This window comes from Polypterus senegalus, chromosome 14 (genome assembly GCF_016835505.1).
Source record: "Polypterus senegalus isolate Bchr_013 chromosome 14, ASM1683550v1, whole genome shotgun sequence".
NCBI lineage: Eukaryota > Metazoa > Chordata > Cladistia > Polypteriformes > Polypteridae > Polypterus > Polypterus senegalus.
In genome coordinates this window covers 66,228,535-66,516,892 of record NC_053167.1, presented here as the reverse complement: position 1 = coordinate 66,516,892, position 288,358 = coordinate 66,228,535, and the positions used below count along the sequence as shown (strand labels likewise).

The following is a 288,358-nucleotide window of genomic DNA, read 5'->3' as shown; positions in this document are numbered from 1 at the left end:
GACAAACACAAACTCACACACACACACACCCAAACCACACATACTGTAGGGCCAATTTAGTATTTCCGATACACCTAACCTGCATGTCCTTGGACTGTGGGAGGAAACCAGTGCACCTGGAAGAAACCCACACAGACTCTGGAAGAACATGCAAACTCCACGCAACACAAAACCTGGTCTTATAACTGCGAAATAGCAGTGCTACTACTGTGCCACATGCAACCCATAAAAGAAATAAAAAAAAAGTAAATAAAAAGAAAAGACTTACTGTGTGAGCCAAAACAATGACTTTAACATAACAGTATGTTTAAAGATGGCAATCTGAAATGCGGCGAGCAGACAGGAAACAGCAATGACTTGTCCTGGGATTGCTGAACGGGGATTGTGTGAGGGAGAAGAGGCCGCACTTTCATCAGCTTTCAAACATTTTGAAGGCCTATGCACAAATATATATATTATAATATATATATTATCGCAAGCGGCTGGGGGCGGTACCCAGCCGGGACGCCTGGAAGGAACAGGAGAGGGGCTTCTCCAGACCACGAGAGGGCAGCCGCCCTGGTTAGTATGGGGGCCACAGGAACAGAGCATGGAAGCTCAACCCTATAGGGGCCCATGGTCTCCGCCAGGGGGTGCCTGAAAAGCCCTGGACGTCAGCACTTCTGCCACACCCAGAGGTGCTGGGGGAAGGAAAACCAGGGACACCCAGAGTGCTTCTGGGTGCTTGTGCAGCACTTCTGCCACACCAGGAAGTGCAGCCGGAAGCTCATCAGGAGGCACCTGGAGCATGTCTGGGTCGACATAAAAGGGGCCGCCTCCCTCCATTTGTTAGCTGGAGTCAGGTGGAAGTGGACGTAGCTTGGAGGAAAGGAGTGGAGGCGGTGAAGGAAGGCATTGGAAGAGGCCTGGACTGAGGGTGCTTGGTGCAGGGGCACTGGGTTGTGTGTGGTAATTGACACTTGTAAATATGTACAACAAATGTGTGTACGGTTTTGAACCATCGGTGTCTGCCTGTCTGTGTATGGGCTGCTCTCCACAATATCTATCTATCTATATATATATGTATATATTTTTTTTTTATTTTTTTTTTCAGTCTGAAAAGTATATACGAATACAGTACACACTAGATCAGTATCTATTGAAAATTTAATCATAACATTACATGGATTTCTGAGCATACCATTCACTTCTGCTTCCAAATCACCTGCTGCAATAGCTACATAATATCGATATATGGATGGGCGCTGCTTTTAGACTTGTTAGAAAGGATTGTGTATACAGTGATGTGGCCTAATAAATTGAACAGTACAGTCACCCTTTTATTTAAAATGGATTTGTGTTTAAGTTTCTGTGTCACCTTTTCTTTTCATTTTTTTATTTTTGTAAAAAATAAATAAATAAATATATATCTTCCTAATAAATACAACTTAACACCAAGAGGACGTTACTAGCAGTGCACATTTACTGCTGTGTATATATTCCATCTGCGCGGTGACCAATTCTTTTGTTTGTCCTTAATAATTTTGTGATGGCACACCTCCAGATACCTAGGAAAATAAACAGTGTCTGAACTGAAGTCTGAGTATGTTCGTTATGTTCGCTTTTGATGTTTCAAATGTTATCTGTTAAAAAAAAGACATTGAGAGTAAATAAGTTACAAGATAGTGTCTGATGATCAAGTAAACAATATATTATTATTATTATTATGAATAGTGAGGTATAGTACATCAAGATAAATAGAATGGAATTGTATTAACTATTTGATGGACCTATTATCTTATAGGCTGACCAGGCCCACTTACCCCGGTTTTTGCTACTGATCCTTTGGTTGCATTAAGTAACAGCAAAGATTGGTAGGGAGTTGCGTTTCTCTCAGATGAGCCCATCAAAACAGCACTGTGAAGGGAGCTGCCTATGAGAGCACCTTGAGTTAGTAGCTTTGAGGTGTGAGAATTGTTTTCAAAAAATAGGAATGACCAATATATGAGAAAAGACATGGGTGTGTTTCTCTCAAAGTAAGAACTGACTTTTTTGACTGTTTGAATAAAAATCATTGTTTATCACTTTGATTTAAATTTCCTATAGTGAAATCTTCAGAATGTGCATATAACAAAGTGCTTCCCTGATGACATGAACCGCACATTTTCTGTAACTGCTTTTTTTTAAATGTGAAACATTTGGCTCAGTTCTTGTAACATTTTATTAACTAAATGCACTTCACTGTAATCAATGGCATGTTAATGGTAAAAATATGAATTATTCTTTACTTCATGGAACACCCAGAAGAGCATGCACCATTGCAAGGTTCCTAATAGTGAGTATGAAACAGATAAACTAAAAAATAAAAATGAAAATGAAGCACCAGCTGAAATAAGAGCACACCATTTACAACCACTAAAGAAAAATTGAAAAATATTGATGTCAAGAGCGTTGGATAAACAGTCCATTCATCCATTTAGTAAACCTATATAACCCACTTTCATGGTTGTGGTATGCCAAAACTTATCTTGGCAGCACTGAGAGCTAAACAGGAACCAGCAGAGAGAATTAAAAGCTATGGAAATGGAGACATGAATTAAATGTAGAGGTGTTTTAGTACAGTAAAATGTGACAGAGCCCATTAATGATGAAAGGAAATTGAGGTAAGTGTTTAGCCTCTGTTTAAATGTTACAATCTCTAAAGATTTGTGAAGAAATGTCTATAGGCAGAGTATCTCAATTAAACAAACAGGTATCGAAAAAGCGTTACTCCAGTCTCCTTGTTACTACACAACCAACTCAGACTCACTTTATAAAACAAATTAAGCTGCTTAATCTGTCTTTACTCCTTCTATATAAATACACATATACTGCCTGTGCAAATAGTTGTGCTTGACTTGGGAAAATTATTGTTACTGATAAACCAGATTTTATAGCAACTCCTCAGATTGTTTCTCTGTTTAAGTTTTCTCTTTTTCACATTCACTCAGCCACACTAGATCAACCTAGAGTCATAAAGTATCCTGTCAAACACCCACGTCAATAGGCCGAACATGGCGATTTCACTAGATTGGGATTTGAGCAGCAGAGAGACAACAGCATTAAACCCATTCTGCAGGTGAGTTTAGATAGATAGAACTTTATTTGTCCCCAGGGGGAAATCTGGCTTTTAACAGAGGTTCTTTGAATAAATAGTCTGGTCTGAACCTCAGAATGACTAAAAAGCAAGAAAATTTTAAAAAGAAAAAAAAAAAACTTCTGACAGTGAGGCATTATGCAGGTGTATTGTTGTTAGTATAGAGGAGCCCCAGTAGTGTTTCTTGCTGAATGTCCTCAGTGTTAGTGTCTCAAACAGAGGATGTGCAGCATTGTTCATAACGGCACTCGGTTTTGTTTTAAGTCTCTCCTTTGCTGCTACCTCCAGGGGGCCCAGGGTGATAGAAGATGTGAAGGATGTCATTTCCAACATTAAAGGAATGCAGTCTGCTCTGCCCTTTCTTATATAGTTCTTCTGTGCTCCGAGACCAGTTCAACCGGTCATTAATGTGGACCCTCAAGTACTCAAGTCACATGCACTCCTATATGGTGACCGGACATAGAGACTCTTTGGTGTGGTGAAAGACAATAACCAGTTCTTTGGTTTTGCTGATGTTATACCAATCAACAAACATCTCCACCGGACTCCTATACTTTGTCTCATCCCCTTATCAATACATCTCATAAGTGCAGAATCATCTGAGAATTTCTGTAAATGACATCACCTGGTGCTATATTTATAATCGGAGGTGTACAGAGTGAAGAGAAAAGAAGACAGGACTGTTACTTGTGGTGTTCCAATGTTGCTCACATCATAACAGATTTCAAGGTAGTGGAGACAGTTAACACAGCTAATTCACATCTGTAGAATTCTGTACTCAAATCCCAGCCCAGTGGAGTTTACATATGTTGCCTTTCCCCATATAATAGCATTTTTCTTTATTTCCTCACAGATCCCAATCTTGAGCATGTTATTTAAACTGGTGGTTTGAAAAGGGCTTGGTTGTGTTACACTGTTGCCTTATCCAGGGCCGATTCTTGCTTTGCTTACATTGATACAGGTTGGCCTCTTCCCAGTGTGACGCTGAATTTAAGTTGAATGAAAGAATTTATTTTATTAAAACTGCAGATTTTGCATTGCAAAAGTTATACTACACATTTATCTATAGGGTGGTCCAGATCTAATTATGCAATTTTCATTATGCTATAACTTATTAAGTTAATTACATAGAAAATCGCCTGAAAAATCCTGGACCATCGAGAAGTGTGCGAACTGGTGACATGAAGAACTGTCTTTGTGCCAAACTGTAATCATCCCTACATAAATCAAAGTCATCCAGACGATCTGGATCTGCATAATTAGATCTGGACCACCCTGTATCTATCTATCTATCTATCTATCTATCTATCTTCTGACCAGCAGGGGGAACCACTGGGCCCCTAAATCCTAAGACATGAGTACATGGCAGCGTCCTAGATTCAAATAGAAAATATTTTTATTTTAGAATACCTCCAAATCCTTTCCACAAACAGTATTCACAAAAATCGCTTGCCTCCTTCCACACCTCCCACATGGTCTCATTTACTCTCCTCCTGACTCCGACCACTCATGCAGGAAACTTGGCTTCTTTCATACCAGACCTGGGAATATCGGGACCTGGCAGTGCCATAGCATTGCACACTGGAAGCATTTCTAGGTCAGGCGGAAGCCCTTCAAAGGCCCTTGATAGGGCTGTTCCATGGGACTATAATTCCCAGACTGTCCTGCAGGTATCCATACTGTAGTATCTCCAGTGTGATACTGCCATAGTGTGCAGGGGGGTGGAAGACATTATTTCCGGGAGCAGCTACCTTCTGTCCATCCATTATGGCCTCCCACCTTGTAATATAAGTTAATGTTTTGGCTCCCAAGATCCTTGACAGGGCTTTTTCCAGGGCCATCTTAACATATGGGCACAATGGGCACTGGCTGTTTCTAATGTCTATGTCTGTTTCTGTTTTGCTATCAAAACAGCGGCCCCAGTGCATTACTTTGCCCGGGGGCCTATGATGCTGCTAAGACAGCCCTGGTACAATTCCCAGCCTGCCCATTGCATGGCTGCACTCGGGTCCTAATCTGGATCCCAAGTTGTTTTATCGTGTGGTGGGTGCGACAATGCGCTGTATCAGCACGTGCCCCTGTGGATACCCATATGTTAATACCATCAGTGGGATGCTGCCATCTTGTGCATGCAGAGGAAGACATAACATCCCGGGAGCAGCCACCTACTGTCCTTTCGAACAGGTCTCCTATCCTGGCAAGAAACTAGCACGCTCCCTGGTTGGGATGCTGGACCATCCTTTTCCTTCCATTATGGCCTCCTGCCCTGGCAAGTAATCTGCCTCCAAACTGTTCAGGACGCCAGTCTATCCAACATAGCATATATATATATATATATATATATATATATATATATATATATATATATGTGTGTGTGTGTGTGTTTGTACAGTATATACTTTATGGAAGTGCAATTGCTGTAGCTAAGCTCAGACAAATGCAACTGTAAGTTCACGTCCAGGAGGGGTTATTGCCTCTACAGAATTTAAAATGACACGGTCAGTGTCTTTTCCAGTTGCCTTAAGACCTTCTTCACTTTTATCAGATAACCACTTACATGTGGCTCAACCGCGGGCATACATCTGATAACTGCCCAAGCTAAGCCTAAAACCTCTATTATCATTTGTCCGCAAGTCAGCTATATTAACAGCAAATCGTCTTGTGCTACAGGCTCTCACTGCACCACATCTCATAGATCCATTTTTTTTTTGATTGCTACCAAAGACATTCTGTTTAAATAAACATCTACTTAACTGACGGAAATCCTTCAACCCCGTGCGCTGCAGAATTACTGGCATGTTTAATGTGAGCTACATAAAGAATTAAACATTAAGTCTTTATGTAGATGAGGTTTACTCATCCTTCCTTTTTCAAATGCACATAAATGTTGAAATGTACACCTGAGACCTAACATTTTTCCCCCGTTTGGAGAGCAGGCATGTATTTATTTGAATTAAACAGCTGGGAGCGGTGTGATATTTGACTGGTATTAGAAGGAATGTGTGGGAGGAAGATAATTCTTTGGGTTTTATAAAATAGTGTTTATTTCTGTTGATGTGGGGATTTCCGGGGCCTCCTGTGAGACTCAGATACAGTTAATTTCCTACAAAAGCTGCAGGCTGGACCACACTGATATTAGTGTGTTATTTAGAAAAGAAAGGTCAGGTATGAGACAGAATAATAATTGACAAAGAAACTACTGGGGATAGCAGGCAGTCATGACCAATGTCGGCAATTTAAAGGATTTCTTTAAAACTGTCAATATTTGCTTTTCTTTTGTTCTTATTTTTTTTAAGAATACATAGAAGATGCACAAATAAACCGAATAGATTGCTTTTTTGGGGTTTGCATGTTTGACCATCACTTTTGTGTTTAAACTTTGTCGTTCCCTTTTTTCCTATTTTGTGCCTGGATTTCAACCATCCAGTGGACAAAGAACAACAATTGTCTTCACGCTTGCAATCTACCTCTATGATATGTTATTTTGTGTCTTTTTTAATATACAGAAGACTTTTCCTTGTGTCTGTCACCTCATATCACATACAAATATGATTTCACAAAAATATCTTTTGCAAGCAGTAGGTCAGATTGCACTTTTGTCAGTATAACGCAAGCAGTCTGGATCAAATTTATCTTCAGACTGCATCCCACAGTGCATCTGCCCCTTAGCGGCTGACCTTTGGAGTGGGCTTATTAAACAGCACATTCGGCAACACACCTCTTTTTTTCAGAAATGGGCTTAACACATTAAGATCTCTTAAAGAAACAAAGAAAGCATAGCAAATGTGCAAACCGAATGTCAATATGGTACCGTTAATAGAAAGAAAAACAAAAGTGTAATAAATGGAACAAAGCGAATATCAAATGGCACTATTAATATAAAAATGCATACTGTACATATGACAGCAGTTTACTAAATGAAATATTAATGAAACAAATGATGATAATAATAATAAATAATAATTAAAATGGTTTAGAGTCCTGGACTTAAATCTCAGCCTGGTCACTGTCTTCATGGAGTTTGCACATTATCACAGTGTCTGTGTGGGTCTCTTTATTCTTAATTTCCTCACACACCCCAAATATGTGCAGGTCAGGGTAACTGGGGACTCAAACCCGGCCCAGATTGAATGAGGGTCCCTGTGACCCTGCACTGGATTAATCAAACTGAATGAATGAACAAGGATGGGTTTGTGCAATGGACTGGTAGGTTGCAGCCTAAATTGGTCCTGAACCCCACCATAAAATAACAGATTTGAAAATGGATGGGTGAATGAATAAATAAACATTGGCCGGTAGCACATGATCGGCCATGTTGCCTCCCAGCTCCAGCAGACTGGCTTCCATTCACTATCTTTATTGCATCTGTATGTCTGTGGTTGTTTTTCTGTGTGTTTTTTTCTGTGACTTACCCGTTCCTTTCTCCTTCACTTTATCGGGTATTCTTTAAACTAATCTTGTAAATGTGAGTGTGTCCTGTGATGGACTAACACCACATCGGGAGCTGATTCCTGCGCTATGCTCCGTGTTACCTGGATAACTCTGACCTGAGATTAGTTTGTATCCTCGAAAGAAAAGACAAAAGCAACTTTCACCTGAAACATCCATCCATCCATTATCCAACCCGCTATATCCTAACTACATGGTCATGGGGGTCTGCTGGAGCCAATCCCAGCCAACACAAGGCGCAAGGCAGGAAACAAACCCCAGGCAGGGCGCCAGCCCACTGCAGTCACTTGAAACATCCACTTATTAAAAAAACAATTTAATTGGAACAGAATCTGAAAACCTGATAAAACACAGTATGTTTTAATTTAAAGTTACAGTTTTAATTTATCTCTTAATTCAGAATAGTAAAGCATAAGGAAGGGATTCTGCATTGGCATAACAAAAGCATTGTTACCTCCCCAATAAGTTCTTTTCTTTTAATGTGAATTTTCCCCTTGAGATTTTAGATAAGGTGGACACAAATATTAAGAAGCTTTTTAAGTAACTTAAACCAATTTGAATTCTAATTCTTAAAACTGTAAAAACTCAGTCATTTTAATAAGTTTTTTTTAACAGAGTTGATTCCTACTATTTAAAATAAGGCATAATACTCTATAAACAGTCTAAGCTATTTATTTAAAAGCATACATTGATACATTTCACTATTTCTTTGGACTCATTGTTAAGGATGAATAAATAAGATTTTTTTTAAACCTGGGTTTTAGAAATAAAGGAACCACAAGCCATTCTAAACTCCAAACATATTCATTTTGTACAAGCAGAGAGGTTTTAAACTATGAAGACAACAATTTTGTCAATCTGTGGAAAAAAATGAAATAGATAAAAAGAACTGCAAGCTCTGAAAATCTGCTATTTAATAAACAGTGTCCAGTCCCTCAGAGCAATCTGTTTCTATATTAACAACTTTCTATTTTACATGTACATTTATTAAATATGACTCTTAAAAGTCATTAAATTTAATCTCTCAGTTCGTTTTTCATTTTTTCTCCAGTGTATTGTAACCCAAGGAAAAGAAGGTTTAAACTATTGAGCCTCAAGAAATAAAAGCCTTTCTATTGCTACTTTAAAAAGGTGAGGCTGCTTACAGGTCAAATGCTAAAACGAATAAAGGGGATAAGGGGGTCTCCAAGGTACTCCTCTTACTTTTTTTCTATTTGCTTGCCATTCTTCGTAATCTTTAATGCTCCTCTGAAAAACAATGACAATACTTTTCTTTTGTTTGTCAATGAGTTTCTTGCCTATCAAATGTCATTCATTATATTTATTCTTTTCTAAAAATTTTTACCATGCTTTCACGGAACTTCCCATATTACACCACATTTTTTGTTTAGTTTTATTCCTGTTAAGATTTCTTTTTGAATCAACTTACATCTCCATAGGGCATGTTCCGCCATTTCTGTCATTAAGCACCTCTTAGGCACGTTCCAATTCTCGTTATTTATAAAGATATTTGTTTGTATTTAGGACATCATGGGCTGCCTTCCAGGCCAGATCTGCTAGATGATTTGGCAGTTCCTTCTTTGCCACCATTTTCCATGCCTTCCTTGACTCTTCTCTTGATATTTGTTTAATCCACATGCCCTCTTGTTTTTCTTCAGTAACTTTTCTTAGTAATTTCCAATCATACCACATTTGGTTATTTTCTTTTTTTAAGTTTCCATTTCCTCAGGTAAGAATCCATGTTTTTCAGATGTTTAGGAATCTTGGTTTATTTTTTCGGTGGCTCATAGACCTCAAATCTCCTTAGCACTTGTCCCAATGTATACCTGAACATATCTGCTACTTTTATTTGGCTCTTTTTTATGAATGATATTAATGACTGCAGAGCAGTCTGATTGGTCAGTGTGGCTTTGCTGTGATTGGTTAGTTTGGTTTTGGCAACACAACTGAAAGAAGAAGTGCAAGTGTGAGACGGACAAGGAGGAGAAAAGACACAGGGAGCATGCTGAGAGAGTCACCTTCAAGGATGGGAAGTATAAAACCAGACAGGAGGTGAGAAAGGCACCAAGAAAATAATAAAAGAGTCTGAGAAGTTAAAATACACGCAACCAAATTTTGCTATTTGTTTCGGTCAAGGTGTTTGTGTCAGATCTTAAATTCTAACTTATATGTAACTTATTTTACAAGGAATAAAGCACAAGTCTGATTAGATATACTGTAGTTCACTTAAAATAAAAATAAGTCTGAATATTGATAAATGTGTCAGGTGCTGCAAACAGTAAAGAGTTGGCAAGTCTCCTTTGAATTGTGCAGTGCTTTGCTCAGAGGACCGGAAATTGTGTGTGGCAAAAATAAAGAGAAACAACATATATGAATTCTTGCAATAGGTACTGAAACATATCAGTTATCCCACACTATATTTCTTCATTATCGGAATCAAGATAAATTCACATTGCAGTTTGGAAGCACGTTTAAATCCAGATTTCTTGTTGCTTATTTTTCTGTCAAACGTTAAAGAGAAAAATGATTTTACTAATTTATAAAATAAATTGTGCTTTAGTGAAAAGAATTCCGCTCATCTATATTGAGAGGCGCAGCCAAATGTGTCTTTACAAACATACAGTAAGTCGCGCCTTTGTTGTGGCTCAGCAGGGGCATATTCTTTGAAGAGCAGCCCCACACTTGAATTGTTGGACTGTTGTCAGTTTGCTCCACGTAATGGCCAATAAACTCCGCTCTTAATGGAGACAGTGAAGTGAAAGTCTTTAGCAGATTGCCTCCAAAATTCTGAGTGCTGCTGTTTGTGTAAGAAAAATGCTGGTCACTGTGTTTGTTTAGGCAGGTCAAATGTACTTGAGCGGTGCTGCTTTAGTGCTTTTGTTACATTCCCTTAAAGCTTGCCTTTCTTGTATGTGTTTGTCAGCCCTCAAAAACCCTTTGTAGTTGGCTTTGTGAACCATATTTTATGCTGAGTAGATTGACTTTTTCAAACCAGCTCAGAACTGCGTAAAGATCTGAACAATTCTGCATTTATACAATGCTATGAATGAGCTTTGACAGGTGAGCACAATGACAGGATGTTTCATGTGTGAATCTTGTGCACCTGCATATAGATGTCTAAAGGTGTATATACACGAATATATGAGCCTTCAGACATCTGCAGATCAATGTTGCAACTTCAGGCATTCCCTTTTACCAGCTAACTTTATACAGATGTTAGCATCCATCCTCATAATGGCGGTGCAAATGAAGGATGACACAGGAACTCAGAGTCAGGTCAATCAGCTATTTACTTCTGCTGAAGGGAAGTTCATAGTTCAGAAGAACAAAGCATGTTAAAATTTATAATAAATACATCTGGTACAATAATCAATCCTTTAGCAGATAATAGAATAAATTGTGGCATTTTTATGATTGATTTTAGTCAGTTTACCAGGCAAGGGTTTTGTCTAACAAACAGGAACGTTCTACCCCAAAACTGAAGAAGTTCATCCTAAATTACATATAAAGCAGGAGTTTAAGCCTAAACCTTATCTGAGAAATCTTTCTTTCTTCTGTAGCGAGCACAACTTCCTAGTAGTTTCCAGATTCCTATTTGAAATTTCCCACTCCCTAACATTCATCTGTCATTTCCAAACACAATTCTAGGACCCCAGATAGATTTTGCTTGAATTAGAGGGAGAATTTGAAAAACTTAACAGGAGATAACAGACTAATTTTATCAAGATCTCGAGAAAATGAACTTTGTTTTCTCGCGATAACTTAGTAATTTTATGGAGATGTCGAGAAAACAAAAATTTGTTTTCTTGAGATAATGGAATAATTTTATTGAGATCTTGAGAAAACAAAACCTAACCTTTGCTCCTGGAATCAGGCTTACATAGATTGTGACATCTATACAGCTGAAGCCTTGCTAACCGTTTTCTTAAATGACAGACACTAACGTTATTTTCTAAACTAAGGCATAAACATATAAGGCCTTGATTCAACAAAAATGTGATGCACTGATCAATACAGTTCTGCTCTTTTACCATTTCAAACAGGATGTGGCTTCAATAAGTTAAACATTAAATGTTAGATACAATTATTTCATAATTTCGAGAAAACAAGATCTTTTGTTTTATCAAGATCTCGATAAAATTATTCCGTTATCTCGAGGAAACAATTTAAAAAATAATGATATTGCACGTCCTTTCTTGGATTCCGTAGAAACATCCTAAATTAGAGAAAGCTAAAAACAAACAAAGTAATGACTGGTGATCATACGGAATAATATCAGGCATACAAATAATTCATATAAAAACAAGTAATAAATACAAATGCATATTTTAGAGGTTATTTTTAACCTTAATGTCCAAAACAAATTTAAAACAAATATGTTACAAAACATAATTTAAGTGTTCTGTAATAATTTTGTGCATTTGCCCCCTATATTTTCCAACAATTCATCGATTTTCCAGCCAAGTTATCCATTTCACAGAAGATCCTGTGTTAATCCCTGCAACATGGATGTGAGAACCCAAGCTCTGGGCAGTGTGCTAATCAGCACTCACTCACACACTCTTGGCTGATTTGGAGCTGACAATTAACTTAATGCTAACATGGGAAGAACATACAAATTCCACCCAGGCTGTACACAGGCAGGGATCTAATTGCTGTACACCATTACGTAAAGTTTATAGAAGTACAGGCCCATTTAACAAATATTTACAGAGGGATAACGTACAGGTTTATTTAAGCTTGTATTGCTGCAATATAAGTGTAAAGTAAAGTAGCAGGATAATATGTTGCTAGTGCTGCTGGTTCACAATAAAGAGGCCAAGGTTTGCATCCCGAGTGCTCCCTACATGGAGTTTACACATTTCCCAAGTGTCCACATTGGTTTCCTCTCACAGTCCAAAGACATGCAGGATGGGTGAAATGGTGTTGCTAAATTTGCCCAGGTTTTTGTTTGCCCCGTGATGGACTGGTGCCCTGACCAGGTGTTGTTCCTGCCATGTGCTTGATTATTGTTAGGTTAGGATCTCTCACCCTGTTCTGTATGAGTGAGCTAGGAAAATGGATGGATGGATGAATAAAATGTATAAAATGCTGAGTATTGTCCGTCTGTCACACAAAATCTCACAAACCACTGGGCCTTAAACCTTGACCTTGGTTTTAATTGAGAACGTATGGCTACTCTGGCAACATAACCAGGCCTCAGGTCCTTCTCACAGAAACCAGTGGTGCAGGCATTCACCATGGCTGACAGGAAAAGAGCAGAAGTGACATTGACTGAGAGTAAAGCACATTGCACAGGCCATTTAGAAATGTACTAAATGCGGCATACACAAGGAGGCGAGAGAACTAACCAGACTAGGCTGAAAATTTAAAATGAGACAGAATACTGTTGTTTAGACTACATCTGATCAGTGATCCCAATTCATTATGAAGTGTGAGTCAGCTGGGAGGTTAAGACCCCTTGTTCCAATCCTCATAACCCTGGGCAGTCATGCCAGAAGTTATATGTCAAACATCGGACTCATACAACTTCAAAAATGACAAAGCGACAATTCTGGGCAGATTGTGACTGTGGTAAAATGCTGAGAGATTATGTTAGTAACATCAGATTGCAATAAATAATCTGGGACAATGTGGTTCTACCCAGACTGCCTTATGGGCTTGAAGTGGTGAAGCATGTCATGGGTCATCTATGGTCCAAGATTTCTTTTTAGACTTTTTAGGCTCAGGCTTTGAGGGTGTGGGTGTATGGTGGCAGAAAGCTGTGCACCCTTGTGGTGGTTAGTGGGGAAATTGGTTGATTGCCCATTCACTTGCACGTGCGACCAGTTCAACAAATTCCGCAGTGACACTATGGGGGAGATTAAGGTAAACACCTACTCTTACAAGGATTTAAAAGTGCCTGAGAGGGGAGAAAGGAAGAGAAAGAAAAGACTTGAAATTAAGAACAGAGGAGAAGCACAAGAGTGAGAGGGGCAAGAGAGGTTTGGATGATCTATCTCATGCAGAGGGGAGGAGAAGAAAAGGTCAGGTTGCCCTGTGAGGGAACAAGAGGAGCAACACTCCAAGGGCAATTCACTCCACTTGAGCATGTAGAGCAGGAGTGGCCTATGGCTCCAACGGTCATCCTAAGGACACCTGTGAATGTTGGTGGGAGAATGAAGTTTAGTGCTGAGCATTCCAGAAGGTACTCTCTGAGGTGGCTGGGACAAGAACTGAAAATGGTGGACCGTGTGTACCTGCATCTCAGCCTGGCGAAGGGTGCTGAGCAGGAGAATGGAAATCATAGAGAGATGCAAGTTCAATCGATGGGCAGTATCCCGATTGGGATTGTGTTTATTTCTTGGCTTTTATCATATTTATTGAGATGTATTTATGGTTTGTGGCAGCACTGGTCTTTTGACTTTCATGCTTTATTAATCCCAGTGATGCTAGGATTCACAGGACATAGAAAAAAAATGGAAAATAAAGAACATTTACAAATATTTCCACATAAGTTTAGATTGGGTGGTGGCAGAAATGATTAGACCTGGCAAATGACAATATCATTGGGCACACTCAGTCAACAGTATTTCAAAATCAACAAAAAGTTCCAAATTAAAAGTACAATTTTATACTTTCAATTATTTATATTTTTAAAGCAGAATAATTTGAAGGCCAGCATCCTGGCCACAAATGTTTCATTAGATCTTTTGTTGCACTTCACGGCAGCCTTGACACTGCCACCCACTACAACACCATTGCCATTAAGCGTACACAAACAATGTTGTGATCGGGAGGCAGATAAAGGGCTTGAATAATAGTAGTACTACGCCAGACCAGAGGGTTGCGAGCTGCACTGACTTTCTCTCTCAATCATCTGTGGACCATCCACAGGAAATCCCGCTCGCTTCTGGCGCTACTGATGACGACACTTCCGGTACCGGTGCCATTGATGAAGTGACTTTCCGTTCCGGATGACATCACTTCCAGTTCCGGTGCCATTGCTGACTCCACTTTCCGGTCCTGAAAACATCACTTCCGGTTCTGGTCCCAACCATGTCACCTCCTGTCTTGGCCTTTAAAGCTACCATATTCTCACCCTACAATCAGTTCTGTTTTGAACTCTGTTCTATAAGCAACTCGACCATTTACCCATTTGCAGCCAGGGCATAATATACAGGTGGCTGCCCCTAACATTTTTTGATGTCTCTGGCTCATTTGTATGACAGCATATACAGAATTGCAGCAGTTTATCTCCAAAATTACAGTTTCTTTTTTTGATTCCTCCTACAACTGAAAACGTCCCACCGACTTACTGGCCTAACCCAAGTGTTTAAACTCCTTATGTCTACATGGAGTATGAGACTAGTCCAAATGGAAGAAAAAAACAAAAAAACTGAGAAATTCAAGACATAAAAATCAACAAAAGGAAAACTAAGAGGAACAACTTAAAAACGAAACAGCAGCACAGATTTTCCAGCTTCTTGTGACCAAACTAAAGCATAATGGGCACTCTTAGTCAAAAGGATTTAAATAACAATTCAGCGGCAGGATGAAAGCTGGCAACAGGACCCTGGGAAGGCGAGAGCAGAGAGGGTGCACTCCAGGCTCCTCTTCATACAAGTAAGCACTGACCGCGCTTAGAAATAAAACGACAAGGGTGTTTGGCATCGAAGTAAGGTGTATTTGACTCAAAAGAGTCTTTATGCCGGAGAGACTAAGTGATATAAATAGGGGGATGAACAAAGGTGAGTGAAACAAGAGTAGTCATGCTTGTTTGCCAAAGATATGAGTGACACACGAGTCTGCAAAGCTCAGTTTAATGAAGCCTCTTCAGATAGCGCTAGAAAGTAATAAACTAGCGCATTTGCAATCATGGGCACTGATTATTACCAGTATTAATCACAAGCACACCAGTCTGACGTAGTTTCTCTTACTATACAGTACATTGTGCTTGTCTCTGCAGTTCAGGGGTTTAAATTAGAAAAAACAGCTCAAACAATACAAACACTGTTGGGGACTTTTTTTCTCAGATTATCTCCAGTAACAAATGAAACAGAACGCACAAAATCAAAGATATTACCGAGTACATAGTAAGAGCAGTCAAAATGAACTAGAAAATGCCCCAGTTAGACTCCCAATTCACCAAAGCATCAGTAGAACACCGAACAAGCTTTGAAAATATAACAGAGTTATCCAGCATAAAATAAAGAAATGAATACATTAATTGTGTGTGCATAAAACTATAGAGGCATTTGGTAGACAATTTAATACAATTTATACATCATATAAACAAAATAGAACTCGGCTTTTCTTTTGCTATCTTTCTTTAGTTTAGTCTTTAGGGAGTCTTAGGATAATTAAGGAGTTCATTAATAAAGCCAAATCTGCCAGCTTTAAAACATAAAAAAATCTACAAAATGCAAATGTTCAAATTTTATAAATGAGTGGATGGGCTCCTTTGGCAGGCTTGGCACATTTCAGCCTGACAAGACAATAGGCGAAATGTAGTATAATGTTTCATTTATAAAATTTTTTAGAAATTTGTCATAAAAGAGGAAAGATAATAACAAAAGTTAAATGGTGTAGTGGTTCTGATTGAGTAACTGTTGCCTTCTAATGACGCCAGTTTCAATCTCTTGTGACCCCTAGAGGGCACTCCACAAAGAGAACTAATGCCACCACAAAGACATTATCGAAACAGAAGGGGCTTTATTGTGTAGCAGTGCTGCTAGTAGTTAGAACTGCATCTCCCAGCAGTCCTTGCAGGGACTGTTGGGGTCAAAGGTGGCCAGAGGGGTTTAAAAGGAGGGCAAGTGTCAAAGAGAAGAAAAAGTTTTGTTTGTTTGGTGCGTTGTGTGTTGCATTTATCTGTTGAACTGCCTGCCGTTAATTCTGCCATACTTCATCATTGTGTCCTGGATTGTATTTGTTTGCTAGGGTCTGGATCGTCTGTCTACCTGCATACTGTGTACTGAGGTCTGTGTTTGGATTCATTGGCTTTCCCAGAAGAAGGAGCGCTCCAGAACCATCCATCTGTCGTCTTACTTTCAGCAACTACCGGTAGGACTGTGTTTTCCATTCCCTTTCTACCTACATTTCTCATTTCATCTGGTTTAGGTTTTTCATGGACTTTGATGTGTGTTTAATGTGTTAATATGTTAAATGTAAAATCGCCAAAGGGATCAGGGGTGGTATTATTGTTTGCAGTTAGATCATTTAATTTCATTATATTTTTTATCGTTTAAATTCCCAGCATGCTTTATTTGGTCTCTTTAGTGTGTGTGTGTATGTCGTTCCAAGGCTGGGGTTGTCCCTGGTAATCCTCCAGTAAAATAAATAAATCACTGTCACATTGACGGTGTGAATCTTAGCGACACTTGACTGCTACAATTGAGTCCCGATACACCCTCAATACTTGGAAGGCTTCTTAAAGGTTAATGGAGCTCATGTAGAGCCATTCAAAGTCTCAATTTTAACACAGTGCCGCTTTCTCTTGTTTAGCCGTGTGGGCTCACATCAAAGGATCCAATTACTCCTTTGGCTCCTACTAGATGTGAATTGAGGTCCTCTCTTCTGGTAAAGGTCACCTTTGGGTGTCATGGCTGGAGGCAGTGGTCCTATATTGGTCTCTTGCGGACCCCATTGATGTATCTACTGGCCAGATGAGATTTGAAGTAACCAAGAGAATGATGGGAAAGCAGAAACAAGTGGAAACCGGTAGATCAAAGAAAACTGTGCATCAAGGCCAATCACGAAGAGCATAATTCTAGGTCAAGGACAAAAGCAAAAGGTTGATACAAGATAAAAGAACGTAGCACAGAGATTTAGAGAGCGATTGAATAGTTTATTTTTTTTTTAAATCTGTAACTTGAACAGGGAAGGATTGCCCTGGAAGACCTTTTATTTTGTTGTGTCGTAATACCCAGGTCACAACTTCCGAGGACACGGCCATAAAGGCCATCATGCGTCTTTGCAACGGGCACCCAAAATGGTGGCAAAAATTAAACAAAATGGCAAAAAGATAATTTGCAGTTCAAATGGACAAGAATAGTAAATATTAAATGTCAGAAATGAATTCAGAGGCCCTAAAAATTCTCAAAATAAGCACCAGATCACAAAAATTGATGCACAGAAATCAGAAAAGCACGGATTCCTAGCATTCACGTCTTGGGTGTAGCCATATTGTGCCGTCTTCTGTATTGCCTTTAATAAATAATGCAGATATACTTTGATGCATGCAGAATTCTCATTGCATCCCTGGGCTTTTCTCTTTACTGCTAGCCCACATGAGGTGACACCACATACATACAAATACAAATAAATAACCCCTTTTCAAAATATTCACATTTTGTTGCTTTACAGACTAAAATGAAAACACACAAAAATATTTATTCAGCTTTATGCAACTTATAACATCAATGTCAAATACATATAAGCAACATTCATCCATCCATTATCCAACCCGCTATATCCTAACTACAGGGTCACAGGGGTCTGCTGGAGGCAATCCCAGCCAACACAGGGCACAAGGCAGGAAACAAAGCCTGGGCAGGGTGCCATCCCACTACAGTATATAAGCAACAGTTCAGAATAATAATAATTAATCAACTGAAAGACTGAATTGATCAAGGATCACCCACTCTGTGTCACTACTTATTAGAACCCCCTTTTGCTTCAATTACAGCCTTGAGTCTCTACCAACTTTGCACAGCTAGACTGAACAATATTTGCCCACTCGTCTTTACAGAGCTGTTCAAGCTCAGTCAGACTGGATGGTGATCATTGGTGGACTTCAAACTTGAAATCATTCAACAGATTTTCAAATAGGTTTAAGTCTGGGCTCCGACTAGGCCACACAAGGACATTCACTTTTTCCTCCTTTAGCTACTGTGTGGTCAATTTTTTGCAGTTTGCTTTAGCTCATTGTCATGTTGAAAGGTGAACCTTCTTCCCAACTTCAACTTGATGGGAGAGGGTAGCAGGTTTTCTTCAAGAATTTGATGGTATTTTGCCTCATCCATTTTTCCTTCAACCCTGACAAGTGGCTCAGTCCCTGTTGCAGAGATGCTACCACATCCATGCTTTTCAGTAGCCATGGTGTTTGTTGGATTTCGAGCTGTGTTGGCTTTCTGCCCGATGTGCTGTTTGGTGTTGAGGCCCACATAGTAGCGAAACAGGACAAACTTTAAAAATCAACAAAAAAAAAATTAATTCGGGTCAAGCGGAAGGTAGGTAAATATTGGTACTGTATCTGATCGTGTTCAGCTCTGACGGGAGAGCATCCCCTGTGAGGGGAGAAGAGCATGATATCTCTGGCAATCAGCAGCTACACTCTAAAACACACATAGCTGTGATCTCTCTCTCAAAAACATCAAATGTTACTCCTTCACAATCTCTAGATGATTATGTCTTTTGAACAAACACGTATTGCTAGCTAAGCAGAGGCAAGATACGCAACACGCGGCAAGAGGTAGAGCGACTCAAACGGAGGCTGCCGTGTGAGTGAGGAGGGCCCTGCCTGGCTCCCTACTCCTGAGGTCTTGCCTCCCTGTCTCAGTGCCACAACCAAAGTATAATACTTAGTGTGATGAGAGAAGTCATAAATCAACCGGAATGTTCAAGCAAATTCTAAATCCGTTAAGTAGTTCTTAACGTGAAAAGCGAACAGACATACAGACATTCACCCTTATTTGGACTCATCAGGCGTAAACACTCCATTGCTCCCCTTGTGGGGATCGAACCTCGGACGTCAGCGTCAGAAACAAAGTCCCTTTACGCTGGGCCACACCGTGTAGTTCGTTCATTTGACAACCTGTAGATCGGTGTAATTACATTCATTGCATTCGTAGTCTGAGTCCAGACCTGATTGTATGGGTGGTTACCTGCCAGGTAACGCATGTGGTTGGTCTGCCATTCAGCAAACATCCACCACGGGGACCTCTTTCAGTTGCGAGAAACAGATCATGGAATATTGCATAGTTTACTGTCAAATAATGCAAAGAGTACGAGACACGTGTTTTGTCCTAATTTGGGCTCATCAGGTGTACACACTCCACTGTTCCCCTTGCAGGGATCGAACCTCGGAAAGTCCCGTCACTGCCAAAAGAGATCCTACTCTGCTGGGCCCTTGAGCAAGACCCTTAACCTGTAATTGCTCCAGGGGTGCTATACAATGGCTGACCCTGCGCTCTGACCCCAAGGGGTATGTGAAAACTAACAATTTCCTAATACAAGAAATTGTATAAGGTGAAATAAAGAACAAAAAAAAAAAAAAAAGAAAGGTAGTTAACCACCCATAGAATCAGGTCAGGACCACGAATGCAATGAATATAATTACTCCGATCTACAGGCTGTGAAATAAATTAACTACATGCCGTGGCGCAGCGTAAAGGGACTTCGTCTCTGAGGTTCAATCCCTGTAAGGGGAGCAGGGGAGTGTGTACGCCTGATGAGCCCAAATAAGGGCGAAGCACGTGTTGTCTACTCTTTGCATTATTGGACAGTAAACTATGCAACATTCCATGATCTGCTTCTCGCAACTGAAAGAGGGCCCCGTGGCGGATGTTTGCAGAATGGCAGACCAACCACATGCGTTACCTGGTAGGTAACCACCCATAGAATCAGGTCGGGACTCAGACTACGAATGCAATGAATATATATATATTTACAGTATATTATTTTTCTGAACTTTTGCTATTATATCTTCAACATAGATGGTATAGGTTGCATTGAGTATTGGCTGTAAAACAACAAAATGTGAGTATTTTCAAAGGGGGTGATCTTTTCTATACCCACAGTATGTTTAAAGTCTGGCCTTAAGACCAGTCTGTAGGGAGAACTTCAGTCATTTGCAGCTCTTCCAGCAGGTTCACGGGCAGATCATATCAAATATTTTCCTCAAATATTGCAAGTTTATATTAGAGGAAAAACAAAATCAGGGAAAAAAAAGACATTGACAAATATGTGAAACAGAAGATGAGCTGTGTCAACATACTCATCAAATACTGTATCAAAGATTTGGTAAATTTGACAGAAACAAAAAAAAAATGTTTATGCTAATTCTTGAGGTTACATGCACTGCAAAAAATTAAATCTAAGCCAAGTGAAAAGTATTTAAATCTTTTAAATCTCTGAAAAAGTATTTAAATGATATAAAATCTAGTTTTACTTATTGTTAGAATTAATGACTTACCCAAAAAATTGTGTTTATGATTATTTAGCTTACTTTAAGAAATCTCATCAAGTAAATTTTGCTTACCCCTTTTACAGATTTTTTTGGATAAATACAAGCAAAACAACTCCCATTTAAAGTATTTTTTTTTTTTACTAGTTTTTGCATATGCATTTTTGCATTGTGGTAGAAATGGCAATATCAGAAATTGTCTTGTGTTCCACCCTGGCCTCCTCTTTCGTCTGCCATTTGCTCCAAAGCCTCCTTTCTCAGATTGCTGCTGTACAACACTGATTTTGAAACAGTTACATGAAGGGAGGGCAGTTCAGATGGTGGTGTTGCTCTGGTATTGTGCAGTTCCTTTGCAAAAGCCATCCTTCAAGCTTATCTCAGGGTTCTAATATTTTGATTCTTATTCTTTTGGATGTATATTTTTGGATTACAATTCCTGTCTAGTGCTTTTGTTATTTTTGATATTCACTGCAAGCGACCCTTTGCCTGTTCTTCTGCATCATGTAGTTGGTAGTGAACAGCCTTGGTTTATCTTTTCATCAAGCCTCCTTTCAAGCCAGTTCATTCTGATTTGTACACCAACCAAGTTTCACGCTGCCAGCCACACATTGTCAGGTGGTGTGCCACAAAGCAGTTTGTTTCTTTCTCTAGAGAAGTGGCCACCAAGTAGCCTGCACATGACAGGTACACCCAAGTCCTGGGACAAGGGTGAGGCAAACAAGGCACTTGCCTTTGGTAAACAGTAGGAAAGGGCGCCAAATTGATGAAGAATGAAAATGAATAAATTGCAAAATAAAAAAAAGAAAAAAGCCAAATGTATGTTGCAATGTTCGTCAAATACCTTAAGCAAACTGACGATTTAAATTGGACACTCTCGCTCGATACACTTGTTTCCTCGTATGATATCACCCTAGTAAGTATTTTTATTTAATACTTATTAGTAATAAAAAACTATATACATAGGGGCGCAAATTTATCCTCCTGCCTCAGGTGAAAATACCTCTAGGCTCGGCTCTGGTACAAACTTAAGTTTTTTGAAAAGATGTAAGCCCAGATTATAACAATGTATTATAAAAATGGCTAATGTTAGAAACTTGAAGCTTAGCCTCCTTGTGACTAGTCTGGCAAAGGTTTTCAGCTAAAAGTCCTTCATGATTAGCATTATAAATATGAAATTCATTTTATTTTCCCCCAAGTACTTATACGCTTCAAAAGAAGAGAATAACAAATTGAGAGTCATACTGGTCAATAAATAAATGTGTAAAATGTGGAATATGGTGCGTCTCTATCATGTACGTGTGCATTGAGAGTGCCTTTACAATCTGCCTCTGGTAAGTCGATAAGTACCACCTCGAGGCAGGAGGGGGCGCTGTTGCTAACAGTATCTCCTATTTTTTCTGCAGATCTGAGCAGTCGCCAGGAGAGGAGACTTAGCCCAACTGCAGGGAGACGTTTGGATGTTCATGTTTGGAGAGTGTAAGCCAGAAAAAAATTTAGGAATTAAAGCACAATTAAAGGTAATTGCTAATGTAAGGTAATACTCATTTTGTAACTTTGCAAAATGCCAAATATAGTTGAAAACAAACCATACTATTGAATTTAAACATACAATAAGTGCAGTGTATTGACTGTGACCACTGACATGACCTGCAACATGACATGGCCCCTCAATTGTTTATCTGACTCATCAGTACATCTTGCTCAATACGGCCATTAAAAAAGATTGTTGCTTACCCAATAAGCACCTTTTTATGTTTCTTTTATTAGATGTCTGTTGTAAAACTGATTATGGAATGGAGTGCAACACTGCACATTGTGGGGCGTTTGGCTTGTAGCTATCCTAATTTTAGACCACTGACAATAAGTCTGGACATCGTCTAATAAAGAGGGCAATCAATTACCCAGCATACTGTAAGAAATGAGTGTGCAATCTGGTGTTTAGTTAGACACCTGGAATAATATCACACTTGCAAGGCTGGGAATTCCCTAACATACAGCATCTCTAATCCTTTATTAGAAAGTCTCTGTAGTCAAGTAAACCAGGGTGTACAGCTTCTTTATATGTGCATGGTTGGCATGAGACTTGTTAGTTTTTCTTTTTAAGCTGCAAACCAGGGCAGTAGAGAGGCTCAAAAGTATCTCCCTAGGATTATTAGCCTTTCATTGCTATTCACAAATGGATCCGCTTTACCACATCTATTCTCTCCTGAGGGCTGCATTCATTGTATCCTCAAAGCTCAGTATCTGTCAATGTCAGTAATTAGTCACTGCTTAATGAATTATTACATATCTGGAAAATATTTAAGCTCACACATTTGCTAATAACAATACTAATCTTCTATGACAGAAGAATAATAAAGTAAATTAAGCAATGAAAGGTACACCTTTTCAATTGCATATCATAATGGGAGTCTGGGAGTTAGGGAGCTGTGTATGTAGAGCACACACCTTATTCGGTCTTTACATCAGTGTTTAAAGACAGAAGTACCTAAACCTTCCAGACTAAAATCTGTTAAAGATTATGAAATTAAATACATTATTTTATTCAGTCTTCAAGTTCATTTACAATTTCCAGTTAAATGTATCTTTTCATCCTACATAGTAAGTTTCTTTTTGCTCATTGCGTTTTCTCTAGAGACTTTACGTTTGCATAATGTTGTTACGATATTTTTTTTTTCTCATATCCAGTGTAAAAGGAACAAAGAGACGTAAAGGGTGTTAGTGGTCAATAGCAAGTTACCTGTTTGTTGCTACTTAGATGACAAAGTTTTTGATAAAAAAAGGATGGAATGGTCTTGGAATTGGCTTTAGTTTGTGCTTGATGTGCCTGGATATGTATTTGGGAGTCTGTGTTTGCCCTGCACTGGACTGGCGCCCTGTCCAGATGTCAAGGACAAACAGTACCACAGTGTACTTTCAGCATCTTTGCCCTGGTGTTCCCACTAAATCAGCCCTAAATTAAAAGGTGTTGTGAGGAGGAGTCCAGAACATGGCAAAATGGGTCGAGGCCTCAAAAAGCAGGCCAGGACCTTCACTAGCCAGCCCAGAAGAGGCCTACTTCAGACCAGCAGCTGGCCTAGCAGGTCCTAAAATGGGAAGCTGGTGCTGAAAGATTTAAAAGACTATAAAATCCCTGAAATATACACAACTGCGTTACAAGAGAGATAAAACCTTGAAAACTCTGGTTTGAACGATAACCCCAAATTGAAATCTTTACAAATTCAGAGATTAAATAGCAAAAATGTTCAACAAAACAACAAAAAAGGCAAAATGATTTGCTTTACAAAGGCAATCCACAGAAAACGAGTGTCAACATACCAATTTTTTGTCAGAATCCAAGACAACAAAGCAAGAAAAATCACCAAAAACAGTAAATTCAAAGCAAAAATAATACTCACAACTCCAACACAATCCCAGTGTTCTGCTGTGGAGTCTCTTTTTTCTGACTGAATGTAAAGCAAGAAAAAGGACCCAGCAAGTGAGGTCAGTGTGGCCCCGCCTCCTGGGGCTCCACCCACAAAGTATATGGAATGGCTGTATATTTAAAGTTAAAGCACATAATTACTATATCATAGACAAACATAACAGAAAATTACATACAAATAAAAATAATAATTCTGAATATGACAATAAAACAACAAATAAATACAAGCATAACATAACACAAGTTTTATGACACATCTGCCCATGCAGCAATAGGAAGTCATTACCATTCATTCTCCAAAATTTAAGTAGGTATTTTGATATTATAATTAATTTACGTTTAACAATTTTGTTTACCAAGAAATAATGTGAGAGAATAATTTGGACATTAACAATATTTAAGCATTTTGGCTTGCAGTGCACAGGTGAAATGTGTAAGCATTTGTTTTAGAAATGTCACGAAGAGACTGCTAAAGTGGTCAAATAAACAAGCAGAATGTTCTAGGGCGATGATTCTTTATCAAGAAACTGGTTGATGTTAATGTTCTTTCATACACCTGGTAAGACTTGCTAGTTTGCACATATACTGTTTTTAGAAAAAATACGCGCTGAAATACAAGAGATATTGAAGAACAAGGATATAATGGAGAAAGACTTTTATTTTCAGCTGGTAGTACTCTATGCTAAAGTACCTCATGTCTTTCAACCAATCAGAGTATGATGTGTAAGCATTGAGTCAGCACTGTTATGCAAATTCAGTTGTTTATAAAACAGACCTCTGACCTTACGTTTTGACCATTCTGTAACAGACTGCTGTGATGAATGCTCCCTCTTCAGAATCTGCTGTAGAGTAATTAAAGTCTCAATAAACAGGTTTCCTCCTGCCTGATTTCTGAGTCAAAGATGTTTTATCAAAGTCGTCCTAGTAGAGGATAGGTTTCTTTCTTTAATTAATATGTTTGATTTCTTCCACAATATTTCCAATTTTAGGCAAAGGAAGATTAACTGAGTTTCACAAATTAACAACACAACCTTGTCTTGGAATAGATTTTCGTGATGGTGGGCAGATGTCTTGTATTTTGAGCGACATACTCCGTCTATCTGTAAACCTTTGCCTGAGATTCCTGCTGCCTTCAGGTTCTCTCAAGCTTGTCTACACACATCATTCATTCTATTCAAATATCCTACTTTGAGCACATTTAGAAATGTAGGTTTAAAACCACATAAACATTCAAATGGGGACATTTTCGATTAAACATTGTATAAGATGCTTCAAGAGAATTCCACAATAGGTAAAACAGAATTCCAGTTTGACTGGAAAATTTTTCCAAAATTTTGGTTTGGCCATTGCCTTCTAGATGGCAACCAAAAGTAACATGCAATTTAATTCAGAGCTTTAGACAAAAAGATGGACAGATATGTGTCTGATATACTGCAATTAGTTCTGAAACACCATGAAGCCTAAGGACTACTTTAAAAAAATGTCTACTTGTTCCTTTGCTGTTGGTAATTTCTATAATATAGCTCGAAATCATGTGTTATTGACATTTAAACATTTTCTTTTATTGATGGTAAATCTTTGGGGGGTGGGGCATTCAGGAATTATTTACGTTTTCTTCAAACGGTAAAACACATTAAGTTATATTATTTTTGCTGTGCGTTCATGATTTAGATACAGCCCTGATGAAGACTTACCTCAAAACGTATCAGCCGAAAGTCTATGACTATTGGTCTAAAATACTATTAGATGGAACTGATGTGGATCTACTCTTCAATACTAGTTAGTCCCTGCTATACGGTTCCTTTGGTGGTTATAATTTTTCAGAATCTGTGTAAATAAAATGGAACGTCTATCTGCATGTTCCATATAAAATCCTACATCCTTTGACTGATCTGGACCAAGTTTTGCATAGTTGCTCTCTAGGAACATATGGGCGAAATAGACTACTTTGGAATGCAAAAGTTTGACACGGGGGTCCCAGTGAGTTATTTTCCCTGTGTGCTTCAGTTTACACAATAGTGTGACGTACTGGATCAGAGCAAGTGAAGCATATGAAGACACTGAAGCCAGACTAGTAGACAAAATGACCAGAGCTTAGTATGGCAATGTGCTTATCTGGGCAATCCTGTGTGCTGCTTCTATCTATTATAATACAAAAAGGAGTATAATACACTTCTACAGAGGGGTGTTGCATCATACATGATCGAGAATGGAAGTGCAGCGTAACACAAAGGAAAATCAAGGGGTTATTGATTAACTCCTGCTTTGCCAGATTTTTTTCATATTTTAAGCACTATGAACTGTCCACCTTGAACCAAGAGGACGAGTCAGACATGACAGTGCACGTGGCAACAACCCAGCAAGGAGATGCCAAAATCCAATCAGACCCAACAAGAACAAATTCCTGACTCATGAGATCAAAGCCATTGATAGAGAGGCAGTGTGGATGATTGATGAGACAACTAGCAATAATAACAGGATCACCATTTAAACAACACATGAAACTTTGCTTCTTTCCTTAACCCATTTTAAAAATATACCTGGGCAATGGCGGGTACTTTGGCTAGTATTCACATATTTGTGAATATATATTACATGTTTATGTAAAGAATCTGTTATTTAATGTTTGTGTTTGAAGTTTTTATTTGAAAATATAATACTGTATTGTTGAGATTATAAGTATATTTATAATTTAGTTGATTAATATTTAGGAATATAATTAAGAGTAATAATTATCCTTAAAATTGTTCTTTATTATCTATTATATCAAAATGCATAAATCGGTATTATCTTTCGTTTTGAATTTTTTAATTGTAATATTGAAGATAATGCAACTCCAGTTCATCATAGGGCTCCCTCATCCACACTCCAGCATTCAGTCAAACCAGATGTGGGAGGGAAACTGGAGCTGCTGGTGAGGTACTATGTTTACTAGACACTAATAACAGCACAGACTGTGGCAGCAGCAGGGGAGGCTAGAAATAGGAACAGCAGCGGCAACAACAACAATTTATTTCTTGTAGAGCCCAAAATCAGACAAGAAATGACTCAATGGGCTTTAACAGACCCTGATTTCTGACAGTCCCCCCAGCCTTGACTCCCTCAGAAGATAAGAAAAAAATGCCTAAAACATCCTATCAGCATCAAGGACAGGGATGATAACAGTATGAGACTGTTATTCTGGTGAGCAGCCTCTGCCAGCACGATCTCTAACCTAGAGTGACAGAGCGAGTAAACATCCTTCTGAACTACCTAAAAGAATCTTTTCATTCATGTGAGCTAGAAATGCATTTTGTTACTGTATATGTGTGTATGTTTGTATATACAGAATATATATATATATTGTAATGAAAGAACACAGAGAGACACAAATAAAGTTTTGGGACGCTGTCCCATGTACTTACTTTCAGTTGGTCGTGAGCAGTCCTTTGGCGCTGATGCCACTGAGATTTCAGCACATAACAAACTTTCACAAGACCATGAGTTGGTGTTAAATCGGCACTTTTATGGTGTCAAGACAGGAAATGACATGGACAATTGAGATGATGTTGATGGGATGATACAGACAGAAGATAGAAGTGAGATCCTTGGGAGCGGACTGGAAGTGAAGTCATCAATTGAAGCAGGATGTTCGGAACGTGGAAGAGGAGTGCTTCATGGTACTTGTGTGGAGCATATTCTTGGAGGGATTTCTCTTAATCCACTGCTTTCCTGGTGAATAAGGGAGAAAGGCATTAGCACTCAGTGCCAAATCCCCCCACTTTGTGTTTTCACTTTGCATCAGGCCTGTTGGCTGCCCCCTATTTGCACGTGTCTGACAAAATATGTATATATGTATATATTGTAAGAGACAACTGGCAGGTCAACATGGTCGGGACGCCCCTGAGATGGAAGGATGGGGGAAGGCAGCTTTTATAGGACACTGCCTCCCCCAAGATGCTAAATGGCAGCTCCCCTGGAGTGTAGTGGTGCCCTGGATTCCTATAGGACATCCTGGGACTTGGAGTTCGGTTTCTCAACCCTGTTGGGTACCGTGGGTGCTGCCAGGGGGTGCTGTGGAAGGACCTGGGGAGTCATGCTTCCCTTATAGCCTGGAAGTACTAGGAAGTCACGAGGACGGAAGCCCAGAAGTACTTCGTGGCTGATTAAAGACCTAGAATTCTCCATCTGACCTGGAAGTGCTGGCAAGTCACATGGGAGGAAGAACAGAATCACTTCCGGGTCAAGGACTATTTAAAGGACTTCTGAAGATCCAGCAAGTGAGCCAGAGTTGGGTGGAGCTGGACAGCACTTGCTGAGAGGTGTGGAGGAGAAAACAGAGAAAGAGATACAGAATTATTGTTATTGCATATACTTGTGTTTATTGCGGCTGTGGTTCTTGGAGGCACTGGAAAAGAAGAAAAAGGAATTAAAAATCTTCTTAGTGCTTTTACCCTGTGTCCTGAGTGAATGTGTGTTGGGTTTTAAGGGGCAACTGTGCCACCAAGCATTCACAATATATATATTGCATATCAGCATATTGCATGTTTTGAGTTTCGCTGAAGGATGCGGGTGTGACACAACCTTTAACACAATTTCAGTTCTCCCTATAATGGAGGAGACCACTCTGGAAGACCACTGATATCAATTCCTCTCCCAACTCTTCAGACCCGCCTTTTCTATTTCTCAGGAACAAAGAATGTGCTCATAGAAAATCCAGTGTCAAGCTGGATCAGATTTCTGACCGAGAAGGATTTCCTTCTGGAAGGAACTCAACCCTAAAAGCCTACAAACAGCCTAAACGTTGCTAGCAATACCTATGAGGATTTAACTGCTATTTTTTTTCTCATTTTCATCCTGTACACATTAAATGGAGTAACCTGTGGTTCCCTAACCTTTATATATTTCTTTTCTTCACTTTTACACTATATAAGTAACATAATATAATATTCTCCAACCTGCTTATTCCAATTCAGGGCCCTATGTGGCATGTGTTAATCTGTACAGCACTGAGAACAAGGCTTCATACCAGTCCATAACAGCTCCAGCCACACACACACACACACACACACACACTCACTCACACATTCACACACACACACACACACACACACACACACACACACACACACACTCACACACACACACACACAAATTCACACACACACGCACACACACATTCACACACACACACACACACACACACACACACACACATTCACACACACACACACACACACACACACACACACACACACACACATTCACACACTCACACACACTCACACACACTCACACACACACACATTCACACCTGGGGACTTGCTAAGTAACTTTGCATACAAATGTTTGAGTATGAAGAGCAAAAACCTGAATACAGGTAAACTTCACCTGGACATGTTTAATGCATAAACAGATAAAATTCCCACCGTACACTAATCTTGAAATAATGCACGTAAAGCTGAATTGGAATATCTAGAAAAATCACTAAGTGCACTACCAGTTAAAGTAGGTGTGTTATAGTACAGTATGTAGTTGTTAAATAAAATATCACATTGAATTTACTCTTGTTTTAATTATTTTTGTATTGATGTTTGCTTAAGCTGCATGGCCATATTTTAACTTGAATGCAGCTATTCAGTTTCAATTCAGTGGTACACTCAGAAAATATATAAATTACTTGTAATCTTTATGAAACTGAATAAAATGGCATTTTACTCGTTTCACCAAAAAAAATAAACTTAACAAATGCATTTTCTTTCACGAATTCATATTTCCACGTAAATTATCCACACAAAGACAAATGAAAGTAGAATGTGCCTATGCTACAAGCAATGCCACTAGAAGTAAGAATAATAAACATAATAATAGTCTACTAAGTTTAAATAAATGTGCCAGAGGTAATGTATTTTGTATCTAATATGGAATGGCAGCTGTGAAAAAATGCGTTTGTTGATTTCAGTCATGAAGTGTTACAGTGCATGAGTATTATTCATTGATTTTTCACATGTTTGTAGGTGCCCAGAGGTGTAAAAGAAAACACATTAGCAAAATTCTCATCAGTTAAATGTATTAATAAAATGACACATTAAGCGCATTTCTGAATTACACTTTCAGAGTTTTGTTTGGTTGTGATTCTTTGTGGGGATATTCAAGTTAAAATCAATGGCTTTGCTTAATGGGATCACAAGAGGAAAAATAAATAGTGTTTGGAGGCTCATGCGTGAAACACTGATGAATGGTCGGAGGAGCTCTGATCTGTCATGTCGTTTTGACACAGAGGGGAGTTCCAATCAGAAGAATTTTCACTCGTTCATATTATGAATAAATACAGAGAGCAGTATAAGAGCGGATTCCATCGTCTTGTTTTGTAGCACAGCACCCATAAGAAATTCATTTAGCCCCACAAGCTGCAATAAACTGCTAGGTGAGCTCCTCAGCTGAATCATCAAGAAGGGAAGCCCGTCAGAAATGGAAGATCATTTTGATGTATTATTCTGATCACTTGAGTAAAACGTGGAATAGTTTCACTTATTCAGAATGTATTTTGTGACTCTGTATTGTGAATGCCCTCAATCCTTCGAAAGAGTTTTTGAGGTTATTTTTACAAACGAGGGGTAGCTACTAAACAAACTGGAAGGTAGCTCTAACACAGCGTTTATCTGCCTAATCACCATATTTTAATCAATGATAGTCTAATACTTGATTTATCCTCCTCCATTCGATTTTCATCTATATTTGTTCCTGAAATAATATGCAGTAGGTTTCTGCATTTTAGGAAAAGTACTACCACCTCAAAAATCCTGTGCTAATTTCCAGCCTGGTATATGTTATCCTTTTGGCAATGTATTCTTGATTTATGCCACAACAAAAAAAACACGCAAATTAGATATATAGTCAGTTCTAGGGCGGCTGCCTCGCAGTTAGGAGACCTGGGTTCGCTTCCCAGGTCCTCCCTGCGTGGAGTTTGCATGTTCTCCCCGTGTCTGCGTGGGTTTCCTCCGGGCGCTCCGGTTTCCTCCCACAATCCAAAGACATGCAGGTTAGGTGGATTGGCGATTCTAAATTGGCCCTAGTGTGTCCTTGGTGTGTGGGTGTGTTTGTGTGTGTCCTGCGGTGGGTTGGCACCCTGCCCAGGATTGGTTCCTGCCTTGTGCCCTGTGTTGGCTGGGTTTGGCTCCAGCAGACCCCCGTGACCCTGTATTCGGATTCGGCGAGTTAGAAAATGGATGGATGGATGGATGGTCAGTTCTAATGTGACCTGCTGTGTGCCCACTGATGAGCCGACCTTAGGTCCAGGATTAAATGGCGTTAGGATAGACTGGAACTCCGCAGATTCCAGTAATGGAAATGGTTGTATTTGAAAATAGGTGGATCTGAGGGAGAAATTACTGTCACAGAATAAATATCCAAAAAATAATACTCAGAAACAGGATACAAATTCTGTCAATGGGTGACACCTAACATCACAGCCCTTAGTAAAAATACTTCAACACTGACGCTTGCTGATGTCACGTTGCTCTGGATTTTGCTACTAACATTCTGCAATGATCAGCATAAGCTTTATGTTGGGGCCCATTAAATAACAACTCTGCATCCTACTTATCTTAAAAAGTCCACAATTTATTGCTGAATAATTACATCCAAAAACATTTCTACCATAGCTTACATACACATCATTATCCTTTGCATCCACCCTAAACAGCACCATTCAAATATTGTGAAATACACCGAGAACTGAATAAAGAAGGCGAACTAAACAACTGTACAAGGAGGTGAAGAACAATGGGAAAAAAATCAAAAACGAGAAGATTATATAACTGCATATTACATAATCAAAATAATACCATAAACCACGCAAAAGAATGTTAACAAATCAGAAGCACAACAATGAGACAATACATTAACCAATAATAAAGATAAAAAAGCTAATAACAATTAGACTTAGAATCTACTTTTGTGTTTATTTTTGATTTTTTTCTGCTGTCTCACATGTGCGAGTAGGAGTCAACTAAAGGCCCTGAATAATGGCGATTCCACAGCCAAACAGGGGGTAGCAGGGTGTACTAACTGTCCCGCTTAATCCCTTGCAGCCCATTCTCAGGAAATCCCACGGGGTTCCAGCCCCTGCGATGATGTCATTTCCTGTTCAAGTGCCTCTGACATTGTCACTTCCCCTTCCGGCCCCGATGACGTCATTTCCTACCCTGGCCTTTAAAGCCGCCATTTTAACTTTACATAATAAGGATCATAATAAGTTCTCCTCCGCATCGAGAGGAGTCAGATGAGGTGGCTCGGGCATCTGATCAGGATGCCTCCTGGACGCCTCCCTGGTGAGGTGTTCCGGGCACGTCCAACCGGGAGGAGGCCCCGGGGAAGACCCAGGACACGCTGGAGAGACTATGTCTCCCGGCTGGCCTGGGAACGCCTTGGGATTCTCCCGGAAGAGCTGGAAGAAGTGGCCAGGGAGAGGGAAGTCTGGGCTTCTCTGCTTAAGCTGCTGCCCCCGCGACCCGACCTCGGATAAGCGGAAGAGGATGGATGGATGGATGGATAATAAGTTCTGTTTTGGTCTCTGTCTTGTAAACATCTCTTGTAAAATACAGTACCTTTTTGCAGCCAGGATATATTATACGAGTGGCTGCCCCAAACCTTTAGAATGTCTTTTCGTCATTCTTGTGACACTGTGTATTTTGACTTAATATATTTTAACAATATTATTATGTTTCTGCAGCTCCATTTCATTTATTGTTTTCATCTGCGTCCAAGTTTATGGATATTGTTTAAAAAGTTTCGCAAACGTTAGTCAACTAAAATTTTTTATTTTTTATAAGTTTATTTTGAATATGATTTTGGTTAAAATTTGGAACTGTTGTGTTTGTTTTAAAACAATTGTCTGCCTTCTTACCTTTACTAGTGTGAAATGAACAGTACAAGAGATTATGAAGGGTTCAAGCATCTGAAGGTGATTCCCATATAGCTGGAAAAGAAAACATGCAGCAAATGAAGCAATGTCTTCTTCAGACACCAGTCTTAAAATGAGTTCATCAAGAACATGGGAACATAGTTGGAACTTGTTAAGGTTAAAATTTGTAAAACACATCAGGAAGTTTTCTTCAAACCGAGAACCAAAGACACTTGGAATAAGCTACCAAGTAGTGCGGTTGGCAGTAGGACTTTAGGGACTATCAAATGCAACTTGATGTTATTTTAGAGGAATTAAGTTGATAGGACTGACAAGGTTTTTTGGGCTGAATGGTCTGTTCTCATCTAGAATGATCTAATGACTCTGTCATCGACTGACTCTAAGATGGCAGAAGAGCCGGTTTTCAGGTCTGAAAGGTCTGGAAGGAAGAGGCAGGTTCACAAGATTGGAAACCGAAAGTGGCTGCAACCCGTGGCTTGGAGTGGAATTACTACTTGATGAGCTCTGAAGTTGTCTTCCAAGTGCATGTGTGTGACACTAGATAAAAGACCGCCTCTCTCTCATATTTGCTGGATATGGTGCTTACTTCTGACTTCTGTTTCAATGAAGAAGTGAACAGAGAGTGGACATGGTTATAAATAGTAAGTGAAGGCAGTCTTTTTCATTCATAGTTTATTTATTAAAAATTGCTATTAAATGGATCCTAAATTTCTTTGAACGTTGTGATTTAATTTCTCATAGATGCTGTCATTCTCTCCATTTAAAAAGTACAACCTTCTTGTTAATAGTTAAGACAATGAGAATTGTTAGTTGATTTACGTTTGGTGGATTAAATTCTGAGAGGTCCCCAAGTTGAAAAAGAGAAAAGAGAGAAAAAGGAGAATAAAAGAGGGATAATTTGCTGATGACTGCCTGCCAAAAATACTGTTTCTCTCTCATCTTTGTAGTACAAGAAAATATAAAATATAAAAGTATATAAGTATAACATATAAGATAAATAAAATTAGAACTTGTAAAGTAAATCTAAGTACAATGTGCAATAATCAGTAGTGCAAAAGCCACTTACAGTAAAAAGTGAGAAGATGCATTATAGAGTAGCTTATGAGATGTACAAAAAGACAGACAGTTAGCAGCAGATGTAATATTGAGTCTTTATATAATACCAGCTGAAGTAGGGTACTTGGTAGATAATGACTCTTGTTACGGTCCAGGGGCAGGGGGGAAGATAGTGGACAGAGTTCAACATCCTGACAGCTTGGTGGATGAAGCTGTTTGACAGTCTTGTGGAGCGGGCTCAGAGGCTCCATTACCTTTTCCATGAGGGGAGGAGGCTGAAGAGGGAATGTAAGGGGTCGGAAGAGTCCTCAGCAATGCTAATGACTCTACGGGTGAGGCGGGTGTGAAAAATGTCCTTGAGGAAGGGCAGTGGGGCATCAAGGGTCTTACTGGCTGCATCCACTATGCATTGCAGGGACTTCCTACAGGAGGCAGTGCAGCCTCCATACCATACAGGGATGTAGCTAGTGAGGATGCTCTGGATTGTGCCCAGGTAGAAAGAGCACATGATGGGGGGAGGAACTTGTGCTCTCTTCAGTTGGCGTAGGAAGTAGAGGCAGGTTTGAGCTTTCTTGGCCAGTGATGTGGTGTTATCAGACCAGGAGAGGTCCTCGGTGATGTATGTCCCCAGGAACTTGGTGCTACTCACCCTTTTCACAGCTATACCATCGACGGTCAGTGGGGGAGTGCTGTGAATGACCTCTCCTGAGATCGACCACAATCTCTTTGGTCTTACCCACGTTCAGAAAGAGATTGTTGTCTTTACATCACTGGAGCAACTGGCTCACCTCGTTTCCATAGTTGGCTTTGTCATTATTGGTGATGAAGCCAACCACGGTTGTATCATCTGCAAACTTGACAATGTGATTGGAACTGTAGATTGGTACACAGTTGTGGATCTGCAGAGTAAAGAGCAACGGGCTGAGCACACACCCTTGTGTGGGGCCCCTGTGCTCAACGTGATAGTCTTAGAGGTGTTATTCCCAACTCGCACATTTTGTGGCCTCCCTGTAAGAAAGTCCAACACCCAGTTGCAGAGAGAGTTGGCTGACTTTTTGTATTAGCTGCTGGGGAATGATTGTGTTGAATGCTGAACTAAAATCTAAGAACAACATTCACACATAGGAGTTCTTTGAGTCTAGGTGGGTGTGGGCTGGATGGAGAGCAGCAGAAATAGCATCCTCTATGGACCTGTCTGACCTGTATGCAAACTGAAATGGGTCATGGGAGAATGGACTTAATGCTCTACATAACCAGCCGCTCAAAACATTTTTATGATGGTGGAAGTCAGTGCTACGGGCCCATAGTCATTATAGCTGGCTGGGAGGGGCTTCTTAGGGACAGGAATTATGGTTGTAACTTTAAAACATTTAGGAACAACAGCTTGATCCAGGGAGATGTTAAAGATGTCAGCAAGGACATCCTTGAGCTCTTCAGCACAATCCTTCAAAGTACGACCAGGTATGTTGTCTGGTCCGGCTGCCTTCTGTGGGTTGATCCTAGAAAGGGTTCTCTTCACGCTGGCTGGGTCCAGACGTATGGCCTGTTTGCCCTTTATGGTTTTCTGTACCGGTGTGCTCTTTTGTGTCTTGAACCGGCCAAAGAAGTCATTTAGGCAGTTGAGCAGTGAGATGTCACCTTCACAAGTCTGTCGTGGAGGTTTGTAGTTAGTGAGAGTTTGGATGCCATGCCAGAGAGACTGTGCATCTCTGGTGTTGCTAAAGTGTCTAGATATTTTCTTGCTGTACTGCTTTTTTGCTTCCCTGATGCCATGGGGCAGGTTGACTCTGGCTGTTGCTAGTCCTGCAGTGTCACCGGCCCTAAAGGCTGCATCACAGATCCTCAGAAGCCTGTGGACCTCTCCTGTCAGCCATGGCTTCTGGTTAGCACGAACAGTGATATTTTTTGTAATGGGTGACATCATCAGTACATATTGCAATGTATGCTATAACCACCTCAGTGTACTCCTCAATGTCTGTGTGGTCATTGTAAGTGGCTGCTTGTTTGAAAATGTCCCAATCTGTAGTGCTAAAACCATCCCTCAGAGCACTGGAGGCACCCTTTGGCCACACACGTATCTGCTTTTGTGCTGGTCTGATGGTTCTCACTCTGGGTCTGTATGCAGGTCTCAACATGATGGTGATGTGATCAGAGAGACCTAAGTGTTGTAGGCTCCCTTGCAGGTTGTGTGCACCAAATCCAGTGAGTTGTCTCCTCTTGTAGGAAAATCCACATGTTGGTGTAATTTGGGCAATAAAACTTTTAAATCTGCATAGTTGAAGTCTCCTTGCTGTGATGAGGATTCCACCCGGGTGCGCGGTTTGTTGTTCACTAATGGCCTGGTAGAGTTCATTAAGCACCTCGCTCCTATCGCTGGTGTTAGCGGTTGGAGGGATGTATACAGCGACAAGCAGAATCGATGCATACTACCTCGGTAAGTAGAAGGGTCGGCATTTAATAATAATAAACTCCGCCAGCAGAGAACAATGTCTATGCACATTTATGCACCAAATTTCACTAATGTAAATACACACTCCCCCACTGTGAGTTTTACCTCCTTCCATAAAGACTCGGTCGGCTTGATAGCATGTTAGCCCAGCTAGCTGAATAGCAGAGTCCGGGATGTTGTCATTAAGCCAAGATTCCGTAAAAATAAAAACACAGCAGTTCCTCACGTCATTCCACGCAGATCTCAGAAGCTGAATGTGATCTGTTTTATTATCTAGTGAACGTACATTGGCCAGAATGAGAGAAGGTCTCGCGGGTTTATACGGTCTAGCGGCTAGCCTAGCCTGGATGCCTCCACGCTTGCCACACTTCCATTTTCTCTCACACCACTTCTGGCTCCTCCTCACTGGGTAAGATACAGCAGGCGAGTCTGGTGATGTAATAGTCCGGCGGAGAAGTCCCAGGCCCCAAAGTATCTCTGTAACTCTCTCGGCCAAGATATGATGTTTGGTTTTGTATCTTAAAAGGCAGTGGTGATGATATCTTGCAATCAACGTTGTCGGTTGTCGGTTACGCCTGAACTCACTCAAACACTTGCATGAACATAACGAACATAAACCTTCACTAAAACACAAATTCGGTGCTACATACAGAAAGAGAGGGGCCACTGCGTCCGATCGTGCCACCATCATGATGTCATCTGTCATCTGAGGTTGTTATGCCCATCTTATGAATCTTTTGCTGAGTGAAATGAACTATTTGAAGTATTTACTTTCAGGCATTTAGAAATCATTTTAAGTAAATCTGTATTTAGAGGCCATGGCATGACAAACTGATAAATCTTTTCCCCTTTTTCTTTGAAAAAGATTTTTGAAGCAACAGAAGATACTATTTAATATAATGTGGAGATCATTCTCAAGGTTTGTAGATACTGTATAAAGGAAACACGACAAAGTAAAAGAGTTGGGGCACAATCTTGGTGACCCCTTAAAATTTGAACAAACGCACAATACTGCAACATGCAGTAGTTTACAGAGATGTCTTTCCAGATGCAAGTTCAAAACAGAACTGAGAGCCAGATGACCTGTTCTCACGTTATTCAGTCACTCGGCAGGAAGGGTCAAGTCTAGGGAGGGAATCCCAGATTTCATTATCAATTTTGATTGAAGATATTGTAAGCATTGTTCTTTAACAGTGTTGTACTTTTGGCCCAAAAAACACATTTTGTTAAATTGGAAACCTGTATAATTCCAAAATTGAGCACATTTTCAATCAATGATATCAAGTGTTCATTCTTTGTACTTTTGCATGGTTTTTCAACAAGCTGTCAAAGTTACAGCATTAACAAAATTCCTACAGCATTTGCAACAGTAGCACTAAAGAGAGGCAAGTCTTAAAGAGCTATTTCATTACACTATGCCTGTTGTATTTCCATCCAAGATTTATCTTATGGAATAGGATGAAGCCATGGCGTCCTATGAAATTGTTGACATGCCAGGCAATAAGAATATAAAATAGGTGCTTCTAATCCTTCTTGTGTTTTATGCTTCTATAAAGTTGCAAACTTAATTCTGAGGTTTTTTTATTTTCCAGTAAAGGCAGGTAATTACAGAATCCCATGCATGACACTAGTTAGTAGTTGGCTCTATAGGAGTCACTATTACACAATAAAGGCAATCCAAGGGCAATAAGTCCCAAAATCCACAAACCAGAAAGCATAGTCAAAAACGGAGCATAATGGTAAAAAAAAAAGAGAACAAAAATTCATTAAACAGGATTTTGAACACCAGCCATGGGACCCTGGCTGAAACATAACACACATCATGTGATTTCCATGTCATATGACTAACAAAAGCTGTCATCATTATAAACAATACAGAGGCAACTATTGATCAAAATGGTGAATCATTAAACTCACTAAAAAGACAAATAAAAATAATAAATGACAAATGAGACATTACAAATAATCTAAAATTAGACAAAGTAAACAGCGCAAGTATTAATCCTGCCCTTACAGGTATCAGTGATTCCTGAACTCACTACCAGAGTTTAATTTTGCTGGTGATAATTAATTGGACAAATAAAATACTATCTATCTAGTGGTAAAGTATACTGGGGGGATTTAGGGCAGAATTTCCCCTAAGTGGGTACAAGTGACTTTCTAAATGATTCCTTCTATAGTCTCATAGGACAAACTGTAGTACTCAGAACTCAGTAATCTGTTATCCATTTTCTTATTCCAAATAAACATAGTTAAAGTCTGTCTTTTAAAGAGAGATTATTAAAAAATATATTAGAATAAAGTGTAAGAAATAAACATTTTGTAGAAATATTAATTTAAAAAATAATAATTTGGTTGATGAGATCACCCCATTAAAAGTACAGTTGAATAGATCTCTACTGTATGTCATTGGCAAATGTGCTTCCTATCTGTCTACTGCTGTCTTTAGGAGGAAAGAAAAAAAAACCCATAATTAGAAAACAATAAGTTCTGATATTTATAGATTACAAAATTGGGTGTTTTTGTTTATATTTAAATTCACATCAAATTAATGGCAATCTGAAATGTATTGATTATGTTTGAAGAAGAATTAAAAATGCAATTAAAGGCCTTTGTTTTTGTGGTTCAATTTTTGTTAGATGCTTTTATTTCGAATGATTCGCTGCTTTTGATTTTGAAAAGGAAAACTGACCTTAAGACTGCATGAAGTTTAAATTGTGGAACTTCTACTACTCATGAAATTAAACATTGATTTAGGTACCACATGTTGCCTTTGTCAGGTGAGTAGATCATGAGATACTTTAGCATGGGTTTATATCATTATTTCATCTTACATTTTTAATTTTTGTGTATTTTTCATTTCAAAGCCAATAAAAAATATTTCTTCACAAAAACATTCTCCTGAGATCACAGAAAATTGCAATAGTGTCAGGTTATTAGAAATATTGGACTTATAAGGTGGTCTAAAATGAAATGCAAGAAAGTGACTGAGTGATTTTGAGCTTTCTTGGTACACTTTTGTAAAGTTTTTGCAGTTTTTTTACAGCTTTTCTTTGATTTGGTCTGTCAAATTTCGTTGTTTGGGTTTGTGTTTTGCTCCTCACAGCTTCTTGCCATGATGACATTATTGGATGCACAATGAGTTGTTTGATTTTTTGATGACTGCACACAGATTTGTTTCTCACGGAAACAAAGATAAAGAAAAAAATCGGGTGTGGTCTCCCCTAGAGTTTCTCGTGTACTCAGATATGGGAATTGACATTTGAGGAGTAAACCACAAGACAATGATTATATTTTTATATTATGTACATTAAAGAACCATCAACAACAAATCAAGTCTGTATTTATTCAAAATCCAACATCCGTCTGTCTGTCTGTCCACTTTTCATGAGAGAACTATTTAATGAATTTAGTTCTGTTTTTTTTCCATAATTTGCTTGAACATTCTGGTTGATTTTGCAACTTCTGCTATCGCACTAAGTATCTTAATTCGCTATAGACTCATCGACATGGAATTTTTAGTGAATTTCTATACTTTCCCTATACTTTGTATATGAGAAAGTCAGGGAGGTCTAAAACGTCGAGATTCATTAAGATCTCGAAATCGAATCTTTGGATGATTACAATACCTTTCCCTATACTTCGTATATGAGAAAATAAAAAAAGACTTGCTTGTTTGGTTTATTTTAAGGCAAAAAGACTAAATTAGAGGATTTATGGTCCAATGTAAAAAGGCTTACTTAGCTCATATGGCCTATGTGGCCAGAAGTGAGGGTCTGATAATGTGAGCTCAAAACCACCATAGAGTTTAAAACACACAGGAAAACCACCAAAAGAAAGAAAAAACAACAGCAGCAATTATGATCACATTGAAATAAGAAATAAATCTCTTTTGAAGAGAATTTGGCACTCTGGATTATCATAAAAAGTGACAGGTCGATCAAAGTTTACAAGTTCATTTTACAGAGAAAACAGCTGAGATGAAGTCACAAAATGGCACATGGCTGCTGTATAACTGCTAAATAAAGACGGTGCCAAATTAAAATGGTCATCTTGGGGAAAAAAGGGACAAAGGTAGATTGTAAGGGAGAGTGAACTGTACAGTAATGAAGAAAGAAATAATAAAACACCTTCTTAAGAAATTGTTAAGATGTACTCAGTACCAGATTTTAACCTGACATTCCTGCTTCCAGCAGTTGTCCATCCAGGACTTGTGTTTTTTTTCCAGTTGAGAATCCAGGAAAGGAGGAGGCCATTTTATTTCATGTATAGCTGGTCATTAAGCAGCCTGCCGTACATGATAGCAGTCAGCTTGCTTCTGGATAAGTTGTAGTTCATCTCAGACAGTGGCCACTTCTCTTGTTTCTGTTTTCTGCCTGCCTTCTGATCCTCATCAGTGTATTCTGCAGCCCCAATCAGACAAATTCAGTAGAAGTGAACAACGTAGTTTGTATATTTTGCTCCGACCTCTGCTTGCCCTGATCAGTCTTTGCTCTTCTTATTTAAGGCTCCTTCATTTTGAGTCTGAACATCTGGTCTCGATCCTTGCATAGCCTGACTTTGAGATGTGGATGCTCACCTTTTCAGTGTTAAGAAGACTTTCTGATTACAACCTCTTGCTTTATTTTTAATAATGCCTTTGACTAGCACTTGCATCAGCAATGCAGTTAAGAAAAAAAATCAAAGCAGCTCACATTTATCATTTTTATTGCTTAATGGATTGTGATCCAGATAACACACTATTAGTCAGTCAGTCATTTTCTAACCTGCTTAGTGAATAACAGGGCCGTGGGCAGTGCTTGAGCCTATCCCAGCAAGCACAGGGCGCAAGGCAGGAGCATAATTTGGACAGAGTGCCAGTCCATCATCGGAGGGCGAACACACACACACACACACACACACACACACACCTGGGACAATTTAGTATTGCCAATGCACCTAACCAGCTTGTCTTGTGGGAGGAAAGCAGAGCACCAGGAGGAAACCCACACAGACACGGGGAGAACATGCGAACTCCACGCAGACTTGGGACACAAACCCCAGTCTCTTCTTTCTTTGAGTCAGCAGAGTGCTGCCATTAACAAGCTATTAGTTTATATCAATTATGTTTAGACATGTATTAAGTAAACAACACATTAAAAGAAATTAGGTTTATAACATGTTTATATGTTATGATGTCATTTCACCAAATAAAAAGTCTTGTCAGTTTAATTAATGTCCTAATAGTTTAGCATATGGAATTATTTAAATTACACTGTAGTGCGTTCATCCAGTAATTCTGCAATATTTAAAAAAAATTCAATGCCAAGAGTACATATACAACCATACTGGTGCAAGCCACTTTCACTAACTTATTTTACTGGGCATTTTCCATGGCTAGTGGGAAGGCGATTCTTCTGAGAGTACGGCTGTCGATCATTCACTGTTAAATAAACGTTCCGGGCGTTACTCAAATTTGGTGTGTGTGTCTCAGTCTTTCCATCTTGGCGCTTGTTACAGTATTATTCTTGGTGTTGTTAAGTAGCAACAATTACCTCCATCTTTGCTCAATATCCTATCTTATTATGTTTTCCTCTACATTATTATTATTATTATTATTATCATCATCATCTTTGTGGTAAAGCCTTGGTGTTATTATCAGAAAACTATAAATAGTCTTCATGATTTCCGAGGAAACTACAAAATGCCTTCATGAGTAACATTTTGCAGCTCAAGCTGCTGTTAAATACTGGCGTCATTCATTCTCAAATGTGAACTCCTACTCCTAGCTGGGAAGAAGTGTTCATAGATACATCTCATGTTGTACTCTGAGCTAAAACAAATTCTTATCCTAGAGCAACTCCTTGGAGTAATTCTCAGATGCTTGATAAATATGGGCTGTCGAGTACATGAGATTAGGACATGTCTAATGAGGAGGTTGCTTGAATATTCCAGGTAAGAATTTGAAGGGGACACCACTAACCTGATTTCTATTGTCCCTAGAGTGGTGGAGGACTATCCAGTGGACCAGCCAGGGGTGACGATCCACCCACTCCTTCCACTATTTTAAACCTCAGACTACCACTGTCTTTGAAGACTTAGCCTTCACATGGAGTTGTTCCTGGAAGAGCAAACCTTTGTTCTAGCACATCTGTTACATTTTTTTTCAAATCAAAGTCATACTTTCATCTGGACATTAAATGGGGATGTCCTACCTGGTGGATCCCTATTCCATTATCTTGCCTCGTTGGCTCCTTTTACAGGGCTTGGATGTTATTTCTGTAATTTAGTATTTTCTTGATGATTTTCAGCCTCAGTGATACCTGTGTGCTGCTATAATTACAGGTATGCACTAAATTGGTAGAAAACAACAGCATTCAGAACACACCTAATGATGGCTACACAACTGTAGCCAGTCTCTAACCATTTTTTGAAGGTTGTGAACCTGTTTATCAGTCTGTGTAAATGCTGCATGGTTTAGCAGTTGGCTGTGAATGCAATGCAGTCAACGGTTTATGTGCACATTTTCAAACAAACACCGGTGAATTTGAACCCCTTCTTATTACCTTGCTTTTTGTCAGATTGTACTACTCTATAAAGTGTCTCTAACTCCTTAGATACAGAGGAAGCAACGACTTCATTAGGCTTTGTGATGGTTATTTACTAAAGTACACCTGATGCTACCGAGGAAGACTCCTGTTCTACAATATTTGAAATTAGAATAAGAAGCTTAATGTCAGTGACGAGCAAAACAGACTAGATTCAATTAACACACAGTTTTGCAAATGTAAAAAGCGAAACCCACTAAAAACAAGTTTTCGAGGTTTTAAGTGTTTGCATTTGGGTGAAACATTGATTTTTTTTTTTATTTCACAAACTACATATGTATTGCCAGCAACACACACCATTGTTCACATTACAACATTTTCTTCACAGGAAAAACTCACTAAACAGAAAGCCTCTGTCACTGCCAAAAACCCACATTACCTGGCAAACGCCTTACCCTAGTTGAGGAAATTCATTTTTCTGATGATTTTTTTTTCCACTAGAGACCTTTTTTTAAATACAGAGTGAAAGGCAGATGAATGTGCAATTAATGTATGTGAACATTTCCAGACAGCAGCTAAACACCTGTCTTCTGATGTAAATGGCATGAATTTCGCCTGTTATAAAAATGTAATTTATTTACATGATGACATTGTGATCTGTAGCGAGAGTAGGGCGCAGGTTGAGGAGACCCTGGAGAGGTGGAGATATGATCTAGAGAGGAGAGGAAATGAAGGTCAGTAGGAACAGGACAATACATGTGTGTGAATGAGAGGGAGGTCAGTGGAATGGTGAGGATGCAAGGAGTAGAGTTGGCAAAGATGAATGAGTTTAAATACTTGGGATCAACAGTACAGAATAATGGGGATTGCGGAAGAGAGGTGAAAAAGAGAGTGCAGGCAGGATGGAATGGTGGAGAAGAGTTTCAGGAGGAATTTGTGACAGAAGGCTATCAGCAAGAGTGAAAGTTAAGGTCTACAGGACCGTAGTGAGACCAGCTATGTTATATGGGTTGTAGACGGTGGCACTGACCAGAAAGCAGGAGACAGAGCTGGAGGTGTCAGAGTTAAAGATACTAAGATTTGCATTGGGTGTGACGAGGATTAGAAATGAGTACATTAGAGGGTCAGCTCAAGTTGTACGGTTGGGAGACAAAGTCAGAGAGGTGAGATGGCGTTGGTTTGCACACGTGCAGATGAGAGATGCTGGGTATATTGGGAGAAGGATACTAAGGATAGAGCTGCCTGGGAAGAGGAAAAGAGGAAGGCCTAAGTGAAGGTTTATGGATGTGGTGAGAGACATGCAGGTGATGGTGTAACAGAACAAGATGCAGAGGACAGAAAGATATGGAGGAAGATGATCCGCTGTGGCGACCCCTAACGGGAGCAGCCAAAAGAAGAAGATGAAGATAAAAATGTAATTTATTTCATGAATTTTCTTGCAACACAAAACACTGAGTTTCTCTGCAAATTCATATCATTCCTTTTGTTCATCATTAGTTAATATTTTTTTTGTTATTTTCTTTCCTTATGTGACTGCAAAGCATGCCCTCAGAAACAGTAAGGACTGGGAGATGAAGGCACTGAAAGGGTTTGACAAAGTCTTTAACATGAGCCGGTCAGAAGTCTGAAAGAGAACAAGGAGAAACAGACAACAAAACCCAAAATGCAAAGAGTAAAGATGAGTGAACCCTGCTGAATTTACTTCGTCTCAAGTTCAGCAAAATTATGGAAATATTTGGGAAAATCGCCAAACTCTGTGAACTTCATTGAAGTCAACAAGGAAGGATAAGCTGAACAAGTTTTGAGTGATAATAATGGTGCAGTGGTCTTTTAAATGTCCCTGACGGCTAAGAAAATGTCTGCCAATTATGCTGGACTGAATATTAAGGCAAACAAAGTGACCAGAGCTATTAGGAAGCAAGGCTAACCACTGTGTCACCGTGCCTTCCTAAGATACAATTAACAGAATTAAATATCAGAGCAGTAAAATGTCTTGCAGACAGGAAGCATGAACTCACTAATGCTTGCTTTCGAACAGATTTAATAGCAGGTACTCACCTTTGTCTTTTTCTTTCTCTGATTCTTTTGCTCACTCACTGCTGCTTCTATCACACAAGTCGGACACTAAACCATGTGGGTTCTTCCCTCCTTCCTGTTTGTATCTACTGCACAGAACTCTGGGTAATACCATTAAAGGGGTATTACACACAGGTCACATACAAGTCCATACAAAAAGACATCACCATTAAGACTCAAATACACCAACACCTTTCTGGTATCCTTCTGTTTTTTGCTTAAAAGTATTCATAAATTCTCTGGTAACTTTTGACCCACTGCTAGGATCAGGGTTACATACTTGGGTGGCTATCATATCCAGCATTAGCTGCTACAATTCTCTGATTTCATGCTGACCTCACAAAGCATCATGTGGCACTGGGAAAAAGAGGTTTGTCTAAGCCAGGAAAGTTCCAGGAAAATATTTGGTAAACAAAGTGTATTCAGGAGCTTTTCCAACCTGAAACTATCTATAGCCACGAATCGAGATGAGCCTGGCAAATCAGGACACACAGTCTGCAAGGAGTTGATGCAAAGAAGTGTTAAGTGCTTTTATTTAAGCATCAAATCCAAAGCAAACACTGTTCAAACAGTGCAGAACATCAAAATTCCTTCAATAAATAAATAAATAATCTGTGAAACTGTGGCGTTTGAAAAATCGATAATAAATAATCCATTAAAAAACACGTCTAGAATCCAAGAGACAGTTCCTTTAAAAAAAATCACAATCCCCAATGCTTCCATCAAAAATTGACGCCTCATCCGCTTACCCCGAATGGTCTCTTGAAGCCAGAGGAGACGTGTGAAGTCAACCACCTATTCCTGGCTTGGGTCCCCATTGTCAGGCCCTTGGCAAGCATGGAGCGCCGCCCGAAGTCGCAGTTTCCTGCTGCCTGTCCCTCGGCATTTGCAGGAGACACCGGATATCGGACTGCTCCTACTCCCTGGAAATTGCTCAGTAGGTGCACCACTTCCTCAGCCTCAGGCTCCTACAGTCCAGAGGCTCGCACCCTCCCACCTACCTCCATTCTAATCAGCTTGGCTCTCTCCCACCTGTTTCTCTTTTGGTCTTTCATTCTTTTTCTTTTCCCTTCACCCTTCATTCCTTCGTTTCTCTCCTTCCGTCTGCTTGCAGACTCCTTATATTGCCATGGTTGGGTGCAGATGTGATCCTTCACCCACTTCTAGGTGTGAATGTGACACCTGACCAATCCATTCTCTTTTACATGTGAGTGCGCGATCGGCAAAGCAACTTCAATCAACCCTGGAGTGGTGCTGTCTTGCACGCACCTGCACCCAATCTGAGCCTGTGCATTCTTGAATTCGATTATTTATTAAAACTACTTATCACACTATGTCACAACCAAACACTTCTAATCAACACTAGAAAAGTGTTAAACAAAGGCAAAAAGGTCCTAACACTAATATCATCTTGGAAGCATCTTTCAGTTTTCCTATACTGCTAATGAAAAAGAGCCAGAGCTGGAAAAAAGAAGATTCAACGCAAGAATATTAAGACATCTGTGCTGCCATCTTATATATGCAGACAGCGATGACAGAATACATAAATGTTTTCCAAACTCTTTTCTGTGGTAGCACAGTTTCTGTAACCAAAAACGTCCCAAGGCACACCACTATTTTACTAACCACAAACTCATATATCTCATACATGTGGTCAACTGTCCGAAGCGGCAGGATTACTGGAGAAGCCGGTAAAAAAAGCAGCTCTGAGATCAGCGTTCACAGACACAGCACTTCGTGAGCACTTTTGTGGCCAGATTCTTTGTTCCTTTGCATGCCACTCTCTGTTTCTGAGGCAACTTTTACTGTATGCCCGCTATCTACCAGTGCTGTGAGACTTTCTGACAAGAACAATAGACACTTGGAATAAGCTACGAAGCAAAGTGGTAGACAGTAAGACTTTAGGGACTTTCAAAACTCGATATTTTTTTGGAAGAAATAAGTGGATAGGACTGGTGAACTAGGTTGGGCTCAATGGACTGTTCTCGTCTAGAGTGTTCTAATGTTCTAATCACATAACCAGGCAGCCAGGAGTGGTCTATGTGCTGTGTCTGCAACATAGTGATCACAGAGCTGCTTTAATGCCAGCCTCTCCAGATAGTCCTGTAATCCTCAAACAAGTCTCAACCTCCTGAGGAGCTTGTGGCTCTCAGGTTCATCAACTACGACTCTTTTAACAGTGGGGTTACACAAGCGGTTTTAAAAGTGGTTGGTACAAAGCCAGTGTCAAGGGATGAGTTTATTATTGTCATAACAGTCCCGATAATAGCATGATGGCATGATTTAAGAAGTGTGGTGGGGATGGGGTCCAGTACACAAGCAGTCGCCCACCTCATCTTACAAAACAGGTCATTAACCAATGCAGATGTGGGTTCGGTGGCAACTGGGTGACAGTCAACTCGGCGAAAAGATAACTCAGCAAAAGACAACTCGGAAGAAAGACAAGTCGGCAAAGAAACAAGTGGGCGAAATACAAGTCGGTGACATCCTTTACCAGTTAGGTAATAGTTAGGTTCAAAGAGATTTTTTAATTATATTAAAATGACAATGCGATTTAAAATGTTGTAAATAAATGTATATAATTGATGAACGAGCTTTATTCTGCACTTGGAACAAACTCTGTCTTACATTATCTTCTGCAACCAAAATTGCTAATCCTTTATATAAATTGTATTGATTGTAATTGCATGGTAACGTTATTCAGAATACAAAAGGTGACCTGCGAGTACGGCTTAAGGAATATCTTTACTCTCAACATATTGGAACTCTCATAAAACAGGTGATTCTGTGGATTTTCCGGCACCCTATGTTGTCATTTAAATATCATTAAAAAATCTCTTTGAACCTATTACCTAAATGATAAAGGATGTTGCCGAGTTGTCTTTTCGCCGAATTGTATTTTGCTGAGCTGTCTTTTCGCCGAGTTGTCTATCGCCCAGTTGCTCCTGAACGGCAGATGTGACTGGTGAAAATTTAGAAAAAGAGCTGGGTGGAGTGGTAAGACAAGGAAAGATATAAATGAATGAAAGATTTGTGTTAGTTAAATTATTTAAATCTCTAATTTAATTGCAGAAAAAGTGTAGGAACCTTTTGCAGACTTTGGTAGAGGAGGTAATTGGGCCAGATGCAGGTTGAAGTGGTTTATTAACTACGGAGAATAAAACCCTTGGATTATCCTGGCCATTTTCTATTATTCTGCCATAATGTGTGTTCTTGGCTGCAGTTAGTGCATCCCTGTAAGCTCTTTGATGGTCAGAGAAAGCCTGGATGTGCACGGTTAGGCCAGTCTTATGTGACATTTTCTCAAGACAGAAAAAGATCACTAAAGGATCCAGCAAGGATAGTGGGACAGATATATTTAAGGTTTCTGAAAAAAAATTATGTAAGAGGATGGAGAGGTAATGAAACGGTGAAAAGTACTGCTTTATGATCGGAGAGTTCCAAATCACTATTGTAAATGTTGCTGACAGATAAGCCAGATCTACAGATCAATTTCAATATACGACCATGAGAGTGAGTATGAATGTCAACATGTTGCACCAAGTCGAAACAGTCCAGTAAGAACAGGAATTCATTCCTCAGTTTACAGTTCAGTCAGACCAGAAAAGATAGACCCATTGTATTTTGGGGGACGGTAGACAACAATAGGTAAAACAGGACCAGATTTTGTAATTAGCATATCACATCAAAGTTGGAATCTGTAATGCATTCTGATATCATCGATGTTTTACCATTAACAGATCTTGAGTTAATGCAATATCAACTAATGAGGGTTGTTGTGCATAGATCCATAGCCAGAGGTTATTTTAACAAATTGAAAATTTGGCACAATGAAACTTTTATTTCCAAAGCCGTGAACAGGGTGGGGTATTCCTGAAGAAATGCTGCCACTAAACTTTGCATTTGCAGCCTGTTGGTGGCGGTGACTTGACCCGTAATGTAAATATTTTGGGTGCTGCACAATGCCAGTGTCTTTTAGGGCATTCCAGCCTAACCATCTGCTCTGAACAAACTGTTTATGTGAAGGAGTTTATCATGAGAGTAATTTAGCATAGTTTAGAGCAATACTTATCTGACAGCAGCAGAGAAGCAGCGCAGCGCAGCTGAGAAGGTTAGATGGGTGGAGTGGGGTGGCGCAGATGAACAACAACAGCAAAACAGCAAAAAAAAAAACAAAAATGCAGAAGAAGCATAGTAGGAGATGTTACAGAATGCACTTGAAAGGTAGCTACCAGAATTTGTTGGATCCAACATACAACCACATACATATAAGGGTGGGTATTACAGATGGGATCGCCCCAGAGCCGCAACCCTTCTCATTCATTTCCAGTTGAAGCACGTATAGAAGGAATCGAAAACAATTCAGCATCTTCATTAAAATCAAGAAGCATCAAGCAGTCTCGTCCAGTGAACTACAGAAACATTCAGGTGTCCACAAAGCTGTGAACCCAGTCAAGGCTAAGTCCATAAAGATAGATCCAAAATCAACACAATTTGATTCGATTGCATCCATGAATTCAATTCAATTCAATAAAAGAAGTGAACAAGTGCAAAAAGGGCAAGGTTAATGCGAATTTTAATGAAAAGTATTGTTAACAGGGAGTGATGGCAGTGACATGTGTGCGTCAGCGTCCCCTCATTTGTCTTCTTACACTCTGTCAGGATGGATGGAGACCATCAGTGGACAGTTATTTTCAGGTCTCTCCAGAGGTGTTTAGTTGGGTTCAAGTCTGGGCTCTGGCTGGGTAACTCTCTGCCAGAGCTGTCCCTAAGCCATTTCTGTGTTGTTTTTGCTTTGTATTTAGTGAAAGGTGAACCTTCTACCCATTGTGAAGTCCAGAGCCCTCTGGAGCAGGTTTTCATTAAGAATATATCTGCACTTTGCTCTGTTCAGCTTTCCCTCAACCCTGTCTTGTCTGAAAGCCCCTGTCACTGACATACAACCCTAAAACATGACACTGCCGTGGTATTGCACAGGTGATGAATGGTAACTTAAGCTTTCTGCATGTGTTGGTTAACTAAATGGCTTCAAAATGTTAAGTTGTGACTGTGAATGAGTGAAACGATGCTGCTGATGTTGAAATGGATTAGGTGGGTCAATAAAGGATGGAAGGAATAACTTGATTAGGAAAGGCTGACAGTTATGTGGAAAGCTTTGCAGATACAATGCTAATTAATCTTATCTGCACATCTTTGGAATATGGGAGGAAATTCACAAACACAGAGAGCATAAATGACCGGGCTCTCCTTTCACAAGTCTGGATTGTCCTCTCTATGCATTTAGTTTATTGACTTCCTCGTTAGTCCTATGCCACTTCAGTGCTCCATTTAACCATTTTCCCTATTCTTAAATAATGCATTTTGTATTTACATATATACTGTATTTACTCTTTCACTCTTTTTCCAAACTACTTTATTCCAATGCTGGGTCTTGGAAGTCTAGGGCCTAACTCAGCAGCGTTAATAACAGGAACAAACATTGGGAGGAGTGCCACTCCATTACAATGCACATTTATTTAGGTCAGACTATTTTAGAGTTACCGGCCAACCTGACATGTTGTTCAGGGGACCAGAGACATATACAAGAAGAATGACTGTCACCCTATAGCACTCATACCAGTCATCATGGAAGACTTTGAGAGGCTAGTTTTGGGCCACTTGAAAGCCACCCTTCACACATCTCATGGCCCTCTCCCATTTGCTTATCACCTGAACCATCTGCAGCTACTCTTCATCTGGAAAATAGAGACACTTATGCTAGAATGCTTTTTATTGACGTCAGTTCAGCTTTCAATACCATCATCCCTCAAGAAGCTCATAGGGACGTTTGGTCTGCTAGACTACAACACTTCCCTTTGCAACTGGATCTTGAACTTCCTGACAGAGAGACCCCACAGAGTCTGCATCAGAAACACCATCTCTAGCACACCATCCTGCTGGTGCTACTAAGGGCTGTGTACTCAGCCCACTTCTGTTTACTCCCCTGATTCATGATTGTATGGCTGCGTGCAGCTCTAATACTATCTTTATAAAGCTTCAGATGACACAATGGTGGTGGGTTTCATTAGCTTACAAAATGGAGAAATGATGAATAGCAGACTAGTGCAAGTACAAAATCTGTCTCTTAAAGTGGATAAAATGAAAGGGATACACTGCACATTGAGGGGTTTGCATTGGAGTTGGTCAAGCACACCAAATTCTTTGGTGTGCACATGGCAGTTGACCTTTCTTGGTCAATTAACACCACCTCTACAGCCAAGAACGTACAGCAACGTTTCCACTTTCTTATGCATCTGATTAAGACGAGCCAACCTCCAGCCATGATTCTCACTACGATCAGAGTCACCATCTCTGATCAGCTGCATCACTGTCTGGTTTGGGAAGTGCAGTGTCTCTCTCCATACAATAGCGCACAGCAATAAAGATCATTGGGACCTCTCTTCCCTCCAATAAAGACATCTTTATAAGCTGCTGCATCCTTCCATCAACTTTCCATCTCGTAAAGGTAGTATTGAAGTTCTACCAGGTTGTGCAACATCTGTCTGGACTCTGAACTCCGTTATGCCCAACTGCTCTCAGATCTGCTCCTAGTAGTTTATATGCAGTACATCTGTTACACTTGTTACTAATGCTGTTTTTTATTATTAGTTGCTGTTATTATTATTTTACCATTCTGGCCTGAAGGGAGCACTCCAGCTCTTCAAACCTGACATAGACAGACAACAGGCACAAGTACAGCAACACACAGGGTTTCTATTTTCTGGAAACCTCTTCCCTAAGCATTTCCCACCTGAACAGCATAGTAGAAAGTACAAAATCACAACACAACTTCTTTGTCTTTTTCTTCTCTCTCTTTCTGCCTTCTCCTTCCTCTAGCAAACTTTGTCCCTATTCCGCCGGGCTCTGACTGCTTAAATGAAATGAGGCTGTCCCTTCTATGCTGCACCCAAGGGTACTTCTGGTGGCCTGTTAGTGTGGTCAGGAAGTACTTCTGGGTGAGGTCGGAGCCTGAGAAAGTATCCCCTGGCAGCACCCCCAGAAGCCAACAGGGCTGAACCCACAAACTCCAAGTCCCAGCATGTCCTGTGGGATTCCGGGGTCATGCAGAAACCAATTGGGGCTGTCACCTAGTGATCTGGGGGAGATAGTGCATGCTCTCTCCCCGGTCCTTCCATTATGAAGATGTCCCAGCCGGGTAAAGGTACCAGCCATGTGCCACACAATTTATTTCAAAATGTTACTATTTATTCACTTATCTATTATTTATTTATTTATTCATGTGGTGGGTGCAGTAATGTGCTGTAATCATAGATAGATAGACAGATAGATACTTTATTAATTCCAAGGGGAAATTCGCATACTCCAGCAGCAGCATACTGATAAAAAACAATATTAAATTAAAGAGTGATAAAAATGCTGGTAAAACAGACAATAACTTTGTATAATGTTAACGTTTAGGTTAGGTTAGGTTTAAGGTTGCATAGTGTGGGAGAGGAACAATCTCCTCAGTCTGTCAGTGGAGCAGGACAGTAACAGCAGTCTGTCGCTGAAGCTGCTCCTCTGTCAGGAGATGATACTGTTCAGTGGATGCAGTGGATTCTCCATGACTGACAGGAGCTTGCTCAGTGCCATTCGTTCTGCCACGGATGTCAAACTGTCCAGCTCCGTGCCTGCAATAGAGGCTGCCTTCCTCACCAGTTTGTCCAGGTGTGAGGTGTCCCTCTTCTTTATACTGCCTCCCCAGCACACCACCGTGTAGAAGAGGGGACTCACCACAACCATCTGATAGAACATCTGCAGCATCTTTTTGCAGATGTTGAAGGACGCCAGCCTTCTAAGGAAGTATAGTCGGCTCTGACCTTTCTTACAGAGTGCATCCGTATTGGCAGTCCAGTCCAATTTCTCATCCAGCTGCACTCCCAGGTATTTATAGGTCTGCACCCTCTGCACACAGTCTCCTCTGATGATCACGGGGTCCAGGAAGGGCCTGGGCCTCCTAAAATCCACCACCAGCTGCTTGGTTTTGCTGGTGTTCAGTTGTAGGTGGTTTGAGTCGCACCATTTAACAAAGTCCTTTGTCATTGCATGCTCCCAACCTTATTACCTATTTATAGGATAGTATAGTTCTTTACCTACCCCTCACTTGTCCTGTATTTATGGGGATGTTGCTCTGCAGTCCTAGGTAATGTTATTTCGTACCACTGTATGCTGCAGTACGGTGTAGGGATGGTATGACAACTAACCCACTTGACTTGATCTGAGCTGACTTAGAAATTGACACCAGGGTTATTAGGCAGCAGTGCTAGTCACTGAATCACCCAGCAGTCCTTTGCAAATATAAGATGTTAAACACCATGCAAAATATATAGACAGTCATAGATAAAGCTTTAGGCATAACAATGTTAAATTTAACGTTTTGTAGTCTTTCACCTTTTGGTTTTTATTGAGGACAGTGTACGTAAATGAGATTATTAGGAAATGCCTGGCTTCAGTTTTACATTCTGATATTGGCTGATAAGTAACCAGTTTTCTTCAGACCTGACTTTGCATAAAAAATAAAGGTGGAAACATGACGTGTAAGTATGATTTGGAATCCAGCAAGCACTTCAGGTTTAGAGTGAATTCCATCTGCAGCGAGATTACTTGCTGTAAATGAATCGACTTGAAGGAGGAGTGCACTGTGCCTAATGATGGATAATTTGTTTGGATCACACCCAAGACTGTTGCAGATGGCCTGCTGTGGATATAAAAGTGAAAAAGCATCACTTGTATGGCATGGGAAAGTCCTGCCGATATACGCCGCAGACACAAGCCGCGCTTCAACCTGGGAAAAGGTTGTCATTGAATCCGACTGCTTCAAGGATTTTTCATCATTAAAATCATTTAAAAAATTAATAATGGCAGCCAAGTGAGACAAAAATAGACTTTTAATGGGTATTGAATGCTGTCAATTGCCAAGTCACTAAAGCAGATTGGAAAAAGACAGATGATCAGTGGGCAGACTTGGGAATATAAATGAGATGTGAGATCAGCATGTTGGAAGGTCTCGATTAATAGATTAGCACATACCATATTTCTGTGGTGCTTTATTTATTTACTGATGTTATTTTCACTTCATGTCTGGCATAAAGGGAATAAACAAAATATTTACCTAAATATCAGATCTAGTAAAGATTTAGGACAGAGAGCTGTGGTCATGCATCATCTTATGGCTGGCAAATATTTTGTCTCGTTTCTGTTCACACACAAAGTTTGTTTTGTATAAAAGTCACCGTCTACTTCTGTTGTGTGTATGTGAAGCTTAACCGTCTGCTCAGTCCGCTTTTTATCATTTTATGGTTTACAATTTAACCCTGGGAATAAAAGAAGTTTTAAATCTCCTAATCTTTAGTATTCACTCTGAAACTGTGAATTTTGTCTTATATGATAAAACTGGCCTTCTTATCACCCTGCCTGTAACACAGCTCTGGGAGAAGAAACCAATACACCCCACCATCACCCTATGGTATTGTGAAATAGAGAATATAAAAGCAAACATCACAGCGGACTCAATAAAAGGCAGACAATTCAATTTACAATAACTTTATGAACTTTTGTGAGCACTCAGGAGCCTGCCCGCCATTACCATGAGCTAAGCCCCTGACTTACACGATATTGGACAAGTGTTTTCATGAATATGTTGGATATTGTTCTATTTTATCATAGATCCATACATTCTTATAACCCTTTTAGAAGATAGAATACACTGCTCTTAAAAGTTAAGGGAATTCTTAAATCACACATCGGATGTCAATGAACGAAATACTCAAGTGGAAAATCTTTACTGAGTAATATTGTGTAATTTGTTGAGAACAAAATGACGTAAGAATGGTCAATGGAAACCAAAATCACCAACCCATTGAGGGCAGGATTTAGCATCACACGGAAAATCCTTCTGTAACACTGAGGCACATTAAGCAACTAAGATATAAAAGCAGAAGAATTTCACATTTTTTATTTACTTCATCATTGTGTCATTATTGCAATTTTGTTTATTAAATAGTTTGGTAACATTTTGTCATTTTCAAAAGTAATAGTGATAATAAAATGCAATTCCATGTGTTAGTAGACCCTATTAAATATGTGCTTTTTAACAGCACTTTACAATGAAGTTAAAAACGGAGCACAGATTGGCTTGTGGTTTCTCAATTGCTTTCATACACAGCAGAGTCCAAATCAAGTGATGTGAAAATGGCATCGACTGACGTCTGTTAGTGGCGGAGGGCCTGTGACTAAGTGTTGTTCAGTTTTCTTTAACATAACAGTTTTGAAAGCATACCCAAAAGAGTCGTGTCCGATAATTTAACAACTGCAAAATATCCATTTATACAAAATGACCAATAACAGCACAAAATCAGTAGCAATATTTCCCTTTGAAAGGTGAAAAGGAATAAGTTCCCTATTTAGAAATTAATTAAAGTTAAAACACACTAATGTCTTAAAATTGTGTGAATAAGTATGAACTTGGAATAGAACGGATTTATTGCATAATGGGAATATGAATGGTACACAATAGGCAAGAAGATTAGGGGCTTGTTGCAATTATTGGTGCATATCTGGGACTGAAAGACCAGGGACTGGTGCCAGAGTGCCACAGATGTGGGACTTAAACCACTGAAACCTCCCACCTCCTGACACCACTGTCCATGTTTGAAGCCGTCCTGTGTTTATATCAGTTAGGGCAGCTACACTGTTTCATATGTCATCTAAGCACGTGGAAGCCAGTGAAACTCTCACCAGCCCATTTCATGGAAGAGCATGCATGATAATGTTATTTGGATTTCACCCTGGCAGGTTGCATCGTTGCTTCCTTAGCTAACTGAACTTAAAGACTGAGGCAAAATGGCTGTTGGTCTGATGATTTTTACTTATCATTTGGATGACTGTAGGCTTATTGTAAGACTCATCTTCGAAGAACCAAGTATAGAGACACCTTCAGGAATTCCCTCATGGTTCCACTTATCCTAAAAACTGCAGAAGAAATTTTCCTAACTTTCTTGCAGGAAAAGGACATCCATCATGGCCCTATTTGAGGGTTAGACTGGTCATCTAGCTCTGTGAAGAGGATTACTTGTGTTCTGCTTTGTGTGTTTTATTTACTCCATTTTTGTCAACCATTGCATGCCCAACTTACTTCCTTCCCAAGATTTCTTCCTTTTTTTCCCCCTACAAGGCTTATTCTTTTGGGAGTTATATTTATATTTATTTTTCTGTATTTATATTTCTACTAGGGTGACCCGCCTTTTAAGGCGACCGACTTTTAAGTTGACCACTTCTTAAGGCAATTCAATATGTAGACCAATTTGATATTTTATACAAACTCATTAATTTGTTTATATTTCATTTGACTGGTATTACTTTAATACTCGTAGTTTCTGTTATTTTTGTGATGAAATTGAAACTTTTTTTCTATATTGAGGTTGCCCTTTTGATATTTACTACGCGGTGAGGTATTTGTACTCCATCAACAGTAATTATTTCCAGAGACATCATTTTGTCTATTTTTCCAGCGCATCACACACAAAAGCAAGGGAACGATGGGAGCACCAGAACTCTGCTCACATCATGTCGCTTCGTACCGTAGTAAGTCTGTGATAAGCGGAATACCGCTACGCTTTCCACTCATGGGACGGAAGGACAATCCCGACTGCTTTTATAGTAAGAAAGTAGAAGATATCACACAGTCTGGAGTAGAAAATCATCTTTTATCTGGAAAAACAAAACTACAAATCCCATCGTGCATTGCAAAATGGACAGGGCGTGTGTGAAACTCCGCGCCTGCGTAGCACTCACGGGACAGAAGGACAATCCCGACCGCTTTTATATAGAAGGATTCTTAGAGAGTGAAGGCTTTGGGTCTGTCATAAAATAAGGCCTGTTAAAACCCATTGAGGCATTCATTGTGTGATTTAAGACTATACAAGAAATAAATTGCTGTTGTGTTAGCGTCATAGGCACCTATTTCCTAATTGTCCCAGATTGTTTGGATATGCAAATTTTCCCAATTCATTTTTGATAATAACCAAGTTAAACGTTGTGCATATTTATGTTGCCCTTTTGTAGTGTGGTTTAATATTGCTATAACGAATATGACTAACAATATTAGAGTAAAAGTAGCTCACTGCTTGACTTGGCTATAACCTCTGCCATATAGCAGAGACTCCAATGCTTATAGGGTGGCCGTAACGAAGTTGGAGCAATCTCTACTACTCCAACAGGAAAAAAATGGAACACCATATCGAATCCAATCTCGCATCAGTTTCTCAGACACATCGAATTTTGTTGCAGCAGTGCAGTTACCAGTTTTTTTCACCACTTTAACAACTTTTAATTTAAAACCAGCTTCATATTTTCTTCTGATCAAACACTCCATCGTAGATAAGGGATTATCTTACGATAAAGGTGTATGAGGGTGTGAGATACAAAAAACACAAAACAGTTCAAACGTGCAGGTGTTAATGTGTGGTCACGTAGGCTCAATAGATAGACAGAGAGAGAGAAAGTGTTTTAGGAGCACACGCTGAAACAGCGCATTGTCACACACACATAGAAAAAAAAGTCAGTGTGCTCTGTGGTTACTCTCTCTGGTGGGTGTTAGCATATCATAATTCCTTGTACCAATAGTGTGAGTTTTCTGCATTCGACTTATACGATGACATTATAGAATACCAGAAATTATATGACAAACTCAAGTCCTGAATTATCCACGGGAGAACTTATCCATAAGTGCCGTATTTACTCCTGTACCACGCACCCTTGTGGAAGACGCACACCCCAATTTTTACAAAGTAAATCGTGAAAAAAGTTTAGCCCCGTGTACGACGCACAGTGTGATTGTATAGGAAGCGTTTAGAGAGAGAGAGAGCGCTGCTGAGTGAGAGGGCGAGCAAGCGAGCAAGAGAGAGAGAGGGACGAGTGCGGGAGCAAGCAAGCGAGCCCAAGCAGAAGAAGTCAACATTACAGAATTACATTTCCTCATGTATGATGCGCACCTGATTTTCTAATGCTAATTTTCGGGAAAAAATGTGCGTGTGGTACACACGTAAATACGGTATATACAGGGTATATATTTACATATATATATATATATCTCCATCCATTATCCAACCAGCTATATCCTAACTACAGGGTCACGGGGGTCTGCTGGAGCCAATCCCAGCCAACACAGGGCACAAGGCAGGAAACAAACCCTGGGCAGGCCGCCAGCCCACCTCAGTATATATATATATATATATATATATATATAGATATGTATATATATGTATATATGTATATACACTCACCTAAAGGATTATTAGGAACACCTGTTCAATTTCTCATTAATGCAATTATCTAATCAACCAATCACATGGCAGTTGCTTCACTGCATTTAGGGGTGTGGTCCTGGTCAAGACAATCTCATGAACTTCAAACTGAATGTCAGAATGGGAAAGAAAGGTGATTTAAGCAATTTTGAGTGTGGCATGGTTGTTGGTGCCAGACGGGCCGGTCTGAGTATTTCACAATCTGCTCAGTTACTGGGATTTTCACGCACAACCATTTCTAGGGTTTACAAAGAATGGTGTGAAAAGGAAAAACATCCAGTATGCGGCAGTCCTGTGGGCGAAAATGCCTTGTTGATGCTAGAGGTCAGAGGAGAATGGGCCGACTGATTCAAGCTGATAGAAGAGCAATTTTGACTGAAATAACCACTCGTTACAACCGAGGTATGCAGCAAAGCATTTGTGAAGCCACAACACGCACAACCTTGAGGTGGATGGGCTACAACACTCATCTCCACTACAAATAGGAAAAAGAGGCTACAATTTGCACGAGCTCACCAAAATTGGACAGTTGAAGACTGGAAAAATGTTGCCTGGTCTGATGAGTCTCGATTTCTGTTGAGACATTCAAATGGTAGAGTCAGAATTTGGCGTAAACAGAATGAGAACATGGATCCATCATGCCTTGTTACCACTGTGCAGGCTGGTGGTGGTAGTGTAATGGTGTGGGGGATGTTTTCTTGGCACACTTTAGGCCCCTTAGTGCCAACTGGGCATCGTTTAAATGCCATTGTCTACCTGAGCATTGTTTCTGACCATGTCCATCCCTTCATGACCACCATGTACCCATCCTCTGATGGCTACTTCCAGCAGGATAATGCACCATGTCACAAAGCTTGAATCATTTCAAATTGGTTTCTTGAACATGACCATGAGTTCACTGTACTAAAATGGCCCCCACAGTCATCAGATCTCAACCCAAGAGAGCATCTTTGGGATGTGGTGGAACGGGAGCTTCGTGCCCTGGATGCGCATCCCACAAATCTCCATCAACTGCAAGATGCTGTCCTATCAATATGGGCCAACATTTCTAAAGAATGCTTTCAGCACCTTGTTGAATCAATGCCACATAGAATTAAGGCAGTTCTGAAGGCGAAAGGGGGTCAAACACCGTATTAGTATGGTGTTCCTAATAATCCTTTAGGTGAGTGTAAAACGGTAAGGGTTGTGTCTGCCTGCGATGTGAACCACTGGGGCTAGAACCTCAATCTTAGTCTTACTCGAATGTTTCTGATGTGATATGTGCTGGTGAAGAAAAGAGATTTTAATTGCTTACATTAAAAATAAATATGAAAATATAATAAATCTGTATACTGTACATAAAAAGCTAAGATTTGTGTGTGTCAGTCACACAATTGCTCAAAGAACCATTGGGGCAAGGACCTCGATCTTAGTCTTAATTGAAAGCTTATGACATGATAGGCGCTGGTGAAGCAGAAAACGTGGCTAGCATCAACCTCTGTAAAGTTTTTGGTGTTTGCATCTTTCTTATGATAAGCTGCATAGAGAAACTGATCAAGAAGGTGACATAATGAAATGAAAAACAAGAGCAGCAACATCTGTGGAGTGCAAGGCAAATTGCAAACAGGAAGAATGACAGCTCCAGTATCTGTTGTGCATGAAGCACAATGCAGCGTGACAGTCTGCTGGTACTACTTGCAAACTGCTGGGGTCCTTGGGAGGCCTGGGGGTCCAAGTGTGTTCTAGTATTATTGTATTACTAGAGCAATGCAAAGCACTTCATTCAAGAAAACATTCATTTCAAGGCATTGCACCACAATATTTACACTCTTACCGTGAAGGTCTGCCTTGCTATACAACATTACCAAAACAGATCAGTGTTTCATTTTTAACAAGATTCAAATGCTTCTAATTACAAACTTCACGAGGAGAGATTTGTAGAATATATAAAAAGTCTTGCACTACTTGGTTTGATGTTTTTTCAAAAGTCATAATGGCTTACCTGTTTATTAAACAAGACTGCTTTAGTTGTTTCCAGGGTCCAAATGAGGTACACTTGCTTTTTCCATTTTCCTTAGAAAATTAAAATCCTCTCTAGCAGAGTTGCCATCTTCAAATTATTATGGGAAGCCACAAGGATAAAAACACAGTCATCCATAGTCTGTGATTTAGTTTAGTTTACATACAGAATTGTGCAATATGGACTGGGCTAATGTTAATCACAATAACAGGCACATTGTCAAGCATAATATACGATTCTTGAACACATTTAATTCAGTTTAGGACTGTGAGAGGTGGTGAGTAAGGCATATCCCAGCAGCCCTGAGGACAAGGCAGGGAACAGCCCCAGAGAAGGTGCCAATCCACTGTAGAGCCAACTCTTGAACATACCCACAATCACACAGGAAGTGCCATTCAACAGCACCTCCAGAAAGCCAGAGCACCTGGGAAAAAAAACCCACAGACGTGAAGCTGGGAGAACATGCCAGTCCCAGACATGTGGCCCTGCATCTGTAAGCATTAGCACTGCCCTCTGTGCCACCTTGTCAATCCTCCTTTCACACAAATGAAGTCAAATTACTTTTCTCTTGTGTCTAACAGCTATTTTAGAAAAAGAAAAAAAAAAAAAAAGGTGACATGCACCCCAACGAATGGACTTTCCATTCCTTTAATATCAAAGGCACTTACTTAATCCACTTCAGAGCCAGAGTCATTCACAGCAGCATCAGGAGGAAACAGGGATCCAGCTCACAGTACACCCTTTAAGCACACACACTGGGCCAGCTGGCAAGTGCAGGTCTTTGGCAAAAGCAGCGCCACCTGCAGACACCATGAGAACACAGTGACTCCTCGGAGAGGCTGACATTTGAGCCTGGGACGCTGGAGGCGGGAGACAGCAGGACTACCCACTGTGTCACTGTGCTGCCCACACATCAGCTAGCTTTTCTTAAACATTACTAAAAAAAAATTCTTATTGATAAAGCAGTTAAAGTGTCATTTCATTTAACATGCTGCCATTTCCCTTTCAGGATCTGAACAAGACTGTGCAACATTGGCAAAATAAATAAATATCTGGTTGGCAACAATGCTGTGACTTCACTGGCACTGCGATTCCTTGAATGTGAACACATTTTCCAAGTGTAGTCTTTTCAGGTTTTTAAGCATGGTAGCAAATTCTATTTTTTTTTTTTTTTACTCATTTTGTTATAAAGCAGACCTGCCAATGGCTTGAAAACAAACGTTCAATTAAAAAATGCACAGCTTTCAAAAAAATTACATTTCTGCAAATAGTTTCGAGAAAGTAAACCTGATATTGGCAGTCCAGAAAATTCCTTCGACACTAACGAGTCGATCTTACCAGCTAATTAAATTTCATCATTTTTGCTTCTGCCTTTACTCCCACGGCTTCTGTCATGCCCAGTGGTTTGAATACATACCATAATGGAACCAATTTATGATTATAAAGGTATAATCTAGAGACCATCTCTTTCTGTCTTCCTAACCAGAGGCTATAGTTCATTACACAGTCACTTTGAGATTAGTTGTTAAAGAGGAATCAGACCATGCAGGGCAGCTAAAGCTTATTTATGCTGTAGACAGTTTGAAGTGCAGCCATTTTTTCCAAGAAGTAATAGGAAAGCCAAGAAACAGAACTGGGGAGATGCACAATATTTTGTTATCTTAAATCCCTTCTAATTGGGGATTCTGAAGAGCGTAATTACTCTCGTTGTTACTAGCAGATATGCTATGAAAAGGAGAGAAAGCTCTTGATTAGGGCTGGCCGACTGAAGCCCTGGAGGGCACGAGGGTTATTAGGGATTTTCATTGCAGCTAAGCTCACATTAACTCTGCTTCTTATTTCTTTCAATATACAAATTTATTACTTATGAAGGCTCTCAACATGATTTTTTTCTTTACAGGGAGTGTAATCTTATCCAAATTAGCTTTCGACATCCACTGTTAAATGACAGGAAGGAATTTATCATGGAATGAAAGATTCGAAAGTTATTGGACAGGTCAGATCTACAGAAGCCGCCTGTGCTAAGTGGAGCTGTAAAATGAATTGTCTCCAGGTTTTATTTGAGTTACATTTTATCACTAGGACAATTAAAGTCAATACGAGTTTTAAACGTCGACGTGCAGTATTGGTAAATTGTACGGAGAAGAGATAAGTACTGACATGTGAAATAACAAGTGCTTTCCAATATGACGGATGTAATTCAAAGTCAGATATTATTCGGCATTATTGACATCACAGGCACATGGATTGGACAGAATGAGAATGGTTGGCAGACAGGAATACGTTATCTGTTATGAAAGTGCAGAAAGGCCTGTGCGTAAACGCAAATGTACAAGCTGAGCTGTTAACCGGCCTGCATACCCCAGTGTCCACTTCAGCCCCACTTTTCATCATCATCATCTCCTGTTAAAGTAACTAGGATAGGAGAAAGATTACAGATAATGTAAGTTTCATTGGGTGGCATGGTAGCACAGTGCCCTCCCCTCCCCCCTCACAGATCTAGCACCCTGGATCCAAATTGGAGTTTTCACTTTGTCAGCATGTCTGACTGGGTTTTCCCCCCACATCCACAAAGACGAGCAGGTCTGGTTGACTGACGATTCCAAAGTGACTCAAGTGTGGTTGATCCTGCAATCGACCAACACACTGTTAAGGGCTGTGTCCTACCATGTGTCCAGTGCTGCTGGGACCCCCGAAGACCATGTGTTGGAATAAGTGAGTTTAGAGCTGATTAGAGCATTAGGGCAGTTCTGACGAAAACAGGCCATTCCGACCAATGTCAACCCTAATTTCTGCAAAATTAAATCAAGTCATGTTTGGAAAGAATAGCATCTCTCATTGATGATTAGGACAAGCTTTTACTTTAAATAAAATCAATTAAAGTAATTACCGTATATACTCGTGGATAAGTTCTCCCGCGGATAAGTCGGGACTTGATTTTACAGTATAATTTCTGGTATTTTATAATGTCTGTCATATAAGTTGAATGCGGAAAACTCACGCTATTGGTCCAAGGGATTATGATGTTAACGCCCACCTGAGAGAGTAACCACGGAGCACACTGCCTTTTTTTTCTATGTGGGTGCGGCAATGCGCTGTATCAGCGTGTGCTCCTAAACTCTCTCTTTCTCTCCCTCTCTATTGAGCCTACGTGACCACACGGTAATAACTGAACTACTCCGAAGTGACGTTTGCACTGTTTTGTGTTTTTTGTATCTCACACACCTTTATCGTAAGAGCATCCCTTATCTACGATGGATTAGAAGAAAATATGAAGCTGAGCTGGTTTTAAATTAAAAGTCATTGAAGTAGCGAAAGAAATTGGTAACTGCACTGCTGCAACAAAATTCGAAGCACCTGAGGAACTGATGCCTGGAGGAGGCAAGAAGATGTAAAAAAAATTAAGTGTCAAATTTCTGAACGGGCGTACAAGTTGGGGTCTGATTTTATGATCGATTTTTTGGGTTCCAAGACCCGACTTATATGTGAGTATATAAGTTAAAAGAATCAAATAACTTATCTTTGAGGCATCTTTAACAGTAGAAATAGCCAATATGAATATTTACTAATACAGTACATACATTATTTCTAAATTCAAATATTAAAATGTATAATTAATATGCAAGTGTTAGAAATTGCCTTTCAAAAATATTTATACCAGCAGTCACACGACATGCACTCCAAAACACAACTTTTCAGACCTGGCCAGTACTTGGATGGGTGACCATCTAAGAAACTCTTGGGTTGTTGGTGGAAGAGGGCTTGTTGTGGCCAGCAGGGGGCATCTATTCTGTGGTCTGAATGTGGATCCTAATGTCCCAGTGCAGTGATGGGGACACTGAGCTGTAAAAATGGCACTGTCCTTTGAATGAAACGGAAAACTGAGGTCCTGAGTCTCCGTGGTCATTAAAGATCCCTGGGCATCCTTTGTAAACAGTAGGATGTATCCCAATGTCCAGGCTAAATTGCCCACCATGGCCTACTCATGTAGGTCCTCTAATCATCCCCCGTCTCTAATTGTCTATCTCTCTCACCACCTAGTAGCTCATCTATGGTGAGTGTACTGGTGCAAAAACGGCTGCCGTCACATCCTCCAAGTGGTTACTACACATAAGTGGTGATTGAAGTGGCTCCCCACTCACTATGAAAAGCACTTTGAGTAGTGAGAAAAGCACTATATAAAAGTAAAGACAATCCACCCCATGATCTACTTACGAAAAGCAGCTGAATCGACAAACACCTGCAATTCTGTGCAAACTGAGCAAGCAACACAAAGTGAGGGGAGAAGAATATAAACTGAAATAAAAGATTTACCCATTAGCACAGAATTCAGGTTTGGGGTCACACGGGCCAGAGCCTTGCCTGGTAGCATTGGGTACAGGGCACAAGTCAGCCATGGATAGAGTGTGTGCCAGGATCCATTTTGTCAAGCCCCAAATTTTTACATCTCATAAGAAATCAAACAGCAATTCCTTCATTAGAAAAGAGACCAGTTCAAGGCATACTTGTTGGCATTACTGCTACTTGGTACTTTTATTTATAAATATCTATCATCTTCAGTAGTATAGTATACACGTGTCCAGTCTTTTGGAGTTAAGGAAAACAAATATCAATATTTTCTTTAATATAGAAAAATGGCATTATTTGTTTTTAGAACACTTTCTGAAAACTTAATAGCTTTGTAACAGTATAGAATGAACAAAAAAAGAACAAGAAAAAGACAAGCTCTAGGAAATGGAAAGTAATTTTAGTCCGTTTCAGACTAATAAATCTGTACACCAAAAAGTTCATTTTTGAAACAAAAGAAACTATTTATTTGGAATATGCATTACCAGTACAAATTAAGAGACCATAAAACCTACACCTTGTTAGTTTTCTCACAGAACACAAGAGTTTATTTTGGAATCAAAAAGACACTATTTTTGTATTTTCATTTTTTATATATTTTTACATATGCAGATCTTAAAAGTTAAAACTAAGCCAACTTAGGGCTCAGTGACTTCATACTCTGAAATCATTATAAAAAAGAAGAAACATTCAAAAAACACTGTAGTATTTTCTTTAAAGAACAAAAAACATGCAACAAAGTAAACATTTGATGTTTTACAAATTGCTTCTTTTTTCATTTTTTTTTTTTTTACTTAAAAATAAAGCATCATTACATGAAGCTTTAAATGATAGTGTGGGACTGCAGAGGAGATGTGAAAAGTGAAGCAGAAGATGTCAAAAGCCAGAAACGGCTGATCATTTGGACTACTGTAGTTAAACTCGACTCTTCATGCGTCTGAATGAGCTGCTTGACTTTGTTATCGGATAATATTTAATATTCAGCAGGCCGTAGAGGCTGTTACAGCCACACACACTCTCGCTTAGCTACCCCAACAACAAGGGTATGTAAAGACCACCAAGCAGTGTGGCTCTGAAGAATAATTCTCCAAAGTATTAAACGGTACTGGAATACAGAGTGGTCATTAATGCTCAAGTCTTGCATTAACCTGCTTTACTTTGAAACTTTTCACATCACCTGCAAATGGCAGTATCCATTTTTAAAAGTAAAAACAATCGTAATTACTAATCTTAATTGCAGCCCTAAACAAAATGTCTGAAATATTATTATTATTACTATTATTATCTGTTTCTGATGGCTGACAATGGATTACAAAAATGGACACTGTTCCTTTTCAAAGAAGTGAAACAATAACAAAGGTGCACATTCACATCTTGGAGTTAATTCACAGATGCGTAAAATAAAATTAAAAAAAAAAAAATAAAAATGTAGGTAGTTCTGTGCCACGACTCAGAAAGAAAACTGTTGTCATTTCTCTATAACAAAATGACGTGTAAAAAGAAACCGTGTCTGTGCGCTGTGAGGGTATTTCACAAACCGCTTCTGAACTCTTGACTGCATTTTTGGTTTTGAGTATACAAGAACATTCATATCAAATGTTCATCAATACTACAAAGAACAAGACACATTTTGCAAGAAACTATGAAAAATTATTCATAAAGCTGACACTATATAGAATTTTCACTTCTGTAGTTTTTGGTATCAAAGTGATGATCTGGGCAGACATGTTAAATTACAAGAAAAGGCAACCTGTAGAAACTGGAAAGAAAACATTTTTAAAATGAAAAAATGTTTTTGATTGGTCTTATGAAAAGAGTGAAAACAGGAGAGGAGGTTTATTATTACAAGCTGGTTTGAGGTTTTCATAAGTACTAGAAAAATGATGGATCTTTTCAAAAATAAAAAAAACAAAACAAAACAAAAGTAGATTCCTGTAAAAACACTTCTTTCTTTCTTAATTCTAGTAAAGCCGTTTCAAATGTATGCTGTTTTGTGTGCCCTTATCTCTCTTAATTTAACACAGTACTATAAGCGGATTACACCTTTACATTTGTATCCATTTAGAAAGACTCTGAAAAACCAGGAAACAATCACGAAAGCAAAAAACGTTTATTCAATTGCGGTGGTGACTGATCAACACTAATCAGACTTGGTCTGGCGCTTCATGGTATTACTTGCAATATGGTAGTAAATTACAGAGCACATTGACCCATCAGGCAGAATTTGAATATCTACGTAAATATAAAAAGTAACAGTGGTTACGGTTCATGCCAGAAGTACATACATACGCCTTGAAATTGCAGCACCATAGTAAAAATTTGGGCTAAATTGTGTCGCAAATAATACCTTTCAAAGACTGTTTGCTGGCTCTACACTTTCACCAATTAAAGCAGCACCTGATTAGACCACATGTAATAAATCTCGATACTGCACTCAACACGCTTTGCTTTTTGTTAAGCTACAATTTGGGAAAAGGCGTACACTGAACACTTGACTTGCATGTGCTAAGTGTTCTGTTCTCACGATATCGATGCAGCCATGGAATACTCGCTCTGCATCCAAGCCATTAAAAGTTTAACCTCGGAGATTTAACACAGCATGGGTCCCAACATGTAAGTAAAAAGCCTACTGCTGGACCGAGCTATACTACTGACCGGCTACAGGAAACACAGCAGACTCTTCAGACATGAATCGCGCCAGTTGTCTCATACGATATTCCATATTTCCAGGCTGATTCTGTTCCACCCTATGCTATACTTTACAAAACGTTGATGGAAGAAACCACAGCTTTAAGACTTTTTTCTTCTTTTGTTTCTGGAGATTCTTGCAGAAACGATTCATTACAGAGCCTTCTCTGCTCGTACAGTACTTCTGCCCAGAATACCCTGTGCCCAGACCTGCCAACGGGGAGAAGCACTGCTACACTCAAGTAACTGTTCACTGCTAGCCTTAGAAGGGTCTGTAAGCAGGCTTCCTCTATTCCTCTACGGTGGACCTTGGCTTTATTTAATCTAAATCTATCATGTCTTCATTACAGGAATCCATGCAACACTTAAATATGGTGGAAAACCTCCAGATGTTATGTGTTTAGTTTCTTTCTTCTTGAGAGAGATTGGTAAATATTACAATACTACAAATGTATTTGCAATCCCAGAAATACAGTCACAGGAAAAGTGTCCTTTATGTGTAACCGTTCACAAAGAAGACGTTGAACTAGTGCTTTCTGCTTATCATAACAAAGTTTTTTTTTTTTTTAAAAAAGAACATTTTTCTGTGTTGTAATTACATTTTTTTTGTTTCTTTTGCTGAGAGGTAGAGTGAAAGCAGTTAACCTAAAAAGCAGGGTTGCCTATAATTTTGCAAGAGATATTACAGTGAGGAGGCAAACTAGACCCTCAGAATATTATGAAAATGGTACAAATTGTTTCTTAAATTGTATCAATTATTTGTATTTTATAATGTAAATTCTTGAAACGATTCAAATGTTCCTTAGTGTCAGGGGGGGCTTCTACCCAACAAAAAAGAAAGGGTACAAACAACTGTCCATGTTAGTGTTAATTTTTAAAGCACTCCAAAGCAGAAGGAAATCCTATTTCTTATTGGTTGGTGGAACTCCACTCTGATTGGTAGGTGCTGGAGAAACCCAGCACATGACAAGGATCAGTTGGAGGTATCGGAATGAACACTCCCTGGACCTTCTGTTGGCGATGTCACTGATGAGGGGGTAGTTGCGTCCTGCCAGCCTCCATTAGCCTGTAAGGAAGAGAAGATATTTTCTGTAAGTCTTTTTTTTTTTTTGTTTGTTTAAGCATACATAGTACAAGGGTGATTTTATTAGATTGAGAAGACACAAATCCGAAATGCAGAATATGGACGTTCACATGTTTACAATTTTAAAATGGTTAATAGTATTTCATGCAAAGAAATTTAATTATGAAAATACACACTATTTAAGTTACTCTCATATATATATATATATATATATATATATAAAATAAATAAAAGGGGGTCAAGCAAAACCCACCCCTTCTTCTTTACTTTTCTAAACCTGTTTAATCTGTGTTACAGTTGCAGGGGAGAGCATCAAGTGTAAGGCGCGAACAAGTCCAAGATGGGGTGCCCACTCACCACAGGGCACCAAAAGCCAAAAAAGGCTTAATTCCAGAAAGATTATTATTCAATGCTGTACTAATAGAATGCACTTAAAAAACACTAGACATTTAAGCAAAATCAAATGCAAAAAATGTAGTCAATTAATGAAGGTGACTGCATGACTAATGTAAAATGAACACTAGGTAAAGTCTAAGGTCACACCAGTCGAGGGGAACGTGAACAGCTTGAAGATGTGGAGATACATTAAGAAAGCTGAAAATGACCAAAGCACAAGGCTGGACGCTGGGAAGATTCAGATATGACAAGAGGATGAGATGGGAGGATCCTATACTATGTAATAAAAAAGAGAGGATAGAAGGGCAAGAGTCAAACAAAAAAAGACTGCCTAGCAAGTTGAAGAGGCTAAAAAAAAAGAAGTAACACTGGCTGGTGCCATAAACCACTTAGATAAAAAAGAAACTGAAGCAGATTGGTGATGGCTAAAAGGGGCACAGCATGGGAGAAAAAGACAGATCTTCCTTTAAACACTTAATCCATCACACATATTTATTTATTATCACATTTTCTAATTTGTAATACATATAAAAATGAAGTACTTACAAGTGGGCTAAATAACACAAGTTAAAGTAAGTCACGGAAAACTGACAAGCTGCAAGTCTTTAAAAACATAAATATATATTATTTAGCATCTTCCCCCCCCAAGAATGAAATCTATGAGAAAGATACCCAACCCAACTCAAATTACTATATTGAGAATGTATCAAGTCTTCCCTGAAACAAAACTCAAAAGACAAGCAATGGAAGAAGCAATTATACCAAATTATCACATTCGAGACTGGAATGTAAATATAATGGGGAACACTGAACCCATTTCAAATCCCTCAGACAGGCTTGCTAAAGAGCATTTAGGACATTAATAGCAATTTTCATGCCATCAAAAGAAGCCTGAAAATGGTCGTTGGCAACCCCTTATTTCAAAGCCTGTTATTTAAGGTAGAAGCAGTCTGTAATCAAAACAAAAACTTGCAAAATCTTCAGCTTTAGTGACACTTTACATCTATTTCAGAGCCATAATTACTGTTTCAAGGCAGAGGAAGAAAGTCTGCCACATACATGCATTGTGTGCTGACTTGGTCATTACGACAAACTGAAGGGAGAATGGAATAATTTAGCAGAAAAAGGATTTTGCCCTAAAAACCTCTTGCTCTCACAACAAACCGTGGCTTGAAAATGAAGGTCAGTCCTGACTATGGGAACCTGAGGTGTTTCATGATTGCAATGAATATTTATTTCGTTTTGTGCTGTGCGTTGAATGAACACAATGAACAAACAAATAAACAGACCCTTGTCCCTCAAAATGGGAGAAAAAAATGTTACAACCTGCTGCTAAATTGTAATTTATGCATATTTATTTTTTTAAAAGCGCAAGTGAATTTTACGAGCAGGAAAACAAAATCAAAGTAAGTACTTTTCTGAATTTTTAAGAGGAATGCACCATTTAAAACCCTTATATAAATTTAAGCATAAATTACATGTCAAATCTAAAAGCCTTGGGTCCCTTTGACTAGAAACAAAGCGGGAGAAGGACAAGGAGATCTGTCACGAGAAAAACAATAAAAACTGTTGAAACATTACTAGTGAAATATTGTGTATATTTACAATATAGAAATCATTTAATGCCAGTAAACTAAAATATATGTATGAAAGGCAATAGTACAGGTCATCTGAGGTGCAAAATGATCATCTACCACAATAGTGAATGTCATATATGACACACACAGTAATCTATTAAAAATATATCACTTGTGCAAAGTAAATGTTGTTATAAAATTTAATAAATCAATCAAGTACAGAGTAAATATTTGTCAACTATGAATGTAAACAAATGTTTTTTCCTCTAACGAATAGAAACCCCAAAATAGAATGACAAATGTATTATGGCATTTCACTTGAGTATCCTGCAAGATGCTAAATATTAAAATCATCTGTCTTTTATGAACATACTGCTTGAAGGGAAATGAAAATCCCTGGTAATGCAAATGACATAAAAATAATAATAATACGTTCAGCTCTCTTAAAATGTGTAGAATTTACTCAACAAAATGGCATTTAATCATTTTCTGGCTTCAGAGGAAGGCAGAAAACTGGCTGAGAACACATCTAGGTTTGTGTCTGTCCTCCTGTCCCAGCTTGCTGTCACCGCCATTAAGATGGCAGACGCATGATCTGAGAAATGCAGTTGGATTGCTGTCCCAAATCTACATCCAGTTTTCCTTGTGTCTGTCTTATCGATTTTCCTCTTTACGACACAGCTTGTCGCTGTGAATCTTCATGCTAGTCACAGCCGCCAGCATACCCAAATTAAAAAAAACAAAATCAAAGACAACGTTGCTCCCCTTATTTTGCTTCACCACCCAGCTGATTTATTTTTAGAGGGACTTATCCCATCCTAGTGGATTATGGCCATTGGCCCCTGTATGGAAATCACAGTCCGGTCCCCGGTGACATTTTAAACTAGTGTTGCACTAGGTGTCACCTGTTTCGCAGCTCCTCTCAGCTGAGCGTGTGTGGCCGCAGGTGCCATGCGAACACTGATTGTATTTGACAGCCTTAGACGCCAGCTGCCTGCATGAAGCCTGCCCGATCACCACTTTTCGTGGGCAGTACGCTGCCGATGGCGTGACCGATACAGAAGCAATCAACTAGGTGACCGTGAAGCTCAGACAAGTCCTACTAAGTGGCATTCTAAGCCCTATGGCTTTGAAATAATTGGTAGAGGGAACAAAATAAAAAACAAGCCTATTTTTCTTACATTGATGCCCTGCGGACTGTACATCTGGCTTGCTGTGAGTCCATCACTGTATCCGCCTGTCTGACTGATAACATGGCGAAGGGTATCCACCTGAAAAAGAAAGAAAAGGTTTCTTCAGATGTGTTGCCCCTTAAGATTTTGGCAGTCCACCAACACACTTCAACCTTGATAAACAACATACAGTTAAGCTAAGTTATATTTGATATAGCGCCTTTCACAAAGTACTATGCAAAGCGTTTTTTTTTTATTCAATGAAAAATGTCAAGTTATGTCAAATCTTATGTTAACACTGCTAATAATCTCTAACATTTTTTTCCTGTTGCTTCTATCAGTTGAAGCCTTTTAAACACCCAACTGGAAATAAAACGTCACAGCATCTGCATTGCTTTACAGGTGAGGCAGTAAATCACAAAGCTCAAAGCATCCAGCTTTTCTCAATGTGCTTTGGAAATTAGACATTACTATGGAGAAGAAAGGAAAATGACCTTGATATCTGTAGTAACTCGAATTTCGTAAATCATTAACTCAGAAGACCTCTTTGTTCATCCTTCATCCTTCAGGCCCTCATTGAATATGCTCATTTCAACACCCACAGCATGTGGGGATACAGTCATATTAAAAGGGGGGCAAAAACACTGCTATAGGGAACATTTTGCTGCTGTCCTTGCAAAGCAACAGTGCTGGAATTATTCCCACACTCAGAATATATGGCCATAAGTGCCTCGAGCATGACAATCTGACCATCATTTTGCAGTGGCGCAAGCAGATGAATGTTGGTTTTGTTCCAAAAGTGTCTACATGATCTACTTCTCAGTGTGTGCTGACGAGGAAAATTCAAATTTTGTCAAAAATCCAAACAGCTATGAGCTATCTATGAACTCCTTTCTTCTTGAAAACACTTAAATGTGGAAATTAATTTGTAAAATTCAACAACTGTATATAATCACATTTCTGTTGGATACAAACATATTCTGCAAAAACTGGAAATGAGATTCAGCAAATTGTGCTAATGATTTGTTTATGCGACTGTATCTTTAAAATGTTGCTCCATGCTTGTAATATGCTGTACACAAGGGAGCTGCGAGGCAAAAAGGAAAACAAAATCATGGAATGGACTGGCCTGGCAATAGAAAATAAGTACATTCATGTGATTTGGATGTTGTGCACTACGTTGCTCACACCAACTGTGATTTGGAGGCTGTAGACGAAGATCTAATTTACTGTGTACACCAATCCATGAGTACACCAGCAGGGGGCACTGCATTCAATTTTTTGGCAACACTTTTAAACCTTAACATTTTTTATACACCCATGAAAATGTAAAGGTGTTTTTTTATCCCCTACACTACTTATATGATCCTATTGTCAAAGCTGTTTACAAGACCTAACATATGTCTGAAAATGGGAGAAATACCCCCAAGAGAAATACAAGACAAACAGAAAGACAGCTGTCATACACACTCTCTGAGAACAAGCCTGAGAATCTGTCTTAGACGACTAGTCTGAGTGGACGGTTTTCTTTGGCTTAATGTGATCAAATTATAATGGTGGAAAAAGACCAGTCTGCTCCCAGCTGCACTGCAGACAAAATATGTGTTGCATCTACTATAATTTCTTGAATTCGTTTAAACAAGGCTGCACTGCATTGTTTTTTATCTGTCAAGAGATTTCACTATTTATAGAATACAAATATGAGTCAAACAAAATATGTGCCTAATTCTAAGTGAACCTATGCACTGCAACAATCCCTACCTGCGACTGTACGTTGGCTCCAACCTGGGCCCCTTGGTAAGAGTCCCCATTGAGTGACTGCACGTTCATGAATAAGTCTCCCGAATTTGACATGTTAAAAGAACCAGAAGAACCTGAAAGGAAAGAGTGAGCACCTGAATCACAGAGAGAAGGAGGGTCAGTCTTGCTTTGGCCAGAACACAAGGCAGTGAACATGCAGAGCAGGCATCTCCCATTACTGTTAGTGCAGGGAGCAATGCAAGCAGAGGATTCAAAGGAAAGTCAGGGAAGTGAGGGGAGTGGGGTAAGTAGGGTGGAGGGTGTGGAAGCTTAAGTAACAGGTGCAAACATTAGCAAAGACAAGTTATAAATTTTCTCCATACAAAGTAGAAAATACATGCTAACAAAGTTCAGAAAAACACCTAAAACTGTAAGTTACGTAGTCATGGGGGGAGGGTTCATATGACAAATATACAGTAAAACTTGTCTGGCAGAAGATGGCAATTAATATGAGAGGTGCTTAATCTGTTACTATCATTTAAGCAATCTTCAACTGGAGGCAAGAGAAACATCATTTTGTAATCCCAATGAGCCCTTCTGGACAATTTAGCTCAACAGCTATATTAATATATAATTTTTTTTATATAATACAAATTATATCATTAAACAGCTAGAAAGTTTGCTGGAGATAGCAATGACTTTAACACCCAGATCTTAACACCAATCAATCTGGATCTGAGTGGCACTCTTGCCAAAAGCCCACCATGCAATATGGCTGTGTGCAAAGATGACCCTCTCTTCACTCAGTGACTAAATGGCACTTCGGGAAAAAACCTCAGCCAGAAAGCCAAAAGAGTGGAGCTCAACATTCACTTTTCAAGCAGCTGATACTTTGAGCTACAATATTTTTAGAACTTAAAAAATGCAGTTAAGGAAGAAAATTATTAATAGTTAGTAAAGTCTGTACAGGAAATATCAGTGTAAGCCATATGCAATGCAAACAAGCAAGTGGCACAGCACAGAGACTTCCAGTAGAGAATGGGGCCCAGGTCAGAAAGGATATTATATTACTGTATGCCTAGGTATCATAATACAGGAAAATAGCTGACATGTATAAATGAGAAATGAAGAAGAGGTTATATATTTTTTGAAAACTAATAAAATAATAAAGGTGTTAATAACTAATTTCTTAATTTATTTTCAGCAAACAAAAAATAAATACTATAAACAACAATGATAACACACACAAAAAACACCCGCCCACCACCCCATCAAAATGCTCTCAAACTTGGAGAAGTATACTTTCTTCACTGCACAGAAGCTGCAGGTTAATGTTCTTATCCCAGTGCTCATCCCACTACTGAGGGTAAAGACCTGAGATTCTACACAACACAACTCAAGCAGAAAAGATCTACGCTGGCAAAGAGCACCCTTCCCCAACTGTGGCTACATGAAACTTTGCTGAAAGGCGAATTGAAGAACGCTAACCTGCGGAGTTTGGAGTGGAGGGAGAGTTGGCTTGGCTTCCATGTGCAGATGCATTGGCAGCATTGACGGCGGTTTTGGCAGCATATATGTTGGCTTCTTCCTGGAACTTTCCAATGTTTTTCTTGTATCGGATTCTCTTGTTACCAAACCAGTTTGATACCTGCAGAAGTCATAACAAGTATTAATTTCAGATCAACATATTTCTTCAAAGAGCCATCTTAATACATGAATTTATAATTACACGTAAGTAAAAATAATAAAGCCTATATGTTTCATTCGTAATTTGGCAAACAACTGCCAAAACCTACACCATGGTAAATCTTGCTGTTTTGCTCGTCTTTTATTTAATTCAAATTATGTAAAGTATCAGACATAAACATCTGCCATTGCCGTTGGTGACCATAATAATAAATGGGTTGCACTATTTAATTATACACCTGTAGCAGATAAAGTTTTTTAAATAAAAATTTTAACTACTTTAGAATACTTCACTTGCTTCTGAGGTTTTTGTAGAAAACTAACATTTATACAAATGTCTATCTATGTTCTAGTTTCTTTAGTAAATCCCAGAAGCAATGGGGTACACCTCCATTCTAGGGAGCCAATACAAGCCCCCATTCAACTCCACTGGGCTAATGTAGTGCTTCTGCCTACTCAAACAGCTTGGCTTTACATTATAGAAGGAAATAAATATCTGCAGGGAACCTACGAAACAAGAGAAAAATGTGTGGACTTCTCACACAAGAGGCTCCAGTGCAGATTTGAACCTGAAATTCAAGCAAAATTATGCAGTGACAAAGTATTCTGTCACCCAGAACCTCATTCATTCATTTTCTCTACATGTTGTTACACTAGCTGTGTTACCCAGCTTAGCCCAAAGAAATTTCAGACAATGGGCCTAGGTTATAGCACTGTTAATCAGATATATCATAAATACTAACTGAGCACTTTTCTCTCTATATATTTTTTCTTCTACTGGAGGTAATATTAGCAGTAAAAATTTGTTCTATAAATCAGCTCCTGCTTTTCCTAGTGATTAACCTTAGCCTTTATTGATGGTCACAAGAAAACATAATTTTACAGCAAACTGTATTACTTTGAATTAAAACAGGTAATTAGTAGGGATAATGGGAACTTGGGGTATCTATAATAAAATACTAAGGTCTGAGTGTGTGTTCAATCCCTCTGAGCAGTCTGATTGGTCACTTTGGCTTTGGCGTGATTGGTCAGTTTGGCTTTGTTGATGGGATCAAAAGAAGAAGGCGTTTGAGCTATGCTGAGAGTTGCCTTCAAAGACAAGAAGAATAAAAGTGGACAGGAGGTGAGCAAGGTGACTTTAAGTGATAAGAATCTTTAAAGCACGCCTTACCGAAACATGCTCAAGAACGGGGTTGCTGAGCAGGAGAGGTTCAGACGCATGAGGATACAGAAGAAAGGCGCTGAAGGTACATGTAGGGCAAGTGATAGCAAATACTTTTACATGTATTCTGCTACCTATCTTTGACAGGTATGGTGGCTAGTAAATAAAATTCCACCTAGTAGTACATCCTGTAAAAATGTTAGCTTCTATCATATTTGAATATAATGCTTTGATCGGTAATCTTGTCCCAGTCACAGTTTTGGAGGGTTTAGATCCATGTAATTCACTTTATTGCTTACAGCATTGACTTTTACAAGTTGCACATTTACACGGGACCTGCAAAGAACTGAATGTTTTTAGCATTGTACAGAAAGAAACAGGTAAAAAGTAATAACATGGTGAGCTATGCGCAAAGTCCCTGTGTTTGAAGTGGAACCAAATTACTGAATATTGGCAGTACTCTATTTACACAGCATCTTGTTCCGTGTCACCCTTTCGTCATTACTTTCACACCTCAGGGTTTCAGGGCGCTGCACTGAACTAACATTCACTCTTGTGTTTAATAGTTTGGGTGTATGCAGGTAGCAACCCCTGAAAATGCACTGCAATGTCTACCGCCTCTGTGCTGTGTCCATGGTGGAGGTGAGTAAACTTACCAAGGCACAATGTCACTTCTGACTTGTACGGACATAAGGCTTGAAGTGTGCTGGTATGTTGAACTGTCAATTCCCTTTTTCTGCTTTGCAAACCGGAGCACAATGGCACATCACAGTCTGACCTCCAAGGAAACACTCCAGTTCTGTGCAATACTGCGTGTATTTCACCACCAAGGGCCCATTATTGCCCACCTTGTTTTTCAAAGAATATGTATGGTATGTAAGGGCAATGAGCAATCCATGGATGACAACCCCTTTCAAATTTGTATATATTTTATTCTGCACCGCAAGGAGTAAGAAGAAGCTAACAAATTAGGGAGTACTGCGTGAACCCATGAAGTCAACTTGCTAAGCACATCTTCTTTGAGCTTTGAGGAACTTTTGTCCTTCTCCTTCGTTTCTGGTTACAGCTTTCATTTGCATAAAGTGGGAGCCCCACTTCTCTGTGGGATTCCTTCCTTTCCACTACTGTCTCTGCAGAAAAGATACATTGTCCCTAATAGCCCACTCTTTAAAACATTATTACCAACAAATATAGACAAATAAAAACTTGGCAGCTAATTTCCTTTTTTCAACAATGTCAACAAGTTTCAAACAAGAGATTTTAGGGTATCTCATTTTTCTATTGTGGGGGGTGAGTTTAGAAGTAAATATCGAAATTTCCTTTCTTAGCAGGTGCCTACTTCCCTAGATGTACCATCCTGCCAAATTTCAGCTTTGTGACTTAATAGGATATCGTGTTTCTGTGAATGAGTTAGTAAGTGAGTTAGTCAGCCTTGCATATATATAATTCTATATGTATATAGATTATGGGGGCAAGTAAAAGATACAATTATTGCTTTTTATCTTACAAAAGGGCTACAAGAAATAATAAAAGAAATAGTAGAAATAACACTCTTTAAAAGATGTTCAACTACTGTAATAACGTAGAGGTGTTAATTTAGGGTTTTTCACTCTGAAACATTTCATTTATTTTTGAGAGCATCCAGTGTGAAAGAACGCATAATCAGATACAATAAATTTGTTGTTTTAAATTAAATGAATGAACACTTGCTTAACACATGAATTACTATGCAGATTGAGAACTGCTCTGTGTATGAAGTTATGATTCCACAATATGTTTTTAATAAAGAAAAACAGTAATGTATAAAGACAACAATATCAATTATTACCATTCTCAAACCAGCTTAATCAAATTCAGAGTTGTGGGGGTCTAAGCTTATTCCAGTAGCATAGAGCATATAGCAGGAAACAACAATGGACAGGGTGCCAATATCAAACTAATAAAGACTACTAAAAAGTCCACTCTACATCACAGAAAATTTAGTTTCACATAACAGGTTATAATAAAAATGCAAAAATCAAGAGAATGTAAGTATACCATTATTGTATATAACATGAAAAGCAACAGAAGGCCATATCATAGATTTAAAACAACAAAACAGAAAGGTAAATCAGGTTTGTTTACCAACACTATTTATAATTTTACTTAAAAATACTTCCATTTATTATTTAGTTTGTAATTTTATGGTAACCTGGTTTAGCCATAAAGTTTAGACATATATTGAAAATATTGAAAATAAATTAACTTACACACATACATATGTACATACATATAGTTTAAGTGTCAGCATGAATGACTATAAGATCTAATTTATTAATTATAAAAAACAAAAGGCATTTTCAAAAGATGACGTCTTCTGGTCACCAGAGGGCAGTACATACACACCAGAGTATTACATGGATGAAGGGTCATTTCATCTACTAACTTGGTTTTATTTTGTTAATTGAATTGAAAATGTGTAATTCAAATGGTTTTAACAACGGAAACTGGTGAAACATTTACAACCTTACATGCAGCCATATTAGAATTAGATTACTTTAAAAAAAATAGGTTTTAGCACAACACTGACAACTATCAAATATCCAGCATCCATCTGGCTATTCACCTTCTACAATACCACAAAATATCTACAGTTCAAAAATTGTTATACTGTTTATTGGAGCCTTGTAAATTTTTTTGTTTGTATGTAATTGAATGTATTTTTTCTGAAATAATCTTTTATCAGATGTTTTGTGACATAGATTACAATACTGTTCCACAATGGCATTCTTTAGAGCCTGTTCTTTGCCTATAACATCTTATTAAATATAAAACTAACCTACTCTGACATTAGATGGCTGATTTCTTTGGCGGTCTTCAATCTCCATCCCTCACAGTTCAATTTAGCACACTTATATCAAACCAGATAAGGGCACAGACTTTCGTTGCACTACTGCCAATATAAGCACTTGACCAATTCAGATTTCATTAGACGTGTTATGAATCTGGAGTTCCCTTTACAGGGGGAATTGAGGAAAACACAACTACAGCATTTACGGATGGAAAAATAATTTACTCACAATGTACAGTACCACAACATTCAAAAGACACTATTTATACAATATGAAACAGCACAGAGCTTATTCAGAGGATTCTCGCAATAACACACCAGTCAGGAGAAAATGATCAATACAAATTGATACACAAAACAGTCTGCATTCATTTAAAATACTGTAATATTAGCTAAATATCTATTTTTACTTCCACATTAACACATATAAAAGTACTCCCTTTGAAGACTGAATTATTTAAGGTAATCTAAATATGGTGCATTCAAATTTAAATTTGGGATTTTTTAGACATTACAGAAAGAACCGAGTACAAACAACCAGCAAAATTCTGTGTTTTCTTCTTCTTTTTTTACCTCTAAATGTTATGCAAATGTTAGATTTTTTTTCCACCTATGCTAAAAAATTATTAATAAGGATGTCTACAAATGAAAAATGCTTAATTCTAATGAAGATTCAAAGCAGGGAAAGCAGAAAAGAACATGTCCTGACTAACTATAAGCTACTTCTAAACCCAATTTAGCAGAATATATTAAAAAGTATTTTTAAAGTAGACATTCACATTTAATTTTTCTGTTTTTCAAAAAAGAAAATTATATCTCTGCAATAAACAAAAATATTTTTGTTTCTATATACCATTTATATAATCCTGACAATCTCCAAAAATATTTTAACCCCAAGCAACTGGACTTTACAACTTTTCTAGAAATAGACAGCTTCACTGTATAATCAGTGAAAAATAATCTGTTTGTGGATTAGTTCCTTTGGACACTATATCAATATCAATTGAGATATCAGAAACCAAGTAACTAATCAACATTTCCTTTAGTGTTAAAAGAGAATGTGATATAAATGAGATGGCTAAGAGCATGTGCTGCCCCTAAAGTGAAGAGAAAGACATTCCACTTCCTGTTTCCAAACTGTCCCTACCTGTGACACTGTGATGGCACACTTCTTTGCTAGTTCTTCTTTGGCTTCCTCGCTAGGGTATGGGTTACTGAGGTGGGAATAAAAATATTCATTCAGGATCTCTGTTGCCTGCTTGTTAAAATTTCTTCGTTTCCTCCTGTAAATATAAAGAAACAAAATATTTAATTATTTAAAAATAATATTACAATAAGCCTCTCTGAACTCCATACAGTAACAGAACTAACCAACAGTTCACATGCATAATCTAAATTCTATAAATGTCTAATTCAAAAATGTTTTGCTTCTCCAAGAAGTGAAAACCTTGAGTCAGAGAGCTTAGAAACACAATGTTTTTATTTAAAAAAAAAACATAAAGTAAAATTTAAATGTTGGGGTATACCTGTACTTTTATTTAAAATGTCAGGAGTAACATACAAAATGTGTAGGGGCAAACCTTTGAATAAGTGCAACGATAAAGGCCTATTAAAAATATACAGGTACTTGGCTAGGTTATTTTTAAACTGAACTTAATTTTTATTTTGTTATCAAGCCATTTTGAGAAATATCCTTCAAATTACAAAAGGGCTATTAAAATACACAGGTTCATGGATGGGTTATTTTTAGATTGAGCTTTTTTTATTTTTTGTTACCGTTACATTTTGTTTTTTTCATCAAGCCATTTTGACAAATATCCTTCAAATTCTTTAATTATAAATAGAGAGCTAGCTAATATTTTGTAAAATCAAATCAATCTTGACTCCTGATACTCGTGCTTTCTATTCCAGACTTAGTACAGTATAATAGTATTAAAAAAGACATTAATAAAGAAAGCAAGTAAATAAGTAATTTAGTGAAGTTAAACAAATGTTGTATACTTTCTGGTAGAGGCACTTTAGACCATCTCCACAATTTATTTAATTACAGCTGCTACTTTTACATTTAATTCCTTTAATTGTACTGGTGCACTATCTGAAAAATAGAAATGCATTTTTGTGAGCTTAAAAATAGTCAAGCATTTAAACTCCAATTTTAATTAAATTACAATTAGCAGGATACAATAAGTAGTGGGCATGTTTTTGACACATTGTCTTAATTTTTTTGCAAAAAAATTTTGTGTTATGCTCATAGGGTTAGTCTTCTTTGCCTCCTCCACTGGGCTACTTACTGTTTTACAGCACAGCTAAAAGTTTAGTAATATTGTCTTTAAAAAAGTGAACTTTTTAGGTGACCTTATTAACTTTCTACTGTTCAACAGAGTATCATAATAAGAACTCTTGGTTCAACGTAACTGAGTAGAAATGGAGCAGAACTTGTTTAAACAGAAAGACAATGATTAGACATTAACAGTACAATTTGAGTGATAATTTGAACATGTTTTGAATGGCCAAAGATGTACTTAATTCAAAAAACACTTTTTTAACTGAAAAGCAATATCGGATGAAGCAGTCCCAATCAGATGTTGTTCTATAGATGTACTGCTTCAAGAGGAGCTCATTTCATCAAAAATCATCACAGATAATATGAAGCTTGGGGATTGAAAATTCAATACTTGGGAAGCTTACCCATTAAAGTATGAAACAAGAAATTTTAAAATAAGGCTCTACATTTAATTTGGCTAAATTCTTATTGTCTCAATAGTGCAAAAGCAGTGAAATACTAAATAAAAAAAACAATAAAAATGTAAAGATTGTGAGTTAAGAGTAAATTATGAAAATGTTGCATTTGCATTTTTTCCAGTGTATACAGTACAACACCCAAATTTATTTACAGTTCATCATGTTGTAGCATATTTTGCCACTAATCAAAACACACACAAAAAGGCCAAAGTGAAATACAAAATACTGCTGTTAAAGGGCTCTTGGTTCAACTAATTTTCCATAAAAGTCATATAATGAGATGAATGGAGTGCAGCCATTTGACCTCAAATAAAATGTACCTACATGTACCTGTAGAAAATCTCACATTTGCTTAAAACAGTTCCTAATAATAAATACATGAGTAAGAGGAACAGTAAAACCAAATCCCTCATAAGGCAACTGGAATTCACTAATCAAGAAGAAAATGTACAAGTCATAGCAAAGTACCAAAAAGTCTGTTAAAGAAACAGAAAATATTAAGGCAGAATACATTTATGAATCTGTGCACAATAGGATGTCTGAAGAAATTAAAATGGCACTGGTCAGGAAGGACATAAAGAGACCCACTGAGGTTCTAAGCCTTCCACAACCGAGATGGGACACTGACATTAAGAATAATAGAATAGGTGTCCATAACCTTAGTAAAAATAAATATCCACAGATGTCTATGGCACTGTTAAAACTGAATCTAAAACACAGCATATATAACAAAAAAAACTATGAAGACATGTTCAAAAAAGATGATGGTTAAAACACAGACAACAGTAATTGAGACCAAAAGGATAATGCAAAAAGCCGATGAGCTGAAGCAAGAAAACCAAAAAGTAGCACACAAAAAATGAATCCAGAAGGTAAGCTGAAAATGGAATTGGAGTAACAATAACTAGGTATCAACAACAGATACATGGGAAACTTTGAAATGCTATATAAAATTTACAGACTTAAAAGCAAACCATATGGTGAGCAAAAATTTCTGAATGTTAAATATGCTTTGTGTGAAAACAATACGCACAGCATGCACAGGCAAGGAAAAGTACTAATCAAGAGCACTGATAAGAAAGTTCTCAATATCCTATATGTGATAGTAAATTTGATATTTAATGTAGAAGAAGAGTGGGTGGCGCGGTGCTGCAGTGGGTAGCACTGCTGCCTCACAGTTAGGAGACCCGGGTTCGCTTCCCAGGTCCACCTTGCGTGGAGTTTGCATGTTCTCCCTGTGTCTGTGTGGGTTTCCTCCGGGTACTCCGGTTTCCTCCCACAGTCCAAAGACCTGCAGGTTAGGTGAATTAGCAATCCTAAATTGTCCCGTGTGTGTGCCCTGCGGAGGGCTGGCGCCCTGCCCGGGGTTTGTTTCCTGCCTTGCGCCCAGTGTTGGCTGGGATTGGCTCCAGGAGACCCCTGTGATTAGGATGTAGCGGGTTGGATAATGGATGTAGAAGAACATTTTTTTTTTCTCAGAAACTAAACAATTGTTAAAATAAGACTACATTCACACTGCAGCTTATTTTGCAAGCAATCCAAATTTGATATGAGTATGTACCGATATCCAGCTTGAATGTGCTCTGCACATGTGGAAAATTAATAAAAACAGATTTGTCAAACAGATGTGACTTAATAAACCGCCATAACACCAACAGCATGATGGATGCTGCATTATGTAACATTACATTCAGTGTAGGACATCAGCTCTTGATGGCAATGTACGATAAATAGAAAATTAAAGATCATAGTAGTTGTTTCAAGTGCAAATTTCACTATCGTGTTTGTTCATAGAAATCTGTAAACATGTGAGAGAAGCCAGGACTGGTGGGGTTGAGCTGTGGAGGGTTTTGAGGCAAAAAAAGAGGTTAAATTTATGAATGTTGCATTTTGTGGTGTTCAATTAATAATGTTGCAGCTGTCCACAAACTTCTATCAGAAAAATATGCACATGAGGCATGTGATTCCCATTCTTTAAACATGCGACAACCAGGCTGTAATAGCTGGTTACAGTCACCTCAAATGCTTAAGTCTGCAATCTTGCTTTATTTTTAAACACCTTGAAAATCAGAGGTATGAAAATGATTTACGTAAGAATTGATGTAAAATTAGTTGGAGAGTGTAAATATCCAGACACTTGGAATTCCAGCATTGATTCCATATTTTATTTTTTTTTGCTGTTCACACATCTGTAGATGTTTCCCATATGAGCAAAATAACTGGAGTTCAACTACAATGTGAATGTAGCCTTTTTCTAAATGCTGTTACTCATCTGTCAATCCACTTTCAACTTTACATCAGAAGACACCGTTCCTTAGTAGACTCAAAGTGACTTCGCTCATTTTCTACCCAGTAAACTCATCATTGTGAATGTAGTTCAGCATAGAGTGTTTTTGGAATTTAGAAACATCAAGATCATCTAGTGAAAAAGAAGATACCACCTAAAGTTAACTTAATTTGTTGGATCTTGTTGTAGTACCCAGCCAAGGTTCAAAAAATAGCCATACCTCAACTGTAACCTGTTCAAGACCTTTCAGTAGGTCCCATGCAAATCCATCAATTCTCATTATAGCCATCATTATACATAAAAGCAGGCAGCAATAACTTGATGTTTTATGAACACGGTCTATAAAAGTGTAGAGGTGGCATGCTTAAGAGGAAGACCTCATTTGTTCAGTATTTATATAGTGGAAAATTTAAAAGAGTCCATGGAAGTTCTTTACCCATTTCATGTAAAGAGAAGAAAGTTACCATTCAGTATGGCTTTTGTTGTGCTAACAGGAGCACTCTTTCAGATGCTGGTATGAAAAATGACAAGCCATTAGAATTAGCAGAACAATGGATTACATTCCTTAAACTTAAGGATTCTGCCTATAATGATGCACGTAAATGCTAACTAGCAGCTACTCATATTTAGCTGAACACAGACTTATTCTCTGGTGTTTCTACATACAGGATCCATGACAGCCTTGCTGAAGGTTGCACATTTTATAACTGGATTCACCCATCAACACCTGTTAAAAAGAACCATTTCCAAAAGTACAGTACCTTGCATCCAGGAAGCGTGAACGCAGGATCATGACAGCCTCACATGTGCTCTGTTTTAGCTGCATCTGAATGGAACTGAATTTGCGATGAATAATGCTGACCATTCGCTCTATTTCTTTAGGAGAGATGGGCCTAGTTCTGCTCTGTTCACGAAGCAGATTCATCACATGAGTCGTAAACTCATTGCATGCCTGAAAGGTGAATAAAGAATGATGACATTACAAAGCTGCGAAAGGCATTTTTACATTAAGTGTTGCATCAGAATACATTAGGAAAGACAAACCAGAGTAAAGCATCTGTGACTATCATTGATCTAGGCACTTATACATAATACACTGGAATTGTGGGTTGAAATTACCAGTGTCGGTTTTTTGTTTTTTTTACTTATTGACATAAGTTTAAAGAGCATTGAACATGAAAACAAACAAAAAGTAATGTAATCACCAATGTTAAGAGTTGGAAGATATACAGTAATATAACCAAAACACTTTTAGGAAATAAAACAAATGTACCTTTTAAACTGTATTCCCTTTGCAAGCAACTGAACAAAAAATAACCTCTAAATGTGGCAGATTCTGGGCTTAATATAAAACAAGCAGTTTTCTTGGAGTAAGAAAGACATTATTTAATCAAAATACTAGTGAAGATATTGACATGGCCTAAGAAAGCCTATTAAGGGGACACTTGGTAATGAAGGGAACAGAAAATTCCAGTATTAGAAAACAACTACAAGGCCTTCCTTGCCATTAGATTTCATAATCACTCTGGGAGTGTTTACTGGCAAAGGGATTAAGAGTTTATTTAAGTAAAAAACATGAATTGGATGTATAATAATAAATGAAGTGCATTCAGGGAGTTAAGGAGATAAACATGGCCATTTAAGGTAACCTTAAACAAAACATTAATTTCAAAGCATTTTTTAAACCTTTTCCCTTGTGTTCAGCATATATACTGTATAAACACATGCTACCTTAATAAATCCAAACAGTATTATTAAAGACCTCAGACATCCTCACAGTCACTCTTCTCCCTCTTACATTCTGACTAATAATACAGGACCATCGACACAGTACATCACGACTCACTACTAGGTTTTATTGAGGCTAATCAACGGCCACTTATACTTTTTAAAAAAAAAAAAAACTGTTTCTTGTACATGTCGCCTGATGTTGCTTTTAATGCATACAGTTGTATTCACTTTCTAAGATTGCTTTAACTGTCAGTTGTTGGTATTGTCCTAATGTCACTAGTCTGTGGAAGTCATGCAATTAAGAATTTAATTGCAACATGAACACATGACAGTGGATGTAAACAACAATTACACATATATGGAAAGGCTTGTTAGAATAACCTTTAATAATATTGCAAATATACTAACACTGTAAAAAAAAAGACTGCAGCAATGCATGTCTATTAAGGATCACTTTTCGGTTAGTCTTGCTCTGCTTTCAGTTTCTTTTTGGCTGCAACAATAACTTTAAATACATTTGAATGACAATAGCCTAATAAACAAAAGATTAGAAACTCTAGAACACATTAAGTGATTTCAGCCAATATGAAAATGCAATTATTAATAGGCTATTCATTTTAAACAGTAATCAAAAACATTTTACACTTCTGTCCTTTATCACTTAAATGTTCTGCTACTGCACGGTGGTAGTGTTATTATCTATTTCGTAAACATACTTTTTTCACTGCACGACGCCGGGTACAAATCAGGGACCAACAAAATATTAACACCAGTCCATTACTGAAAAGTGGACAATTATCCCAGAATACATATCTTTGGGAGGCAGCATTAACCAGATTTGGACAGCCCAGAACAATTTTATACAAAATATATTCGGTCAGTAATATAAAGAAAACTTTAGTGCTAAATATACATATTATCTTTTGTCGATATTAGATGTGAATCAATCTTTTGTCAATATTAGATGCAAATCAATCAGCCATTTGCATGAAGCAGCAGGCAGTACTAATGTCTCATGATGCTGGGAAATTTATTCAATCCCTTGCTTATGTGAATTGTGCGTGGAGTTTCCATGTTCTCTTGTGCTTCTATGGGCTGTCTCAGTGACTCCAGTTTACTTCAATCACACCAAGACACACTGTTAAGATGGCTGTTTTATTGGTATATCAGTATACTCTGACATTCCTTCCATGATTGGCTGTTGTCTTGGGTCTGCAGTTGTAGGGATAAGTGACCCTGATCTATGCAAGTAAAATCAGCCTCAGAAACTGCATGCATAGTTTACTTATAAAACTGTGCTTTGTTCTTTCATAAGCTTTGTATTATGTGTAAATAAAATAGTAATAAAGAAAAAGGAAAGAAAAAAAAACATTATATATTACAACAGATAAAGTGAAAAAGCATGAGATCTAGAAAAATAATTTTATTTGAATTCTAACATTATAATCCAGTTTTTTTTTAAATCACTATCTAATCCAATGAAAATAATCAACACAAATTAGCCAGAATGTCCCCTGTCCAGTTTTACTAACATTTGTCAATTTATACGATTAAATATATTGGGAAAGAATGCAAAAACTCAACAGACATCATGAAGCACTTTGAGTATAACTCACTTTTGAAGTATAAACAAAGATGAAGAAATGTGACAAATAATTTTCTTGCATCCGATATTGTGAGATATTTAAATTAAGTAAATTCGTATTGTGTTTTTTGTCAATGAGATTTCACATACCAAACACTTCTAAATTTGGGACTCCTTTTCTAAACCTGTCTTTTCAAATTAAACTATAAGTAAAGAACAAAGACTGCATTTTTTAATTTACTGAAACACCTTAGACTTGTTTTTAACGTCCTGATATGCAGAAAAATTAATTCATGCTTTTGCTTTGAGCCAACTAGAGTACTGTAATGCACTCCTAACAGGACAATCTAAGAAAGACAAAAATTGACTAAAGCAAGAAGCCTAATCAGTATAAGAAAATCAGAACACATCTCTCTGGTCTTTGGTTAGCTGTGTCCATTAGAATTTACTTTAAAATACTCTTAATTGTACATAAAGCTCTGAACAATCTTGCCCCTGTTTATTTTTGGAGCATCAGTCTTTTATATTCCCAGTGGTGATCTTAGATGCTTGAAGCTGCTTTGCTTATTGTTCCTAAGCATAAAAGGTGTGTTAGCCTTTTGTTGTTATGCAACAAAAATCTGGAATACTTCGCCAACAGACACATGCCAGGCTAACACCATGGAACATTTAAAAAAAATTCCTAAAAAGCCGCTTTTTAAAGTTGGCTTCTTCATAGTTGTGTTTTTTTTTCTCTTTCTCCAGTTCTAATAAAATTTTAATATGCATTGCAACATCACACACTTCTAAGATCTGTAATCATTATTAACCTCTACAATTCACTGTTTTCTTTACCTGGTTTTCAGTGATGGCATTTTGCGCCACTGCCATTTGATTATAATACACTGCAGCCGCCGGTGAAGTTGAAAGGAATGTGGACATTGTCATCCTCTAGGACATGGCACCCTAACAATAATGAACTACTTTAGCACATGTATGCTTAGTAAAATGCCTTAGGGGAGGTGGGGGGTTTGGGCAATCTTTTGACCTTGGAACACCTGCAGGTTTTTTTTCTTTAGCATTTCGCTGGTTGGAGATGTCATCTTCCTGTCCTCCCCAGCCATCTGACCATAAACATCGGACTTGACGTTACAATCACTGGATACTTACAAGTTTAGCAATTTAGTTGATTTTTAAGAACCACTCCTATTATTTACTTATCAATTTTATGTAAGTTTTAATTAATTAATTAATTAATTAATGTATTTATCAGTTTATTGTTATTTGTTTATTCAATTCTTGTAAAGCACTTTGAGATACGTATCTTGTTTGACAATGTGCTGTACAAACAAATGTTGTTGTGGTTACAGGCATGTACTGATACATTTGGCATGGAACTGTCATTTTTAATATGTATACTATTTTTTATTACATTGGGCTACAAAGGTAAATGCTTTATAGAAATAATTTTAGTTCAATGCGGTTCAATTTAACTTAATATAGCAACGTACATAGCTCTAATATAGTGTCCTTATTAAATATGTGAAGCATACATACATATTATTATTATTATTAATATTACTACATACATGCTGCTGTACACATTTTTACATGAAAGTGCGAATCCAAATATAAACAAAAATACAACAGACTATAATAATATAAAAAGTATAAGTTCAGTTTGCTACATTACCAGAAAGTTGACATTGCTTCTTACATTTTTTTGTTTTGCAAATAAATATATAAATAAATGAAAGGCAATATTCTATCCCTGGGGACAGCAGATATGGCAGGTGTTTTTTTAAGGACAGTCAAAATGCAATATGTCAAGGCACTGGACTTATTTTTGGATCAAATAGTGTTAAGGTCAAAACTGTAATCTTGTCATTACTACATAAGCTTACATGCTGGGTGTGTATCTAACCTTTGTTAGTATAATTTAACATACTGTAGTTTGTTATGAAAACTATTTTGTAGTTTAACTGTTCAATAGAGCAATGTCTCTGAAATGCTACAAAAAACACAGAATTAGACATTAACAACAAAAAGCTGTTAATTCATTTTAATTCATTTAAGTGCACACTATGCCCCATTCAGAATAGCCCTGTGGAGTAAGGAGATCTGAGTACACTTCCTGAGCATTTAGCATTTTACCTTTCAATAAACCATAGTATTTTTCAGTATCTGCTGTACTTTGCAGGTTTTCTTCTTAAAATGATTAGAAACAGGGCTGCCAGCCAATACAAAAAAATTTGACCTGGAAAAAGTGGTCATTTGAGTCACAGTAAAGTAGCATTTTACTAACCTCTACCAAACTACAGCATAAACAATATAAAAGATAAGAATAGAAAATGTGGATGAAGGTTTGTACCTGCATTCCGTTGGCTGCATTTCCTGTGAAACTCTGACTGCCAGTCCTCCCGCAGGTGGATATCATCTTAAATATATAAATTATGAACAAATAATGGCTGCATTTGTAGTATAGTATGTATTGAATACATAGCGTATTATTCTCTAAAATTAACTTCAGTAAATTACTTGATGGCTGGCAACCCTGGATCCAATAAACATTATTTGCAGATAGTAGAAAAGAAGAAATTTCACCATATAACATAAAATATACACTTATCTTAAGTCAAAACTTTCACGCTAGCACATCTTAACACGTGTGGTCAGCTAAGGAAGTTGTCGCCTCGCAATTCCAGCAACATCAAGTGTATATGGACACACTCGACGAGTAATATTCAATTAGCGGGGAGCCATTTATCCTTTTTGACATATGAGACTCATAACCCCACACTCAGTGTTGACACTCAAACAATTTTGATCTGCTGCTTTGGTTTTTAATAGTTTAAAAATATCTACCAGATTTTAATAATTTAAAATTTTCCACCTGAATGGTCATGTCTGAAGTGACCTCACTATATACAGTATATACTATGCTATTAAGCATGTATACAACAGCAACACTATATTTGTGTAAAAAAATATTAAAAGGTCAAGAATTTAACAAGCCAACTAATATTTCTTCAGGCTCGTTTTGTGCTCACATGATGCAGAATGAAACATCATCTTCTACTACTGGCCTTCTAAACAGGAAGCAGATCACTTAGTGTTCAACTCTGTGCAGTATCTTACTTCCAGATGACTCATCCACATTGGAAATCTCATTGATATTTCATTACATTAAAATGTAACCAACAGAAACTTTGACCCAATTCTTAACTGATGAAACATTTACCCAAATCAAAGACACAAATAAAATGTCTAAAAGATGATTATGGCCAGTAAAAATAAAGGTGGCTTCATAAAATATGTAATATTTAATGAATTTCTCTGTGGAACATCATTGTTTAAGCTTATTAAAGCTTATTTTTTGTGAGTGAAACAAATATGAAAAGAGAATAGACTATTGACATAGGCCCTGCTAAATTATAGAGTTTATGTGCAAAAAAAACCCCAAAACATTTATATAAGCTTAATCTTTAATCTACACAATTTCATCTTTCACCCAACACGTGTGGCAGGCCACAATAAGCATACATCCTTATTGGAACATATATTCCGTCTACAATAGCCATGAAAACCTAACTGAGATAAGTAGAAGGCCTTTGATTTTAATAAAGAACACTACCCCAGGATCAATTAAACACTCATTCACTTAGATTAAACAAATTGAAGAAACTCTATCATAGTCACTAATGCCATTTTGTTTACCTGGTACACAAAAAAAAACTTCACCTTAAATTCATATTCTTCTCGGAAAAATAGGGAAATCCTTGTAATACATCCATTAAAACATTATATACTCAGAGGAACAAAATCTTTAAGTAACTTTATTTTAGGTGCTTCATTTGTACGGCCATTCAATTTCAAAAACAGGTCTCCAGTTCAATGTTGCCGGGAGCCTGTGCCAATACCCAAAATACCTGGGAGTATTGTGGTATGGTGTGCCAGTTCATGGCAGGACACATTTCCAATCACTAAAATATGGGCAATTTAACTAACATATTTGGGATAGAAACAGAAAACCCAATAAACCCAGCAAAGAATTCATGCACCTCAAAAAAAAAATTCCTTATGTAAAAAATGATGGCACCAAGGTAGATAGATGATGGGCTGTCATAATGGCTTTGATGAGCTCTTGCATAAACAGCTTTGTCCTTTTAGCCAAAACGTCTGATAAACAGTAAATGTTCAAATGAAGAAAATTCCACAAGTGTTAGTATTTACCAGTAGAAACACAAGACTTCTTTCGTTCAAATGAAGAAAATTCCACAAGTGTTAGTATTTACCAGTAGAAACACAAGACTTCTTTCCAATTTTCAATCTCAAAGGTGGAGCACGGGAAATGATATGTTGAAGAAGGTAACACTTTATAAAAAATCATAATCAATCTAAAACAGTCTATTTATTTACTTAAAAGTAAACAGGATTTAAGTAAAACACCCAAAAGAATATTTGTTCCACCTAGTTTAATAAGCAGTTGAGAAATGGGATGAATAAGGAATGGGATGCACAGCACATTTTTGGCTTTAATGTGAATATGTGATCCATATATGGACACAACAATGTTACCTGCTCATATTTCTCTAGCTCTGTGTGGTAGATCTGTCGGATCTGGGAGAGTTTGGCTCTGTAGTCCGAGTGTTCTGCAGAGTTGTCTGATCCTGCGCCTCCAGAGGCTGCTGCAGCAGCGGCTGCTGCAGCTGACCCGCCACCTTTCTCTGGACCAGAAACGCCTTCTGCAAGTAACATATTGTCCAGGCGCATTAACTGTGCATCTGGTGGTTCCTCTTCCTGCGCACCTCGGATACTTAACACTAAAGTCAGAGAAAAAGCAGAAATAAAATGTTAATTCAAACAGTCATTTTTAGAAGAAGGAAAAGAAAAGAGGTACACCAGCAAGTACAAGAGCGTACACATTTCAGATATCATAAACTATGTTCAATCATCTATTGCTTCTCTGTCAGGCACAAATGTCTTTATATATAATACTCTACCATGGCTGTCCGGGATTTTAAATCACCAGTAGCTTGCAAACCGTTTGACCAATTGACCTGAAATATGGTACACATATACTATGTGATCTCTACTATCCACTTTCCGGGTGATGATTGACTTCCAATATTATTCCTCTTTATATTTTTATTTTATTTTTTTGTAGATTCACCTCTTGGCAGCAGCCAGCTGGGTGGCCGTGCAGTGCACGCCTATGGGCGCCGTTCTCATTCCCTACCACCTTCACCATCACTTCCCCTACCTCTTCATATTTTAAATCATTTTTGAGGCAGATTGATGACTTAAGTGCCAGCTTAAGTGAAAAATTAAGGAAAATGCACCAAATAATTGCAACACAAACACTGACGTAATCAATTTTAAGGAGAAAAGATGCTGACGAAAGAAGATAAGAAGCGGGCCACTAGAGTGGAGAATACAAAAGCTGGTCAGGAAGCAGTAAGCGCATCAACCTCTGAGCAAACAAATGATAAACGTACAGTACAGAGAAAGAGAATGAAAACTATAAGTCAAGTGTACACACTGCACTTTATTATTATAGCAGTGCACTGTTACTGGTATTTAAATATTCCACGTGAGTCTAAGCAGCCAAGGGTTCATTAATAGGACATGGTTGAGTGATTTCTTAAATGTTTTCGGTAAGGATATTATAATATTTTAATTTAAAAATCCTTCCTTAATTTAAAAAAAAATTAAAATTCGAGTATAAAATCCCCTTCCGAGTTCACATTTTAACATGGATTTTAAAATAATTTTCTCAAAAGCATAGCTCTTTTTTACACTGCCTGTGAAAAGTACAGCAACAGACTTCATTTCAGTTGTATATTTAGTTGACTTGGCATGAGACAAACTGGAATTAAGAAAAATTATGTTTTAACTAATAATGAAAACCTTAATTAAAAATGTAATTAAAATTCATAAAAATCTAATAATCTAAGTCTATCAAATCCATGTATGCTCTAAACCTGCTTTATCTCAAGCAGGGCTATGGGGAACAGCAGCCTGGCACCAGCAGTAGCAGTGCTATACCTCCTGTGTCAAAGTACTAGCCATAATTGTCTAAATTTTAAATGATGATGACAATAATTATTGATGATATCTTACAGTACGTCTGTTGAATGTTTAAGTGTCCAAGTAATTATCAATCCCTTCATTTTGTGAGCATGCTTATTCCAATCTTAGAGATACAGAGAGAAGGTGACTGACTATCCAATATAAAGAAATCTGTACAGGGTGCTACTCCACTGCAAGTCAAACATATGCATACACATTCAGCTATTCATATCAGGCCAGTTCAGAGTCATAAATCAGCCTAACACACATATGTCTCTGGGACAAGGAAACATACTCTAGTAGCCAAGGAAAAACTCACAAGAAATGAGAACAATGTGTAAACTCCACACAGACAGTGATTAGAGTGGGACTTGAACCCAGTCTTCGGGAGCCCTAAGGGAGTAGATTGAACCACTAAGTAATCAGCAGAGCATATTCATTAATTAACTACCAAACAGAATCAATTCTACAAAGAAGGCTGAATCTGGCATCTATACTAATACAGTGGAACCTCGAGATACGAGTTTAATTCGTTCCAGCACTGAGCTTGTACAGCAAATTTCTTGTATCTAGAACAAACTTCCCCATTGAAAATAATGGAAATCCAGTTAATCCATTCCGCACCCCCAAAAATATCAACATAAAAATCAATATTCCTAACAAATAACACTGATAAATAATACATACAAGTGGAACCTCGGTTTACAAGTAACTTGGTTTCCGAGTGTTTTGCAAGACGAGCTAAATTTTTTAATTAATTTTGACTTGATAAAACGAGCGATGTCTTGCAATACAAGCAGTAGGATACACTTTGTCTGCTGAGCGTCATGTGAGCATAACTGAGCTGATGGTTCTTCTCTCTCGTGCGCATCTCTCTCTCGCGCACGCGTCTCTCTCGCGTCTCTCTCTCTCATCTCTCTCGCTCGCATGCGCGCCTCTCTCTCTCTCTCCTTATCTCTCTCGCTCTCTCCTCTTGAGGGCAATCGTCTCCTATTCTCCATCTGCATGTCCGCGATATTTTTGGATACGCTTATACAGCGAACTACTACAGCGAAACAATGAAATCACAACTGCACAAACGCGTAGATCCTCATGCTATGGGAGAACAAGGAACACTGAGTGAGCTGACGGGCTGGCAGCGTCAGCTTGGGTGAATCCCCGAGTCGAGGCGAATCGGGAAACGCGTCACGCATAACCACAGCCTGGCGAGTGGCTCGTTATGCGAGCCAATGCTTGTATTTAGATCTGAATTTTTTGCTCATACTTTCTTCTTATCTTGAATTTCTCATATACAGAGGTGATCGTATCTAGAGGTTACACTGTAAAAGGCAAAGCCCTCACTGACTGACTGACTGACTGACTCATCACTAATTCTCCAACTTCCCGTGTAGGTGGAAGGCTGAAATTTGGCAGGCTCATTCCTTACAACTTACTTACAAAAGTTAGGCAGGTTTCATTTCGAAATCCTACGCGGTCCTAACGGTCATAACTGGAACCTACTTTTGTCCATATATACGGCCATAGCCAGCAGCTCGGTCGCCGTGTGAGGGGGAGTTGCGTCCCGCATCATCATGCCTCCCATGTAATTGAGTGCCTGCCCATATAAGGTAAATATTCACGGGTCAAGGTCTGTGCTTAGCATATTCGTAAGTGCAGCTACTGCGGAAACCCTCTGACGCTGAACAAGCCTTTGTACACATATCAATAGGAAAGCAAGGTGTAAAGCTTAAGTTTAAATTACGTTCATAGACACGCTACCGGTAAATATGCGCAGGCAAATCCACAACTTAATACCGGGAATGCCTGTTAAAGACCTTAGATTTACGAGTACCGATTTGGGTAGTGATTACTTCAATAAATGAAACCTGTTCAAAAAACACATTACACAATTGAGAAGGCAGCAAAAGAATATGAAGCGAGTGACGCATACAAGCATATTCATAAGTGCAGCTACTGCGGAAACAAAGCACGGTGTAAACCTAAAGTTTAAATTAGGTTCATAGACAGGCTGCTGCTGGCATTTGTCATGCCTACGAATACGATATTCGCGAGATACAAGTTTAATGAGAAGACGCAGGGTATAAACGAGACTTTTGATCACTTTGTAACAGAGTTACAATTGCTGTAACAGAGTTAAAATTGCTGATGAAGGACTGTGCTTATGCAAACGAATAGGAAAGCAGGGTGTAAAGCTTAACTTTAAATTAGGTTCATAGACATGCTGCCGCTGGCGTTTGTCATGCCTAAGATGAATACGATATTCGTGAGATACAAGTTTAATGAGAGGATGCAGGGTATAAACGAGACTTTTCAGCACTTTGTAGCGGAGTTAAAATTGCTGGTGAAGGACTGTGCTTATGCAAACAAAGATAAGATGGTCAGGGATAGAATAGTGTTTGGCGCAAACTCAGCAAAAGTGCGAGAGAAACTTTTAAGTGCCGGGTGTGAGCTAACATTAAATAAAGCCATGGACATCGCAAGATTGGACGAGATTGCACAAGCACAGCTGAGAAGCTTCGATGCATGTACTCCGAGCGGCTCAGGTGAACTGACTTTGCAGGACTTGGAAAGGTTAAATTAAGTTCATAGACACGCTACCGCTAAATATTCGCAAGCAAATCCACAACTTAATACCAGGAATACCTGTTAAACATCTTAGATTCACGAGTACCGATTTGGGTAGTGAACCCTTTGATGAATGAAATCTTTACAACGGTTAACAAACACGAAATATAACTTGAACACAACACATCCTCCAAATACGAACCTGATTGAAAGAAATAATGATAATCAAATCCTTGATGAGAGCAACACTCATAACAGTGACAAAACAATTACATTGACAATCATGTTATGTTGTTTTTAAAATGTTTCCTTTTCTTTTTCATAACTTCTTTAACACACTACTTCTCCGCTGTGAAGTGCAGGTATTTTGCTAGTATTACAATAAAACACATAAGACAATACTAAAATATCTAAAAAGAAACAAATTCTTTTTTTTCCATTTTTAATCACAATGGCAACATGGCATAAAACTGGTTATTAAAACATGACATTGATGGCCATGAACAGGCAAAATCTTTCATAAAGCAGGTTTGTCAAAGCAAAATCATGTGTTTGGGTTTCCGTGTTTGTACAAGCTGAACAGTTACACTACAGATTTTGTTTTCATAGCTCTCCATAAAAAATACAGAAGCATTGTACTGAAGAATACTCAGAAACAGGGAAAGCCTGGGAGACCATGGGATGAGTTAACTACGGAATGGAGTTCAGAACTGACATATTTGGCAGTACAGACAGGAAGAAAGACATAATGTCAAAATTAAGGAGGCATCAAAGATGATTGAGAAAAATTATTTCTGTTAGAGGAAACTGTTGTATGAATTTAACTTCAGACGTCTGAATAATAAAAGTAAATTTCTAGAGTCAAAACAGAATAAACATTTGCCAAATTACTGAATTTAAGGGTGGGTGGGTGTGCGGGCAGACCAGTTTCTTGAATTGTGCAAGAAGCTACATGAGAACTGATTTTATGTTACTTGGGCCAAGCAGAGACTGTCACTGTTCCTGTCCATTACTAAAGAATATCAAGGACTGATCTGTAATCAGAAATGGGTAACACCAGTGTAAGTTTAGAGGAAGAAATCATTTGTGAGCCAAGTATATAATCCTGAGAGACAGCAAAAGGGAGAGAATGTAAAGAAGATCTACCACTTCCATAAAACCACATTGTAGTTATGAAACAATGCATTTAATGCATAGTTTGTGCTTATTCAAATGGACATTCAACTTAATTTTTTAGGTAATAAAACAGATGATGTTATTTTGAAGATATTACAGAAATGATTATAAATTGAGATATGTTTACAGAATTTTGTGGAAGGTGTTTATAAAGACTGTTGGATCAGCACAGTATTCCTGCTTGCTCACAGATTCAAAGTCCTGGGTTAAAATGCCAACTCAGGAACAGTCTGTGAAGACTTGTACTTTGTCTACATGGACACATCAGTTTCCTTCCATGTTTAAATTATATGCAGGATACATTGATTAGCAATTCTACAATGGCCCAAGGCTAATGTGAATAGATGAGAAGACTGGTGCTTCAACTGGGGACAGGTTCTATTTTATGTATGACTCTGCCACACAGTAAAAAATGTCAGGAAATTTAATGGTAAAAATACTGTAAATGGTGAAAGTAAAATATTGTATCTGAAAAAAAAGGAAAGTTACCTTATGTTCTACTAAAAATTGCATGTATATCTTAAACATCACCTTAATTTTTACAGCCAAGTTCTGTAAAATCAATATTTTTCCACCTTCAAAATATGCTACATATCGTTTACTGATACATTAAGCTACACTGAAAATGTCGCTGTTAATTTTACAGTGTAAAACTGTGAAGGTAAACACCTGTAAAATGTAAAGCACTGTTTCAGTAACACCAAAGTTATGATATTTGCATAAGGAAATGCCCCCTTTAACCATATTGTTCCTGGTGAATCACATATCTTTATATATAGTAGGGATAAAAACTTAAAAGTTAGCTGATTTATTTTTCCCTCGGTGCTGAAGGTATTTTGCGGTTATGGAAGCAGATTTATGGTGGGTTTTAATCGATAAAATGGCACACCTGTAGGACACCATACACCACAAAAGCAAACTTTACTTCCCCACCAGACAATGTGCCATAACATCCTTAAACATTGAATTCTCTTCAATGCAAATAATTAAACGATAAATGTTTGCTATTGGTTGCTGTCACTTCACTGATGCAAACTGTGTATTGGTGTTTGATCCCGACAATATTTTTTAATAGTTTATTGATTGGCATATTTATTATAGTGCGTGGATTTTAGGCTATGGTTAAACGTTCACTTCTATTGGAAAGTGTTGTAAAGAGAAATGTTATTTCCTAAATGGCAGAGCACTGCCTAATCCCAGTCACATTATTTCAGTGTGGCTGCAGTTAAGATATTATTCAGGGCTTCAAAAAGTCATGGCTGAGTCCATCAGGCTAGGGAGTAAAGAGTAAGATCTGGACAAGGCAGATCCCAAACAGATCCTGACATAGACAAGATACTTTTCTTTACATAACCTACCTGGAGAGTGAATTTATAAAGTTTAACATTATGTATGGCTACCTTCCTAATTAGGATTAACACCAATGGCTCCTTACAAAGGTTGTTTTACACATTAAATTGTGATTCCACATTTCACCTTAAGTCCAAACCCCCCTGTAACATTATTTCTACAGCTGTAGTAAATCCAATTTAAACACATGGAGACATTGTGTACTGTGCAAAGTTGACAATCAATTTCAGAAATGGTGGTGTCCATAAGACAGACAATGCTATGCCACTGTTTACTGATCAAAACAGTCTTGAAGCTCAGTTTTTAAAATATCCATGTGACGGCTGCAAAAGGAGTGTTGTCCTACAAGCATTAAGTAGATTTAAAAATGAAGATTAGTGCATTTGTATTCTCAAATGTGGTTGCCCTTTTTTTAAAAAAAACTGTTGTCATTATTACTATGTGTAACTAGCAAATGGCATGTTTGAAGTAACTTCCCAGTAGTGTACAAAACCTGTACTCCTAACGGTGAAAATTTTGATGGAAAATTGTTAAAAATTATTTACATACCAAATTAAAGTGAAACAAATTGTTTAAAAAAAAAAAAAATCACATCTTAATCAGAAAGGGAAAATTTGAATCCCTTTGTGCTTACAACTTTTTTACAGGGAAGGGCAAACAAAGAAAATAAACTCAAAAGCATTAAAAAAATAGGCAAAAAAAAAAAAAAAGATATGGAAAGCCTAATTATAAAAACATTCCTAAAGCTTAGTTTAGGTCTTAGCTGTGGGCTATCATGTAGATAAAGGATAAAGCCACAACTGTGAAAGTAAACAAGTACACACATATCTATGTATCTATCTCTCTCTCTCTATATATATATATATATATATATATATATATATATATATATATATATATATATATATATATATATATATATATATATATATATATATATATATATATATATATATATATATATATATATATATTTAGCCTCAGTACATTCTCTTTCATCCGTCATTGAAAAGATGAATGGTAAAAGTCTGAAAGTAGACCGAGTTTTGCATTTACATAATAAATAAAATAACAGATAAACAAACCCGATATAGAAAAGTGACAGGTCTAAAGAAAACAAAAAGGAATTTCAACGCTCCGCTTTCTCCCAGTAGATGAATTACTAGCAGCTGAGCAGCCACTTTGATTGTGGCCTGATATTAGAAGGAGCTGCCACAGTAAATGCATATCCTGGGGAGCTTCACTTTGCTGACGAACGTTTAAAAGACAACAAGAAACTGCACAGAGGGAACCAGGCTTCTTTCATTACCAAACCGAACAGCAGAGGTGCAATTATCTTAAATATATGAAACACTGTGTGGACTTTACGTGTAAATAATTGATTAATCGTATGCAATCACGAAGAAACACAGATACTCCATTCCCCCATAATCATTCAAACATATTACCCGAAAAGCCAATGAAATACAAAAGTAAACAAATTTCTCCAAACTCTGTCGGTAGGTTGACAAGATGTGATTCAAAGCATGGGCCTAACACTAAAAATAAACCACATTCACACACAAACACACACACATACCCAAACAATCATCCAACCAGTTGTTACAGTATTGCAATGATTTCCATGCAGATACAAAGCTCAGCCATATTTAAAACAATGTTGCATAATCAACTGCTAAAATCAGATAGCTTGTGTCTTTGCCAGTTCGAGGAACAAATTAATGAAGTTGCAAGAAGCAAGCATCATCATCATGACATCTGGTTGAAAAATATATTGCACTTTAAAAGATAATGTCTTTGAATCCAAAGAAATTATTTTTTGCTTCTTCTTTTATTTTTGTCTAGCATCTTATGAAAATCAACAATAAACAGGATTCAGTGTTTGGAGAATTACCTTCTTCTACATTCCCACTAGAGGTCTCTCTGTGTTTTATGGAATATAATTAAAAACTGAAGGTGCTCAAAAAGAAAGAGAGGAGGGATGGAGACAGCGAGTTTATGCATGTAAGCAATTCACATTTCTAATTAACAGTTATTACTCTCCAATTGTCGGAACACAAAAGCTCTTCAGAATGAAGCAAGGATACAAAGAAAAAAGGGGGAGGGAAAAAAGGGACAGGTTAGTTATTTTCTAAAATGTATACCTTAAAGTAGCAATAGTCTCTAGATGAACCTAAAATAAAACCACCCAGGGAACCTCATTTGCATACTGATGCATTTCATTTTGTTAAAAGCATCTAGGAAAACGAAGGCCACCATTTTCACTGATACCAAAAAAAAAAAAGTGAAAAGAAATAACATAAGAAAAGCCTTTGTCTCAAGCAGTAGCAATTTACAGATGACACACATATGCACCAAGGTGGTGAAAACAAAGGGGGAAGTGATCATTGCTCCGTGTCTCATACTCTCAAAATATGTGATGAACTAATAGCGTCACTGCCTTTTGAATGTCCACTGACTCAACACACCTAGTGTACGACTGTTCTAAGCATTGACTTTCACAGAAAAAGACTGGAATACAGGATACTATATGTGGCCTAAGAATGGCTAAAAAAAATGAAAGATGTAAATTTTTCTAATTCTTGCTGTTGAATACATAGGTGGATCACTGATTTAGTGTATTTTACTGTATTTTGGTTAGCAAGCCAATAGCACCCAGCAGTGTCAGCTTGGGCTCTGGAAGCCTATGGATGTACAGTATAGTGTATTTAAAAGCATTTCACCTTGAGTAACAGAGGAGCCACAAAATGTCCATCGTAGGAACTGCAAAAAATTTAAATCCCTGTTACCCAAATGTGACAAATATTATGATTTGAGGGTTTAATATGTATTTGTACCTTATGAAAGGAAGTTCATGATTTATTACAATTAGTGAGAGCAAAAGAGATTCTCTCAAAGATCTCTCTCCTTACTACAAATACTTTACCTCTCTGCTTAACAAATGTGTTGTCCTAGGGAGCATCTGCACAGTAATATGTATGCTAAAAAGAAACGAATTTGCAAATTTATCAAAAAAAATTCAGCACAGGTAAAAACTTTACTTTGACAGAGGACCTCAGGTCATGTCTAACTAGCCTCAAAATATCATTCTTTGTACAACAATAAAGGCACCTCGACAGGCAAATGTTGCACAGATCGAGGTGTTCAAAACGTCAACCTTGTGAAAGTTTCATCTAAGTGGTTTTGTACCAGCTAGCTGAATATTAACCTTACATATTTTAGAGAGAGACATAAATACAAATCTACACACAAATACACTAACACTCAGAAATCAAAGTGTTTATCTAGTGACTGCAAAAGTGTATTTATAGTTTAACAAATTATTTATAAGAGAAAAATTAACTAGCAGTTGTCTTGCCATTAGCAGGTACAAATCTTTTTGGCACAGTCATATCAAGATTTCTATTCAAGAGTGTAGCTTTTGTGGAAAATTAAGAAAATGCACAGTGTATTACTAATGATGAAAAATGCATCAGTGCAGGTTTCTTGCAATTTCTCAAAGATGTGTAGTTTAATTTTCAATTTTTAATCGGACCAGAGATAGTGAGGACCCTGTAATTGATTGGCACCTCATCCACATGTTCTCTGAATTGGAATAACTGGGTTTGCTAAGTTTGGTTATGTATCAGTGCTTTAGTTGTGTGTAAAAATCCTGAGAAACAGTTGGCTATATATATACAGGTATATATATATATATATTAAATACTGCATTTCCATCACTGTGACTGTATTATTTAATTTCACAAAAAATGCAAAATACATGTAATAAAACAAACATTTCCTTTATAATGTCTTTCACAATACTACACCTTACTGATCTCTTGTGCTTATCACGGAAAACAAAATCTATCAAACTACATTGAAAGTGTTAAGTACAGAAGGTACTGCAAAGAGTCAAAAAAGACATGTACTTGAAAAAAGGTCAAAGTTGGATTTTACAAAGGTAAAGACAACAACAATTATTTATGTTGTTACACTCTACAGGGTAGGACAGCATAGTAACTATATACTGTATGTGCAGCTTTCACAGTCTATCACAGTTCAAGTACATTTTTGTCCAGGTCCTCAAGTTTTCTTCCCTCAATCCCAAAGAAGTTGGTATTTAGTTAATTGAATGTTAGTATGTGAGTGTGCCCAGTGATGGACTAGTGCCCTGTCCAGTTTTGTTTCTTCCTTCTGCCCTATGCTGCTGGCATAGGTTCATACTCCTGTGACTCTGATCTGAGCTAATCCGGGTCAATAAATGGATGGGTAGATGGAAGGGCTAATGGAGATTTAGGAGAAAACTATCAATGCCACATTCGTGAGTCAAAACATTTGTGTGAAACATATAGAAGCTTCTAGTTAAGATGCATGAAGAGAGTTTCAGTACATCAATAAAATTAAACTGAAATTATATTGGATAATACTTTTGAGAAAATACATAGGCTGAACAGATGAAAATTATTTTAGTTTCAGGTTGAAGCCATCCACAAGAACAAACTGCACCTCAGGACTTAATCAAAAAAAATTGTTTCCTTTAATGAAACATAATTCAGAAGAAATGTTCTAGGTATTATACCAATCCTTACATAATCAAGCTAATTCACAATTCACAAGAATGTGCTGTTATCAACAACTGAGTAACTTCATTGCATATCTTCATATACCATTCCAAAAAAATACTGCACATAAAGCACTAGAGGGTCAACCTTTGCAGTGTGGTTAATTTCAAGGCTTCAAGCTGGAAATACCCAGTAGTTATAAAATCTTCAGGTTTTCTGGAGTCATATGACATATTAAAGCACAGATATGACCATACTTATATCTTCCTTGAGCCCATCCGTCATTTACAAGGAGCTCCCGATAAATTCACACTTTCGAGATGAACCTGATTTGTAGCTGATGCTGCCTGTTAATTTAAGATACCATTATTTGAAAATGAAGGAATGTTGGTGTTGTAGATAGCAGCCCTATCTAGCAGTAACCATATGGTTTTGGCTTATGCAGTGTGTATGTGCATTTAGTTTAGGTACTCTTACTTTTATTCTTTTGCATAATCCAACAATTTTCTATGTTTTTAGGTGTTAATGTTGACTGTAATTTAGTTCAGAGTGACGGAGTACAATTTTAGGTGTGTACAAGTTTGGCATCCCACCAAGGCCACACTGGCCTCAATCTCTGCAAAGCAGGTAGAGTGCATGTTCTCCACTGATCCACAGGAGTTTCCCTTAACTACACTCATTTTTGCACCTATTCCAAAACTGTGCTTGCTAGGTTAACGAGCAATTTTACATGGTTTTGTTATCATGAGTATGTGTATGTGAGTCTTTCCTGTTAGGGACTGGCATCAATTTTTGCTTCATTTGTGGTTAATGCTGCCAAGGTCATCTAAAGCAACTCATTAACTTGTAAAGAGAAAGGTGTATCAGAAAAATGGACCAATGAATAACATAAGCTCTCATAACAGAAATGAGCTGAAACTGCCTGTATTCTGTTCTTGAGGATATGCATATATAAATATTAAAGATCAAAACAATTTAAAACAATACTATTGAGAATAATAATTTAGTAAATGGGCGAATAACATCAGTGAAATAAAAATCTCCAGCACGGAACTCTAGCACGAGACATCAATTTTCGTCTTCAAGTAATGCTTTGGTGAGGAAGATACGGATATTGTACTCAAAATATGAGAGACAAGCACATACGGTAGATAAATCCAATTTCAAGTTAAGGATTACTACTGTTTTATAGGAAGATTTAAGCAATTTTACCCTTGGCAGCTTGCAGAAGACATAAGCAGTCTTTAGAAACTTAATAACCTCTGCTCCCGCTTTGCTTGATTTCTGAAACCACCAAGACTAGGCTATCTAACACTGAACGGTGAGGAAGCAATATTGTAAGACGTGGATCAGAATTACAGCTGTTGGCATGCAGCTCAAGAATCCATAATCTAAGTGTGCGAATCAATCGCAACCAAGGTCAGAATCATTGTTCAAGCAAATGTGACAACTGCAAGTTCCCGAACAGAGATATATGATGAACACAGCCTGGATCAATAAAAAATTGAGAAATCTCTTTTCGCCATTTACCCGGAAAAAAATAATTTGATTCTGCAAGGCAGACTTTCAAACTCTAGAAGAAGCTAAACGCTTGGTGGAAATATTCACTCTTGAGTGTCACCTTCTACACAGTTTCACAACAAAACCAATGTTGAGATAAAATACAAAGAATACAGTCTACCAAGCAAAGAAGTCTCTATTGCTCTTTCCAATTGTGTAAATCTGTGTCAAACAGGATAAAGTTGGTTTAAAACAGAGAAAGGATGACATTTGCAGCATCGTAATACATGTTAGAGGCCGATACATTCCTGAAAGTTCATGTTTATTATAAAACTATTTATATTCTTTCAGCCTATTTTAATACTAGGGTGTTGTACTGTGTTAGCCATTATGAATGTAGTGAAAAGTCAAGCAAAATGACACCTTTTATTAACTAACTAAAAAGAATACAATATGCAAGCTATCGAGGCAACTCAGCCCCCTTTTCAGGCAAGATGTAATACTGAAGAAGGCGCCTGAGTTGCCTCGAAAGCTTGCATATTGTAATCGTTTTACTTAGCCAATAAAAGGTGTCATTTTGCTTGACTTTTCACAGCCTATTTTAATTAAATGTATTTATTTTTTTTCTGGTGCATTAAAAAACAATTTCCTGTTCACATGTGAGTTTTCTGGTTCTGCACTTCCTAGGAGTGATTATTGGCAATCTGTACTTATGTGCTTGGTGTTTTCTTGATACATAATATTCTGAATTTTTATTTACTTATTCCATTCACAGATTAACTAACCATTTGTGATGTTTCTTATATGTAGCTAGAACAGGAATATACATAGAAGATGTAAGGATGGACTACATTAGCCAGAATGTTCTTCTGTGTCAACAGAAAAGTGTGGGGAGAGTGTGATCTTATGGGTATTCCCTTAAGGTCTGTAAATGTATCGTTCTCACAAGCTTGCCCTGAACCTTTTAATTAGGAAGTCTCACATGGCAAAATATTCCTTAAAATGAAGATGCAGCTCCAATGGAGGATGGACAGAGCTGGCAACAATAATGGAAAGGTGGGCAGAGTTTGACATTGTATGGACTTTAAAAAGATTGGGGTAAGGGGTTATCGTCTCTCCCAGAGATGTCACCTAACCCCGAAAAAAATCTCAAAAATATAAGTTCTGTGGATGGAGGGAAAATGCTATGAGAAACAATTCTTAGCAGAAGAAAGTGAGGTGGCGACTTGTCTGAACAGTAAAATAACAATGATAATCTTGATAAAAAAATGGATGCTCTGCTGTCCAGCACTGTCTATGTGACATTTATTTATATATTTAAGAAAATGTGATCAAAGATCAAGCAAAAAAAAAAATAAAAAAAATCAATTAGTTACAAAAATAAATCCCACATTTCCACTGAACATTTTACAGCGAGTCCTTTTTTTGCACTTAAGTACCTAAAAATAACATGCATTTTAAAATTCACTTTGCAGCTGCCTGAAATAAAATGCCTGTGCAGACCAGCACAAGCAGTAAGAAAAAAGGAAATGTATTCTAAGTATAACTTTAGCAATTCCATATCTTCACCCAAATTAGCAACAATGATTTTATCTTCAGTTTCTTAACAAACCAGGATGACTATCAGCTGCTGAGGGTACTGACCTCCTGATCCACTGACTCCAAACGTTTACTTAGGTTAGTGAAGCATTTCCTATTCCTCATTTCTTCCTAAACCAAACACAATAAGATAGGACTTTGTTTGAAAATAAAAAAGATAAGATAAGCCTGCATGGCTTATACCGCTGATAAGCAAAAGTTGACTATTTAAAAACAGGCCTCGATCTTAAAAAAAAAAAAAAATCAAAACTAAGAGCTTTAGTTTATGTAAGTTAGCATGAACAAGCAATGACAACTGGTTTGCATTCATCCAAAAAAGCGATTGCAAGACAACATTTACACATGGAGAATTCTCTCTGGTGCTGTAAACATTCAATTTCTCCCAGCTAGGCATTATTTTTACACTAAGAGATTTTTAATTGGTTTATGAACCAGGCAATATGACCATAACACCAGAGACTTTGTCTAGATAGTGCCATAACCACTTTTTTATGAATGTAATTTTAAAAAGATTAATTGTACTTTTGTTATATGACACATCTAAAAGTTACCATGCATGATAAATATGATTCACATGACTCCCAAACAAAACGAATGACAGTCTTCCAAATTCTTTATTATACAGTAACATCCTGCTATGTCTGTTTCAGAGGAGCAACATCAACAAAAATGTAGGAACCAGCAACCCAACCAGCAGTCCCTATGGTTTCTGGGAAAAATGTGGAGTATGCCAAGGAAAGCCAAGCAGACGAGAAGTGACTAGGCTGGGAATCAAACATGATTCCTTGATAACAACTTCACCATCACTGTCTTATTTTAATTTATATTGCCTATTTCAAAGAATTCCCCCATTCTGACAGTCAAAAACTGAAGTGTGATACGTTACCACCCCTGACCAGTTTAAATGTTTTCTATTTAAAAGCACTTCTACACAGGCAATCTCATGTTTTATAAATGGGCTGACCATGAATCTTTATAAAATTCGAAACCACAAATCTTCATAAAGTTCGAGGTGCTATGCACCAATGTCATTTCACTTGTAAGTTTTTTTTTTTATGCCGGGTTAAACTGAAATAATTTAAAAAGCTGATGAGAATGCATAAAAAAACATATGGGAGAGCGTAACTGTTAAGTCTGCCAATAAAGTGCCCTGGAACACCAGGGTTTTGGATGAGAGAGATGGTGCAGGATGTCACAAATCTGGACACACACAGAGTACAAAGGGAGTAGCTATTGTGCCCTTGTAGCTATCGCATTGCATTTTACACCAAAGTGATGTCACTTCAATCTACTTTTATGATTTACTGTGTGATAGTGGAGAGTCACTTAACCTGCTTAAGTGAACTAAGCAGGGTATCTTTGAAAGATAATTTCTATCGGATAGTGCTATACAATAAAGTCTACTTGTTTGTTATAATACACATGATGCTTTAGTGTGCCACGCCGCTGCAGTGGGTTGTACTTAATATTTTTCTGCCCAATGACGGTCTGTGTAAAGTTAGTACATTCTCCATGTTTTCCCATGAACTTTGTCTGATTACTTACACTTTTTCACAGATCTCAAACAATGGCTGACATCCTAACCAAGCATGTACGGTTTGCCTTACATGTAATGCTGCCGAGATAGGCTCCAACATCCCTGTGACCCACTGAAGGACCATCCGAGTTCAGGTTTACATATCAGGGCTTCATTGCAGTGACATTTTTGATCAATTTAACACTAAAAAATAGCACAAACACAGGTGCACAAAGAGGCATTTGTGCATTTTCAGGTCAATTCATTTTATTAACTGTACAACGGCATTATAAAATCAGCCTGCTGTGCAATCACAATTTTGCAAATGTTAACTTTAAAATCCCTCAAGAAAGCTCAGTTGCCATGTGACAGTGAAGATTTTTTTTTGCATGCTTCTATACATAACTTTGACTTAGGGCTTTATAATCTGAGGCACCACTCACCCTTCAGGAAACAACATCTCTGCCAACAAGGTGCCTGTTGTTAACAGAAACCAAGCCTCTAGGAGACTCGGCTACTGTGCATGTGGTAACAGAAAATGGCTGGTAGAGAAAACAGTGTGAGGCCGAGCATCAGTTGGTGGAAATGTCTCAATTATATTGGACTTTACACAGAACTGTGTCTCTTATACTAGCTGTTAAAGTAAAAGTAGGTATAATTAATCAAATTAAAATAGTATTACTATTCATTCTAAATTCTTTTTTGAAATGTATATAAAATACAACAGTGTAATATTCTAATACATAAGTAAGATGTTACATGAGAAATTAACCAAATTCACTAAATGCATTTTAGCCCAGCGTGCTGCTTGAGATGCTGCTCAGCAAACACACTATACTTTGCTCCCTTTTGCACAGCCTGTATCTAACAAACTAACATCTTGCTTATAAACAACTAAAGCAGAAATTCAAAATTGAAAACACTATTGCAATCAAGCATGATTCTGAATTCTTTATTAGTTGCATTTCTAGTGCTTCTGCTCACACTTCAGCTGTTAGAACTGAATGGCCTGCAGCATGCAGTAGATGTCTGCCTAATACTGTGCATCATTTAACTGCCAGTAACACTTTACTACACAACTGCCCGTAAGCAGCCCCAGCACACACTCTCCTATTATGAGCCTGAATTAGAAAATTCAGGAAGAGGCAGTCCAAAGTTCCTTCAGTAAAGCAGTACGCTACACGGCTATAGGCCATGGCTTAAGACCGAGGGAGCCTCTCTCCACCGAGACCACAGACTCGGCCCACAGGCACATACAATTATTAGACATGGATGACACCGTCCCCTCCCCCACTCCAGTGTGTTTTGTGCTTGCTTTCCGACTTCAGGTTTATTCCCGAGAAGTCCCAAAGCTCAGCAGGGATGCATGGGTGCCTCTCTGAAACCAGTGTAATAGCCATGGTAACAAGCTCACGTACAGCATCTCTTTATTCTGGAGATGCCCTGGTGGAATTGAACATTGATCAAGGAGCTTAAGGCAAAAATCTGTTTTGGAGAAGCTTTCACAGAGTCTGGGAGGAAACAGCCTAAACATCTCCTGCTATCTTAAAAGGTGATAAAAAATTGCTTTTTTAATCACAGGAGGCCAACTGAGACAGGCATGTCTGATGGTGCCATAGGGATGCTATGCTGTTCTTGATATCTAATTTTTATTTTGAGATGGTGGGGAGCGGAGGCGCTGAAAGCCTTTAGATGCTAGCAACTCATTTCACTGATTTCATCTATAAATTAGTTCATGTTCTGTGACTGTTGATTTTTTTAATTCAAAAGCTAGTAATTCTTAATACATAAACAGAAGGGTTTACCCACACTGAAATGTCCTATAGTATAACTTATGAAAACATCTTTTTATACATTGCTTTTTGTTTTTTTGTGTGACTTTTTTCACTTATAAAAAACTGCAACAACAACAAAAAAATAGTTGTTCACAAAGAGAGAAGCATTTTCCAGTTGGAAACTTCCAGTGAAGCATTTAGCAAAGTTGAAGAGTTAAGGGAGTACTAAATAAGTTCTGAAAAGAGAAAGTACTGTGTCTGTCACTAAGTAATACAAATCCTGGGATAGTAAAGTCTATCTGACCTAAATAGCAAGCAAGTTGCACATTTTAATTCGGCTTTCTAGTTTTCCTTGGTAGACATTCATATCAAATGGCTGAAATTAATTCCTTTAAAGAAACACTCAGAGGAAAGTTTGATATTTTTCCAAAAGCTCATAACCCAGTTTGGGAGGACAAAGGCTGATAACTTCTCTTTGATATGTGTTCAGAAACAGGAAAGGAGAATCTACAATGGAGTAGGAGTTTATAGATGTTGTAGGTGAGGAGACAAAACCAGATAGTCCTCATTCAGTTTTTAGATATTTTGCAAAAACAAATCACAAAATAAATACCTTTGGTTTCAAAGAAACTAATCTCATTAGCACAAGCAAAGTAGAAAAAAATACACTAAAACAAATTTTGAGAAAAAAAAAAACAAGAAAAAAAATTAATTTGAAAAAATTACCTTCCAAGATCTCTCACGTCTCCCCAAGAATAAAGCTAAACAAGTGCATTTATGCACCAAATAAGGTCAACTATTTGCCCGCAGGGAATAAACAAAATACACATATTGGCTTTCTCAATTTCCATCTCCACTGTCTGATGAAGACACATACACATACTATCACACATATATACAATGCACACAATTAACTTGCAAAGGTACTCCAAAGATACATTTTAGAGAATCATTCATTGTAAACTTTGTGTCGAATCTAGTGACTGGCATTTACTGCTTTGTCAATCCCCTGTAGACAGTGCAGCTCGAAAATGACTTTCTTAGAAGATGACACACGCATGCATACTGTGATGTGTCTGCAGTGCTATTTACAAACATACGATTAAATGCATAAAATGGATTATCTTAAATAAACACAACTAATAAAAACCCTCCAGCTTTCATAAATTTGCTTCGCTGTAGGTAATAATTAAACCATCCCTTCCAAGTTGGCTCAATTTTAATCCTTTAATAGCAGGCTAATTGATTTGTCCTAATATTATAGGCCTTGGGTCCTTTGAGTTTTGCCATTAAGGGTGTTTATTGCAATTCTGAGAAGTGCAACTTCGTCACTAGCCCAGGTGCACATAAGACAACAGCCCCTGTGACAAATAATTATTACCTTCTTTCATCAAAACCATCTTTAATCCTGCAAATTCGGCTTACTGTGAAAATATTTTGGTCTCTGATGGACAAGTTTTCCCGTTTGCAACAATTTCAAAGATGACTTGCTGTTAGTCAAGACTTAATCCTACTCCCAGGACACTGACGTGATTCCCATTTGGTATCCGATTAGAGACAATCTTTTATCCTCACACTTTGATTCTAAGTCTTTGGTTTGTCTGTAGTGGCTGGTTTGTATTTATTTCGGCAGCACCTCATCTTCTCTCGTGTGCAATTGGCTATGGCATATAAATTAAAATATAACCTGTATTACATTCAAACCTTTAACCATTTTCTTGCCCACCTTGACAGAAAAAATGCATACTGTGGACCAGCATTCCTGGCATCTTCCAAATGCAGTATATGAAACGTTTAAAAGGTCGCAGCAAGTCCATGAGGAGTACTCTGCAGAAAGTTTGAGTTTATTCTTTTTTTATTGGACCTACGTCAAAGAGGCCAGCTGACAAAGAAGGAAGGAAGAAAGAATGAAACACACTTCAGGCTTGCATTTTTTTTCTTGTTTCCAACTCTTATAACGTCTGGTCTCCGTAAGAAAAATCAATATTTAATAAGAGCTCAGACACAGGAACGTGTGAGCCAGATTTGATATCCTTCACTGAAATACTTGTTTGATGATGAAATGCATCACAATGTTACTGTTTAACTAGGACACAAAAACTGAAAGCATGACTGATTTACCCCAAAGACGACTCGGTATTTTCCTTTGCCTCCTAATTAATGAAACACTTTTATTTCAAGGGCTAGCATAGCCCTGCAACGTTTTGTTTTCCGATACTGGGAAAAGGTGGGAGTGGGTGGAGAGGGGGCCATCAAATGGGGGATGGGGGGGGGATTAGCAAATGCTTTACTGATCTTCTTGCTTTCTGTCATCTGCAGGGACGCACAATGAACCAGCTCACGATACTGTTTAACCCTCAGCTTCTACATTTTTTTTTAATGCAGTGCAGACTGAAGTGAAATCTCATTCACTCTTCGCATCCATTATTGAACCTTGTCCAGAAGGATGAAGTGAGCACCATCTGCAGCGCAGAGCACATTAGCAGCCGGCGGAATGAAATATTTAAATTACTTTAGGCCACCCCGCATTTTAATGAGTAATTGACAAAATGGGGAAATTCTGGTATGTTTATGCGAGAGGCAGGGACATGTTAGTCTGCCTAGTGTGTCACATCTTGATCGTTTGCTTTTCTCTTGCTATAACTCAAAAGTATTTTTTTAATATTCCAATTAAATAAAATGAAATAAACAAGCCAATAATTAAATAAGGCCCCTCAAACTACTCACTCCCCCCTTCCAGTCACAAAAGGCAACCAAGTCACTCCTTTTCTCATGCTAAGCAGTTAAATTAAACCATGTTTAATTAATAATGTTGGAGTATTCTGTCACAATTAGGAAGATGTATGGTCAAACAAGCAAGTTGTGATGTTTCTGACAGAAATGATAAAAGTTCTCCCCTGTCAGGCTGGCAGATCCTTGGCTTTTAGAACAGCTCCATTTCATGTCGATACAGCAACATGATCACTGCCTACCTCTTGAAGTTACTGGAAGAATTGAGCTTGCCTGCTGACATGTGCTGGCCACAGCATGACAGCTCGAGGGTAGGAACCTTCAACATGACAGAGTTCCTTTTGTTTGCTTATTGGTTCTTTTATTCAAATATTGATGAATTAAGTTTTCTTGCATGCTTATCAATTCTCAAATGGTCTGAATTAATTTGCCACTACAGCTGTTACATGCACAAATTGTGTCCTTTTTCAAATACACTGTTTTCATTTAAACATCAGTTTTTATAATTTATATAATTATATGTTGAAATGCACAATATTAATCAAACGGCCACCTTGACATCTAGAGGCTACATAATTTCATTTTTATTACAAGTTCTATTCCACAGGCAACAAATGAGGACTGTGACTGTTTGACTGGGCTTAACTGTAACACATCCTAAGCTATTATCAATAGGAAAAGTATTTACATAAAACACATAATCCCACTGGTTTTTAGCCTCTTTTGTTTTACATTAGTGTACATTAATACATCTGGAACTCTACCATTTCTACTTGTATTAGATTTGGGACATTCATTAGTTTGATCAATAGCACTCAATGACTCAATGAAACATTTACCTTTCTACTTCAATCTCAATACATATAATACAAAAATAAATCTTTATTTTTTTGGACAGTTATAAAACTTTCACATTGAAGATGTTCAGACTAGTTGGAATAAAAAGTTTAAGATAAAACATTATTTAAAATCTTGACTATCAACCAGTGTTTTGAAGAGCACAGTATAAAATATAGTAAATTTACATTAAAGTCTTATTGTAAAAGGTTTCTATTTCTCCAAATACCCCAATGTCCTTCAACTTGCCCAAATACATCCATACTGGGTGAAGTGGTGTCCACCACAATGAGCACAATTTGCACGTATCTGTGTGTGTGTGTGAGTGTGCCCTGCAGTTGACTTGGGATGGCTATAACAGTTCAAAGCCCTGTAATAAGAAAGAGTGGACTCAATTAATAATAGGATAAATCACACAGGAATAACATAAAACATAATAAAATGATTAAATAAAATACATAATTTGTAGTACCAAAGGAATGATGTAAATGACATTTTGTGATTCCTTAGTTGGCAAGTAAGTACTTTAATGAAATTGTCATCCCAGTATTTTATATACAGTTCCACACTATGAACTGCTTGTTCGTGCACAATATTTGCCTGACAGTTCCAAACAATTCCAAATCAAAGCATGATGGGTATTTTGTAATATATACACATATGTTTGTGTGTGTGTATGTATATATATTATATACACACATACAGTATATACAGTATACAGTAATCCTTTGCTATATCGCACTTCGACTTTCGCGGCCTCACTCTATCGCGGATTTTATATGTAAGCATATCAAAATATATAACGCAGATTTTTCGCTGCTTCACAGGTTCTGTGGACAATGGGTCTTTTTACTTCCTATACATGCTTCCTCAGTTGGTTTGCCCAGTTGATTTCATACAAGGAACGCTATTGGTGGATGGCTGAGAAGCTAACCAATCAGCGCATGCAGTTAAGTTCCTGTGTGTTGAATGGCTTAGCGACGGAGCTTTCGATTCCGCGGCGTTAACCAGGAAGCCTCGTCTTGCTCATTCAGCATCAACGTGTTTCGCTGTGTAAAGAGTTAACTTTTGTGCTCTTTTGTGTTTATCGTTGTGAATAGTCAAGCTCTTCATTATGGCTCCAAAACGATCTGCTCCTGCTACTGCTTCAGGGGCCGTGCCCAAGCGCCAACGGAAGATGTTAACGATTGCCAAACAGGTAAAAGTTTTGGATATGTTGAAGGAAGGGAAAAGCTACACCGCTGTAGGACGCCATTACGGCATCAATGAAGCTACAATTCTTTTTATTTAAAAAGTAGGAAAGGAATATAAGATCTACGGCCGCATTGTCCTTTTAACCAGGGTGCAAAACGAGTTGTAAGTGGATGTAATAAGGCAGTAGTCTGGATGGAATCTGTTTTAGGGATTTGGATTGAAGACTGCCGGAAGAAGAACAATGACGATGCTACACAGTTGCCTGAAGAGGCTCCTTTAGAAGAGCTGTAACGCTCTCATTTGTTGTACAGTAAAACTAAACTCATCGTTGTCGGACAAGTCATCGTGTCATTGTTGGCGAGTAGCCATAATTAATTTTCTACTTACAGTAGTTAGTACATGTACGTACGTTTAGTGCCACTGTACACACATTTACTGTATACAATTTTTCTTGCATTGTACGTATTTATTGCTGGTGGCCTGTCTATCGTAATGGCTGTAAAATATGTGATATCGGAGACACTCGATATCTTTAAAGTAATATTTAGGTTTTACTGTATATAAACAGTGTGTTTACATACATAATTTCAATGAATCTAACCTAATATCTAAGAAAATACAAAGGGTTTATGCTGTATAACTGTGCGGGGAATATTTATAAACAGTATGGGAGAGTTTATAAGGGCTTAAAATATATAAAAATAACCATATAAACATATGGTTTCTACTTCGCGGATTTTCACCTATCGCGGGGGGTTCTGGAACGCAACCCCTGCGATCGAGGAGGGATTACTGTAGTGGCAAAGGGCTGGGAGTGATACTTAGCCAGGATGCCCAGAAGGACCGGAGGAAGGATTACACCTCCTACAGACCACGAGGGGGCAACCGCCCTGGTGGCTTTGGGGACCATGGGAACAGAGCTTAGAAGCTCAACCCTATATGGGCCCGTAGTCACCCGAATGCCTGAGGAGCCCTGGCCATCAGCACTTCCGCCACACCAGGGAGAGCCAGCAGTCGCTTATTGGGAGGCACCTGGAGCACATCCGGGTGATTATAAAAGGGGCTGTCTCCCTCCATTCGATGGCTGGAGTTGGGAGGAGGAAAGACGGAGCTCGGGAGGAGAGGAGTGGAAGCGGACCAGACAGGAAGGCATTGGTTGAGAGGCCTGGACTTTGGGGTGAAAGTGGGCTGTGTGTTGTCACTTTGTAAATAGTATGTACAATAAACGTGTGTTGGGTGTTCAACCATCGGTGTCTGCCTGTCTGTGTCCGGGCTGCTTACCACAATATATAATAGATAGATAGATAGACACAACGTGATATAAATGTGATCACTAGGGGGTGTCCCCAGACACAACTGCTAAAACACCATCATTGGTTTAAACAAAAGTAGATTTTTTTGATAAGTACCTTTGACAGACTTCTTTTAAGTTAGTCCAGCGCAGTATAGTACATCACAATCCTACCCTTCGTTCCTTCCATCCTTTCTTCTCATCCACACTGCCATACACACACAATATATATATATATATTGACACAAAGACTATTCACTCTGCATTATATTCAAAATACAAAAACACACTATTTCATGTTTATCTGATACATACTCTATGCATATCTATATGCACACTCACACATATATAATAAACTGTATATATACATACATATACAGAATATGGATCTCACTTTATAACCCAATGACAAAAGATCAAAACAATACTCTTGCACAACAAAATGCCAAAATGTAAAAAAAAAAAAGGCCACAGCATTTAATGGAAAGAATCCTTTATCAGAGGTACTTTACTGTGACCTACATACTCATTAGAGGCCATGTGCTCTTTTTTCTTTACCTACAGACATGCAGAAAATGATAAGCTTGCTAAATAACAGAACAATTTACCACTGAACTGATTTATGATAAATGAATCATATTCAGATGTATTCAAACACACATCACGCAAATCACAGATGGAGTGTGGTGAATGCAGCACTGAGTTTAAAAAGGAGGCAAAAGTAGCACTGGATGAAAAGCCTCAAATGTGTACAGCAGAGTAAGAAATGTGATTTTAACAGTTTGATGGCTGTCATCTTATTTGCTGGGCATTTTGGTTTCCTATCCATTCCAGTACACTGCATTACTATAATGAATGATGCTGATGTTAAATTAGCATGTAGCTGTCGCTTTGGTTCTGGTCCCTGGTAGCTGACAGGCCCACCGTAGCACAGGCAGGGTTGCTGTGCCAGTGATTTATTAACTTCTGAAGCCACAATGAAGTGCTCCCAGTGAATCACCAACATAAACAAATCGCACTAAATTGTCACTATAAATTCTGCCAGGACCGTAAACCAAGTGTTATGCAAAAGGATTTAATTATTTTACAACTGTTGTTAACTTACATCAAAAAGATACGTAAATCGCTTATCACTCACATATACATATAAGAAAATGCCCACATAAAATTTCACATTCATGCTTTAATACTGTTGTAATGTTTAGATAATTCACTGCTGTGTTTTAGACTTTCTATGTAGTACGCTAGAGTTTTGTCTATCTTTTAAGTTATTATTTTGTTGTACTTTTCCTCCGCTATTCTCCAGCACAGGACTATGCAGTGAACACCGTGTGCTGCTGCATCACCCATGATTTTCCTTAGAACATGATATGTGAGGATCATATGCCCTGTTTTCCATGTTGAGGAGGATATAAAAAGTTGGCATGCAATAACACTGTCTTTATTTATGAAAGGCATTTCTTAAGCAAGACATCATACAGCCTTTGCTGCATACCATACAAGAGTGCTCTTTTAATAGATTAGCCTGAAACATTCAAATAAATAATAATTGGACCTACTGATTTTATAGCACAAAATGTCACTTTTTACTTGTACATTCACATTGGGAAAACAGCAATAATCTAAATGTCACTGTTCTGCTTCTTTTACAGTAGGCCATCATTTTGCCAATTGAAATGGGAATACTACAAAAATTTGGGAGGCATCTGTAATATACACCAGATAATTTATACACTTGGTACATATTTCAAGCCGGTGTCATGCAGCAAAAATAAAATAATGAAAGAAAGTGCTGAAGACCACAGTGATTTAAATAGCACTTTTTGGGTTTAATAAGCAATTACCACATAAGCGCGGTTTGAAAGTATCCTGCCTTCTGTCACCCTTTCATACTGTTAGATTGAGTAGCAAGGAAAGCTCAAAGAACAATAAAAGTCGGGAACAAAACAAGAAAGGAAAAAGAAAGTAAGGTGTCAATTAAAAAAATGAACCCCAGCGCATTTTCAATCTGACAGCTTAACTTAGTGAACCTGACAGGCATCACATTAGCCAGCTTTGGTGGCTTCTTGTCTTTCGTGGTCCCCTGAGCTCCAAACCAGTAGTTCCAAGGCGATTGGACAGGCACACACTTCATTTGGTGTTCGAACACCTCCCCTGCAGCTATGTCTAATAATGGTAATTATAATCATTGGAAGTCAAAGCAGGCCAAACCAGGCCTGGGGCAGGTTGTAATGAAATGCTACAGGAAAAGCATTTTTTACTGTGCATTTTAACTCAAAATGGGGTCATTAAAAGATGAGTATTCCATATTAAAAATAAACAATATATTATGCCTGTGGCAATTCAGGCTTTTCCACTTCTTTGTCTAAAAGAAATTATATATAAGGTCATCTGATGTATCATGACTCATGTAGATGTGTAGTTATACGTATCCTAAGGCACTAAAATTACATATATTAGCCTACATAATATGGAACGAATACCATACAAATTTAATAGAAAGAAAAGTGCTTACCATTCTAAAACTATAGAAAACATAAAAAGAAAGCATTTACATCGTAAACACAATGTGCATGTGTTTATTGTGTATATATATATATGCAGTAAATACTGTATTTGTGTCTGTTGCTGTGAACTTAAAATGTTTTGCGTTCCACTTTATTAATATACTGTAACTCAATGCAAATAATATGAAGTACATAATAAAGAATTTCTACATTTAAGTAGTCATTCAGCATAGGTCTTCTCTCCTGTAATATGCTACAGTATGCAACTTTACATATTAAGATTGCCTATGTAAAAGATTAACTCAGCATTCATTCATTTTAAACAGGGATATTAACGGTAGATGCACCATATTAATAACTTGGGCTGACTGTAATTTTAAATGGTACATTATGTCCCAGACTGGGATAAAACCTCCTAAGGGGGCATCTTGATGGACCTGTCATGTCATTAGTGCTACCCTATCTCACCCTAATGCCCTTATTAAAGCCATTCATTCAGCAGGCTAAATGAATGTGTCACATTCTTTAACACATTTTAACAATAAACTGGACACTCATGCCAATAAAAACATAAATAATAAAATATTGGAATGACTTCCGAATGCTTTGGTGATTTCAATCAATGACAAGACTTCCTTGAAGCACCTATACTTTAACTGTTGTGGCAGACTTTCCTTCCTTACCCTTGTGTGCTGCCTTCTTTCATGGTGAAAGTGCATTTGACCTGTTTTCCCAATTAATTATGTCTCCACCCATTTGTTAAATCTAGCAGCAACAGCAGCATGCAAAATGTAAATGAAAAGCCGTTTGTTCTTAGAATTGTCACCCTGTACAAAGACAATACCCCTCTAACTGCATTTCTTTAAAATAAAAACTAATATTTACAATGTTAATACAGTCTTGTGGGCAATTTCCTTGTTTACAAGAGACTGGGTGTTTACTGTATACACAAATAGAACTTTCAATGATTAGAAAAGAGATGTGGTCAGTTCAGTTTTTGATTGGTTCCAACACTGTTACATTTTTACCAATTACAATTTCTTCAGCATCACATTTTATGATTATTCATAACCAATTATAGGTTTCAAGCTTCTGATATTCATTCTGCATTTTCGATGGGTTTCACAGCAAAAATGGCTAGATATTGCCTCGTCATAAATAGCTCTTTTAATCTACCGAACACTTGTTTTTTCCACAATTCATTGCAAATGCAGCTCACTTAGATATGCTAATCTCCATATATGTGAGGTAAAAAAAAATCTACCCAGTCCTAAATAAATAATTTACTTTTATGGAGCATAAAGATAATGTCTCACAATTTAAGGCGACCCTCAATGAGAATAAGGGAACTGCCCTGTCACATCTACAAGAGGTAACATCGGAAGGCCAGGGCCTTTCATACCCGTCGAGGCGAATAAAAACACCTGCCATCATCTCACAGGCCACCGTGTTTGTGTTCACTTATGTGGCAGCTTTCATAAGGCTTCGCTCTTTGACTGGCGATGAGTTTATGTGAAAGTAATTAACAGTAATTAATCCTTAATTACTGTAATTAGCCAAGTCGCAGTAAATTAAACCACATCTGGAGCAGATGAGGGTTTCTGAATGGAAGGCAGGCAGCAGTGACGATCAGAGAGACATTGACTTCATCTGACAGCTTTTAAATGTACCTGTTGCTGCAGGTTTTGTTTGCATAATCCTTATTTACTTTTGTTTGGAGATCAGGAAAAACAGTCTGAATGAAAGCGACCTGAGCATTTAACAGCAAGTAGAGGCTGTCTTCATTGAGCTCTGGAAACAAAAATTATAATTTACCACACAAGAAATACTCCAGCATGAAAATATGTGCTCTTTTTGAGAACTGAATCAAGTCTAGTTCAGCCTCAGTATACACATAATATGCAAGCAAAGTGAAAATGAAGCCAGTGTCACTGTTTTCAATATAACTGACAAAAATACTCTTTTTTTGTCACTTGGTAACAAATACTTAAAGCAATCCCACCATAGTCATTAACTGCCATAGTGCACTGAAGCTGCCAATGTCTTTTTTTAACCTCTAAAGGTGAGAAGGGCAATGAGGCAGCAGTTTTATGAGCTTCATTTCAAGTCAAAAAATAAATCCAGCGTTTGCAAAGGTGACACTCTCATTTAAAATGCTTCTGTTAATTGATCCAAAACATAAATAAAGAATATATGGCTCTGCACAACATTTGAATTTCTGGAAATTAATGAAAACGGACATTTACTCCATCTTCTGGACCAAGACAAAAACCAACACAGGATGGTATTCCAGTTCAGCAATCAGGACCCTCACTCACATCCACTCCAAACTGCGTTAGGGTACTCAATTTTGTTGTATTTATTTGTAAAAGTGCTAGTTGCAATCAAGAGCAAAATAGTGAGGATGATGCTACCCACTGCTAGCTCATAACCTTGATAGGTGAAAAGGGCACTCAGACATTTTTTGGCTTTACGTTAATTGCATTCCCAGGATAATATTACTGGATCTTAAAGGTTAAAATGTTCATATGACATCCATCCATCCATTGTTCAAACCCGCTTATTCAGAGCAGGGTCATGGAGAAGCTGGGTTCTACTGAAATGGTATATTATTTGTCACCACATACTTTATATGACATTCAAATGTGTTGCCAACTCTAAACTAGCTCAATGTGAGTGAGTATCAGTGGTCAGTCCATCTTAGGATTTCACTTTTCAAATTACGTCCAATGTTACTACGTCAGGTAGTGATTAACCCTGAAGAGAATATGAGGATCAGAAAAAACCTGCTGTTCAAAGCAGCACTTACCAAGTTTCTACTTGCACATTATTTGGAAATCTATGACAGTTAACCAAATTATTTTCTTCTTTCAGTTATTTCAAATAAGATTCACAATTGAAATGTCATTTTTAATATTTCTTATTTACTAACATTTTTACTTTTTAGTCTTTTGTAAAATTGATTTTATACTTATTATGCACATTTCAGTGAAAAATGTCAAGGACTGAAGATGCATACTTCTATCCATTCTTGATGTTACTCAGACTAATGATAAAGATATCCCTTTTAAGGATTTACTTTTAATGAAGTGTAGTTTATATTTTCTAGTTAATAATGGGTATGGCTATTGGCAAATACATGTGCCATGACTGCTGCAAAGACGTTATTTGGATTTAACTTTCATCACAGCAAAGGCGGCAAAATGACTGATATATCAATGGTGTGTTACTTATAATTAAAAAAAAAAAGCAAAAATATATATAATTCACTGTCAACAGAATGCAGATAAGTACAGAAGTGCTCTGCAGACTGGACTAAGGTATACAATTTGTGGAATACAGTAAATTAATGCATCCATCTTCCCATTTCTGAACCCACTTTATTTGTTACAGGGTTACATGACATAGAGAACGTCTTATAGAACATCTTATAAGTAATCCTTTTTTTATATATAAAAAAAAATTGTAAGGAATAAGTTTAGTGTTGGGCGGCACGGTGGCGCAGTGGTAGCGCTGCTGCCTCGCAGTTAGGAGACCCGGGTTCGCTTCCGGGTCCTCCCTGCGTGGAGTTTGCATGTTCTCCCGTGTCTGCGTGGGTTTCCTCCGGGCGCTCCGGTTTCCTCCCACAATCCAAAGACATGCAGGTTAGGTGGATTGGCGATTCTAAATTGGCCCTAGTGTGTGCTTGGTGTGTGGGTGTGTTTGTGTGTGTCCTGCGGTGGGTTGGCACCCTGCCCAGGATTGGTTCCTGCCTTGTGCCCTGTGTTGGCTGGGATTGGCTCCAGCAGACCCCCGTGACCCTGTGTTCGGATTCAGCGGGTTAGGAAATGGATGGATGGAAGTTTAGTGTTAGAACAATAATGTCTTAACACTGGAAGATAGCAAAAATAAATTCAGTATAATCACAAATAACAGAAGCAAAGGATAAAATACAAAACATATAATAAAAAACCTTATTAAGTCTACCAAGTGAAAGTTAAAGTTTGGAGTTGAGAATATAGAACTATGGGGAGGAAAGGGCATATCCCATTATTAGATTAAGCAGACATTTAGAGATAAAATTGATGAGATGAGATTTAATGACAAATAGACCTTGTACTGAGTGAACTTTAATGTTTTTCCAACAGCAATACCCAAATGTGACGATTATCCTGCAGTTAAACTAGCTTATAATGCCAGCCTGTTTTCTAACCTCAGATGTTATGGCACATGAATAGACTGAAGTTGCAAAGCCCCGGTATAACTTTAAATAAATATTTAAAAGAAAGCACATTTTTAGCACTGCCAAATGCTGAATGCTGCATAAAATTTCTTCAGCATAAACATCTAATCCAGCATTTAAAGCCAGGTTTGCAGGTGAAACCTTTGATACACAGAAACACAAGTAATCTAGTTACCTTCATACAATGAATAATTGCAAGAAACCACTTGCTATGTTTTATTGAGGTTTTAATATTGAATCCAAACTGATAGTGACTTGCAATAGAGTTCCAAAGCCAATGATTCTAAGCAGTGGTTGTGTTATGAAAGGATTTTAAAATGGGGAAGTATAATGTCAGGATTTTACTGAACGAAATGGAAAGGGTCAGAAAGAGTTGAGATTATCTGAGCAGCAGAAATAGATTCATTCTTTCATTGCTCATAATGTTGAACATAAAGGTCTTTCTTGTCTAATACATGGTAAATAATGAATACTAATGTAGTATAGATTGTATTGTGTAAAAAAAAAACAAAACAAAAAAAAAAAAAAACAATTTTTTAAAACTGGTGACATCTACAAAACGATGAAAAATAATTATGAAAAAACATATTACATAAAACTTTGGTGGGTTGGCGCCCTGCCCGGGATTTGTTCCTGCCTTGCTCCCTGTGTTTGCTGGGATTGGCTCCAGCAGACCCCGGTGACCCTGGTTTAGGATATAGCGGGTTGGACAATGACTGACTGACTGACATTACATAAAATCAATTATTGTCAAGAAAGAATGAGCAACTGAAGCCCTCAGTTTATAAATTTCAACTATTCCTCCATGCCCACAAGGGCAAAAAAATTGAAAAAAACTCTACTGGAAACTAGAATATTAGCTGCTTCATAATATGCAAAGGATACAACCAGCTCAGCTAAGGTTTGGGCAAAAACAATGATAGCATCAAAGTCTGAAGTGAATAGAAACAAAAAAAAGATATTTAATATAAGAGCTAGAGACTTAACATTGGAGATTTAATTATACAGCTAAGGAACCAGGTCAACTAAATAACACATACAACTGAAAATCATTCAGAATATACAAGAACATTCCCAAATGGCTAGAGAGTCTGCAAGATGGCAAAATGGATGTGGCTCAGAAGAACTGCAAGATGTGCAGATACATCCAAAGGATGCACTGGGATGGATTACCAGTGATGTTTCCTTGGGTCACTGGGTCTCTCCAGGTCACAGAACATCAGACACCCTTGCCCAAGCAACCTATTTAGGGGAGATCATTCCCTGACTTGCCTCACAGTAGCTGTGGTTCACAGATCACCCATTTATATAGAGCCATCTGGAGGCTTTTTCCGTGGCTTCTGTGATGCATCTTATGGCTAGGCTCATTGTGACCCCTGTAATGCTAAGCAGAGTGAATGTTCTATAGACATAGCAAATCCCCTGCAACCCACTTCCACAGACAGGCAACAAGCTTGCCATCCTTGTCCCTGGCACTGCTCCAGAAAGTCCTGGTACCTTCCTCTCATACGCTTCCTCCAAGCAAATCCTCTCAGGGCACGGAGGTATGACTAGTTGTTTTGTTGCTTCTGACAGAACAACTATATCTGGACACTGCGATGTTACTGCAATGTTTGGTGGGAACTTGAGCAGTTTTGCCTAGATCCACTGTTAGCTGCCAGTCTCAGTCAGCTAAGCAAGCATAATTATTAGACACGGCACATATTTTTTTTTCAGGTAAAAATTTGTTAATAGTTAGTGTGCCAGTTTTATTTTTGAAACAAAATACAAATTATATCTGAGAACATTATGCTGTTTGTTACTTTGTAACAGACCCATACACCATGCCAGAAACTCTCTTTTGAAAGAGGTCTTTTTCTTCTATGACATTTAAAGAATGTTATACATTTCTATAGCAGTTGATTTACTAATTAACTGATGTATTTTGTCCGAAAAAGAAGGTGTCTTTGAATACATGTGAGTTGTAAAGGAATGCAGGACATGATATAAAAAGTATCTGCCCCTTCTTGATTACCTCTTCCTGTGAAGTGAACAAACATTTCTTTTTTAGTCTAGTGAACAAAGATATCCAAAACCACCTGGCTTGGTGTGAAAAAGTAATTGCCACCTTGCCATCGACCAAATTAATGGCATGACTGGGGCTGGTGATGGAACACAGCCAGCCCTGCTCTATATAAACCTTACTTATTTTAAGTTTATCCACAGAGTTAAGTTTCTAGCACAATGAGTCAACAAGCACATAATGTCATGATCAAGATATAAGAAAAAAAATCCTCATTTCTCAATTATCAGAAAATACTTAAGACGATCCCCAAGCCTTTTTGGTAGAAGTATACAAATGAGAAAGAAGTGCAAACTTTAGAACAACACATGTTCCATTATACCAGGCATAAAGTAAACATATCACTGAATACTAAGAGGATCATGCCAGTAGTAAAACATGGTCGTAGGTGTATGTTTTACTGCCTTTGGACCTGAATGACTTGCAGTAATCAAACCATGAAGTCTGCTCTGTTTTCAGAAAATTCTCAAGGAGGATGTCCAGTTACCTACTGATGAACTCATGCTGAAACACTGTAGGGTAATGCAACAAAACAAAGATGCAAAACATAAAGTTAAGTCCACATACACATAGCTAAAAAAAAAAATAAATAAATAATTTTTGAGCTGGGCTAGGCAAAGTCTACACCGAAATCCAATATAAAGGTATGACAGGACTGAAACAAGCAGTTCATACCCAAAAACCTACCAATGTTTCACAAATAAAGCAAGTCTGCAATGGAGACTGGGCTAGATTTCCTTCACAGTGATGTGAAAGACTGGAATTATAAGAATTGTTTGAGTGTAGTCACTGGAGGTAAAAGTGGTACACCCACTTAATAACTGTAAGGGCATAATTATTTCTTTCATACAGTGCTACATGCTGCTCAATGACTTTGTACATTCAATAAATAACTTAAGTTAAAAAAAACTGCTCTTTACCTGATATTAGATTTTGTTTGAAGACCTGAAAACATTTAGTCTCCAAAATAACAGACAAATCAGTAATGTGTCGAATCAGTAAGGTGAAGCTGACCACCATTACCAAAACTCATAAAAACGGTATGGACATACGGGAAGACAGAAGGTCAAGCATCACACATATCCCTAATGAGGACCACTGAGCATGGTAGCTCCTCAAAAACTTATTTTGATCTAGTAAAGCAAAGTGGTCATGATATTTTTAGCCAGGATCCCAAAACTATTAAAATTTAAATACAAAGTAAATCATAGGATATTTCCTAAACCACAGGACAATGGTCGCACTGTTACTTACTTTCTATTGGTGCTACGGCAAATGATGTTAAGGTTAGGAGGGTTCAAATCTATTGTACTATCCACATATTTGCTTGCGTGCAGGCACAAATCAGATGCCAAGTAACTTTATGAAAACTGCTTTTTGTTTTCAGAGAATGTGAACCACAATTGATATTAGTCTGGGGAGTTTATCAAATCAAACAGGTTTTTCTTCACACTGTAGCTGCCTCTCATATACTGTACGGTCAGCTCCTGAAACTGAAAGCTAATTTGCAAACTGCTGCACTTGTTCCACACTCTTAGATGCTTATGTTTATGACTACCTGTAGAAAAAAAATGCCCAAGAATAAGCTATGCTTAACAGAAAAAAAAAAGAAAAAAGGCAATTTTAAAATGCACTACAGTGTAGGGATGCTTAAATATATGCAGCCATTTTATGGAATTCATACAGTACCGAGGCAGTATCTGGATACAACTCTGAAAAACCTTGAATTTTTTCTAGATTCCTTTTCCAGTATCAGAGTAACTTCTATATTTTCAATAGAGCAGGGACATTCTGATATGATATTTTGATAAAAAGGGAGCTTTTAAATGATGGCATTTTGTTCTTAGCACCCCACTCCCAGGGGAATCTGCTTTGTTTATGCAAATTAGTTTGCACAAAGTACCAGCTGCTTGACATTTAGGAACTAAGCAATGTTTAACATGAAGTGAATGCATACTGCACAATTACCAAGGCAGAGTTGGCCTTTTTTCAGAAGCTTCATAATCCCCCTCCAAATATTTACTAGAATGAGTTGTGGTATTGTGCAATATAATAAAAAATATAATTTTACTATTGAACTTTAAATTTTATAGGACTAAATAATAAATATTCCCATCTTAGAAATAACAGAGTGATGATCAAAGCCGAGATTCAAAGTACACTCACTAAAATACCATAATGAGCCATAAAACTGCCTTCTGCTAAAGTCCCTCCCTATTATACATCTCTGGATTAATTACTCATTTTAATGAGATGAAATATTTATGTGAGTCTTACTTAGCAGTTTAAGAAAATACACCGTTGTAGTCAAAGGAAAACCAATGGGTTGCAGGTTCTAATTATAAATGCTGCAAGCTGCCTATGGCATTCATGGTATGTAGAGGTGGAAATAACAGAATCTTGCCTCATACATTATATGTGTAATTTTATACAGTTTTCAGGAAATGTACAATGCAAAGTAACACAAATGCTAATTTAAACTCACATCTTGGCATACCGTAATGATATGTGTTATTTTTAGCTAATTAAAACCAGCACAATTGTACATTTAATATAGAGTGAACATGATTACTCCAGCTCTAACATTACAGTACTTTCTGTTCATATAAAGCATTTCATGAGGAATTAAAAATCTAAATCAAAGCATTGCTGCTTTTGTAAATTAAAATTCACTAAAAATGCCAGTAAGTGTTACAAATGTTCTAAACTGAAGAATACATTAAACGTAAGAGCAAAAAAAAAAAAAATCAGCAATAACTGAAAATGGCTCTTACACGGAGTTTAAAAAAAGAAGACAGTAAACGAAATCAACAGGCATTACTCTGTTTGCTTCTGGCAACTAGGAGTATAAAAATCAGGATGTAATAAACAGACATTGTGAAGGGCGCCATAGTTCAGTTTATTACCTATATTGTAGTATTTTACCTTCTTTCTCATCTTGCATCTAGGCAGTATGAGGGCTATCCCAATAAGCAGCTATAAGTTCAGCACCCATGCAGGAGAAAAAGCAGGGTTTTTGACCTTTGTTTTCTTTGCATTTTGTGTTCTCCTCTTGTTTGTCTCTACTTGTACAATTTACATTTAATAAATGTACCCTTTTTAATATATGGTCTTCTTGGCATCATTTTGGCAGTGGGGAAATGTCATATGGGTGTCTATTCTTTTCTGAGCAGACCTGAATTTTCTCCTTTTTTGTTACCTAAATTCTTCCTGTCCAATATGGCAAATTGTTTCTCACAATCACTACACTTGTACCATAACAAACAATTTTAACTTTCTGGACCTATATTTTGAGTTCATGATTTTTCATACCTATTGAAATACTGTATACTTAACTCTTTGAATTCCTACATACTGCATAAATTCTATCACTACAACACTTTTAAACTAATCACACTCACAATAATGTATATATATATATAGGGTGGTCTAATTATCAAACTTTTAATGCAATGTAGGAAAACAATGCAAGACAAAAGAATTGTTCAAAATATCTTGTAATAAACGAAAATGGACTTACATTGAATTAATTCACTGATTTTCCATGTAATGTCCCACTTGTCCTCCATTCAGTTGTGAATTCCCTATATAATAAACTAAAGTTATAGCGTAATGAAAATTGCATAATTAGATCTGGACCACCCTGTATTTATGATGATGGTCACAGGACATCTTTCTTCATTTCACACCGTATCATCTCCTCTTACCACTAGCCTTTTTTTTTTTACCCTTTTGTTGCTTGGATCTGTGTGGTTCATTCTTTTTCACTTATTTAAAACATACACAAATCAACTAAAAGAAAGAATTTTGAACTTTACAATTCCTATTGGATTTATTAGGTTTCTTTAATGCAAGGTACACCATTTTACCTTTCCTACTCAATCTTAAAACTTAAACTAGTGTATATTGAAATGTGGGCCATAAGAAGCTGAGCAGAAGATTGTGGCAAAATGGCCCCCATGCCATTATTGTCTCCAGACCTTCATTCATGCACAGAAATTTACACAATTACACTTTCCCCTCCCTTGCCACTGCTGAAACAAATAGAATTCTTGATTTTAAATAAAATATAAGATTTACAACATAGATTAATTAAAACAGCTCTTCACTTTGAACTGGAAATCAAAAGTCAGCCAATAGAAAATCATCATAACAAGTTTCCTCAGAACAAAAAAGACTTACTACTTCAGTTTAGCATACCCTGACTAGAGCGGCTGATTAGCTATGCATGCTGCATTTCTGTTTTTTTAGTCATTTGCACAAAAATACAGGTATCACAATGTTTTAAACCATTACTAACCCTACTGTATACTACTTTGCTTCTCTGCATTAACATGTGGCACTTGGAGCCACTGCTCTACTGCCAGGCTGCTCGCCTGCATTTGAAAAAGTCATCTATGATAAAACAGAGTTAGAATCATCAGACTCCATTAAATCTTCAGGACTGTGACTTTGTTTTTGACTTTTTCTTTAACAATTTTAATCTCCTCTGTTATTATCCTGCCATAGTTCAACAATTAATTCATGGACAGATATTGCTGGTTTCAATTTATTTGTTTCTTGTTTTTTGTGTTTTTTAACAAATCTGAATTTATTATGTTTACCACCTCAGTATTTAGTACACTACATATTTTGGACCCTTCATTGATGCCATCCATGGCAAAGGGCTCATGAGTCATGACAAGGTTATGAAAGAAGAAGCTGCTGTCAGTGTAGCATTTAGACTGGTACAACAAGGGAACAAATGTTGTTTTTTGCTGGCAGAAGTTCAGTTAATGTGAACAATGTATGATGTAAGAAATATATTAGGTTATCCTACAATGCGTATGTGTGAAGTATTATATAATAAATTGTCACCAAGAAAATTGTGTTGGAAAACGTTCTGGGTAACTTTTATTTATCATAAACAAGCCTTAATGATCAGCTTTTATCTAAGTTAAATTAATTCATTTGCAAAATTAATATCAATGGTGGAAACAGGGCACCTTTATACTGCTTAAGATTACTTTGCAACTGAAAAATCATTTTGTGTTTGCAGGTGCAAAGTACTGTGTTCAATGCGGATATATAATGATACCTTGCACAGTATGACTTAATCAGGCTTCAAAAATAGAGAGAATTAATAATTAAAAGCTTTTATCCTACTCTTTACATACATCTATACCTTAACAAATGAGATGGACATGATTCTCTATTGGTTCATTACAAGAAAAGGATTAGAACTTGTAATGACAGCTCAATGCAGTCCTAATGAAGGTGTTGAGAATGCTCTGTGGTGACAGCCTCAGATAAACTGTTACCAACACATGTCCCTTGTGTCCTCCTGTGCATAGAGCCAAGTATAATATTGCTTAGCTCATTTGCTGCAAGAGCTGAAAACAAACTCAGACTTGCTGTGCTAAGCTACGTCTCGAACAAGTCCATTGTAATTTCCAAATGCCCCCATGAGATTGGCCATTTTGATTTGGCGCAGATACTGAAAGCTGCCAATACTAACTTTACTCTTGGCACATTACTGCAAAATAATAAAAGATATTAAGAATTAAAGCTGATTATACTATATTATGTACATTGTCAACCACTAGGAAATGTACCATTTAGGTTTACTCTATGGAATTACTAGCTTTTATATAATATTTTAATTCTTTCATTAGTATTATTTCATTTATGTTGTGCTCATCTACAAAACAGACCTTGAGAATTAAAAAGCTGTCTTAGCTTCACTACAGAAAAAAAAATCTCAGTGGCTTAAACGTCTAGACGCACTTCATGCGGAGATGAACTCCAGCCAGCCAGAACGCTGAACATGGTCAACACAGATGAAAAGCTTTCAGACTTTGTGTGGTTTGGCATTGAGACTGCACATGATCACTACCCTTATATTGTCAGAAGCAGACATAAATCTTGACAGCACAGGTATTTGTTAATTTTTGCAACAGTCTCTTGCAATTAAAGTTGTGCGTAATAAATATGAAAAATTAATAAGACTTTTCATATGTAACCATACTGAACTGTCATTCTAAAGAATGATCTGAAATTCCTAAATCTGAAAAGTTGTTTAAATACAAAATCTTAGTTTTTAATATTATAAAAGTAATTATTTGGGTATCTATCTATCTATCTATTTTCCAATATATCACAGATAATTTAACTTCTTGGTAGTGCTGTGGTTAATGCTACTACCTCACAGACCCAGCTTCAGGTTTGATTCCCACAACCACTATATGCCATTCTCCCTGCAGCTGTGTGGATCTTCCTAGATATACTTATATTTTCCATCCACCTCAACAAAAACATGCAGGTGAACTTATCTGGTAACTCTAAACTGGATGTGTCGGATCTGAGATTGACTAATGTTGCATTAATGATTGCTTCCTGCCTTATGTCCAGGATTGCTCCCATTCTGCATGTTCCTGAAATGTATTGAGTCTATTTGAAATGTTATGGTGTTGATTTTTGGTAAAATAAGATGGGACACTACAGGAATTTGTTCTATTTTTGAGATGTGTGGTTACCTGAGAATACAGCCTTTCCATTCATTTAGCAAGTAACCAGCTATGTTATAAATGGTTTGCATTATTGTGCACTACTTTGTCTTTCCACAATAGTGTCATTTTGTTGGTGAAGCAATGGTGAACACTCTCTCTGCAAAAAGTAATTCAAAAAATTTACTGTGGATATCTATCTATCCTGTGTTATATTAACAGCAAAAATGAAATGGGTGTCCATTTGTGTTGAGCAGTAGGTTTCCATCTGAGAGCATGTGGCTTCCAATGGCAAACAGAAATAGTATAGGTACACAAAAAATACCCCCAAACTGTGCTTAATGCCTATACCATACCTGTATGAAAGTGAACAAAATCAACACCAGATAAGATGCAGTCCCTACAGTGAAACACTACACAAACTTAATTATATGCTAAAAAATAAATAAAGTGTACATTTCCAGTATATCACATTTCCTTCTGTGGAAAACAAGCATTATACATTATGCATAACAAAGCACAAATTTGCACTTCTTTCAAAAATATACTAAAGTAAAAAAAACACAAACTCTGCAAGGAACATGTTTTATACTCCTTTATTGCATAAACATTAATAACTAATGAATGAGAATAAACACATGCATACAACAGACTACTAATGGAGAATGATAAAACTGAGTTGGGGGGAATTCCTCAAGGTCCTGTCTGAATAAAATTTGCTCTTTTCATTATTATGCAGCTGCTAAACAGGAATAATCTCAAAGAAGTATCATCCCCAAGTGCACCACTAGCCTCTGGGAACTGTTTCTCTGTATAATAATGCCGTGTTTCAATCAGGTCGTACTCCTAATTGTGTCCCACATTGACAGCACACTATCAGGGGTTTTTAGCCTTAGAGAAGCATCATGCTGAGAGGACACATTTCGGTATGCTCTTATCTTCTTCAATCTTCCTGTAGGCAGGCATGCTGTACAAATATGTGGCTTGTCCCAACCTTCTGAAGAGAGAGAATTACAACTTCTTCATCTTTTTTTTTTGTTTTTTGATGTAACAAAGAGTCTTTCTAAAATGGGTGATGCACGCTCTGAGTTTATACTCATGGTACACACCTGCCAGTGAAATCGGGATGCACAATAATCCCGCAGCTCCAATGCTCTGTAGAACTCCCAGATGTTCGAGGTATTTTTAGCTTCAATTTTATTTGAACACCTGCCTGGATTGGAGTGTTCTCACAGTAAAGTTTGGAGCTTTTCCACTGGAATATTCCAGTAAATACAAACATGTGTTACTGGCTCACTAACCTACTTCAAGCTGCCTATCCCAATTATCTTTCTATCTCTTTATAAACAGCAGTTAAATAACAAGCAAAAAATACAATTGTAGGAAGTAAAGGGTGTAAGCTTGTTACATAATTGAAAAGAAGAAGATACCAAAAAAAAAAAAAATGTAATTTGCATCAGCTATCTTATGCCTCTCTGAAATCTAGCCGGTACATTTTCATCACTTTCTTTCATCATTAGAGCACCTGGCTAATTTCTAATGGGGTGCTAGACAAATGGTGGTTGTCTTTTATTGTCTTCAATGCAGGTTTATTTTTAATAACAAGACATTCTCAAAACATGTGGTAAGCAGTTGCATTTGATTTGATAGAGGATTAGTTTATTGAATCAGAGAATGTAATAAATTACTAAGTTAGTTACATCATCAGGAATCTTAAATTTCTCTATTTATAACTGCCATGCCAATCTAATCATTGAATGCCTTTCTGTTGCTATATTGCTCAGGAATCTCAAGTGCAATTGGAAACTATAACTTCTGTAGATTTGAGAATCAAAGAGCCAGCATCTCCTTACACAAAATAATTACCTGCCAGCCCACAGTCTAAAATGCTAATGGCGGCTGTTGTTCCTTAATTGAAGCAGAACATAACCAAAGTAGCTGGTTTATAGGCATGGACATCGAATGAATTTCTTCAATAATATACTAGCAAAATTTCTCTTTCCATTCTGAGTTGAAGTAAATACTTGTATTGCTAAATTAGAGTTACAACTAACCAAAAAACAAAGTTACCAATAACTTGGATCCTTGTGGCCATACTTGTTTCGGAACCGAATATTTGACACTGAAGGCATTGCAGTTTTCTTCACTTATCTAGTCAGGTATCAGTCTAGTAGCACATTACTCTTGATGAATGCTTCTAACGTTACTGTAACCTTAATCTCTTCCTCCAACACTGAATGACAGAAATCGGCCAGCCAATATAACACAACTGCTTCCACTGCCCACCCCTATCTCTGTCTACTGTGATATTTATCTCATTTACTCATTTGTTTGTGCTACAAATTTCTAACTTTTGTCTTAATGTCACACAGTTTGCCTTTAAAGTTCAGTGTGTCCTTATAGTAGTATTCCATTGCCTAATTGCTTCCAAACTTAAACAATCTTTAGTAGCTGATCTCTTTTTTCCTTCTGTTTCTACAATATTTTTTACTACTTAATCATTATAAATTCAATAAAGAATAGCAGAAGTAAAAGTAAGAATATTTGGATCACACTTCATGTAAGCCTTCTGCTTATCTTTGAGTTAGACCTCCGATCCAATCTTTTGAAAATGTCTTTCAAAAATCTGCTAAATACAATGTGTATAGTACCTAGAAGAAGTGGTTCAATGTGCATGAAAACCAGGGAAGAGAACAGTATGGGCAGGTACACAAATGATTAGGCCTGCAAGTCTGTTATAAGCAGTACTTGACGGATTCCCTATAAAAAAACGGAACAGAATTGTTGGTATTTTTATGAGTTTAAGTGGTTAGCTTCAGGTATCAAATTTGTCAAAGTGTGGACGAAGAAAGCAGTAAGGTTCTCTTTTACTTCAGGAAGAATATAGAGGAAGAACACTACTACATGACAGATTGAGTATTTTGTAGTAAGCTGCAATCAACTTGTTCCACCATATGAAAAAATATGGAGTGACTTCACAACAACTGCATTTAGACTGGTGTTCAAATTTAGTAGCCTAACTACTGTGGATTAATGAAAGGTCATCTTAAGAGATGAGTCCTGCTTGGATTTACACAGAAAGACGATGAGGGCAATGGTGCAATCAAAGCAAAATTGTTGAACAGCACATCTGGAAAATTGAAGGTGTCACAGTGTAGGATACAAATGGACTTTTGAACATCCTGTCAGTGATTCTTCTGTGAAACCCTACTGGGTGCCATCTTCTAAAAAAACAATGCTTAGAAGAAACAGTCACTAAACTTGTGTCACATAAAAAATATGTGAATCCTTTTGGGAAACCAACTACTATTCATTCAATATCCTCCCCCTCCTGGTAGAAAAGTTGAACACTGCTTGTGTGGATGTGCCACAGGACACATTTAGCACCTGAATGACTCTCATACCATGATGCACAGTCACATATACTACCAGCCAAAGAAGTTTATCAAATATTAATGACCCTTATTTGTTTTCTTCTTGTAGAGCAAAACCTACTTTCTTTCCTCAATTGTTATAATGCCTTATAACTCATCTATCATGATTTTATGCCAGGTTCTTTTTTGTTTTGCCAATTAAATCCCTGCTGCTTTATGTAACTATTTCTTTGCTACAGGCTGTATTGTCTCAAACAAAAAAAATGTACTTCAGTTACTGCTGTTCTTATTCCGTGACAGATCCCAAATCCAAAATTGTTATTTATTTAATATAAAAGAAATTTGTAATCCCCTCTAAAAATTACAGGATGCTCCACATTATCTTGTATACAACAGAAGCAAAGCTGAATGTTCTAATTTTATTGCAGTTGCTTTCTTTTTAAGTGCCACCAAAAGACCACCTGAAGTCAGGATTGAATAGGACAAACAGTATTTTAGTGAAACAGTTAGTTTCAGAAGCAGGCAGTAGAGAGAAGTTGCTAAAAAAAAAACAGAATTTAAACCACAAGGTGTGATGGTTCAATCCCCAGCTCTGACTACCTGCACAACCCTGAGCAAATAACTTCAGCTGCCATTGTCCCAATTATGAAAAGAGATAAGTAACAACTCCTGTGCAGTACTGTGAGTTTTCATTTAGCCCATCCCTATAGTGCAATATAAAATAATGTTTAATTGACTGGTGCATAACACAGGGTACGTAAGGAAAACATTCCCTTAATGTTAAGGAAAGCAGACAGTAAATTAATAAACGATAGGATATTGCACTTTTAGATGTATACCTTGACCTGATAAAGTAATATCTGGAATATACTCTCTTTTAAAATAATATGAAAACATGATCTCATTTTTAGGGAGAGATATTGTTACCTTTTGGTTGAGGACGTGGCTCTGATGCCTTAAGGTGACAGATTTAGATCCCATTGTAAATCACTTCATGAGAAGAACAATACCATTTACACATTCTTAAGGTTAGTTTTCTAAAACGGTGCTAAAAACAGAATGAGCAATCAAAAGTTCTGCTCTGTGATTATGAATAACTTTGAATGAAAGCCGCACAGAAAATATTATCAAATTCTTTACTAGAAACAAATTATAGATGCATAGTCCTTAAGCACTGAGGTGTCAGATTTATTTTTTTGTTTTTTTACATAAACACTTTTACATTCTGAAATGTTCTTCAGTCACTGATGTTGAATATGCTGTATTGCAGTTCACTCACTTGTAATCTTGTTTTCTTGGTGCTTTCAAATTTTCTTATTTTAGTTTATTGAGCCCATTACCAAAATAAAGCAGAGTGGTTGATACGTTTCCTGACATTCTTAAAATCTCTGTGGGACAGTGAGAATACTGCCGACTTACCAGTTTATTGCTGAACAATGTCAGAAATGTATCTAAACAAAACTTTGGCTGCAGCTACAGGCAAACACAATTGAACTAACTGTGCTGCATGTTTCCTCAGATTAATGGGTTGATCATAACTGGCAAGAATTATGTTTTGAAAATATTTTGAGATTTATAGCATTGTAAATACCAAAATGCCTGTAAAAAACACAACATGCACTCAAAGTTTACATAAATTACACAAATTGCCCTTAAGAACTACTTTCCTAGAGTTCACCTCCTTGTCAGCAATAGCCCACCTTGACAACTGCAACCAGAGAGCAAACAAAAAGCTTACGTTGTTTCACTGGTACGTGTGGCTCTCCTACACCTGGAGGGATGGCTAAATGGAGATAAGCTTGACTGTATACGTAATGAAGAGAACAAAAACATGTTAGCAGGGCAGTGGGCTCAGGGAAGCAATTGTTGCTGTGATGCTCACTGTTCAGAGGATTACACTACAGACCTATAAAGAACACATCTGCTTTCCATCCCCTCCTTAAAACTTTCCATTTCTGAAATAAATTTCCATTCCAACCACCAGATCAGCCAATCATTGCTGGAGGGTGGTCTTGTATACTTTGTGGCAGGAGGCTGGGGGCCAGATCCAGCCGGGATGCCTGGAAGGACAGGGAGGCAGCTTATATGTCCCCTGAGCCACGAGGGGACAACCGCCATGGATAAGGAGTGGACCATTGGGACCAAGCTAGGAGGCTCAAACCTATAGGGGTCCGTGGCCACCGCCAGGGGGCACCCCGAGCGTCGTGGAGCCCGGGAAATCTGCACTTCCGCCACACCTAGGTAGGTGGAGGATGAACCTTCCAGGGACGCCCAGAGTGCTTCTGGGTGCTAGTGTGGCACTTCCGCCACACCAGGAAGTGCCGCCGGAAGGTCTTCAGCAAGCACCTGGAGCACATCCGGGTGAATATAAAAGGGGCCGCCATCCTACAGTCTGGGTCGGGAGCTGGAAGTGGATAACGCTCCAGCGACGGGAGGAATAAAGGCGGCCCATGGACAGTTGAAGGCCTGAGTAATGGTGTTTGGTGCAGGAAGCACTGTGTACTTGTGATATAAGATAATGTGTTTAATGTCTATGCAGTTGTCAACTTTGACACCTAGAGCTGATGATATGCCTAAAGAACATTTACAATTTATTGCTCTCTGAGGTCAACTGCCTTATGCAAGGACTTTCATAAAGTCCCCCCGTCCAGTATCGAGTCATGGCATAATGCATTTATGTTCATATCATTAATTGCATTTTTTTCCTTTAAGGTAGGCTTTACAGGGTGAAACATTTCAACCAGAAATCTGCTTCCAGATTGACTCTAATGACACTAAAAAAGGGGAGAATATTTAGTGATTAATAATGTAATGGAAAAAGCAGTAAAAATATGTCAAGAAAAACTAAAGCTAGTCAAACAACTAAGTCCTCTGCATGCATAGAATCAGTATCAAAATGTGAACAATGCTCAGATATAAACCATAAGAATTCTATGAAAGGAAAATAGTACACAGCTGGAGTAGGACTATAAGAAGGCAAAGTGCAAAGGCACAGGTAGACTGAAATCACAACTGACTGGTGTTATGGAATGTATGGAGGAGGCATGGACAATACACACACACACACACACCCATACACAGCAAGGCTGTCACTGGCATATTTGTGTTAATAATTCTTATTAAGGTGAATTTAGCAATATTTAAAAGATACACACACATATTAAATCATCTTCCATCATGCTCCCATTCCAAAAACATACCTATGACTTATTTTTCGATATGTCAACAATATAATGGACAAAAAGATCCTTTCCACTACTCAGTCCTTCAAAGCCAGAGCCTGTAGGGGCTAGAAGTACAGTAACACTGTCTGCAGACTGCTCAATTACAAAGGACATACACACTCAGTCACATCTGACCAATTAGAGGAACGAGAATGGCTTTTAAAAGTGCTTAGAATAAACCTGTGGGAACATGGAAAGAACCCAGATAGGACCTTGAAGGTGTGAGGATGCAGTGACAACCACTGATGCAATGTGCTATTATAAAAAATTAGCTTGAAGACTCACCCTAAGAATACCTAAAAAGTAGGCATACATTTTTAATGATGTTCAACAATATAACGCAACATCTAGGTATTATCAGGCTTCTTTCTTTAGCTAAGATCAATGTCCTGCTGGTTCGAATCCCCGTCACTGCCAAATGAGAGATCCTACTCTGCTGGGCCCTTAAGCAAGGCCCTTAACCTGCAATTGCTCCAGGGGTGCTGTACAATGGCTGACCCTGCACTCTGACCCCAAGGGGTATGTGAAAACTAACAAATTCCTAATACAATAAATTGTATAAGGCGAAATAAAGAATAAAAAAAATGCCTTGGAAAATACTACAAGAATATTCCAGAGGGAGATGATTCAAAAGTGTAATGTGTATTCCATAGTGAAAACCTCAAACCTTAGGTGAAGCAAGTGATGACTAGTGCTACTTGAAGGTTCTATGAATTCTACTCTGCACCAGAAGATTTGTGAAAGGTGAAGGTGAAATGCAACTGGGACACACAAAAAGACAATGACCCAAAACACAAGATTGTACACTGAAATGATTGAAGAGAAACAAATTTTAAGTTTTGGAAAAGCCTAGTTAAAGTCCAGATCTATACCCCCATTTGAGGTACTGTGGGAGGACCTGAAATGAATAGCTCATGGTCGGAAACCCATAATATTACTAAGCTGAAGCAGTTCAAGTACACTAAGGCCAAACCTCCCTCAATGCTGCAAGAGTCTCATCAATAAATACAGGAAATTTCTGGTTGGATTTATTGATGCTAAAGGTGGCGTAACAAATTTTGACTAAAAAATGGCAATTTTACAATTGATGGCAAAGTTACGCCATAATCTTCTTTAATAAAAAAAAATAACTATCAAAAGTGTGTGTTTTGCTTCCTCATGGTTCCTGTTATCCAACAGATTGACTTAAAAATCTGATAAAATTCACAATGCAAAATACAGGCAATAGAATAATTAATCAGTTGTGGGCAAATACGTTTCATATAAAGATTTGAATTTCATTTACAACTGGTTACTACAAAACACCTAAATCTGCCTATTACACAGTATCAAATATGACATGTAGGATATATATTATGTATATATGCAAAAAAATATATATATTTTTAATAAACTTGAAAATGTATCTAAAATCATGTTTTCACTATGACACTCTGGGGTATTGAGTAACAATACTTTCTGAATCCACTGTATGTACAAAGTAGTATATCTTGTATCTGCTGGGGATATGCTACATGTACCCCCCCAAGTGCTGTATATAAATAGCAAGTGCAGTATATGGAGAAGTTAAGTGAACTGAACCTAGACCTCAAGCTACCATGAGATCCTTCTGGTACTGAATTCCTCCGGTGTTCCTATTTGTGTATCTAGATACATTTTTTAGCAGACTGAATTCCTAAGTGATGTAGCCCTCTAACCTGAGTGAGCAGTTTCAGATAATTGTGCTTTACTTATTCAATTTTTGGTTCCCAGGCCCCTTGTTACTAATAATTATTCTGAACATTTTCCCTTGCAGTAGGCAGACTTTTGTCTGACCACCGTTGTTTGAAGCTATCACTGTTGGAAACTAAATTTTCAGATTTCGAGAAATGTTTTTTTCCATAATGTTTGCAGACATTGTTACAGGTACTGTATTATTTCTTTAGAATTGCATTTTCCTTGAGAAATGTTCTGAGAATAATGCACCCTATGAGTAACCCAATTATAGTTACCTGACAAATGATACTGGAAGTACTACTATCATCAGTTCCTCCTTGCTCCTAAAGCATTGTTTTTTTTTTTACTTAGTGGGTTGGAGACTTACCCACTAAAGTAGGTGACTCATTGTGAAGAGACTAGCTGAGACTTACCTTATTTATAATTTCCCCTGCAAATTTAACAATTTTGCCTTCGTTCCTTTTTATAGTTCATCACTTATTGTGGTGACAACCACAGAAATCAAGTACCCTTATACAGAAATACATCTACGTTTTAGTTGAATTCCAAGTTGTACTTGTATTGGACCTGTTGGGGTTTGGGCGTGTGGATTGGTGTTAGGGGATTAAATAGTATGCAGTATTCACTTTCCAGTGTTTCGGGAGTGGGTTTTTCATTTTTGATCATTAAGGTGAATCCTAATGGCTTAGAGGGAGGAGAGACTGTTAGTGCAGTGGTCAAAGGAATCTAAGTCTGTGGGTGCTTTGCAAGTTGTGAAGGACAGATACAGAAAAGAAACAATAAAGATAGAAGTGGACAAAGAAGACTAACTCTACCATAAAAAGAAAGTATGACCACAGAAATAAAGAATAAGTTGAGGACATTTGCTTCTGCTACAAATCTTCTGTCAGATGACTAGGAGCCAAATGAGCAAAAATTGTAAGGTTGAGCAAAGCTAGTAAGAAATACAAGGTAATAATCTGTAGGGACACAATGAAGCTCATATGCTCATCTTTGATCTACAGCTGAACACCACAGAGCTGTCAAAAGAATGGCACTTGCACACAGGAGAGCATGAAAGTTCTACATAGAAGACACCACTTTCACGAGAATAAATGCAAAAATGCACCATAAAATGACAGAAGAAGGGACACTTTTAACAGAATGAAAACGGTTAGACTTTAAAATATAAGACTTTATAATATAAACTTTATATTATATTATTATTTTATATAGACTTTAAAATATAATATATATATATGTATATATATATATATATATATATACAGATATACACTCATAGGCCGCTTTATTAGGTACATCTGTTCAACTGCTTGTTAACGCAAATATCTAATCAGCCAATCACATGGCAGCAACTCAATACATTTAGGCATGCAGACATTGTCAAGACGACCTGCTGAAGTTCAAATTGAGCATCAGAATGGGGAAGAAAGGTGATTTAAGTGGCATTGAATGTGGCATGGTTCTTGGTGCCAGATGGGTTGGTCTGAGTAGTTCAGAAACGCTGATCTACTGGGACTTTCATGCACAACCTACTGTAATGTTTACAGAGAATGATCCGAAAAAGGGAAAATATCCTACTAGCAGCAGTTCTTTGGGCAAAAATGCCTTGTTGATGCCAGAGGTCAGAGGAGAATGGCCAGGCTGGTTTGAGATGATAGAAAGGTAACAGTAACTGAAATAACCTCTTATTACGAACAAGGTATGCAGAAGAGCATCTCTGAATGTATAACACATCGAACCTTGAAGCAGATGGGCTACAGTAGCAGGAGATCAGACCAAGTGCCACTCCTCTCACCTAAGAACAGGCAACTGAGGCTACAATTCGTACAGGCTCACCAAAATTGGACAAGAGAAGACTGGAAAAATGTTACCTAGTGTGATGAGTCTCAACTTTTGCTACGGCATTCAGATGGTAGGATCTGAATTTGGCGTCAACAACTTGAAAGCATGGATCCATCCTGCCTTGTATCAACGGTTCAGGATGGTGATGGTGGTGTAATGGTGTGTGGGATATTTTCTTGGCACACTTTGGGCCCCTTAGTACCAACTGAGCATCACTTAAATGCCACAGCCTACCTGAGTATTATTGCTGGCTATTTCCATCCCTTTATGACTGCAATATATAAATCTTCTGATGGCTACTTCCAGCAGGATAACACCCCATGTTACAAAGCTCAAATCAATTTCCTTTGAGTTCACTGTACTCAAATGGCCTCCACAGTCGCAAATCTCAATCCAAAAGAGCACCATTGGGATGTGGTGGAATGGGAAATTCATTGATGTGCAGCCGATAAATCTGTAGAAACTGCAAGATGCTATCATGTCAATAAGGACCAAAATTCTCTGAGGAATGTTTCCAGCACTTTTTTGAATCTATGCCATAAAGTGTACCTAATAAAGTGGCCATTGAGCTTACAGTATATAGATATAATGTGCAACATAAACAGTAAACTACTGGATTTGGGCTTTATATAAACATTTGTCCATTATTGACCAGTTACTTTAGTATTTCTTTGTCACATAGCAGTATTTTATATGATTTAGATTCATCTTAAATTAATCTTTATGTCATGAAAATCAGATAAATGTAACAGAATCCTGATATGGATTTTACAGCTGTACATAGAAGTCCTACTGTATCTGCATCAGCTCAAAATAATGAAAAAACATCCTTGGTGTACTTCGGGCATAACAAAATAAATAAACAAAAGCAAAGCTTTAAATATTTCTTATTTCAAGTATATTAGTAAATGACCAGTTTGTTGTTTTTTCCTGTCTGTATTCCAAAGTATTTTCTGAACCCATGTAGGGTTTATTTAAACACCACTCATTTTGGTGAGATGACAAGAAACCCTGTTACGGTGTAAAAGTGAAATTCATTTAGTGTGTTTCCAGCTTTGAGTATCTCATACTTGGCTCTATCCTGCTTATAATAAATGTTACTTGTATATTTTATGTCTGTGTTTTTATGAATGTTTACTCAAAATACTACAGTGAAAGAGTTGACTTGCACTGTGAAGAAAGAAAGAAAGAAAGAAAGAAAGAAAGAAAGAAAGAAAGAAAGAAGACACTTACTGACAGAGGTCTGAGAATGGAGTGGCAGAGGATAGAAAATCCACAAAGACAGCACAGCGGAAGCTTGAATGTCATGGTTGCACTGGAAATCAACCCAGGAAAAACAGCATATCCACGTCAGTACATACATAAAATAATTAATAATAGCTCAGGTGGGAATTTCTTTTTATTAATATTTAAAAAATATTTTTATGTTCTTGACTGCAGGTGCAAGAAAGCAGCTTCAACAATTTTAAATGAGCTAAAAAATAATGGCAGTGTTCTGTCAGCTATTGTAATACAATAAATATATTTTCAAACTAATCCCAGTGGTTGTTTAACAGGCTGCAGCCTGCTCATTCATAATACAAACCAGTGACTCATGTCCCTGTTGATATCAATAGAGTTATCAGAACCCTTTAGCTGTTAGTCAAAACTGTTCATTGAATTCTTCTGGCATTTTGATAACAGTAATCTTAGTAGTCACACTGCACACACTGTACATAAGGTTAAAATGAATGGCCAGTATTGATCTGCTGCTTCTAGTATGTCTTGTCTCAACTGATTCATACTCTATTAAAAAAGTCAGTGTAAGCCACTGCCTTAATAGAAAACAAAAATATTGGTTCTTCTGCAACATATTTAATTTTTTCTAAACAAATGTGTACCTATTGTAGCTACTTTTTTCTTGTAAACCATTTTCATCGCTACAGTGCACCTGTGCTCCAATTTATACCACTTTTTATCAAGCACATAATGACAGCATGTATTTAGGAATCCACATGATCTGAATGATGCCTAGCACTGCAGCTTCTTTTTCTGCTTAGCTTTCTCCTCTTCTTGGTTTCCTAACATCACCACTGCCATTTTCACACTGAATGCTGGCACAGATTTCACGCAGGGATCACAAATGCATAAATAATTACAAAATTTTTGAAATGATGAACTGAACTATGGCTTTTGAATGTGACACAAGTTTCTGAGCCTTCCACTGGGTTAACTGAAGACTCTTTGCAACAGGAAGACCACCGGTATCATAAGCCGTGTTTCCAAATATTGTATTTCATCACTGCCTCATGCCTGTAACATATTCACTCTTGATTAAATAAGATTATATGTACATTTTATATATTATATGCTTTTGGGGGCACATTTATATGGGCTACTAATGTGTAAGTCCAGGGACTTAGGTATAAATCCCAGGATGTGTGTGACGTCTGCCACATGAGTCTCTAAACAATCTATTTTCTTCCCATATTCCAAAGACATTTAACTTTTGGTTAGTTGGCAGCTCTATAGCAGCCTGGTTTTAGTGTTTGTGTTGAAGTATCCTGAGATGGACTCTTGCATCCAAATTTACTTCTACCTTGCCTTGGATGTCAAAAAATATAACTGCCAGCTTTGTGATGTTTCTTTAGGAAAGATAGCCTTCTGAGAGTGAGGAAGACTGCAGACTTACAGTTCTGTATCTCACTACTCACTTCCAGTGCTTTGTCTTTAAATAGTAGTGGAAGTTTGACTCAGTCTCTGTGGAGGCTTGTCAAAAATTTGTACTAATATAGTAACAAAAGTATAAACTTTTGGTTTTCATAGCCATCATTAAGAGTGTGCCTACCTTAAAGTACTTGTTAATGCTAGCAATAAAACTTTGCATCATTCATAAGGATGATATACCTTACTTATCCTTAAATTTTATAAAGCACATGCACTGAAAAAAAGCTTTATTGCAAATAAACCCCAGGTGTGATTAGCCTGACAGCTACTAATTCAGTGCACAAATAAAGAGCTGGGAAGAAGAAAATTGTTTTCTCTCTCTCTCTAAAAAATCCATTTGTTTTGGACTGTCTGCATTGATAATGGATCCTTGGACATTTGTTCATTTAACCAGACAATTACACAATCTTCATCTTATAGTAGAGTAAGCACTAAAGTGAGCACTTTCACAGTAAGCACTACCATAAAGTGGATAACAAAGCAATGAACATCCTTCTATTGCAGATTGGTATGATTCTTTGACAGGTTTTACAGTGTGTAAGTCATTATTTAGGTGCCTTATGAATCTGCAATGTACAGATATTAATTTTTGATCAGTAAAAAATCATCAATTTAGACAATTCAACTGTGCTCCATCCAGGATTACTGCTGCTCTTCTCATGCGAGAAACAACTCTGCGTACACTTTTACCAACCTGCAGGCTGGTCAGTGTTTTGGAAATGGAGGACGTTCAAAATAAAAGATGACGTTCTAACATGCAGCCCCAAGCATGTCTAGAAGAAGCAACAAAAATCATCATTACTCATTCAGGAACTAAAACAAGTCATGAACAAAGAAACACAAAATGCAAAGGTAACAAAGGAAAATCAGGACTTAAAACATCATATATGACAGAAAACTGCAAAATGAAAAAGAGAAAAAAGGTATACTTTCACTGGTTACTGCTCTATAAAAAAACAGAAATTCAAAAGGGTTTCAAACACAGGAAAAGGGGGTGCTGCCATTAAAAATACAAGCAATAAATGGTGAGAAATACTAATAAAAAGGAACAAAGAACAAATCAGCATAAAGGCTGACAGCAGAACAGTGAGGTAAAGAAAAGAAAAGAGAACAGGGTAGTAAGAGATGGATGGAAGGCATAGAAGTAAAGAAATGTATTCACAGAATAAGAAAGAACAGGAAAGAATAATGTATGATAAACGGTTGTGTTTCTGAGGCAACACTGAGCTTCTGAAATATTCATATCTCATAATTTTTATTCCTTTGCATACAATATCTGCACATAGTTTGCATCCTTATTTTTGGACAGCATGATTATTTACTTTTTTACAATATCATTTTTTCTTTAAACGTACCTAGAATTTCAGTGTATTCTGCACAAAAATACAACTAATTTACAGTCTGATTATGCCTACATACTGTACATGGAAACTCTCTCCCTTTCTCTGTTGCTCTCTTCCAAGATGTATTTTTTTTTGTATTTTTGTAATGGCCATTTTCCAGGTTCATCCAGGTGGAATGGTTGACCCCCAGATCTTTGGGGCACTGCAGTAGAAATTCTTAGAGCCAGATACCAAAGTCTCATCCCTTAAAATTTAACTCTCATCCACCAAGGCAGTTTTAATTTACTTTATTTATTTATTTTTTTTAAGCATTTGATTTTGCAGTTCAGCACCGTTAGAAGGTGCCAGGTGATTCTTGTGGGGTTTTCAAGTATGAGGCATGGGTGAACCAATGTCATCATAAGGGCTAAACCACAAAGTAAGGTTAGCTAGTGATATTATAAGGTACAGCTGTAAACATGTTTCGACAAGAGTCATGGTATGAAATATTAAAATATTAAAATGTATATACATGCAAGTAAAATAGATTAAAGTTAAATTATACAAATAATGCAACATCACACATGCATGAATGGCATAGAGAAAAGGACCCCTTTTACCAGCATATGCAATAACCAGAAGTGAGTTGCCTACTACTACCTTTTAGGTTTAAGATCTTTTTTGTCCTGCTAATATTTAATATCTAAAACAATATTTTACCTGTCTAGAGAGAGAAAAAAAATAGAAAGGATTCTCAAGTTCCACTGAAGTATAATATTCTTATATTTATTTTTGAAATATCTGGTCATCTAACCATTTTTTAAGCCATTATGGCTTTGCAGGATGTCCCTAACTTTCCTGGCAGGACTGGGTGCAAAGTTGCTACAACCCTGGTGGGGGGAAAACCACAGTACGTTATGAAAAAAAAAAACATTGGGAGAACATACAAGTCCCATACAGGCACAAGAAATTGGACCAGACTCTGAAGCTGTGAAACAGTAGCAACAACTGCTTTCATAAAGAAATGTATGTAAAAATAAGTTTGCTATGCTCTTGGAGAAGTGGAGCATGTTGATCCAACAAAAATAAAGAAACTGTATTTTGTGCACATGACAATACTACTACTACTACTACTACTACTACTACTACTACTACTACTACTACTAGTAGTGCTACTTCTACACTTAAAACAATAAAAATGGTAAAATGCATGCATCCCACAGACCAGCAATTAGCCTTAACCTTTACTCAGATGTTTCCTATGCTGTTACCATAAGGCTCTGAAAGTTAGAAGAGGACAAAAAAATACAATATAAGTGTGATCAATTAGCTGCACATGAAGAAATGCAAATGGTACAAACGTTTTCATAAGTACAGGTACAGACTTTGGAGCAGGTAGTTGTATCGACAACATTTCACAGCACCTTCTGTCTTAACCAAAGAGCAACCTCAAAATAATGGCAAACTCACTAGTAAGCATTTAGTAAAAACTGTAAACAGATCTGCGGTGGGGATAATGTGGCTACAAATGAAGGTTCTGGGAGACCCAATTATAGTGTTGAAAACCACATTTCATTTCCATGATGGAAGTCCTCTCAACTGGGTAAGATGCCACCAACTGATAAAATATATGGCTAAGAATTACTATAACTAACAGCCATATACAATCCTGTGCATGTCTGAGTGAAAAATTCTTCGCATTTGACTGTATAAAACACAATCTTTTTTTTTTTTAATTTTTGTAATATTATATTCCCAAACCTGCTCTATAAAATTGATGATCATACAGGGTTAAAGTGGAGTACACTTAAAAAAACCCATGTAGACAAGGAGAGAACATGCAAACCCTACACAGAAAGCAACAAGGCAAGGGAGGTCAAAGGATTCATCGTGAACCATCTTTTGAGGTTTTGTGTCATTAATAATTTCTCTGATCTCTAAACTCAACTAGTTATAGACTGATCTGTCCCTTTCATGCACTGACAAGTTTCCATACTCCCGAAGTGGTATTGCCGAAGTGGAAATGGCAAGTAGTAGTTGCAAGGGTAGAATTAAATGCTTCTAAATTACACAGACATGCCATAAGAAAGAGGAATATTTAGGAATATTTAAGGAGATGTGTTCAATTTGTTTATACAGTTTTCAGAAAAAAACTACACAAGTTTCTTTTACTTTAATATGTATTTTTTGCATCAACTAATTACAACAAAACGTGGAAATGTCCAGTGCAATGAATGTTGTTATTTTTAAGCTCTTCCATATATAAGCGTGCATAAGGCAACTAGACTAGAACAAGAAGTGCCAGCAAAGGATTAATTTACTTCATTATTCCAATACTCTGTAAAGGGAGGAAAACGGTTGCATCTGCTCTTTACAAGCTGGAACTCTCACCCAAATCCTCAGGATGGCTACCCTGATAGTGATCACAAAACAGACATATCTTATATTTTCCATTTCTTTATTTCTTAACGTCCATATATAGAAAATCATTTAATTCAAAGAGGCTAACTCTACAAATAAGGTGTCTGGGATCAGGTGGCCACAGACCCTTTAAGATAAGTCATGATTTCCCCAGGGGAAGGGTGCAAACAACCAGGATTCAGACAGAGACCATTGTGATTTGAGCTAAAAACTGAATGGAGATTGTAGCTCACTGACAAAAGAGAAAGAGTGAGAGGGAGAGACAAGCAGGTAAGGATTAAAGGGAGTCCCCTCAGAAATTCTGGCACACCTGGTGAGACAGGCTTGAACTATCCATTCAGTATATAGTGTTACAGCTTTGTGAATTGATGTTATATTTCATATGTCTCAGAAGTAGTCGTGGCAATTCTTTAAGTATGTATTTGTGCTAAGGTACATAAAAAGTGTATAAAAATACTTTACATACTGACAGTCCCGACAAAATAGGAAGAGAAGTTGTAAGTGTCAATTAGGTTTAGACGAAAAATGTTTTTCATATTTAGTGTTTTTGCATCCTCTGTGCAGGTCCGAGACACCTTCACAACAAAATAGGAGGAATCACCAAAAGATTTTTCACATGTATTTACCAATACTGTATAGGCAAAGGACAATTAGGAGTCAAGAAATGTATAAAACAGATATCAAACGGCTCATGGGCTGATTTTCTGATACTGCATTTGGCCAACTGATATCATAAGCAGGAAAGTAGCTCCATAAATGAAACTGATAAATGAGAAAAGCAAAAATGCACTAAAAAGATTCATAAGGAAAATAAACAAATGATTCTGTCAGGCAGCATTATATCTATGAGATGGAAGATAAATTAATCATATGCTTTTTTATAACTTCAACTCAGCAATGAAGTAGAGGACTGCATTTCAGATTTTTGCCTTTCACTCTCAGCTGCTTTACAGTAAATGCCTGATTACAGAGATTTTTTAAATTGATAACAATAGCACTCCCTTGATATTAACTTAGAAAAGAAATGGGGGGAAGGGGGTTCTAAAAATAAAGCACCAGCAAGTGTGTACCTCCAGATTGGGTTTTGTGTTGCTGATCTGCTCATTTTGGCCTATCTCCTCTAGTGATAAAGCCGCTAACAGGCCGTTATCAGTGACTCAGTGGAAATGTGCTCCTGCCAGATTAGACTTCAGTCTCTGCCAAGGTTATAAACAGCCGTTATCGGCTTCCCAAACAGAATAATCCGGACAGTATCAGCACAGAAACATATGGGCCACACAGAGAAGATAGCCTCTGATGGACGCTTCATTTTAATTGCAATGAGTACTCACCAAACAGTAAGGAAGGAAAAAAAAAAATCACAAAAGACAGTTTTATTGTCAACATTTCTGAGATGGCTTGGTCTTGGAAAGGTATAAAATAAATACAATAACAATACATGAGAATTTTTACAGGACTTAACAGTTGCAGTCTTTGCACATATTGATGTTCTCCAATATTTTTTTTTCCTTTTTCTAAATGCATTCTGAGCTGCAAATTTTATCCCCGCTTTATAATTAATTTACAGTTTTACCATTTATTAGCACAATTTAACATAACATGTAAACTGTTAAAAAGGAAAATCTGAAAGGGAGTGGGGGATGAAGTTGTGGATATGAACTTAAAAGTCAAATTCATCATCTGTTGTGTCAAAAAATTTCATTTGAATGTGTGTCCTCATTTTACACTGTGCAATGCAATAATCACTGCCCAGACCTAACCTTCACACACCATGAAGACAGATATCTTATAAAAAAATCATACGTGTTTTAATTACTGAAGTAGATTAGACATGGACAACAGTAAGAACCAAAAGGCTGTCTTCTAGAAAGTCATATGCAGAATTATATGTAAAACACATTTGTAACAATTCACATATAAAAATGAAATGAAAAATTAAAATTTTACAGTACCTGAGGTTTTATTCCTCCACACTACTTTTAGTTCTGGGTTGATTGTCATGCAAATTGCTGTGCTAATTTACACACTTAAAAGAGTGTTACTTGCAATTACTGCTATAAACACTGAGAGGACATCTTGGCTCCTTTTCTTGAAAGATCAAACTGAGGTACTATTATCTGCGTATTGCCTGGGAATATCCCTGGAGCTGGAAGAACCTACTGAGGATAGTGTAACGTGGTTTGTCCAGCTTGGCATTTTGTCTTGTGTTCCTCATCAGGATGAAGTGAAGTTGGGGAAATACTATGGCCAACAGGATTCTAACACTGCATATCTACATAAGATCTCAGAGGATGACCTAGGCTTTTCCTCACCTAAAGCCAAGAGTCAACACTTTTGACATGTAGCCTAGCTTACTAGGTAGTTCAGCTTTTACACTACATTCTTGTGCTATCAAAGCAGATTGGCTGGGTGGAATGAGGGGTTACGTCAACCAAACAGCAGTTAAATGTAATCTTGTTATTCAGCTCTTTCTGGCCCTGCAACACATGCAAGTATCCTATATTGCTTGGTTGCAATTATTTACAATACATATTCTGATGCAGTATGTGTATTCTAAAAAGCTATCCATCTGCCCATCATCATAAATACAGGGCATGCATTGGCTAAAATTTGTAAAATTAAAATAGTGCCATAGACTCAGGCCCTAAAACATGTAAGACAGAGAAGAGAGAGAAAAGTAATAACCACAATGATACACATGTTAAAAAAAGCTATATGCTATACCACTACTCTTACATTTGTAAAACCTGTACATTGTGACAATCCCAGAAAAGGCAGTATACACATCAACCACTTTTAAATCAAGTAACAGCTCCTTAGCAGCTTATGTATTTTATAACAAGTCAGCACACATTCTAATACTTTAAACATAAACTCCAATTCATTTGTCCACGAAAATGCAAACGATATTGTTCACCCAATGTGCATTACTCTAAACATCAATAGGACTTTACTATGGGTTTGCTAAGCTGATCCCCATGGATCCCTGTGTCAGCAATTAACATTGGACAACAATAAAGCTGTCTCACTTATAGGAACTATGGGCAATCACACTGACACAGATTCTGCTCCCTCTGATCTCCTTACCTTGAAATGAAGTGAAATTGTCTTTTGATGACAACAAAGATGATCACTTGTAAATGGCCCATATATTAGTAAGTCTCAGTGTAATTAAACCTTGATCATATTTCTATTCTGTGCACTTTTTATTTCAGTAATACTATTGGGCTTTCAGAATAAAATGGATGGGTTTAATGTATTTTCTTGCTTGCCACCAATCTGACACCAAGGGATTAACTGGGTCAAGGACCAAGAACATGAACTCTTTTCCCCTTCTTTCTTCATGGAGCTAAAATAGCTTTAGTTGGCCTTGTCATCCATTTGGATCCCTGACCGCTAAAATATCTTACTTTCTAATCTTTTTTTTTTTTTTTTACATTTTAGGGTGCTAATAATAGGGGTTATATGATTTGATTCTAATGATAACTTTTCAATTATGATGCAGGTAGAGATTCTGAAATGCAATCTAATAAGCACCACCTCGCTTGACTGTGGTTATCAGATGCCTCTCTTTGGATTATTTGTTGGAATTTGTCCAAGTGTGCTAATTCTCCATCTGTTCTAAGTAAGTTTCTTCAGGCTTGTCAGGCACCAAAAAAGAAAAATCTGACTTAATAAAGATACAAGCAGTAGACAAAAGGTGCAGAATATTTTGATTAAATGAGACTGATAAAGCTGCTGTGTTTGTTTTTGCTGGTAATGAATTTCTCCAAAATAATAATTACTATAAAAATAATATAAAACATGCCAATATGAATGCATTTTTCCATGCAGTTTTATTTTTAGCACTGAAAACAAATTTCACTCCCCTTAATTTCTTGTTTTCATATGACTTAGGTTAAGCATGGCCTTCTTTCAACTGACATGGCTGAATGGCTTGCCCTGTTCCCCTTGGCAAAATAAATCATGTGAAGCTATATATTATATATATATATATATATATATATATACTGTATATTCTTAAGTATTTAATGGTGCAGTAACATTGTCTGAGAGGACAGCATGTGGCTTCTTCACATTATAGCAAACCTGGATGCCTGACTAACGGCAGGCTTTCATGAATCCTAGTGACATTTCAACCTAGATAGCAAAAGCAAGTGAGCATACACGTTTAAACTCCATCACTGTAAACCTAATAATTTAACCCATTAATAAAATAATTTTAAATAAAAAAGTGTTTCCATATTAAAAGACACAAAATTTACCCTAGTTGGTAATGCTACTTAAACTGATTAGTTCATTGCATGTCTATCAGTTTTAAGAGTATGGCCGATTTCAAAATTCCTATTCATTTTTTCAATTTTTGCTAACAAATGTGTTTCTTCTGTATTTCATTTTACTGTTTATAAACACAGAAGGATTTATGTTTTAGAAATATACAATTAAAGATAAATATTGCTACAAATAAGATTTACAACATTACCAGAAAGAAAGAACAAAAATTGTCTGACTTACAGACTCTTTCCAGTTTTATAAACAGATTTACCAGTTGCCATTTACATTAACACTATGCACTGTGAGAGAAAAAAAAATCATTTACTTTTTGTAGTTTCTATCTTCTCAGCAGATATTGTATAATGTTTGGTCTGGGCACTCATTCTGAAATAATGGCATTTTTAAGCCAAAGGTGACAAGCTGTAGGACGTTAGAATGCAGGACTGCAAGTTCACATCCTCCATCAAGATGGCTATATGACTCAACCTGATGCTTCTCCCCACGCATCTGTAACTTGTGCTATGCAGTCCCTATAAACTGTTTAGGGCTGATGTTCAATAGAACACATTTTGCATAATATTAAAGTTGACTGAAGCAGGCACAATAGTTATTGATGTTGCCACACAGTCAAAGGGCACTGATTTCAGATTTTGTGTGGCATTTGCACGTTCCCCCACACCTAACTGGATTTTTGTAACACCTGTAAGCTGTGGATTAAGCTGGGGGTACAAGCACTGTAACAATGCTACCTACTGTGCAGCTAAGATGTCAAACATGAACATTTCAACTAAGAAAACAAAAGTCACCCGGTCACAGTCACTCACTTGAAGGCTTAATTTTTATTTTAGCAATATACTTCAACTGGTTACAGTTAAGTTTTATCTTTACAGGTAACGAGTAAGCATAATGTATTATTTGAACTATACTGTACATTTTTATATATTTGAAGGCATGATTAAACTGCCGGAGGAAACAACAGTCTAAAAAGTGAGGATGCAGCAAAGTCACGCGACTGACTGCTAAGAATGAAAGAATTCAATTGAAAAGGACACTTATTTTGACAAAACCTAATAAATTCCCAGTTTTATATACTACCTTCACATTTAAAAGTCTTGTTCAATAAAGTTTAAAATGTCACAGTAGAGCAATAATACAGATAGTATAAACCCGACCCTGGGAAAGCTGTACAACAAAAAGTGCCCCCTTTCCACTTGTGCAATAAAGTTTTATATGTTTGAACTGACTGTAAAAAGGTTTGGAAGTTGTCAGCTGGGGAATAATTGGTCTTCTTTATTGTTATTATCATATTTCCCACAAGACTCTTTTCAATGTGTCAATCTGTCTTGCATGTGACACCTTTGTACTGTCAGCAAAAGCTGTGCATTTGTTTGCTGTGGTATTGGGTCTGTTTTACATCAAATTATGTTTATCCACAATGTGATTTATATCACACTTCCTGTATATGGTGGCCTATGAATATTTTTTTTTCTCCAAATATTCAAAACATGTTACAAATTGAATTATACTTCTCAGTCATCTTCTTTCCCTTACTGTGGTATATACATTTATTAAGAGGGTTACTCCAGTGAGAGCTTTCAAATTAACTCTGATCAATCAGTCAATCATGATCCATGCACTCCTGGACTGACATTTATCATTTTATTGCCCCGTTCAGCAATGTCACGCTTAAACATAAGAAATAAAAGAGAAAATCAGCCACATTGATACTTTTCTCACTGCAACAACCAACATACAGGTTACACTGGCACTGGCATCATGCCCTTTGATCAATAAGCCACCCTTTACTCAATGAAAGAGGAATGTTTTTTACTTTATTAAATGACTTGTGTAAAATTTGCTTCTGGCCCTGCTGATTTGATTCCAGCATGTTTGCTCTCCTGTTTTTTTTTTCCTCTTTGTGTCAGATAAGACAAAGGAAGCATGGAATTGGTAGGGTTAAGTTCAGTCTCTAATGAGCTCCTCTGTTCCAGTATGTTGCGTAAACCCATTACCTCCCGCCACATTACCTCATTCATTTCTTATATGTGGATGGTTTATTCTCCCATGAGCACTCTGGCTCAAACACTGCTTGCAATGTGTTCCCTCCCCCTCGCTTTCTATATATCACATTTAACACTCTGACAGTAACAGTCTATAATGTTTCTATTCTACAAGACCACTCTGTCAACTTTTAGATACTAGAGCAGCAACTGAAGAAAATGAATCACACTCTGACCATAGTTAGCAAGTCTATGGGAATGAGGGGTTAAAAAAAATAAATAAAAACAATTAGATATGTATCATCTGTCTGATTTATTAATTAAATGTGTCTGGAATGTTACTGTTCTGCCTTGTATTTCAAAAGAAAGAAAACCTTAATGTTTGTAAATGACGGGCTAAAATTCTGCATAAAAGTAACTGCATAATAATTTTCCACAGTAAACATACAAGGAAAAATAGCATACATCTACAGTCTGTCCTCCTCATATCTGTGTACTTTTTATCTTGATTCCAGCCCAAGATTCCTGTGACCAGTTAAATGAGACACACATCCTAGGCAGCTGAATGCTGACTCCTGTATTGCCTTCTGGGACTGAAGAAAAAAATTAACAAAGGACACTGACATTGCAGCATGGCTGTGCTTACATACTGTACATCTTAATTCTTCTGTTTCCAACCCCCCAACCATCACCCCATTGCATCGTAGCAGTTCTGAACAGTGACTGTTGCTCAAGACCATCCACTACAGTTTTTTTTTTGTTGACGGCATCTTGTATTCCAGCTGCCATGCTCACATCACCTTGGAAACGGTTTTTCTTGAATTCAAGGTGATTCATGTTGTCTCGGATACTGAGGCACCTGTCTCATGCATTTTTACTGTCTGACCCATCTGGAACCCAGTCAGGTCAACTGTTTTATATACTTGGACAGAACGCTGCTGACAGCAGTTTAAAAAAGTGGTTAAAACGTAAAGGTACCATTTTTTGTCAGGGTTATGACAGCAAATCATAAGTTGTTGAGTTCAATGGTACATTTTTCTCTCTTTCCCAGCTTGGTTAAGCGAATAGTGCTTCCACTTGTGATTTTAATTTGCAGCTTTATTAACTTGCATGTTCAATATACAGGAACAGCAATGATCATTCATTGACTGATGAAACAGCAATTAGAATGTCTGCTTGAAGTCGATCAAGCTCAGGGTTCATGTGCTTTTCCAGTGAGGTCTTTCAGTAATTTCACTACCTGTCCCCAGCTGCTACAGCATCATAGTTCAAAGACTCACAGTCTGGTTGGTAATGCCGAAAAGCCTCGGTGCACCTATGTGGTTGTATGGTTTGGTATGTTTTATTTCAAAAAATTGTTAAAATAAAAAATGATTCTCTTCCAAAACAGGGAAGTCTCTTTAATTAAAAATATATTAAGAGCAGAATGAAAATGTAAAATGAGAAAGTAACTGAAAAAAAGGAAAGTTCACACAAAAAAGAAATGTGGAACTCCATTTACAATGACAACTGTTGAACTGAACTTAGCAATATTGATTTTATAGAACAACTTTTAGAGTGAATGAAATCACAAGATATTTTTAAACAAATGCAGCAAAAGAGCATATTCCCCTTAAAAAGCTTTTTATTAAAATTTTTGTTAAAAATGCATACATATTAATCAGGAGTTATAGTTAAGAATGTTTTAATAGATGGTAGTCCATTTAAAAAGCACTGCCTACCTTTAGCATTTGCTTCTCATGGTATTTATGTATTATAAGGCACCTTAACACTTTTTAGTAGTCAGGCTTTTGATCGTGAACAGTGCCTTTTGTGATAAAACCCATCCCAATGCCATTTACATGAACACTGAATTTGCATGGGTTATTAAAGGGACTGGATTCAGATACTGATCCAGGCCCCACCCAAGGTCTTGTACCAGCTAGACCAGTTGCAGGATCAAATTCTAGCTGAGGAACTGCAGTGGAAACAAGACAGAAGTGAACTCAACTGGGCCAATTTATTCTTTATGCAGGTAAGGTCACCTTGTTGGACAGCAAATGACACAAGACAGCAGTGCGCTGTGTGGGGAAATGACATTAATAATGCTGAAAATTCCACCGCCAGCTGGTGTTTGTCATTTTCTGTCCAATCTCTATTTATGCAAATGTATTATCATGCACAAATAGGGTAAATCTATATTAAACTGCAGACTTAATTATTTCTGCAGTCTACAAGGCACATCTTCATTATGTCTTTTACAATTTGCCAACTGCAGTATGTATATATATATATATATATATATATATATATATTATATACTCATAATCCTGTATTCACTGGTATAATCTGATAACTGTTCTGTCTGATGAAGTCTCACCTTACAGGTCATTGTTTAGGCAACTGTAGCTGCTACTCAAAAGGAACGCTTTATATCTAATTTATATAAATAAGTGAAAATACACAACCTATCTTTTTCCTTTGCAGAAAGTCTTATGTTTAGAATATTACAGCACTTGAATAGAATATGTACGCATGAACAAAGAAGTAAAGAAATCAAAGATAAACAAACAAACCCTAAGTTTAAAGGACAAAAAATGCTAAGAGGGTCAATAAATCTCAATTGTAACAGACAATTGCTCCATTCTATGGAAGTGAACAAGAGTTTCCTATATATTTTGCAAGGATAAACAAACATTCATTTTACTTTACAGAGGTATTAACTTTAATGTACTGTCAGCATGGCTAGCAATGAGGGAACATTAATTTCAATTCACCATTTAAACACTTTGGTTTGTCACAATCATTCATTGTACCACACCACAAGTCAAGAGAAACAATAGCCCTATTTTTCAATCTAATGGTAGTGTTTTCTTTAGCATTAGTGAAAGGGTTGTGCCTTCGAATAAATAAAATGTGACTTCTATTTAAATGCATATTAAAAATTAATAATAAGGGTTTAAGACAGCCATACTCTTAGCAAACAGTCTCTGGATCGAGTTTAAGAGATATTGTAGCCTGAGGCCAAAAGATTTGTTATTTAAGGGTTCTGATTCACCCGATTAGTGGAAATGTGACACGCTCTTAATGTAATGGACTAATAGGTGATGTCACTCATAATCAAATCATCAAAAAATATTTAATTATCCCTAGATTCCTGTAATGCTGGCTTTGAATGCAGTTTCTAACAGCTATGCTAATACAGACGTGGAAATGCTTTCCTAATCAGAAGGTACCCTGCATGGCAAAAATCTGTTGAAATTCCTGCAAGGAAAAACAAAATAGTTTTTAACATATAGGTGTTGTATATTTTATATACTGCATCCTGAACATTCCCTGTGTGGAGTTTGTATATTCTCCCTGTAAACGTGTGGGTTTTTTCTGTGTGTTCCAGTTTCCTCCCACAGTCCAAAGATATGGAGTTAAGTTGAAATTCTGGTGCTAAATTGGTCCTATTGTGTGTGTATTTGTCCTGCAATGGACTGACACCCTGTCCAGCTGCCCCACAACCCTATCCTGAATGAGCTGGTTAGGAACAAGGATGAATGGATATTTAAACAGTTCTGTAAACATAAAAATGTCAAAATAGAGGGGCAATGTAAACACACATGCACAATCATTGTATCTTTTATTCTGATCACAACATCTTTGATAAGAAAGACAAGAAATCTTAATCACTGTGCACGATCTTCTATGGAGTTTTTTTTTGTATTTTAGTGTGCAGTTTACTTACCTTATATAATGAAAGGGTTTGTTAATGCATCTTTGTAAGATCCTCAGACTGGATGGCAACTTTCAGTAAACAGCACATTTCAACTCCAGTTACATATTCACAATTGCAATGCATAAAACTAACTCTTGTTTTGATCACCTTCTAGTTTGGCTTTGACTTTTAATTTTTAATCATTATCCTGCAAAAACATTATTATCTGCCCAAGTCCCAGTCCCAGTTTAGAACAATCTTAGTTTTATCAAATAGTCTACAAAAAAATAGAGAAACATTCCAGTGAAAGGATGCTTGTACCAAATTGTTACACAACAAGGATAGGGCTCCCATAATAAACAACGTTACAATTGCATCAAACATACCTAATAGCCTTAAAGTCACTTTTGAGTCTCCCTTATGTTTTCTTGTAAAGCATATGTCTAGAACCAATGTTAATGAAGGCACAACTTCTTTTATCTTAGCCAAGGAACACCAATTAACACCAATTTAATTCTCAAGAGTTGTCATCAGCCTGTTAGTAGCCTACCTGATTGGTGAGTACACTTCTGGTTATTAAATTAAATTTTGAAGCATATATAGATTTACTGTTATAACAAATTGTTGCCAAATCTGAAGTATTTTGGGTAATTTTGACGTCTCTGTTGATATTCTTAGATATATTTAAGCGGGCCTTGTGGACAATATTCAACTTAAGTGATACCAAATGGTAATGGTGTATACATGAGCCAGTTAAGATTCTTCAAAGTGAAGTATGTGAATTTACCACTTTTATATTTGTATGTAAATAAGTAGTTCATAAGGATTTGTTGAATTTTGCTTTAAGATTAGTAACACAGAGTTACATTGAACCATATCAAAAAATTCCAATTAAATAAATTAACATTCCAGTCTTAAATAAAACAAAAAATTTGAAGGACTGTAAATACTTTTTTGATAGCAGACACTATGTCAGCACAGCCAACCAGATTCTGCAATTAATTCCAATACAGCCCGATGTGCAGAAAAAAATCTGCTAAAGACAGAATGAAACCTGTTTGATTTTATCGGAGCAAGTTACAGACTAGCTGTAGTGAGTCTCTGGGAAGGTGACATTAGGCGAATGGTTTCACAGAAGCATGTTGCTGACTGCCTCCAACTCACTAAGAGTATGCAAATTATGACTGGAAGACACATAATGTGGGCTATAGGAGTATAGCTGCTGGCCAGGGAAGCAACACTCTGAGTGATTCTTTGGCAAAGACTACACATGACTACAGTCGTTGGTTAATGGTGGATTTCATGTCATTATTATACTTTTAACATTATCAAAAACTGCAGGATGCTTAAGCAAAAGGTTGACTATGGAATACATACTTATGTTTCACACTTTAGTTTAAATGTTTTTTTTCTGATTTAATGTAAATACTACACTATTGCCATTTTATTAACAAGTCTGAGACATTTTCTGTAAAATATGTAATAAAGTTTTATGTAGTTTGCCAAATTCCCTTTAATAGCTGTTTCAATGCAAGTCCCGACTTACATAAAGAATCCGGTTACAGACATTCACATAAACTGATAAGTAACCTTAGACCAGTATGTATATATAAAAAAAAAATTCAAGTTTTTTACATACTGCCCTCACTTACTGACTTTTAACTTAAAATGTGAAGAGCTTAGCCACAACTGTTAATGCTGCTCGAAGTGCTTCATCCTAAAATTCAAATCTTGATTGGGACTTTCCCCACACGAGGCCTGTATGCTAGATATGGACTTTACTCTGAGCTCTTTAAGATACTCCTACAGTTGAAAGGCAAGCCGCTTACACTGTTTTAAAAGAATACACAAATGTTTTTTTACACTCACAGAATTGTAGATGTCTACAAAATATGTTGCCTAGCAGTGAAGTGAGACACCCTTGGGAACTTTCACTATATGTCTTAATTGGAACTATTTACTTATGTTCCTAATTGGAAATACATAATTGCTCCACTGTGCGAGGGTATATGCATTCACAAAATGCATTAAACAATACTATCATTCAAGGTGAGAGACCTTAACACTCGTTCATGACCTGAAATATGTATAAATTGTGTAAGGTAAAAGAATGGACAGAGCTTAAAAACTGTTAAAGAAGACCTTAAACAGAAGCCAAACAGACATGAAAGAGATTTTGAAGATCTACATCATTCTGGTTAGCTAGTAAATGTTTGAAGGCACTGTAAATTAAGAATAAACTACATAGGTTTGGAGACATGGAAATAACACACTATTATGAACAACTAACCTGTATGTTGTGGAAAATCAAGCTAGTTGCTAATTAAAGTAGTCACAATATGTTAACCTATATTTTCTCGACCTTTACACTTTATTCACCAAACCCGTTGTCCTCAAGCTGGGTTAGAAACCTCAACCTGATGTTCTATGCAAAAAGACTTTCGTCAAATGTGGATTCAGATTGGTCAGACTAAGAAGCTGGCTGTGTCAGGAAAGTAGTTAGTTTTCCAGGCAGCACATTAGCCTCATAGTGAGGTGTGTTCAAGTAACCCCAGTGGGGAAACAGGGTTGCATTTGCTTAGTTATACTTGATATGCTCTCCCCTGGGGTTTTCACTTTACCTGCAGCCTGGCCTAATTTGTGAAGGTGCGACCTGACTGCCAATGGGCACCAGTCAGTGTGTGATGTGACTCAAAGAGCTAAGGACTGCCATTGGGCTCTCTGGGACAAACTGCACATTCACAGTGACAAGATTGCAAACATACAGAAAGCCAAGTGTTTTTATTATTATTATTTATTTTTAATATATCAAGGGTGATATTTTTCCCTAAAATGTTTGAGATATATTGACATAAATGCACAAAAAATGATTTACCAGCATCAATGTACTTAAACTGTAACTCAAGGTTGGCTTTAAAACTTAAGCTGCATAGCTCTCAAGCATGTAAAATTGTCTAATAGGCAGTGGGATTTTCATTTATCATTCAGACTGATGTCTATAAGGCTTGCTTCATTTTTTTGCCAGTGATAACATATACTCTTGTTTAATTATCCCAGTGCATTTATATTCATAGGCAGACGCAGTGGTGTTCTAATTAGGCAAAAAAAATCCTACCAATTTTCTTTTACAGTTATAAATGATGCATAACTAGTAATTATAATATAATACTGCTAAGGTTTATATTCTTTACATGTGCTTTTCTTCATTTTGCAACAGAAATACACTAGTTTTAAAAATGGAAACAGTGATCACAAGCTGTTACATACTGTTGAAGAAAGACCAAACGGTTACAGCAGGCTAAAATATGGTTTACTCAAATATCGATATAAGAAAGTCTGAAGAATTATCCTAAACAATTCAAAAACATTAAGTGATAAGTAAAAGAGCTCTTCGTTAGCCTTTAAGTGCATTTTTCTCATGTTTTCTGAAGTTTCTGGTGTCATGTAAACACCTGCAGTATATCAAGCATTCCATTTTTCATTCTGCATTTCCAAGTGTTCTCACCTTGCAGTGTTCATCACATACCTCCCATGATCTATGTCAGCAAATTATTGAGTTGTGGTGAAAAAAGGAATTCCCTGAGGAACCAAGGCAAACATCCACAGGCAAATGGTATACCATTCATGTTTGAACCAGGGACTCCTTTTATATTGAAGTAAAAAGGGAATGCCATATTGTGTGCTCCCATTCAGAGTCCTATGTCTGTAACATTATAAGTGCTAATTTTACCTTGATCAGCAGGACTTTAATATTGTGGGTGGGTCTGAAGTTGTTGTATCTTTCCATCTTTGAGTATATCTACTGTAGCTTGGAAATATGTTTTTATAGTATTTTCTGAAGGGGAAAAATGAGGATTCCTACCTTTCATTGCCTCAACTGTCTCATGGATTCCTTCCTTTCATGCCTTCCAAACTTTTTTTACACCCTTACTTCCTTTCTCTATAAACGTCACTCAGCACACCACACACCTCCAAACTTCCTATCCCAGTAGCTAGAGGCACATTTGAACACCATAATATGGTTACCTCTATGTCAAATGGTTAGGGGAGTGTAATTACAGAAATACGCCAAACGCAGTAGCATTTCTAGCACCTGTCTTAAATGGGCACATGTAAGGGTTCATATTTGAATCATAAAATTGAAATTGTTCTCTTATATCCTATCAGAGAACATATGCTATCTCATAGTGGCATGAAGGATTTGTGGTAGACTCTTACCAGTCACCCATAGCCTTCATGTCTCTTTTAGCACTCTTGGAGCTTTCATTTGGTTTTTACCCCCTCAACTATCAACAACTGCCAACAGAGTGGCAGACTTTCTGACACTGTAACTTTGATTGTTACAGTAAAGCAACTTTTGGCACCATCCTCTTCACTGACGTATCTTCCTAGTAGCCTTACCAATTAGGAACCCCTTACTTGAGAAAGTAAATAAGCTTGATGAACTTCATTTTTCCCTCTCATTTAAGAGAGCCTAAATTTAAATCTCACTCCACTTTCTATTAACAAAAATCAATACAAGAGTCTCAATATGGTAACTCATCCAGTGAATTGTCACATTTCCACAAAGTAATGCTTGAAATATTTTTTTGTTCACGTGCACTGTGAAAACTGTAACAGAAACCACCCAAATAAATGCATCCTCGTCATAAGCCATTAGTTAGTTTTTAATGTTTAAATTAACATACAGTATACAAAGATGTTCAATGCAAGCAATGTCCTTTCTATTTAGGACTACAATAATTATTTCCTTTTAAAGCATTTATCAAGTTCAAACTACTAGACTGAAATAACAAAAAAGCTAGATAACATTTTCTCTTTTGTTTTATTTAACAAAAGAAGAATATACAACACGATGAGACAAAGCAGGAAAATATAAAAAGAAAATACAGATTTATACCCTGGCAACGTCAGCATCCAGGCCTACTATATTAAAATGTAAATAATGGCAATAATGCACAGCAGTATTAATACATGGTGCTCTTTGAGATAATATATAATGTATTATTATTTTTTATTTCAAAGAGCTTGGGCTGAAGTGCCTGAATGTCTTTTCTTTAAGACTATATACTAATGGTATTACAATGATTTTAAATCATGATAAAAAAAAAATTAAAAAAGAAACATTCGATGAAAACAATGCATTAACGGTGTGCCCTCCAATTTCTTCCTTTGACCCTTAGGTGTCTGATGCTTTAAACACGGCAGGCAAGTGTTCATGCTTCACTGAAATCAAATGACCAGCCTGATTTTTTTTCACTCTGCTATACCTTTAAAGTCTAATCTCAGACTCAGACACATAAGCTCTTAGCACTACTATTAAGGCCAGGGCCTAAATTATTGATCTCCTGCCTTTATCAGCATAACAGTCACGTCTGAGTATCGAGATCTAACTACACTGCGGTCCCTTTGCTGTAGCCACTGAAATAATTAGGAGAAATTCTCATTAAAGGGAAGTGAAAGGTTCAGAGAGTGAGGCTGAGCAAAGGGCCTGCGAGGTGTTTAATGCGTCCCACAGGGCCAGGAGATCGCTCTGATCAAATCCCCTGACAGCGTCTAAAGATGACAGGTCTTATCCACAGAAAAATACACACAATAAGAAGACAGTAAAAGAATAATACATGAAGAAGAGGAAGTGGGGCTATAAATAAGGGTACATTGCATAGGACAATTCAGAGATAATTAGCTATTTGAAGGATTAAATCAAACATAGCCTCATTGCCATGGAACAAACAACATATTCACATTTTCAAATATTTTTTAGCATTACCCACTCCTGTGGTGCACATTTGTCCCCTCCGAATATTAACATAATGCAATTTGTTTTTCTTTACTATCATGACATCTTGTTGTGGTGCAGGCTAATGCACGTTTGCACCAGAAACCACAAGTCAAACTTGTAAGGAGTGGCACAATGGCAGAAAACTTCTGAATATGTAAAACTGTTAGAATTAACAAGCCAATCTTGGAGTGATAGCAAATGTACGATAAAAGAGTAATTTTACAGCAATTAATAATGTTTGCTTATAATAGCAGCAGCTTACACTACAATAATAATAACAAAAATAATACACAACTCTTACACCTATGATAAAACATTCATTAAAGTTAGAATAAGTCATTTATTGTATGTAAATAAAGTAAGTTACCATTAGTAACTTGCATAAAGTGATCCAACAAGTGTTGCTCTTCCAAAGAAATGTCACTGTAGTACAAGTTCAAAATTATGGCTGTCCTGTTGTTATATCTGAATCTGTTACACTTTAATTGAAATCACATCAAACACTGTTTTCACCATTAATTGCATATGAATGCTATGAATATACTAATGTTCTTCTCTATAATGAACACTAGTTAAGAAAAGCAAAACATGCACATTTAAATCAACAGGCTGGTAAACTACATAAATTATGTACACAGTAATGAAAAAAAAATTATTCACTGGTTGAATCAAACTCTAAATTGCCTATACATAGCTGGATATACACCCCCATACAACAAATACCTTCACAAATGTAACACTAGACTTTGAAGTTACATGCCATATAAAAATTGCTTCTATATTAAAATATAAATCATATCATTCAAAAAAGGTTGAAAGTGGGAGATTCTGTCCATGAGGATTCTTAAAAGATTTTATATATTTTATGTACATTTTGTGACCTTCCGGTACAGTTAGGCATACTTAGGTAACATTAAACAGCTTAATAGGCAACTTGTATAAGCCAGAGAACCTCAAAATAAAAGGCCTCAAAATAAAATATGTACAATATCAAGGGAAGAAACTCTGCAGTCTCTACTAAGGAGCAAGAGACACCATACAGTTTACTTTCTTTTAGCTATGGTGTACATCAGGGTAAAAAAGAAATTAAGAAAAGTGTAAAGAAGAAAAGTTTCCAATATTTGCCATCACGTAGAGGCTGTCCAGTTCTCATTTCAATGCATCATGTGTTACAACAACTGATGCCCAAGGGTCTAAGGAAGAAAAATGATTACATGATGTTGTGATCACCAGGGTAGGGTGCAGGAATGTCATATTCTCCTAAAATTTGCAACAAAAATTATGAATTCCATTAAGTTCAAGCTCTTCACTTGTACATATGGGTCGAATTTGGTAATGTTAAGCCAGTGTCTCCTGACAACAGACATGTTAGTGGACCCAAACTCTGGGAAGAGGTTGCATTGAGTAGAGGGGAATGTATGGTATACGTATGTATGTAGATATACTCTGTGAGTATATATATATATATATATATATATATATGAATTTATGATGTGTGTGTGTGTGTGAGTGCGAGTATATACACATATACATATAAATATATATACACAAAGCATAACTCCGTGTAACTTCAAATTGAGCCTTTAAGTCTTTCAAACACCTATTGACACATACATTTTAATACTAAAGCGACAAACAGCATTGCCTGCCACAGAGAATGCACTGCTCATTTAATGTAATGAATTCTATTACAATGGTCATTAACACATGGGGACTGTTAAAGTCTAAAGCACAATGGATAAACTGGATGTTTATGAACTGCAAAACACCATGTCTTGGCAGTGGTGGTACATTTACTTGTGCTAAACTCCTCAATATACTGGGGAGAGGAAGCAGCTGCACCTTGTCATGCTGTGTCTCAATCCCAGACTTCAACATATCCAAAAATGTCGAGCAGACTGTTACCTTAGTATGATGAAATGCCAGTCCTAGTCATGAGCTTGGTTCATATTTTGCCATTAAGTTCGCAAAATGAACAAACTATCAGTGACAAACAAATCAACAAAACTCGTTATTTAAAATTCTCACATTCTTCTTGTATTTTCTTATACAAACTAATTTTCCTTTTACAATATAAATGCATCATGTAAGGCTAATTTTTAAAAACATTTATGTCTTGTAATGTTAATCAGTATTTGTATGATTGTGTAAACCAATCTGTAGACTGCAATGCATGTGTAGTATTCAGCCTATTTGAGTCCTATCAGCAGAATGCTTGAAGGTAGAAGCAACAATTTAAAAAGAAACAAATCCAGATTTGTTTGTTTATTATTGCATTTGATTAATGTAAACTTCAGTTGAGCATTTTTTTCTTTCTTGTTTCTCCTGCTGGCCCTTCCAGATGTCATCTTGTTCTGATGTCCTGTATGCCTCAGCTTTCAGGGCAAGAAAACCATTAGCACAGGCGAATCACTTTTATCCAGTACATGGTTCACCATTTAGCACAGTACATGTGAATGTTTTCAGTTTTTTCCAAAGTATTCAAAAGTTTAAATCTTTCATATAATCTAACGAGTGAAATCGATGACTGTGGTGTATTTTCAAACATACAAAGAACCAAGAACTTACATCATTATATAGATGAGCAGCATTTGTCATTTGACTGTTAACAAACTGTATGTACAGCTGAAGAAAATGTACAAGGCATATTGTTCAAAATATAAAATATATATGGCAAGCTGCTATTCTAATATCATTTTTAAAATGAGTGATTTTTCGGTGAGTAGGTTAGATTTTAATCATTTTAAATTGCCAGTCTTCCAAAGCTACAAAAACATGAAATATCACTGGTAGTTCATCTTCAGGCATAACTGACATTATCAGAATCCAGGAATACAGGTATGATGCATAATGCTCAAAATGTTTTTGTGAATTGTACAGTAGTGGAGAATATGTATGACACCTAAAACTTGGATTAAAGGCCTGAATACGTGGGTTATTTGCATCAAATAATTAAACAAGTCGAGTGAAATTCAATACTAAATGTAGACTGCTAATGATATCAGTTCATTTTTAGTGTGCATGTCAAAATGCCACAGCATGACAGAGATGTCAAGTGTTATTTAGTGGATTACTTTGCACGGAGTACTCACAACACTACATTTTAGTTAATCTTCAGTTCATGTTTTAATAAATCTTAATGTTGAAAAGAATACTGCGCATTTACTTGGCATGATGAGAAAGTAGAAGTTCTACAATATTATTCCACATGAAGACTTTTGCTTGGATTGGCACCGCATTTAGTTGTAACTTCCATCGATTAATTCATCCATTTTGTAATCAAATTCATCAGATCAGGTTACAGAACACAGATGTTCCTCATTTCATAAATACAGATCAATTCCTGATTTTTGTGCAATAACAAAATAATAAATAAAAAATAAATCCATTCTTTCATTTACACACTGAGCGTATCTCAATCATCGTCACAGGGAATCAGAGCAAGTCCCAGCAGCAACAGGTGGAAGTCAAAACACAGCTCTCAAAGGGATTTGGAGCAACCAAAGGGCACATAAAAACAGGCAAGGACACACTCAGTTTGGAGCAATTTAGAAATTCCAGTGAACATGACTGCTTGTCGGCTGGAGGTAACAAGAGTCTGAAGACAACACAATGACAGGGAGAAATTTGCAGACTGTACATAGATGACATATTCAAATGAACAGAAAGGAATACAACTCAATATGGCTGTAACGGTCAGAACTCAAATACAACTGTTGTTCAAAAGCACTTGTATGCAAATTCTTCAATATACATTTAGGTGTTTACAATCAATGAAAATAATGAACAACACAATGGAAAAATACAAGGTATAACAGAAAATTCACACATCCAATATTATTTTCTTATAGTATAAGATATGCAAAAATCAAAAAAGGTAATGGTTAATAAGGATGTCACGAAAAACATACAGTTTCAAAATGTTTTCAAATGCAATGTAATGCATTGCTTATTGTTTCCTAATACGTTACCATCAATATGCAACAAGAGGCAGACACGTTCTGCAGCAATGGAAGCCCCTACACCCACAATCTGAGGGCGACTTTGATACTTTAATGATCCAGAGAATAAACCAAAGGTAAACTGAAGGGTGGGAGGCTGTATCAAAGCCATGCAACCCTTTGTTTTTTTTCCCCAAATATTATCCCCAGTAATCCAGTAATCATTACAAAACAATCCCACTGATGCATAAAACTATCATGTCTGAGTATATTTTTTTTACAGCTTTAAGACACTTAAGCAATCTACATAAAGCTGTGTTAACTTTAGACATTTGAAATATTTGTTAAAATATAGTTTATAAGTTAAAATAGTAAAACTTTTTTAGCTCAGGTGCCACACTAGTGTACAAAGAGTAGCACTGCCACTTTACAGGCCAAACACACTGCAGTAATTATCTGTGGCAAGTTTGAATGATCTCCCTGTGTGTTTTTCTTCAGTGTACTTCAGTTTGGTTAGATGGTCCCAGTGTGAATGTTAGAGTGGGTGTCTGCGTAATTGGACCCAGTGATGGACTGGTACCCTGACTGGGCTCTTTTCCTGCATTGTGCCCAGTACTGAGAGGCTGTTGCTCCCTGCTCCTCTGAACTAGAGTGGGTTTGAGAATAACTATGACAATTATCAGTTCGCTAGTGAACATTTTTCTAAATATAAATTTCCAAAAGACTAAAAAGAAACGTAAAAGTGAATTGTGGTATCCTAGGGAAAGTCCTAATTTTTCTGCTGAAATGTCCTTTTTAGAGTTAGAAAGGTGGTAGCCTTCAACAGCTCACTTTTGTTACGCTAAAGTTATCTTGGAGCATTGTTTATAATCTGTTTGTGTGTGTCACTGATTTTCACTTTTTAGATGCAAGTTTAAAGGCAGTCAGCCCACTATAAACATTTAAAGGACTGATGATCGTGCATTTCATTAAATTTCTAAACAAAGTCTGTTTTTAGCCTTCAGTTTTGCAAAGGTTGGTCAAGTTTCTTGTAAAGAGCAATGTAAACAGAGGACCTCGACTCCTGTTATGCATTTACAAAAAAGCTAACCGCGAGTTCCGGTCAACAGCAAAGGTAACAGGAAGGTGACATCCTCTGCATATGACATTAACAAAATGTAAATAATGAAAAAAACAAATTCTTAAGTAGCAAATCTGAGATAACTGTAAATTAATGGTTTAAAAACATGTTTACTATTCCCACAACAAGCAAAAGAGAGCTTACCAAAAAATATGGGGAAAAAATGTGGGAGATTTGCACATTAAAAATTTGAATTTGCGCGAATTACTAAATTTATGTGGGGATTTCCACAATCCCGCAATACATTTCAAGCCCTATTTAAGCAAAAACCTAAGTAATAAACTGTATGCTGGTATCATCACTTAACATTCCAGTTTTACTTGGTAAAAAAAGTCCATCTTATATTTGCTGTTTGAATCCTTCATTATGGAGCAATAAAAAAACTTAAGGATTATCTTAGGCATAAAAACAGAATTTTGCAGCAATGAACAAGGTCCATGCAATTTTGAAAAAAATAGAAAACACAAACTATTTTAAATACAGTACAATATTTCTGTGTATTTATAAATGTGTGACATTAAGGAATGGTGATTAGTGCTGCTGACTCACAGCTTCCGAAGACTGCATTGCAAGTGTCTGTGTGCGGTTTGTTGTCTCACAGATACTCTGGCTTTCAGCCTACATCCCAAGGATGTCTTTTTTAGGTGAACTGGTGACTCTTATTTGACAAGTGAGTATGTGTGTCATATGTGTTCACCGTAATTGAATGGTACCCCATTCAGTGTTTTTTTTTTTTGTAGTTTATGTCCTATATTGTCAATATAGCCTCCAGTCCCCTATGACCATACATTTCATGGGTTTAAAAACCGAAGGTGAATAGATCTTTATGAATTGATCTTTATAATTATTTTAACTGTTAATGCAGTTATAGAAAATATAGAAAAATCGATTGAGTTCCTAAGAGTGGTATATTTGACACAACTAATTAATATAAAAAATTATGTCTATGGCATTTAATATGTGATTTTCATCAAAAAACTATAAAATTATCTGCTGTAGGTACATTATAGCATCATTTAAATATCTTTTGAAAATTGCTCGTAAAAGATATTCCAGAGAAAATTTCAATTAAGATTGCAGGACTGTAGACAAACATCATTGAAGAAGGTACACTTGAGGCTTGTCATCTCTGGTTTATTACAGTACCATTCCTGCTTGCATAGTCTTGGGCAGGCAGGGGAACCTTCAGCATCTTTATTATTAAAGACATAAATGTTTTAAAGAAATGTTCATAGCACTCTTCGTCAATCAGTTAATTAAAGGCTTCATTACTATCTATTGTAGCACTATTAAACAAATAAGAATGTACCAGTTGTGCCACACAGACAGTGACCACAATTAATACAGTATATCTTACATACATTACCACACTGAACAACTTAACTGAAAGGTTTCAATGGCTTTGTTTTAAAAGGCCACAAAGAGAAATGCCAAAACATAAATGGGTTCTCTACTAAAAGTAAATCTAATAGATATGATGACCACACAGACAAGGCTAGCACAATAATTAATTAATGATCTTTCCAGCTTGTAACAATATTACATTCTGGTGTAATGAGTGTTCTTTAAAATCTGTGTTATATTTTCTGAAACAGGGCAGCAGACGTATAAGCTATATACTACAGGTTATCTCCTTTTTACCATTTTTAAATTGCCAGTCTGTGACAGAGTGAGGCACTTCAGGCTTGCCCAAGGCCATAAGACCTCAAATCTGCTAATAATAGAAATCTGTGCAAGAATTTCTTAAAAACCTTTTAAAGTATTTTTTCTTTAAATGTCAAAAGTACTGTTGAAAGCATAGCATGATAAAGGCACCTATATTTGTTGATAGGGTCAGAAAGGAAGGAGTTAAGAATAACAGTGCTTCAACCTTCCCTTTCAATAACTCAATCTATGTCGATCAATATAGTAATGACAGCACAAAACACCCAAGAAGATGGGCATATTACATGTCCTGCTAATTGCTTTGTGAGGCACTGCATGTTTGCATTATCTCATATGGAATCTACTACGTAACTGTATTAATATTGAGTGTACTATGCTAGTACTTTGTTTTTTCTGTAGAAATGAAAAATTACATTTTTTTGCCTCTAAATCCTAAAGAAACAGCACTGCAGACACATGACTTAAAACACACTGCAGAAAAGAACGCTTGTCTCCTTTGTAGCATCTGCAAAAACATCAATCTGCAGTGATTAACGAAGAGATTGGTGTAAGAAGGAGCTGCAATTGCAAGGACGCTCATCTCTCCCACTCTGCAGATCACCCCCCAGACATTTTTTTTTCTGCCTTTTCAGGCGCTTATCACATTTTCAGGAGAAAACAAGGAAATTCACAGTTTATTTCCCATCTGCAAAAATGAAGACCATCCCTCTGTTGCTCACAATGAATTTCTGATAGATAAACCAAATTCAGGTCATTTTATTCAAACAGACTGTGAGAAGCCCTTCTGAGGGGTTTTTCTTTGCATTACTTGATGAATGAACTTTGCAGTTCACATTATTTCCAAACTCACCAAATCAAAGCAAATTGTGTTTTCAGGAGTAAAAGCCCCATGAGAATAAATACTGCCGTACATTTTCCTTATTCTACCTGCATTCTGAGAGGATTTTTTTTTATAAAATGGTATTGTGTGGTTTAAGAAATATTAATTGACAATAAAACATTACAATTAAAGCATGAATAAGAAAGAATATATGACATTTTATACTAAATAAAATCCAATTTTAATACATGCCATAAGAAATAAACACAGCAGCTGACATTTTTACAGGGTTGCTTCTTTCAGTTTCATTTAAAGAAAATTTCACAAGCTGCATGAGCTAATATTTCACAGTAGTACTTGCATCTACTATTATAACTTAGGCTTCAATCCATCAGTGCAAGGACACTGATCATTCTCCATGTATACATTTTTCTCAAAGTTGAAAGATCTGCTCTCATTACCACCCTTCTGAACTTTACCTTGTTGTGTGTATGAGCATGCATGTCATACTGTAGGGAAAAAAAGCATTTCAGCTTATGAAATTCTAGCACCAAACTAAGTTAACATGCATTTTCACATTACCAGCGTTGCCTTGTGGCCTATGATCCCATCTAGTTACTTTGCAGCCTTTTCCTGCAAAGTATCCAAGCTATCTTGGGCTACTTCTCGAAATGTATTAACACTTTTTTCTATTATTCATATAAAATATGAGCAATTTAAATAATGTCACCCTCTATGCAAAAATGCTAAAACGGATTCCACTGTTTCCAAACCTAATCACTTAAAGACTGCACGAAAATTCACTTATTCCTAAGAGTTGTGATTTTTGGCAGGATGTTTAGGAGATATGGTTTATTTACTTTCACATGCGTTGTGCCTAGCTAAGGTGGCCAATCTTTAACAGGCTAAATAAGATTTAAAAATAACTCCGAAGAAAACCTGAACCGTATGCAAGAGCTGGAAAGTTCATAACTGTTAAACTGAAGATCATTATATAAGTTTACTGTTAGATTCAAAAACAATGTGGCTTGCAGAAAGAGCATGGGCTCAGTACAAAACTTGTTATTAATGTGGTATGACTGATTCATGTTTATATTAGGATGAAATGCTTGATAAAGATTTAGTAAAGTTCAGACTTAATATAGTTTGATCTTGCTGATCCAAATTATATTTAGAGAGTTCTGAATAAATGTGTGTTCAATAATTTAAGACAACAATTCTTTATGATCCCTACCATTTTTGACTATGCATTCAATTTAACATCAAAAGGAAAGCTAGACGGCTTATTGCAACCCAAATTATTTTTCAATTAGGAGACCTATTTCATAATAAACAATATTAAATGTTGCAGCAATATCACATGCAGGGTCTCAGAGAAAGGGATGTTGGGAACCACACCCAGCCTGCATGGAAAGGCATGATTATGTAAATCAAAATCTGAAATGATATCAAAAAGCCACATGTCTGTTTAACTATTTTCTCTCACTGAGGCACTTCTTTTCCCCAATCGCTCATATAGAATCATAGCCTAATAGCATCCCATTAACATAATTGCCAACACAACTAGTGTTCCGTGTCTCTGAACTATTCTCTTCTTTCTACCATAAAGAAAGAAACAAAAAAGGGAGGGGGGAGGGAGACTGCAGAATTCGTACAAAGAGGACCTCTCTTATCACTTTTAATTAGTAGGGTTTGCTTTGTTTCAGAGGTACATTATGAAAGAATGAAATGTGTAATACACTGTGTTAGCTTTTCCATGAAGAATGCTCAGTATTCATATGATAAGCTGTGGCAGACGCATGCTAAAATTTAAACTGATTCTGCCAGGCGAAATGAAATTCCCATTATTTTTAATTAATCCTTAATTAAAATATATTACTCCACAGATTCTGCAAATCTCTCTTAATATGCAAATGTGGCCCATTCAAGGATATTTACATATCATTAATTAAAGCGGCACATTCTTTCAGTCTAACAAGCTGTGGACTGTGGCTGCCAAGGTGCTGCGTCTCTCTTTTCCTGAGAGTGTACTCTAATTGTTTTTTCGTATCAAATCATTCAACCTGGATAAAGCCATAAAGAATAAAAATAAATCACAATTTTCCTGAAAACAGGAAAAAAAGTAGAAAAACAAATGCCTTTAGTATCTTTGAATACTATTTAGTCAGTTAACACAATACATCAAATGAAATGAAGGAAAAACAGAGTAGTCTTGTTATGACTATGAAAAATAAAGTAACTTACACTAAAGTAACTACTGTAAATATCTTTGAATTCTATCCAGTATACTGCTACAGTTTTAAATTTTAATTGCAAGCTCATCTACCTTGTGCTTGCTGTAGTAGATGTTCTGATGTGGGTTATGATTAGCTAAATTCTAGTGAGGAAGTGTGCCCCTTCTAAGGACACTCAATCAATATGTATTTTGTATAATGTCTTTACTTGTTAAAGAAATACTCCACCTTAAATGACATTTTGTTTAAATGTTTCTTACCCCATATGTGTTATAGTGGCCGAGAAATATTTTAAATCTCATGTTTTAGTCAGAAAGGAGGTAAGCAAGTTTCAATGGTCAAAGTAGTTGACCAGAGCAGGACAGCAACAATCAATATCAAGATGTCCATGAAAAAAATCATACGTTACTCGTGTCATACAAATTACATGCAAAGTCATCCATTCATTTGTTCACAACTTCCAAAAACATTTTTAAATAAACCGCTTCTGGAAAATGCTCTTGTAGACAAGGAAGGAATGTACATACACACACAAAGGAGAATCTGAATTGCAGACCCGCCACTCCCCCTCATTCATTGGTCAAAAATTCTGTCTTCAGTTCCAAAGTACAGAATTGAGGGAATATGATGTACTGTTTAAACAAAGTATGATGGTTTTCCAGGAAATAAATGTTAATAGTATTTTAGAAAAAATACATACTTTTTGCATGTTTGAGCATTCAACTGGGTAACTGACCTATGGATAATGGAACAGGAGTAATTTAAGAATTTGTTTTCTTTTTTCCATGGACATTTTTCACTTTGTTTGCTGCTGTTTGGCATTGGTGAACATTAGCTTCCAATAAATGATAACACAGTTTTCTTTTGTTCTATCTGAGAACATAAGATTTATTTTTTTTCTTTGTCCTCACTATAAAGCACACAAGGTAAGTAACATTTAAACAAAATATTGTTTATGGGTGAAGCATTCCATTAACAGCATCTCCAACATCTTCAAACATTGCCAATTGAAAGGGTAATTACTCTACCAATGTTAGTAACACCAGGTTAATTATATTGCCTACAATGAATCACAAAGTGAGATGGCTTTAGGACAGAAGACTGTGCTCTTGTCCATTTAAGCTCCTTCATGACTACATCACACTTCTTCTCACTAAACATACATTATTATCAACACTCCTTCAGCAGTGTCTGCTACTTCAGTTCAAAATCTCAAACTCATCCACGTAAGATGTGTTTTCAGGAAAGACCAAGCTTCATGACTCATATTTAGCATTTCAAATACTTAAACCTGGACTGGCTGAGCTATCATTTGATCAAAAAGCAACTCTCAGATATGAATTCAATGACATGGAGCTATAATATTAATATAAGAAAAAACGCTCTTAATGCTTTAACCATCATTTCTTCTTAGAAATAACATCACTGAAGTTTTTGTGAATGAGCTTTATTACTAGAATGGCTGTTTTCACATGGCTTATTCTAGTCAGCGGGAAGGCTCAATTTTTTAAAAAAAAGTCTTGGAATACAATCAAGTATTGCTTTTAATGAGAAGTTTTAATATAAGAGAACTGAACAAGGAAAATCATGTAGTTACAAGTCCTGAAAGTCTCAATCTAACAACATAACTTTTACATTAAATAAGTGAAAAGCATCACCTTAGTGTAACACAACATATTTTTGATGCTCCTCAGCCCAGAGCTGCTACACTTTCCTAATCTCTCTTTGGAGCATTAAAAGCATGTTTAGACTTTTGATATCAGGTGATTACTTGTAACAGGCCCAGTGTTATTGAGTGTTAATACACTCTTCCCCTAAAGGTGTAAAACTGTTAAAACAGCCCAAATCTATCTATCTATCTATCTTCTCTCTCTACGTGTATTTTTGTCTTATACAAAACAGGTCAAACAAACACAAAAACATGTCAAAATTCTTAAAACAGACAAATGATGAAGCCCAATCGTCTCCTCAGAAGGTTTCAAAAGTTGCCAATTCAGTTTGAAAACCAGACATCACGCAACACTGGTTTTTCACCACTGAATTTAGGTATCAACAACAAAGAAAGTTTTATTTCTCATACTGCTAGAGACTTAGGCACATTAAAAATAGACTAACAATTGTGATGAAATAAAAACAGCTGTAATAACAATGACACCAGACATGCTTAAGTATCCTGGGGAAAAAAAACAAGTGGATGTTTGAAGAGGTAAATAAAGGTAGCAGAGATAATGTCAAGAATACAGGTATCACTAAGACCTATTAAGGTATGGCATTAACAGTTTGATTTTCTGTAGGTTAGACCAATATTTAGAATGTCACTGTATTTAAGCACATTCCTTCTAATCTATAATGACAATCAGTTTTAGGACAATGCCTGTGGACTTTTCTATGCATTCTACAAAGTCCCCAAATTCTCAATTGACTGACCAAATCTGATCAATGACTTTCAAACTACTGGGATAGAGCGTTTTCAGTGACTGCAAAGTATTTAAAGAATCTATAAGAAGACTTTTAGATGAATGTCTACAAGATATGTCTTTGAAAGGTACTATACATATTTCAGAGCCCTTTCCTCATACTAGAAATGATCATTTAAGATTTAACCACATCTTTAAAATATAAAACCATTTTTGTACGTAAACATAAAGCAATATCAGTTCTTACATGGCATGCAGTAAATCCTGTTGCAATGCTCATGTGAGCAATTTGGAATGGATTCCCCTATGAAAGTTGCTAAGAAACAAAGATTGATTGATTGATTGAACCGATTTACCATTTTGGACTGAACTGTCTCCCCAGATAGACGTAAACGTGCAGTACTACCAATTTCAACCTGACTTATACATCATCAATCAGACTTTTTACTCTATGTAAAAAGGGAAATTTTTTTTTTTATTTATTTAACAGTCAGTCCTTAAGAATAAAACTGAATAAGCAGGCCTGTGACTCAGGCTATTGTTTCCTAAAAACAAAAGCTATAACACTGCTCTTTAAATGAGACAAAAAAAAAAACAGGGAAATAAAAACAAAGTCAACAATCTTTTGTATTTTTTTCTCATTTGAAACTAACTTGCACTTCACAGAAATATTTATCCATGGTTACAGCCTTGACACACTCCACACTTCAGACAAAGCTGAGAAGTTTAGGGGAGAAATGTAAAAGTGTTATTTGGAAGACAAAGGAAAAAATAAGCTTTTGTTTGGAGTTCAACTAGGAAACATATCACTGACATAAAAAAAATGTTATTTTAATAAACAGATTCTTTGACCTTAATTTGCATTATGCTAATGTTTATGCAAACAACTACGCTTTGGCTTCCTAAGAATAAAAAGGCAAACAACATTTAGTTTCATTTGATTTTTTCCCCCCCAACTATCTCTGTCTAAGGTCATCAAGAAAGCCTCTGCTGCCACCCCAACACCTGAAATCCTTGCCTCCTCAAGTATGCACAATCATCTAAAAATGACTAGAGAGCACGAAACAATTACAGTATATGACTTTCAGCTAGATGATAAATGGCCCTACAACATGAAGGCTTCATTTTTTTGATAATTCAAGCATGCCCTCCTGGGTGCACATACTACAATATAATCTAATTGCTGAAAAAGGCTACTGTACACAGCAAAATAAATATGATTGTTAAGAGTTAAATCATACACTGAAGTCTGCTCTTATTTATACCAGTTCACCCTCCCCCACAGCTGGCCACCCCTTGGCTTCCTTTTTTCTTTCCAGGCTGGTTTTAATTTGACACCTTGAGCTTTGGTAACGAGGTGGGGAGAGAGCAGCCGCTGCGGAATTCATTAAGCTCAGCACTGCAGGGTCCGCTCTCTGTGCGTTAATGACATCGGAGGATAGGGAAACGAGACAGCCGAAACGCTGGATGAAATAAACATGAGGACTGTCAGCAGTGACAGCCAAAGCAAAGGGACAGAATGATTTGGGTAAGGACCTTCAGTCCTTAAGATCACACCAGACAGCTTGCAGGCTAAACACTCTTTCTTTTATAGCATAGTTTAGAAAGCAGTGCAATTAATAAAAAAGGAAGATGCACTGCTATGCAGTGCATTTATCTGAAGTGTGAACAAGAATGAAAAGGTGGCAGCAGATTTTGCATGCACTCTTCCTGTTCTAGAAACAATGCCCTTGAGGGAAACCAAATACGCAATTATAATTAAAACACTAATGCATTTACATACACACCATAAAAGTTGCCGGGAATGTAATGAAATTTTTGCATGACACAAAATGTTTTTTATAGCACACAGGACAGTAATGACATTTAATGACTCAGTCACCCTCCCAACCCAAGCCCCCTCCCCCGACCACCAATCCCTAGCTGCTATTGTTCAATTCAAACTTGCTTAAAAAAAAGTGAGCATCAGGAAATAAAAGGCCATACATAAGGATTCGCATTAGTAATTTCACTACAGCTATTTCACGTCATTGTGCTTTAGAGATGTGTCACACAGTGTCAGGTAGAACAGCAGGGAACTAGAAGAAATTGCTTTTGAAATGAACAGCCTAGCTTTTACCAGGTGATTTTACAATGCTTATTTACAAAAATGCAAAATATAAAGTACTAAAGCACTATATATGCTATACTGATGGATAAAAGCACTAAAAATGTACGCCAAATTTTTTTCTGCCTATAGGAATAATTTTTTGAATTTTCTAGAAGCTTCTATCATTTCTCCTCATAAATGATTTAGCGTATTTTTTTCTTCCTGCTGGACACAGTGACTGCCTGAGTAACATCTATATCTACGTTTCAAAAAAGAAATTACTGGTCACAAAGACGAAGGAAAGAAAAATAAACAGCAATAGACAATGTGAGGGGGACTGGACAAGAAGTAGCACTTCCAAAGTTGGGTGGCAATGTGGAGCAAATTCACCTGCTTTGAACCCACCCCGCTTTTGACAGTTTTCTCGTCTAGCACTGTAGGAAGAAAAAACTGCACACAATAAAGGAACAGGAGGGATTAAACATTGAAATAAAAATGCTGACAATTCTGAAAACAAAAAAAAAAAATCCACCTCCATGTCTTTGGCAGAACAAAACAGCACAGACCATCAGTCATTTTTCACTGGCACCAAAGTCTGTTGCCACTATAGCACTGGGACTGAACATGTCCACATGAGAGCTTCTCAAGATGTATACCAAAGAACCATGTCCTGCCAGGTACTAAAAAGGTCTTCAGAGACTGGCACACTAGCTGTAATCAGTAGCTCCTCATTTCTCTGCTGTTTTGTGAAAACAATTATTTTACCCTAATGACCACATACAGTGTAGGCAGCCCTGTATTGCAAACATATCTCACATTGAAGCCAGAGGACTCGATGCTCCTGAAATAGCCTAATTAAGAAAGAAAGGTCTAATTTGCATATTGAAAATTCCTGATGCTCCTCAGTGTGATTTCAATGAAGAATCAGTAGAGAGGCACTAAAGCAACCCCAGTGATGTGACCATGCCCAAGAAAATCTTGACAAATTACTACCAGTAGTCTCTTAAATTAATCATACCAACTAACAAGAATAAATAGCTTTGCTTCAAAAGTATATTTAACATCTCTGTTACATGCCTTTGTCAATTTTCACAAATCTATCCTATAACAGATATGGAAATATACACAAATGTATACTCATTGTGACATTTTCTGAATCTGCTTACCTATACACACAAAATACACAAACACACACACATATATATATATATATCTAGAAAATGATCAGCAAGTTGCAAGCTTATTCATTACCAGCAGGAGGTGCTACAACAGGTGTACAGGCTTGTAGAAAGCCCTAAAACAAACACTGTAGGTCAATGTGGAGCTCCTCTTGAAATGCTGGAAGTCCCCCAAGTTGAAAGAGGGAATTGCGAAGCTCCCCCCTGACATTCATCCTATTATTTCTAAGAGGTTTTGTTGTTTAGAAGGGCAGAATCAACTTGGACCTCCACAGAGGCCTCCTTACCCACAGGCTTCCTTCCATATGGTGTCCAAAACTACAGTACTAAGTACTTCACTGTGTTTTCTTGAAAGCAATTCAGGACTCTGACTGTAAAGCCCCATCCAGCCAATATCAATATAAGCTTGGAATTGGGAGGACTACAGGACAAAGGTTCAACTGGTGTGAGGAAGGAGAAAGCACATATACACATACAGTATACATATACATGTATATACTACATTGGAAATATCATCCACTGGACTTCACACACACACACATATACAAGTATGATGTCAGGTTTACTTTGGAATATTTTAAACAATGCATAAAAGTTAAAAAGTTAATAAATGTAAACTCAACATCTATTTAAATTAGTAATATTTTCCATACAATAATCCATCTATTCATTTCTTTACTCCATAAAGTTACTCTATCATCTGAGCAAAATTACAACATTGGGCCCGAATACAAATTCATCTATACAATTCAGAGTAACTGGCAAGCCCTGCACCAAGGCGTGGATTATTGCAGGTATGATATAAAAAAAGAGGAAACCCAGACAAACACTGCAACAATATGGCAAAATATACACATTAAGTTATTTGGGCATTTCTTGTGTCCAGGTACAAGAAGTTGATAGCACTCTCACTATACAATTAATAAAGTTTACTTATTTAAGATAATTCATTTTTAATAAATCTGCTCAGCCGTCTAGATTAGTAGACTAGTTGTTGGTGGTGATTCTCAGTTCCTCCTCACAATGTAATAACAAAAAAAGCTATCAGACTTAATTAAGAATTATGAGTCAGAACCAGGGTCAGAACCAGGGAATGAGGGGGGAAACAAGGAAATGACATGTTTCTGTATGTAATTTTTCATAATATTAAAGATAAAATACTTCCATGCACTTTGCAGTCATTTAATTATGGAAAGTGTAATTGCCTCACAGCATTTGGGTCTCAGATTGAAGTGAAGTAGAGTTATGATCTATTCGACGACTGCAAGTTCTCCAAGTGTTTTCTCAAGGGACACCAGTTTCCTTTTACAGTCCAGAGGCATGTGGTTGGGTTGGGTTAATTAACACCAGTAAAGTGGCAGTGTGCATCAGAATAAGACAGAGCATGGTTGTGTGTGTGGCCAGTAATTAGCTGAATTCCCAATTAGTGTGAGAGTCTGACTTACAAATATCAATGTTTGGGAAAGCTAAAGAAGAACATTCATCCATTTACTGCTTATTCCACTTACATGCTGCAGTGAGTCACAGTAAATCTTGGAAACAACTCTGGATAAGGCATCAGTCCATCTCATCAGGCCATGCTCACACACACACTCACAATCTCTCATTTAGATTAGATTATTCTTGTGATGTGGGAGCAAAACTAAAGTAACAGGGGAAACGTCCATGCAAACATGTGAAGAAAGTATAAATTCCACACAGAGAGGCCTGGGTTGAGATGAGGCAGTGAGACAACAGCTCCAAAAATATGATAATATAATAAAGATTAGGATGGCACGGTGGTGCAGTGGTAGTGCTGCTTCCTCACAGTAAAGAGACCAGGGTTCATGTCCCAGGTCCTCCTTGTATGGTGTTTACATGTTCTCCCTCTGTCTGCATGGGTTTCCTCCCTCAGTCCTAAGACATGCAGGTTAGTTGAATTGGCGATCCCAAATTGGCCTATGTGTGACTAGGCTGTGTGTGTGTGCATTCACCCTACGATGGACTCACACCCTGTCCACAGATTGATCCTCCCTTGCGCCCTACCTAGCTGAGATAGGCTCCAGCAGAGCCCCGCAACCTTGTTCAGGACTAAGTGGGTTAGAAAATGACCAACTGACTGACTAATGAAGATTAAACAGTCCAAAAATAGCAGAAAGACTAAATATTAAGTGTTTATTTTTTCATCATATGAAAGCACTTCAAACGTCCAAATAAAAAAAAAAAAAACAGAATTTGACATTTTACATGTATTTAAGTATAATAAAAAAAATCACTACTATATTTTCATGACTTTCAGATGATCTGAGTTATCTATGAAGAAAATTCATTTATAAAAAAAATTATAAACACATCCTTATTCTCCCTCTGGGGAATATTTTGCCACTGGCTTAAATGTACATGGTATACTTTAGGTTTAAAATAAAGAAGATGATGCTTAATGCTCAGAACACAGGAAAAGTGTAAATTTCTGTATATAATTGTGTTTTAGCATGAAATGGTTGGCCATTATAATGTCCGGTTACTTTAATTTAATTCATTCATTCATTCACTGCGGTGGGCTGGCGCCCTGCCCGGGAATTTGTTCCTGCCTTGCACACTGTGTTGGCTGGGATTGGCTCCAGCAGACCCCTGTGACCCTATGTTAGGATATAGTGGGTTGGATACTGAATGACATGAGTGATTCATTCAGTCACTATATTGTACAAAACATAACCTAAAAGCTTTTCATGAAATTCCAATAAAAGACGAACAAATATTTATTTTGTGTAACACAAGGAGAAAATAGGAACTTATTTGCTCAGACAAATAAAGCTTTCAATACAATGAAGAGTGTTTTTTGGAATCAAATCATCATGTACAATAAAAAAATACAGTCAGAAAAAAAATAATAAGATAATCTCAGTAGCAATTTATTAATATTCATCAACTGGGATTTCTTGAAGAGATAAATAAATAAATCAATATCCTGGTAAACTACAGTAGTCAAACTTCTCTTCTCGCTTCATTGTCCCCTGTCATAAATGGAATTTGCTGATGTATGGAGGTAAGACAACCTATAATCACCAAAGAACAAATTTAACTTGAATGTGATGGAACAAATTTAAATGTTTGCAGCAGCTGCTCACTTGTCTCACTATGCCTTATAAAAGCAAGTGCTAAAAGTTAAAACAGTACTCACGCCAACTTATTTTATTATTCAATCATTCACTCAGTCTATACTATAAGCCAACTGTCACATGAACAGTGTATAATCATATACATGCACCCCATGTTTATCACCCTTTATGGGAATGAATGACCTTGGTGTGTACTACTTTCTCTTTCACAGCTCTCATAATCAATGCAGACCTGGATGACAGTATCTTAGTAGAATGTATTATCAACACTAAAGTCACTCACACTACTTACCAACAGGACTGTTATGGAGAAAGAGACTTGAGACAGCAATAGAATTCTATTCATAAAGTTCTGGCTCAGAGGTAAAACCAAAACAACTAAAACTGACTCAGCATTCATAGTTATTCTATGTCGAAGAATACACAGGACTACAAATAAGAGAGAAGGCTGAAGACTGTTATAATGATTAAAAAAAGGAAAATTAAAAAATAAGAAAAGACAGCTTCAATTTTAAAAAGAAAAAGTATGAGGGACACTTTTTATATATTTGGCTGACACCTTCATCCAAGGCGACTTAAAACATTTACAATTGGTTATGTTTTTTTTTGGTTTTCCATTTGGAGCACAGGCAGGTCAAGCGACTTGCTCATGGTCACAGTGTTAGTACACAACATCGCACTGCCTGCTAGGTAAGAGTGTAAGTGTACCCCTAAATGCCTTAAATGTACTGAGAATGCAAAAGCACACAAGGCACACAGCAAGTCTCTCACTAGGAGTACTGACACAATTAAAGTACAGGAAGGCAGGCTCGTTGGATGCTCACAAGAAGTTAGGTAAAACCAGGGTCTCTTTTACATTCTGAAACTGAGACTTTGGGTCCCATCCCTACCTTCCTGTGATCAGGAATGGATTTGCTTAACATGGTGATGCCTGTACAAGACAGAGAATCATCATGTGCTGTTCTGCAGTTGAAGCAGTTAAGTGGGATAGGAACCTGCATTTTTCAGGTGTCTGAAACAAACAAATAACAGATTGCCAGTTATGCTCGTATAGCCCTATGAAAAGTTGTATAAATTCCGTAATACTATGGAACAATTGATGAAACTTTCATTTTCTCTTTTTTTCTTTCAGAAATAATAGGGAGAGGGCTATTCCCCTCTAGACAATCTTTCTGAAACTGTGGCCAGTTGCTTTATGTAAATTTGCAAACTTTACCTATAAGTCATGTCTACAGTAAATTTATTTTCAAGCTACTATCAACAGGAAGGGATTAAAAATAGCCCCTTTTCTGTAAAGACAGGCATATGTGCCTAATATTTGTTGTAGTCAGATGTGAAGAATTACACTGTTCGAAACAATGGTCTGTTTCAAATGACATCTTTTTAAACTTTTGTTAAATATCTCACCACTATAAAAGTATAAGTAATCATTAATTATTAATAACATAATTTTATGATTAAAGGGTTCTAAAAACTTTGAAGTCATAGAATTATTCTCTAAAATTATGAAAGGCTGTACAGAAAGATTTGCTTTAAAAAAACTACTCATTTTATAATTAAAACAGAAGTCTGTGCTTAATTCTGTCCAGATGTTGTCATCTTTTTAATTTTTCCTACATATACTACAGGAGTGTGTATGAATGTTATATGTACACACACGAAGCAGTACAAGCAGTTGTAATTGTTTTGTCACATGTCATATATATTTAAGTATTGTGATAGAATAAAAATTAGCTTTGAGTTTTACACATTTGAAAGTATTGCTAAACACATGTTGACCACTGAGTGTCTGTGAATCAGAATGTGAGCCTGTGGACACAATAACTCAAAAATAAATCAGTCAATCCAAGTGAAATCTGAGACACTAATTGGGGTTCCACACTCCACATTGCTAATTTGATGGAATCTATTGCTGACAGTATGCTGATAAAGGTGGTCTCACCTGTGATACATTAGTGTCTCTTCCAAGTAAGGGATTGTTGCTTTCAGAGAAGACCCTTCCAATGTCTTCAAGTATAACAGCAGGAACACCATAGAACATTTTATAGGGATGTCATAAGGGTACAGAAAAACCTCTACCTACATTTCATTGATCATACTAAAGCCATGAATAATTTCCTCGGCACTTGGATATTGATGGAAAATATATCACATCTGTTTTGGGAACAAAGAGTAAGGGTGAGAATGGGAAATGAGACAAGTCATTGTGTTCATATTAAGACGGGGATCAGACAGGGCTGCATTTTCTTGCCCAACATATTCATCCTTTACAGTAAGAATATTCTACGGGAATTAACTGTATCCTGGGCTTGATAATTGGTGGATATCATCTGAACAACCTTCAAAATCATATGACACCTTGCTGACAGCTGCTTCTAAAAAAGGACCCAAGAAAAATTAATTAAAATTGTTTAAGAAAGTCAAAACAGAGAACTGATCATGTGAATTGTAAGAAAACTGAATAGATGATGGTCACAAAGTAAAATAAATACAAAAGAAAACTATGAAAGAAAATATCAGTTTTCTATGGATGCAAGGCTCAGTGCGTCAAGGTGGAACATTATGGCACCAAATGTTGTACAATGTCAAAATAAAAGGAGAGAAGACTTGAAAGTAGAAGATGTGGTTTTTGAGAAGAATGATGAAAATAATGTCAGATGAAACGATGCGAAAAGCTGGAGTAAGAAGATAACTAAAGCCATCATTTAGGAAACAACAGCTGGAATTTTGTGGCATGTGCTAAAGAAAGAGAAGCTTGAACTTCTTGCTGTGACAGGAAAAAATAATGTAAGAAAGAGTTGTGGTCAACAACAACAACAACAACACATGATATTTATCATGCAAAAAGTTTTTAGGACTTTGTACATTATCTAAGATTAAAAATAAATGGAAGACCATATGACATGCCACATGATGATGATGAGGATGATAATGAAAACTCTAGAACCTAATATTTTAACAAATTACATTCCACTTTATTTTGCTCTTCTGAGTTAATGATTTTGCCATTTACTGGTAATGCCATCAAAATTTGAAATTCAAGCTTTAATTGAATTTACATTAATTCATTCATTTGCTATCGCTTATCTGAGACTGGGTCACAGGGAAACAGCCTTAGCAGCGAGGCCCATTGGTCATTTTCTGCAGTCATACTTGAAATCTCATATTGTGGGATATCAAGACATTCCCAGGTCATCTGGAAGATTCAATCCTCCCAGCAGGCCCTGGGTCTTCTCCTGGGTCTCATCCCAGTAGGCTGTGCCAGTAAAATCTACGTAGGGAAGGCATCTGTTTGAGATGCCTGAACCACCTCAACTGGCTCTCTCAATGCAGAGGGTCTGCAGCTCAACTCCAAGCCTCTCCCACATGTCTGTGCTTCTCACCCTATCTCCAAGGGAGAGCCGAGCCACCCTGTGGAGAAAGCTCATTTCGGCTGCTTGTATATTTGCAATTTCATCCTTTTGGTCATTACTCAAAGCCCTCACAGGTGAGGGTAGGAACATAAATTGACTGGTAAATTAATAATAATAATTGTTCACATTTATATAGTTAGTGCTTTTCTTACTACTCAAGGTGCTCAAATCAAAAGTTACAGATCAGTATAGCGTCCACATAACTGTGCTCACCACCCTGATCCACCTGTTGACCTCACCATCCTTTTTTCTCTTGTGGACAAGACTCCTCCTGTGGGCCCACCATCTTCAGGAGGAATATGGACCGGGTTCGATGTGACCTGGGCGAAGGTCAAAGGCAGATGTCTTGGTGGACTGTAACCCACATAAACTGACTCTTGAATTTAATTGTTTTACGCAACTCTGAACATGACATGACAGGCTGCTGTCTATGTGTAAGTGTGCGCTGGGATACTGTGCAACACAAAAGACATATTACTTAACCCAAATTAATCTTATACCAGATTATTAGCATTGCAAATGTATTTCAAGAGGATTAAATTCATTTCAGTATAAAAAATAATGCAAATCTATGACTTTTTGTGTCTTTTGATAAACATTTGATAAAAAGTTTAAATTCATTACAAATAAGTTTATCCTCCAACTGCAACAGAACTGAGGAATTGATCGACACATATATACATTTTACATGACTACAATGAACATTTTTTCAATTATGTGTTGAACACATCAGATGTTTTGAATAATGAACATCAACATTATAACAATGATATGTGTATTCTACGATATGTATTTTTCTTATATTACCCTCCTAGAAGAGATCTTGGTCAAGGTCAGAGAAAATTAACTGTATAGACAATTACTACATCATTGTATATGCAGTGTACCCAACAAAAAACTTGAGAACACTAGTCAGATCAATATAATGTTCTTAGATAAATTATTATCCTTACACATTACAATATTACACAACCATACTGTAACACCTTGGTGAAGCATGACTAGATTTTCATAAAAAAATGAATACATACAAAGGCTGCTTTAAAATAAAGATGACACACATATTAATTTATATAAAATGTCCTCTTATATTTTGGGATTGAATTGCCTTCCTTTTTAATAATCGCATACAAGTATTGTTGAGAAACAAAAGGTTTAACTCATATTCTCCTTCATAAAGCAACATTTTGCCTAGTATGTAAGCTTTTAAAATTAACTAACTAGAACCTACAAAGATTGTGGCTTACTGTTTTGCTTTTTTTAATGCAGCAGAATGTCATATCTGAATCTGCTGTGTATCGTGTACATATTGTACACCCCTGGGCAGCTCCTTGTAACAAAACCGCCAGTCAAATTGTTTACTAAGCACTTATTAAATGGTTAGCACTTGGGCAATTATAATTTAGCAATCTGAATGTTGACACCCTAGACATATAGACACATTTGTATTACAATTAACGAAAATTACATTCCAAATTTGAGTTGCAAGTGGATTACAAAAATAGACCAATAATATAGATGTCTGGGACTATTACAAGATGTGCTATTTGTATATCATATCTCTTGAAATGAAACAGAAAGAACACTCACAGGAGATGCACTAAATTTGGACAGTAAGTAGCATCACCCTGTCAGTGTGGTACACAGAACATTCGAAACGCCCCATTTAACTGCACTGTACTCCTATCAAGTAGCTTCATTTGCATACTTCAGCTGTGCTATGATGGATGAAGATAGATGGGAGAAAATCAACCTCATTGAAACAACTGTTTTATCAAGGTTAAACTATCCTAGAAGCTCTTAACCCCTTTTTTATCTTTTTTCCCCTGTAAAATGTTCATTAATCTGTTAACAAAACAGCTATTGCTGTAATTTTCATCAGGCAAACAGTTCCTACACGAGTCCCTAACAATATTTTGTGCAAAATACATTATAATAGGTAAAAATGTTAAATTGTTAAAAATCATTGGACCACTAGAGTAAAAACACTAGAAAATATTTATTTTTCCCTTACAGCTTATTGTTTTAACCTCCTCCTCCATCTCATTATATAAAACACAATTTTGTGTAAAACTAGGGGCATTTCAGAAGAAATCTTTAGTTAACACAGTTACCACAAAGTGTCAGCTGCACAGAACATCACTCACACTAAGAACACTGCAAATACAGTATATAGTATATATCTGATCTCATAAAAAATAATCCAAGTTGAAATTTCAGTCAAATAAAAATCAAACCAACAAATTAAAATGCTCCACTCTGCAACTGTGATCAGTAATGTGATGCTTCAAGACAATCAAGTAAAATGAATGGCAAAATAAAGACTACAAAATTGTTTCATGTTTTACAGGGTCAGCATTAAATCACTACTTACCTTTGTAAAACAAATTTGCTTATCTAGAATATATATTGGACAAACTAAAAAACAAACAAATCTTCAGTTTCTTTAATTTACTTATCATAAGTATCTCAAATGTTAATATTTTTCCTGTTAGTAATACAGTATGTATAAAGATGACTGTTATGTTATTTTTTAAAACACATCAAATGAAACTAGGTCATATAGTAAAATAAAAAATGGAGTACTTCAAACAAATTTACTATTAATTTCACAGCTTGCAAAATATGAGCATATATATCCAACCATTTTCTGAACCCTTTCTACAACTCAGGTACTGGGGAGTGAAACCTGTCTAGAGTCAAAGCATAAGTAAAGAATATAACTTGAAGAATGCACACATGGAACTAATACAAGATATGCAGTATGCACAGTATAGCATATGCTTTGAAATGAAACAGAAAGAACACTCACAGAAGAGGCACTAAATATGAACAGTAAGTAGTATTACCCTGTCTGTCAGCATGTTGCACACAAGATTTAAAATAACTGGTTTAACTGCATCATATCCCTATCAACTTTTAACTGCACTATATTCCTATCAACTTATTCCAGGTTCTCAAAGTTTAAATAATAGCATTCTGGAATTATTCTAACAGTATAAATTATGGCAAAATGTCTCACAATTTTTTACTGAGTGCAATCCAACACACAGAAATCTGTATGAGCTATTATTGCATAGGAGAAACCATTGGGGCACAGAACATTTCAAGTATTACACATAGAGAAACGCAAAGCCAGCATGAATATTCTGATGTCATGACAAAATTAAAATCTGTCTAGTTTTTACATTAAGCCTTGAAATTGGAGAGAAACACTAATGAACACTGTATCTGAAAAGAATCAATCAGGAATCCTCCACATGGAGTCCACACATAAGCACAGCCCAACCCCAGCAAGCACCCAAACAGCATAAAACCAAGTCCCTTTTTTCTTCAGCACGCACACAAAATCAAAATGTAAAAGCATGTGATAAAAGAGAGAAGAATTATGTGAGAAAAAAAGGAAATTGCAGTCAGTCTTTTCATGAGGAAACGGCATGACTGAACAACAAATACGAAATAAGAACAATGGCCATCTGACACATCTAAAAGAGAAATATGCCTATAGCAGAAGATTTGTGTGAGATGAAAGGGTGTTAGAAATGAAACATAACAACTGAATAATCTAGAAAATACCACCAAATGCTAGAAAAGATCATTTCACTTTGAATGTGTGTGGGGAGAAGTCAGGTTGGAATGATTATTAGAGTACTGAACCTTCAGGGAAAATGTTGGCATTTCAGATACTATTCATTTATTTTATTTGAGTGAAGCTACAACATTTAAATAACTGCAACCAGCAAAAGTACAATGTTGCATAGCTATCATTGCAATAGAAGGTTTTCTTGCATGGGGTAAATACAAATACTAAATAAAGAAACTGGAAAAGTCCATAGTTCTTAATATAACTGTGGCCTCAATGTCCATTGATAAAAGTGTTTCTGACATGAACACTCATAAATTAAAGCATCATACTCACAGTACTTCTCTGGCAAGTGACAAGACTTGTATCTAAAGTGATCACGTGTGAATGTATATTATTAAATTAACACTAAATATCTGAAAATATAAATATTAGACCATGAATGGAAAATTACAATTCACTACACAATACAACAAACAGCCAAAAACAAAAAAAAGAACAAATACTTGTTCTGAATTAATTAACCTTTTCTGAGTTTCAGAAAAAGAAATCAGTGTGAAAAAGCCTTGGAATGAAGGAAAAAAAGGCTAAAATAAAGAAATAAATACTTAAAATACATACAGATACATATACAAATTATATATATCTCTATTATATAAAAAAAATCCTGGGGCAAGACAAGACTTTTTAGCCTGGGACAAGATGTGGTTTTTTCAGAGAGATACTATTAAATCCTGTGAGACGAGACTTTGTGCCAAGAGATTTAACCACACCTGGGGCCAGAAATAAAAGACAAAAAGTAGAACGTCCTAAAGAGGTTCAAAAACTTTGCCGCAATACACACGCAGACCAGTTTAGAGATGATGAAAGTACTAAAATTCAAAAGTCTCAAAAAAATGATAGTAAAGATCGCATTAGCGCAAAGAAACAAATTGTTACTCTGTGAAGTAACAGGTGAAAAGAGATCAAATATATTGTTCGGATTTAAACTTTAAGTTGGATACTTGTAGATCGTTTAATTCATGTTGCCATCAGGAAAAAGTAGTGTTTCTTCCCAATGAAGAGGTATATCCGCCAGAATTAAAAGATTTGTTGTTTGTTGAAAGTGAAATCCACATATGCAAGTGGCAGAGATGAGAAAGTGGCTGGTGTGTATCGCATGCCAGGGGTTGGCAAGCAAAGCCCCCTAGTGTGTATATATATTAAATACATACACACACACACACACTCACCTGCCAATTCATTAGGTGTTTAACCATTTTACGCAAATATATAATCAGCCAATCAATTAGCAACAACTCAATGAATCTAGGCATGTAGACATTGTCAAGACAACCTGCTGAAGTTCAAACCAAGTATGAGATTGGGGAAAAACGGTGATTTAAGTGACTTTTGGGTCAGAATTTGGCGTTAACAACATGAAAGCATGCATCCACCCTGCCCTGTTATTAGCGGTTCAGGCCTGTAGTAGTGGTGTAATGTAATGGTGTGGGGGATATTTTCTTGGCATACTTGGGTCCCTTAGTACCAACAGAGCATTGTTTAAATGCCACAGCCTACCTGAGTATTGTTACTGACCATTTCCATTCCTTTATGACCGTAATGAACCTATATTCTACTTCCAGCAGGATAATGTGCCATGTTACAAACCACAATGAGTTCACTATATTCAGTTGGCTTCCAGAGTCACCAGATCGCAATCGAACAGAGAACCATTAGGATATGGTGTAACAGGAGATTCAAATCATAGATGTGCAGCCAACAACTCTGCAGCAACTGCATGATGCTATCATATCAACATGCACCAAAATCCCTGAGGAATGTTTCCAGCACCTTGATGAATCTGTCACATGATAAATGATGGCAGTTTTGAAGGCAATTGGGTGTCCAACCCTGTAGGACCAGAGTGTAACTAATAAAGTGGCTGGTGAGTATATATATATATATATATATATATATTGTGGAAGACTGCCGGCTTCGAGGCCGGTCCGCACCCCAGGCCGACAGGAGGAGCTCTCCGACAGCGGGATCGTGCCCCGAGGTCCAGCAGGGCCTTATGGACTCTGTGGTATTTATACACAGCCCTGCTGGATACCTTGGGCGCCACCAGGAGTCGCTGTGGGGGGACTTATGGGCTCTGTTGTGCCTTATGACCCGGGAGTACGTCCACGGTCACGTGACAGGAAGGTATGGCGTGCTCCGGGTTGAAGTAATAGACTGATTGCCCTGACCGGAAGGAATAATGACTGCTGGGACAGGAACACCTCGGTCGGGGCCTATAAAGGACGGTGCCTCAGTCCAGACACTGAGCTGTGCTGGGTGGGAGAGGAGCAAAGTGTCTGGGCGAGGAGGAGAGGTTATTGTGCGTGTGATAAAGAGATTTGTGAAGAGTGTGGAAGGTGCTTGGTGCACTGTGGAAAAGAATAAAAAGATTCTTGGACTATTACCTGGTCTCCGGAGTTGTGCCTGAGGGTTCGAGGGTGCACTACTGCCCCCTACTGCCACAATATATATATATATATATATATATATATATATACACACATATACACACACACACACATATATATACATATATATATATGACATTTCTTAAGGGACAGATAACTAACTAAATAACTAAATAAATAAAACTAAAATGCATATGGAATCTGACATTTAGAAAGCCAAAATAAATTGTATTTTTGTTAAATGCAACAAAGATAATTTTAAGAAGGAATTAATTTGTAGATTGTTTCTCTCTTAAATTATGTTTCTGATCAGGTGTCTTTGCATAAATTCTAAAACTAACCAACCATGTGAAACCTTTGTCTGTGCACAGTATAAATCTTTGTTAAATGATACATTACATATGAAAACCATAAATACAAATTAAAATTCCAACACCAACAACAAACTGATTGTTTTGTTTTTACTGTACACTGTACCACATGAACATTCTTCACATAAATACCAAGACAGAGGCATGCAAGGGATTTAGCTACCCAGCATGAGGCTAAAATAATGGTGATCCTAACAGCTTCATTCAATTTTCATTCAGTAATTAATTTTTAATGGTATTTGTATGTAATACAAAAATATTTTCTTTATTTAGCCTAGATACCAAAGGACATCTTCAATTAAACTAAGTGGGCAGATGCTTTTATATAACTATATAAAAGCAGAAAACAGTACAAGGTGGAAAGAAATGGAAACTTACTACTTACCAGTAATGTATTTCATGCAGTGTTTTACTTATACTCTCTATACTGTAATTAATCTAAGATCCTAAAATATGCTTAAAATTACACTATACCTAGAAATTTCAGACAAAATAGCAATGATTAACCTGATAAAAATCATAGGTTTACTAAATGATAATCACATGTATCATATGGAACCAGCTTCTACAACAAAAAAACCTGAATTACTGGCATGAGTTCTATTGATTTTTGAAAATCGAACATAAAATAAAGTATTACCAGCAATTCTTTAGACACCTTTAAAATCTTAACAGACTGTTTGCCACCTTGGCTCGTGTCTGCAGTGGCAAGGAAAAGACAGAGATCAAGAAATACTAGTGCAAATTCCACTCCAGAGCCCAGAAACAAAACAAGAAAAGAAAGCAGTCAGTAGCAAGACAAATATGACCTGACGGGAGCAGACAATGAGTCAAATGAAACAGTGAATTAAGCAGGAAAAAGAGGCACTGTTACTATGATCAGAAAAATAAAAAATAGGGTAGAGAAATACAATACGTTATATGTTTCAATGTTGATGCAAATTAACAGCGATATGATTTGTGATTAAATCTAAAAAAACTGCACACTAATCTTATTGCTAAAAATTAATATCAGCTTTAAAAAGTTTAAACTTCTAATATTTAAAGCATCAAATAAATGGAAACACTGGATTATACCCTAAGCTGCAGTAAGTATTTAAAAGGTAATGAAAGAATAATAATGTAAATTTCATTTGGTCCAAAGTTTTAGTGTCAGTCTAGAATTGTATAAGACCAATCCCATGAACAAAAGATATGCCATGGATAAATTATTTTCCTAAGCCTTTATTCAGGTGTGACTGCAATCAGACTTTACCTTCAGTAATAGTGTAAACTCTTAAAATTGTCATCAGCTGTCGGGGCAAAAAGCTTTTCTATAAGAGTTAAGTCACACAAAATCGTTACTACAGCCTAATGATATCTTGTCTTCAAATATTCTGGCTGCTTAATTATAATGCACCCTGAATCAGAATGTTAAATATTACCTGCAAGCATTCATTACATTAAAGAAAGCTTTTCACTTAAAACATTTCATTAGCATGCTAATGACCTCTTTCCTCACAAAGAATCATGCTGGAAATGAAAAAGAATAAAAATCCAAAAAGAATAAAAAAAAAAAAAAACTTTTCTTCTTGTCAGCGTTTCTGTGTAGCCCTTGGCTTCAAAGTAATTTTCTAAAGCTTAAAGACAATATTTGCACCACGAGCTCATACAAGTCAGAATAAAAAGTTTTGGTCCATTACTGAAGCTGCATTGTATGTAGTAAAAAAATTAACCCTAGACAGAGCAAGAAAATGTCAAAATTCTGCATTCTATATATTTTTAAGATCCCTATTGAATTAATAAGAATAAGAAAGTATAGTAAATAATTTAATGAAAATGAACAAAAACACTTTTTATTAGGTTCAATTAACATTTAGACTCACAGCAAAACTCAGAATTTACAAACATTTTTGGAAAAGAAAAACAGAAATAAAAGTGATTAAACTGCGCATTACGATAACTATGTGAAACCTGTGCCCGTGTGTCATAAATTAATGAAATGAGAGAACAAATGCATCATTGTGAAAATAGTTCTTCAGAGTTTAACAGTTTTGCTTGCAATAATTTAAAACTTTAAAATAATTGTTCTATATTACAATAAAATTACTCAAATTCTACCAAATCATATTTTTCCTACAAAGAAATTAAGAACACATTTTATTAAAGACAGAACATTTAATATATTTGTTAAATCTGAGCACGATATGTGAATATAATCATGAAGTTTTTCCTCCGTAAGGCAATAATGTTCATTTAAACATTTAATGTAATTCACAGGCTGTAGATGACAGTGTGTATACAGCATTTCAAATTCATTGGCCCTAACCTTTGAATAGATTTAATAAAAATACAATTTCAAAATGGTGTGTTTACTAAAATAAAGTATAAAATGGCAAACATAAAAAGTACTGAAGGGATTTTAGTGTATTAGAACATTCAGAGCAGAGACGGTAATACTTCAAGCATGTACAAGTATGTAGTTTTGCCAGCATTAGCATGTTAATTATAGAAGACTTTATTGAACAATGCAGCATGTACTGCTGTATGTTTCACAATACCTCTCTTTTTATTTTAATCTGTGTTGAAACTAATGGAGAAAAGAGGAGTTGCAGAGGAAACAATGATATGATCTAAAATTTCCCCGATATAATTCTGTTACACAAACACAGGCATCATCTTCTCAGCTTTGTGTTGTCATATTAATCCCTTAAGTAAGAGAAAAGCAGTTTTTGTTTTTCTGTTATGAAATGAATTTGGAAAGCTAGTCATAAGTCAGGATATCTCATATTAGCATTAGTGCGCATAACGTAATGTTTATCCAAAGTGATATTTAATTGAGAAATATTAGATATTACTATCTGCACATCAAAACAAGGCTCAGATGACATTTAGGGTGCAGGTTAATTTTAATATAGCAGAAATGGCAGGTGAATACTAATGTTGTCAATCTGAGCAAATATATCCACCTACCATATGCATAATTCCAACATGTACTCATTTTTACTTTAACATTCTGTTCTGTTTATAAAACAGAGGTCTTTAAATGTTATGTATCGCTTGCTTTTAGATATAAGCAAGTAGAAGAAAGGTTTTTTTGCTAGTTAGTACTTGCAAAAACTATATTATAAGATACTATACATGAAATTCCTTAAATGTCCACACAATATATTTCTTGACAGATCCCCACAATAGATATTTACTAATAAATGAACTTGCTAAATCCAAGTTGCTTTTCTTGAATTATAAAAACATCTAATCAGACTATTGACTCCATCTCTTAGTGACCCTGATTTGGATAGGCAGGTTCAAGAAATGGATGGAAGATTTTTAGACTGGATTCATGAACACAAAAATATAAAAAAGAAGCTCAGAAAGTGATATGAATATATTCTTAGCAGCTGGTATTGGTGCTTCTCCAAGTTTAATTACCAAGTGGTGCTGCAAACTAGAATCTTAACAATTATGGTATGACTTGGTACTATAAGGAGAATTCGTAATATACACCTCATTGAGCGCCAAATTAAATTAAAAAACAGACAAAAAATGCTAACAATAAACTGTAAATATCTCCCTAGTTAATAAACTTATAATGTTTCTAAATCCTGACATTAAAATTAAATTTTCAGTGTTTACCAACTTATAAGCAACAGCATCTACATTTAAACCATGCACAGCTCACTCATAGATACAATTTACAGTATGTGGGACCAGAAAGTCTTGTGTGTTGAGTCTGCATTCTAACAAAGTGTTGGTGTAGGTTTTCAGAAGTTGCTCTGGTGCATTCTTCTTAACTGCGGTGTACACATTGCCCAAGTAGAAAATACAGTACATGTAAATGGCTGTGAAGGTTGTGGCGGTAGGCAGCTTGTATAGATTATACTCTTACTTTGAGGATTCTGCTTGTAGGAAAAGTTCAATCCCCTCTCATTACACTAAAATGGGACAATGTAGAACTGGACAATAAATAAAAGACATTTCACCCAGTGATTTTGTGAACCTGCTTTTCAGGCTATCCATCCATCCATTATCCAACTCGCTATATCCTAACTACAGGATCCCTGCTTTTCAGGCTATCCATCCATCCATTATCCAACTCGCTATATCCTAACTACAGGATCACGGGGGTCTGCTGGAGCCAATCCCAGCCAACACAGGGCGCAAGGCAGGAAACAAACCCTGGGCAAGGTGCCAGCCCACCTCAGGGCTTTCAGGATATATTCTATCCTATTTATCTTGAACTGTGTTTGATGGAATATGCTCTGGCTCAAAACATCTTTTCCAATGGAACTTTCCTTACATAAAGGATGCTTGTTTTCATGGTAAATGCTTCACTAAGTGCAGTCTTTTCATCTTTTGCATTCAATATTTGAACCAGTAAGCCAACTTGGATAACAAACATTTTTGATTAATTGTAATTTTTCTTTGCAACTAACTCAAGATTAATAATAATATAGTACAAGCTCTGCTTTAACTGTTATAACTAAAAACTGTACACAAAACATCCTGCAAGCATAAGACTATAATGAATGTTAGATTCACACTGTGTCTAACATGGAATCAGATTGTGTCTGGCAAAGGTGACATGTGGATGAGAAGAGTATCAGAGTTTCAAATTCCTTTTCACCAAATCTTTTTTCATTACAGCAAATGATTCACATGTCTGCTTGCAAATGTTCTCCTGATCACTGCTCAACATGCAAAGCTGTAGGAAATCACTTCTTTTTAGTTAAACACAAAATGTGGTAACACTGTAGTCAGAAACTCCCACTCGCAGAAGCATATGCTACACCAGAATATAACAGGTTGGGTTACCTCCCTTCCATTTAACAAATACATAAATTCATACCTTCGTTAGCATAAAACACATATCATGACTATCTGCTGAGTTAATCACCTTTATCAAACTCTGTAACCAACCCTGTAACCAAAAAGGAGAAAAAATGTTTTACATGTGTTATGCAAATACACAGATTCTCAGCTTGCTGGAATTTCAGCCTTAGTAGTGTGTTTCAGGTAAAGCATATAAAATGCTGAAATCATATAATCAACTGAAGCATATTTCCTACATTCATAATGTATATTAAAATTAGCAATACGTTATATAATGGGTTAACACACAGTGCTCAGAGTTTGTTTTTGTTTGGTGCTTTCTGCTTCTAGGATTGCTGCACTGGCTGCCTACAACTCTAAAATTGAACAGACACAAGTATAGAGGGATGCATGATGACAGAATGCGAAATAGGAAACTGCCAATATTATAACAACAATTAATCAATTATGCATAGATTTATGAATGTGTTAGTCAGCACATGTACATTTCATGAACTCTGTATCCACATTTTTACTTCACTTATGATGCATTTCATGCAACATTTCTTTTTAATAGAGGTTCAAGAAAACAACAAACCACTACTAACTAATGTCATATGAACCTGGGTGTTTAGCAGTTTTTATGTTTTGGACATACACACACCATGGAAGTGGTGAGGGGAGGTGGTTCAGGAATACCCAATCATTCATTACCCTTTCCCTTGGAGAAAGTTTTCTTCAAACATCAGAAATATAATTCATATAATAAACCAAAATGCTAATGAATAGACAAATAACAGTTCAAAATGGTATGATTAGTTTAGTGATTGAAGGTACAATGCTTTTTAATTTACAAACCTGTGATAAACAAGTCACATTGCATAAAAACAGGCAAATGTATACATGTAAATATAGTGAGAACAACAAAAGGGTATATATAATATAGGAAGAATTCATTATGAAAACCATTTAAATTTTTTTAGATTTACAATATCTAGCACTAAAACAAAATGTCAGGTAAAAACTTAAAAAACACCAGATCAAAAAAGGTACAAGTAAACAAAAATGGTATAGATAACATATGCTATGCATGAACCAAAGTGATGGAAATTCTCTTATATTGTAAAATATAAGATGTAAATTAAAAGAGAAAAATCTATTATGTATCTAATGTACCCTGAGAGCAAAAAGCATGCATTTCTATAAGGAGTTGTGCAGCGGAGAAGGGTGATATATGGATAGGCTGGATGAAGGGTGAAAAGCGTATCGAGATGAACGGCGAAACTGAGCAGTCCGCTCTCACTCCTCAGAGCCCAGGGCAAAAGACGAATAAATGTTGATTAGTGTTGATTTTGTCCAACGAGCGCATGGCGAGTGACAGTTGGACTAAGCTGCTGTGAAAGAGAACCATTAATCTTGGTCTGGTTTAAGTAGTGTATATTAATTTGTGTCATTTTTACTAAGTCGTACTGAGAAGCGCTTCTTACAGCTTTGCATTTGACTGCTTTGGTGGTTAAGCTCTTTTATATAGATACTGCACTCATGTTCAAATGGAGCAGCAGGGAGGGAAGGAAATGAGATTCCAACCCCTGAATTAAAGAAAATGAACTCCTGGGGTGTTGATATGGCAACCACATTTGAAACTGGCACTGGCAGTTAAATTTAACGTACATAACACATTTGTGGATTTTAATAAATTTGCAAAATACTTGGAAGATGTAAATGTAAGGAATTGTTTAGAGCAGCAAATACATAGATAAAAAAATCTGTATTGTTATTTATAAAAGTATACATGCCAGATAATAACATGAGCACTAAGGCAGTTAGTTATATTTAAACACTAGTATAGTTCAAAGCTGCAACTGTTAATACAAGCTTTTTTATTACTGCATCCTCTAAAGTAAACTATCTGTTGGGCATACAGTTGAAGAGATTAGGAAGAAAAAAATTACAATATCTGGCGGTAAATTGTCTTTCCAAAGCAGTTCCTAATACAATAAGTGGTGGTCCATTAGTTTGTTAATGCATTCCGGTACAATATCTGTCAAACAATTCAAACTATGGCAGCAATTTTAAAATCAAGAAAAGGAGTTTCAAAATAAGCAATAGCAGACACACAATGATGTGATATGTCTTATAAAATTACTGTAAAGGCTTTGAAAAAGGCCCAGGAGCTCCATAAACTGCAGTGAGTAAAAAAAGTATTCTGAACGCTGCTGGAAATGTAAGGCCGAGATCAGAGATTAAAATGAAGGTCGGGGCTTTGAAGGATAACAGTTTCTTAGAGGAGTTCAAGCAAGTCAAAGCAAGCATTTCTGCTTCTTAGTGAACATTTAAACCAGCAGCTAATTTTCAAACTGGTGCACTATAAATCAAAAGAAAATATGAGGTAAGGTTTGTTTTCAAAGGAATGCATGTACACTGGACACACTTGGTATCACATGATTATTTTATTGAAGAAAATTAGATATTATTTTACTACTTTAAACAGTAACTTTACTTACATATATCAATATATTTATAGATAGATAGATAGATAGATAGATAGATAGATAGATAGATAGATAGATAGATAGATAGATAGATAGATACTTTATTAATCCCAAGGAGAAATTCACATACTTTGACATATTCTATTATACATTAAATTTGTCATTTTAACCAAAGAATGATCCTAGAAAAGTCAAGACTTTTAGTTGGGGGTATAACAGATTTAAAAATGACAGTTAATATTTATAAACCACTGCTTTATTAATGCTCTGGATTTGTTTTAACAGAATTTACACAATGAATATCAAATGCACATTATCATTTTACTACACCTCTCTAAAAATGGTTGGCAGCTTCTTGGAAATGTAATGAAAGCCTCGAGGGTCTCTGGCCCTTGACTACTCAAGCCAGTCATTACTTGTCCAGTTCAAAACAGAAATGAGTTGCAATATAGCGTAATTACTTTCACATAATTAACAGGAAGGTTCTGCTTCTACACCCTAACAGGGGGTTCTAATTAGAACCTCCTATTCTAGACAATAATATATCCATATAATATCTACGACAGATTTTAATTGTACTAATTTTCTTGTGGGACCACAGCAGCATGTCAGGAGAATAATTTTTTATAAAGCAGAAGCAACTGTTAATCTTGTCATCTCAGGAGTCTTATTGCTCTCTGCCAACTCTAGCATACTAAAAAAATCAAAACTGGGATATAAAAACAGAGTTGTAATGCACATTCAACTCCTGTTTTACAAAAGGCATATGCACTACTGAGGGTATCATATGAAATAATAAAATCAAAATACGATAAAAAAAACTGGGAAGGACTAAAAGCTTAGTGACGCTGTAGCAAAATAATTGTGTCAAACTTGTTGTCATAATTAATTACCGGATCACATGCGCAGTTATATACTTCTGTAATTAAGCATTTAAAAAATGATTAACATGTCTCAATTATGGTGCTGGTAATTTGCATAATTTATAAGGTGTCCTAATTGCACACAAGCTCTGATTTTAAGATGGGTAATAACAAATCCAAAATACACTCTGCATTCATGCTAAAGCATATCCTTTTAACCACAATAAGTAGATCACAGTAGTCAAAAATATTAAAAAGCATTTTTTAATGTTCAGGTGACTTTTTAAGTGCATTATGCACAAGTGGAGAAGTAAAATATGCGTAATTATTTTTTTTTCCTGTTTAAAAGCATAAGGGTAAAATTTAAGATACAAAAATGTCGATAGCACTATTTTTTTTAAATATACATAATGTAAGTTGAACATAACTACTGGACTAGCTGCCACCACAGCATTAAGAAGAAATAACCAGAAAATGGAGCTAAAACTTACAAATACTTATACAAAAAATAAGTAAAATAGTTTGGTAATTTTGTTTACATTATTTTCTTTTACTTTCACATTTGTTTAATCTGCTTGTATTATTTTCTTTTACTTTCATATTTATTTAATATGTTATATGGTAGTTCAAATGTCTATGGTGCCTTCTTACTGCTCTTTGGTCCTAGGTTCAAATTCTGGTCCGATCACTGTCTGCGTGAAGTATGTATAATCACAGTGTCAGAGTAGGTTTTCCGTGAGTTCTTGAAATCCTGCTACATCCCAAAATGTGCATGTTAAGCAAGCTGGCATATGTAAACTGGTCCAGTATGAGTAAATGAGCGCTGGTATGCTTAAGGGAATAGTCAACCAAAAAAACTTATGTTTTTCTACAGAATAGAAAGGAAAAAAGTGTATGACATAAAAGAAACCAATAATGGTCAGTGCTGTACAGTGGCAAACAACGTGAAAAACATTCATGGAAAAAACTGGAAAATCTCATGTTACACCTCTGGTAAGAAACATTTAAAATATATAATTTTTGGGTGGAACTTTATTTTAATAAAAGGGCACCTTGTAACAGATGGCATTCTATCTGGGTCTGGCTACTCCCATATACCTAGTGCTGCCATGACAGGCTTTGACCCTCTGCAACTGTACAAAGCAGATTCAGAAAATTGATGAATGAGTAGATCAGCTTTCTTACTGCTGTAAACTTACTAGGGAAACTAAAATGAAACTAAATTAAAAATTCAATAACCTGCCAAAATATCAGATATAATTTTATTCTCTTCTGCTTTAAGTTATAAACACAAAATCTATTATAAAAAGTTTTGATTAAAAAAATGCTCTTTACAAAATGATTGTGTACATTATATATCAGTTTAGATATAAACTCACACATATATAAACATGCAGTAAAAGTGTTTCTTTTTTTGATATTACTGACAGTAGGTAGCACTTCGGATTAACCTAACTGCATTTTGCTTTTAGTGTCAAAACAGTGATTAAAATACACATGTGAATAAAGTTTTGGTAACTTATTACTAATTGAGGTGTGCTTTGTAAAATCAAAAAACTTGAACTGTGTGGACTGTCTTAACTCCCCACAACTAAACTATTCCAATTGATTTTTATAAGGGGAGATCTTCTGTTCTTCTGTGGTTTAAAGACGACCTCTGAGCACATCTGAATACTGCACAATCATATTTGTTAGGGTGTAAGCAAAACCGAATGTGTGTTGCACCAGCCGACTATATTAGCAAAGCAAAAACTGTAATGGGATATTACATCTTTATTATAGACTCGACTGTAGTAAAAATAGACAGGTGCTGAGCTGCTGATTGGATTGAAACCCATCTAACAATGCATTCAGTTATATAAATTAGATCTTTGCCTCATTTCACCAACATCAGCCATTATTCTGCTGACCTCTGTAAAATACTCTCTTTTCACTCATGAAAAATAACATTACATCACACTGCTAGTCATATTTATAAATGGGTCATCCCCAAGGCATGTAACTTAATACTAGTTAAATACCGGCTAGGAGAAAATTGGCCACTGCAATCCAAGAAGCTTAAAAATAAGCTAAGCAAAGTACACTGAACTTAAATATTAAGATTATTAATTATAACACATGTTCAAGTCGAATAGCAAATATAGCAACATTATTTATAAAGTTATTATTATAAATGTTGCTTTCTAAAATTTCATTATTTTTTTAGGTGTATATATATATATACTATATATATATATATGTTTTGTGCATGTACATTTTCAATAGAAACATTTGTTATCTCATTTCCATTAGGAGTATGAATAATTGGGGCTTTTCTTTGTTTCTTTATGCTCATATATATGAATATGTATATACTGCAGTGAACTTGTATAAAAAACATGGCTATATAATGTCATATTATGCACAAACCTTCTAACCTATGGTCTCATGCTGATCAGCCCACCACGACACAGAAAAAGATTAACTTAGCCTGCTGAAATACTGCAAATTCAACTCACTTAATTCTTGCATAGTGTTGTTAACAATGTACTGGCATACAGTACACACGCATATTTATAATTTTTAATATAGCATCAAAAATAGGAATGTTTCTGTAACCTGGCAAAGTCAAGTCACCTGTTGACATCTCATGCTAATGACAACAACATGCTGAACAAGGTAACAGATTCATTCTTTAATTCTCTTACACTATATACACAAAAAATACACATACACCCACACAAGCATTACATTACATAAAACAGAAAAAAATAAAAATAAAAAAAAATACACATCTTGTGCTGAGAACTAATCCGACCTACCAGTTTCAAACTGCTTTGTCCGATTCAGAGTCATGGTTGAGTCAAACAAATCACAGATAATTTATATTCAATAAAAAATATAACACACACGACTGTGGGATACGTGAATACAACTGGAGTATCAAGAAAAAAAAATGCAAGCAGACATAAGGCAAATGTGCAAGCACCACAGACAGTAAGTGGACTGGGATTCCAACCCAGTCGCCTGCAGCTGTGAGAAAGCAATGCTAACCACTGCATATTACACTGACCCAGGAACATTAATGTTAAACCAAATTCCAAACATAAAAATGTCATGTAATTCTGCAATTTATTTCAAGAGGATCCAAGAATTTCAAAAACTATCCACTCATGATGAAAATTATCTTCAAGTAAAATCTCCCATTAGTGAAATTATATCATGTATGACTATCATTTCTTTGTGTCTTTTTAATAATAGCATGACAGAGGTAATCACTTGTGGAATTACATTCTTTAATTAAAAAAAAAAAAAAACAATGAATAAAATGTGTTTTGCGTAAAACTGTATAAGGAGAAAAATATGGAGATCAGTGCCAGCTTAAAAATAAGCTTCATGTTTTTTCCCTGCTTTTTTCTTTAAAATATCTATCTTAATTTTTTTTTGATATGAAAATGTACATATTAGTAAGTTTTTGATTCGTTTAACATTTGTGTGTGTGCTTAACTTTCAGTAATTCTAACCTTCTCTCTTTATATTTCACTTTACAATATACTGTATTGACAGTTTTAATCTAATTTTATAATAGATTATGAACTGAACATGATCTGTGAAAACAGGCTGAGTGAACTTTTCACACTGAGGTAGCAGAATGTCTTATGCTACCTCATTTTTTATTAAAGCCCTGAAGAAAAAAAATATACTGGATTATATCCAGTGGCTGTTTATTACATTTCTGCTTTCTTCCACTTTCAAAGGCTGCAGGCTTTCTGTTAAAGTAGGCTGTTTATAGAAATGTCCAGAAAAAAGCAGTAATAGGACTTTATGTTACTAATGATAGTATTATTAAAAAATATGCCTCAATTAGAACAGAATGTGGTGCTAAAATAGAGTTTAGTTTATATAGTAGCCATTACATCTCCTAAAGTCTTTTGATTGAAGGAAATGGCTCATTTCAAAGCAAAAGATGCTTATCACTGCAGGAAACTTTGCACCTTTTAATTGTGTTTCAAGACGCTGGGGATTTGGGCATGATAGGGGAATTCCCTGTTCATTGACAGCAGTGATAAAAGTTCAGGAAAGGTCAACTGTTAAGTGATGTGAAGCAGGAGTAAAAACTGCCTGCTCTGGCCCTGTCCTGTGTGGTAAATTATGTAACTGGATAGAGTATATTATATACAAACTGAAAGACTCAAAGTGAAAAAAGTGTGCCGGCACAGTGCAACAAAATAGCTAGGAGCACATTGAATATTTAGATCTTAAAAGAAAGAAATACTTAAAAGATCACTGAGATTTTAAAATAAATTTTAAAATATGATTAAGTATAGCATAAATGATATACTTAACAAAAGTATTTTGCTTGCTAGCATAGTGGGATAAGCAATTGCCTAGTTGATCATGCACCCAAAGTTTGAATCCTGTTTGCATATTCTCCAGTGTCTGCATATATTTTAGTTTTCCTATTCCCTACTCAAATTTCCTTTGACATCCAAAAGACATGCATGTTAGGTTCACTGGCCATTGTATACGGACCCTGTGCAGATGTTTGCATGAGTGGGCCCTGCAATGGACAAGTGTACCATCCAGGAATGGTTCCCGCTTTGCAATCAATATTGCCAGGATATGCTTCAGCCCTTTATGATGCTGATATGGATTAAATGATGGCAGTAATGTTGTTTTTTCCTTCTCCTTCCTAATATATGACTACAATCAAGTAGAGCTTTAAAACGATGCAACAACGTTTTTGTTTTTATTAAGTCTACAGTATAAAATACCATAAATTCCTATAATTTGTTGCAAATTGTAAATATATAGCATTGCTTATATATTTATACACAAGTCAATAGTTTATACAATCAGTTTTTGTGAACTTTCAATTAGTTAAGGTTAAGAGAGCTAAATAGTTCAAGTCCAATGTCATATGTTAACGTTTGACAAATAGATAAAAAAAAGTGATGCAACCATTGAGCATTTATACGTATATACACATGCACATTCTGTATACACCAACCCTTCAAATTAAACTGATTTTTGAATGTGGAACAAAACTGGCTTTATGATGATGTGATGCAGTACCCAACTGTCACACTCAGTAATCTCCTCCAACTGTTCAGTGGTGAGCATATACAGTAAACCATATTCCTAACTATAGGCTATCAAGAAACTGACATAAAAATGAAACTCTCTGGTAAATGGGTTGGGAAAAAGAGGCATTTCTTTCCAATTACAAATGATTAACAAAACAGTTTAAAAGATGTACCTTGGGAGGAAAGGTGCTAACACTAGCAACATAACACCCAAACTCTGAGTCCTTTAGCCCCAGTTTCCAATCGTGTCTGAAGTGCCTTTTATTAATTCAGAAAGATGCATGGCAAGCACTTCCTCCTCATGGTTGCATGGGGTTCCTCTGGGTGCTATGGCTTCATCCTCCATTCCAAAGACAGGTTGTCAGGATGACACTAAATTGACTAAGTGTCAGCGTGGGTGTATGCTTGCTTTAATGTTCCGGGTGACAGACTGGTGTCCCAGTTGGGGATGAATCATTGCCGCCAGAGCTTCTAGTAAGTATGGAAAAACTGAATGGTGTTGATACACATTATACAGTATGTAGTATGATGCACTACCTGAATGTAATGAGCCTAATGGGGTGGACAAGAAAGGTACACCAAACAGTTTCACAGTTCCAGAGTAGAAAAACAACTAAAAGTGATTCCACCAGTCACCTGACTGCAGCTTTGACTGTATAAATAACATTATGTCCAACATTCTCAGACCATGCATAATCTATTTCAGGGACTCAGTGGGCCATCCCAACCCACACCTGGCACTAAGAAGGAAACTTCTCTGGATTAAATAGGGTGCCTGTCCATCACAAGGAAAACTAGCACACACATCCATACAGGTTAAATTTTTAATCACAAGTTAACTTAAGTTGCATGTTTTTGGGAATGTGAGATGAAACCCAAAATGTCTCGAAAACCCCCACAGACTAAGGGAATGTGCAACCTCCAAACAGAAAACAACTGGGCAAAAAATTCAAACCCAGGACCCAGTAGCACAAGCCTCTTCTCTGCCACAGATTTGGTTCTTAGATGACACAAGATGTCCCCTTTGCTTTTATTATGGTAAATATATTGTATTCTAGGTCCAGCTTATTCTGTCTACTAGTAATAAAAACAAAGATTTGTACAGTAAGTAATGTAGCAAAAGAACAATTTGAAAGCCACTATTACACTGTTAAACTCTACATTTAACAAATATAATTAGGCTAAATTGTAGAAAATTATACAGTAAAAGTAATGCCTGAAATATTCAGCTCACATACACACACAAACTGTGCACATGACTCTGCACCACATTACCTTACAAGACTTGTTACTTTATTGTTTTATTTTAACGGCATATAGACTTTCCCCAGCATAGAATTAGCAATATATAAAACCATTGTCAAATAGTTTCAAACTCTATGTCATGTTATATCAAGCCCAGCACATGTTTTCCCAATTTTAACTACTTAGAAACAAAGTAGAAATATTCCTGAGACTTCTTGATGGACCTCTTTGTCACTGTCATATCTAGCAAGGCAGAGAGTTGCAAATGGCATCATTGTTGTTTCTTACTAAGTTCACAAGAATACCAATGTCTCCAACATCATGCATATAATGAGAGGATGAAGCACAAGAACATACTGATCTGAAATCAAATATCATAAAATGCTAGACTAAATGCCTGCCTTCTCCTGCCAGTTTAGGAATGTCTGTACTTCAAAAGTTCAACACAAACAAATCTTTGAGCAGTTTGCCTCACATTTAGAGCAAGAACAAATAATCTTACTAACACAGCTGATTCAACAAAAATAAATAATGTAATTAGAATTGCAAACCAAAGTAGAAAGAAGACATCCATAACAAAGTCTGTTACCCAAAGCTATTTGATTTCTTCTGACATTTCCTTAATCTTGTGAAATCTTAAACTTTTGACCAATTTTCACTCATTACTCTGCATGCCCTCCATCTGACATGGCTCAGTGGGTCTATATAAAAATACAGGCAAAGGTCAGGAGTTCAAGTTGCTGCTCAGCCTGTCGCTGGCATTTGGCCGTGTTAGAGCTGGCAGCTGTTCAAACCACCTCTGAAACAAAGCAGGGCCCCGTTCTGGACTGTGTACAAGCTACCATTAATAAGACACTACTTGGACACAACTAAATAATTAGTGTTAAAAACAACATTCAAATCGCTTTCAGCAACTCCTTGTGCTTTATCAACAGCTCTCCATTCTTCATCCAGCAGATCTACACTCAAGAGTGCATTGCTTTGATCCTGCCACCGCAATGTCTTTCAGAAAAGTATACATTCCGGAGTATTTATACATGTGTGATAGCAACATGTTTACAGGTTTTCAACAGCACGTCAACATTTTGAATATGTTTAGCTTCACATATATAATTAAATCTAACACATTTGACATAATATGCTTTGGTGAAGCAGTGAAAAGTACTCTACGCTGTTCAGTTCATTTAAGTACAGGGCTATTCTGGTTAGCAAGCCAGTAACAATGTAAAAAGATTCGAGTGATAAAATGTATTAAGGAAAGATTGCCAGTGTGAAACGCTGTGTCGTCAACATTTAGCCTGTATTACATTATTCAAAAGATAATTTTCTTAATAAAAATAGAACAGACAACATTAGGACATATATAATAAAACCGGTTTAAGGATAAATAGATTTGCACATTTTTTGGCAATCTGCGGTCATTAAGAGAGAAAAAATGTTTAAAATGATTATAGTAAAAATTCCTGTTTTACTGTTTTGAATATATTAAATTATAGAAAACCTTGCTTTATTTACTTTTTTCAACTAACTGCATGATCAGTGAAGTCTGGGTAATAGTAAGCATGCATTTTTCCATATATATGCAAATGGTTTATAATGTTATTATTAATCTTGTTTCAGTAATCACAGTCAAATGGCTGAGACTTTTTCTTTAGTTATATTTTAAAAAGGATTTAGAATTTAAAGTTGTGCACAATAATTCTTAAAACTGGCAACAGCCTTAGCAATAGAAATTGAAAGAAGCAAAAAAAAGCAAAATCTATCGGAACAGTTAGAGACTGACAAAATGTTAAAACTAAAACTTCAATCTACCTGGGCAGGAAAAAAATCAGTGCACAATTTAGATATGCAATCAAAATATGATTTCATTCAAAATTATTTTATAAATAAAAATAGTACTAACTAAAACTTTGAAAGTTTTAAGAAGCCAACCTTTCAGGAAAGTATGCAGTGACTAGTTGGTGTTTGGCAGTTTTGGCTACAGTAAACTCATGCCAAGGAAAACAGGGACACTGCCTCCTTTTAAAGAGAACTTGTCTTGACTTTAAGCTTGTTGGCTGCAAGCCTAGAAAAGGCAAGCCATAGTTTATTCAACAAAAAGGACAACTTTTTCAGGCATACAAAGTGCATATGAATGTATCTTATTTTTCAAAATTTACCATATTCTGTGACAATGCTAACTTGTCAAAACCCTCCACTTCCACATAAATTGTACTTTCAGTTTTAGTTATATTGTCATGAAATGACCACTTCGTTTAAAGAAGAATTTCATCTATTAATGCACTTTGGAATGCTTCAAAAAGCCTGAACGGAAATTATGCAGGTATATTATGTTGATTTCCTCATATTATGAAGGGCTAGCATCATTTTCTTTGATGTGACTTTATTACAGAATGAATCTAAAACAAAGATTTAAATTTAAACAACGCTGAAAATATCCTGCAACCCTTTTCATGGAATCACAAAGTTAGAGGGGCCAGCAGTCAAACTGTGTGCAACAAAACCCTACACCCTTAAAAGCATCAAAGAAGTAAAATTACTTAAAATGGTAACATTAAAAACCATATTTGAACATTTATTATGAACTACACATACGTCCGCTCACATAAATGACTGCAGCCGAAATATCTTTTTCAAAACTCTAATGTCCCTCACATGAAATAAAACTGGTGAGGAAATCATTAATCAGAGAGGTTTTTATTTTCTTGGAATGGCAGCGCCTAAAAGAAGCTCAGTGTGTAAAGGTGTGATTAATTAATTACAGCATTAATAAAACCCTTCAGAGACTTGGCTAAACTAACTTTTGATTTTCTCTCGCTATCCATCTCACAAACGACCAATGCAACATTTGGTAAACAGAACACAGGTTCTTGCTGATGCCCTAAATCTTTAAGGTATATAAAAACTGTGATATTTAAAATGCTGTGAGAAAAATGCTTTCTGAAAAAAGAACTAAAATGGAACTTTTTCCATATTATTAACAACTGCAATTATGTAAAAGCCGGAGACACATTCATTAACGGATAGACCGAACAAACTTCAACAAACATTTCTGGGTGTTTGTCTCAAGTAAAACGAGTACGGCATTATGGGACACAGTGTTCTTTTGGAATATGAATGTAATCTCTTTTATCAATACAGTGCTTGAAGTTCTCAAGTGAAACAAAACCACAGCAGGGGTTACCCAATAGCAAGTCAATGGCATTGCCTGCAGGGATTTTTTCCTGTATCGTTTTGTCATGTAGGCATGTGGAATAAATAAAAGTAACTTTTTTATTCAAAAGGCACAAAAACAGCTTTAACAATAAAGAATGTAATTTTTGAAAGTTAAAATAATTAGATAGATAGATAGATAGATAGATAGATAGATAGATAGATAGATAGTAAACATGTACATATTTAATTCAAAATAATATTTTATTTATCATTTTAGGATAAACTCATCCAAATACATGGGTATAGACATAAGAGTGGCGTTTTCAAAAATTGGAAAAAATATCTGTTCATTTTAATATGTGCTTGAGTCTTTCTCTGAAGCTTAATACATTATCATCATTATTGTGAAACATGCATACATATTAAATTTCAATGCTGTTTTATAAAGTTTAAACTGTCCATTACTTTACACTGAAGAATGTGGCAACAACCAGTCCCTTTAACTAACAAATAAGAAAGCTGCTCATTAAGACAGCTGAAAAGTAAGGGTAAGCAGTCAGGAAAAGGTCCAAGACACTTTGTTCTTCGGTTGGATACGAACTCTGAATGAACCCAAGAAAGCACTAGGGAGTAAAACACCATGCATAACTCTTTCACTCCTTCGAAAACCTTACTAAACAAAAAAGTGGAAAAAAGAAAGCTGCATTCTATAGAGCCCCCTACTCTCAAGAGACACTGGTCGATTCACAACGCTTTTCAGTGGGTAACTTCAATAAAACTAGATGCCAGTGTGCTTGCCTTTAAACAAAACAGCCTGTAATAGCGTGCCAGTCGCAACAGAAAAATCGTCATTTTCTAACTTAAAACTGGAATAAAAGTTTAATATAAACCAGAAAACCTAACAAGTATATAGGTAATGTATGGTTATTTTGAACCATCACTGCAATTTTAGAGCAATCCAAATTTTATAAATGTTAAAACAATATTGCTTTAATATGTGTTTAACTATGTAGAAATATTTTACTTACAGTATGACTAGTGTCCATTTTCTAAATAACACTCAAATGATAAACTGTACAATGTTGCCTGATTAGATAGATAGATAGATAGATAGATAGATAGATAGATAGATAGATAGATAGATAGATAGATAGATAGATCAAGTAACAAATATGTTCTGATTGGTTTTTACCCATTAACTTTCAGCTTGGCTTTGGTTAAGTACAGTCTATGTCAAGCACCGGACACAACACCTACATATTCAACATACACCACTATTAAGTCAAATAAGGATACTGATTTTACATGTACCGAATTAAGTGTGAGATTCTTTGTCAACTTCTGTCATACACCCAATATTTATTACAGTGAAATCCTTTAACTGTACATCCCCTGTCCGATAAAGTAATCCAAAGCATCTAATGGGTGAAAATAACTGAAAATTACTCCTCACATGCAAATTTGTCTCTCAGGGGTAACAGAACACAAGTTGTCAACAAATAAAACTTTGTCAGTGTTTCAACAGCACCAAGCGAAAAATAAGATAGACAGACAGACAGACAGACAGATAGATAGATAGATAGATAGATAGATAGATAGATAGATAGATAGATAGACACTTTGTAAATGACTTGGTTTTCATGTACAAAATTAAATTATTATAGAAGCAATGCGTACTATTCACATTCTCGTACCCCTTCAATTTGTAACGGACACACATCAATTTCTTGTGCGTGTTTTCAAAACAAAAGCAATGTTGCGTTGACATGAATGTTGACATGAAGCCTTTGGCTTGTTAAAACTCGTGGGCGTTAAAATCAATCACAAAGTTGTCAAATGCAAATCGAGTTTTCAGCTAATAGATAATGGCAGAAGGTTTTATGCGGTGTCAGTTTGGCGAGCCATACGTACGAAGGAGCAATGGAACTCTCGGACCGGAGCGCCAGACACTCTGCCTGAGCTGTTTACCGAGGTAACTTTTTCTCAGAAAAAGACTTTCTTTAATTATGGTTAATGCCTTGAGAATGATGTTTTCTGAGACTATATTTTATGAGCAATACAAATCGCTTAATTAGAAGTGTGTATTCCCTTCACGCATTGTTAATGAACGGTACAAACTATTCTAATTAGGCACACTACAAAATTACACCGAAGAAAAAATGTCGTCAAGTGTCATCTATCGTCAGTGATAAAGCATATACAGTACCATGTATGGACAATGTTTTTTTAAGAAAAGTTGCAGAAGAAATCAAAAAGCTTGTTTTTCTTTTAAGTTATTCAAAAGCGTCAGGCCTCTCCTGTACAATCCCATTTGAGTTTAACAAAGATAATGGCCATTTTATCATTGGCTTAAAAAGTGTTTGCTAGTATTAAAAAGGAAGGAAAATGCAACATTTACCTGTTTTTTCCTTAATTTCACACAAGACGTTGAAGAGTGCAGGCTTCATTCTATGACAATTTAAAGCGTGTTTCCTGCAACAAAAAAATAAACGCAAATCATTCAGTATAATTACGAATGCAAACCCATTTTCGCAACGCTGTAGATCATTGTTATTCAATTTGTTTCTTTTTCATTTGAAATCATGTTAGAAATATTCAGTGCTGATTAACTGGGGTAAAACTATATATTTTGCTCCTTTTTGTTAACACTATTTTTTGCCAAAACATTTAACACCCTTACGACAAATGCTGCACAACAAATAATGGACAAACAGACCTCGGCTTTTCATTCTGGGTGACTTGATGTTTTGTAATAATTTTGCCGAGGTAATTTTATTAGCCTGATAACGTGGTGAGAAAAGTAATAAACCCTCGGAGAACATGTGTCCTACTGTTGTACAGGCGATTTCCAAAAAAAAGGAAAACATTAAAAATAAATATAAATTCTTAGAAAAACGGATTTACAAGGAAACTGCTACAGAATGTGTGTTAATTATAAAGATTGCAGAAAGCATCTGATTTGCTATATCTCTTACTTCGGCTTTACTATAAAATAAATATTTCAACACTTAAAATCCTGTTCTGTAGCTGTATTTTACAAGAGCATTTAACCTTCATCCGATACTGTATATTCTGTTAAGCCAGCTTCTAATTCCTGGTTTAAAACCACGTGTTTCTACTTCTTATGCAAGGTGCAATGCCGTGGAAATTCGTACATAATTCATGGGAGTATTACGGCTTGTATACATTTTCTGGCAAATTCAATTTAGTACACTGCAATTGATAATCTAGACACTGCCAATTTGTAATAGAAATGAAATACTGAAGAAAGACAAAATAAATATGAATTGGTTACTTATGGTATGTTGCGTTTAAGAATTATCGTTAATGTTTCCATCGGATTTCTCCAAACCTCTAGCAATGCAAACATGGTTTATAATTCTAACTGTTACAATAAATGAAAACCTGATTTAAGACAAAAGACAAAACATTACATTATCGCCGGGGTGTAGGCATTGTGGCTGCGTTATAATGGAAATGCACACTTCGGTGCTCGTGCAGTGACAGTCAAATCTTGCGGGAGACTGTTAATATTGTACGTGTTTACACATTCACCTAACCCTGCTATCTCAATTGAACTGAACTGAAAAAAAGTTAAAAATCCAAAACGCGACATTTATCTATTGACGTTACCCGAAATTTCTACAGGACAATCATACTGAAACTATAAAATCAATTAGGAATATTGTGGAATTGTAATAGTCATCAGAAGTTTTCTTAGCTGTCAAGATAATTTTGTCCATAATAATATAAAGTGGATGTCAAGTTTCATCGCGTATTTGTCAATAATAGGCGACTTCTGTGCAGAGTTGAAAATTCCGTTATTAGTATGCCAAACGTGTCATGAAACTTTACATACACGAGATGGAAAATGGCAAGATAGGCAGAAATTACAGTATTTGAAATGACATACTCTTTACTTATCTTATAACTAAAATAATGTTTGACCATAAGCTCAGACTTAATTATGCCAATATTAAAATATTGTTGCGCAAGATGCTATGCCAAATAAACAACTGATTAAGACCTGTAACAACAGTAACAAAAAAAATCGTCTCTCTAAAGAACCTACCTGGCCTGCGCTTCGTCCAGACTCTGATCTGTAATGGTCATTATTTGCTGTAAAATGTCACCAATGTCCTGTTTTCTGGCTCCATCCCCGTCTGCCCCCCCTGCTCCATCTTGCATATGTTGGGACAGGCCGGGGTGTCCAGCCATGCCGACCCCAGCGTGAGAGTGCATCAACCTGGGCTGATCATCCATTTGCACCTCCTTGTCTGCCTCACCTCCTCCACGGGAGCGCCACACGTATCCTTCAGGCTGGAGCTAGATCCTACAAAAATTCCTTCGGATCGCTGTGTGACCACAGAGGAAAAGCGAACCGTCTCTCTTTCCCAGCTGGTCTAAGTGAAATCTGATATGAAATGCTGTGTTTAGCCACTCCTGCTCTGCACAGAAAATAGGTCCAACTTTCAATATGTTCTCTAATCCTGCAACAACACGGGCGACTCAGACCTCCGATATACGCTAACTTTTCTTCCCCGTAAGCTTTAATATGTCTGTGGCAAAATGTGTTCCCCTCTTCACAGGTTACTTCTGTTGTTTCTTTCTCCTGCTTTTGTTTCGCTTAAGACTAGGAACTGACACATAGCGAGACTATGGAGCTCAAACTCCGCCCGAGTAACATGATTGGACAGGAAGAACAACTAACCCCGCCTCAGACGCGCAGATTATGAACTGTCAATCAAACGCCTGAGAAGGTGGTACTTGCTCAGTAACACAAGATATAGTCTAAAAATGGAGGCAAACCGTCCCACTTCCATTCAAACGATCGACATACAGAGTACTTTCGTTCTAAGATAAAATAAATGACAGCAAAGACGTGTTATATTGCGTTTATTTTGATTAAACTTTTGAAGCAATCCATGTCATGGTTTTGTGCCTCCTACACGACCCAAAGTCAGAGCAGGTTGGGATACTTGAATACTAACATATGCAAATTACGGAGAGGGGGTTAGAGCACAGAGGATATTATACTGCTAGAAGTGGTCAGGTGCAGCAGACCTGCTTGGGGTTTGCGAGTGGCACGTCTGCAAGGTGCAATATGGGACAATACTACGTAATTAACTACACCTGGGTTTAGAATTAGAGCTGATGCTGCTGCCAAGAGTAAACATGTGCTCAGCTCAGTAATATAGTGACTTGACCACTGCAGTATTTCATTTCTTACATAATGTATGCAGCTTTTGTTCATTTATGTGGCATTAAAAAGAACCACTAATTATTGTATTGACTGGATTTAATATCTTATCCTAACACATGGCCCTTCAAAGGTTCAGTTTTTAATTGGTAATCCACTGGCCACAGTGTACAGACAATAAACATGTGGCACTCAATTTTAAATCCTAAGATTGCCTATTTATTTTTGCCTCCATCATATTATGTGGTCCTGAGTACATAAGTCAGTTAAACTGCCTATATATGCAGTAGTAAAATAAGAAAATTGTATGTGGCCCATATGTTTTGCAATGAAATAGGCCGATTGGCAAAGGAAGCCAGTATTTAAACTAGGCTCATTGCAATATATTTTAACAATCCTAGGCTATACATGCTAGGTGTCTATTTAATGAGGTACACCTGCTTATGTGTGTGTGTGTGTGTGTGTGTGTATATATATATATATATATATATATATATAATATATTCAACTGTAGAAGACACATAATAGCAAATATTTTTATTATTTTATCTCAGCCCTTTGTGTATTCTCAGCTATATATATATATATATATATATATATATATATATATATATATATATATATATATATATATATATATATATCCATACGTATATACATAAATTCAGCCCTGTGTGTACTTTCAGCAATCCCTGTCACCTCTGTATCTGTATGTGTCTGAATCTCTCTTGACTGGCGCTCCCTCTCTTAAGTACGTTACTGCAAAGCTTGCTTTTCTGACTCTGTTATTATTTTCAAGACACCTTTCTCGCCTCCTCGTGTGTCTAACACTTGCACTTCGTCTTTCAAGGTCATCACCAAATTTAAACTGGTCAATCACACTAAACCCAACCTGACCAATCAGGCTCACCAAACCCAAACTGACCAATCAGGTTGATCTGAAGGAGTACTGTAGATGCACAAACAACCCACAATGTTTTATTATATATTAGATGCATGCTTGTATGTGTTTATATATATATACTCAGCAAAAAAAGAAACGTCCTCTGACTTTCAACTGTTTTTACTTTCAGTAAACTTAATGTGTAAATATTTGTATGAACACTAAAAGAGTCAACACCATAAGACATAAACTAAAAATGTTTCACAATGTGTCCCTGAATGAAGGGAGGCTTAAAATCAAAAGTACCAGTCAGTATCTGGTGTGGCCACCAGCTGCTTGAAGTACTGCAGTGCATCTCCTCCTCATGGACTGGACCAGATTTGTCAGTTCTTGCTGTGAGATGTTACCCCACTCTTCCACCAAGGCACCTGCAAGTTTCTGGATACTTCTGGGGGGAATGGCCCTAGCCATCGGTCTTAACGACCATTCCACAGGTGCATGTTAATTAATTGATTATGGTTAATTGAACATGCATGGAAAACATTGTTTAAACCCTTTACAATGAAGATCTGTAAAGTTATTTGGATTTTTAAAACATTATTGTTGAAATACACAGTCCTGAAAAAGGGACGTTTCTTTTTGCTGAGTATATATATATATATATATATATATATATATATATATATATATATATATATACTGTGTATGGGAAACTTCAGTGATATACATTGCCTTTGATTCCTGTATGTCTAATTATTTTCCTCAGATGATGACACCTAGCAGGTTGTCAAAAGCTTAGGAATAAAAAGCAATTCTGAGATACATGACTAATTTTCACCCTTTGTGGATCTCTAGGTACAAATATGCAAACCGTATCGCACACCTTTTCTTCAATATTTATATACCAAAATAATACATACCATATATTAGAATCGAGAAGATCTATGTGATCTAGGTGATTTTGTCCATGGTGTGGCTGTTGCCACTAGACATGATGGTTTTAATCTAGCATCTCAAATAACGATAAAAAAAACAATCTTGTGTCTGTCTTCTTTGTGAGAACATTTTGTTGATGAAAGTGGTCAGAGTAGAAAGTTGAGGAATTCACTCAAGGTAACAAAAATCCAGAAATACTCAAATATGACCCCTTTACAGCAGTGGTTGCAGAATGGACCTATCTAAAACTACATCACAATGGATCTTGAAGCTGATGTGCTACAGCTGGAGGTGACCTTGCCATGTTCCACCTCTGTTAACTAATTACAGGGAAATGAGACTATAGTGAGCACTTGCTTGCCAAAACTGGATCAGTGAAGACTGGAAAAATTGTGCCTGGTCTAACAATTGTCAATGTCTGCTCTGACATGCAGATGGTAAAGTCAAAATGTAGCCACAAATCTGTGCATCCTTTTCATCTTTTGTCAACACTAAAGGCTAGTATATGAGGGAATGTTTTTTTGGCACACAAGTCTTCTAACAACAAGCACTAATTGTATGTCGCAGTACTGTATATCTAAGCACATTTATCCCTTTACAGAAAAAGTTTATTCTCTTTCAAATGGATGTTTCCAGCATGATAATGTGCCATTGCATCATATCAAACTCATTCCCTAGACATGACAGTGACTTCAGTTTACTGGACTGACTAGTCCGCTGGTGTTGTTCCAATTGGAGTGAATCTTTGAGATGAGGTGGAGTGAAGAGTTTGAAGCACAAACATATGACTGAAAAATCGGCAGAAACAGCAAGTCATCCTGGACCAGAATACTGATACCAGATAGTGTTGGTGTACCTAAAAAATTGGCACTGAGAGTACCTGGTGGCTATATACATGTGTCATAACATTTGGCAGTGTCTGACACTCAAATGCAATCAACAGAATAAACAAATTGTAAGAGCTTCATTTATATGAAATAATTTTGTATTGTAGAGACAAGATTAAGAAAAATTACAAATGTTCTTAAATGAAACGACATATAAATGATTTAAGAGGCCTAATTTGTGTCTGTATTTAATTGTTACATAATTTTCACCTTTGCAATAACTATAATCAATAAATGTTTGATCTTACAAAGACAAGAGTAAAGTTTTAACACTCATTCATCCATTTTGTGAATTTGCTCAGCCCATAACTAGGTCATGGAGAGCAGGAAAGAACCCCAGCAACACTTGGCATAAGGCGGGGGGTAACCTTAGATGTGTTGCCTTTTCAATAGCATAACATACACATATACACAGAATAACTTTATCATTGTATCATGTTTGATTGATCTTTTTTATACTTTTTTCAAGTATTCCAGGTTTCTACCGTATTTTTAAAGACGTGCAATTTTAAGTCAAAGCGTGATTTTAAATTGACCCCATGTGTGAGTAGGCCATGTTTATTGTTTATTCGTGTCTTGCACACAAAGCTTTGCTAGCTAAATAGCTTTAGTATTTAAAATACTGAATAACTGAAGTATATAATAAAAGTACTGTAATTCTATCTATCTATCTATCTATCTATCTATCTATCTATCTATCTATCTATCTATCTATCTATCTATCTATCTATCTATCTATCACTATGCAACTGAAAGGGTACGTGGAAGTAGTAGAGACTTTGCAGGTAAATCCTGGCAACATTAAATGACTGTCTTTCTGCTTAACTGATAGATAAAGTTGAAGACAAGCAAACAGGAAAAAGAATATATTTGAATTCAAGAGACATGTCAGGTAGAATAATTTGGGTTGGCAATGAACACATGTCTGACCAGTAACTTTAGAAAAACTTAAGGAATAAAAAGTTCAGCAGACACAAAAAAGAAAACCATATTCCGTTTTATGCTGTGTATGAATAGAAACAATTGCCCCTGGCTCAACTCTCTACTATGGTGCTCCTCATCATCAGCATCAAGTTTTTGTTTCATGTTCGTCTAGCACCTTAAGCATAATTGCTAACTTGCCAAAGCACCTGTGAACACGTCAACATAAAGGCCTCTGGAAATTTTAGGAGTTTGTTTTGTGCAAATTTCTTCACAAACATATGCACACAATGACTTTCCTTTGGGGGACTTCTTACCTCCTGCTAGGTACAGCTTTGTTATTCTTCATCTTTTAATGCAGCTGTAGAAGTTGCTTATGCATTCTTGACTCAGATGCCTGTTGCATAGAATTTCCCTTTTTATGTCAATGTCAATTTAATGTTTTCTGTACCTGTTTTGTGTGGCCTGACACAAACTTTGGAAAGCCTATTTGGGGTAGGCCATGGTAAAAATTCACCCTAATACACACACATCTACATATTAAGTGTAACTCTATCTTTTGTATTGAATGGGATATACAGTACATCTGTTTAGGTTTTGCATTTTTGGAAATGACATATATATCACAATAATAGAATTGTTCTTCTATTACTACAGAATTGCTAAAGCCACTTATTGAGCTATGGGTGCAGACTGAACCACCAACCTTATCATTTGCAGCCCATTGTCTTAGCTACTGTGGCATTTTTTTTGGTAGCAAACATTTATACTTTTGCACTGCGTTGACTTATGAGAATAATACTATTATGAGGGTAATGTTCTGTACGCCCAGAATATATGTGAATAGGGCAAATGCTCATTATGTAACAGCCTTTTCTATAGGATAGAAATGTGACCACCTAGAGTGAAGGAGATCATTTGACATTATTAAGCACTGACTAGAAGTTATTTTTACTTTTATAATTGCACTGGTGATGGACATTTCAGGTCTTTCTAGTGGGCTAAATCGTTTCACTTAGTTTACCAAAATGATCATGTGTCAACTTTTTCAGCAGCGGTGTTATCTTTTCAATCAACAAACCTATGATATTTGTAGTGAAGTCAAAGTTTTCAAGGAGTTAGGATGTTAATTCACATAAAACTGACATTAAACATTACTTTTGTTTATTTAAACATTTTTGCATTCATTTATCTTTATTACAAAATACTTAATACAAGAGTGGAGATGGAAGGATCATTCCTGAAATATGTTAAAAAAAATGCTGTTTAACTAGCAGTGTAAAAGCTTTATCTTGAAGCTTGATCATCAAAAGAAGCCAGTCATTTTGTAATGACCTATTAATAAAATGAACCCTGACCATACAAAGAAACTGCTCTACACAAAATAGTGTAATTGCCTGAACTGTTCAGCCTATAGGGTTTTTTGGTATCCATATACCATATAAAGTCACATGTCTGTGGAAAAGGTAGCGATGGCTGATGAATTTAACTATATTACAAACACAGTTTCTGTGCTTTTTGCCCTGCTGTACTTTAAAATGTTCAACTGGAGGCCTTGGCATTTCAATGCTGATGGAAAGCACACACTGAATTTTTTAGTCATTTTGAACTGTGGCATTCTGTTTAGTTTTACACCTGTGATTCAGGAGCATGTACATCCAGCCTTTTGTTGAAGATTATCTTCCTGCAACACCAGTACATTCATAGTTCTTCAAAGGTACTGGTATTACATCTTTTAGTAATGCTGGTCATAATTGTAAACTTTGAGGATTTTTACAGTGTTTCTATAAATGGACATGAGGATGCTAGAATATGAATTTCTTAATTAACTTACAAAGGAAACCTGCGTGAAAGCATTTGCATCTCATTAACTTGCGCTTTTCCATATTTTTGGCCATTATGTATATTGGGTCAATTGCATAAACAGCTTACAGGCTCTTGGTAAATCCATCATTATCCTTAATGAACTAGTGAAAGACATAGTGTACACCATAAATAACATAAATCATCTAATTCACAGGGCTTCCTACCCTCACAATAAAACCTGTTTGTTCTTTGTAGTGTTCCGCAAGACACTTCCCTCACAAGATGTTTCCTAGTGTCACTATTAGTCTCTCAGACTCTTCTCTCCTATTGCTACATGTTTCACATTTCCTAGTACATAATTTAAAGATCAGGACAAGCTAGACTCAATTTAACCATTGCATTGTCAAGGGAGATGTAGAAAAATTGTGAAGCCCTTCAGTATTTTGCAGGTAAATGTACTTTACTTTTTATAAGTATGATATTGTTTTGTAATGTCTGTTCGTGTCCTCATGCTTATCCAAAATTCCCACATACTCATCATGAAGTAACATCTCTTCTTATGTTTTTATTCTTTACATATGCGCTGCAGTGCAGTGACCTGAAACAAAGACTCTTTGGAGAATCAGGTACTGCTGGTTTGACTTTGCGTCAAATTAGTGGTTTGCTCATGCAGTCCCAAATCAGCCACATTACCTGCACTGTGAGGGGGTGTCCATTATGGCATTATGGCCAAGGGGATGCCCATGTAACACCTAGCTGTGGCAGATAGATGGTCATTTCTGGAGGGGGGACTGGACCGTGTGTCAGCCTGGGGGGTTGCCAGCCAGGATCCCAAGCTGTTTTGTGGTGTGGTGGGTTTAGGAACGTGCTTTACCAGTACATACTCCCCAACTTGTCCTGACATATGCAGCATATAGACAAAGCGTGGGGTCATAAAATTCACATTGTTCAAAATAACTGAAAATTAGGGACTGTTGGGTAATATATATTTTAAACTGGAGTGACTAAATGGGCATAGAATGTAGAAATTCTTGTTTTTAGTCCTCTGTCAATCTCCCAATGGTTCCAGATAGCTAATCATAATTTAGTCTATCAACCCATAAACAGCCTAGTCATTTACTCATCATAACATCTTGTTTTATTATTACAGTGAATTATTTTTTTTATTTGATGCATGAAAGATGCGTGGAACAAACATTTACTAGCTACACAAACGTATGCATTAAACCTCTGGGAAAATGACAGTCATTTTTAAATGAACGTTAGAACAATCTGATATATTTTTATGAACAGTACACTCGAAAGCTCACATGAACAAGACCAGAGGGGAAATGGAGATCATCTCTATTAAAAATGCATTCAGTTCTCCTTGATCAAGTATCCTGGTGAGGAAGCAATGTTGCAATTTATTGGTGCTGTCCAGGTTTGGCTTAGGGTCTTAACAATTAGAAATAAAGACATAATTTCTTTAATCATCTGGTGTCATACTAGTTGCTGCTTTATCTACACAAGCAGCTTCTATAGACTATGTGGATGAAGCAGCAAAATACCAACCCTAGTGCCCATATAAGACCATTCCAGAGCTCCTCCAGAATCAAACATTTTTTGAAGAAGAAATTATTACCCTTGTTCAGGGAATATTAAGAGACTGCTATTTATAATTAAAGACAAACTACTTTTTAAACACATTAATAGAATGATTACAGTTCCTCCTCTGAGACAGTGGAGAAGTTTTCAGTAATGGTATTTGCAGGTTTGTGACTGTACTGTATATAATGTAGTTGATATGATAGGCCTTAAGTCAGACTATCTACAGAGTAAAATTTTGCTCACAAAGTCCAAGTTGTGTTTTAGCAGATCTGTAGAGGCATGCCTGCTGATTCCTTCAATGCTGACAGCATGCCTTTTTGGAAACTTCATAATGTGTTACTTGCTGTTCATTTTTTTTGGGAAGCACCTTCTCTAAGTAAAACTTTCATTTTCATCCCGCCATGATGTGTGTATTTTTCTGTCTCTAGATGTTGTTGTTAAAAGTAATACAGTAATTATCCCAGCTCCTTCATTTCAGTTCAGGGTTGCTGTGGGAGTGTTTATCCTAACATAATTGGCTACCTTCGATAGAGCACCTGTCTTCTTGAAATGCCTAAAAAAATAAGACTTGTGGCCTTGTTTTCTTTTCACATCCTGGCAGCAAATCAAGTACAAGTATCTATTGATGTATCCATCACCCTGTTTAATCCAATTTAGTGTTGCAGGAGTCACAGGCAGCCCTGGACACATCAGACACAAGGCACAGACCAGCATTGGACATGTTGCCAGTCCATTGTAGGAAACACACACGGGGTGATTTTAGAATCACAGAAAAAAAAACACACATACACAAACGCAAGGAGAGTATTAAAACTCCAAACACTGACAGCTCCATCAAAACGCACACACAGACACACACACATACCTTAGTTTTACATGCTAAGTTATCTGAAAAGTTGTAGCCAATTCATGTCAGTGGATCCATGCAAAAAAGTAGCTACATTTAATTTTCTAATCCATGCCTGCCTTCTCATTCTAATACATTCATCTCCCCAGGGAGGTGCACTGTTAAGCTTTTGAAAAAATACAAATATTTTCCATATTATCTTCCTCTCCATGCCTATGGACAATTCCTCCTTCCTTAGCTTCTAACAGAAAATTTCACTCTGGGGACAGTGAAACAAGCTTTATCCCAGGTGTGAATCTCAATGTATCAGAGGCACTAGCTTGGATAGAGAGAAGAAGTAAAAGGGGATTATGGGTGATTTGACTGACTGAATCCTCTAGCACAGGTAAAAATAAAGTGGTTGAAGTAGAGTCATCCTCAGTGCATTTAACTTGTTTATGAATACACACACTTCATTTTTATATGTAACATCTACAAATACAGCTTCACATTTGAGACTAACTTTCAATCCATATAAATATATGGGCTCTTTAAAGAGAAGAGTTCTACAGCTGCATAAGCAACAGTCAATACCAATTTCCACAGACAGATCAATATGCCTTAGGGCTCTGTTGTAGCAAAGAATCACAGACAACTCAGAAAAGAAATCACTTTTACTGAATGTACAGATACCATAACAAATAGCTGAACTCTGTACTGTACAGTGCATGCATTTGTGATACTAGATTACTGATCCAAGTTAATTTTAACTCTTTCAATGTACTATCCAAGTTGTGTGATTAAAGCTGTAATGGCTAAGCATGTACATGGGGTCCAATTATATTCAGAATCTGTGGACGTGATATAAACTAATTTGCCGGGATGTGCATTGTACTAACATTTACATCAAATCAATAACAAAAAAGCCCATTTAGTGATTGTAATTGAAGTAAAATTTTGCTAAGGTTTCATATTTCATAGTTTCTGCAACTGCAAATGAATCCCATGTTAAATTTCACATAGCTTAAATATCATCTATGTTCTTTGCAATGTACCAGTAATACAGTATATTTGTACGTTTTTGTATTCTTCATTCATGTACTTTCTGTCTTGTTCTTTGTTTAATGTTCAAATGTTCACCTGTTCTCTAATTTTATATTTATTAGTCCAATAATTCAAAGAATTCTAGTAGCTTTCAAATGTTTTTGTCCTTCAGAATCACTTCTTGTGCTGTGTATGATATTCTTTTACAGATCAGTGGGTCTATGAGCATCTTTTGCAGTTTTCATTTTGATCAAATGCCTCAACAGCAGGGAGTCATCTGTACTGTAGATGTAATCTTTGTTCTTATTTAATTTGTGGTGTCCTTTTAAAGTTATGGAGTTGCACTGAGTTTATCTCTCATGATTTGTGTGAGGAAAGCACACAGTAACACTTTTGCACAAAATCTGCATTTATTAAGCAGACCCTTTGATATACTTGGTATGGTTAAATTTCCCCTATGGTTCATTTATGTTATGTAAACTTTTAGAGTGATTAAAATATTACTGTAAAGCATTAGCTCAATAAAATGGGCATTATAAAATATGGGTTTGATGATAGGGTTAAAAAGGAGAATAAAGCAAAAAATTCAGTAGTTATGAAATGGGAGAATTTCAGAACCACTAGGACTTTTCCTAAAGTTGGCGGTCTGGCCATACTGAGTATGTTGGTCAGGGAGGTGACTAAGAAACCCATGCATTCTCTAACAGAGCATAATAAACCCTCTGCTAAGATTTTAAAATCTGTCAGAAGGATGACCATCTCAGTAGCACTTTATGGATAAAGCATTTATGGTAGAATGGATCTAGCCATTCTTGAGTAAAATGCATATGACAGCGCACTTGGAGTTTGCTAGATGGCATTTAAAAGACTCTGACAGCATGAAGAAAAAGATTCTATATTCTTATGAGACAAAAACTAAACTGCGGAGAACTCCAAGCACTATATCTGGAGAAGACCAGGCACTGATCATTGCCTGCCTAATACCACTCCTATGGTGAAGAATGGTGGTGGCAGCATCATGCTATGGGGGCACTTCTCAGTGGCAGGTTGAGGTTGACTGGTCAGAATCGAGGGAAGGATGAATGCAGGCAAATACAGAAAGGTCCCTGAAGAAAACTTTCCAGAGTGCACGCAACTTCAGACTGGGCCAACGGTTCACCATTCACCATTACAATTACTTGAGGCATACTGCCAAGACAACACAGGAGTGACTTCAGGACAAGTCTCTGACTGTCCTTGAGTGGCCCAACCAAAGTTCAGACTTAAACTCTGTATAATATCTGATACCTGAAGATGGCAGATTACAGACACTCCCCTTCAAATTTTAAACTGTACTGCTTGTAGAGACTTACCCAAGAACTCTCAAAGTAGTAATTACTGCCAAAGTAGCTTCTACACAGTGCTAAATTAAGGCTCTGAAGACTTCATTTTTTTAATATATTTGCAGACTTACCTGAAAACATGTTTTCACTTTGACATTATGGATCATTGGGTGTAGATTGATGAACAAAAATTGCTCATTTATCCTCTTAAAATTTAATTTCCAATATAATAAAGTGTGCAGAAAGTAAAGGGGTCTGAATAATTCCCGAAACCACTGTGTAACTGAAAGGCATATTAGTGGTTATGTTTTTCTAATCCCAAGCTTTGGTTTAATTATTTAGGAATAGGTTTGTTTTAGCATAGTATAGTGGTGCCTTGCATGGTAGAGACAGTGTTCAAATCTCAACCTTTGGACTTTGCAGGTGCTCCCATTGTTTGTATGGCTTTCCTCCCTCATACCTATGTCTTGTGTATTAAGTTTATTTGTGACTCTTCATATGAGTTGGTCCTTCTGAGTGGACTGTGTTGGCCAGGTTCATTTTAGGTTTGGAGTGCTGCCAGGATAGACTGTGGCCTCTGCGGCCCTGTTCTGGATTAAGTGTATATGCTAATGGTTATTTCACTTTGGCCTGTGGCTTTAAATGACTTGTAGATGTGACTTATATAATGATTTTTATATCTTTGGCTAATTTTAAATTAATCCATTGCTGATGTGATAGACCCCAGATCCCCATTACCCTAATTGGGGTAAATGGATAAGAAAATGATTGGATGGATTTTTTTAAAGCCATTACATGATATTACTTCTTGCCCTATCTTGGCACATCACAAAAAGTCACACAGGTAGAAATACGTTTTATTCTAACTTTAGTTTTCCTAGTTAAATAAAGGTTACTGCTACTGCTGCTATCTAATCTTATCTATTTCACTTGATGCTGAGATATGTTTCTGTTTGATGAAATGAACGGTATATACCAACACCCCAAACAGCAGCCACAGCTGATCTTCTTCTAAGCTTTCATCCTCCATTCTTGTTCCATCCGTTGTTTTCATCTTTCAGTGGAAATCCATCCTCTGTCCACAAAACTAGTGCTTCAAAGTATCATTTTATAGGTGGTTATGCAAAATAAAAATTTCATGTCAGCGTTGTGAAATGGTGCTAACCTGTTACTATATATAGAACCTGTTTTGATGTGTAGTTAAAGTACCTTCTTTTTAGCACTGATATGCTGTTTGTGTGGGTTTCCTCTGTGGATGCAGGATTTCTCCCTCAATTTACTATAAAGATATGCTGTTGCCTGATAACTCAAAATTGATCCAGTGTGAGTGAATATTGGTTCCTGCCTTCAGCCAATGGTGCTGAAAAACACTCCATTTTCACATGACCTTGAGGAAAAGGTATGCTAGGCACATATAAGGTTTAATGTTTCTTTATTGGGTGGATAGACACCCAAGGAAGGCATGTATATCTAGGGCTACCTGTCTTAGGTTTTTCTTTATGTGAACCCACACATGGTGCTGGAAAAGATTAAAACTGCATGAATAAGTTAAATGCCAGGACAACAGGAGTAGACTTAACTTCTATTTACTAAAGTACAAAGATTCATTCACAGACTACCCATTATAATTTTCAGGATTAATTACTGTGTCACTACCAGCCATCACCAGGCTCTCAACTGCCATATTCCTTTTTCTATCCTGAAGTTTCAGGTTACACGAACACTACAGGTTCTGAGGTGCTGCTTTGATGTACTGGCTCAATTGTCAAAGTGAAAAATAAGAAAGGTTACTATAAGCAAAGGGCATTCGCCAGAATCCTGTGCTAACCCCAGTCAAATGCATACATATTCATGTATAAGCGCTATCTGAATTAATTTGAATTTTTTTAAATTTTGTTTTATTGAAATAAAAAGCAAGGGAAGTAAGGTGATGTGATTTAAACATCTGTTTAGTGGTATTCTCAATTGTGTATTATTGCAAGCAACCTTTTAAAACATCTTTGGAATTATTATGTCACATTTGGTTAGTTGAAAAGAACAGAACATTTTTGTTAATACTTTATTATTCACAGCTAAATTTGTCTGTTTATCTGTGTATGCTACTAGGCTGTGAAATATTTATGAACTAGTCTTATGGTAAGTAAAAGAGACAGAACATTTATTATTGTATGGAAAGAGCCTCAGTGCTCCCGGACTTATAAAACAAACAGCAGAGCCATCTATGGGTATAATTCCTAAGAATAACTTAAGAAAAAAAGTAAACTGTAAAAAAAATTGTCGCTGTTTTATTTTTAAGAGACATTCATAAAACATATTTGACAGTAAAACCAGATATAAGGAATACCCAGTACTGCTCTTGTGAAGCCCAGTTCCTTTTATTCCAAGCAAGATAATTTTATAACAAAACCCATGGAGAGTATGGATGCTGAATAATAAATTGGAGATGGGGAATGACAGATGATTAGAATGAGTTAAAGAGACAGTGGAATTTATTGACAAGCACAATAATCATCATCATTTAGAATAGACTCTAGACTCTGAGAATATGGACACCAGGAGGTCAGCTTGTGCAGCTATACATCTTCCTCAATAAACAAAAGGAAGAAAGAAAACGAAAAATGCACAAGGGACTGCCTTTACATTATTATCACATTAAGACAAAGCCGCTCAAATCCCTGTAGGAAAATGTAATTATACCACACAATTGGAATGGCCTACTTTAAAATCCACTACATGTTTTTAAGATACATGTTGGAAATGCTGAAAATCAAACCCAAAATAGCACCTAGGAGGCTAGACTGTGTGTTTTGGCTTTCCAGGTGATTTTTTTTTCAACAGTTTATTCTCAACTGTATCCTAACGTGCCCTCCAAAATATACTTTGCCATTTCCGTCAGGCATAACCTAGGGAAAAAGTATGATGGGTGCCTGTAATCTAGCTTTTTTTTTTTCTGTAAGCCATTCTGTTTGCATATACCGTTTCCTTTTTATTAATTTATTTGTTCGGCCTATTCTTGACATCCACAAACCTGTTTAAGCAGATTATGCAATGAGTTCATATATCTAGCTATTTTTCAACCTAATCATCTCAATATAATAAAATACTATTTGCTTGTGTAAAATATTCAGTGTGGTTGTAATCTGCATAAATATTAAATCTGGCAGTCACTCTTACACAAACAGTCAAGGTAATTTGGGTCAGTGCTATATTGTCTCATTTTTTGGGACGAGGTACATGGTTATGCTGTTTAACTCGCATCTACTGCCGTCACGGTGAACATGCACAGACTTAACATGACTACAAAATTTCATTAGAGAAAAAATGCCCTCTGCTTCCCAGTAGAGTACACCAGAATATGTGTTTATTAGATCTGGAAAACAGATTATGTCTCCCTGAATTGTGATATTGTTACATCTACAAAGGCTGGCTTCAGCTGGTGCTGGAATAAATGGTCACTGACAAAAATGAGATGCCTTTCAAGAAATGGTATCTATATCTTGGCAGCTCATTGCTTGTAAATCATAATGGCATAAGAAACTGCGGTACTGGAGGAGCTGCCTTCATTTGAAACAAAAACTAAGGTTCAGTTAGTGGTAGGAGAGTAGCCAAGCATTACTTGACAGCAGCTTCTTGTTGAAGCTGACTCAATATTAATGGAGGTTTTAAGTAAAGTTTTTATTTTGCTTTACCTGTATCTGTGAGCTAAGTGGCAGGTGTGCTTGGCAATGAGCTTTTATCTAAAAACCTCTTTTGGACAATTTGGTTAAGTGCAATTAAAAGTGAATCAAAGGAACTGTAATGTTCCATTTGTAATTCATGCAATCACCATTAATTAACATTGGATTTTACTCTTCAGCGAGGATCTCTCATGTTTCTGACATAGTCACATTTTAACAAAAAAGAATTTCTTCTCATTCATTTTACTGACTGATGAAACTAAGCACTCTTTGCCAGGCTTCAGAATATGTCATTCAGAAGAACCAAATTCACTAAAAAGCAAAAAAAAAAATCCATCCATCTTTAAGCATTTCACAATTCCAGTTAAAGGTGCCAGAGTTGCCCATAAAAGTATCTGTTTAAATAAAATGCCCAGAACCAGAGTGAAGAATGCATACATTTTTCACAAAAGACACCTGCACTGAGGCACATCTTTTTATTTTAAGAATCTGAATTTAGGTAATAGACAATGCAGTAGCAATCAGAACAAATTGAGAAGAGAGGCTTTCATTCCTGGTATTAGAATGAAACACCTGGACAAATAAATAGGCATATCTAGGTCTGTAATTTTCTACCTGTTACAATAACATAACAATATACAGTATATATAAGATTTTTAACTTTCCAAAATAATTCAAGCTGAAGGTGGGCTGTAGAAGTTGAATATCAACCAATCCCTTTGTTTACTTTGTCCATTGTTCCACTCCATTGAAATAAAGAGTCAAATTTCCCAAGTCATACCTAATGTGAAAATTCATGTAACTATGAGTCAGATAATCTGCCTCTAGTAGCTCCACAGTTTGTAATTGTTTAGCCCTTTACAGTTGTTATTAATTTCAAGGAGTGCATTTCAATATGACTGAATAGTACTAGTCTAGTCAGATATTCAGTATTATGTCATATTCAAATCAGATTAGATACACCCTACCTTACCCATCTAAAGAACGGGGAATAAAAAATAGTTAATATGAAATAAAAACTGAAATCCCCAAAAGAATAGCAATTGTCCATTGATGACAACAACAATAAATGCCATCTAGACTAAAGAACTTTTGAATTATTACTCGTAATGTGAATTAATTTTTTTTTATTTAAATAGTAAAACCTTTTACCATTCCCATATCCATGGTGGATAAATTAAGAGTCTTCCTGGTCTGCACCATCCTGGGTATGACGTTAATCTGCATCCATCCCTGCATGTAGGCCCTCCAACCTGCAGGGAAAACATGGGGTTTGGTGGCAGAATTGGCACTCCAGCCACCATATAAAAACCTCACACTGTTCCACTACATCTGAACTAGTGCGGTGCTGGAGTATCACCCGTTGTATGGCTGCACTCAGGTCCTAATCTGAATCCTGAGTTGGTTTGTTGTGTGGTGAATTCCAGCAATGCACTGTATCAGTGCGTGCTCCTAACCTCTCTCTCTTCTTGGTCTGCAAGATAAGAAGATGTGTTTAACATTACAGTGTAAGTGTAAGTGATTATTCAATAAGCAATAATGTCCCAGCAGGACCCCAAAAAGAGCCGTTTGAAGATTAGGGATTAATGTGAAGACTGCCTGGTTTAAAAAATGAAAATTTTATGGGTCTGAGCAGAGGTACATTTTGAAAACTCTAAACTGAGAGAGCACAGTTCTAAGTTGAGTGGACCATGCTTCACAAAAACTGAAAGCAATGACTGATTTCCATTCATTATCTGAATATCCAATTGAAAGCACTAATCCCTAACTTTGTTTTACATTTTTTAGAGGTGCATTTTTTTGAAGACACTGGTTCAAAGACTACATACTATATATCTTTATCGTATTTAGAAATTTCTGCACTCAGTATACTGTATAATAAGTGAAGGATGGTAAAATTGGTTAGATTTGTCAACTTTTGGCAAAGTTCCTAACCTGCATTTAGTAAAAGAAATGTTTTGATAATGGGCTAAGTTGTTCAAAAGATGTGAACATATTCCCAATACGCAAATCTCTAAAGGTCCCAATGTTTTACGAAGAGTTGAAATGTATGATTGTAATGATGCAACTGAGTGGCAGTGTTTCCTGTATGTGAGTCCACCTCAAGGCACAATCATACACACCTTTTGGAAATTGGGAGGAAAACCTACAGAAATAAGTTGGGAAAGCGCAGACTCCACAAAAACTCTACTTGCACAACACATTCAAGCTGTGAGGCACTGCCAGTCTAGAAGGTATTGTCTACAGGAAAACTGTACAGATTATGTGTGGACTGTGAATAAATATTCCTGAAAATACTTACTTAGACCAAAACCATAGTAAGAAATATAAAACATGAGTGCACAAGCATAAAAGTAAGATTTACAACTACTTTGCACTACAGACTTTTAAGGTGATCCGATATTGGGGAAAAAATTCACTTGCTCAGTTCTTTCTCCTCCATGCTCAAGAGTCTATCAATGCTTTCTTCCACTGAAGAGCTATGACAGCTTTCACTTTAATAAAGTCAGGAAGAGATTATTTTTTATCTTAATAGATACTGTATGTTGGTAACTAAAATATTTAGGTTAATTATTGTTTTTAAATGCAGTTATGGAAAAAGAGTTGTATTTATACCAGCTGTACCCAACAATTTGCTTGGGTAGTGTCATTAACAACAAAAAGAAAGTTCAGTTCACCTAATCAATATCATTAATTCAAATGTTCTTCTTTCTTTTTCTTGAATAGTACCACTCTAGAGTATAGCAGTAATTCATTGATATTGCTTTTTATTTTGTTAGCCAGCTAATAACAAATGTATCATGACAAACATGTAAAAACCCCTCTGCAAAAGCTAAATAAACAATCATAAGCAAAACATTATTTGCAGATTGGGTTCTCAGATATCTTTGTTGAATTGTGCATTCCCTATACATGCAAGTTTCTGACTGTAGTGTTGAAAGATATTTTTCACATATGAAAAGAATTAAATATGGTTCTCATTCTACAGCAGTACCGGGAAAGATTTACATAGCTCTATTTTGCTATTCATTAAAATGGACTTGTCAAACTTTTGATCTTCTTCAGTTTGATTGAATTATTTGCATAAACAACCCTGCCAGTTTATAATATGCAGCAGTGGGCATTTAAAATTTTATAAATTATGTTTGAATATGAAGAATTTGTTCATGTTACATTTCTTTTACAATTCTTTGTTTTTAATGCATGGTTGTTGGTTACAGTTCTTTACAGTTCTAGTCTATATTCATGTATTCATTCATTCATCTAGCTGTGCTACCTGTCAGAGACAGGTTGAAATCTAAGTAATCATTGTTTACCTCAACATTAATGTTTGCAGTGCACCATGCAATGCACATGTCTCTGTTATTTGCAATTTGGTATGGGATTGATAAAAGCAGCATTAATGTTTGTGGTGCACCATCTATTAGAATGAAAAACACAGTACATTTTATTACTACAAATGGTTATGATGTGCCATCTTTTGGAATGACAGAGGTATAGCTGGACGAACACACATACAGACACTTATCCTTTTGTTAAGGTGGATTTCACCCCTCTATTATTCCTATAAAACATTTTTGGTGAGTAGAGCTTATCCTGGCAAAATTGGGTGCAATTTTTTTGCCAGCACAGGATGGGATGCCAGTCCATTGCAGCTCACATCACCTTGAATCATACCAATCAAGCTAAGCTTCACATCCATGGAGTAAACAAAAGAAACCCAGTGAAAATTCAAGCGTACTCTAGAAGAGCATGTCAGCTCCATATAGCCAGGGCAGGATTTAAACCCTCGAGATTCTTGAGCTATGAAGCAGCTGTGTCAAGCACCTCTTCAGTCTACAGAGCTTTATGAACCTTTATTTAATCTGTAACCTGTTTTATTTATTATTTATTTATCTGTAACACCTTGTTGTTTTTTGCCTTGACCTTCTTAATGTAATATGCTTTTCAATTTAGTTGATGTCTGGTGTTAGTTACTTAATTAAACCACTTGTTGCAACAGATATAGAGCAGACTCCCCTTAAGGAATTAAGATTAGTTTATTGCTGACTTCTGTCCCTTAAACTTTCTATTTCTGTTATGGTCTCTGCTTTAATTGTTCCCAGATATATTTAGCTGATTATAGCTAATAGAAATAAGTTGAATAAATAACACAGACATGCAATATACTGTATTACTCCCTTGGTCAACACAATAATATTTCTATGTTTGGACTTTGTAAGAATGTTGATCAATAGATGACACAATATATTTTGTCTTTTAAAATTAATCCTATATTCAGGTAATGTGCCAAAAAATGGTTGAAATTGTTTGAGCTGTGGTAGTTTGTGTGTGTGTGCACGTGTGAGTTCGTCCTGTGATGGACTGGCACCCTGTCCTGCTTGTTCCTGCCCTGCTCCCTATGCTAGGTGGGAAAGGCTCCAGCATCCCCTGACCCTGATCACGACTATGCTGTTTAGAAAATGACTGACTGAAATCACGCAATTTGTAGAGAAATGTATATGCACATTATAGAAGAGGGGCTGCATATTGAAATTAATTAATATTACCAACTAATTTTAGCTTTGAAGTTTATGCATGCATAACTATTTTTGTCTGTTTCATTTCAAAGGTTTACTCTTTTCCGCTAGTAATCAATATATATACTGTACTTTTGTAATGGATTTGCACATGGACCAACATGAGAGATGCAATTAGTATAAATAAAGGAATCTCCATTATCATGCACTAGTTGAGTTACAGTACCTGGCGTTACTCAGGTGAGAAAGTGGAAAAGTAAAAAGTAATTAGAAGTTGTGTATTGCCAACATTTAATTAAATATTTTCTACAGTATTAGCAAATGCTTTCACATTTTACTGATGTAGTCTGATTATGATCCCTTTACCCTCCTCATCTCTGGAGACAGGGTTATCCCAAAATATTTACCCCTTTCACTCAGGTGGGTTGTATTCTTTCACTCTTATAACTTCTAATTGTTGTATCTCCTGTTATTTTGGTTTTGATTCACTAAAAAAAGACAAAAATATATATTATCAAGCTTTATTATATTTAAAATTGTTGCATTTAGTATAAACGTACTTCTATGTCGCAGGGTGGCCTGTTGGCCAAAACTAGGAAGGATGATAGTTAATTAAAGCAAAATTTTAATTTAATGGGTGGAAATTAAATTCTGATATCTTGTTTTTATAGACAAGCATGCAAACCATCACAACCTGTATGATGCTGTTTCTCTGCCAGTAGTTCACATGGTAGCATTTCTTGCCACTTGCTTCCAGTGCCAGTCAAAGCCCATTTAGAACCCCAAATGGGGTCCGCCCTTGGTGTCTGAAGCATGCCTCTTCAGCAGCACAAACAGCACAATTTTGTGTACTGTATATACTGCAGACTTTAAGGAGGGCATGCATTTTTACTTTCATAAATGGCATCCTGCGGGTAACAGCACCCACTTCCGTATCATCAGAGATCGATGATTGGATTATGGGACCAGAGCATGCACACCTTAGCTTTAATAAATGGTGCCCCTCAGATGACGGTGCCCTAGTTGGCGGCTTTGCCACCTAATGAATTCACCATATTTGCTTGCTCCATCCGCAGGCTACCCTGCCTTATGGTGAGAAGGATCTGTGTACCAATTGGAAGTCAGTGGCTTAAAAAACAAAGCTGTGCAAAAAAGAATAAGCTGAAATTTTCTTTTCTAAGTAAAGATCATAGGTGTTCAATGCCATTCCTGGTGGGCTGCTAATTAACTTGTTTTGTCTTACTTTTTAGTGACTTTTCTTTTAAGATTCAGACCCCTCAGTTATTACTTTTTTGCTTAATTAGCAGTCAAACAAAAAGTAAGACACAAAATAAACCAATACATGACCAGCTAACCTGTGTCCATCATACAATATCTGAAAATAAAGAAAGGTGAAGTTCTTAGTAATGTTGATCTGCTCAGGTCAACAAAATATTTTGATGGTGCTCTTAGAAAAAAGAAAATCAATCATTTCAGAAATGTCTGCTGCAGCAGAATGAGTGCACTCCAAGCCATGCAATTAAACAACAGGTATAATTAACAACAAGATTCAGCTTCTAATTAAGAAACTGGTTGAAGCGAAATTAGTTTGATGCAGCAACTTAGTTGGTAATCTGTTATCTCACTTCATATCTTACTTTTGTTTGACTGACATTTAAGAGAAAAAGAAACAATTCAAAGGACCAAGTATTAAATAACACAACAACTAAAATTAAGAGAAAAGAAGTCAACTAATAGTAGAAATTGGTCACTGATAAAGAAGATGGCAGGAAGGAAAACCTCCAGCCATGGTAGCTCTCCAAGACTAGAGATGGACATCGCTGATATGGAGACAGACAGATGAGCTACTGCAAGCAGGAAAAGACCCAAGTTAATCAGTGGGTCTGCTATTAGAACATTAGAACAATCTAGATGTGAACAGGGCATTCAGCCCAACAAAGCTCACAAGTCCTATCCATTGAGCTCTTCCTTAATAACATCAGGTCAAGTTTTGAAGGTCCCTAATGTCCTACTGTGTACCACATTATTTTGGTAGCTTATTCAAAGTGTCTTTGATTTTCTTTGTAAAGAAAAACTTCCTAACTTTTCTGTGAAATTTACCCTTAACAAGTTTCTAAATTTAAGCCTGTGCTCTTGCTGAACTCATTTTAAAGTAAAAGTCTTGATTCATTGTACTAGTTCCATTCATAATTTTAAACACTTCAATCACTGAAAAGGCTCAGCTCTTTTAATCTTTCCTCATAACCCATCCCCTGTAGCCCTGGAATCAGCCTAGTTGCTCTTCTCTAGACTTTTTCTAGTGCTTCTATAGTATGTCTTTTTGTAGCCTGGAGACCAAAACTCCACGCAGTACTCTAGTGCTTTATAAAGCTTGAGCATGACCTCATTAGACTTGTACTCCACACATCAGGGCACTATATAACCTAACATTCTGTTAGCCTTCGTAATGGTTTCTGAACACTATCGGGAAGTTGATAGTGTCGATTCTTAAATCCTTCTCATAAGGTGTACTTTAAATTTTCAGACCTCCCATTGTGTATTCAAACCTACCATTTTTAACTCATATGTATGATAGTTTATTGGTATAAGATTGGTGGACAAAGAGTGCCCAAAAGATAAATACAAATCTAAAGTTTAGCACTAGTTCCCAAGCAGCATGCTGACGTACATAAGAACTGAAATACTGTATACAAAATCAAATAAAAAGTCTTTCTTAGAAATAGACTCTTGTATGGTAGAAATGAGAGAATTATATAGCAGTAAGCTATAGGATTAAGGAGTGATTTTTAAAAGAAACTGCCTTTACCCAAGGGAAAGATTATACATTTTTCTGTTTTTGTTCATAATATTTTTTTACCTTGCAGTTAATCTTATATTTAGGTCACTATGTTATCCAAAAATACAGCAGCACTTTAAAATTAACTAAAATTGAATATCTGTTTAAGAAACAGGAAACTTATTATCTTATCCTGTGATAATTAGAAAAACTAGTCTGATGACTGCTAGTACTTCTATATTTTAGATTCGTAAACAAAAATAACTAATCTTATTTGAAATCACACTGCAATGATTTTCACACACTGTGGAATATGAAGTAGATAGCCAGTATGAACATGATGTAGGTAATGGGAGAATAGGCGAAGTGGCACATAGTGACTGGGGCAATTGAACCAAGAGTAAAGAGCACACTGGTGGACAGTGCTTCACTACCAAAGATTTCATAGACATGGCAAATCTGACAATGATTACAAGTGCAAGAATAAATTGCTGCCTTTTTTGTGAAAATGGTAGGATGGATGCAACTTGGTACTTCACCATAAGTGAAGAGCCTTTTAGGAGAAATCAAATATATTTTGAGTACAGCGATACAGAAATGCTGGCAAATGTATTGAATTACATACACACACAGTCACATCTGTTGAATTACAAATGTAATTTGATGGCAGATTTGTACAAATACAAAGAAAGCCAACAGTTTATTCTTGTACTTGCATATATTGTCATGTCTGCCATGTCTGTGAAAACATTGCAAGTGAGTTATGGTTCTCGCCTCCTCATAAGCCATCTTGCGTGTTCTCCTCTTCCCATGTAAAACTGAAGCAGGCTGTGCATTTCATATACTGACAGCTGTGCTGCTGTATCAGACACTTGGCACACTTTGTGCAGAACTGCATCATGTGTTGTAACTTATAAGTATGTGTGATATCACTACCTGATTGGTTCTCCAGCCAGAAATGCATGTTGCATATGCAAATAAAAAAAAGGAAATTGTAATATTTTCTTTTGAGGGGTACATCAGCTGACCATACTGAGAATATTACAAAAATCCTTCATTATTCTTTATGTATTCAATGTACATTGTGTCTTCACTACAGCACATTTTATGCTCCTTACTTTATAGCGCTCATCGGGTAATGACCGGGACAGCCCCAAGTATATAACACTGAACCCCTTGCATCAAGGAGATAAAAGACTCAAAGTATTATGAACTCAAAAACATCATTTTATCTCAGGGAGTCATGGTGGTACAGTGGTTAGCACTGCTGCCTCACAGCTCAGGTCACATTTTTGGACACAATAAACAGAAGTATTATATAGGATGGTAAATTTGTACTTGGTATCACATTAAAACATTCCAATAACTTCTTATTAGCTAACTTTTACATCAATGAATGGAGTGGAAACTATTAATAAAGGATCAGTATAGCCTTCATGAGTATAAAAGATATTCATCCATCTCTTTCATAATAATGAGATGTGCATTGTATGAATCATATCTGTTAAGATTATATTCAACTGTGTAATTCTCTTTGAAGTCTCACCATGTACAGCATTTAGAACAGTTACTTTATCTGTTTTCTTTTTAAGCTTGTATTTTTTATTTTCTGTACATATGCAGACATTACTTGTGCAACACCAAAAATGTGGGACAATTTTAAGGAAAACTGTGGAAGACAGCACAATAGACCAAAAGCAGGAGAGGCAAAGACAGCTCCTTTATCATGAATTTAGGCTAGGCAACCTGACAGAATGTGGTTTGCTCTGTCATCTACTGTAAAGTTTATGTTGTTAAATCTTGTCATGCTCTTCATTGAAATTAGCATGTTTTGTATTTAAACTGTACCACGTTTGCTTTTCCAAACTCCCAATAATAAATCTGATGGGCACAGATATTCCTTATTTTTGTCACTTTGAAGAGCGTGGTGATCATGGTAAAGTGGCTGCTGTTCAGAAAAAGAAATAATTGATGTCTATTGTTAAAACTCACATAAATAAAATTACACTTCATTATAACTGTGCTTTTCATTATTATACAAGAGAAATGTAAAAATAAAACTGATTAGATAAATCCATTTTTGGCTGAAGTGTCCAAAAGTGTTGATTCACTGATAAACACAACCCACAGATGATTACATGGTTTCAGAAAGTAGCTTAACATTCAAATGGTTGTTACTTTTATGTAGTGATATGGTGAAATAAAAATTGCTTCTGGCAGTTATGCAAGCCTAGCACCTTTTAAGTTAATACAGTATGCATTACTGAATAGTAAGAAGCCTTGCTCTAGTTGCAGATACCTTGTCATTAGGCAGAAACCATTTTTTTGCTAAATCTGCCTTTTATTTTGGTGTAATAGATTGTAGTAAAAAAAAATCTGAAGAAATCTTTCCTCATTTGAGTACAGACCACAGACATATTGCCTAATTTTGTGTACAGATGGTAGCCCTATTGGCATGTGATTACTAAGGACAAAATACTGCCATGGCAGCAAAGGGCATGAGACATGCCCAAATGAGACTAGAGAGAGAGAGAGAGAGAGAGAGAATATATATCAGCACTGACAATCAGAGAATGAATGGGTTATTTCCTTGAGATGTTTCATGAACCTGGAAAGAAAATTCTCTGAGGCTAGTAGAGGCAGAAGGAGACCACAGAAGGCTGCCAAAAAACATTTTATATCCTCCAAGACCTAAAGAGTTCCTACATGAAACAGTTCTAAGCCTGCAACCTACGATAGAGGGCAAGTTGCTTTGCCCTTAAAGGGAAGGGGTTCAAGAATAATGGTTATCCATTTAATCTGTAGAGAATACTATGATAAAATTGCAGCCCGTGAAATTTAGGGATTCTCCAAATCTGTAAATAATTCTGTGGCTTGGCCCAGAAAATATCCTTGGGCAGTTTACATAATAGAATTCAGAATGCAGTTATTCTGCAGTCAGGAGGTGAGTTTTGAAAAACGCAACAAATTGTAGAAGGGAAAGCGAAGTATAAGAGACAGGATAGGATTTGGGGAGTCACCTCATGTGGCAGAAAAGCAATTAGAGTTTTATATTTTTGTCACTATTTTTAGATTCTCCTTCTAATCATCCCACTCCTACTTGGTGATGCTACTCATATTAATGGCAAAATCTATCTATCTATCTATCTCTTTTTTGATAGGCAGATCTCAGCAAACTATAATCAACGTAAGTGAATATATTTTTCAGACCAGATGTTCTGGATGCTTTTAGTTCTTCAGTCTCCTTAACAAGTACACATTGTTGGGGTAATGTCCTTCCCCTCTTATACAGTATGTTTCTCATAAAGATACTGGCTTGGAGCAACTTCTCTGACAAAATCCTGCTGTATTAGTTTGCATTATGGCTACAAAGCCAAGAACCTCCTGATCATAATTGTCAAAACTATCTACTGTATAGATGCCTGAATCATGTCCCTTCCTTGGGAGAGATTCCTTGACCAGAGTTAAATGTGTCCTCTTCTGTGTCAGGATAATCGGGTGAACAATGCACTCTGAGCAGTGAATCTCAGGTAAAGGAGCTGAAGGTTGAGGTGTGTTTGTCAACAGCCTTGCAGGAGTGTTATGTGTTTTCCCCGGATTCTCAATAAACTCCTCTACCCTTGAAATAGGGATGGCAAACACTCACGCGCGCACACACACACACACACACACCACTACCACACACTAGGGCCAATTTAGTACCACCAGTACACCTAACTTGCATGTATTTGGACTGTGGAAGCAAACCGGAATACCCAGTGGATATATATTTAAACTGATGCATAACAGTGTACATTTAGCCTCAGGGATCCTGTATGGGTGCTGACAACTCTTGGGACTGTATGGTTATTGTGCTTGTCTTTGGGTTGTCACTTTTGGTTCTTAGGCAATATTTCTGGATTTAACTCTCTTTTTGTTTGGATTGATTATAGTTTTTTTGAATTGGAGTCAGAGTACTATTTGGCCCAGGGTTTCCTGTATTTAAGAATTTAGAATTTTGCTTGTCTGTTTTCTTCTTTGTAGTGTTTTTCTTAGAACCACTTGTTAATTGTGTTCAGTGTAATATTTTTTTAAGCAGTTAATTATATGTATCTATTTCTTTATCCCTTGTACTGTATTTTTGAAGTCTAATTATTTTTCTGTTAATAAATATGTCATTTAATTGTTTTGTAAATTGGGAAGGTTTAGATGGTGATTATCGCATGAGAGTGCTGATGAGTGTTTCCTTTCAGTTGTGAGTGGCCCTTATGAGGCAGTCATCTCATTCCAGACATTTCCTGCCATACTTTACCTTATAAAACAGACCAATGTCTGTACATATTTCATCACTGCTCAAGTCAGATATCAGTGCTCAAGTCTATTTGGCACACTCACAGATGCCAAGTCTTCATCTAGAAGTAAGTCACACTGGGTGGTAGTGTTCTCTCTTTGATGAAAGATGCTAACATATGTCAATTGCTTCTTGTATATATCTTGATTACATCCTGTGCCAGCAGCAAGCAGAGTAAAATGAAAAAGAAGAACCAATTAAATGTATTCAATATAGCTGTTGGCCAGTCTTTCATTAAGATAATAGAGGTGGGCGAAGAGCATACAATAACATATCAGAGCTGGCTTGTCTTTCTACCTGTGTTCTTACATAACTTGTAGTATAAGGAATTGTCTTTATGTATACACCTGAAGTTTTTTTATTATAATTCAAACTGTCTTCCAGTATTAAATCTTTTGAAATAACTGAGGTGTCGCTGGTTCAGCTGTCTGTTGTCTGCTGTACATTTTAAAGGTTTAAAATGCTGGCTGCATTTATTTTATTTATTTATTTATTTATTTTTGTTTAACAGCATCATACACATGAACATCAGGAGTGTCTGATGTGCTCACACATGGTGAAACACACGGGGCAGACTCAAGAGATGAACCATTTACTAACCTCTGTTCTGTTTTTGCCTTTAGAGTAGAGTAGAAACACCAGGAAGATGGCTGGCATCACTTCCACTGTTGCAACAATAGCTCCATCTCTTCCACCTACACTGCTATTTAAAGCACTAGCTGACTAGAAGTCGGCATTCATTTCAGGACCAGCTTGAGTTTAGACCTAATGTAAGCTTAAATTCAAACCCTGACTGAAAAAAACACCAGATTTTTTTTTCTTTTTTTGCAATTAAATCTTTCCATCAAAGTTTGACATTAGACAGGACATTTATTGGAACCTTAACCCTTTATGCACTTTTTCACTTATTTACAACAGCGAAAGTCATCATATCCCTTAAGTTAACTAGGTAAGGTCTTCCAACATGTAATACATTGGCCTTACTCAACAAGCAAGTGACTTTGTAGATGGCCACAGATGAAGTGTGCCCTTTTCCCACATTCTTTAAATATCCTCTGTAGGCATGTAACAATAAGAGACACTTCAATCTGTTTTTAGAATCCTTTTTGCTGGGGTCCTCCATATTGGATCTAGTGTTCCTTCTGGGGTATTCTGCATAATGCACATCTGATCCTTTACTGAAAATACAGCAGAACAGATTATGAATATCTGGAGTCCTGTCATCCTTTCAGTGTGTCCCTCTTTTGGTCTGACCATGTTTTGCATGAGGGGATGGAGTATGACACTTCACTATTTACTTTAGAGCTCCAGGGACCTACAGTAGGTTTACATTCAGCTTTCCTATCTGGCTTGCTCATATTCTCTTGATATCAGCATGCTTTTTCACTGGGTACTCCTGTTACCTTCTACATTTCAAAGCTGTGCATGCTGCAGAATTTTAATATATTTCCCTGAACTAGCTCAACATGAGTTAGTGCAAGTGTGCCCTCTGATGGACCGGTGTTCTGTTGAGAGTTGTGTTAAATACGCTTAGAACAGGCTCTTGCTGCTTGTGACCCTGCAAGAGAAACAGTTTTCATAAAATAAATTAATGGATGGATTATTATTATTTTAACCTTTTACGAGTATCTTTTTGGAAAGGAGATTGAAATTTGGTTTGTCATCAGTTGGCAAAGGAATGACTCAATAGTTTCAGCCAACATATTATGGTTGAATGACTTAAGTATTCTTGTCACATCTTGTTTAATGGTTCACTATAAGGTTGTTACTGTAAAAAGAATAAGGTTTAGGTGCAAACGCCCTTTACTGCTCATGTCTTGGATGCAATAAAATGACAGTGTGACTTAGAAATGATAAACTGGAGTTGTTCTTCAATAATATTGAAAAGATAATTGTAACCAGTTGGATTACTCTTTATTTAAACAACAAGGAGCCAGGCTATAGATTGTGGTAAAACAATATTTTGATTATATTCTTATAATATAGAATCAATGTTTTAATTTTCATACAGTAACTTCAGTTTTTTTGTCTTTGTGACTTTTCACTGTCACTTCCACTTAAAACAGAACGTTCACTGAATGAATGACTTGAAGAGCTTAAAGTCAACTGAAGTCTTTTCCAAACACATTCATTTAGGTTGGTTGGTGATCCTAAATTAACCCTTGTTTTGTGTGAATAGGCCCCTCAAATATGCAAAGTTTGTCATTCTTGTACCCAGTGCTGCTAGAATATGTTCAATTCCATTGTGACCTTGATTTGGATTAAGCAGGTTTCAGAATCTTATGTGATACAATCCCAAAAAATGCCTGGTGAAATTGCAAAAGAAGCTGTTACATACATCTCCTTCACAGTGAAAGCAATGTAACATGATTAAATTAGCCTGGACAGTAACATGCCTCCAATAAAGGATAAGAAAGTAATTAGACAATGAGGCACTTGAGGAAAAAAAAAGTCTGCTGGACACTCCAGTATTGTACTTGGAATAGATTGTACTGTTGAAGTCACCTAAAATGACAACGATGCCAGTAAAGGTTATTCGTGTGTCCTTAACCAGCTAAGAAATCCACACATTGAGTATGGGTGCAGTGAAGGTGTTAGGTTCCTTTTTGAAGCGTCCTGCGCCATTTTGAGTTTCCCTCCAACCCTATCCACCTCTCACTGTCATTGTTCTGAAACATCTGATAGGCAATAGATCTCAAACTGAACTGCAACTTGATGGAACAGGTGGTGCAAAAGTGACATCCCAGGGCTACAGTCTCATACCTAGTGATGCTAATCTAGCCATTTGAATGGTAGGTCTAGAGGATGTGTCCTCAATGTTTTCTCTGTCCAATATGTGTTCCTAGAATAATAAAAGAAAAACTTAAGTAGCGTGTTTGGCTATGGAACGATAACTCTTTGGAGATTTCAGAGGTAACTCGGTCTGGTAATAAAGGATTACAGATTACAGCTGGGACAGCTTTCTTTGTCAACTAAATAGGCAGGTAGCTGAGGGCTAACACAATTTACCAGCATGTGAAGAAAGTACCATTTCTAACAGAAACTGACTCCAGGCTGTAAAATATCAACATTATGAGCTTTGAGAAATTACAAAATTGAAACCACACCTTTAGTTGCTCACCTTAATGCATTTCTATTCCACTACTGAAATCAACAATGCTTATGCACATCTTCTAGTTTTAATCTTAGTTCTCCAAACAATCAGCATCTTCTTAATGCTTATTACGTGTTTGCTGAGTGATAACGTTTTTGGGACTTGACTGACTTATTTCACATGTGAATCATTGATCACTACAACGGCATGCCCCATCCTATGTAGGGCCTGCTCTATTTTTTTTGGAAGCCATAGGCAAAAGTGAAAATGTCACGGCCAAACCGCAGTGCCTTGAAAGCAATTGCTATACACCTAATTTTAAATTGCAGTTCACTACAGTCTGGTAATCCACTTTGAGGATTTATACAAGTTGTATATGGATCCATCCATCCATTTTCTAACCCGCTGAATCCGAATAGGGTCACGGGGGTCTGCTGGAGCCAATCCCAGCCAACACAGGGCACAAGGCAGGAATCAATCCTGGGCAGGGTGCCAACCCACCGCAGGACACACACAAACACACACACAAACACACCCACACACCAAGGCCAATTTAGAATCGCCAATCCACCTAACCTGCATGTCTTTGGATTGTGGGAGGAAACCGAGCGCCCGGAGGAAACCCACGCAGACACGGAGAGAACATGCAAACTCCACGCAGGGAGGACCCGGGAAGCGAACCCGGGTCTCCTAACTGCGAGGCAGCAGCGCTACCACTGCACCACCGTGCCGCCCTGTATATGGATGATGTATCAAAAATCGTTATTTAGCGGTCCCCATTGGTGAGTTTGGTGCGCTAGCACCCAGCTAACTAAATTCTGGTCCCGCAAAATTGGATTTTGTTTTCCTGTAGATGCTACAAAAAGCTAAACAAATGTGATGCATGCAAGCTGTCAGATTAATAGGTTTGAAACAGAGTATACAGTAAGAGAATACAGATATCTGTGTAATTTAGAAGACCTCAAAATTAAACATCTATCAAAGCAATACCTTAAAAAAGAACAAAAAAAAAATCACCCTTACAAATCTTTACAAAATTAACACACCCTGCACTTTAAAAGTATATGCTAACAATATAAACACATTTGTATGCTATACTGATGTCAAATTCTTTAAAAATACCTTAAAACAATCATTCTTTAATGTTTTATATTGTTTTTGAAACGTGCTTTTACTTCAAAGTTTCAGATTGCCCAAAAATAATGGTGTAATTTCTTAACAGGCCCCATTGGATGCAGAGACATCTCTAGCCTTACTTTGGCCCTGGGCACATTTCTGCTTTTATTAAATACTTTTCTAGTTGCTTTTATTTTTGTTTTATTTGTTTTTAGTTGATGGACAAGGTATTATGAACTACCTCTAGAGAAACATTCAGCCTACTGATTCAAGCTGGCCCTGAATGTAAGGATACTTCATCCATATGTGAACCCCTGGCTTTAGGAACTACTTATAATTTTTACTAGGCATACTTCCATTTTTATTGAGTACTTTCATGCTTCTTAAACATATTATTATTTTGTTTTATATTTATGTGAGTAGGACCTGAGACAGACTGGGGCCCATGCCCACTTCGCCTTCATTACCCTGAATTGTGTTTAACAGGTTTGAAAGAGTGGAAAGATGGGGTGCTACCTGCCAAAAGCATGTGTTAATCTCAATTGAGCTCTCCCTTTTTAATTTTTTTATTTTTATTTAGGAAATTTGTAGATAGCAGTATCATAACCATGGTACAACTTGGTACTTAAAAAATGTGTCAGAGGTACTGCCAGCTCAAATCAGAGGCCTGAGTATCTTATTATTTGATCCTTTATTTAGGCAGGTGAAATCCCACTAGAATTTTGTTTTCTTCTACAAGAACAGTTCTGGCAGAGACAGCCTATAAATAATAGGAAATATATACTGTATATGTATGTACAGAATATACAGTAAATATATATACTACAATACTAAAACTGCAGTATAAATATTACAATATGCACTGTATAGTAGATAAATATCTATTATAAAGATAAACACAAAGGTCTGTGTGTCCAGTCCCTCTGTACAATCTGATCGGTCAGTTGGCTTTGGTGATGTGAAGTGCGAGTGTGAGATGCACAAGGAGGAGTAAAGGCATATGAGGCAACGTCACTGTAAAAGATGGCAAATCTAAAAGCAGACTGGAGGTGAGAAAGGTGCCTCAAAAATATTGATAGAGTCTGAACGGCAAACTTTACAAGAGCACGCTTGACAGAGGGGAGCTTCAGTGAAGAAACTTCACACGTATGCAAATACAGAGGTAAGTCACTCAAGCTACATGTAGAACAAAAAATAGTGAATGTTTTTTAATTCTTCTATTACCTGTCTTTGACAGGTACCTTAGATAGTGTATATGCTTATATTACCTGCCGAACAAGGTGTTGGAACTATGTACTAATGCCTTCTTTCTTTGCCTCTCTGCAGAACAGAAGATCAACAGCCATTTCATCACTGACGTCACTTCTGTTGTCCATCCTTTTAGCCTGATTCTCATATGACTGGAAGGTTGGACATGTTTTGAGTTAGTTCTGCATTGAACTCCAATCTGAAAAGATGTTATTGTAATCTTTTTAAAAAGATGTAATTTCTTTTTTGTTTTATTTTTATTATATGGGGTCACAGACGTGTCCCAAACCTCTTTCAGGTTTGCTTCTTTTCCTACAATATGTATAGTATCACATGCGTGGACATGGGGAGCATCTACGAGGCTTAAACAAGGTAAGTGATCACAGTCGATACTGCCTACTTCTCATTCACTTGCTGACCAGAGGACAAGTCCTAAGATGGGCCCTGATGTCTTAGTTTCACCTGAAGGTCCTATCTTTTCTGCCCCGGGTGCTATTTAAAGAAAGATGGCAGTGGAAGTGAGCATTAAATTGGGAACCCGCATCCAATGAGCACAGAGCTCCATGGATGAAGATTAATCTGACTCTGAGAGAAATTCACTAGGATATGGAACATATAGCCAGCAAAGTTCACAAGACATCTGCAACTTTATGTTGAAACTCTTTTTTTACTATTCTACTTTTCTTTATATTGGGGTTCCTCAGCCAGTCCCTGACCCTTTATGTTCTCTCTCCCTCTTTATCATTAAATATAACATATAAATATGTACATACGCATTTAATAAAAAAACACAAATGGGCAAAAATCAGGATTAAACAATAGTCTGGGCCAAGTCATCAAGCCTTTCTCAGAAATGCAGAAATTTCAGAAGCAAAAATAATACAAATTAAACCATGCATGAGGCAGAAAAAATATGACAATTATACTGTGCCTAATTATTCTGAATGCATTTTGAATTTGCTTGTGTATTTCTTAGCAAGGGCTATAGATGACAAAAGAACCTTGTTTTTTTTTCTTAAAGTCAGACACATAACATCAACCTCATCAAATATCTGAAATACACAGTGTAGTTAATTTTTACAAAATTAGAGATGCCACGAATTCCTCACTCATACAAATTATCTATACAGGCATAAATCATATATTAAAAAGACTTTGTTCTTAAAATGTTTTTCACCTGCAGAACTATTTTTGTTTCTTTTCAAAATTACATTGCAATTAAAGGCCCATAATTATGAACGTTGTCAAATGCTGACAGTTACCATAAAAGCCAATAATTAGTCATTACAAATTAGTCTCCATAATTTTCCATTTAAAATGTTCTCAATCACTTAATTTCCAATTTTGTGACCTGACAGAGCAATTGTGTTTCATATGCTCCTCTTTTCGTGTCAGTTTGGCCAATTTAAAATCCTTTTAATATGTACAACATTTTCATGAAATATTTTAATTGTTTGTTTGCTCAGACTTTGAATTTAGGGTTTTAAAGAGGGTGTTATTCTTCAATGATAATTATATCTTTTTAAAGTAAACCCCAATTGATGTTTTCTTTGAAGGTAATAGGAAAATGAAGCTTATGCCTTTGCTCATTGATATTACACTTGTAAAAAACACGCCGTAAAGCTAAGCTCTGACATCAAAGTGATTCTGTTTTCATTGCTTTTATGGTTTTGATGCAATGGTTGGCTGAAGAATAGTTAATATGTCTGCCTATATGTCAAATGCTCATTGACTTTACTACAGCTAATCCAGGAAGTGTTTTATGGTTGTTTTTTGAGTCAGAAAAAATTATTCCTTTTGGTGCTTCTTAAGTGTTGTTGCATGTCATTTACTGCCCACATGGTCAGCAGACCGTGAATTTTTCTCTAACCCCATGAAATGGCAGATTCCCATTTGTCTGATATGCAGAGTAGAGCTTCCATTATTGCAAAATATATCTCAGATAGATGCTGAGCAATTACAGGCCAAATACATTGAAAATACAGACTTAAATGAACAACTTCAAAAGTAATAAATAAGTAATGAAATTATGTTTTGAGAATTACTATTATGTGGTTTTATTTTCAGTCCCCTAAACAAAGGAAACTATACATTACACAGTAATAACAAAACTTGTTTTAAATAATTATCACTCCATTTCACTACGTTGTGCCATAGCACTAGCAAGAATATGATATACAAGAGAGGAAAATTACGGATGCCCATCAGCTTAAATTCATACTTTCATATAGAGGTAGGAAAATGGAGAATGTAGGGAAAAAGGCAAACTAAAGGACTTTGACTTTAGACTGCATTTAGGGAAAGCTAAATGGAGAAAAGTATAGGAATATCCTAAATGCAAGCACTCTGGGCTGAAGTTTCACCTTTCAACAGGACAATAAGAATAAGCACAAAGAAAAGACCACAGAGGACTGGCTTAGGGACAACTCTGGGAATGTTCTTTACTGGCAGGGGAGAATGGCCTTGGTAAGAGGGGTGACCAAGAACCTGATTCAGTGGCCTGGACTTGAATCCAATAGAAAATCTCTGGAGAGACCTGACAATATAGGGTGGTCCAGATCTAATTATGCAATTTTCATTACGCTATAAGTTACAGTATTAAATTTATTACATAGAAAATCACCCACAAAATCCCGGACCATCGAGAAGTGTGCGAACTGATGACATGAAGAATGGTCTTTGCGCTGAACTGGAATCGTCCCCACATAAATCAAAGTCATCCAGACGATCTGGATCTGCATAATTAGATCTGGACCACCCTGTAGCTGTCCTCCAATTGTTTCCATCCAACGTGAAAGAGCCTGAGAGGATCCGAAGAGAATAGCATAGACACAAGGAGACTTCCAAAGGTGTCTCAGCTGTGTGCTGAGTAAAGGGTCTAAATGCTTGTGTCAATACAATATTTCAGTTTTTTATTTTTAATAATTTTCCGTAAATTAGTAAACCCTGCCTTGGCTTTGTCATTTTGTGGTGTTGAGTGTTGCTTGATGAGGGAAAAAATGAATTTGAATAATTTTACCACAAGTCTACGGCATAGCAAAATGTGAAAATTAGTGAAGGGGTCTGAACACTTTCTGAATGCACTCTAAATTTCTTTATCATAATCGGCTACGGGGGAAACACAGATCACATACCAGATGAATTCAGAGGTTCTAAAAAAAGGTTACATTTCTTCAGAAATGAAACAGCTGATTATAGGACTATATCAAGAATATTTCAGACAACAAATGAATAATGCAAATATTGTATTATTAGCTTTGAATATTGGCCTAATTCCCTGTTTTGCAGGTGAATTAAAAAATGAATTATATAAAATAAAGTGCACTTATCTGAATTCAGTCAGTCATGCAAAGTTTCATTAATAGTTGATTGTTTTAAAAGTCAAATCTTCCTTCCATTCTCAAACAGCACAAATACAGATTCCAAATAAAAGCACCTTCCAAAACTTGAAATTTGAGAATACCTCACTGGCAGTGCAGTCAAATTACAGAAGCAACAGCATATTGAAAACTGACTATCAAATAGAGTCTTGGTCAAAATGAGGTAAAGATGGTTTGCGAACTGATTGATACTGTATGTCACAGAAAAAAACACATTGAATCTGTGCCTGTCCACAGACATTGCTGACTGCATGCTAAGATCTACCTCTCCGACTAAACAAATCTCTACACATCTGCCTTTATGTACTGTGACAGCATGTCCAGCATGTCCTTACTGCCTGCTGCAGATGGCTGGGTAGGGTGGTGGAGCACTGGCAGGTTAACTACTGCAGGATGAGTTTCCTGGGACATTTACTGATTTTTAATTTGCTGCTCTGATAAGAAATCCCATCTATAGCTGCCCTGGGCTGACCCCACTAGACTAGATCTTTAACTCATGCACTGTCTCTAAGCATCAAGCTAGTTGGTAAAGTCATACAAGAGGACCATAATGTAATGTCAGAATCTTGTATGGGCTAATATTCTTCACTTTGTAATTACAAATTTCTTTATTTCATACAAATTTGCCTTTGCTGTTTTTGATTTATTCTGTTTTGCAAGGCTCTGATGTTTTGCATAAATTTGCTTAATGTGTTGTCTTATTTCTTTTGCTTTCTGTTCATAGTGGTGGTCACTAAAATAAAGACTGACCGATTAGTTTGTGATAAATTCCCACATATTTAAGGTGAATTTGTGCCTTCTTCCAGGTTCTGCTGGCACTGACTTGTATCCCCAGTGGCCCTGACATAGATGAATAAGCGTATCGGGAAAATGGAGGATTGATTGACAGATTGATTAGTCAGTGGGGCAAACTCAATATTTCTTTGAATTGGTTTCATTGTTTCATTCAGTGGTTACAACATTAAGCTCTGCCTGCCATAAGGCAAGTTCATGAAAATGGTAACTTGGATTCAGTATTTATGTACAAAAAATCATAATAATAATAACAGCATGCAGGGTTTTACACTTTAAATGCACATATCATAAATAATCATTGAAGTTGCCAGGAACTGTAACGACTCTCTTCCCTGGAGGTTGTAATGTCACGCTGCTATTTGAGACAATAGATGATGTCACCTCTAAGTCCTATTTATGTTCACTCTTATTTATGGATTCAGCTATTCTGGAATGCAGGCTTTTCTTTGTATTTATCCTTTGAGCTATGTTATGTACTTGTAGATTTCATATCAGCCACTTCTATCTTCATCAACAAAACATTGTGTACTAAAAGATGTTGCTACTTTTTTAATTCATTATGATAATTTCTGTGCACTATGCATATTTTTCAGAAACCTTAGAACAAAATTTGCTGTCTAAGAATTATATTCTAGTGCTCCCAACAGTCCAATGTATTTGCAAATTTTGTTTTTTAAAAAAGTTTAAATACATAATTCTCTCAAACCTGCTTAATCAAATTAAGGATCATGATGGAAAATCCAGGTAGCACAGGACATAAGACAATAAACGGTCCTAGACAGTGCACCAGTTCATCACAGGGTCCACTCACACTTGGACAATTTGGAATCACCATTTTAAAAAGTTTGCAAATCTTTGGGGATGTGAGAGGAAAACCTATACAGATGGTGGGAGAATATACAGTTTCCAAAAAGACAAGGACTAGATATAAGAGTCAAACCCAGGACACTGGATCCTGAGGCAGCAAATCCTGAAGCAGCAATACCAACCATGGTGCCCTAAATCATATACAGTACATAATGATAGTATTAAAAAAAAGCAGTTTATATCATTTACACGCAGCCTTGAGCTTGTCCTCTGTGTGAGTGCCTGGCATGCATGAGCACCTCCGGGAAGCATGTGGATAGAGCAGAATGTTCTCCATCTACCTTCAGCTTTTTGCAATAATACTGCTCTGTGGCTTTTTTATTGTTTGCATGCTACTTCAAGCAAATCACTTCCACTGTTTGTGAAAGATGAGAGTAAATACTTTTAAAACATTCTAATGTAACAAACTATTTTGCATCTTCAATACTTGTTTGCATTAAATACTTAAATAAGAGACATGTTTTCAATGACCTTAAGTTATGCATACATTTTAAATTAAGACAAGTGAGTCACTGTCTTGCACCCGAAAGATGAGGCTGAGTCCAAAGGCTTCAGGAAAGCCAACATTAGTCAAGTCAAAACAGGAACAGCCAGGGTATTTATTGAAACAGGAGCTACTACTTCAATACAAACAGACACAGCAAACAAGCAGTGATGTTATCAGTTGTCCTGCCTTGGCTGCCTTCTTCTTTTCAGGAGCAGATAATCCTCCTTGTCAGGTAGGTCCAGCAGCTGCAGATCAGTGGCCGAGACTGGGTCATCATAGATGGGGGAAGAGGAAAAGAAAAGATCAGGCCAGATCAGTGGCTGGATTAAAGTGTTCCCTTCATCAACCATTGGCTGACAGATGCATTACGTAGTTGCCTCTGTAGTGCCATGAACCTGCCACTGCCTCGGCGGTGGACAAGCAACTCTCGACAGACAAGTTTTGGCATTGGGGATGGTCTCACAATATAAAACCAATTTCAAATTCCTCTTCATAGTTTAACATATACTATAGCTTGACCTTGGTCCCAAAGGTGTTCACTTGTGATGAGTAGAACAATTTGCACAAAATTGAAATGGCAGTAAAAGCCAGTGTTTCAATTCACAAAAATAATTACAAAATAAATTGCGTTTCACACCTAGCAAAATGTATACCCTTAACATAGGAACAAAGGCTTCCAGGCTTAATTTCCAGCCAAGAAGCATTTTAATGAATTAATTCCACATGCGTCTGCCTATCATTTAGTATTTAAATAAACATCTGTAGTGAACAAAAACAAAATCACCACAAGTGTGCATATTCTCAACTGGGATATGAAGGTAGCTAGGTAATGGTGGTGAGGAGGAGGAGGAGGAGATTGCGAGTATGCATTGATTACAGCATGTTGCCATACCCACCACGCAGCAAACCACATGGATTGAGATCCGAGTGCAGCCGTGGAAAGGGTGTCACCTCAGCAGCACACTAAACAGTGTGAGATTTTTTACAGAGGCTTGAGTGCCAATCCTGCCACCAACCCCCAGATTTTCCCTTCAAGTTGGAGGACCTGCTTGCTGGGCTGGGGTGGTTGGTAATGGTGGCTTTCTGTGTACTGAGATTTTCCTGCAGTGTAAATACAGTAACGTCCACAATGGTGTATTTTAAATTGTCTTTATGTAAAAAAACGTAGCATTTTTTTTGAAAATGTACTGCCTCCTCCGCGGTAATCATGGGGATATAATGTAAATAGAATTGATTTTACTAGTGTGGTTAGGATTACTGTTATGTTTTGTCAAGGCCTTTAAACCTGGCTTAGGTTAACATTTTTCTCCTTGGTCTATTTTTGTCTATTTGAAACTTTTGCCATGTTTTTATATAATTTTTGTTAATACTGTTAGGTTTTGTTTAGTATCTGCGTGTGTGTCATGTTGTCTTCTGTCCTTGGTGTTTTGTGAGTTATTCCCTAAGATGCAGGACCACTCTGATGGCACTGCTGCTGAGTTCTTTCCTTGGCTGTATATTCTGTCAGAACAGTGGTCTCTGAAATGGGTCATTGAAGTTTGCAGGAGTTTTGATTTGAGTTACAGATTGAGATTTGGGACTTGTTGACTTTGCATTGCCTTTCAGACAACTACTTTTGTGCCTTTTTTGTTATATTTCCTATTTTCAAATAAATTCACAGTTTTAAGATCCTCATCATATATTACCTATGCAATCGAGAGTTTTCACGGTTTCTCAGTATATTTTGAAATATTAAGTGCATTTTGAACTTTAAAACCAAGCTCCCCATTTTGGGCCTTGTCAACCTGCAGCCTGTAGGCAGTAGTTAGGGATATGGCTGATTTGGGGTGAAGCAATTTTGGACAGGCTAATGGAGATCCTAGCCTTCTCTGGTAGTTTATTTGAAGGCCTCTCACACTTTTCTCTTTATGTATGTCACTCACATATAACAATTACATGCATTACACAGTTGCAGGAAGGACACAGGTAAACACAAAAGTATGAAAGACACTTCAAGGTGCAGTTTTCATTGTCTTCTGCCTAAAAAAAATCTTTAGATACTTTTGCATTTTGCAGTTGTGAAATTGCCTACAAAACGCATCTTAGTGGAAGTATGCGAAATTAAACTCATCACTGGTATATCAGGATTTTAGTGTATTATTGAAAAAGTGTTCTTACAACATGCTACAGATTCAAATATTTAACATATTTTTTGAAATGCCCTGCTAATTTATAACATTTTTTGTCATCATTACCTAAAAAAATTGTATTTCTTACATTTTTATTTATTTTAAAATATTTGCAATTAGAAATGATTTCTGAGTTTCACGGCCCTCAAAAGAAGTAATGTTTGGGACCTGTTAAAATGTACATATATTCACAGAGAATGGTATAGCAAACAGATTTCTGTTTGTTTTAGGCTGTCTCTGTTTTTACCTTTAGCGCCCACCTAAACTAGTCTAGCTCTTTTACAGCTAAGATGGAATCCATAACTTAATTTATTTTTAACATTTTTTTACATTTTTAGCCTAAACGTTAAAAGAAAACAACAATAGCAGTTAACTCAACCAAACAGTTTGCAAAAGCTATTAGGATTTCTTCTTTAGTCCTCTGACTCTGTTTGTACTTTCTGCTTTTCAGGTATTCAGCCCTAATTTCCCACTGGTTGTTCAGTACATAAAATCTGTCAATCAGGGTCTGCATAATCCCTCCAGTGAACTTTTCAGGGCTCTTCATAAATCTGTTTTTTTTTTGTATATTTTGTATTTTAGTAATGCTGTATGAATTTAACAGGAGTTACAAGTAGTCATCACCATCCTTACAAAAAGAAAGATTATTTTCAGGTAAACATGAGATATTGACCTGATGTAGAAGAACAGCTAAAATCTCCAGATGAACTTGGTATCTACTAATGTAGCATAGGTTGCAACTGTCAATAAAATATAAGAAATACAGATGAGAAGATACAATTTAATCTATACAGGCTCACCTAGTACTGTTCAAAATAAGAATCTACTATTTACTGGAAGATAGAAATGCAGGAGAGGGAAAAAAGGGAAAAAAATCCACAATTACAAATCACTCCTTCAGATTAAGTGAAAAGTACAATTTCAGCCTCTTTTTGAAAAGGACCAAGGTGTCTTATCCAATGATGTCTCCTACCAGTGATATTCACAGATTTACAAACCTTTGCTTGAGAGCCCTCTGCTGTTCCTCTGTCTTTTATATTGTACTATAATTTAAACACAACTGTCATGCCTACTCATTACTGCCTGGCCCTTTACAATATTTAGAGGTTAGGTTTCTGTTTCCTGTGCCCCATTCTTCAGAACTGTCTGATATTAGGGTTTAAGTCATTTTTCTGGTATTATTTACCATTTTACCAGTGACATCATCACCTACACCCATTTTGTGTTCCAAAGCTGTGCATCCTTTGAATGCTGACATAAATTAGGCCAGTTATACAAGACCAAGACACTTTAACCAGCACTTTTTCCTTTAATCCTGAAAGGGAAAAACATAATGTGACCACTAGGGGGCACCTCCTAGCCTGAACACTAGAGACAACTTCCACAGACAACAATTCCTGGTTAAAATGAAGTTAATTTATTATTTTTATCCATCCATCCATCCATTATCCAACCTGCTATATCCTAACTACAGGGTCACGGGGGGGCTGCTGGAGCCAATCCCAGCCAACACAGGATGCAAGGCAGGAAACAAACCCCGGGCAGAGAGCCAGCCCACCGCAGGGCACGCACACACACATCCCCACACATTAAGCACACACACTAAGGACAATTTAGGATTGCCAATGCACCTAACCTGCATGTCTTTGGACTGTGGGAGGAAACCGGAGGAAACCCACACAGACATGGGGAGAACATGCAAACTCCATGCAAGGAGGATCCAGGAAGCGATCCCGGGTCTCCTAACTGCTAGGCAATTATTTTTATTTTTATCAATGTATTTATTTAATAATTTAATATTAACAGGCTTCTTAGTCAACACAGTACAATATATTATTTCACTCCTCCTTTCCAAACATCTTTATTAAATAAAATACAATACAATTTATTTTTGTATTGTCCAGAATCACACAAGAAGTGCCACAAGGGGCTTTAACAGGCCATGCCTCTTGACAGCCCCCCAGCCTTGATTCTCTAAGAAGACAAGGAAAAACTACCAAAAAAACCCTTGTAGGGAAAAATGGAAGAAACCTTGGGAAAGGCAGTTCAAAGAGAGACCCCTTTCCAGGTAGGTTGCGCGTGCAGTGGGTGTCAAAAAGAAGGGGGTTAATACAATACAATACACAGAACAGAACAAATCCTCATAAAAATAAAAATTTTACAAGTATGGACCAGAATTTAACACTAGATGATATCACATAACATGATTTGGATTGGTTTAGAGTCCTGGAGACCTCAGCCATCAAGCTGTGTCCCCCATTTGGCCATTCCACAGCTGAAACATTGCTTGGCCCATGAAAGAACCCCTTTTCCACACGATTCCTGCAATCCTCCATCAGGGATGACTTTACCTTAGGCAGGCAAAACAACTTGGCAGTTGGCAATAACAATACCTCAGTAGGCTTGGTCCAACACAATAAACCATAATAAGTACTTTTCTGAATCCCTTCACTCTTCTTCCTGACTTTGACTCCAAGAGTGTAGAGGCATGCCTCCTTTTCAGTTGGATCCAGGAGTACTTCAAGCACCACAGCAGTGCATGATAGAAGCAGTTCAAGGTCACTTAGAAGCTGAACACAGTAGGGAGGTCCTCTCCCAGCATCCAAGGACCCCAGCAGGGCTGCCTTTCCAAGCCACACGTTCCAGGCAACCCTGTGGGTGTCCAAACTGTGAATAAGACTGAGGGGTACAAACTGCTCTTGATACCTGTTGTCACTCAGCCCACCCATTATTCCTTCATCCTGACTGGGATATGAATTGAGGTCCTTCCCGGCTGGGTTACACCTCATTTCATACTGTTGTTCCATAATTGCTTCCTGGTTGGGCAATACATCACCATCCATCCCAGTCGGGATGCCATTCCACCCTTTATGATGCTCACAATAATAAAACAAGTTTTTTTTTCATTTATGCTTCTTAATAGTTCACACATTTTGTTTATCTCCTTTGATTTTGTTTGGTGTGTCGAATTCAGTGTTTTTCACCAGGTATACCCAACTACTTATTTGGAATTTCCTTTTTTTTACTAACCACTGAGTAATAAATAAACTAAGCCCTACGCGATGATTATGCAAGCACCAAACATAAATAAATTAAAGGATGTTCTATGCACAAACCACCAAACAGACCACCAAGAAAATATGAAAATCACTTTGGAAAAGCACCAGCCAATGTTCCAGGAGGTCCAAAAAATGTCGCCTGGAAACTGCTTCCTGAATGATATCTGTACACATACCCTGGAGGAGAGTATTCAAAGTCCAGATTGGAGAGGATAATTCAGTTCCAGTCTGAAGGAGACATACATAATGGTAGGAAGAAATCATAAAATTCTATTTTCTTGAATTCTATTACAAAATGAATCCAGTCTGCTACTGTTCCTTAAACTATAAAGTTAACCTTTTATTAATGTTAGTCCAAAACATCTCTTCTGTAGACTATCGATTCTTCACCTGCTCATACTGTGCTGTCTTACTTACATTTTATTAGGTGCAGTCTATGACATGTGAGGACAAACAAAGTTTCCCAGTATTCTTTGTATACATAAATTTGTTTTTCATAATTAGCTAGAGGTGCAATTAATTTTATGATTGTCTCACATCCTGGATTGGTGCAGAGGTTCTAAATCAGGGTGAACTGTATTTGGAAATGGATTAGAAGATTATTTGATAGTTTAAAAAATATTTCAGAGAGCAAGTGAATAAACCAAATTTTGTAACTAAATGCACATTGGTCTTAAATATTGGCACAGCTGACTGTTTTACAAGTGAGTGAAAATTAATTATATTAAATAAACTTTCTAAAGTGCACTTCTTTGAAATCTGACATTCAGACAAGTTTCAATAATTACTGGTTGTTCTGTTGAATTTTTCTTTTCTTCTTAAACAGCACAGATCAAAGTTCCAATAAAATAATATTTAAAAAAAACACTTCAAAGATAGAGATTTGAGAGCACCTCACTGGCAGTGCAGCAAAATTACAGAAGCAACAGCATATTGAAAACTGACTATTAAATGGAGTCCTGGTCAAACTGAAGGATAGATGGTTTGTGAATTGATTGGTACTGCATGCTACAGAAAAACACACTGAGAAAACTGTAATGCTGGATAATACAGTTTGAATTCTATAATAAAATGACAATTACAATTCATGATACTTTAATGTTAAAAGAGACTCCTCTGTGCTGCTGTCAATTAGGAAATGTCCAACACTAAGACATGAGCCATATTTGTAAAGATGGATGACTTCATGTAATACTGCTTTGTACATTTATTCATCCAAGACTCTTAGTCTGTATGCATATTTGCCAGTATTATGCATAATTGTGGTGGTCTTACTTTGAACGATGCTTCACAACTTCAACAACACATTCATTATTCTTTGCATGTACAGTATATTACTTGATAATCACCATTATTCAAACAACACATTTTGTAATCAATCAATGCTGTTTCAAATTATAAAACAAAAAACATTCTGCTTAGGCCCTGTCTCCCTCACTCTCTCTCCATTTTCTTAGTACTTTTTCAGTGAATTAAGCCAAAAGCCAATGTATAAATTTGACCATTTTACCCTTATTTTCCACTTGACTGAGCATGTTTGCTCTAATTAAATAGTCATAAACAAGAACATAAAAAACATCAAAACTTAAAAACAAGTAGTAATGTGTTTCAGCTTCTGTATTTAAATTTTGAACAGAAGCCAACTACATGGCCTAGTAGTGTATTTAGTGGCAACACAGACAGCATTAGAGTATTGAAAAGGACCTGGGCCCTCATGCACAACACCGTGCGTAGAATTCACACTAAAACATGGCATATGGACAAAAACAGAAATGTTTGTACGCAAAAAAATCCAGATACATAAATCTTTGCATACGCCAACTTCCACGTTCTTCCGCTCCATAAATGCCGGGCAGCGTGAAAGTAACGCACGTGCACGCGCCTGCTGTCCCGCCCCATTTCCTCCCAGAATTACGCCTTTTTGAATATGCAGATCAATATAAATAGCACTTAAGCTCAGCATTCTGTGAAAAGGCAATGGCAAAAGCATGGGGCAAAATAAAAGAATTTCAGCAAATACCAAGTGGAGCCAAGGAAAAACGTACTGTTTGTTGGTTTAAACAGTGGTATAAACAACAAAGGATGTTGATCAAGTGACATAGAGTGTCAGAGAAACTCGAAAGGTCAAGTTCACAAAGTTGCACAGTTCCTGAAAAGAAAAAGGTGTCAGATATCAAAGTCACCATGAAAATGCGAGTTGTAGCCCACTGTCAGAGAGTCATATGGAAGCTTATTAGGGTACAGAGAAAAGAAAAAAAATAGGGACACAGTGGGGAAAAAAGCACAGAACTTTAATCTCAAAATACCTACTTTAATCATGTAGTTTATTTTGTCATTAAAGTAGAGCATCATAAACTTAATCTTAAAATCGTTTATATGTGCTCTATATGTGTGAATCACTATGTGCTTCTTAAACGGGCATTCTCTTCCTCCGACAGGACACAGAATCCATAACATTCATGATATTACAGCTCTCTGAATAATTTCAATACTGAGATATATAATTGATATAATTTCAGCATTCATATCATATCAATTAAAGCATGTATTAAACATGGGAACACGGTGGCGCAGTGATAGTGACGAACTGGCACCCCATCCAGAGATTGTACCTGCCTCACGCAAGATGCTTGCTGCGCCGTGTGCAACCTTCGATGAAATAATTTATTGCAGCAATACTGTCTCTTTCAAACGTACTAATCCCCAATTCCTGTCCTTCCCTTTCTTTCTCCAAGTACCCAATCACCACACAATCAGCTCAGTGATAGATGTTAAGCCATTTATAAGCTTAGAACTCCGATGCTTCAGAACTTTTAAGGAACATTGAAATATCTTCGTAGTACATGTTTAATTACTCTATCCATCTATCCTTCCAGTGCCATGCCAGCCCCAGCAAGAATACAGCTCGAGGCAGGGACAATCCCTGAACGGGTGCAAGCTCCTTGCTAGCGCTGCGGCACCGTGTCCTCACATGTTTAATTGTTAACAATATAGATTATTTAAATGATGTTAACATTTTATCTGTATAATGTAATAAACATATTTTGCTGCATTTCATCTAAAAAATTATATTTTCATCATATGTAAATACGTGCTTTATAAAGTGGTGCAGGTTGTGCAATATTATAACTGTATCACTTACAGTATAAGTACAAACAGTTCTACAAGGAGCACTTGATGGACTGATTGATTGCGTTTATAGTTCTTGAGATGAAACTGTTTCTGAACCGCAATGTCCCTACAGGAAAGGCTCTGAAGCGTTTGTTGTATGAGAGCAGTTCAAATAGACAGCATGTGCTAGATGCTGTATACCAATAATTCTCTTTCTGATCAGCTGCTGTAGAGCTGTGATTCCACACTCAGATACAGTGATATAAATACTCCGAGTGGTGCAGAGAGAGTAATACGCGGCAACCCCTAATGGGAGCAGCTGAAAGACAAAAAAGAAGGTGCAGTGAGAGTAGCAACACTAAAGCAGCTATGGTATTTGGAATAGTTTGGCCATTCTGTGGACCATTATATTGTCACAGGTTAATTACAATCAGATGCCTTAAACTAATAAACAATATGCTGTTAATTTTAGGACGCGTCAGGAATGTGGATCTAAAAAAGAAAGGAAAACCACACTGGAACAAAAGCACTGCTTTGACACTGGGTGCCGCCAGTTTGCAAAACTGAGCACACAAGTTGTGTACGGCAAGCATTTAGCTGGCGTGAAAATGTGCGTGGCCTTACGCCAAGTTTAGGTTTTATACAACGCGATGTGAGCATAGAAATGGGCTTACGCAACATTTTTGTGAGTATGCACCGTTTATACATGAGGCCCCAGGAGGCTGAAATTCTAAATCAAAGTTTACATGGTTAAGTACAGGGAAATGAAAATGATCATGCACCTAAACCAATAAGTAACCAAAATTGAAGCAAAAAATGACAAACACAATTTATTCTTAAATGATAAAAAAAACTCTCAAAACCACTTGCAAAACTACAATAAATCCATCCATCCATCCATTACCAAACCCGCTATATCCTAACTATAGGGTCACGGGGGTCTGCTGGAGCCAATCCCAGCCAGCACAAGGTGCAAGGCAGGAAATAAACACCGGGCAGGGCGCCAGCCCACCACAGGGCACTACAATAAATCTTGTAGATTTAGTCTTGACAACTTGTAGGTGCACGATGCCAACCCTTAATACATTGTGCTAGTGACATCACCGGTCACAACCTCCCATTGTTACTCAGTAGCAATGTGCATAGCAACTACAAGCAATGAAGCTCAAAATGGTGGTGCTCATAAGAAAAACAATATGGCAATGTGCGAAGACTCCAAATATTTTACATTAATTCAAAACTGTGCCAGGTAAGAAAACCAATGACAAAAATGAATTCCACCTATTCAAAAACCTCTGAAAAGAAGACAAAATCTCAGAAAATGAATAATCATAGAGTACAATTAAAAGTTGTTAATATTTGTGACACATAGCAGCAAACAATTTCTTTAATAACTTTTTTCTAGTAAAAAGTACTTTATAAAATGGCCACTTTATTTCTGAGGATGGGTTAAACTTATCCAATGACCACTAAAGATCTGCATATTCTCAACTGTTATATTGTCAAGCCTGCTTTGAGCTTGCTAAGTTATCTTGAAGGACTTTCAATCTTGCTCTACTCAGTACACCCTTTGAGCTGTGAACCCATACAGAATTGTGACTTCCTTTCTTGATGCTTTAGAGTGTTGACATGTTGCATGTTGATTGTCACATGCAAGTAACAACTTCATTGTCCCCTGTGTCCCATAACCCTTGTCAAGCACATGCAGGTAAGGGGCATCCTCAAGGTTCTGTTCAGGTGAGCAAAACCACCCTGGGTCGAGGTGAGGGACCCTTGTTAAGACAATCTCTTTTTCAATCTGCAGCTCAGGGAAAGTCAAATCTTTCATACAAATTGAAAACGTTAACTAGAACTTGAAAATTAGGAAGTCAAAAAACAAAAGGATTTTTGGAAAGTACTGGAATACTAAAGTATACCTACAAACTTGAATATTCTGGAAAGACATGAGCTACATTTTGGATTTTACATTGTGGATTCTGAAGAAATTAAGTAATGAAACGATCAACACAAATGTTCTGAAATGTTGGCGCCCGTAGAAAAACAAAGATGTCATTGCTTCATAAAGCTTACAATATTTAACTTTTTAAATTCACTCTGAATCCAAAAAACTAACATTAGATTCATAATTCTTGGGTTCCAAAACCCCTAAGCACTCATTTTCTGTAGACTGAATGAAACCACGCAGGAATTCTCACAAAAATGTATAAAAACTACTGACTATAATACTTGTTTGCTTTTCTTCATCAATATTATAGTTTTTTTTATACTAATAATTTTTTTAGGTTTCCTTTGTTTTCTAGATCTTCTTTTGGATTTGGGGTCTGCTTGGCTGTCCCCCAAAAATTCTGAAGTCTGTAGCATTCTATATTAACGTAAAACTTGAGTTTCCTACAATTCTTCTGGAATATTTAGGGGTTATATACTACAGTTAAATCAACTTCTCGTAAGACTGTCTTGTGACAAACAAGAAAGAGAAGAAGGTTCAGTCTCAAAGCTGCTTGCAAACAGAATGGTTCAGGATGTTAATTGTCCCTCTGACCACTGCACATGTCCAATAATAAATGCTCTGAGACTAAACATGACACAGACACACATAATAAATAGGAATGAGGCACGAGTGGGTCATGTACTGAGCCTGCATATACACTCTCAATATAAAAAACTTTTGTTGATGTACTGTTTATTGTCTCCTTGTCAGTTTAGGAGTCGGAGAATTATTGATGGGACCAAAGGAGGTGACTGCAACACTATGGGGTAAGGTGGCATCCAGTGTGTTATCATTCCAAACCAATAAATGTTCTTAGTTATTTTGCACTTACCTTAGTGTAAAGTTGTATCCCTCAGGTAAACACAATGCACAAAATGTATTTTTCTGAATATATTTAAACATTATGTGTGTTAGTTGATTTTATAATTTATAGAGACCTTACATTTCTAATTATATATTTTACATTATGATTAAAAATAATTCTATCATTCTCTTTTTATCAGGTACAGAAAGAGTGTTGTAAATTCCTGGTCTCGTCTGAGCATTAAAACTTCTCAGATGGTGTGCAGTCAATAAGGTTTTGAGGTTTGATTCCACTGACATACTGAATAACTGAAAGCCTCGAGGGGAGTTCAACTAGACTACAGGCTAGGGCAAGAATGAATGCTTCCCCACAGAACTATAAGACCTTGGCTATAGACCTAGAGTTATCCTTCTGACATACATATATATTATAACTAGAGAATCATAATAAGAAATAAAACTAGATTATTTATGGGTAGGACACTTTTAAAAGCCTGGTTATTCCTTGTTGCTCTAGTCAGCAGTAACGGAGCCAGACATTTTATACATTTAAAGTAAGAATGAACTAAATAGATTGTTCTGCATTCAGCATTAGGGTATCATTTTGTTTTTACACATTTATTTCTCCAGGTTTGATGACTTGTATATGCATTTGCTGAAAGCTAGCTGAAACAAAAATAATCATTATGCACAAACCAAAAAAAAAAAATCTTATGGCCTTAGAATTAACCTTTAATCTAAGCATTGATAAATTAGCAGGCAGCAGTTGACTCAGCATTTCATTGCCCTGAAGATCCATTGACCCTGAGACTGGTGCTGAGAAATTGAGAAATGTTCTTTTTAATGTCTATTCAATAAATACAGCATCTACCTCAAGATGGGCTGAGCAATCAACTACCAATCCATTAGAGTGAGATGTTTTTTTTCACGATTGACATGTTGCTCGAGATAGTTTTGGCTTTTGTTCAAGGTTAGATTTTTTTTTCTTCTTGAATGCAGTTTGAAGTGGAAAATCCTAGGAAATAGGGCAGCTTTTATTTTTGCTATGATTTATTTTAAATTTGTTTTATTTAAATAAGCATTTGACTCTATTCCATAGTGAGGTCAGGCTATTACACACACTACTTCATTCTTTTATTCTATTCTTCAACTTAATGATGGATCAAAGGTGAATTATAACTGCCAGCCAAAGGAATAGATGTTCTGTATAAACAGTATTGAAGGGCTAGTCTGAGTCCTGGAGGGCTGCAGTGGCCACAGGGTTTCATGGCAGCCATTCCTTTAATCTGAGATAAATTCCAGGTAAGTAAGTAAGTAAGAAGTAGGATACCTTTATTGTCACTGTAGAATACAATAAAATATCATTTGCAGCAAGCCTATAGATGTCTTAGATAAAAGTATATAAGAGTAGACAATAAAGTAAGTAAACATTAAGTTACTATTCACAGTTCCAAATATACACAGAGTAAAAGTAAAGGTACACGTTTAAGAATAAATAGAGAAATGATAAATAAAGTCACAAGTAAAGAAGTCATAGTGAAGATTACCACCAATGCAGTGGTCATGAGTTCCATATGGATCATGTATAAGTGTGCGAACTTATATGTGGTTGATGCAGAAGTTTAATTCAATCAGTGGTGGTTCTGTTATAGGACGTGGAAGTGATTGGTTTATATTTAATAGGCCGATTGCTTTGAGGCAAAAGCTATTCTTCAGCCTGGTAGTGCGGGCATGAACAGCTCCGAAACACTTGCCAGAGGGCAGAGGAGTAAAAATGCTATGGCCGGGGTGGGTTGGATCTCTATAAACGTTCTTCACTTTTCTGCTGCAACGGGTAGTGAAGATATCTTCCAGTGATTGTAGCTGAGTCCCAGTAATTCTCTGAGCCATTTTGATGATATGCCAGAAGGACTACCTATTCTTAGAAGTGCAGCCAGAGTACCATGATGTAATGCAGTACACGATAACAGACTCTGTGGTGCACCTGTAGAAGTTAACCAGCAGCTATTGTTAGAGTTCTGTTTTCTTCAAGCTCCTCAGAAAGTGAAGCCTCTCAAGACTTTTCTTAGCCATTGCTTTTGCGTTTGTTGTCCATGACTGGTCCTGGCAGATGTGGACTTCCAAGAATCTGAAACTCTGGACTGTCTCCACCCTCTTGCCATTAATATTGGTGGGATTGTGACCGCTGTAGTTCAGTCTCCTGAAGTCCAGAATCAGTTCCTTTGTTTTCTTGGAATTAAGTGCAAAGTTATTCTTCTGGCTCCAACTCTCCAGATTCTTGACCTCTTCTCTATAGGCTGTTTTGTTATTATTGGAGATCAGGCCTATCACAGTGGTGTTGTCACATCAATCCACATGTAAATATTTTTTAATACTTTAATCTCATTTTTCCTAGTTTTGCTTATTGCATGACATGAGTTACAGAGAGTAGAACATGCAAACTCCACACCGATCATGGCAGGACACACTATTGTGGAAAAATATGACAGCAAATTTGTATTAATAAATAATCAGGGAAAGGAAAATTACAGTACAGGATTATTGCCTTATAGATCCAGTGCCCTGGATGTCCTGAGACATGGTGGAGTTTGCACATTCTCCCCATGTCTTTGTGTCGTTTCCTTTTTCTATAATTACTCTGCCTTTCCTCTCCCATTACTAAGTCATGCTTGTTACATTAGCTAGATTACATTACATTCTCAAACCTAGTTCAGTGCCCTCACATATCCTGGCACCAGTTCATGCACGCACCCATACAGTATCAATTTAGAATGGCCAGTTAACCAAACCAACATGGGAATGTGCAAGGAAAACTGGAGTATCCAAAAGAAAACCCTGGAGGTTAATGGTAGAATATGAGGACTCCACATAGGCAAGAACACGATTTGGACCCAGATAGCTGGAGTTGTCAGGCAGCAATGTTACCCACTGCTCCACCATGCTGCTATGTTAGTTTAAATGATGATTATAAACTGGTCTGTTTATGTGTAAATGAGTGGGCTCTTTAATGGCCTGGCACTGTGTCCAGAATTGGTTTGTCCCTTGTGTCTGATACAAACAAGATAGACTCTTACTCCCCAAGATCCTAAATTGGATTAATTGGACTTGCGAATGTTATGTTATGACATGTTAATGTGCAGGAACATTTTAAATTCTCACATTGCTTGTCACATTTGGAAATAAAGGAGTCTAATTAAATAAGGGGCTCACTTTAGACATATGCTTGCTTCTGATTAAGTCCTATAACATATAGGAACAGCTTGCCCGGTCAAGGCTGTCAGAACTGTCCATGGGGTAACTGAGAAACATACAACATTGGCTCCATCCTAGAAAGGCATTAGGAAACAATGAGGGAATGAGAATACTGACCAAGAACAGGAACCCCAAAGTCATACCCCTCAACTGTATAGACAATATACAGAAATAGCCAAATAGCTAAGGAACTGGAATTCCCTCTGAGGATAAAAGAATCTGGCTGTCAAATCAGCTTTATTAAAAAGGATAAATCTACATCCCAGAAGCAGAGCCAATGGGTCTATTAATAATACAAATAGCTGATACAATAATTAATAAATAAATAATAATGCAAGAATTAACTGTTGTGACAGACAGGGGGCGCTATCGCTCCCTTGAACCCCTGTCCAAGACTCCAGACACCAGGTAAAAGTCCAGTAATTGACTTTATTATTACACAACAGTGCACCAAGCACCCTCCTCTCCACTATACTCATTAAATTAATCATAGATACAATAAACCGATCCTCCACACTCCCAGACGCATTGCCACCCTTCCACCCAACTCAGCTCGCCGTCTGGGAGCTGTAACAGTCTTTTTATAGTCCCTGACCTGGAAGTGTTCCAATCCCCAGTTCATGTGATCCTTATCACTTCTGGTTCAGATACAAAGTCCTTTTCTTCATCCTGTAAGTATGTCACTTCTGCTGTCGCTCTGCATATGACGCACTTCCGGGTTATAGGACATATATGACTCTCTATTCCTCCCTGCAGCATCCTCTGTTGGCCCCTGGGGTATCCAGCAAGTTTGTAACGGAAAACTCCATGGTCCATTATTCCCTGCTGGCATCCGGGGCACCTCCATGCTGCAGGGAGAGCTCCATCTGGCGGCCTGGGGGTATTGGCCGTGGTGACAAGCCGGCCATAGACCACACTGTGTTTCGCATACTTAAAACTGTAGACCTACTTTTGCCCACCCTTGTATTTTGTGTTTATTTTTTTCATGTTTGTCTTAAAAAATACAATGCCTAACTTAAATAGGCTAAAATACAATACATGTAAAAAACCTAGGGCTTAACAATTTTTCTATATAACATCTATTAATGTAACACTATACTATACTCTGTTATTCAAATGAAGTGGTGCCTATGTGGCAAAAGTTTGCCAGGACATGGTCACCACCACACTGACTAAAAGGGAACAACTAAACAGGCCAGCATGGGAAGGCGGGAGTGGCAAGATGCTGATAGAACCTGTTGCCATGATACCCTAGAAGTGTAACAGACAGCTACAAAACTGCAGAAGACAGAAGTCTTGGGGAAAACATAATGCCCCCCTAGGGATTAGGAGCCTCAACTTAGACTGTGCGGAGAAAAAACCATGAAAAGTTAGCAAGTCAGAGCATTGGCCTACATTGCTATTATATTTGTTTTTAAGAATGGACTAGAGAAAGCTCAGAAAGGATTGCTGAGGACTCAGGGACTACAGGTAGACCAGGGTCCATTATGGGAATGTGAAGGATCATCCCCGATTCAGGAAATGATGAGGCTTAGCTGGAAGTGATACAAAGAGGGGGTTGAACACCATCACAAGCCAGAGGATACATTAAGAAGTGCTCAGGTGAAGGCTCAATGTCAGTGGAATCAACCCGGATTGTAAGGAGAGAAAGAAGAAGAGAGAGATGATAGATGAGTGGTGAGAAACGTAGAGCTTTAATGTATTTGTTACACCACCCCACCTGGTAGAAATGAATTAAAGACTTTTAGGTGCAAGCCCAATGGGGATGGATTAGGAACACAATCTTGTTTTCCATTTGCATATTTACTTCTACTTGTTTTTCTGTCTTATATATTCTTACCTTGTGCATTCTATGCAAGTAATGCAAGATTCACATTTTATCTTGATGACCGTTGTCATACATGTGCCTCTGGGTGTCACCTTTCTGATTCTGTTGAGGTAAGCGGTACCACCTGGGATAAGAGGAGTCTCTGTTACTAACACTATCTTCTTTTTCACCTGCAGTTCCAATAGACCTAGCTCCTACCTTCCGCCCCAGACCTGCTCTCCCCCTTCCTGTCAGAGCACAATAAAAACGGGTGGTCCTGAAAGATTCATTCTTTGAAAGGCTCATTCTGGAACCAACTAGCAATGGAGACAGAGCTTCCACTGATGAACTTTGCTTCATTTTTTGACGGTTGTGGCTAAAGTAGACCTAATTCTTATTCCTAACTACCCAAACTGACATTTTTATTTGTGTTTCTTTGGCGTGACAAATTACAGTTGAACAGGGTAGCTGAGCTGGTGTCCAAACTCTTCTCCTGGCTCCTTGTGGTCTTTTCACTGGTCACATCACATTTTGGGTGCCTAGAGATGCCACAAGGATGCCCTCTGCTATCACCTATATATATATTTTTACTCTAAGCACTAGAATGACATGAAATTAGGTTAAGATCAAGGTTTTATCCTCTTTTATTCCTTGTTGCACCTGAGTCTTAACTCCTCTTGGTCTCTCTGCCTCTCCCACTGTCTTTCTCTTTAATTTCCACTCTGCATCACATCTTACTTATACTTCTCACAGATGCTACTAAACATTAGAGGCGCCATGACCATTTTATTTTTAAAGTACTGATCACATCAGTGATTCTGTGTTTGCAGAAGGCCAGTGGCTTTAGAGAACACAAGTGGAACTCCTTACCAGTCAGTTTAACATAAGGTCAAGCTTGATTGCATACTGGAATTATCTACAGTGAAAGTCACAATAGAGTATGTTTCAGTCACATTTTTTCTTCTTCTTCTTTCGGCTGCTCCTGTTAGGCATTGCCACAACGGATCATCTTCTTCCATAACTTTCTGACCTCTGCATCTTGCTCTGTTACACACATCACCTGCATGTCCTCTCTCACCACATCCATACACCTCCTCTTAGGCCTTCCTCTTTTCCTCTTACTTGGCAGTTCTATCCTTAGCATCCTTCTCCCAATATACTCAGCATCTCTCCTCTGCACATGACCAAACCAGTGCAATCTCGCCTCTCTGACTTTGTCTCCCAAATGTCCAACTTGAGCTGACCCTCTAATGTACTCATTTCTAATCCTGTCCATCCTCATCACACCTAATGCAAATCTACACAAAAAACAAATTTTCTCACTAAAGCAACACAGAAGAATCAAAAGTAAATAATGAAGAGCAAGACAAAAAAAAATCAAGATTAATATCATTGTGGATAATTCTGCTCAAAATCTAAAAGTTATTGGAGTGGTGAGATACTGTCTATCAGGTAATCTGGAGTCAAAACTAAACAAAGAAATAATACAGTACAACAACAGCAATGTTGTTTTAGACCAGTATCTAAAAAAGTTGGGAAGTAAATTACCAGGGCGGTGATGGATACTGTACATGTGAGAATTGTACTGAACAAAAAATGTGAATGTGAAGAAGCAGGTCTGCAGCTTGAATGTGAATCTTAATATCAATTTTATGCCTGCAGCCTAATGCCAGATGTTCCACATGTCCTTTATTCATATTCCTGTCAGGACTGCAGGTTTGTCGGATTCTATCCCAATGTCATCACGCATAAGACAGAAATGCACCCTGTAATGAATGCCACTCCATTGCAGATGTTTTAATTTGGACTGTAAATCTAATTAATGAATATGCTTTCTGCAAAAATGAGTTTGTTGTGTTAGGGAGATAGTAGTAACATTTCACAGTAGAGCTACCAAACTGCATTTATCAATCAGTTATAATGAATGCTATTTTTGGTCTTTTTAAAACTTACAAAGCAGTTACAACACTTTCTTAAAAGAGCTTTAAGGGCTTACTATGGTGGGTCTGTTGGTTACTTATAGCTAAATAGAAAAACATTAATTAGACTTTGTTAATTTTACTGAGCAGTAGTTGACTAATAGATGCAGTATAACAAAAATTCAAAACCTTTATTACAGACAATATCATGTATTATTAAAAAATTAAGAAAACCTAAATTTTAAATGTAAATGCTTTTTATAAACTAATTACTTTTTTCCACAGAGATAAAAAGACAAATATTATTCTTAGCAGTGAAATACTCTATATGGATAATTATGACAAAGACTAAGTTTGATGGATTTTTGCTCTTTTCCTTTAAACTGGCCAATTATCTGCTAGGCGTTTGCTTGTACTCTCCATACCCATGTTGCTTTTTGCAGATTTTTCAATTCCCTCCTTCCTCATGAAGGTGTGCATGTCTGGCTAACTGGGCTGTTTAAACAGAATGTTGGTCAGTGCATGAATGTCTCCTCAGATGCATTGGGGTTCCAACCAGGGTGGGATCTGCTTTGCACATGACTGCATGACACATGCAGGTGAGGTTCCATCTCCCTGTCACCCTGTAACAGAAGATTAAGAGGATGCCTCTGGTATGTAATATCTTTTCTTTAATTAAAAATTTTAAAAATGTTCCTTTAATCCTACTTTGTTTTCATGTAAAATGTTCCCCCAAAATTTCTTCTATTTTTACAGATATATATTTTATGAAGTAAATATGCCAGAAATGGTTTTAATCTCAAGTCTAGTGCAATTCATGTCATGCCTGTCCATTCAGATTGATCCTAGGTGGAACTAGAGTGAACAATATGTAATAGCAGATATGCTTAGTTGACAGCATTTCAATGGTATTTTTTTTTTTTTTCGTATAAATATTCTGATTTTGGAAGCAGTGTTTACTGCTACAGGAGACAGGGTTCAAATCCCAGTCTGGTGGTCACTGCCTGTATTGAGTTGACGTGTTTCTCCTGAGACTGTGTGTTTTTTTCTGAAGGTGCTCTAGTTTAATTCCCATTTCTCACAGGTGTGCGGGTTAAGTTAACAGGGGGCTGCAAATTGGTCTGGTGTAAGTGTGCCAGGCAAAAGATTGGCACGCTGTCCAGTGTTCAGTGTCCAGATTCCTGCTTGACAACTTAGTCTGCTGGGATAGTCTCCAGTTCTCCCGAATACTTAAACTGAGTTAAGTGTGTTCAGGAAATGAATAAAAAATTTGGGAAAAGTTGTCAACCTAAAAGTTAATATATGCGTCAGCTCGATAAGGTTCACTTATTGCTGAAATTTCCAGTAAATGATCTACATTAGCTTTAGCTGTTTTAATTATGACATTATTTTAAAATGAGAAACTTTCACAGAAATCTTGCAGTTAATGCATTAAGTTAATTTTTAAAAATTTTGCAAAATATTAAATGTCATTCTACCAGTCCAACTTTATTTTTTGGTAAAATATGGCATCTGGGCTCTCTTATTAATGTCCAATTAGAAAAGACCATGTAGCAATGAGGCTGTAGGTGTAGGATCTCAGCTTATACCCAAAATTTATAAAGGTAATTCCACAAATGTACCACCATTCAATGTTTATGAAGAAGAACCAAGACCAGCATTCTTCTATATTTCAGACTCCCTGTAGACCAGGCATGTCAAAGTCACTACCATTGGTGGGCCGCTTCGACTGCCATACATGCGCCAGCGGGCCGCACTGTAACAAATACTATTATACTATTATACAAAGTTACTGCAGCTTTCTTTCCAATACTGAAAACTTAAAAAAAATGTAACACTTAAAGTTTAAAGAAAAGTAATTTATTTCCATACACTCTCCGTACAACAGCGTACAATTAGAGTCATAGCCTCTTATCTAGGTCCTTATATTATTATATTATATTTATTGCTTATATAGGAGTCTTACAGTGTGAGATCTATTTCTTTTGTCCAAACACTTGGCATCTCTTGTTAGTAACCAGTTTGTCAATATCAGGCTTGAAATCTTGTGCAGCTGCAACTTTTATGAGGGATGAAAGGTGCTCGACAGTAAGTCTTCAGCGATGAGGGGTTTTGGTAGCTTTCATTGATGAAAACAATTTCTCACAAAGGTAAGTGCTTCCGAACATAGACAGTACTCTCAATGCCAACTTACGGATCTGCACATACGAGGGTGGAAGGTAAGCATACAAGCCTGGCACACCAACTTCGTTGTATTTTGCCTTCAGAATAGAATCTGACTGCAGTTCAATCAATTCCATTTGGATATTCTCAGGCGCATTCTCAATGTTGTAAGAGAACAGCGCAAAGTCCTGTTTGTCTGAACTGAAATCACAAAAACGCGCACTGAATTCATTGTTCAGTAATTCAAGTTGGAAAACAAATCCTCCAAAAATCAAATTTTACTTTACTAAGTTTACTTCAAAGTTTATATTGTAAAATAAGCTGATATGCAAAAAGCCACCTGACCTACACTAATTTTACAAACTCAAAATCACAAAAATGTTAATAAACAACTCGCCAACTTCTCGCGTCCACTTCAGATCTTCAGCTGTAGTCTGCACTAACTGTTCGTTACAATATTAGCACAAAATTACATAAAACTAGAGCAAAAAAACGTGAAAATATGCGAGCTATTACTACTCGTGATGGTCAGTTCTGCCTAGTGGCCAGTCTCAGCAGCCCGGCAAGTAGTGTAGCCTAGCAGGGGCAACTCTAGGCTCGTGGCGGCCCTGGGCAGAGGAAGAATCGGTGGCCCCTTCGCCCGCCAATGTCAATGTGGTATCTTATGTACGGCAGATGGCCGTGTGCGTTGCGGACACTGCATAGCCGCCTCGTGCTCATGAAATGCTTCTATATGCACGTGTCCATAACTTGAAAACCAAGTGGCGGCCCATGATATTCTCATTAAGGCAGAATGTTATAATACTACATATAGCTTACTGCTCCGACTAGCGACATTAGTAAATACAGCATGCTAATTAACAAGAAACACAATGTTTTTCAGCCGCATTGCCGTCAGCTGTATCGTTATTTTCTCTTTCTGTTTTATATTCAATATATATTGGCGTAGCGGCCCTGTGCAGGTGCACAGTTTGCACATGTCTAAAGCCGCCCCTGCTGCCGGCTGCTGCAGCCTAGCACTTCAGTTGTGACGTTGCGGCTCATTAACTTTGGTCAAGGCTCGTGGCTATACTAGCAGATGACGTTTCCTGTACCGTAATGCCATGGGAAAAAGCGCTTTTGTCAGAAGGCAGAAGTAAGAAGAGTTAATAAGTAACGCCAAAGATGCAGAATGATTCAATCACAAACTATAGTAATCATTTTGTACAAGTTCAGTGCTAACTAGGATCTTTCATGCGGGCCACACAGGTTTCTGTTGCGGGCCGCATGCGGCACAGGGGCCACGTGTTTGACATGCCTGCTGTAGACCCATTCCTGAGCCTCTGGACACATATTCCATCAGTACCAAATCCCATTTTTATTGACTTAAGTTCACATTTTTATGACTTGAAATGCTCAGTAAAAGGTTGTGCCCCTTAAGTAACTCAGTTAAGTTTGTGGGATAACCCTTTCATGATTTTTTTTCCTTTCTCCCATAACTATAAATAATGATTTCTCTTTTCATTGCATGTTATTATCTTACAATGTAAAATTTTCAAGTATCTGAGATTTAGGATTACCAAAATTATAAATGATATTGCGTCAAAGTGAAAGAACATAATCATAGCCATACAAATAAATTATGCATTAAAAAGAAAATAATTAATGTAGTACTCACCTCACCGATTTCTTTGAAGGAATTTGGGAACTCAGAACCCACAAAAAAACAGTCTTAGCACACATCATCCTGGGACCAGTGTCCCAGTCATTGAATATGGTGATGGTGATGGCATCATGCTCAACGGATACTTCTTTATCATATGGGCCGCATTACTTGTTAAGACAGGAGGCAAAATGGCCACATCAAGTAACAAAGAAATCTAGTGATAAATCCTACTGCAGTTTGTTTGAGACCAGAGACCTAGAATGCGATTTATCTTTCAGTAGGATAATGGCCCAAAGCAGGCACAAAATACAAGGGCGTGTAATTGAGAACCCATTGTTTTTGACAAGAAGCTTTAATCTTATACATGCTTACATGATTTCAAAACAGAATTAAATAATTCCAGTATACAAGATAGATAAACTGATAACCACAAATAGAAATCCAACCTCAATTCAGAGTCAGCATGTGAAGAAAGATTGGCACACCAGCACCCCATGTGCCACAATTGGCTGAAAAAAATGAGAACTATATCTAAATGGTTTAAAAAAAACAAATTGTCAACGTTCAGAAAAGAATCTGGAGTTTGTTCATAGGTGACCTTCAATTCCCATGCAACCTGAGGGAATGTCAATAATTTTTTTAAAAAGGACAGAGCATTTTAGTGCTAAGTCCAGATGTTCAAAGGGGGAAAAATTTCTCCCAAAGGAAACTATTGGGGTCAACTACTTATGGAGTCAATTATTTTCTACTCTTTATTTATATTAATGATTATCTATCTATACACACACACACTTACAGTATACAGTATATGTACTATATATAGTATATATAAAGAGAGAGAACAAGATACAGATGTACAGGATAAATATATGCTAAGATGAATATACTTCTGCACTTCCTAACTTCCTGACTAGATGCTGATAACTGAAAGTCCATTGGTGTGGGCTAAGGGGACACAATGTTCATGAATTACCAAGCTGTGTTCACTCTTGTAGTACATGTCATGTATTTGTATCAGTGCTCTCCACAGTATTTTGGTGCTGTATTGTACATGCAGTATTCATTTCCTGTCGTGCTGTCATGCTACTATTTTAAAGAGCTTGTAAATAACGAATACTTTTCATAGTGCTGATGGAGTCTTACTTGAAATCTCTCTCTCTCTCTTTCTCTCTCTGTATACACGTGCACACACACACACAAACACACACACACATATATATATATACTATATATATATATACTGTATATATATATACAGTATATTGTCAGATGGCTGGGGTGGCGACCCGGCTAGGACGCCCAGGAGGACCGGAGGAGGGCTTGCGCCTTCCCCAGACCATGTGAGGACGACCGCCCTGGTACCTTTAGGGGCCATGGGTACAGAGCTTTGAAGCTCCACCCTGTAGGGGCCCGTGGTCACTGTCAGGGGGTGCCCCTATGCCTTTGGAGCCCTGGACCTCAGCACTTCCGCCACACCTGGAAGTGCTGGGGGGAAGAGGAGCAGGGACATGCGGAGTGCTTCCAGGGATGCAGCTGGCGCTCTAGCCACACTGGGGCGTGTTGGTGGAAGATTGCCGGGACACACCTGGAGCAAATCTGGGGGATCATAAAAGGGGCCGCCTCCCTTCATTCAGGGCTAGAGCCAGATGGAAGAGGACGAGGTTTTGCAGGAGGCATGGAGGCAGCCTGAAGAGTAAGAAGGCGTGTGTTGTGGCCAGGACTTTGAGGTTTGTTGTGTTGTGTAAATATGGTAATAAAATGTGTTGTGGGTGACATGAACGTGTCTGCCTGTTTGTTTCCAGGCCGGCTACCACAATATATATATACTGTATATAAACTGCTCAAACAAATTAAAGGAACACTTTGAAAACACATCAGATCTCAATGGGAAAAAAAAATCATGCTGGATATCTATACTGATAATGGCTGGGTTAAATGTGTTTCATTTGGTGGAAATGAAAATTATTAACCTACAGAAGGCTGAATTCAAAGACACCCCAAAAATCAAAGTGAAAAAATGATACAGTAGGTTAGTCCATTTTGGCAAAATCGTACAGACTAGTTTGTATGTGCCCCCACATGCTTGTATGCATGCCTGACAACATCGGGGCATGCTACTAATGAGACGACAGATGGTGTCATGGGGGATCTCCTCCCAGATCTGAATTAGGGCATCACTAAGCTCCTGGACAGTCTGAGGTGCAACCTGTTGCCGTTGGATGGGCCACAACATAATGTCCCAGAGGTGTTCCATTGGATTTAGGGTAGGCGAGCATGGGGGCCAGTCAATGGTATCAATTCCTTTATTCTTCAGGAACTGCCTTCATACTCTCGTCACATGAGGCCAGGCATTGTCATGCACAAGGAGGAACCCAGGACCCGCTGCACCAACATAGGGTCTGACAATGGGTCCAAGGATTTCATCCCGATACCTAATGGCAGTCAATGTGCTGTTGTCTAGCCTGTAGAGGTCTGTGCATCCCTCCATGGATATGCCTCCCCAGACCATCACTGACCCACCACCAAACTGGTCATGCTGAGCGATGTAACAGGCAGCATAACGTTCTCCACGGCTTCTCCAGACCCTTTCACATCTGTCACATGTGCTCAGTGTGGACCTGCTCTCATCTGTGAAAAGCACATGGCGCCAGTGGTGGACTTGCCAATTCTGGTATTCTGAGGTAAATGCCAATCAAGCTCCTCGGTGCTGGGCAGTGAGCACAAGGCCCACTAGAGGACATTGGGCCCTCAGGCCACCATCATGAAGTCTGTTTCTGATTGTTTGGTCAGAGACATTCACACCAGTGGCCTTCTGGAAGTCATTTTGTAGGGTTCTGACAGTGCTCATCCTGTTCCTCCTTGCCCAATGGAGCAGATACCGGCTAATGGGTTAAGGACCTTCTTTGGCCCTGTCCAGCTCTTCTAAAGTAACTGTCTGTCTCCTGGAATCTCCTCCATGCCCTTGAGACTGTGCTGGGAGACACAGCAAACCTTCTGGCAATGGCACGTATTGATGTGCCATCCTGGAGAAGTTGGACTACCTGTGCAACCTCTGTAGGGTCCAGGTATTGCCTCATGCTACCAGTAGTGACACTGACTGTAGCCAAATGCAAAACTAGTGAAGAAACAGTCAGAAAAGATGAGGAGGGAAAAATATCAGTGACCTCCAACTGTTAAACCATTCCTGTTTTGGGGGTCATCTCATTGTTTCCTCTCTAGTGCACCTGTTGTTAATTTCATTAACACCAAAGCAGCTGAAACTGATTAATAACCCCCTCTGCTACTTAACTGACCAGATCAATATCCCAGAAGTTTCATTGACTTGATGCTATACTTTGATTAAAAAATGTTCTTTTAATTGTTTTGAGCAGTTTACTGTATATACACACACACACACCTATCATATTTTAAAAATACTTTGAAGAGCACCATTTAAAATTTAGGACTAGTCAGTCATGAACATTATCAGGTTTTGAAAATGGCCTTGTTTCACAGCTGCAGTTGTGAAACAATCATGCTGTTTAGTGGCCTTTGTTATTGCTTTTTTAAACATAATGACCCTGAACAGATGTCTGTCTCATTATGCAATTATGCTGCACGTAGGATATTGAAAGATTGTTACTTGGACTAATTTTGATAATATGATGGCGTTTAGAAAATGAGATCTTGTTTAGTTAGTTTTTCTATTCTGTTTCAGTTCTGTATGTGCTTATGCTTAAACACAATTTTCACAATACTGTCCATTTCTATTTCATAATGACCTTCTTGTTTTAATGTAGTGTTTCATTTAATTGAGGGGGTCCTCCAGATATGTTTTTGGAAATTTCAAGATAGTTGATAAGATGACAAGTTAGTGGTGAAACTTGGTGGGCCCAGCGTCTTGAGTTTGAATGGTTCTCCTAGTGGAGTCTGTACCTCCCTTTATTTCTGTATTGTTTTTCTCTTACATCTCTGAAAATGAGTTGGTACGGTTAATCAGTGATGCTAAACTGGCAAAGTGTAAGTGATGTACAGGTATGTGCATGAGTGGGGTCTGTGATGGACTGACTCTATGTTCTTTACTTGTTCTTGTCCTTTGTCCAGTGTTTCCAAGTTTGGCCCTGTCCCACCCCATAACTCTGAGTAGGATTAAGTAGAGTTGGTCATGTTATGTTATGGCAGACATCCATACTTCTGTTCATTTTGCTAACCTTTTAGTCACATACTGGGTCATGAGGGACTGGACTCATCCCAACAGCACTGAGCACAAAGTAGAAGTCAGACCCAGAGAGGATGTCAGTCCACGCCAGAGCACACTCATAATCACACTTACATTTGTTTATTCTTTGCTGGATTCAAGTTATCATTTTAGAAAAAAGTGCATATATATCTGATCTTGGATGTGGGTATAACCACATGCAGAAATGGAAAAAAAAAAACAACTCGACACCTACAAAGGCTAAGGCAGGAACTGAACCAATTCCCTGCATGTATGATTAAGTAGTGCTAGCCACTGCATCATCATACAGCTTTAGGTGACAAACAGTAAGTTAATTTTGTAATTTTGTTTATCCTACAGGTGCAGATGTTTTCTTAGATCTGACTTGCAAAACATTTTGTAAAATTAGTCCTGTCTGGACTATCCACTCAAAAATCAGTTTTCGATCATTCAAAAAGAAAACATTAACATAAATTACAAGACTTGCATCAATACTCATTCATCAAACTATTTTACTTTCCCATGTTATGTCTGTCAAGTTTATGGCCGAGTCAGATTCTATCCTGGCAGTAACTAATCCAAAGCAAGACCTTACCTTGAACAGCCATCAAAAGGCACACAGTGAAGTGCTCAGACAAGAACATGGAGATGAAGACACTTTCTGTGATGTGTTCCAATACTGAAAACACAAATTCCTTGAAAGGAAATAGTACAAAACATTCTGTCTTAACATATTAAACAAGGACGTACAAAGCAAAAAGAAGCAAACTGACCGTGCATCTCTTTAATCTTCCCAGAGTTAAATTACTTTTCACATTATATTTATAAAATGGTATAGATATAACAACATTTTAAATGTACTAATTTAAATTTGTATAAAAACATATCAAGATGGAAATTATTGCCACAATGGCTAATTAAATTAAAAACTAAATCTTTATTAGCTATGAATGAGTGATGAGTACATAGAAGGAAAATACAGCAAATCAGTGGAAAGAGGAACAAACAAACCAAGCAAAAATGTGCTCCAGTATCAGATGTAGATGCCACGTGGGTTGGATGGGCATCCTGGCCAGAAGAAAACCCAGAAGGAAGGACTAGAAAGGGTGGACGGACAGCCCATTAAAAAGAGAAGATGGCAACAGCCCTGGTTATCAGTGCCCTGTGGGAAGTCAGCAGGTCATGCCGAGAAATGTAGTCCCCCAGGGCAGTCCTGCGGGGTACACAGGGTGCCGCAAGAGGCTGCTACAGAGAATCAAGCTCCCTACTGTCATGATGGACTTCCGTATGACCTGGAAGTATTTCAGTTGGGCAATCGCCCTGGCACTGGAAGTACTCCTGGGTCTGTAATAAAAGGGACTGCATTACCCACTTCCAGTCAAGTGTTGCCTCTGTAACACCCAGCTTCGACTCGCCTGGATAAGGGGTACGGTCCCTTTTGATAGTCCTTGATTTGGAAGTGGTTGTCCTCTTTGGTTCACATGACTTGCTAGCACTTCTGGGTCAGAGGGAGAACTCAGTTCTTTAATCAGCCTGGAAGTACTTTGGGGCTTCCATCCTCTTGACTTCCTAGTACTTCCGGGCTACAAGGGGAACATGGCTCCCCAGGTTCTTTCACAGCTCCCTGGGGAATCCGGGGCACCACTACACTCCAGGGGAGCTGCCATCTAGTGTTTTGGTGGAGGTATTGTCCTGGAAAGGCTGCCTTCACACCATCCTTCCATCTCATGGGTATCCCGGCAAGGTTGAGCTGCCGGACATCCGCCACACATACAAGAAGTCAAATTCAAAATACATAAGGAAAAATTCCAAAATGCAAGAAAAAGAATACATATAAAACAAGCATGAAATGAAGCAAAGCTGACTGAAGAAGACAAGGACTTAAGTCAAGTTAAGTTAAGTTAAGTCTTAAGACAGAGCACTGCAATTGCTGTTATCATTCAAAAGCAAAGGAAAAGTAAAGTATTAGGTAAAAAAAAAACAAATGCAGCTAAGGATGCTGTCAGATGCTTGGCAAAACAAGCTTTAAATCTTTAACCCTCCCAAACTAGTAATTCTATTTGTTTTATGCAATTGACTGTCTCAATGCCTTAAGCTAATTGAGTGCCACCACTGAAAATCCCTTATAATTTGGGAGAAAATTCCCAGAGCAAATAACAAATAACAAATATCCCCATACAAATAACACACTAGCGTATCACAGCCAAGAGAGACACTTGACTTCCACTTCACCACTTCCCTGCTGGCATTTGAAAACCCTTCTTCAGTAAATGGAGAGTTCATCTGATCCAGAAGTGATATGCCATCTCATGTGGATAATTAAATATCTATTGGATTAATTTTGAGTATGTGTCAGGAGCCCTGCACTTCATCCTGCCTTGCATCTAGTACAGTTGGGAAAGACTCTGCCTCCCGTAGGTTAAGCAACCTTGAAAACAGACCTGGTATAGATTGGAATCGGGGCATTAACATCTTATGGCAAATTACCTATTTATTTGAGGGAATTGCCAAATCTGCATTGTTATCATTCATATTGTGTATACAGAAAACATGTCACAAATGAAAATGGGGAGTTGGTAATTCAGAGGAGAATGGGACACCTGTCACATTTACTATAATATCTTCTAATGGCAGCTGGAATGACTTACAGTAAATGTCAGAATGTGTCATTAAAATAAAGCAGGGCTTACCTCTGTTGCACTAGACTCAATCAGCCATCGCTGAGTCAGCAGAGTAGTAGAACTTTTTTATCAAAAGTTTTCTTTTTCAACTTGGTTATTACCAAAATGAAACAGATAATATTCTTCAAGTTGCTGAAGTAAAGTTCAATGCAAAAGCAGAGATACTTGTTATGATTAAGGACATTGAAATCAGCCTGCACTGAAATTAGTCATAGTAAAATGAATTAAAGCAAATGTTTAGAACTTGAAATGCACTTATTCACAATAGCTGCACTTTTGTAGGCACTACTCTCAGCCATTTGCCACCGTTCTAAATGCTGCTTTACTTTGTGTGTATTTTATGAAGAGTTTAATACAAATATCGGTTATCTTTCTTAAAATGCTCTACATTGCTAGAAGGCACATTGCTAAAAGATGCTGAATTCCATTTATGGACTGTGACTTTGTCAGTTTTTTGGGAGAATGATCACTGCAGACCCTAAATGATGGGTGGGTGCTTCTCAGACTGAAGTTGGAGATTAGTGCATGCTTTTCTCCCTCTTTTAATAATTCTGTTCAGTTATTTAATCAGTAAGTCTTCAGTACTCATAAAAAGAACTTATGGAGTATAGAATTCACATCTTGGACTTCTGCATGTTTATACAAAGGGATGTTTCCATGCTACAGCTTGGGAATGACATTATTTCTGTAAAACTACAGGATCTATATGTGTAACAACACTCATGGCTTTTATTAAAACTGAAAAATGTGACTGATGCAGAAATGAGAAGCCAGTAGCTGTTGCTAGCATTTTTCTCTAGTAATTTGCATTAATAAAGAGGCTGTTCCTTGTCGGAATGTGTTTTATCCGGTTTAAAATCCCAGGGCGATCCCTTTCGGAAGAGCTCTGGGAAAATCCGACTGTCAGAGCCGACAAGACAAATGAATCCCAATGTCAGCAGCGTGTGGTTCAACGATGACAGATTGAGAAGAACTGTCCCACTGTCGACAGGCATGCTTCATTTTCAAATTAATAAATCTGAATAAAATATTTTTCCTTTCATTATGAGTAGTGCCTGTTTGACAGCTCTGCTGACAGGAGGGAGTAGGGATTCTGACGAGAACAGCTTGTTCGAATTCCTCCTGGGTTTCGGCTGCTGTATTTTTATCTAGATTTCTCTTTGTTATTCCTCTTTCCTTGCTGCATTCACCTGCAAACGCACGCCATTGCAAAAAAAAAAAAGTCATCATAGATGGGGCTGCTTTCCGGATTTTTTTTTCTGCACATCTGTTCCAAAAAGGCACAGGCATTCATAAAAAAAGAGGAATAAATAAATAAATAATTTTTAAAATGTTATTTTGTTCGCTGGCACCAGAAATATGAATGTTGGAATGAATACACATTTTCCGGTCAATTAATCATCATTAAAAATAATGATTAGTCAATTAAATACCAAATAATTATCTCTACCAATTCAGGCTTAAATATGAAAACTTCATCTACAAGACTTGTTAAGATTCATTCACCCTCCCCTTGGTTTTATTTCCAAAGGGAAGTGTTATTTCTGTTGTCTAATTTGTTTAATTTAAAAGCATTATAAATTACAGCTGGGTTGAGTGCCTAAAAAAACCCAAGAAAGGCAAGTTGATGGAATGTGAAGGTTATTCTTCAGTTACAAAACAATTATTTGAACATTAACAGGACTTGCTGTAATGCTCCCAAGGAGAATGTGGGGAGATTTTTTTTTAGTTTTTTTTTTTAGCACATAAATGCGCATAACTTACAGGTAAATGCAATCGTTTTAAAAATATGAGACTAATGCATCATTTAATACTCTGTGTAAGTTTAAAAATAATGTCATTGCAAGTTTGTCCAATAATAATATTGGTGTCTTTTATCCTTTTCTGACATCTTTACGTGTTTATTGTTTTGCTTACTTCAGTACAAATACACTGCAACCCTTTTCCAGTCTTTCACAACTAATTAGCTTCTTCAGCTTGGGACTTGCATATTACATTAACTGGTCAAGACAGATGGATCTTTGATTTGAAAACCTCAGTTTTGTTTTAACCATCTTCGTTTTGCTGTAATTAAGAATGAAAGAAAAATGATCCTCAAAACTGTTTTGCTGTTTAAGAAATACTTTTTGCATCCTTTTATTAAAGAAAAAGTGACCCAAAAATTCTATTTTTAAATGTTATTTAGCCCATGTAGTTTATAGTGATGTTCAAGAAAAAAAAATTAATGTATTGATTTTTTTGCAGAGCAAAAATTAAAACAGAAGTCTAAGGCGACCAGCTTTGCACAACAGCAAACAATATCAAAACGTCCATGGAAAACTCTCACGTTACTCGTGTTGCATAATCCCACATGTGAAGCCATCTAGTTGCATGCTCACAACATCCCAAACAGATGCATGTCTGCTAAAATGTTGTTAAATAAGTCACTTCTAGAAAATGCTCTTGTGAAGTATAAATGGAAACTCATCAGATGTGAGCAAGCATTTGAATTGTAGACCTGCCCAACCATCGTTACATTTACTGTTGTGGTTGTTGTAAGGAATTGCACGTTCACAAGTTGAAAATGTTGGGGCACCAACCTGATTGTTCCTGTTTAATTTTAACATTCATCCAAATAAAACATGCACTTGATGGTACTAAACAGGGACCTTTCTCAGCTGATAAAGCCTGTTAGTGTCACAGTAGGAAGAATCTCCATCTTGCACTGCATTCTAATAATGAGTGGTGCTTCCTTATGTATATGTGGCTGGGGGATTGGATAGGGTGGAGTCAGTTGCCCTTACTGGCACCAGAGTGTAATTGCAGACCACAGTATCTATGAGGTCAGTCAAGTAACGCCTCAGCCTCACAAAATGCCATCAACATCCATGATAAAACTCCCATCGCATTACAGTGTAGTTAAGATTCGGGCCTTGGTACACTATGATTAAGATTAGGGTTGTGGAAGGGTTATCTGACTCAAAGGTGTTTCATGACTGATGCTATGGTATTACCTGACCTATGTCATAGGTATTGCAAGCTAGAGTTATACCCATCATCTCTCTGGACATCTTCTCACAACCATGCAGTGAAAAAGAAAGGATAAGATTAGAGCAATGATGATCTACCCTCAATTCACAAGTGAAGTACCTTGGAATTATTTAGAGACAGGATGTCAAACTGCATGATTGACTTGACCATCTGTTTGTTGAAGCATTCTCTTCCTGATGATGTTTTCACACAATTTTCTTTAACATTTAATGTTTAGTTGCCCACAACTATCAATGCACAATGCACTGTTGATATCATGTGAAATACAATGTTAGCCAATGAATAAGCTGTTACTGTGCTGGACTCGTCATCAATGAATGGGAGAAGGCTGAAGTCTCCATTTCAAATGCTCAGTTGCGTCTGAGGTTCTTTCTTTTCAGTACACGAGAGTTTTCTCCAGAAGTGACTTATTTAAAAATATTTAGAATGTTGTCAGTGTTGTTAGATTTTTTTTAACGGACATTTAATATTGTGTCTTGTTGCCCATTGCTGGTCATCATAGATTTTTATTCTACCAGAAACACTGTTATCTTTGTTCTGCATGAAAACATGAGATTACATTTTTTTCAGTAATCACTACAAACTAAATAGCATAAATAATGTCAGCTTTGGGTGGAGTATTCCCTTAAACCTCATTGTTTTTCACATGAAAGGCCATAATAATTGCATCATATCTGCCATATTTTGTTCACATTCTTTCTTTTAGTTTCATGACCATCACCATCAAGAGTTTTGCAGATAAGAACTTAACACTTTATGAGAAATTCAAACCGATAGTAGTCTCCAAAAGCTCCATCTTTCAGATAAATTGATTGTTCACCTTGCTGCTTATGCCAGTTTTCATCTCCTATTGCAATTCATATTGGCTTACTTCCCCATAATATATCATTTGGATGATTTATCAATTCAGTGTCTTCACTGTTTGGCAGTCGGCTGTCATTCTCGACCTTTCAAATCGGGTACTGTATCACAGACACGAGTTTTTACTACTGAGAGTCGCATGAAGCTCTCAGCATATGCAAAATATGCCTAGTAATGGAACACAGCATGGTTCCTGCATGTATATTTTTAATACCTACAGGTTCAAAAATAAAAATGTATTAATCATTAGAGAATTATACATGTATCAATTAAAATGTTATCTATCAATATGACTGGATTTGCATTTAACTGATAACGCTAAATTAATCAAAATAAATTTTTACGGTCTTTTCATGTACACAGTTAAATATTCTGGGCATGGGGGAAAGGCTTTACAAATCAAATGTCATGTTATTGGTGATTCAAAGAAGAAAAGTGACAGGAGTGTTAAACTTTTAAATTTTGATATTTAAATTAATTTCTGACAAATTCACTAAAGAAAACTGGCAGTTTCTTTGAAGAAGCAGTGAACATAAATGCCAAAGAAAAACTGAGGCCATATGTATGAGGAAAAAAAAAAACAAAAAGAAGGGAAGTCTTAAATATCCTTCCACATTCAGGAATACTGCAGTACTTAGTAAAAAGATATTTCACAGCTTAATGTATTCATGTAATGCATAATTCTTTATTAGTGAATGATTTAAAATGCAGAAATAAAAATAAAATGCAAATGTTTCAAGTAAATAAAATCACATGAAATATGTGTATGTTAATCAATATAACTAGTAAAAAAAACAATCTGGGCATTTCTAAAGCTCACTTTTTAAAGTCCAAAAACACAATGAATATTTCTCAGAAACAGTATCCTCTCCTGCTTCCCTGAACTGGATTAAATAATGGGTTCCATAATGGATGGATGCAGGGATCGATTTCCCATGATGACTCCATAAAGTGAAAATTCATTGGTCATTTCACATTTTCTTATATATTATGTACATTTTGTGAAAAAAAAGTCTAACTTTAGGCTGAAAATTACATTCTGCACCCTTCTATATCATTTTAATGTAGAATCTATCAGTAAAATGTATTAGCTTTTAAGATGCCTTCTTTCATCACAATTAATTTCTTTGTTTGAAAGAGTTGATGCTTATTAGGGGATAGCTCCATTTTTGGGTTTTTTATTATTTTTCAGAATTATTAGAATAAAGTCTGTAATAAGGCGTGTGTTTTTTTTTTTGTAGAAAGGTTTTAAAAATTTGGTAACACTTTAGGTACTAAAAATGCATCTGTTACTCATTTACTATTATGCTACAAAACCTTAATATACTGTACACTTCTTTAGGTTTTCATAACTCTTCCAAAGCTTCAGTAAAGCGTTTATTCATCTCTGCAATGTGATCTACTAACAAAATGTCACTTTGGTATGGTCTAAGGTGGTTTAACTGAGACATATTTATGTTGATATTACATATTTAGTATAAAGCCTGTGAATCCTTCATATTAATAAGGAATTGTACCATCATGTCAATACGCCACACTGCAAAGAGATGAATAACCCATCTGATGATGTTTTATAATTGTTTTGAAGGCCAAGAGGATTCTATATTAAGGTCTTGTTACATAAGAGTAAAGGAGTAATGGATGCATTTTAGCAGTACCTAAACTAAAGTAAACCTAAATTGCTGATGTTAATAGGTGAATTTAAATCACATCTGACATTACTGCACAAAACTGTGGGAGGAATGCATGGTCATCAATGACAAAAATGTCAGTTCTAATGATCCAGTTTATTTCTAAGCAAACCAAATTTTATTCTCCTGGAATAAATATACCTCCTGGAAAAAGAATCCAGTTTGACAGACATATACAGGCTACCCTGTATTATGGAAAGAGATTAACGCTTCTGCATTAGTGCTACTATGAGCTATACTTTTTTACAACTATTACATGGGTAACGCTGTTTGAAGTTTTCAAATGCATACAGATTAGTCAATTACATTGTTGAAATTACAGGGCAAGCAAAAATGTAACATGTTTAATCATATTCTTTCAAAATGTATAATTTCAGGACTTTTCACTTAATGAATACATCCCACTAACCAATACCTTCAAAAGAAGTATTCTGTAATGCCTAACAGTCCAGAAGAGTAAAGCACAATTTATGGATGTATTTACAATGCAGATAAAAATACAAAAGCCTTTTTTCACTTCCTTTGTACATTTTGCAGTCTTTTGAGCCATACAAAATGAAAGACAATTTTTCACTTGCTCTTAAGCTTGATGTCCAACCAATTACATTTACTTGCAACTTTCTAGTTTCCTTTCAACTACCAAAAGCTTCATTTTAGTTATTTCTAGCTCTTGAAGGCTCCATGAACAAGTGTTCATCTGGCACTTCTGTCAGTCATGTTTTTTTTTTTTTATAGCTTCTGCATCTTTCATGCTGGTATCCTTTCTCTTTTTCAGCCTCTCACTTTATTTTTCCAAGTAGTGGAGGAATATCTCAGTTTGCCTACACTGTAGATGTTTCCAATGTGCAATCAGGTTTGATCAGATCTAAAACTGACTGTTAAGCACTCAGTCTTGAAATTCATCATATATGCAGTAATCTTCAACAGCATCACAGTTCAAAAGTATTGATTTTCTTTCACTGGGCTTCCCTGATAGTAGAAAATCACTACACAGAGTAACAATAAGATAGACAGATTGATTCGTAGACAAAGGTTTGATATTTTCATTTTATTATTTAGGACATAAGTTTTAAATCAGAAACCTAACAGAACTCAAAATAAAGTTTGGAATGGAAGGTAAAGTAGCAGTACTGGTCTGTGACTCTTGTTCATTGTTTATATCAATGAAGAAAAAGTAAATATGAAAATCAAATAACTAAGCAAACCGACTGATTGTTATTAAAACTAATTATCAATAGAAAAGCACTCTTCCAAGATCTTTCAAAAATAAAAAGTTTGGTATTAAAAATGGTCAGGCTGATGAAAATATAACTAGTGTTTAATTTTTTTGAAGAATCCATTACTGAACATGCAGACATCATCATTATCCCTGGAGCACATTTGAGGATTTGGTTGTTGGTCACAGTATGTTGGTGTCTGGGCCACTTCACCAAGGGAGGATGTCAGCGTATTTATACCCTATGTGTATGTTTTAGAAACCAATTAATGAACAAATAATGGCTGAAAGATTTAGTTTTAGGTACAAAAATTGTCATGGTTCAAGTCTATATGCCTACAGAAGATGGTGATGAGGCTGTAAAGAATGATTACTTTTATGGTCATTTTCAAGATGTCATGAATAATATTCTGAGCGTTTTCATGTCCAAATTGTAATGGGTGATGTGGCTATCCAGATCAATACAAATTGACAGGATTTTGAATATGTTACTGAAACTTTTGGAACAGCATGATAACAACAACGACAACAACATCTATTTCTATTGCACATTTTCATATAAAGCATGTAGCTCAAAGTGTTTTACAAGATGTCAAAGAAACAGTTACATGCAAAGAAAAACAAATTTAGATAAAAATAATAACGAATCAATAGTACACAAAAGATAATTGAACCATGCACAGTTACATAAGAAAAATATATAGTTAACTATAGTTATAGTTAGTTTTTTTTGTTTGTTTCTTAATGATGATAAGGTCGATGGCCACCGTAGACAGAAAAAATAAAAATAACTCCATTTAAACGGGAGAAAAACAAAATCTGCAGGGGTTCCAGGCCAAAAGACCACCCAGCCCCAATGAGCATTCTGTCTGTTCTTAAGTAGTTTCTTATTGACTACAGTCTGTTGTCATTCTGGAAGTCAGAAACAACAACTTCAACCATAAAACAATACACAAGAATACTTGGAGGTCAGCATGTGGAAATGTTACAATTAATTTTTCTACATATGAATCAATAAGAAGTGGAGGTCAGCACTCAAGGATTAGAGGTCACAAGGATGAGTAGATTTTGACTCATATTATTACCCGATCAAAGTCAACTTGCAGCTGTGACTCAAAAAGCAACATTGGAAATAACAAGTGCAGACAGCATACGCCATTGAAAAATTGAAGGAAACCTGTGGACAATACCAGCTACAATTCAACAACTGATTTGAAACCCTGCAACAAGCAACCATCCTGAACAATTAATGGGCCTTCTTCAAAGATACGTTGTCTAAAAGAGTGGAGGAAGGTATGAGAAGGACAGAGGTTCACTCAATATTGTAAGATACAGAAATGAATGCTGAAGTTGATCAATGAAAGCAAAAATCAAATGTGAACAAGCAAATACAGTATTCAAAAAGGAAATTTCTTCAGATGAATACAGATACCTTGATCACTATGTGACATATAGTTGTCATTGATAACAAAAGATTACAGTTGGAAGCAAAAGAAATAGAAACTGTATAGGCAGCAAAAATGAAGGATTAAAAAACAATGTATAAAATCATCAGAGACCTCACTGGAAAACCAAGTAATGCTATTGTTCCTATCAAAGACAAAAGTAGGAATGTCCTACTGGCATCAGAAAAACAGAACAAGATGTAGATGGAACATGTCCAGGTAACCTAAAATCTGCCAGGTTCTTCTGACACATTTCACTCCGGTACAGATGCCTGCTATGAATTAGAAGTTAATTTGGAGGACATAATAGCTGTAGAACCCATCAAAGACATCAG

At 36.9% G+C, this 288,358-nt stretch overlaps 1 protein-coding gene across 6 annotated transcripts; it reads right to left on the bottom strand.

Annotated features, from left to right (window-relative positions):
* Positions 1 to 65,297: 65,297 nt before the first annotated feature.
* Positions 65,298 to 213,946, bottom strand: LOC120514222 (pre-B-cell leukemia transcription factor 1). 6 transcript variants are annotated; one of them, XM_039734475.1, is made up of 10 exons: positions 213,354 to 213,946; positions 211,680 to 211,753; positions 92,096 to 92,340; positions 89,889 to 89,954; positions 84,984 to 85,174; positions 80,341 to 80,476; positions 75,004 to 75,163; positions 73,537 to 73,670; positions 71,785 to 71,874; positions 65,298 to 68,612 (listed from the first exon to the last, which is right to left on the bottom strand). In XM_039734475.1, exons 1-10 carry the CDS (start codon positions 213,542 to 213,544, stop codon positions 68,520 to 68,522), a joined length of 1,380 nt encoding a protein of 459 aa, XP_039590409.1. In that variant the 5' UTR covers positions 213,545 to 213,946; the 3' UTR covers positions 65,298 to 68,519. The 6 variants fall into 6 exon arrangements, with proteins under 6 accessions (XP_039590409.1, XP_039590410.1, XP_039590412.1 ...); XM_039734476.1 differs by having other exon boundaries at positions 73,537 to 73,649; XM_039734478.1 differs by lacking the exon at positions 89,889 to 89,954 and having other exon boundaries at positions 213,354 to 213,945.
* Between the last annotated feature and the right edge of the window lie 74,412 nt (positions 213,947 to 288,358).

Bases quoted from the DNA above. Each gene is read 5' to 3' on its own strand.
- LOC120514222 (XM_039734475.1), bottom strand. From the start codon at position 213,544: ATGGATGATCAGCCCAGGTTGATGCACTCTCACGCTGGGGTCGGCATG. The intron at 89,955-92,095 runs GTAACATTGTTG...TATATATTTAAG, and splicing joins AGCTAGAGAAATATGAGCAG to ATGATATCCACCTGCGGGAG. The intron at 75,164-80,340 runs GTAGGGACAGTT...TGACTTCTGCAG, and splicing joins GTGCCATCACAGTGTCACAG to GTATCAAACTGGTTTGGTAA.